This window comes from Bufo bufo, chromosome 2, assembly GCF_905171765.1.
Source record: "Bufo bufo chromosome 2, aBufBuf1.1, whole genome shotgun sequence".
NCBI classification, from domain to species: domain Eukaryota; kingdom Metazoa; phylum Chordata; class Amphibia; order Anura; family Bufonidae; genus Bufo; species Bufo bufo.
The window spans coordinates 119,975,220-120,263,577 of NC_053390.1; the positions used below are offsets into that span (position 1 = coordinate 119,975,220).

The following is a 288,358-nucleotide window of genomic DNA, read 5'->3' on the forward strand; positions in this document are numbered from 1 at the left end:
TTATTATTAATTTTATGCCCAGAGTTCTATTTGCAAATCTTTTCATGCACATCTTAAGGGTTATGACTAGGGATGAGCAACTTCATATTTTGAAGTTCGGGTTGGTGTATATGCTGAATTGCGTTATGGATTCCGTTACCATGGACCATAACGCAATTCCATAACGGAATGCCTTTAGAGGCATTCCGTTATTCATTCAGTCATAATAGAAGTCTATGGCCAGCAAAACAGATCCGTCCAGTTTTCGTTATGCTGGAGTCCTCTCCTGCATAACTGAAACCGGACAGATCCGTTTTGCAGCCCATAGACTTCTATTATGACGGAATGCCTCTAAAGGCATTCTGTTATGTATTCCGTCATGGAATTGCATTATGGTCCGTGGTAACAAATCCATAATGCAATTCAGAATATATAACACAACACGAACTTCAAAATATGAAGTTTGCGCCTCCCTAGTTATGACACATATGTTTTGCGATACAACTTTGATGCCCTTTACGACGCCGTTGCAATGTTTAACATGTTAAATGAATGTTTTTCACCTGTAAAAACCATAACCACCACATCTATTTTTCCTAATGTGGCTTTAACCACACCTCATCTACTACATGTGAACATACACTAACACCTTAAACGCATAGCAGTCATACAGTTTAAAATGGTGGTATCTAGTTGGGTCTTATACAGTGTTAGATATTATTATAGCAGTGGTGGCGAACCTATGGTACAAGTGCCAGAGGCGGCACTCAGAGCCTCTCTGTGGGCACCCGCACCAATATGCCTAGGCAGGCTATTATAGCTAAATGATAAAGTACATGGGAGATATACTATATTGGACTGTAGTATTTATTGCCGTGTAGGCACTTTGCGATAAATAAGTGGGTTTTGGGTTGCAGTTTGGGCACTCGGTCTCTGAAAGGTTCGCCATCACTGTAGTTGGGGAGCATTCAGCCCTTTCTTTGAGTAGAGAAAAGTTTTGAGAATGCACTCCTGATGGTATAGATTATTCTTCATATGTTTATTTTTTTTTTTTTATGGCAAATACTGCTCACTTTTTTTTTTTTTTTTTACCACACTTTTGCTCAAAAAGGTCTCCTGTAAACAGGCCCACTCCTATCTGGTACCTTAGCCATATTCGGAGTACCAGACACAGTTCATGTACAGATTTTGTAATCCTGGGCAACCCCTTTCAGTAAATCTTCCAATAACAAAGCGCAGGGAGAGGTGAGCTTCACGTCTTCTGAACAGGAGAGAAGGGAATTCTTACTATGTAGTTACGTATTTGTTCGATTACTGATTAGTATTTGATAGAAAAATCTCAGCATTTATTGTTCGCTCAGGTTTCTGTAAATGTCATACTAGGCAAGGATCGATGTATACTGTAGCAGCCTACTACATCATTCATAAGGTATGGTTATGTATCCAACTCTTCCATAGCCAGGCCAAGCTGCGCTGCATTGTCCATCATTATTTCCTACCACTGTTTTGTGAGGCCATAGGAAAACCTTCTAGTTTTACATCCAGACTCATTCATAGTAATAATCTGCAACAGATTAAAGCTGGCAAAGCTAGCCTTAGTGTATGAAGTGAAGAACAATTCATTAAATGGCAAATCTCAAGCTATGCAAGTTTTTTTCATAATAAAACCAATAGATTTCCTAAGCTGCTGGCAGTCCATAGCTTTTATTATTTCCGTATACAACCTCTAGCAGATCTTGTGCGCTTTTTTTTACTTTTTCATCTATGGCTCCATTCATGGGTCCGGAACGGGTGCGGGCCTATTAATTTTCTATGGGGACAGAATGGATGCGGACAGCGCATAGTGTGCTGTCAGCATCCGCATTTGTGGAGCGCGCCCCCGATCTTCAGGTCCGCAGCTCTGCAAAAGATAGAACATGTCCTATTCTTGTCCACAGCTTGCGGACAAGAATAGGCATTTCTATAGGGGTGCTGGGCGGGTGTGTTGCGGATCTGCAACACACCATGGACGTGTAAATGGACCCTAAAGGTCCATTTACACAACTGGATTGGAAATAAAAAAAATTCCCCTCCTGTATTCTGAAAACAAGGTTTTTCTACTTCATCCTTCTAGAATACAGAGAAAAAAAAAACAAAAGCGATCACCAACCTAAAGGTGCACTACGGTTTCTGCAAATAAAGCTGCTTCTTTTTAGAATTTAAAATTACAGTTTTCCGATACAATTTATGTATTAATTCCTTACAGGTTTTAAGGATCTCTGCTTGCTGTTATTCGATAGCCACCTTTATTACTTATTAGATGAGAATTTGCCCTGGCCATGCATTTGTCATCACGTGACCAGGACAGATTTTTATCCTTGGGAAGTAAACAATGAAGGTTTATATGGTATGACTGCAAGCAGAGATCCTTCAGATACAGGAGATATAATGGAAAATTGCATAACTTTTCCTTGTACAAAGAATCTTTTGCGGTTCAGCTGTCTAAATTTCTTTCTCCAGATATCCAAATTGTTTGCATATTTTGGCTTTTCCGTTTTGTGAGATCCATTCAGGGCTCTCACAAGCGGTCCAAAACGGATCAGTTTTGCCCTTAATGCATTCTGAATGGATTAATATTGTTGTAATTCAGTTTTTTTGTGTTTTTTAGTTTTTTTTTTTTTTTTGTATTATCAGTTTTGAGAAACTGTGGCATTATGAAATGTTCATCAGCATTATGTCTATTAACTATTATAGTATATAAAACAGGAATGACTGGTCTCCGCATAAGAGCATTGTTATATTGAGCTGCTGTTGTGCAAAATTAATTTTACAATTTATAAAAGGCACAAAATTGTCATAGAAGCAGCGAGGAGTAAGAGTATTTCTACATAGGGTAATCCCCTGCACTTTGTAAAGGTTGGAAAACAATTTTCTGTTATTTAAAATATTCTTTCTTTTACATTTGTCTTGATTTTTAGATAATTTGTAACGTGTTGTTAATTCATTGTATAATAAAGCAATTTGTATTTAAGAAAATGCTAATAAATGTTATTCAGTCCAGTTGTTACCTACATTTCTTCTATTAAGCTAGTATCAAAGACAAAAGATATAGCTGAAGCATTCCAAGTTCTACCAGGTCCTGTACAATCTTAGGGAGTCTGGGGATCTATCCGGACTGGACTCTTGTTCGATCATGGATGACTTTCTGTGCAAATTACAATTACCCTGCCTATCTGTGGAGGATGCAGAGACCCTACTCAGACCAATTACGGAAGAGGAGGTTGGGAGGATTATTAAATCAATGCCATTGGGGAGAGGTCCTGGTCCAGATGACTTTCCTGTGGGATATTATAAGAAGTTCTTGCCCATTCTGTTACCTCAGCTTACTGACTGGTGCAGATCTCTCTTATCTGGTTTCCACCTTCACAGACAATCCCCTGAAGCAATAGTCACTATTCTGCCTAAAGAGGGGAATAACCTGCAACAATGTGGGCTACAGATCGATTTTACTCCTAAATGTTGATAATAAAATTTGGTGAATACTGCTGGCCAAGAGGCTCAGCACCTTTCTCCCTAAACTTATACAACATGATCAGGAAGGCTTTGTCCCAGGTAGAGAAGGGAACCACAACTCTTGCAGGCTTATTGCAGCCATTCAAGTAGCCACAATGACATGTCAACCACTGGTGCTCCTAGGAATAGATGCCGAGAAGGCTTTTGACAGGGTCAATTGGGATTTCCTGCAGAAGACATTGTTGCATTTTGGTATACCAGAAAGATTCCTTCAGGCAATCATGACTTTATATGGTGACCAGAGTGCAAAGTTAGAGTTAATAGGACTTTGTTCCCCTCTTTCCCAATTAGGAATGGTACGAGGCAGGGGTGCCCCCTTTCTCCCACTTTCTTTATTCTTGTGATGGAGACCTTTTCCAGGCCATTAGAGATCATCCCCGTATTCATGGTATTCAGGTGGCGGATAATAAGACCTATTACATTAATGCAGTCTTTGCTAATGACTTGCTCATCATGGTCACCAACCCTGTCGAGGCCTTCCCGCACCTATTAGTTATTTAACCAGTTTGGCCACCTCTCCAATTTCAAGGTCAATCACTCCAAGTCTGAGGCCCTTAATGTCTCAGCCCCCCCCCCCCCCCTTCTGCAATAGTGACAGCCTTAAGGGCATCCACACCTTTTAAGTGGCAGATATCCCGTATTACTTATTTAGGAGTCAAAATCCCTTCTCAGCTTGGAAGACTATTCCATTTCAACTATGTCCCTTTGCTTAAAGATATTCAAACACATTTAAAGTCCTTCAAGATCGCCTATATCTTGTGAATGGGTCGTAAAAAACTCTTAAAGACCTTCATCATGCCCAAACTCCTATATGTCCTACAAATCCTCCCTATCTTGCTCCCCATCTCTTTTTTATTTTTTATCCCAAGTAAGACCAATCTTCACAACCTTCCTGTGCAATGGGAAGAAGTTTAGGGTATCCTACAATAAATTAGTATTAAGGAAAGAACATGGTGGCTTTGATCGCCCAGATTATAGAGCGATCCGTTTGAAAAGATGGCTCCAAATTCAATTCCCCAAATACAGGGTGGAACTAACACATCTTACACATGAACAGAGAGCAGGCCTGTGGTGTCTTTCTGCTGCCTCTTTAGGGGACAGCCCTCTTATAGAAACCATATCAGTTGTACGAACCCTAAACAAGGACTATGACTTGCTTGGTAGTCCATCCCCTGTAATGCCAGCAGGTCTGATCCCCTTTCTTGTAAGACCAGGAGTAACCAATCTCGCACTAGTATGGGACAGGTTCCAAGACCACACATTGGAGGACTTTCTTAGGGAAATTCCTGCCCCAGAAGGAGATCCTCAATCTGCCTTTTTCACCTCCACCCGAGGTAACTTTCTAGACACCTCTAAACTCCTATCTACTTGCAGGCTATTATGTAAACAATTAGGAGAAGTAAAAGAAGTAAAAGATGAAACATGGTTTGAAAAGTTAATGCATAAGAAGACTGTCCTACCCAAATTGATCTCACTTTTGTACTACTCCTTGTTGACACAAAGTAACAAAGTGATCCCTCAATACATAAAGACCTGGGCCACATAACTGAACATAGATTTTTCAGAAATAGGTATTCTGCATATACATTCTCACTCCCATGGGTTCTCAAGATGCCTACGGGTCCAGGAACACTCTTATAAAATATTGACACAATGGTACAAAAACCCCAAGCAGATATACTTAACCCCCTTAGTGACCACTAATACGTCTTTTTACTGATATAAACAAAGGAGGTTTTAGCTAAACAGCTGGCTTTAATCAATCATTACATGTACCCAAAATGGTGCATTAAAAAACTTAACTTGTCCTGCAAAACATTTACATGTACATTCATGAGAAAACAAAAGTTATAGCTCTTGGAATGCGATTTAAAAAAAAAATGCGTGGGCACTAAGGGGTTAAGGGGCCTACAGGACTCTGGTGCATGCTGGAGATGTGGGTCTGGAGAAGGCTTGTTAAGCCACATTTTTTGGTTCTGCCCAAAGAAACTAACTTTTTGGTTGGAGATTACCCATTCGATTAATAGTATATCCCCCTCCCCTATTACTTTGACCCCAGATGCTGTCCTCCTTTGGTTATCCACGACCTCTTGGCAACTGTCTAAAGGGAATCTAGCTACTCGGTGATAAACTTGGCATCAGGGGCAAATAAGGACTACATAGTGGGAAATCTGACCCTGTCGGAACCCTAGATAATGGCTCAGCCCAGAGGCACACCCTGATGGTGGATGCCCTCTGTCCTCGTACTTAAGCCTAATATGCCAGTTTCATCTGATGTATCTGCTGGCTGTCCATCCTATATGTTATATTTTGATCGTGTCACTGGTCCATCCTACAGTCAGACCCAGACGTTGGGGCATTGATACCAGACCTTCCTACAATCGCGTATCAACGTAGTTCCAATTTACGTGATTCTCTGGTATACAGTCTATATACAGCAGACAGTATATAGGACAGCAAAAATAGAACAGGAAGGAGTAGGGGGTGTAAGGTGGCGTATATCATTTCTATTGGCTATAAACTCTATTTTCTGTAACATCTACAGATGCAAGAAAAAGTATGTGAACCCTTTGGAATGATATGGATTTCTGCACAAATTGGTCGTAAAATGTGATCTGATCTTCATCTAAGTCCCAACAATAGACAATCACAGTCTGCTTAAACTAATAACACACAAAGAATTAAATGTTACCAGGTTTTTATTGAACACACCATGTAAACATTCACAGTGCAGGTGGAAAAAGTATGTGAACCCCTAGACTAATGACCTCTCCAAGAGCTAATTGGAGTCAGGTGTCAGCCAACTGGAGTCCAATCAATGAGATTAGATTGGAGCTGTTGGTTACAGCAGCCCTGCCCTATAAAAAACACACACCAGTTCTGGGTTTGCTTTTTACAAAAAGCATTGCCTGATGTGAATGATGCCTCGCACAAAAGAGCTCTCAGAAGACCTACAATTAAGAATTGTTGACTTGTATAAAGCTGGAAAGGGTACTGAAAGTATCTCCAAAAGCCTTGCTGTTCATCAGTCCACGGTAAGACAAATTTTCTTTAAATGGAGAAAGTTCAGCACTGCTGCTACTCTCTCTAGGAGTGGCTGTCCTGTAAAGATGACTGCAAGAGCACAGCGCAGACTGCTCAATGAGGTGAAGAAGAGTCCTAGAGTGTCAGCTAAAGACTTACAAAAGTCTCTGGCATATGCTAACATCCCTGTTAGCGAATCTACGATACGTAAAACACTAAACAAGAATGGATTTCATGGGAGGATACCACAGAGGAAGCCACTGCTCTCCAAAAAAAACCCATTGCTGCACGTTTACAGTTTGCACAAGAGCACCGGGATGTTTCACAGCGGTACTGGCAAAATATTCTGTGGACAGATGAAACCAAAGTTGAGTTGTTTGGAAGAAACACACAACACTATGTGTGGAGAAAAAGAGGCACATCACACCAACATCAAAACCTCATCCCAACTGTGAAGTATGGTGGTGGGGGCATCATGCTGTGGGGCTGCTTTGCTGCGTCAGGGCCTGGACGGATTGCTATCGTCGAAGGAAAAATGAATTCCCAAGTTTATTAAGACATTTTGCAGGAGAACTTAAGGCCACCTGTCCACCAGCTGAAGCTCAACAGAAGATGGGTGTTGCAACAGGACAACAACCCAAAGCATAGAAGTAAATCAACAACAGAATGGCTTAAACAGAAGAAAATACGCCTTCTGGAGTGGCCCAGTCAGAGTCCTGACCTCAACCCGATTTGAGATGCTGTGGCATGACCTCAAGAAAGCGATTCACACCAGACATCCCAAGAATATTGCTGAACTGAAACAGTTCTGTAAAGAGGAATGGTCAAGAATTACTCCTGACCGTTGTGCACGTCTGATCTGCAACTACAGGAAACGTTTGGTTGAAGTTATTGCTGCCAAAAGAGGTTCCACCAGTTATTTAATCCAAGGGTTCACATACTTTTTCCACCTGCACTGTGAATGGATACATGGTGTGTTCAATAAAAACATGGTAACATTTAATTCTTTGAGTGTTATTAGTTTAAGCAGACTGTGATTGTCTATTGTTGTGACTTAGATGAAGATCAGATCACATTTTATGACCAATTTGTGCAGAAATCCATATCATTCCAAAAGGTTCACATACTTTTTCTTGCAACTGTATGTACATGCCCTAAATCTGAAACCTGGAGAACACATTAAAGGGCACTTTTCCCTGTGGCTCCTGTATAGTATGTGGCAATATTATGAAAGGTGCATTTTTTGTAAGCCACACTACAGGGAACAGATACAACATACGCTCGTTTATCAGGTGTACATCTATGGGCATTGTGTACCTTATTAGTTGCCGATGTGGTTTACAGTACGTTGGCAAAACGAAACGTGAGCTAAGGAGGAGGTTTGGTGAACATCTGTCAGACATTCGTAATCGGAGGGACACATCTGTGGCACGACATGTACGGTATGTGACATGCATGACAGCAACCCTGATGTGTTGAGAGTACAGAGGATTGAACAGGTTAAGATGTCGATCCGTGGTGGTGACATTGACATACCCCTGCTTCGCAAGGAAGCGATGTGGACCTTTTAAGTTGCAGACGGTTCATCCGAAAGGGTTAAATGAGGCTATCTCGTATGCCAGTTTCATCTGATGTATCTGCTGGCTGTCCATCCTATACGTTATATTTGATCTTGTATGATGTGTGTGTTTTTTCATCTGTCTCCTGTCTATTTATCTGATATCTGAGGGTTTCTATTGGATATTAGGTTTATACATCTTGATATATACAGTATACTCTGATTTCCGCATGTGAGCCTGCAGTAGCTTACATCATCATTGACTGATGTGTTAACAACGATGGTTCTCTCTGCCTCTGATCTATATCAGGGGGAGATAGATGCGTTGCTGTTCAGCTCTTGATGGGAGTTCCCTGGTGGGTCCTTATCAATATACTTACTTTAAGCCAGGCTATGGATATGGGCCGCGAACTGGATTCCCCCCCAGAATACAAGCGCTTAGACTTTTCCCCTACATTCAGCAGCACAGGGAACGGCACGGGCAGCGCAGCGATGCTGCCTGTGCCTGAAATGACTAATAGCAAAGCTCCATACAGTAAGGGGCTTTACTATTGGATGGTTTGGGCCGGAGCGATACAGCAGGGGAAGCCGGTGGGAGCTGAAAGAAGGAGGGTCCGGCTCCTGGGAAACATGGCGGCGGAGGAGCTGAAGAGGACTCAGAGGTGACAAAGAGCCCCGGACATTAAGGTGACAGCACATGTATACATCACACACTGCACTACATACATCACACACATGTATACATTACACACTGCACTACATACATCACACACATGTATACATCACACACTGCACCAAATACATCACACACATTTATACATCACACACTGCACTACATACATCACACACATGTATACATTACACACTGCACTACATACATCACACACATGTATACATTACACACTGCACCACATACATCACACACATGTATACATCACACACTGCACCAAATACATCACGCACATGTATACATCACACACATCTATACATCACACACTGCACTACATACATTACACACATGTATACATCACACACTGCACTACATACATTACACACATGTATACATCACACACTGCACTACATACATCACACACTGCACTACATACATTACACACATGTATACATCACACACTGCACCACATACATCGCACATGTATACATCACACACTGCACCACATACATCACACACATGTATACATCACACACTGCACCAAATACATCACGCACATGTATACATCACACACATCTATACATCACACACTGCACTACATACATTACACACATGTATACATCACACACTGCACTACATACATTACACACATGTATACATCACACACTGCACCACATCACACACAGGTATACATCACACACTGCACTACATACATCACACATGTATACATCACACACTGCACCACATACATCGCACATGTATACATCACACACTGCACCACATCACACACAGGTATACATCACACACTGCACTAAATACATCCCACACAGGTATACATCACACACTGCACCACATACATCTCACACATGTATACATCACACACTGCACCACATACATCTCACACAGGTATACATCACACACTGCACCACATACATCACACACAGGTATACATCACACACTGCACCACATACATCACACACAGGTATACATCACACACTGCACCACATACATCACACACATGTATACATCACACACTGATGCGTGTAGTGTAGTATATGTAGTGCACTGTGTTGTGAATGCCGGCTATTATAGCCAACTAATAAAGTACAGGGTTAATTCAGCTATATTGGACTGGATTTTATCACTAGTGATGAGTGGGAGGTGCCATATTCGATTTTGCAATATTTTGCGAATATTCGATTTAATATTTGTCGAAATCGAATATTCGTCATTATTCTATTAAGGCAACTTTCCTATTGGTTGGCTATGGCTAATATGTGTATTTTACGAATATTCGCTATATTGCTATAACTTTGTTTTTTAGAATATTCATCATATTCTAAAAAAACGAAGTTATAGCAATATAGCGAATATTCGTAAAATACACATATAGACTGTAATTTAGCTAATCTAGTCCTATAATCTTTCTTTTTTTTTATATAGTCAAATTTTTTTTGTCTCTTCTGAACTTTAGTTTTGGAAAAAATTTACACTATTAAAAAAAAAATACTATAGCACTATATTAGCAAAATTGCAGTCTATGTGTATTTTACGAATATTCGCTATATTGCTATAACTTCGTTTTTTTGAATATGACGAATATTCTAAAGAACGAAGTTATAGCAATATAGCGAATATTCGTTATTTAGAATATTCGTCTTTTTTTTTCTTCAATGTGTACTGTTATTCCACTTTGGTATACTGCTCCCCGACAAGCGTCCCTGTCACCATGGGAACGCCTGTGGGTTAAAATATACCATCGGATCTGAGTTTTTTATGATCTCAGGGAAAACTCAGATCCGATGGTATTTTCTAACCCACAGGCGTTCCCATGGTGATGGGGACGCTTGTCGGGGAGGAGTATGCGAACAACTGTACAGATAGGAGAAAATAATGCGAATATTCTAAATAACGAATATATTCACTATATTGCTATATATTCGGTTTTTTTTTAATATTCATTATTTTTTTTCCATATGAAAACATGATTCCTTCCTGCTTAAGTTGCTTATGGGCCAATGACTCATTCACCCACAAGAAAGAAGCAGCGAGGAATCATGTTTTCAGATGTTAAAAAATGACGAATATTCGAAATAGCGAATATATAGCACTATATTCGAAATATTCGCGAAGTTGCGATATTTGTGAATGATATTCGCTATTCGAATATTCGAGCTCAACACTATTTATGACTTGGCTATAATTGCCTGATGGTATTTAGTAATAGTTCCCTGCAGAAATATCCACCGCTTATGCCACGTTGACACCAGCGCTATTTATTTCTGTTGTTCTGCTCCATCAGATGAGCAGAGCAACAAAAATAACAGAAGTGCTGGATCGGGCACGTAAGGGTGGGTTCTTGTCATACTTTAAACATACACAAAAACCGTAAACATTAACGGACGCCTTAGACAGATGCTATACTAACAAGAAAAGAAAAAAATTCACATGGTGCAGAAATCACACTAATGAAGATAAAAAGAAAAAGAATGTACAGAGAATAACATCTAAAAGTGGTTTGACCTATGATATTAAAGGGGAAATGACCTGTGAGCATATGGGGGTTGTCGATCTACTTAAATGTCCATGCAGACTACACTATATTGGGAGAACTATGCGCAAGCTTAAAGGGACTCTGTCACCACTTTCTAACCCCCCCCCCCCCCTTTTAAAAGTATTGTTCTCTCCATGGCACCCTTGTGATTACAAAGGTGTTGTTATAACATAAATTCGCCGTCTCGTTTTGATAAAAATACCTTTTATCTAACCTGTCAATCTTGTGGATAAGGTGCCCAGGGCGTTTCTGAAGCTGCCGCCGCCGCCGCCCAGCTCCTCCCCTGATCCTTTCAGCGCCGCCTGAATGTAAAGAAATCCGGCTCCGGCTCTCGCTCAGTGCCCCCTCCTCCTTTTCAAAGATCCCGCGCGTGCGCACAGGCCTGTGCCTGTGCCTGATGCGCCCGTGCGGACATTTAGAATCAGCCTCATTGAGCAAAGTGCGCATGCGCGCACTTCGCTCAACCTCCTCATAAGACTAGCACAAGCCTGTGCGCACGCGTGGGATCTTTGAAAAGGAGGAGGGGGCACTGAGCGAGAGCCGGAGGCGGATTTCTTTACATTCAGGCGGCGCTGAAAGGATCAGGGGAGGAGCTGGGCACCAACGGCGGCGGGCGGCAGCTTCAGACCTTCAGAAACGCCCTGGGCACCTTATCCACAAGATTGACAGGTTAGATAAAAGGTATTTTTATCAAAACGAGACGGCGAATTTATGTTATAACAACACCTTTGCAATCACAAGGGCGCCATGGAGAGAACAATACTTTTAAAAGGGGGGGTTAGAAAGTGGTGACAGAGTCCCTTTAAGACTAGAATCCAGGAGCATATTAACAACATAAAGAAAGGCTTGGAAAGTCATAGCGTGTCCATGCATTTAAAAAAAAATGCATGGAAAAGATTCTAAGGGGTTATGGTTTGCGGGGATTGAAAAGGTTAAACTGAACTGGCCGGGTGGGGACCCGGTGGTGAACACAACCGCCGGGAAGTGGACTGGATATATAGAATGAGTTCCCTACAACCGGATGGACTTAACATTGATTTTGATCTGAAACAATGATTGATTGAATAGTTTGTAGTGAAGCTAACGTATAACACTATGCTGAGGAACAGTGAGAATGGGAGGTTCTACGGGTTGCTATAAATCACGTGTCCGGTTTGTGAATGGGGAATGACGTAGGGTGATAGTAGATGTGAGTGCAATGGGATTGGCCGAATGATAATGTAGGTAATGCTAAACAGCGTAATGTTAAGGATAGAGTTTTTTTTTTTGTTACGAGCTGCAGATAGGAAGGATAAATGATGTATTATTGAGAGAAGATATAATAACGGTTACATTTGTCAAAAACAACGGAAATTTGAAAGTCTGTTTTAAAGTATTAGGGTTGCTATACTGCAGAGATTTAATATATGTAATACAGGCAATGTGAAATCATTATATGCAGGAGAAAGACTTTTAATCAGTACTGAGATTGAGTGCTGATTTAATTCAAGTATAACTAACAGCAATATGGTTGTTTGAATTATATAAAAGTTTTTAAGATATATGTACTGTATTTTATATTGCAGAGGGGTGGGAGGGGTATGCCTTTTTTTTGTCATCCCCTACTCATATAAATAGAATGCCCAGAAGTGGGTGCAACATTCGCCCCTGATGAAGCTATTTTGTCGAAACCTGGGTCGGGTAATCTTGTGAACACGGACGACCTGCTAATTGTTCAATGCCTGTTGATTTTATACCTTTTGTGAATATAATAATATCTTGTTGATATATGGAAAGTTTTTGGCAAAGATCATCCTCTGTTGAAATCCGGTTGTTCGGCTGCACTAGAAGAGACTGTCATATCCTCACCTACACTCTGAAGTTACAGCTTATAAGTGGCAGAGCGACCACCTTTTTGAGTAAACCACTATATGACAAAAATGTGATTTGAGCCCAGCCTGACTGACAGGGAAGAAGCTGAACAATTCTACTAAATTATAAAAAAAAAGCGTTTACGTCCCTCATTGACTCAAAATTAATAAACTTGCCTGAATAGAAAGTTAAAATAAAATAATAAATCTTTATTGTGTATTCTCTCTTTAAAAACGAATCAGGAACTCACTCAGGTAATTAGATCGACTCAGGCCAGGGTGTAACCTCAACTAATGGAGGGGAGGCACTAAGGTTAATGTGTACTTTCTATCATGAAAGGCTGCCTCCCTTAACCCTTATTCAGCTGGGTAAACATTGTATGAGCAGGTGGTAGCTACAGTGTTACTATCTTGTAACTTGGGAACATAAATCTCAGTGTAGACACGATATGTTACCAATAGACTGCCTAATGGAGTAGGTTTCACAGATAATTGGGATTTGTATCTAAGGATCGTTTGTTATAATAGCTTCAGATACATAGGGTGTCATAGTTGCAACACCATTTTATTTTTTTCTGCATCGGCCCTTTTATATTACACTCCTGCTCAACGCGTTTCTATGCGGTGATAGACCCGCATTTCATCAGGACCAGGTAGGTATTAGATCAGTTGAGCATATAATATTCGGTACTCACAGAGTGGCAGTATATAGGCGCTATAACAGCTGTATCGGTCGCTCATCCTGCAGCTTCAAATAGTTCTGACCCCGCCCCTCAGCAGACACTGCCTCTGGGGACAGCCAATCGCAGCAGGGGGGTGTCCACAGTCTCCTCCTGCTACCCGGCGTCCGCTATTGGTGTAGTGTATCACTGCTGGGAGGTGCTGAATGATCGCACCTACATCTTTGGAGGAATCAATTGGCGGCTCTCCTTGTCACTCATATTTTACTGCAGTATACATTGTAACGGAACACCTAGCACCCCGACCGGGTACCTCCGTCGATAGTTGCTCCTAGTGCTTCCAGAGGACTCCAAGCACTCCACTTGACACCGTCAGCACTGCAGACCCCACGAACCGCCGAAGCTTGGTGGAGGTCTCGCCGTCTCCTACCCACCCTGGACCTACGACAAGGCTCCAGGCTCCAGTGGGTGAACCTCTCCTAAATCCAGAGACAGGAACCAGGAGCAAGCTCTTACAAGAGCTTATACTCAGGGGAGTATTGTGATATAGCAATCCCCAAGAGTGTAGTTATTCCATCCCCCAAACATGAGCCAAGACTTCATGAAGGTATAAAACAGGAACTCCTTTATTGAGGGCTACCCGCCCGTATTTATGCAGGTCCCCATCTGGTGGACACGCCCCTAGTGGACCAGAAGGAAGACTGCGACACAGGACAGATATGCAGCAACTCAGGATACACAGACACAACACATCCCCACAATGCATCATGGTTTCCTCCTCTCTGCCCTGGAGACACCCGAGGAGTAATCCAATTATCTCTCAAGACAAAGGGAAATCGCCAATACACATGTGGGGACAACCGGACAGAAATCGCCACCCAAACACACAATGTCACACCCCCACAGCAAACACAGACATTTAACATATTCCCAGATAGCTCAAGTCTGAGTGCATATCATTAGGTGAATGGCACTCAGAATGAACAAATACAATAAAGTTAGCTATCTGGGTACCCTCGCATAACAAAATACAATTGCAAAGACAGATTTAAGCTGTGCGGCCGGTCTGTCTGCTCCTTTAAAGTTAGTATAGGCCATAATCCTGAGGCAAGAGGCTGATAAACAGGCCTCTCCAAAACCCAGTGGCGAGGTTGGTTTCGCCACACATCTCCCCCTCCCAGGGAAGACTAACCAGATACCTGACCTCACGGTCAGTACCTGAGTTAGTCTGGCAGTCCAACCACAACCCAATACTGGACCTGTTGAATTTTGGGGCCTGGCTCTGTTTTGTATGTCCCCAGCTGTTGAGTGGGCATCTGCGACTCTTTGCTTCCTTGTGGTTCTCTAGCTTGGAGCTGTAGGTACTTGGTGGGCAGAGGCCGACTGCGCTCTGCCCAGATGCCAGCTCTTCCGCTGGGGTAGCCAGTGGGAAGTCCGGCTCTGGAGAAGAGGATAGGGGAGGGCAGAGGCCAACTGTGTTCTGCTCAGATGCCAGCTCTTCCGCTGGGATGGGGTCAGGGAATCCTACCCCCAGGACCTTGTCGCGGATCAGCTGTGAAGAGAAGGGATCGCTTACCTCCTCCTCCTGGCATTCCTGCGGGGTTGGTGGGGACTCTGTACCGGCCGGCCAGCATCCCGGTAGGTCTGGTGCAGAGACTGTGGTCCCTGTCACCATGGGAACGCCTGTGGGTTAAAATATACCATCGGATCTGAGTTTTTTATGATCTCAGGGAAAACTCAGATCCGATGGTATTTTCTAACCCACAGGCGTTCCCATGGTGATGGGGACGCTTGTCGGGGAGGAGTATGCGAACAACTGTACAGATAGGAGAAAATAATGCGAATATTCTAAATAACGAATATATTCACTATATTGCTATATATTCGGGTTTTTTTTAATATTCATTATTTTTTTTCCATATGAAAACATGATTCCTTCCTGCTTAAGTTGCTTATGGGCCAATGACTCATTCACCCACAAGAAAGAAGCAGCGAGGAATCATGTTTTCAGATGTTAAAAAATGACGAATATTCGAAATAGCGAATATATAGCACTATATTCGAAATATTCGCGAAGTTGCGATATTTGTGATTGATATTCGCTATTCGAATATTCGAGCTCAACACTATTTATGACTTGGCTATAATTGCCTGATGGTATTTAGTAATGGTTCCCTGCAGAAATATCCACCGCTTATGCCACGTTGACACCAGCGCTATTTATTTCTGTTGTTCTGCTCCATCAGATGAGCAGAGCAACAAAAATAACAGAAGTGCTGGATCGGGCACGTAAGGGTGGGTTCTTGTCATACTTTAAACATACACAAAAACCGTAAACATTAACGGACGCCTTAGACAGATGCTATACTAACAAGAAAAGAAAAAAATTCACATGGTGCAGAAATCACACTAATGAAGATAAAAAGAAAAAGAATGTACAGAGAATAACATCTAAAAGTGGTTTGACCTATGATATTAAAGGGGAAATGACCTGTGAGCATATGGGGGTTGTCGATCTACTTAAATGTCCATGCAGACTACACTATATTGGGAGAACTATGCGCAAGCTTAACCTCTTAAGGACATAGGGCGTACAGGTACGCCCTTGTGCCCTGGTACTTAAGGACACAGGGCGTACCTCTACGCCCTGTGTATTTTCGATCACCGCCGCGCGGCGGGCGGTGATCGGAACCCCGTGCCTGCTCAAATCATTGAGCAGGCACTTGGGGCAAATGCGCCGGGGGGTCCGGTGACCCCCCCATGTATGCGATCGCAGAAAACCGCAGGTCAATTCAGACCTGCGGTTTTCTGCGTTTCCGGGTTGTTCGGGTCTCTGAAGACCCGATAACCCGGAACAGGATGGTGATGGTGGTGTGATTTCACCCCACCAATCACCATCCAGCGATCCTGAGTGGTGATGGTGACATCACCACTCAGGATCGCTTTCCGATTGGTCTGTGGGCGGTCCGGCGCCAAATTCAAAAGAGGCAGGCGCTCCTCTCCTCCTCCTTTTGTGTTCCGGAGCCGGAGGGGAGAGGAGCTGCCTGCACGTGTGTCCACCATCGGTGCCAGCACCCCCAGGACCCGATCTGTGCCCCCAGGACCCGATCTGTGCCCTAGCACCCACCATCAGGTACATAGGGACAGCATAGGGAAAGTTTGGTTTAGGCAGGGAAAAAAAAGGGAAAGTTAGTTACTGAACTTTTCTTACTTTGATTGCATCACCCTAAGTTAGGGTGTCTGGGGTCCACAGCACAGCTGTGTGACCCTAGACCCCCCAGGGGTGCTGCCACTTGTGATCCTGCCCATGACCGTCTGTATAAGATACGGCCGGTCATCGATCACTTTGGGGCCAAATTCATGGAGGCCTATGTACCTGGAAGGGAGGTCGCGGTTGATGAGTCTCTCATTGCGTTCAAGGGGAGACTCATTTTCCGCCAGTATGTGCCCTCCAAGCGGGCGAGGTATGGCGTGAAGCTATACAAAATTTGTGAGAGTACCTCAGGGTACACTTACAAATTTCGTGTGTACGAGGGGCGAGATTCCCGGATTCAACCCCCAGAATGTCCCCCCACTCTGGGTGTTACCGGGAAACTTGTGTGGGACCTTATGTACCCACTGCTGGATAAGGGTTACCACCTTTACGTGGATAACTTTTATACCAGTATCCCCTTGTTCCAGTCCCTTGCCGCCAGATCCACGTCCGCTTGTGGGACCGTGCGGAAAAATCAACGCGGCCTCCCTGCCCACCCCCTCCAGGTACCTATCCCCAGGGGTGAGACCCGTGCCCTTACCACTGGAAACCTGTTGCTGGTCAGGTATAAGGACAAGAGGGATGTCCTTATGCTGTCCACAATTCATGGTAACGGCATCACCCCTGTCCCTGTGCGAGGTACCGCGGCAACGGTCCTCAAGCCCGATTGTATCGTCGCCTACAATCGGTATATGGGAGGAGTTGATCTCTCGGATCAAGTCCTCAAGCCATATAATGCCATGCGCAAAACCCGGGCATGGTACAAAAAAGTTGCGGTCTACTTGGTGCAGGTTGCCATGTACAACTCTTTTGTACTATCCCGAAGCGCTGGCAGCACAGGGACATTCCTCCAGTTCTATGAGGCAGTCCTCAAGGCCCTGATCTTTTCGGACCGGGAAAGAGCAGGCCGGAGTACCTCGGGAACTGTAGGTGCCCGGATCGTCCCTGGCCAACACTTTCCAGGTGTGGTCCCCCATACTGGAAAGAAGGGACGAACCCAAAAAAAGTGCAGAGTGTGTCGCAGGAGGGGGATACGGAAGGACACGACTACTCAGTGCGACACGTGCCCCGATCATCCGGGCCTCTGCATTGACGGTTGCTTCAGGGAGTATCACACTTCCATGGAGTACTAAATTTATATCCCAATTTAGCACTGACATCGGATAAAAAAAAATGGTTCTCAGACCTGAGACACCCAAAAAAACTAAAATAATTTATTAAAAGTAGACATATTAGGTATCGCCGCGTCGGTAATAATCTCCTCTATAAAACTACCCCATGACCAACCCCCCCAGATTAACACGGTCAAGAAAAAAAAAAAAAAAAAAGGTGCAAAAAAAGTTTTTTTTTGTCACCTTACATAATAAAAAGTTTAATAGCAAGCGATCAAAAAGTCATATAGCCCCCAAAATAGTGCCAATAAAACCGTCCGCTCCTCCCGCAAAAAATGAGCCCCCACATGAGATAATTGGATAAAAATTTTTTTTTAAAAATGACCCTTAGACTTTAGAGATACCCAAAAAATAATTTGTATCAAAAAAGATAATATAGTCTAAAACCTAAATAATTGTAAAAAAAAGTATACTTATTAGGTATTGCCGCGTCCGTAAGAATCTCCTCTATGAAAATACCCCATTACCCAACCCCCCAGATTAACATGGTCAAAAAATAAAAAATAAATAGGTGCAAAAAAAGAATTTTTTTGTCACCTTACATAACAAAAACTTTAATAGCAAGCGAAAAAAAAGTCATATAACCCCCAAAATAGTGCCAATAAAACCGTCCGCTCATCCCGCAAAAAATGAGCCCCCACATGAGATAATTGGATAAAAAAATATAAAAAAAATGACCCTTAGACTTTAGAGATACCCAAAAAAAAGATTTGTATCAAAAAAGATAATATAGTCAAAAACCTAAATAATTGTAAAAAAAGTAGACTTATTAGGTATTGCCGCGTCCGTAAGAATCTCCTCTATAAAAATATCCCATGACCTAACCCCCCAGATTAACACGGTTAAAAAAAAAAAAAAAACGGTGCCAAAACCGCTATTTTTGGCACTTTTCCATTTCAATCCGTTTTTTCCGGTAACAAAACAAGGGTTAACAACCAAACAAAACTTAATATTTATTACCCTGATACTGCAGTTTACAGAAACACCACATTTGTGGTCGTAAACTGCTGTATCAGTAAAAGGGAGGCCGCAAAAGGAAAGGACTGACATGGTTTCTGGAAGGCCGATTTTGATGGCCTTTTTTATTGACACCATGTCCCTTTTGAAGCCCCCCTGATGCACTCTAGAGTAAAAACTCCCAAAAACTGACCCCATCTAAGAAACTACACCCCTCAAGGTATTCAAAACTGATTATACAAACTTTATTAACCCTTTAGGTGTTCCTCAACAGTTAATGGCAAATGGAGATGAAATTTCAGAATTAAAATTTTTGGTAACCTTGCCTCACAAAAATGTAATATAGAGCAACCAAAAATCATATTTACCCTAAAAATAGTCCCCAAAAAAATGCCACCTTATCCCGTAGTTTCCAAAATGGGGTCACTTTTAGGGAGTTTCTACTCCAGGGGTGCATCAGGGGGGTTGAAACAGGACACGGTGTAAATAAACCGGTCCATAAAAATCAGCCCTCCAAAAACCAAACGGCGCACCTTTCACTCTACGCCCCGCTGTGTGGCCGTACATTAGTTTACGGCCACATATTGGGTGTTTCTGTAAACGGCAGAGTCAGGGCAATAAAGATACAGTCTTGTTTGGCTGTTAACCCTTGCTTTGTTAGTGGAAAAAATGGGTTAAAATGGAAAATAAGGCAAAAAAATGAAATTTTCAAATTTCATCCCCATTTGCCAATAACTCTTGTGCAACACCTAAAGGGTTAACGACGTATGTAAAATCAGTTTTGAATACCTTGAGGGGTGTAGTTTCTTAGATGGGGTCACTTTTAGGGAGTTTCTACTCTAGGGGTGCATCAGGGGGCTTCAAATGGGACATGGTGTAAATAAACCAGTCCATAAAAATCAGCCCTCCAAAAACCAAACGGCGCACCTTTCCCTCTACGCCCCGCTGTGTGGCCGTACAGTAGTTTACGGCCACATATTGGGTGTTTCTGTAAACGGCAGAGTCAGGGCAATAAAGATACAGTCTTGTTTGGCTGTTAACCCTTGCTTTGTTAGTGGAAAAAATGGGTTAAAATGGAAAATAAGGCAAAAAAATGAAATTTTCAAATTTCATCCTCATTTGCCAATAACTCTTGTGCAACACCTAAAGGGTTAACGACGTATGTAAAATCAGTTTTGAATACCTTGAGGGGTGTAGTTTCTTAGATGGGGTCACTTTTAGGGAGTTTCTACTCTAGGGGTGCATCAGGGGGCTTCAAATGGGACATGGTGTAAATAAACCAGTCCATAAAAATCAGCCCTCCAAAAACCAAACGGCGCACCTTTCCCTCTACGCCCCGCTGTGTGGCCGTACAGTAGTTTACGGCCACATATTGGGTGTTTCTGTAAACGGCAGAGTCAGCGCAATAAAGATACAGTCTTGTTTGGCTGTTAACCCTTGCTTTGTTAGTGGAAAAAATGGGTTAAAATGGAAAATAAGGCAAAAAAATGAAATTTTCAAATTTCATCCCCATTTGCCAATAACTCTTGTGCAACACCTAAAGGGTTAACGACGTATGTAAAATCAGTTTTGAATACCTTGAGGGGTGTAGTTTCTTAGATGGGGTCACTTTTAGGGAGTTTCTACTCTAGGGGTGCATCAGGGGGCTTCAAATGGGACATGGTGTAAATAAACCAGTCCATAAAAATCAGCCCTCCAAAAACCAAACGGCGCACCTTTCACTCTACGCCCCGCTGTGTGGCCGTACAGTAGTTTACGGCCACATATTTGGTGTTTCTGTAAACGGCAGAGTCAGGGCAATAAAGATACAGTCTTGTTTGGCTGTTAACCCTTGCTTTGTTAGTGGAAAAAATGGGTTAAAATGGAAAATTAGACAAAAAAATGAAATTCTCAAATTTCATCCCCATTTGCCAATAACTCTTGTGCAACACCTAAAGGGTTAATGACGTATGTAAAATCAGTTTTGAATACCTTGAGGGGTGTAGTTTCTTAGATGGGGTCACTTTTAGGGAGTTTCTACTCTAGGGGTGCATCAGGGGGGCTTCAAATGGGACATGGTGTAAATAAACCAGTCCATAAAAATCAGCCCTCCAAAAACCAAACGGCGCACCTTTCACTCTACGCCCCGCTGTGTGGCCGTACAGTAGTTTACGGCCACATATTTGGTGTTTCTGTAAACGGCAGAGTCAGGGCAATAAAGATACAGTCTTGTTTGGCTGTTAACCCTTGCTTTGTTAGTGGAAAAAATGGGTTAAAATGGAAAATTAGACAAAAAAATGAAATTCTCAAATTTCATCCCCATTTGCCAATAACTCTTGTGCAACACCTAAAGGGTTAACGACGTATGTAAAATCAGTTTTGAATACCTTGAGGGGTGTAGTTTCTTAGATGGGGTCATTTTTGGGTGGTTTTTATTATGTAAGCCTCGCAAAGTGACTTCAGACCTGAACTGGTCCCTAAAAATTTAGTTTTTGTAAATTTCTGAAAAATTTCAAGATTTGCTTCTAAACTTCTAAGCCTTATAACATCCCCAAAAAATAAAATATCATTCCCAAAACAATTCTAACATGAAGTAGACATATGGGGAATGTAAAGTCATCAGAATTTTTGGGGGTATTACTATGTATTTCAGAAGTAGAGAAACTGAAACTTTGAAATTTGCTAAATTTTTCCAAATTTTTGTTAAATTAGGTATTTTTTGGTGCAAAAAAAAATAATTTTTTGACTTCATTTTACCAGTGTCATGAAGTACAATATGTGACGAAAAAACAATCTCAGAACGGCCTGGATAAGTCAAAGTGTTTTAAAGTTATCAGCACTTAAAGGGACTCTGGTCAGATTTGCAAAAAATGGCCTGGTCCTAAGGTGTAAAAAGGCTGTGTCCTTAAGGGGTTAAAGGGACTCTGTCACCACTTTCTAACCCCCCCCTTTTAAAAGTATTGTTCTCTCCATGGCACCCTTGTGATTACAAAGGTGTTGTTATAACATAAATTCGCCGTCTCGTTTTGATAAAAATACCTTTTATCTAACCTGTCAATCTTGTGGATAAGGTGCCCAGGGCGTTTCTGAAGCTGCCGCCGCCGCCGCCCAGCTCCTCCCCTGATCCTTTCAGCGCCGCCTGAATGTAAAGAAATCCGGCTCCGGCTCCGGCTCCGGCTCTCGCTCAGTGCCCCCTCCTCCTTTTCAAAGATCCCGCGCGTGCGCACAGGCCTGTGCCTGATGCGCCCGTGCGGACATTTAGAATCAGCCTCATTGAGCGAAGTGCGCATGCGCGCACTTCGCTCAACCTCCTCATAAGACGAGCACAGGCCTGTGCGCACGCGTGGGATCTTTGAAAAGGAGGAGGGGGCACTGAGCGAGAGCCGGAGGCGGATTTCTTTACATTCAGGCGGCGCTGAAAGGATCAGGGGAGGAGCTGGGCACCAACGGCGGCGGCGGCGGGCGGCAGCTTCAGACCTTCAGAAACGCCCTGGGCACCTTATCCACAAGATTGACAGGTTAGATAAAAGGTATTTTTATCAAAACGAGACGGCTAATTTATGTTATAACAACACCTTTGCAATCACAAGGGCGCCATGGAGAGAACAATACTTTTAAAAGGGGGGGTTAGAAAGTGGTGACAGAGTCCCTTTAAGACTAGAATCCAGGAGCATATTAACAACATAAAGAAAGGCTTGGAAAGTCATAGCGTGTCCATGCATTTAAAAAAAAATGCATGGAAAAGATTCTAAGGGGTTATGGTTTGCGGGGATTGAAAAGGTTAAACTGAACTGGCCGGGTGGGGACCCGGTGGTGAACACAACCGCCGGGAAGTGGACTGGATATATAGAATGAGTTCCCTACAACCGGATGGACTTAACATTGATTTTGATCTGAAACAATGATTGATTGAATAGTTTGTAGTGAAGCTAACGTATAACACTATGCTGAGGAACAGTGAGAATGGGAGGTTCTACGGGTTGCTATAAATCACGTGTCCGGTTTGTGAATGGGGAATGACGTAGGGTGATAGTAGATGTGAGTGCAATGGGATTGGCCGAATGATAATGTAGGTAATGCTAAACAGCGTAATGTTAAGGATAGAGTTTTTTTTTTGTTACGAGCTGCAGATAGGAAGGATAAATGATGTATTATTGAGAGAAGATATAATAACGGTTACATTTGTCAAAAACAACGGAAATTTGAAAGTCTGTTTTAAAGTATTAGGGTTGCTATACTGCAGAGATTTAATATATGTAATACAGGCAATGTGAAATCATTATATGCAGGAGAAAGACTTTTAATCAGTACTGAGATTGAGTGCTGATTTAATTCAAGTATAACTAACAGCAATATGGTTGTTTGAATTATATAAAAGTTTTTAAGATATATGTACTGTATTTTATATTGCAGAGGGGTGGGAGGGGTATGCCTTTTTTTTGTCATCCCCTACTCATATAAATAGAACGCCCAGAAGTGGGTGCAACATTCGCCCCTGATGAAGCTATTTTGTCGAAACCTGGGTCGGGTAATCTTGTGAACACGGACGACCTGCTAATTGTTCAATGCCTGTTGATTTTATACCTTTTGTGAATATAATAATATCTTGTTGATATATGGAAAGTTAACGGACCTTCACTATGTGCTCCAAACTCTAAAATCCACAGAAGGGTCGTTTTTGGCAAAGATCATCCTCTGTTGAAATCCGGTTGTTCGGCTGCACTAGAAGAGACTGTCATATCCTCACCTACACTCTGAAGTTACAGCTTATAAGTGGCAGAGCGACCACCTTTTTGAGTAAACCACTATATGACAAAAATGTGATTTGAGCCCAGCCTGACTGACAGGGAAGAAGCTGAACAATTCTACTAAATTATAAAAAAAAAGCGTTTACGTCCCTCATTGACTCAAAATTAATAAACTTGCCTGAATAGAAAGTTAAAATAAAATAATAAATCTTTATTGTGTATTCTCTCTTTAAAAACGAATCAGGAACTCACTCAGGTAATTAGAGCGACTCAGGCCAGGGTGTAACCTCAACTAATGGAGGGGAGGCACTAAGGTTAATGTGTACTTTCTATCATGAAAGGCTGCCTCCCTTAACCCTTATTCAGCTGGGTAAACATTGTATGAGCAGGTGGTAGCTACAGTGTTACTATCTTGTAACTTGGGAACATAAATCTCAGTGTAGACACGATATGTTACCAATAGACTGCCTAATGGAGTAGGTTTCACAGATAATTGGGATTTGTATCTAAGGATCGTTTGTTATAATAGCTTCAGATACATAGGGTGTCATAGTTGCAACACCATTTTATTTTTTTCTGCATCGGCCCTTTTATATTACACTCCTGCTCAACGCGTTTCTATGCTGTGATACGCCCGCATTTCATCAGGACCAGGTAGGTATTAGATCAGTTGAGCATATAATATTCGGTACTCACAGAGTGGCAGTATATAGGCGCTATAACAGCTGTATCGGTCGCTCATCCTGCAGCTTCAAATAGTTCTGACCCCGCCCCTCAGAAGACACGGCCTCTGGGGACAGCCAATCGCAGCAGGGGGGTGTCCACAGTCTCCTCCTGCTACCCGGCGTCCGCTATTGGTGTAGTGTATCACTGCTGGGAGGTGCTGAATGATCGCACCTACATCTTTGGAGGAATCAATTGGCGGCTCTCCTTGTCACTCATATTTTACTGCAGTATACATTGTAACGGAACACCTAGCACCCCGACCGGGTACCTCCGTCGATAGTTGCTCCTAGTGCTTCCAGAGGACTCCAAGCACTCCACTTGACACCGTCAGCACTGCAGACCCCACGAACCGCCGAAGCTTGGTGGAGGTCTCGCCGTCTCCTACCCACCCTGGACCTACGACAAGGCTCCAGGCTCCAGTGGGTGAACCTCTCCTAAATCCAGAGACAGGAACCAGGAGCAAGCTCTTACAAGAGCTTATACTCAGGGGAGTATTGTGATATAGCAATCCCCAAGAGTGTAGTTATTCCATCCCCCAAACATGAACCAAGACTTCATGAAGGTATAAAACAGGAACTCATTTATTGAGGGCTACCCGCCCGTATTTATGCAGGTCCCCATCTGGTGGACACGCCCCTAGTGGACCAGAAGGAAGACTGCGACACAGGACAGATATGCAGCAACTCAGGATACACAGACACAACACATCCCCACAATGCATCATGGTTTCCTCCTCTCTGCCCTGGAGACACCCGAGGAGTAATCCAATTATCTCTCAAGACAAAGGGAAATCGCCAATACACATGTGGGGACAACCGGACAGAAATCGCCACCCAAACACACAATGTCACACCCCCACAGCAAACACAGACATTTAACATATTCCCAGATAGCTCAAGTCTGAGTGCATATCATTAGGTGAATGGCACTCAGAATGAACAAATACAATAAAGTTAGCTATCTGGGTACCCTCGCATAACAAAATACAATTGCAAAGACAGATTTAAGCTGTGCGGCCGGTCTGTCTGCTCCTTTAAAGTTAGTATGGGCCATAATCCTGAGGCAAGAGGCTGATAAACAGGCCTCTCCAAAACCCAGTGGCGAGGTTGGTTTCGCCACACATCTCCCCCTCCCAGGGAAGACTAACCAGATACCTGACCTCACGGTCAGTACCTGAGTTAGTCTGGCAGTCCAACCACAACCCAATACTGGACCTGTTGAATTTTGGGGCCTGGCTCTGTTTTGTATGTCCCCAGCTGTTGAGTGGGCATCTGCGACTCTTTGCTTCCTTGTGGTTCTCTAGCTTGGAGCTGTAGGTACTTGGTGGGCAGAGGCCGACTGCGCTCTGCCCAGATGCCAGCTCTTCCGCTGGGGTAGCCAGTGGGAAGTCCGGCTCTGGAGAAGAGGATAGGGGAGGGCAGAGGCCAACTGTGTTCTGCTCAGATGCCAGCTCTTCCGCTGGGATGGGGTCAGGGAATCCTACCCCCAGGACCTTGTCGCGGATCAGCTGTGAAGAGAAGGGATCGCTTACCTCCTCCTCCTGGCATTCCTGCGGGGTTGGTGGGGACTCTGTACCGGCCGGCCAGCATCCCGGTAGGTCTGGTGCAGAGACTGTGGTCCCATCTGCACCATTGGAGTTAGGGGTGCTGTCCCCCTGTGGTTGGGCAGAGAGACCGGTTGTCTCCTCTCCCTGCAAGGTGCACTGCCGCTGGGGAATGGAGACGATGCTCTCTTCTCCCTGCAAAACATACTGCCGCTGGGGAGCAGGACCAACTGTCCCTACTCCCTGAAACGCAGACTGCCGTTGGGGATCTGGGCCGACTGCCCCGCATCCCTGTAGAGCCGGTGGAGAGATCTCGGTCCCATCTCCACCTGCCATATGGGTTTCCCCCCAGGACCAGTCTATGAGGTCCCCTACCTCTGTAGCTGGTATTGAAGCAGGGGATACTTCAGTCGGGTCTTCCTAGCTGTAGGGTTGTAGGTCTGGGACTGCCACCCAGCTCTCTGGCAGTGTATATTGGGGCCGAATTGAGCTGAAGAGGTATTGGTAATCCTGCTCCAGCTCCCACTCCTTTGACACTAGAGATGCCAGGTCTTGTCTCACCTCTCTCGCTGTAGCCCAATCATGCATAGCCTCCCTGTGGTCAAAGATATCCCAGAACCGGGACTCTCCAGCATCTCCAAACTCCGGTTCTGCGAAGGCCTCAAACAACAGGCCAGGGCCATCATAATCCCCACCCTCGGGTCTGTCGTGCTCAGCCATCCAGGGGGAGTGCCGAATCACCTCCCACCAGAGTGCCTGGTAGGCGTTGTCTAGCCAACGCTCCTTCCATACCAGGCTCTCCAGTTCTGTCACCCACTCATCCAGGGGCTTCTCTCCCAGAAGGGGCATTCGCAGGGCCACTCGCATCCGCAACTGCTGCTCCTCACTGGGGAGACTCTCATCTCGCCGCCGCTGGGCATTTTCCAGGGCATCATACCAGACTTCCTTTCTGTCTGCATCCCTGTAGTCCGCGGCTGCCTCCTCCTCCTCGTCATAGAACGCTGTCCGAAGACTAGCCGATTCCATCCTGCTGTAGCCAGGGGCGCTGTACGGATACTAGCGTTGCCCTCAATTTAGTAAATCCATGAACGGTGTCTCCGAGCTGCTTCTCCTCACACTAGGACGCCATCCCACTGCTTGCCACCAATGTAACGGAACGCCTAGCACCCCGACCGGGTACCTCCGTCGATAGATGCTCCTAGTGCTTCCAGAGGACTCCAAGCACTCCACTTGACACCGTCAGCACTGCAGACCCCATGAACCACCGAAGCTTGGTGGAGGTCTCGCCATCTCCTACCCACCCTGGACCTACGACAAGGCTCCAGTGGGTGAACCTCTCCTAAATCCATAAACAGGAACCAGGAGCAAGCTCTTACAAGAGCTTATACTCAGGGGAGTATTGTGATATAGCAATCCCAAGAGTGTAGTTATTCCATCCCCCAAACATGAGCCAAGACTTCATGAAGGTATAAAACAGGAACTCCTTTATTGAGGGCTACCCGCCCGTATTTATGCAGGTCCCCATCTGGTGGACACGCCCCTAGTGGACCAGAAGGAAGATTGCGACACAGGACAGATATGCAGCAACTCAGGATACACAGACACAACACATCCCCACAATGCATCATGGTTTCCTCCTCTCTGCCCTGGAGACACCCGAGGAGTAATCCAATTATCTCTCAAGACAAAGGGAAATCGCCAATACACATGTGGGGACAACCGGACAGAAATCCCCACCCAAACACACAATGTCACAGACATTTAATATATTCCCAGATAGCTCAAGTCTGAGTGCATATCATTAGGTGAATGGCACTCAGAATACACAAATACAATAAAGTTAGCTATCTGGGTACCCTCACATAACAAAATACAATTGCAAAGACAGATTTAAGCTGTGCGGCCGGTCTGTCTGCTCCTTTAAAGTTAGTATGGGCCATAATCCTGAGGCAAGAGGCTGATAAACAGGCCTCTCCAAAACCCAGTGGCGAGGTTGGTTTCGCCACAACATCAATTGGAGTCCATCCACATGTCCTCATCTGAAAAAGCAATAAGATCACATTATGGGATTCACTAAAAATGACAATGGAATCACACTCTTCGGGGAGCCTAACAAGCTAGCAAACATAACAAAAGTCATAGTAGCAGCGTAATATCTCTTCACATAGTAGGTAAATACCACAAAAGGAAAGAGGGAATAGTGTATATAACATTCACTCAAGGGAAAACCAATGGTAGCCCTATACCTACTATGTCTTCATGGAGTCATTTAATATAAAATGATGTCATGTTAGTAGGTAAGAGTGTCACTAGGATATAGTACATACTGTAAGGAGTTAGCTCTTCTCTGGGGGTCATTCACACAAGTATCTTCGCCAGACACCAAGTTTAAGGTCCAAACATCACTTTTATTTGGCACCTAAAGCATCGTTCGCACACTATTATAACATGCGGCTTTCCCAGCCCAATGTCCATCAGCCTCCTGGCTGTACAGAGTACCGTTCACACACGGTCTCAAGTCCAGTACCTTTATGGGGGAGTGTGACCCAGTAGTCCTCCCGACTCCGGCCTCGTGACCCTTGCATCCCGGCGTCCCCCAATGTTCTGGCTAGCACTTAGCCCCGTGGCCCCTCAGCCAGCCTGGCTGAGACCACTAATACAGAGCCTCCAGCAGGACTCTATTTCACAAAGACGCTGTCTCCTTTCTCTCGACTGACACCCTGGGAGGTGCTTTATGCCATCCTGAGCACCTCCAGCTGGTCTCACCTGTGGTGGAATAGGGGTGTGGACCGCACTATCCACCCCTTCCTTGTCCCTCACTTCTGTGAGATCTGTCACTATCTCACAATACATAGTCAGAAATGACCGACAATTGACAGTAACTCCTTTATGATCTCTCTAACAGAGAGAGGGCTTCATTAAATAAAGCAAGCATATGAAATAGCATCATTTAAACCCAATGGTTTCACACTTTACATTCTAAAGATCCATTGGGCTTCTTTGCGTAATAAAATAATGTCCCTCCTCTGATAGATCGTGTCACATGTTCAATCCCTTGAAACTTGACACCTTCACCCTTTCCTACAAGGCATTCACTCACATGCCGTGCTATTGGTGTTTCTACCTCATTCCTAATGTCTGAAAGATGTTCACCAATTCTTTTCCTGAATTCACGCTTTGTCTTGCCAATGTACTGTTTGACCTCCCAAACAAATGAGTACCATCAAATTCCAATATCCAATTAAATTTTTTAAATTCAATTAAAAAATAAATTTCATGATAACAGTAGGGATACAAATGAATTGCGTTATCTCTCATGATACATAATTAATAAATATCCATAAAATGGTCCATAACTGTAACAACGGCAGATAATCAATAATATTGGCAATCTATTGGTCTCCTACAAGGGGTTAACCACCTGTTGCTGACTCCTAATGAACTTTTTGTGGGCCAGCTAGAAAGACGTGGGGCATATAGTGTATGATATTGGGCCACACGATGTGGCCTCAGAAATTCCCACCCCAAGAACGCCTATCTAAATTTAAATGTAATTATGGACCCTAAGTTATGACATAGAAGCAGCACAATATCGCAACATTAGGACCTATCCATAGGTGACATACCTGTACTTAGAACAATGAGAGTGACTGACTGGTCCTGTAATACGCTGCGTTTTTTCCGCACGGAAAAAACAAGTATTCCGCAACATGCGGCTGGTCTAAGGGTGCCTTCACACGTTGTAGAATTTTCCGCAACAAAATCTGCAGATGTTGATTTTTCAAAGTTGCAGTTTTATTGCAGATTTTGTGTGAATTAGGGATTTAGGTCACAAGCTCAGGGCAAGGACCTCAAAAGTACTGTTTTCTGAAATACTACCTGTACCACGAGCCACACAAGAAAGGCAGCGGGAGATTAGGGAGGTTAACAAGTGGCTCAAGAACTGGTGAAGGAAGGAGGGGTTTGGGTTCCTGGAGAACTGGGCCGACTTCTCTATCGGCTACAAGCTCTATCGTAGGGACGGGCTGCACCTCAATGGGGAAGGGGCAGCTGTGTTGGGGAGAAAGATGGCTAGAAGGTTGGAGGAGTGTTTAAACTAGGGACTGGGGGGGGGGGGGTAATTACATAATAGGAGGGGAACATAGTGCAGATAGAGACCGGGGGCAAGGTAGTGGGACTGGGGGAGGAATGGAAGGAGGGACTAGAACAGTTCAGAAGGAAAAGTGTAGGGTAAAAAATATACATAAACCTCTTAATTATATGTACACTAATGCAAGAAGCCTGATTAATAAAACTGGGGAGCTGGAATTAGTGATGTGTGAGGAGGACTATGACATAGTGGGAATAACTGAGACATGGCTGGATGATAGCTATGACTGGGCAGTTAATGTACAAAGTTACAGTCTGTTTAGAAAGGATAGTCAAAACCGGAGAGGGGGAGTGGTCTGCCTTTATGTAAAGTCCTGTCTAAAGCCCACACTCCGAAAAGATATAAGTGGGGGACATGAACATTTGGAGTCACTGTGGGTAGAAATACATGGAGGCAAAAACAATAATAAAATACTAATAGGAGTTTATTATAAGCCACCTAATATACCAGATCCACAGAAAATCTACTACTAAACTAAATAGACATGGTGGAAAATCATAATGAGGTCATTATTATGGGGGACTTCAACTACCCAGATATAGACTTGGAAACTGAAACCTGGATATCTTATAAAGGAAACAGGTTCTTGGCAATAACCAAAGACAATTACCTTTCCCAACTGGTTCAGGACCCGACTAGAGGGACAGCCATACTAGACTTGGTACTAACCAATAGACCTGACAGAACAACAGATGTGCAGGTCGGGGGACACCTGGGAAATAGTGACCATAAAATTATAACCTTCCAATTGTCATTCAAAAGAGTGTTTCTTCAGGGAAGCACAAAAATACCAAACTTCAAAAAAGCTAAATTTACATGCCATTGGCCTAACTAACTGGGACAAAGTCCTCAAAAATAAATATACAGCCACAAAATGGGATATTTTTAAAGGCATCCTAAACTGTAATTGTGAGAGGTACATACCGTATGGGAATAAAAGGTTAAGGGACAAGAAAAAAACTTTGTGGATAAATAGAAATTTAAAGAAAGCAATAAATGACCAAAAAAAGCATTTAAAATCACTAAAACAGGAGGGGGGCCAGGAAGCACTGAAAAGCTATAAGGAAAAAAATAGAATATGTAAAAGACAAATAAAAGCAGCTAAGAGAGTCAAAGAGATTTATTGCCAAAGAGAGTAAAACTTACCCTAAAATGTTCTTCAATTATATACAGTGCTGCCCATAATTATTCATTCCCCTGGCAAATTTAGAAGTTACTTTTATTCAACCAGCAAGTAATTTTCTGACTGGAAATGACATAGGTGTCTCCCAAAAGATAATAAGACGATGTACAAGAGGCATTATTGTGGGAAAAAAACATTTCTCAGCTTTTATTTACATTTGAGCAAAAAATACAAGATGTTCCGCACTGTGGAAAATCTCAGAGAACGTGGTCAAAAGCCAAAAGTGACACCTGTGCTGGCCAGGAGGATAGTTAGAGAGGTGAAAAAGAATCCAAGGATAACCACCAAGGCCATCCTGGTGAATCTGGGCTCTGCTGGTGGCAATGTCTCAAGGCAGACAATCCAACTGACACTGCACAATGCAGACCAAGGAGGACGCCACTTCTCCAGATAAGGCACAAAAAAGCTTGCTTGGCGTTTGCAAAAGCTCATCTGGACAAAGAAGAAGACTTCTGGTCTTCTATGTTATGGTCAGATGAAACAAAAATTTAATTGTTTGGTCACAATGATGTTTTCTTCATTTGGCGTAAAAAAGGAGAAGCCTTCAACCCAAAGAACACCATCCCCACTGTCAAACATGGTGGTGGGAACCTAATGCTTTGGGGGTGTTTTTCAGCCAATGGACCAGGGAACCTAATCACAGTAAACGGCACCATGAAAAAAGAGCAATACATGAGGATTCTCAATGACAACAAAAGGCAGTCTGCAAAGAAACTTGGCCTTGGGCACCAGTGGACATTTCAGCATGACAATGACCAAAAACACACAGCAAAAGTGGTGAAGAACTGGTTAGCAGACAACAACATTAACATTTTGGAGTGGCCCAGCCAGAGTCCAGACTTGAATCCAATTGAGAATCTGTGGAGGGAGCTAAAGATCAGGGTGATGGCAAGAAGACCCCTCCAACCTGAAAGATTTGGAGCTCATTGCTAAAGATGAATGGGCAAAAATACCTGTGGAGACATGCAAAAAGCTGATCTGCAATTATAGGAAGCGTTTGATTGCTGTAATAGCCAATAAAGGCTTTTCTATTGATTATTGAGAAGGGTATGAATAATTTTGGACTGGACACTTTTTGCTCAAATGCAAACAAAAGCTGAGATTTTTTTTCCACAATAATGCCTCTTGTACATCGTCTTATTATCTTTTGGGCGACACCTATGTCATTTCCCGTCAAAAAATTACTTGCTGGTTGAATAAAAATTAACTTTAAGTCAAAATTTGCCAGCGGTATGAATAATTATGGGCAGCACTGTAAATGGTAAAAAGTATAAATCTGAAGGTGTTGGCCCTTTACAGAGTAATGAGGGGGAGTTGCAGAGAGTGATGCTAAAAAAAATTAAAGCAAAGAAAAAAAAAAGTTAAATATTTTTTTTTCTCCACTGTATTTACTGAGAAAAATAAACTGTCAGATGAAATTCAGAATGTAAAAGTAAATTCCCCTTTAAAAGTGCCCTGTCTGACCCAGGAAGAAGTGGAGCTGCGTCTTAAAAAGATGAAAATAGACAAATCGCTGGAACTAGATGGCATACACCCCCGTATCCTAAGAGAATTAAGTAATGTCATAGCCAGACCCTTATTTCTGATATTTATAGACTCTATACTGACAGGGAGTGTCCCACAGGATTGGCGCATGGCAAATGTGGTGCCAATATTCAAAAAGGGTCCAAAAGCAGAGCCTGTAAACTATAGGCCGGTAAGTTTAACATCTGTTGTGGGTAAACTGTTTGAAGGTTTTCTAAGAGATGCTATCTTGGAGCACTTCAATGAAAATAAGCAAATAACGCCATGGCTTTATGAGGGATCGGTCATGCCAAATTAATTTAATCAGTTTCTATGGGAGGTAAGTTCTAGAATGTCGTATAACTGCATGGACAGATGTCTTTTTTTCAGCCTTATAAACTATGTTACTATGTAATAATGTTGCAGATTTCTGTGTAGATGACATCTCCTTTAAAATGGAGACATTCAGCTACAGGAAATCTTGATAATTCTGCAGCAGAACAGAACGCAGGTATTGACACTTTTCATCCTCTATAGACTAAGGCTAGGTCTACACGATGATATGTGTCGTCGCGCGACACATAGGGCACAACTACACTGTAACATTTGTCGTGCGACAATTTTTATAATGATAGTCTATGGTGTCGCAAGGCGACATGCTGCGACTGCGATGCGACAGTCGCAGAAACATCCAATTTGAATAGATTTTTTGCGACTGTCGCGTCGCATGTCGCAGCGCGACACCATAGACTATCATTATAAAAATTGGCGTGCGACAAAATCTCGCGCGACAAATGTCGTCGTGTAGACCTAGCCTAACATGGGAATGTCTTTAAAGTGTGAAGGCATCCTAAGGCTGGGTTCACAGGTGTCTGATTAGCAGAAAAATAATGCAGCGAAGGGTGCATGCATACGGTGTGGATTTTGTTGCAGAAAAGCTGCATATTAGACAGTGTCATTCTTTGCATTGGAAAGGGTGAAATCCGCAGTATTGACATGCTACAGATTGAAAATCCACAATACCACAGCTTTTTCTTCTGCGTTTTTTTTTTTAATGCAGCATGGGCATGGGAATTCTGAAATTCTAATCCAATTTGCTGGTACTGTACAGTCGTGGCCAAAAGTTTTGAGAATGACACAAATATTAGTTTTCACAAAGTTTGCTGCTAAACTGCTTTTAGATCTTTTTTTTCAGTTGTTTCTGTGATGTAGTGAAATATAATTACACGCACTTAATATGTTTCGAAGGCTTTTATCGACAATTACATGACATTTATGCAAAGAGTCAGTATTTGCAGTGTTGGCCCTTCTTTTTCAGGACCTCTGCAATTCGACTGGGCATGCTCTCAATCAACTTCTGGGCCTATTCCTGACTGATAGCAACCCATTCTTTCATAATCACTTCTTGGAGTTTGTCAGAATTAGTGGGTTTTTGTTTGTCCACCCGCCTCTTGAGGATTGACCACAAGTTCTCAATAGGATTAAGATCTGGGGAGTTTCCAGGCCATGGACCCAAAATGTAAACGTTTTGGTCCCCGAGCCACTTAGTTATCACTTTTGCCTTATGGCACGGTGCTCTATCGTGCTGGAAAATGCATTGTTCTTCACCAAACTGTTGTTGGATTGTTGGAAGAAGTTGCTGTTGGAGGGTGTTTTGGTACCATTCTTTATTCATGGCTGTATTTTTGGGTAAAATTGTGAGTGAGCCCACTCCCTTGGATGAGAAGCAACCCCACACATGAACAGTCTCAGGATGCTTTACTGTTGGCATGACACAGGACTGATGGTAGCGCTCACCTTTTCTTCTCCGGACAATCCTTTTTCCAGATGCCCCAAACAATCGGAAAGCGGCTTCATCGGAGAACATGACTTTGCCCCAGTCCTCAGCAGTCCATTCACCATACTTTCTGCAGAAGATCAATCTGTCCCTGGTGTTTTTTTTGGAGAGAAGTGGCTTCTTTGCTGCCCTTCTTGACACCAGACCATCTTCCAAAAGTCTTCACCTCACTGTGCATGCAGATGCGCTCACACCTGCCTGCTGCCATTCCTGAGCAAGCTCTGCACTGGTGGCACTCCGATCCCGCAGCTGAATCCTCTTTAGGAGACGATCCTGGCGCTTGCTGGATTTTCTTGGACGCCCTGAAGCCTTTTTAACAAGAATTGAACCTCTTTCCTTGAAGTTCTTGATGATCCTATAAATTGTTGATTGAGGTGCAATCTTAGTAGCCACAATATCCTTGCCTGTGAAGCCATTTTTATGCAACGCAATGATGGCTGCACGCGTTTCTTTGCAGGTCACCATGGTTAACAATGGAAGAACAATGATTTCAAGCATCACCCTCCTTTTAACATGTCAAGTCTGCCATTTTAACCCAATTAGCCTGACATAATGATCTCCAGCCTTGTGCTCGTCAACATTCTCACCTGAGTTAACAAGACGATTACTGAAATGATCTCAGCAGGTCCTTTAATGACAGCAATGAAATGCAGTGGAAATGTTTTTTTGGGATTAAATTAATTTTCATGGCAAAGAAGGACTATGCAATTCATCTGATCACTCTTCATAACATTCTGGAGTATATGCAAATTGCTATTATAAAAACTTAAGCAGCAACTTTTCCAATTTCCAATATTTATGTAATTCTCAAAACTTTTGGCCACGACTGTACAATGCTGCTGATTTGCCACACGAAAATCCGCAACACTAGTTCCGCAGCTACTGTCAGTCACAGGTGAATCCAGCCTTTCACATGTCAGTGTTCGGTCAGTGATTTCCATCAGTGATTTTAAGCCAAAACCAGGTTCGGCTCTAAACACAGAACAGGTGCAGATATTTCCCTTACACCTTATGTCTGTGGAGGCTCCAGTCCTGGTTTTGGCTCACAATCACTGATGGAAATCACTGACCAAAACACTGACGTGTGAATGAGGCTTAAATGTACAACCACAAGTAGTGTAGTGTAAGCTGTGGGATTGTGAGAGAAATCTGCAGCATATGCAGTAACAGTGTCCATGGTGAAAGCTGTGCATAACTTGACCTGCTCTGTGGATTTTAAATCTGCAATATTTCCATACTATTTGGTGTGTCTGGCCTAGGAGCTTGTGCCCACTTACAAAAAAAAATAAAAAATCTCGCTGGACAAGAAGTGGCTTTTGAGTTTTTTCCACATTTACTAATCATGCCACTGTAAAAAAAAAAAAAAAAGTTGCAAGATCCTAATTTGTGTTTTTTTTTTAAACACCTGTGTGACAATATTTTGTCGCACTGGCGTTTTTACACAGCCCTCACCATTCATTTCTCCGGAGATAGCCGAGTACAGCGCTCAGCTATCTCCGACACTCCAAGAGAAATGAATGGAGCAGTGGTGCGCATTTCTGACCGCTCCGTCCATTTCAAGGGGGCTCCACAGGGTACAGTCCCTGGTCTCATGATTGGTGGCGGTGCAGCGGTAGGAATCCCACCTATCCTGTGGAAAACTTATTATAACTAAAATACCCCTTTAAAGGGGTTTTCCCATCTCAGACAATGGGGGCATATCGCTAGGATATGCCCCCATTGTCTGATAGGTGCGGGTCCCACTGGGACCCGCACCTACAATGAAAACAGAGCCAGGAAATGAAGAGAGGGCGCACTGCGCAGCCGCCCTCCATTCATTTATGTTGGGGCCACCAAAAATAGCAGAGGGCTGGCTCGGCTATTGCCGTCTGCCCCATAGAAATGAATGGGAGCATGGGCCTCGCATGCGCGGTGCTCTCCCATTCACTTCTATGGGAGCAGCGCTTGGTGGTGGACTGACCCCGGGAAATTCGGGGTCCTCGAGCCACAGCACTGCCCGCTTCGTTCTCATTGTAGGTGCGGGTCCCAGCGGTGGGACCCGTGTTTTGGATCTGGTCAAACTGCCAGTTCGGTTGATGTACTGCTCCAAATCAATGTTAAATGAATACGTGCATGGAAAGATCAAACTGAGACACACACACCTGGGAGTCAAAGCAAGATCTCTGGTTTATTGTGGGACAGCAGACAGTATAAAGGACAGCAAAAATAGAACAGGAAGGAGTAGGGGGTGTAAGGTGGCGTATATCATTTCTATTGGCTATAAACTCTGTATTTTCTGTAGCATCTACAGTTGCAAGAAAAAGTATGTGAACCCTTTGGAATGATATGGATTTCTGCACAAATTGGTCGTAAAATGTGATATGATCTTCATCTAAGTCACAACAATAGACAATCACAGTCTGCCTAAACTAGTAACACACAAAGAATTAAATTTTACCATGTTTTTATTAAACACACCATGTAAACATTCACAGTGCAGGTGGAAAAAGTATGTGAACCCCTAGACTAATGACATCTCCAAGAGCTAATTGGAGTGAGGTGTCAGCCAACTGGAGTCCAATCAATGAGATGAGATTGGAGGTGTTGGTTACAGCTGCCCTATAAAAAACACACACCAGTTCTGGGTTTGCTTTTCACAAGAAGCATGGCCTGATGTGAATGATGCCTCCCACAAAAGAGCTCACGGAAGGGCTGTGTAAAAACGCCAATACGACAAAATATTGTCACACAGGTGTTTTAAAAAAAAACACAAATTAGGATCTTGCAACTTTTTTATTTTTTTTTTACAGTGGCATGATTAGTAAATGTGGAAAAAACTCAAAAGCCACTTCTTGTCCAGCGAGATTTTTTATTTTTTTTTGTAAGTGGGCACAAGCTCCTAGGCCAGACACACCAAATAGTATGGAAATATTGCAGATTTAAAATCCACAGAGCAGGTCAAGTTATGCACAGCTTTCACCATGGACACTGCTACTGCATATGCTGCAGATTTCTCTCACAATCCCACAGCTTACACTACTTGTGGTTGTACATTTAAGCCTCATTCACACGTCAGTGTTTTGGTCAGTGATTTCCATCAGTGATTGTGAGCCAAAACCAGGACTGGAGCCTCCACAGACATAAGGTGTAAGGGAAATATCTGCACCTGTTCTGTGTTTAGAGCCGAACCTGGTTTTGGCTTAAAATCACTGATGGAAATCACTGACCGAACACTGACATGTGAAAGGCTGGATTCACCTGTGACTGACAGTAGCTGCGGAACTAGTGTTGCGGATTTTCGTGTGGCAAATCAGCAGCATTGTACAGTCGTGGCCAAAAGTTTTGAGAATTACATAAATATTGGAAATTGGAAAAGTTGCTGCTTAAGTTTTTATAATAGCAATTTGCATATACTCCAGAATGTTATGAAGAGTGATCAGATGAATTGCATAGTCCTTCTTTGCCATGAAAATTAATTTAATCCCAAAAAAACATTTCCACTGCATTTCATTGCTGTCATTAAAGGACCTGCTGAGATCATTTCAGTAATCGTCTTGTTAACTCAGGTGAGAATGTTGACGAGCACAAGGCTGGAGATCATTATGTCAGGCTAATTGGGTTAAAATGGCAGACTTGACATGTTAAAAGGAGGGTGATGCTTGAAATCATTGTTCTTCCATTGTTAACCATGGTGACCTGCAAAGAAACGCGTGCAGCCATCATTGCGTTGCATAAAAATGGCTTCACAGGCAAGGATATTGTGGCTACTAAGATTGCACCTCAATCAACAATTTATAGGATCATCAAGAACTTCAAGGAAAGAGGTTCAATTCTTGTTAAGAAGGCTTCAGTGCGTCCAAGAAAATCCAGCAAGCGCCAGGATTGTCTCCTGTTGTGCATTTTCATAAGTATACAATGTATCTGATGATACTATATTTAATATGGATGATCATTGCCTTTAACAGCATGTGATCAGCATGAACCTGGAAAAAACCAGAATGGGTTCATGGCAAGTTCAATGTGTTAAAAGTAAATATATAGGGAGCACTATACTTTTATTATTGTTTAGAGACATGGATTTATCTACACAGGTTTCTCTAAACTTGTCTGTCTGAGGAACAATGGGTGTTTCATGGCTAAACCATGATCTGATAAGAGACGTCCATAAAACACATCTGGTGTGGAACAGATATCTATTCATATATTCCCATATAGATATATATATATTCCTGTGTGCATTTATTTAGCGTTTGAACTTGTTAATGATTCATATATACTATGCAATATTGATGTATTATAACCAAATATTATTAATGTATCTTTATATGTCTGTATCTCACTGAGAGGATATATTCTAGTGGATATAGAGAATGTTAAGTTGAATTTTCTTAAATAGGGTTTATTTTAGAGGAGCTGATGTTATTTCAATCATCATTACTCAATAGCTGAAGACAGTTAAGATACACAAACCAGAAGAACACTTATCTACCCCCTAAATTCAGGGATTAGGAAAACTTCTGATACCGCCAGTCAGTCTGAGCAAAGTGTCAGAAAGAGTCCCTCCTAATTGATTTAAGGTGGGAAAGATCAGAGTTTAAGTAGTAATAAAACAATCTATATATGTGTTAATTCTTAAAATATTCAAAATTGTTATATGATACAACAGTGCCATCAAGTGGTAGATGGGCAGAAGTTTCTAAGGAATGTCAATTAGATGACATCATCCCCATGTTTAACATACGTCACACCCACCTTATCTAATTGGTAATCCCTAATCCAAGAGGGGATGGGCATAGATAAGGATTGGGATATCTGATCCAGTTTTGGGAGATCAGGACACTTCACAAACCTCACAAAAGAAAAACTTCACAAGGACTTCACAAACACTTCACAAGGATTCATTCATCAGCATCACTTCACACGTCAGGAACGTACCACAGGACGGGACATATCTAAATCTTGGAAAGCTGGGTCCATTCTAAAAGCTCTTTATCCCAAAGCCAGGGGTAATGTATGATCTATTTCATTTGCAGTAATTATAAATCGCTCCAATTGGCATATAGTTGAGACCCCATTATTAGTGGGTCAATAGTGTTAAAACAATAATTTTATGGGAAATTTTAATGAACGTGCACATCATTAGAATTCCTGTAATATTGCTATCAGAGTGGAATCTCTGATCTGATTTTATTATCCGTAGTTAGGCCAACGGGCGTATTTATAAGGTGTCTCTTACTGCCATATTCTTTGATTGAGCATAAGGGATTTTCCACAAATTCATTTCTATTGTTTTTTTTGTTATATTATAATATTTTGATAATCAGTATACTAATCGGTAATAATTTGATAAAAGAAAAGAGTAGTATTATATTGTATTTTATGTAGTAAATTAAATGAGCCCGGCGTAAACGGTGGAGCATCATCTTGTGGTCAATTTTGATATTATCCTTATATTCATTTGTATGCCATTTTTACTGCATGTATTTATTTGTAATAAATTATATTTTATATAATTAATTGCACCCTGTTTCATTATCTGCACAAATTAACTTTAGATCTCATCAATAAAAGAACTGGCGTTTATATGTCCGCCAATTAAATTTTAAATTTTTAATTTTTCATATTTCATAAAAATATGAAATCATAATTTTTAGGATTTCATATCTTATATGAAATAAATACCCGACACTCCTAAAGAGGATTCAGCTGCGGGATCGGAGTGCCACCAGTGCAGAGCTTGCTCAGGAATGGCAGCAGGCAGGTGTGAGCGCATCTGCATGCACAGTGAGGTGAAGACTTTTGGAAGATGGTCTGGTGTCAAGAAGCGCAGCAAAGAAGCCACTTCTCTCCAAAAAAAACATCAGGGACAGATTGATCTTCTGCAGAAAGTATGGTGAATGGACTGCTGAGGACTGGGGCAAAGTCATGTTCTCTGATGAAGCCTCTTTCCGATTGTTTGGGGCATCTGGAAAAAGGATTGTCCGGAGAAGAAAAGGTGAGCGCTACCATCAGTCCTGTGTCATGCCAACAGTAAAGCATCCTGAGACTGTTCATGTGTGGGGTTGCTTCTCATCCAAGGGAGTGGGCTCACTCACAATTTTGCCCAAAAACACAGCCATGAATAAAGAATGGTACCAAAACACCCTCCAACAGCAACTTCTTCCAACAATCCAACAACAGTTTGGTGAAGAACAATGCATTTTCCAGCACGATAGAGCACCGTGCCATAAGGCAAAAGTGATAACTAAGTGGCTCGGGGACCAAAACGTTTACATTTTGGGTCCATGGCCTGGAAACTCCCCAGATCTTAATCCTATTGAGAACTTGTGGTCAATCCTCAAGAGGCGGGTGGACAAACAAAAACCCACTAATTCTGACAAACTCCAAGAAGTGATTATGAAAGAATGGGTTGCTATCAGTCAGGAATTGGCCCAGAAGTTGATTGAGAGCTTGCCCAGTCGAATTGCAGAGGTCCTGAAAAAGAAGGGCCAACACTGCAAATACTGACTCTTTGCATAAATGTCATGTAATTGTCGATAAAAGCCTTCGAAACATATTAAGTGCGTGTAATTATATTTCACTACATCACAGAAACAACTGAAAAAAAGATCTAAAAGCAGTTTAGCAGCAAACTTTGTGAAAACTAATATTTGTGTCATTCTCAAAACTTTTGGCCACGACTGTACAGTACCAGCAAATTGGATTAGAATTTCAGAATTCCCATGCCCATGCTGCATTAAAAAAAAAAACGCAGAAGAAAAAGCTGTGGTATTGTGGATTTTCAATCTGTAGCATGTCAATACTGCGGATTTCACCCTTTCCAATGCAAAGAATGACACTGTCTAATATGCAGCTTTTCTGCAACAAAATCCACACCGTATGCATGCACCCTTCGCTGCATTATTTTTCTGCTAATCAGACACCTGTGAACCCAGCCTTAGGGTGCCTTCACACTTTACGCACCATAAAGACATTCCCATGTTAGGCTAGGTCTACACGACGACATTTGTCGCGCGAGATTTTGTTGCACGCCAATTTTTATAATGATAGTCTATGGTGTCGCGCTGCGACATGCGACGCGACAGTCGCAAAAAATCCATTCAAAATGGATGTTTCTGCAACTGTCGCGTCGCAGTCGCAGCATGTCGCCTGGCGACACCATAGACTATCATTATAAAAATTGTCGCATGACAAATGTTACAGTGTAGTTGTGCCCTATGTGTCGCGCGACGACACATATCGTCGTGTAGACCTAGCCTTAGTCTATAGAGGATGAAAAGTGTCAATAAAAACACAAAATCCTTTAAATCGATGAATAAATAGATAAATATTCGCATAAATATTAGTATCCGAAAAAACAGTATGGAATCTTCTCAGGGAACTTGATGGCTACGATTTTTGTATAGCTCTCTCCCTTCTGACACTAATTAATCCCAGAATCAAATAATGGCAACAATGTTCATAATGTCCTGAAAATTCCAGTGCAATAATAATTGGGAGCAACGTTGGTTATTGAATGTCCCACATTGGAGTGAACCAGCAAGATGTTTATTCGGATACTAATATTTATGCGAATATTTATCTATTTATTCATCGATTTAAAGGACTTTGTGTTTTTATTTGTTATTTATGCCATTTAGGTTTTAAGTACTGGTGCACTATGCAAATCAGACAGACATTAAGACCACCATTCATGCTATTCATATTTTATTGTTGAGTATTTATAGTTATTAGCACGTGGGTATATCCTCTTTTAGTAGTTTTTATTGTTGTTTCAAACACTAATAAACTTCAGTATGGTTCTAATATCTTGAGAGTGCCCAGTTTTCTCTATTACGTTTGTGGCGAAACCAACCTCGCCACTGGGTTTTGGAGAGGCCTGTTTATCAGCCTCTTGCCTCAGGATTATGGCCCATACTAACTTTAAAGGAGAAGACAGACTGGCCGCACAGCTTAAATCTATCTTTGGAATTGTATTTTGTTATGTGAGGGTACCCAGATAGCTAATTTTATTGTATTCGTGTATTCTGAGTGCCATTCACCTAATGATATGCACTCAGACTTGAGCTATCTGGGGATATGTTAAATGTCTGTGTTTGCTGTGGGGGTGTGACATTGTGTGTTTGGGTGGTGATTTCTGTCCTGTTGTCTCCACATGTGTATTGGCGATTTCCCTTTGTCCTGAGAGATAATTGAATTGCTCCTCGGGTGTCTCCAGGGCAGAGAGGAGGAAACCATGATGCATTGTGGGGATGTGTTGTGTCTGTGTATCCTGAGTTGCTACGTATCTGTCCTGTGTCACAGTCTTCCTTCTGGTCCCCTAGGGGCGTGTCCACCAGATGGGGACCTGCATAAATACGGGCGGGTAGCCCTAAATAAAGTGTGCCTGTTTTATCCTTCATCATGTTGAGGCTGGTGTTTGGGTAACTGATCAACACTGGGGGATTGCTATACGCTGGGAGATTTGCTATACTCCCCTGGCTATAACTACTAGCTCTTTTAAGAGCTGTTCCTGCTCTCTGGTTTTAGTAGAGGTTCACCCACTGGAGCCTGGAGCCTTGTCATTGGTCCAGGGTGGGTAGGAGACGGTGAGACCTCAACCAAGCTTCGGCGGTTCGTGGGGTCTGCAGTGCGTACGGTGTCAATGGAGTGCTTGGAGTCCTTGGAAAGCACTAGGAGCATCTATCAACGGAGGTACCCGGTCGGGGTGCTAGGCGTTCCGTTACAACGTTATTTAGCCTTTTGAGTGGACAGGGTGAGTCCACTTGACTGAGTGCACCTCTGTTTGGTCGGAGTGAGATCCTGTGCGCCACATTTACATTGTCTACATATTAGGTATCACCGCGTCCGTATCGACCGGATCTATAAACATATCACATGACCTAACCCCTCAGATGAACACCGTAAAAAAATAATAAAAAAAACTGTGCTAAATAAACCATTTTTTGTCACCTAACATCACAAAAAGTGTAATAGCAAGCGATCAAAAAGTCATATGCACCCTAAAATAGTGCCAATCAAACCGTCATCTCATCCCGCAAAAATCGTACCCTACCCAAGGTAATCGCCCAAAAACTGAAAAAAATATGTCTCTCAGACTATGGAAACACTAAAACATGATTTTATTTTGCTTCAAAAATGAAATCATTGTGTAAAACTTACATAAATTTAAAAAAAGTATACATATTAGGTATCGCCGCGTCCGTATTGACCGGCTCTATAAAAATATTACATGACCTAACCCCTCAGATGAACACCGTAAAAAATTTAAAATAAAAACTGTGCTAACTAAACAATTTTTTGTCACCTTACATCAGAAAAAGTGTAATAGCAAGCGATCAAAAAGTCACACGCACCCCAAAATAGTGCCAATAAAACAGTCATCTCATCCTGAAAAAATCATACCCTACCCTAGGTAATCGCCCAAAAACTGAAAAAAATATGGCTCTCAGACTATGGAAACACTAAAACATGATTTTATTTGCTTCAAAAAAGAAATCAATGTGTAAAACTTACATAAATAAAAAAAAGTATACATATTAGGTATCGACGCATCCGTGACAACCTAGTCTTTAAAAATATCACATGATCTAACCTGTCAGATGAATGTTGTAAATAACAAAAAATAAAAACGGTGCCAAAACAGCTATTTCTTGTTATCTTGCCTCACAAAAAGTGTAATATAGAGCAACCAAAAATCATATGTACCCTAAACTAGTACCAACAATACTGCCACCCTATCTCGTAGTTTCTTTAATGGGGCAATTTTTTTTGGAGTTTCTACTCTAGGGGTGCATCAGGGGGGCTTCAAATGGGACGTGGTGTCAAAAAAAAACGTCCAGCAAAATCTGCCTTCCGAAAACCGTATGGCATTCCTTTCCTTCTGCGCCCTGCCGTGTGCTCGTACAGCTGTTTACGACCACATATGGGGTGTTTCTGTAAACTGCAGAATCAGGGCCATAAATTTTGAGTTTGGTTTGGCTGTTAACCCTTGCTTTGTAACTGGAAAAAAATTATTAAAATGGAAAATCTGTCAAAAAAGTGAAATTTTGAAATTGTATCTCTATTTTCCATTAATTCTTGTGGAACACCTAAAGGGTTAACGACATTTGTAAAATCCGTTTTGAATACCTTGAGGGGTGTAGTTTATAGAATGGGGTCATTTTTGGGTAGTTTCTATTATGTAAGCCTCGCAAAGTGACTTCAGACCTGAACTGGTCCCTAAAAATTGGGTTTTTGAAAATTTCTGAAAATTTTCAAGATTTGCTTCTAAACTTCTAAGCCTTGTAACATCCCCAAAAAATAAAATATCATTCCCAAAATGATCCAAACATGAAGTAGAGATATGGGGAATGTAAAGTAATAACTATTTTTGGAGGTATTACTATGTATTATAGAAGTAGAGAAATTGAAACTTGGAAATTTGCAAATTTTTCCAAACTTTTGGTAAATTTTGTATTTTTTTATGCAAAAAAATTAACTTTTTTGACCCAATTTTAGCAGTGTCATGAAGTACAATATGTGACGAAAAAAGCTCAGAATGGCCTGGGTAAGTAAAAGCTTTTTAAAGTTATCAGCACTTAAAATGACACTGGTCAGATTTGCAAAAAATGGCCAAGTCCTTAAAGAGGACCTTTCACCGATTCTTACCCTATGAACTAAGTATACAGACATGTGGAGCGGCGCCCGGGGATCTCACTGCACTTACTATTATCCCCGGGCGCCGCTCCGTTCTCCTGCTATGCCCTCCGGTATCTCCGTTCCCTAAGTTATGGTAGGCGGAGTCTGCCCTAGCGCTGGCCAATCGCATTGCAGAGCTCACAGCCTGGGAGAAAATAACCTCCCAGGCTGTGAGCTCTGCGCTGCGATTGGCCAGCGCTAGGGCAGACTCCGCCTACCATAACTTAGGGACTGGTATCTCCGCCTACTATAACTTAGTGAGCGGAGATACCGGAGGGCATAGCGGGAGAACGGAGCGGCGCCCGGGGATAACAGTAAGTGCAGTGAGATCCCCGGGCGCCGCTCTACATATCTGTATAGTTAGTTCATAGGGTAAGAATCGGTGAAAGGTCCTCTTTAAGGTGAAATAGGGCTGAGTCCTTAAGGGGTTAAGGTGAAATAGGGCCGAGTCCTTAAGGGGTTAAATCCAAGGGTTCACATACTTTTTCCACCTGCACTGTGAATGTTTACATGGTGTGTTCAATAAAAACATGGTAACATTTAATTCTTTGTGTGTTATTAGCTTAAGGCTCCTTTCACACCTGCGTTCAGGTGTCCGCTCGTGAGCTCCGTTTGAAGGAGCTCACGAGCGGCCCCGAACGCATCCGTCTGGCCCTAATGCATTCTCAGTGGAGGCGGATCCACTGAGAATGCATCCGCCTGCCAGCACTCAGCCTCCGCTCCGCTCAGCGAGCGGACACCTGAATGCTGCTTGCAGCGTTCGGGTGTCCGCCTGGCCGTGCGGAGGCGAGCGGATCCGTCCAGACTTACAATGTAAGTCAATGGGGACGGATCCGCTTGAAGATGACACCATATGGCTCAATCTTCAAGCGGATCCGTTCCCCATTGACTTTCAATGTAAAGTCTGAACGGATCCGCTCCGAACACTAGTGTGAAAGTAGCCTTTGCAGACTGTGATTGTCTATTGTTGTGACTTAGATGAAGATCAGATCACATTTTATGACTAATTTGTGCAGAAATCCATATTATTCCAAAGGGTTCACATACTTTTTCTTGCAACTGTATGTGCAAGATGAAGTTCCCTCCTCCCCCCTTCTAGATTGGGGAAGCTGCTTGCTTGAGATGAACAGAAACTGTCTTGAGGTACATAATGAAGTATGAAAGTAAGATTCTTGTTCTAGGCGTTGGCTGGGTGCCTGGCCGCCTTTTTAGCTAAAGTATAGTTCTCAACAAGCAAGTATCCATTATGTCTCAATATTCCATAACAGTCCCCCCTTTGGATACTTTCCCTTGCCTAGCGAATCCCCTGGGCAAACCCTTCTAATCCTCTTTACCCGCAGTGGCGACAACCTACCCCTTCTAGGTAGGCTCCCGGTTGCTCGGACTTGTGATAATACCCTGGGATTCATCTTACCCTATCAGAGCGAGGAGGGGGAACCGTGTTGAATGGCGTTTCCTTTTGTTCTTCCTCATCGTAGAGAAGCATGATAGGTTGCTCATCAGTTTTCTTCATTCTTTTTGAAAGGCGGGTCACACAAGTAAGAACAAGCTTAATTACTATATATATCACCAATAGTATTAGGGCTACCTGTAATATTCCTTGGATAATTCCCATGAGCCAACCCCCAATACCTTTAAACCAGTTGGCGGGGTTAAGGAAGGAGAAAGTATCAGACCACCATGTATCTTTATCAGCTTTATGGGCGTCCAGCCATTTATCCCTTAGATCCGCTATTTTCTCTAGACCCACCTTAACTTGCAAATTACCCTGAGGGTCTATGTAATGGCAACAAGCGGGTCCCACAACCTGGCACATACCTCCATCTTTGGCTGTAACATAGTCTAGAACTAATGTGTGCTGGTTGGTGACAACGATCAACTGGTTCTGCACGATGTTCGAGATATTCATAAGTCTCATCACTTCCCATATTTGATCATGTAGATAATCAGTTGCTACCACCAAATGATCCCACATCTGCACTATCATGGGATATATGAAAAGGGTACTGAGAACTTTATTGGGAATGCTCATTTCTGAAACATGTGGCTTACCGTTCGGTCTGGGTGTGTTATCTTTGGCCCTACGGTACAAGGTGTGTTTAGGAATAGCATTTATGTCAATTTTAGAGTGTGGTACTATAAAGGTGGCAGGAGTAAGCCTGGCAATGGTGCACAGTCCTGTGACATTTGTACACTTTGTGTCCACAAACTTAGTATATGTCTTCTGGAACTGCCACTCATGTGCTATTGAATAATTGGGTAATTAATTTGGCTAATTTTATCCCTTTTGCCAGCTCATATCCTTTTAACTGACCTTCGGTGTTGTTAGCTAATATACCTGTGATAAGGTCTTGTACAGTACGGCGGATACAGGGTAGGTCTTTTCCGTTCTCGGCATCTACACCAATACACTGCACATGGCTGTCTGTTTTTGAGTCATTGCAACCTGAGTGTATGTGCGGACTAAATGTCATACCTTTGGTTTGTACTTTGAGACAATAACAGTGTGTCCAGCTAGGAAAACATGTAACATTAGCCCGGTTTCCCTCTTGCCAGGGGGTAGAGCTATAATCTATTGAGGGTCCTGATCTGTTTATCATGAGCCATGGGGCATCTGCCCATCCTGCGACAGACAAGGACACTTCCCTGTCCTTATCTTTACTGGATTTAACTTGGTATATGGGTCAAAGTCATGATAAGTAGGTGGATCCTCATGGTTTATTGTCGCCAGGACGGCCTTTACTCTTTTACAATGTGAGGCGTGGATCCAAGTAGGCCTTTCTTCGAGTTTCACGGAAGTTGGGATAGTCAACAGCACTTGGTAGGGTCCCTCGTATCATGGTTCAAGGGTGCTTCTGACGTGTTTCTTGGGAGTCTGGATCTGGAATAGAATAGAGAACTTGTGCATATATGTTAGAGAATTGTTTGCTCAATGCTTTCACATATTTTGCAACAGATTCATAATGCATTTGTAGCTGCTGCGGAAAATACTGTCCCATTCTTGGCCCTGTCCCAAATAGGATCTCATATGGGGTCGGTAAAGGGTGTGAAACGCTAAGTGTGACCCTACCATCTTCCAGACCTCTTGGGTTAGACTAGCAATGAATGCTGGGCCCTGACCACTCTCAATGACCTCAGGTACTCCGAACCTACAAACAGTTTCCTGCATTCGTTTCTTAGCATTGGTGGTTGCTGTCTGGTTTCGGTCGGGGTAAGCTTCTGGCCACCCAGAGAACAAGTCTATCACTACTAGCACATATTGAAACCCTTGGCACATTGGCATCTGGATGTGGTCGATTTGTATCCTCTAAAAGGGATATAAGGCCTTTGGGAGACATTTTCAGGGCGTGGGCTCAGTTCTGCCGGGGTTACATACGGCACAGATGAGGCAAGACTGGGTATGTCTTACCAGGACCGGTGTGATTCCTGGGGCCACCCATATTTTGTCAATTAGTTCTTTCATGATGGTTTTGGATTGGTGGGTGGGCCCATGAGCTACTGAGGCTATTAGGGGATAGAGGGCTCTGGGTAGGCACACTCTCTTTCCTTGTGTCCAGAGTCCAGATTCTTCTCCAAGGGCTGACTCAACCAGGTTTCCTTTTCCATGGGAGTGGCCTGTTTCTGCATTTCTTTCAGTAGGTCCTATGTGACTTCTTTTTGTTCCAGGTCTTCCTGTGCTACCATAATCTGGTCTGATTGGTCTCTTTCCTCTTCCACTGCTGCTTTTCTGGCTGCTTGGTCAGCTAAGGCATTTCCTCTGGCCTCAGAGGTGTCAGCTCGAGTATGGGCCTTTACCTTGATAACTGCCAATTGGGTGGGCAGGAGTACTGCTGCCATTAGAGCCGCTGCTGAAGCCTTCTTGATTGGGGTTCCTGCGGCTGGGATGTAATCTCGGGCTTTCCATATTACTCCAAAGGCATAGAGTCTGTGTAGATATTGGCAGTAGAGTCTTTTGCCATGAGGCAGGCTTCAGTGAAGGCAATGAGTTCAGCCTCCTGTGCTGACTGGTCTGGGCGCAATTGTCTTGCACATAGCACCTCATGCTCACTAGTGACTGCCATGCCTGTATGGAACTTCCCCTTGTCATCGGCGTACCTTGAGCCGTCCACAAAGAGAGTCCAATGTGGGTTTATCAGAGGAGTGTCTTGGACTGATGGTGGAGTGCCTACTTCAGCTTCCATCATTGTGATGCAATCATGTTCTTGTTCCTTGTAAAGAGAATCGGTTGAGGTCCATAGTTCTTCTTCTTGAAGATTCTCTTCAGCATGTAGATCAATAAAATCTTCAGAATCTCCAGTATACTCCCCCCTTGGAAGAGGAAGGAGTGCAGCAGGATTGAGGATGTGGCATCTCTGAATGGTGACATTATCTGGCAGGAGCAGACTACACTGGAGTCGGATGTGGCATTGTGCAGTGAGGTGTTTAGGTTGAGTCTGCTGAAGGATGGCAGAAATGTCATGGGGCGCCAGAATAGTGAGGGGGTGACCAAGTACAACGTCAGATGTGACGTCCAGAATAGAGCTGGCAGCATGGACGGCTCTGACACCGGAAGGGGCGGCTCTGGCTACGGGGTCAAGGCGTTTAGAATAGTAACCCAGGGGTCTATTGAGACCATCATGAGTTTGAGTAAGGACTCCATTGGCGTGGACTTGGCACTATCGGACTTGACTCCATTGGCGTGGACTATGACATACAGTCGGAAGGGAAGGTTGTAGTTGGGGATGCCAAGAGCAGGGGCAGATGGAATGGCGGCCTTCAATAACTGAAAGGCTTCTCCGGCCTCCATTATCATCTGGAAAGGAGTAGTAGCATTGCGGGGTATACAGTCATATAGGGGCTGCATGAGGACAGAAGCATCAGAGATCCAGGGTCTGCAATAGGAGATGAGTCCCAGAAAAGGTTTGCAGCTGATGAGGGGTGTCCGGGAGTTGGATGTCAGAGATGGCCTTTTTTTCTGGCATCAGTGAGGTGTTTGCTACCTTGAGAGATGCAATGACCTAGGAAGACAATCTTTGGGGAGTGTAATAGCATCCTGTTGTGAGACAGAAAGCGGATATTGCTCTTTGTATGGTAGGACTTTGGGGTTCTTCAGGGTCACAGTGACTAGTGGGACATTAAGGCGTCTGATATCCTGGGGTCCTTTGGCCCAGACAGTATCGGGGATGAGGTGCAAAATGGTTTGCAGCGAATCCCCTTGCTCATATGAATCGGTGCAGAATGTTATTGTCAGACATCCGGCAGCAGTGGGCGTCACATAATTTGAGCGAAAACCATAAAGACAGAGAAGTGAGACAATTTCTTATCAGAAAGAGGATCTTAAACTTAGAATAGGAGAAGCTAGCATTTCTAAAAAGAGAAGGGGGGGGGGGGTGGATTGATCTGCCAATTTTGCTTTTGCCCATTTCTGTAGTTGCTCTATAAAGTATTCCCCAGACTTATGATCCTGGGGGTCAAAGTTCTGACCCCTTAGCTCAGGGATAGGAATGTGGTCCATTATCTGTGAGGAGTATTCGCCTGTCTTGTTCTCCACGATGCTTTGCAGGTCTGACCATGTGCATCCATAGGTTTGATGCACCTGAGACAGTTTCCTGAAAAAGGGCATGGGGTGGGTCTCAGGATCAGGCAGTAAGTTCACTATAGTGAACAACTGTTGTGGAGTAAAAGACACATATTTGGGGCGGGCCCTGGGAACGTGTTAGTGCCAGGGCTTCCATAAGGGTTTCATATTTGCCCCTCTCTAGATCTTGCATGTTTCTTTGCAATGCAGTAATCTGAGACTGGAGGGCGGTGTTTGGGTTCTGTGCAGCAGGACTACCCTCGTTCCATGGTGCCAATTGGGGAGGGGTGGGAGTCCTTGTGCCCGACACAAATTCTGCCGCCTCGTCAGACTGCGTTTGGTTAGGCTCTTCTGTCTGACCTCCCACCATTATTGGTGTGGGGGTCGTGATCTGACGGGGAGTTATAAAAGTGCCATCCGGGTTTATCATCGGGTACAGCATAGAGACCATCGGGACACTAGGGGTGACGGGGGGATCCAGGCCAACGGAGATTAAAGGTCCAGCCATGGGCGTTGGCTGTGAAAAAGATGGCTCCGTAGCGGGGACTGATGAGATGTGCTTGGGAACTACAGAGGTGTGGTTATGTGGGCGGGCTTCTGTTGACCGCACACTTTACAAGTCCATCCTTTTTCCTGTCTGACGGCGCCATTATAGGGTGGTGGCTGCTCGCGCCCAGTTAATATACCGGGTTTACAGTAGTATCTCCGGCTGCTTTCATCATAATTTAGTTCTCCCCCGTCGTTTCAAAATTTCCTTACTACAGTCCAACCACACACGGATGGTATCTATTAACTTTTCGTATTCCAACTTCCCTCTTTTCTCACATTTTTTTTTAACAACGTCTGCCACGTAGCAGGGAAGTGTGCCACCTTTTGGTATGTTATACAATTTTTCTAGCTTGCTTAAACATTTAACATCGCGTTTGCCTCTCCGGTCCGCCACATACTGTTCGGGTGAACAGTAGCTCTTCGGGACACTTTCCTCATTCCCCATCTTCTGGATCCTTCACCTTGTTCTGAACAACACAGAAACCTGATATACAGGAAAAACTCGAAAAATTTGAATATCGTGCAAAGTTCATTTTTTGCAGTAATGCAACTTAAAAGGTGAAACTAACATATGAGATAGACTCATTACATGCAAAGTGAGATATTTCAAGCCTTTATTTGTTATAATTTGGATGATTATGGCTTACAGCTTATAAAACCCCGAAGTCACAATCTCAGGTGCCCTTTACTCAGGGGGTATGGATTAATTAGCTGACTAGAGTGTGACACTTTGAGCCTAGAATATTGAACCTTCGCACAAAATTCTAATTTTAAGCTGCATTAATGCAATTCTTTTTAATTTGCATTACTGAAATAAATGGACTTTTGCACAATATTCTAATTTTTCGAGTTTTACCTGTAACACGTTGAGCCTATTGTCCCACACACTTTGGGTAGACACTGGCCGGTCTCCTCCCTTCTGTCATCTCTCGGTCACAACACCGGGGGGACCGATTGACACAGGCACTTTAGAAGACCTTGGGGTTTCTATCAGTCTGTGTTTCCGTTACAAAGGGTCGCACATTAAAAACAATAAACCACAATACATCAAGGAAGAACCCTTGCGTAATGTCCCATCGCCCCATTGTCTGAGATGGGAAAACCCCTTTTAGGGTGGATTCACACTTTGCATACGTGATGCAGAGTTTTGGTTGCTGAATCCAAACTGAAATTCTGGAACAAAGTACAGCACATTGTTAGTAAATGGGGCTTTTACAAATGGTGTAAAAAATCCTTGTCAGATTGCTGTCATGCTGCAAGTTTCCAAATCCGACCGCAGCCTGCCCTATCTGCTGTTGAAAAAACGCTATGGATTTCATTCATTGTAAGGTGTGATACATGTGGCTCAATCCACAATCCATATGTGCAGTAACACAAGCGGATTTCATTACATAGAAACATAGAAACATAGAATGTGTCGGCAGATAAGAACCATTTGGCCCATCTAGTCTGCCCAATATACTGAATACTATGGATAGCCCCTGGCCCTATCTTATATGAAGGATTCTCATGCAGGTTTCACAGTATCATTTTTAGGGCTCATGCACGCGACTGAATTTATTTTGCGCTCTGCAAAACACAGATCCACAAAAAATACGGATGATGTCCGTGTGACATCCGTATTGCATCAGTTTTTTTTTTTTTTTTGCAGATCCATTGTAAGGGCTCATGCACACGACCATATGTATTTTGCAGTCTGCAAAAAATACGGATGACGTCCATGTGCATTCTGTATTTTGCGGAACAGAACAGCTGGCCCCCTAAGGGTGCTTTCACACTAGCGTTTTTCTTTTCCGGCACTGAGTTCCGTCCTAGGGGCTCTATACCGGAAAAGAACTGATCAGTTTTCTGAATGGAGAGCAATCCGTTCAGGATGCATTAGGATGTCTTCAATTCAGTCACTGAACGGCGTTTTGGCATGCTGCGGTATTATCTCCATCCAAAATCCCAGATCAGTTGCCAGAATGCCAGATCCGGCATTAATTTACTTTGAAATGCATTAGTGCCGGCTCCGGCATTAAAAATAGCGCAATGCCGGATCCGTCCTTCCGGTTTACGGATCCGTTTGTCCGTATGACAAACGGACAGACTGATCCGTTCTGGCAATGCATTTGTGAGACGGATCCGCATCCGGATTCGTCTACAAATGCTGTCCGTTTGCATGCAGATTGCCTGATCCGGCGACGGAACTGCTTGCCGGATCACTCTGCCGCAAGTGTGAAAGCAGCCTAATACGTTTTTTGGTGGTACGGAAATATGGACATATAGAAACGGAATGCACATGGAGTAAGCGTTTTTTTTGCTGACTTATTGAAATGAATGGTTCCATATAAGAAACGGACACGGAAAGAAAATACGTTCTTGCGCATGAGGCCTAAACAATGCCTTTCCTGGTCTGCAAAATGGACATGAATAGGACATGTGCTATCCTTTTTGCGGACGTATGGAAACTGAATGCATGCGGAGTCATTTCCATTTTTTTCAAGCCTCATTGAAGTGAATGGTTCCACATACGGACCTGTAAAAAAATGGAAATGGAAAAAGAATACGTTCGTGTACATGAGCCTTTACACTGTGTCCATATACCTCCTGCATACGACTATATCCAGACAAGAATACCACAGGTTCTAGAATTTGTGGAACGGGTGCAGAAATGATGAGACCCATGTGCTGTCCAGATATTTTGTACCCCCGTAAATTTGTTCCGCATGCAGCCGAATAAAGGGGTGTCACTTGCACTGTTTGTGGTTCACATATAGTAGGTGGTGGGGATTTTGCCACTTTTCAGGATCTCCATGATTTGCCTTGATATTCTCAAAAGTTGGCAGGTACACACTAGACTGTTCACCAGCACATCACATGTAGTTGAAATTCCAGCTCTGACCACACGGGGGCGCGCGCCTCACAATCAGAGCTCGGGCTATAAGCCGTGAGTACAGACGGAGGCCACGTGCTCCGCCCACTTCCCAGGTCGCTGGGCGCTGTGTACATCTGCGCTTTAAATGAAGAGGCGGTTGCAGTGCGGTAGGTCGTGGCTGCGTATCGCTTGCTGCACAGGAACGGTGCTCGTCATTTACCACCTGGTGCTCATCACTTACCACCTTCTGTGCTGTGACGTGCCCCCGGGTCTAGCTATGGACAAGAGCCGTGGTAAGGTTCTGTGCGGGATGATACCGCAGCTGTCAGAACATATGTCTGTGTGTGATACGCGGTATGCCGGGGTCGGGAGGATCTCCCAGTGTGTTGTGTGGCCGCAATGTCGCTCTGCTAGACAGCTGCAACTGGTCACATATAATGATTGTCAATCGTGTGGGGGAGGGGAGGGGGTCACAAAAAATCCAAAGAACATTTTTCATTTAATCGCAAGTCGCCCCCCCCTCCCCCCGCAGAACCAGATATCTCAGTGCAGCACAAAATTCCCCCCCCCTCCCCCCCGCAGAACCAGATACCACAGTGCAGAAACCCCCCCGCAGAACCAGATCTCAGTGCAGCACAAAATACCCCCCCCCCTGCAGAACCAGATATCTCAGTGCAGCACAAAATCCCCCCCCCCCCGCAGAACCAGATACCACAGTGCAGAAACCCCCCCGCAGAACCAGATCTCAGTGCAGCACAAAACCCCCCCCCCCCTGCAGAACCAGATATCTCAGTGCAGCACAAAATACAGCCCCCGCAGAACCAGATACCACAGTGCAGAAACCCCCCCTGCAGAACCAGATACCTTTGTGCAGCACAAAATACAGCCCCTGCAGAACCAGATATCTCAGTGCAGCACAAAATACCGCCCCCGCAGAACCAGATATCTCAGTGCAGCACAAAATACAGCCCCTGCAGAACCAGATATCTCAGTGCAGCACAAAATACCCCCCCCCCGCAGAACCAGATACCTCAGTGCAGAACAAAATACAGCCCCTGCAGAACCAGATATCTCAGTGCAGCACAAAATACCCCCCCCCGCAGAACCAGATATCTCAGTGCAGCACAAAATACAGCCCCCGCAGAACCAGATACCTCAGTGCAGCACAAAATACAGCCCCCGCAGAACCAGACCTCTCAGTGCAGCACAAAATACAGACCCGCAGAACCAGATACCACAGTGCAGAAACCCCCCTCCCCCGCAGAACCAGATACCTCAGTGCAGCACAAAATACCGCCCCCGCAGAACCTTAAACCACAGTGCAGAACCCCCCCCCCCCCTTCCCCGCAGAGCCAGATACCTCAGTGCAGCAGAAAATACAGTTGCCTTCACTGCAGTATTCAACTCTATCATTTCCCTTAGGGCGGCGATACAGTTGAATTCAGGCCACCATGTGCATAGGAGAGAATCAGACTGGTATGTACCTGGCTGGCGGCCATGAGAAGGGCTCAGTTGGTTCCCTGGGCATCGTCCCTGTAGGGTCTATGGCCAGTCCGCCCCTGAATACAAGGGCACTCCTGCAGTACTCATGGCGTAAAATCTCGAGGAGCATGTCGGCTCTGGAGTACTGCAGGAGTGCACCTGGATTATTACATGTTGGAGTCAATATTTTGTCTTCAGTTTAGGGACACTTCAACATGCGACAGGAACCGGTGCATGAAGTTCAAAGGGGTGAGCTGGCTATTACTTTATATTGTTTCCAGGGGCAGACTGGCCCTAGACCCTACAGGGAGACTCCTTGGTTGGCCGATGCCCAGGGGGCAGCCCGAGCCCTCCTCACGGCCACTGGCCAGGTACATAATGATCTGATGCTCTCAGCAATAATTGATGCTATAAGTACCAGGTACTTATGCACTTGGCTGGTGGCCACCAGTGCACTCCTGAATCCAACTCTATCACTGTCCGCAGTAGTTTATGCTGCACTGTGGTATTTGGTTCTTCTGGGGCAGTATTTTCTGCTGCACTATGATATTGTTTTCTGTTGCTTTGTTTCTTTAAAAAACGCACTTTTATAATATGTTAATTACCTCGCTACCAGCAAGTAGGGCGGTTACTTGCTGGTAGCCGCCGCATCCTCCTTTTAAAAAAAACGCCCCCTCCTCCTGTTGATTGACAGGCGCTCTGGGAGAAGGACGCTCGCTTCCTCAGCACTCCCTCAGTGCGCCTGCGCCGATGACGTCTTCTCTTTTGGGTTTAGAGGTGACGTCATCGGCGCAGGCGAACTGAGGGAGTGCCGAGGAAGCGAGCGTCCTTTTCTCAGAGCGCCTGCGCCGAATGAAGACACGTAAGGCGCAGGCGCGGGATTTGAATTGCAGACAGGGCCAGCCGGAGGAGGAGAGCGCTCGCTGGCCCTGTCAATCAACAGGAGGAGGGGGCATTTTTTTAAAAGGAGGATGCGGCGGCTACCAGCAAGTAACCGTCCTACTGGTAGCAAGGTAATTAACATATTATAAAAGTGCGTTTTTTAAAGAAACAAAGCCACAGAAAAAGGTAAGAGCACTATATATTGAATAATCGCACTATAAGGATTTTAATTAGCCCAAAAATGAAAAATGACTTTTGGGGGGTGACAGAAGCCCTTTAATATCAGCTCATGAGTGACTGACCAGTGAAATCATCATGTCTGTCACTACTTTATGCTGCCATCAGCGAGGGAAGCCTAAAGTTGAGGACAGGTTCCCTTTAAAGGCTATGTACAAGTAAAGTGCAATCATAAACAAAAAATGCCTCAAAAAGTTTACATAGCCTTTAAAAGTGGTCCTGGAAAATAAATAAAAGGGTTCCCATGTTGTAGGCGGGTCCAAACTGACAAAAGTCGGGGCAACACAAGTAGACAAGGCCAACAGAGGTAGGCGGGGCCAACAATATCATAGTGCAGCAGAAAATACCGCCCCAGAAGAACCAAACACCATTTATTGCTCGGTCATGCAACTTACCACCCAAATGAATTTTACCTCCTTTTCTTCTCACTAATAGAGTTTTCATTTGGTGGTATTTCATTGCTGCTGACATTTTTACTTTTTTTGTTATTAATCGAAATTTAACGATTTTTTTTTTTTGCAAAAAAATGACATTTTTCACTTTCAGTTGTAAAATTCATATATAATTTTTTCTCTAAATTTATTGTTCTACATGTCTTTGATAAAAAAAAAAATGTTTGGGTAAAAAAAAAATGGTTTTGGTAAAAGTTATAGCGTTTACAAACTATGGTACAAAAATGTGAATTTCCGCTTTTTGAAGCAGCTCTGACTTTCTGAGCACCTGTCATGTTTCCTGAGGTTCTACAATGGCCAGACAGTACAAACACCCCACAAATGACCCCATTTCGGAAAGTAGACACCCTAAGGTATTCGCTGATGGGCATAGTGAGTTCATAGAAGTTTTTATTTTTTGTCACAAGTTAGCGGAAAATGATGATTTTTTTTTTTTTTCTTACAAAGTCTCATATTCCACTAACTTGTGACAAAAAATAAAAACTTCCATGAACTCACTATGCCCATCACGAAATACCTTGGGGTGTCTTCTTTCCAAAATGGGGTCATTTGTGGGGTAGTTATACTGCCCTGGCGTCTTAGGGGCCCAAATGCGTGCAAAGTAGTTTGAAATCAAAATCTGTAAAAAATGACCTGTGAAATCCGAAAGGTGCTCTTTGGAATATGGGCCCCTTTGCCCACCTAGGCTGCAAAAAAGTGTCACACATGTGGTATTGCCGTACTCAGGAGAAGTTGGGCAATGTTTTTTGGGGTGTCATTTTACATATACCCATGCTGGGTGAGAGAAATATCTTGGCAAAAAACAACTTTTCCCATTTTATTTATACAAAGTTGGCATTTGACCAAGATATTTATCTCACCCAGCATGGGTATATGTAAAATGACACCCCAAAACACATTGCCCAACTTATCCTGAGTACGGCGATACCAGATGTGTGACACTTTTTTGCAGCCTAGATGCGCAAAGGGGCCCACATTCCTTTTATGAGGGCATTTTTAGACATTTGGATCCCAGACTTCTTCTCACGCTTTAGGGCCCCTAAAATGCCAGGGCAGTATAAATACCCCACATGTGATCCCATTTTGGAAAGAAGACACCCCAAGGTATTCAATGAGGGGCATGGCGAGTTCATAGAATTTTTTATTTTTTTTTGGCACAAGTTAGCGGAAATTATTATTATTTTTTTTCTCACAAAGTCTCCCTTTCCGCTAACTTGGGACAAAAATTTCAATCTTTCATGGACTCAATATGCCCCTCACGGAATACCTTGGGGTGTCTTCTTTCCAAAATGGGGTCACATGTGGGGTATTTATACTGCCCTGGCATTTTAGGGGCCCTAAAGCGTGAGAAGAAGTCTGGAATATAAATGTCTAAAAAATTTTATGCATTTGGATTCCGTGAGGGGTATGGTGAGTTCATGTGAGATTTTATTTTTTGACACAAGTTAGTGGAATATGAGACTTTGTAAGAAAAAAAATAATAATTTCCGCTAACTTGGGCCAAAAAAATGTCTGAATGGAGCCTTACAGGGGGGTGATCAATGACAGGGGGGTGATCAGGGAGTCTATATGGGGTGATCACCCCCTGTCATTGATCACCCCGCTGTAAGGCTCCATTCAGATGTCCGTATGTGTTTTGCGGATCCGATCCATGTATCCGTGGATCCGTAAAACACATACGGACGTCTGAATGGAGCCTTACAGGGGGGTGATCAATGACAGGGGGATGATCAGGGAGTCTATATGGGGTGATCAGGGGTTTATAAGGGGTTAATAAGTGACAGGGGGGGGTGTAGTGTAGTGTGGTGCTTGTTGCTACATATTACAGAGCTGCCTATGTCCTCTGGTGGTCGATCCAAGCAAAAGGGACCACCAGAGGACCAGGTAGCAGGTATATTAGACGCTGTTATCAAAACAGCGTCTAATATACCTGTTAGGGGTTAAAAAAATCGCATCTACAGCCTGCCAGCGAACGATCGCCGCTGGCAGGCTGTAGATCCACTTGCTTACCTGCAGTTCCTGTGAACGCGCGCGCCTGTGTGCACGCGTTCACAGGAAATCTCGCGTCTCGCGAGATGACGTGCCGGCGCGTCCAGGAGGAATGAATCGACCGCCGCCGGAACGCAATCCTGCGTTAGGCGGTCGGGAAGCAGTTAAGTGGTTGCGGAGAACCAGCATCATAATGATTGCAGCCCTGGCCTGGAAAAGTGTCCTGAATTCCTGAGAACCGTCACAGTTAGACTCATTCAGACGGCCGTATAGTGTCCGCAAAAAAATGGACTGCATTCCATTTCTTTACTGACCCATAGACTTCAATGGGGCCACGTCCTGATGTTCACTGACAAGTATAGGACATGTTTTATTTGTTTTGCTGAGCCATGGAAGTGAATAGAGCAGCATCTAATCCGCGAAAAAACGGATTCCCATTTCGGCCATCTGAATGAGCTCCAGTTCTACATGTCTAACTTTTTGTTGCTTCAGTTCTCTCCCCATTGTAGCGCAGATGATCAGGGATGATACGCCCGTTCATTGGGTGGAAAATTCGTTCATGCAGGCAACTAAATACGGTAATTGTTTCTGGGCAGCAGATGGTGCAGTCTAAACAGTGCTCTGCTGCCCAGAAACAATGAGATTGTATGGGAACGAGCGATCGCAATAGCTTATTCTCATATTGTGGAGCATGCAGCGCTTCACCACCATTGAACGACCAGCCACTTGTCGGCAAGGAACGATTTCTCCCCGATAATTGGCTGCTCCTCGGAGCGCGTAAAGCCGCCGTTCGTTTTCTCTCTAGGTGAAAACTGACGTCCTTCCGCAGATTGGTGGGGAGAGCAGTAGCTTGTGAATAATCATGACTCTTGACAGGCAGCCGTGACTCTCTTCTAGACCCGGACTGCGAAGATTATACTGCTAGTTCTTTGCAATCACTTAATATTGGCTCATGAGTGACACACCACTGAAATCCGCATGTCTGTTACTACTCCATGCTGCCTTCAGTGAGGGAAGCTTAAAGTGGATGACAGGTTCCCTTTAAGTTCCTTTGTAACAGCAATACGAAGGATATGGGCTAATGTATAAATTAATTAGTAATCGGTCACAAAGAGAGCTGAGCCATTGCTCCTAGAGGCTCATTTGCATGTATTAAAACTTTCTTTTTCTCAGCAATGTGGGCACATATGAACATGGGACCAACACAGATGCCCTCAGCTGCCAAGCGCACATGTAACAGGTCAGCCAGGTTCATAGGTACAGATCTGCTGACCGACGCCCTTTAAAACAATCTCCTTTATGGTTATGGTTATGGTCAGAGGGCAGAGAGTATCTAACATAATGAAATGTAACATGATTCATCAGTACACAACTACTGACTACTTTCACACTTGCTGTAGCCTTTTCTGGCATGCTGTTCCGGCAGGTGTACTGCACACAAACAATGAGCCTGTATGAAGAAGAATGATCGTAGTGGCGATCATTCATCCCCTTGCAGAGGAGATGATTGCTGCTTGTAAATGGCCCTGTAAAAGGACACCAAGTAGGACGCCTGCAGGCAGCTTTTATAGAGCAGGAGGAGCTGAGCAGATTAGTATCTAGTATTATGGGAAAAGATTCAGTATAACTTGTCATTTAATAATTTACACTCCCCTAAAGAATTATTAGGAACACCTGTTCTATTTCTCATTAATGCAATTATCTAGTCAACCAATCACATGGCAGTTGCTCCAATGCATTTAGGGGGGTGGTCCTGGTCAAGACAATCTCCTGAACTCCAAACTGAAGAAAGGTGATTTAAGCAATTTTGAGCGTGGCATGGTTGTTGGTGCCAGACGGGCCGGTCTGAGTATTTCACAAACTGCTCAGTTACTGGGATTTTCACGCACAACCATTTCTAGGGTTTACAAAGAATGGTGTGAAAAGGGAAAAACATCCAGTATGCGGCAGTCCTGTGGGCAAAAATGCCTTGTGGATGCTAGAGGTCAGAGGAGAATGGGCCGACTGATTCAAGCTGATAGAAGAGCAACGTTGACTGAAATAACCACTCGTTACAACCGAGGTATGCAGCAAAGCATTTGTGAAGCCACAACACGCACAACCTTGAGGCGGATGGGCTACAACAGCAGAAGACCCCACCGGGTACCACTCATCTCCACTGCAAATAGGAAAAAGAGGCTACAATTTGCACGAGCTCACCAAAATTGGACTGTTGAAGACTGGAAAAATGTTGCCTGGTCTGATGAGTCTCGATTTCTGTTGAGACATTCAAATTGTAGAGTCCGAATTTGGCGTAAACAGAATGAGAACATGTATCCATCCTCTGATAGCTACTTCCAGCAGGATAATGCACCATGTCACAAAGCTTGAATCATTTCAAATTGGTTTCTTGAACATGACAATGAGTTCACTGTACTAAAATGGCCCCCACAGTCACCAGATCTCAACCCAATAGAGCATCATTGGGATGTGGTGGAACGGGAGCTTCGTGCCCTGGATGTGCATCCCTCAAATCTCCAACTGCAAGATGCTATCCTATCAATATGGGCCAACATTTCTAAAGAATGCTATCAGCACCTTGTTGAATCAATGCCATGTAGAATTAAGGCAGTTTTGAAGGCAAAAGGGGGTCCAACACCGTATTAGTATGGTGTTCCTAATAATTCTTTAGGTGAGTGTATATTCCTGTTCATTCTGGTCTTTGAAGTCCAGGAGACGGTCCTATCAGTAATTGACAGCCATAAGGTACTTTCACACAAGCATTTAAGTTTTCTGGTATTGAGATCCGTCATAGGGGCTCAATACCGGAAAAAAATCTGGGACAAAACGTAACTGAACAGAATGGAGTGCTCCAAAATGCATTCCGTTCCGTTTTCATACCTGAGAGCAAACCGCAGCATGTTGTATTTTGCTTTCCGTCCTGGGAAACTAATCAAGACGGATCCGTCATGACCCCCCAATGCAAGTCAATGGGGACGGATGCGTTTTCTCTGCCACAATAGAAAACTGATCCGTCCCCCATTGACTTTCAGTGGAGTTAATGATGGATCCTTCTTGGCTATGATAAAGATATGTTAAAGATAATACAACCGGATCCGTTCATAACGGATGCAGATGGTTGTATTATCAGTAACGGAAGCGGTTTTGCTGGACCCTGCCTGATCCAGCAAAAACGCTAGTGAGAAAGTAGCCATAGAGAGCAGACTGGCAATCACTGACAGCTCCTCCTGCTCTATAACATGCTGCCTGCAGCTCAGAATCAAGTTCAACCTGACAGTTTCCCTTTGAACACGTAGAACAATTATCTTTAATAAAACTAGTTCTTTGGGTGCTACCAGTGAGACATGCTGATAATTACCGGATTACGAAATGAAAATGGTGGGAATATTCGGTTAACCGTTTCATGACCACTTGCATCTACTTTCTTACTGTCTTTTCTTGTATGAATATACACTCACCTAAAGAATTATCAGGAACACCATACTAATACGGTGTTGGACCCCCTTTTGCCTTCAGAACTGCCTTAATTCTACGTGGCATTGATTCAACAAGGTGCTGATAGCATTCTTTAGAAATGTTGGCCCATATTGATAGGATAGCATCTTGCAGTTGCACATCCAGGGCACGAAGCTCCCGTTCCACCACATCCCAAAGATGCTCTATTGGGTTAAGATCTGGTGACTGTGGGGGCCATTTTAGTACAGTGAACTCATTGTCATGTTCAAGAAACCAATTTGAAATGATTAGAGCTTTGTGACATGGTGCATTATCCTGCTGGAAGTAGCCATCAGAGGATGGATACATGTTCTCATTCTGTTTACGCCAAATTCGGACTCTACCATTTGAATGTCTCAACAGAAATCGAGTATTACTTTACTGAGAGAGTAGTGGATGCATGGAATAGCCTTCCTGCAAAAGTGGTAGCTGCAAATACAGTGAAGGAGTTTAAGCATGCATGGGATAGGCATAAGGCCATCCTTCATATAAGATAGGGCCAGGGGCTATCCATAGTATTCAGTATATTGGGCAGACTGGATGGGCCAAATGGTTCTTATCTGCCGACACATTCTATGTTTCTATGTTTCTATGTTTGCTGCATACCTCGGTTGTAACCAGTGGTTATTTCAGTCATAGTTGCTCTTCTATCAGCTTGAATCAGTCGGCCCATTCTCCTCTGACCTCTAGCATCCACAAGGCATTTTCGCCCACAGGACTGCCGCATACTGGATGTTTTTCCCCTTTCACACCATTCTTTGTAAACCCTAGAAATGCTTGTGCGTCAAAATCCCAGTAACTGAGCAGATTGTGAAATACTCAGACCGGCCCGTCTGGCACCAACAACCATGCCACGCTCAAAATTGCTTAAATCACCTTTCTTTCCCATTCTGACATTCAGTTTGGAGTTCAGGAGATTGTCTTGACCAGGACCACCCCCCTAAATGCATTGAAGAAACTGCCATGTGATTGGTTGACTAGATAATTGCATTAATGAGAAATAGAACAGGTGTTCCTAATAATTCTTTAGGTGAGTGTATATTGTGCCATGTATCGGTTATATTTGGAATACTATAAGATTATTCATAATTACATAATACCCATTAGTATCCTACATAGCCCAATGGAGGGGGACAAGTGTTTGTTTTGTCCATGCATTACCTGTCTCTTCTATCCCTGACCTACACGAGGGGGTCCGACATAGGGATCCACATGTGGATCCCCACAAATTGCCAGGCTGCATCGGTACATGCTACTTGTTTCACCTAGCATGTACAGGCAATTAGTGGTGATCTGCTGCCAGACCCCCTTGTGTACGGACAGCTTTAAGCCTCATGCAGACATCCGTGAGATACCGGACTAGCATTGCAGGAGCTCCTGCAATGCCAGTCTAGTATCTCACGGACCGTGTTCCACGGACGTCTGCATGAGGCTTTAGGCATGGTTTACACATTGAGTTTCCTTACAGGGGCCATCAGTGTGGAAAAGGCTACCGCAAGTGTGAAAGTAGTCAGTAGTTGTGTACTGATGAATTATGTTACATTTGATTATGTTAGATACTCTCTGCCCCCTGAACATAAATGAGATTGTTTTAAAGGGCATCTGTCAGCAGTTTTGTACCTATGAAGCTGGCTGACCTGTTACATGTGCACTTGGCAGCTGAAGGCATCTGTGTTGGTCCTATGTTCATATGTGTACCAGGCGGTGTAAACCTGATCACACCCAGCCCTGACTAGAGCTGAACCGTGCCCTTTGGCACAATACAGAAGAGGACTGCCGGCGAGCCCCAATCCTCTACTGCACCTGTGCCGGATACTGAAGGACAGGTTGCAGCGCGAGACTTTAGGAGAAGTCAGGGCACTGTGAAAAATGCACATAGGTCATTTAAAACAATTGCAATAAACCTGAACAAGACAAGTTACAAACTGGTACAGCAAGGAGAGAGGGCTTACAATCTACAAGAAATGGGAGAAGGACACAGTAGGTGAGGATAAGGACTCATGCACACAAACATATTTTTTTGTCTGTGTCCGTTACGTTTTTTTCGCAGCCTGCATTTGCACATAGAAATGAATCCGTGTGCATTCTGTGTCCGTATGGCCGTTCCTCCAAAAAGAATTAGAACATGTCCTATTATTGTCCGCATTACAGACAAGGATAGGACTGTTCTATTAGGGGCCAGCCCTTTCCGTTCTGCAAAATGCGGAATGCACTCGGCCGGTATCCCTGGTTTGCGGATCCACAATTTGTTGTGTGCATGAGCCCTAAAGCTCGTCATATGTGGTATAGTGGTAAAGGTGGTCTTACGGTGGGTTTTTCAGTTTTCTTTTGAAGGTTTCAACAGTAATTGAGCATTTAATATGTTGGGGTAGAGAGTTCCAGAGTATAGAGTAGAGAAGGAGGCCTTATAATGATTGGAGATTACCAGTGGGGATGTACCCGGAGATCAGGTCACAGATGTATGGAGGAGACATGTTGTAGACAGCCTTGTAGGTCATAGTTAGTTTTTTGTACTGGATTCTCCAGGCAACGGGGAGCCAGTGAAGAGATTGGCAGAGAGATGAGACAGAGGAGTAACGGGGTGAGAGATGGATTAGTCGGGCAGAAGAGTTTAGGATAGATTGAAGGAGTGCGAGACTGCTAGGTGGGAAGCCACAGAGCAGGATGTTTCAGTAGTCTAGGCGGGAGATAATGAGGGCATGTACAAGCATTTTTGGAGACTCCTAGTTGAGGAATGTGCGGCTCTGAAAGAGATTTTTGAGTAGGTCTGTTGGCGGGGCTGCATGAGATGGGGCAAAGATGATAAATTCTTTTTTTATCCATTATTATTATTTATTATTAAAGCGCCATTCATTCCATAGCGCTGTACATATGAGAAGAGGTATACATACATAATACAGACAATTGCACTAATCATAAACAAGACACGTTACAAACTGGTACAGAAGGAGAGAGGGCCCTGCCCACGAGGGCTTACAATCTACATGGTATGGGAGAAGGACACAGTAGGTGTGGGTGAAGTTGGTCACGGCGGTATAGAGGCAGCAGGGTCACTGGTTGTAGGCTTGTCTGAAGAGGTGGGTTTTCAGGTTTCTTTTGAAGGATTCCACTGTAGGTGAGAGTCTGATATGCTGGGGTAGCGAGTTCCAGAGTATGGGTGATGCACGGGAGAAATCTTGGAGTCGATGGTAGGAAGAGGTGATAAGAGAAGAGAAGGAGGTCTTGTGAGGATCGGAGAGTGCGTGTGGGGATGTATCGGGAAAGTAGCTCAGAGATGTAGGGAGGGGACAGGTTATGGACAGCCTTGTATGTATTTTAGTACTTTGAAGTGAATTCGCTGGGCAATGGGGAGCCAGTGAAGGGATTGGCAGAGGGGAGAGGCAGAGGAGTAATAGGGTGAGAGGTGGATTAGTCGGGCAGCAGAGTGGAGGATAGATTGGAGGGGTGCGAGAGTGCTAGATGGAAGGCCACAGAGGAGAGTGTTGCAGTAGTCTAGGCGGGAGATGATGAGGGCATGTACAAGCATTTTTTCGCAGATTCAAAGTTAAGGAAAGCACGGATGCGGGAGATGTTTTTGAGTTGGAGGCGGCAGGTGATGGAAAGGGCTTGGATGTGTGGTCGGAAGGAAAGGGCAGAATCCAAGGTCACTCCAAGGCAGCGGACTTGGTTGAACGGGGAGAGTGTGCAGCCATTGATCGTGATAGATAGGTCTGTTGGGGGGGGGGGTTGAGCAAGATGGGGGAAAGATGATGAATTCTGTTTTATCCATGTTAAGTTTTAGAAAGCGAAAGGCGAAGAAGGATGATATAGAAGATAGACATTGTGGGATTCTTGATAGTAAGGTGGTGATGTCTGGACCAGAGAGGTAGATTTGTGTGTCGTCAGCATAGGAGTGATACTGAAAGCCATGGGACTATGAGCTGTCCCAGACCAAAATTGTAGATAGAGAAGCGCAGAGGTCCTAGGACAGAGCCTTGTGGGACACCAACAGAGAGGGAATAAAAGAAGGAGGTGGTGCGGGAGTGGGAGACGCTAAATGTCCGGTCTGTGAGGTATGATGTGATCCAGGAGAGGGCCAGGTCAGTGATGCCAAGAGATGAGAGAGTTTGCAACAGAAGGGAGTGGTCAATAGTGTTGAAGGCAAAGGACAGATCAAGGAGAAAGAGGACAGAGTATTGTTTCTTGGTTTTGGCTGTTAGTAGGTCATTGGTGACTTTGGTAAGGGCAGTCTCAGTCAAGTGGTGGGGTTAGAAGCCAGATTGTAGGTGGTCAAAGAGGGAGCAGGAGGAGAGGTGAGAGGACAGTTCAGAATAGACATGTTGTTCAAGTAGCTTTGAGGCATACGGAAGAAGTGATATGGGGCGATAACTGGAAAAGAAGATGGGTCAAGTGAAGGCTTTTTGAGGATGGGTGTAATGGTAGCATGTTTAAAAGCAGAGGGTAAGACACCAGAGGTTAGTAATAGGTTGAAGAGATGAGTTAGGGCTGGGATAAACACCTACTCGTGAGGTTAGGGATGAGGTGGGATGGGATTGGGTCAAGTGCACAGGTGGTCAGATGAGATCTGGAGAGTAGAGTGGAAAGTTTTTCTTCTGTAATGGTGGAGAAGAGGACCGAGCAGTTGTGTAGAGGGTCTGTGGGAACTGTATAGCGAAGCTTTCTCTGATGTTGATTATCTTTTGTTTGAAATATTTGGCAAAGTCCTCAGCTGAGAAGAGAGGGTGGCGGCGCTGGGGGACGGAGAAGGGAGTCAAAATTGATTAAAAAGTTGTTTAGACATACCAGGATTTAGAAGGAAAGATGAGTCCATGTTAAGTTTTATGCCCCTTGCAGACGAGGGAAAATAATAGCATTCTAAATACAGAATGCTTACTAAAATGTAGCTTTAGGGGTTAAAAAATAAAAAATTAATTAACTCACCTCATCCTGTTGTTCGCGCAGCCGGCATCGTCTTCTTTCTTCTTCTTTCAGGACCATTCATTCTATGGGGCCTGCGTTGCGTGAAAAACGCAGAATATAGAACATGCTGCGATTTTCACGCAACGCACAAGTGATGCGTGAAAATCCCTGCTCATCTGAACAGCCCCAGTGAAGTGAATGGGTCCGGATTCATTGCGGGTGCAATGTGTTCACCTCGCTTATTGCACCCGCACGGAATTCTCGCCCGTGTGAAAGGGGCCTTAGAAAGTGAGAGGAGAAGGAGAAGGATATAGCAGACAGGCATTGCAGGAATCTGGATAGTAAGGTGGTGATGTCTGGAGAGCATAGAAGTGGTACTGAAAGTAATGGGACTCTATGAGCTGTCCCAGGCCGAAGGTGTGGATCGAGACGAGGAAGTGATGTTCAGGGGCCAAACCAGTTTACAGGTAAAACACGTTGATGTAACAGATCTCACCTGTAAAAAAAAATGCAGTTGCGGTGAAAACGCATGCATTTTTAATTATCTTTTTTTCTGATGCCTTTTTTTTTTTTACTAAGTTAATCTGGGCTCAGGACTGTGCCTCCAGGACTTGTGTCCTATTACTGTGCCTCATAGATGTTCATTTTTTGGTCTTATTAGATCCATGGAGTGAAAGTATATTGGACTATTTCTTGAAGAAAGATCTGATAAAAGCCAGAGATGGAGTAGAAATAATCTGGGAGCATGCAGCAAACAGCAAGGAGAAGTTACGCCAGGCCCTGCGGAGTGAGTAACGTATTGGTACCCCATGTATATCACAGGACCTATATGTATAAGGTCTGATCAGCGATGTAAATGTAAGGCCCCTTTCACACGAGCGAGTTTTACGTGAACGCATTGCACCCGCACTGAATCCTGACCCATTAATTTCAATGGGTCTGTGTACATGAGCGTTTTTTTTTTCACTCATCAGTTCTGCGTTGCGTGAAAAACGCAGCATGTTCTATATACTGCGTTTTTTTTCACGCAGCCATGGCCCCCCAGAAGTAAGGCTACTTTCACACTACCGTTCAGAGCGGGTCCGTCTGATGTCTGCACAGACTGATCCGCTCCTATAATGCAGACGTTTGGATCCGTTCAGAACGGATCCGTCTACATTATAGTTTAAAAAAAATTCTAAGTGTGAAAGTGGCCTGAACGGATCCGTCCAGACTTTACATTAAAAGTCAATGGGGGACGGATCCGTTTGAAGATTGAGCCATATTGTGTCATCTTCAAACGGATCCGTCCCCATTGACTTACATTGTAAGTCTGGACGGATCCGCTTACCTCCGCACGGCCAGGCGGACACCCGAACGCTGCAAGCAGCGTTCAGGTGTCCGCTTGCTGAGCGGAGCGGAGGCTGAACGCTGCCAAAATGATGCATTCTGGGCGGATCCGCGTCCACTCAGAATGCATTAGGGCAGTACGGATGCGTTCGGGGCCGCTTGTGAGCCCCTTCAAACGGAGCTCACAAGCGGACACCCGACGCTAGTGTGAAAGTAGCCTAAATGGGGCTTCAGTGAAAAACGCATTGCATCCGCAAGCAAGTGCGGATGCAATGCGTTTTTCACTGATGGTTGCTAGGAGATGTTGTTTTTATCACGCACGTTAAAAAACGCATCAAAATGCATTGTACCCGCGTGGAAAAACTGAACAACTGAAAGCAATCGCAGACAAAACTGACTGAACTTGCTTGCAAAATGGTGCGAGTTTCACTGAACACATCCGGACCTAATCCGTATCGTTCGTGTGAAAGAGGCCTTACAGACAGGACCAGCTATTATGATGGGCTGCGGTGCAATTTAACACTTTCCTGCCACCCACATACCGTACATGTACATTGTAGATACAGCCACCCTCCCACTTTCCAAATTGTTTGTACTTGATTGCAATCCCATGTGAGAGTAAGATTGCAACCTTCCTCCACTAATGGCTGGGGACTGATAATTTTTTTAATTAACTCCTTCAGCACTGCGATCAAGGTTGATCATAGGCCTGGCAGTGTGTGTGTGTGTGTGTGTGTGTGTGTGGGGAAGGGGGGGGGGTCCCTTTTGTTACTTAGCTGTTCTGCATCAATCCCTGCTGGGGGTTTCTGGTTACACAAAAATAAATAACACTAGCATTGAACCTTGCGGTATTATACAGTACAGACCAAAAGTTTGGACACACCTTCTCATTTAAAGAGTTTTCTTTATTTTCATGACTATGAAAATTGTAGATTCACACTGAAGGCATCAAAACTATGAATTAACACATGTGGAATTATATACATAACAAACAAGTGTGAAACAACTGAAAATATGTCATATTCTAGGTTCTTCAAAGTAGCCACCTTTTGCTTTGATTACTGCTTTGCACACTCTTGGCATTCTCTTGATGAGCTTCAAGAGGTAGTCCCCTGAAATGGTAAAGTAAAGAAAAACGAGTGGCCATCATTGCTTTAAGAAATGAAGGTCAGTCAGTCAGCCGAAAAATTGGGAAAACTTTGAAAGTAAGGGCTATTTGACCATGAAGGAGAGTGATGGGGTGCTGCGCCAGATGACCTGGCCTCCACAGTCACCGGACCTGAACCCAATCGAGATGGTTTGGGGTGAGCTGGACCGCAGAGTGAAGGCAAAAGGGCCAACAAGTGCTAAGCATCTCTGGGAACTCTTTCAAGACTGTTGGAAGACCATTTCAGGTGACTACCTCTTGAAGCTCCTCAAGAGAATGCCAAGAGTGTGCAAAGCAAAAGGTGGCTACTTTAAAGAACCTAGAATATGACATATTTTCAGTTGTTTCACACTTGTTTGTTATGTATATAATTCCACATGTGTTAATTCATAGTTTTGATGCGTTCATAGTCATAAAAATAAAGAAAACTCTTTGAATGAGAAGGTGTGTCCAAACTTTTGGTCTGTACTGTATGTCAGATGATAAGGTTCTAAGTGCATTTGACTCCTCTAGTGTAATTGTGATCTGTGACCCGCACCCTGTGTGTGCATCCTCGCACAAGACTTTCAGGATGTGTCTGTAGCATCAGGTCTCTGCCTCTCCTTTCCCTCCCAGCTTGAACGTCACAGACCCAAGCCTGCTTAAGGCCCTGCTGGAAAAACCACCGCCTAAGCCATGGCATCAATGCTGACATCATGTCTCTAGGGCAGGGCCCTGGAGTTTGAGAAGAACACTGCTCTCAGAGGCACGGTCATTGATTATGTGTTGACAGGAAAGAGCCTTACAAGCCTTGCCATATGTCAGATGTCAACATGATGTCTTCAGTATAGGGAACCAACAAAGCGGACAATGTCTCATGACCCTGATGGAGTACAGGAAAATAGATACTAGTTAGACTAGTTTCACACTAGCATTAAAATCAGAGGAACAGCCAGAGTTCATTGTATTCGGCATAGCCAGAAAGGGATAGAGGCCCAATATACTCTACATCTGGCCTATTTCCGGGATTAGTGCTGGGATTTGGCATGACCAGAACCAGTGCTGGCCAAATCCCGGCACTAATGCCACAATTACCAACTGGCCCTATTATAGTTAATGGCTATGCCGTATAGGTTGTGCTGGATACGATGAACTCTGGAAGGCTTTTCCTCTGCTGAAACAGCCCGCCGAAAGTGATAACTTGTGGTTTCCCATCAATTGATACGGAAAATTCAAAACTAGAATACCCCATTACATTATAGGTAAAAAAAAATTAAAAGTGAAAGTCCCCCGAGGAGACTTATAAAAATGTAAAAAATAATTAAAGGAGTTTTCCAAGACCTCCCAAATTTAGATAACTAGTTTAGATTATTATAAAATAACAGAGAAAGGATCTGTGTTGCCGGTCCGCCCGTACGTCTTTGTGTTGCCGGTCCTCCCGTATGTCTTTGTTTCTGTCGCTGCAGCAATGATTTTCCCATATACCTCACATGACCGCTGCAGGAATTCACTACCCTTATCAGTCATGTGGGTTATTATTATTATTATTATTAAAGCGCCATTCATTCCATAGCACTGTACATATAAGAAGAGGTATACATACATAATACAGACAATTGCACTAATCATAAACAAGACGAGTTACAAACTGGTACAGAAGGAGAGAGGGCCCTGCCCGTGAGGGCTTACAATCTACATTGTATGGGAGAAGGACACAGTAGGTGTGGATGAAGTTGGTCATGGCGGTATGGAGGCAGCAGGGTCACTGGTTGTAGGCTTGTCTGAAGAGGTGGGTTTTCAGGTTTCTTTTGAAGGATTCCATTGTAGGTGAGAGTCTGATATGTTGGGGTAGCGAGTTCCAGAGTATGGGGGATGCACGGGAGAAATCCTGGAGGCGATTGTGGGAAGAGGCGATAAGAGGAAAGAAGGAGGTCTTGTGAGGATCGGAGAGTGCGTGTGGGGGTGTATCGGGAAAGTAGCTCAGAGATGTAGGGAGAGGACAGGTTATGGACGGCCTTGTATGTATTTGTTAGTACTTTGAAGTGAATTCGCTGGGCAATGGGGAGCCAGTGAAGGGATTGGCAGAGGGGAGAGGCAGAGAAGTAATAGGGTGAGAGGTGGATTAGTCGGGCAACAGAGTTGAGGATAGATTGGAGGGGTGCGAGAGTGCTAGATGGAAGGCCACAGAGGAGAGTGTTGCAGTAGTCTAGGCGGGAGATGATGAGGGCATGTACAAGCATTTTCGCAGATTCAAAGTTAAGGAAAGCACGGATGCAGGAGATGTTTTTGAGTTAGAGGCAGCAGGTGGTGGAAAGTGCTTGGATGTGCGGTCTAAAGGAGAGGGCAGAATCCAAGGTCACTCCAAGGCAGCAGACTTGGTTGACCGGGGAGAGTGTGCAACCATTGATCGTGATACATAGGTCTGTTGGGGGTGTTGAGCAAGATGGGGGAAAGAGGATGAATTCTGTTTTATCCATGTTAAGTTTTAGAAAGCGAGAGGAGAAGAAGGATGATATAGAAGATAGACATTGTGGGATTCTGGATAGTAAGGTGGGGATGTCTGGACCAGAGAGGTAGATTTGTGTGTCGTCAGCGTAGGAGTGATACTGAAAACCATGGGACTCTATGAGCTGTCCCAGGCCAAAAGTGTAGATAGAGAAGAGCAGGCGTCCTAGGACGGAGCCTTGCGGGACACCAACAGAGAGGGAATGAGACGAGGAGGTGGTGCGGGAGTGGGAGACGCTAAACGTCCGGTCTGTGAGGTATGATGTGATCCAGGAGAGGGCCAGGTCAGTGATGCCAAGAGATGAGCGAGTTTGAAACAGAAGGGAGTGGTCAACAGTGTCGAAGGCAGAGGACAGGTCAAGGAGAAGGAGGACAGAGTATTGTTTCTTGGTGACTGGTGACTTTGGTGAGGGCAGTCTCAGTCAAATGGTGGGGTCGGAAGCCAGATTGTAGGCGGTCAAAGAGGGAGCAGGAGAAATGGTGAGAGGACAGTTCAGAATGGACATGTTGTTCAAGTAGCTTTGAGGCATACGGAAGCAGTGATATGGGGCGATAACTGGACAAAGAAGATGGGTCAAGTGAAGGCTTTTTGAGGATGGGTGTAATGGTAGCGTGTTTAAAAGCATAGGGGAAGACACTAGAGGTTAGTGATAGGTTGAAGAGATGAGTTAGGGCTGGGATAAACACTCGTGAGGTTAGGGATGAGGTGGGATGGGATTGGGTCAAGTGCACAGGTGGTGAGATGTGATCTGGAGAGTAGAGTGGAGAGTTTTTCTTTTGTAATGGTGGTGAAGTGGGTTTTGGGAGAAGAGGACCGAGCAGTTGTGTAGAGGGTCTGTGGGGACTGTGTAGTGAAGCTTTCTCTGATGTTGACTATCTTTTGTTTGAAATATTTGGCAAAGTCCTCAGCTGAGAAGAGAGGAGAGGGTGGGGGCGCTGGGGGACGGAGAAGGGAGTTAAAAGTGCTAAAAAGTTGTTTAGGGCTGAGGGCCAAGGAAGATATGAGAGATGAGAAGTAGGCCTGTTTTGCATCAGCGAGTGAGGATTTGAATGTGAGGAGGGATTGCTTGTATGCGGTGAAATGATCTTTAGAATAGGATTTCTTCCATCGCCGCTCAGCAGCCCTGGAAGCTTGTCTTGAGTTTTTTGGCCAGGTCGGTGTGCCAGGGTTGTCTGTTGATTTTTCGGGTTTTGTTGTGTGTGAGGGGGGGCAACAGTGTCCAGAGCTGTACTTATTGTGGTGTTATATGGGGTGGTGGCAGCATCTGGGTCTTGGAGGGAACAGATGGTAGAGAGTGGGAGAAGAGAGTCAGAAAGCAAGCGAAAGTCTACATGTTTAAGGTTTCTGCAGGGGTGTGCTAGTGTGTGAACCGGGGGAGCAGCAGAAGAGACCAATGAAGAGAAGGTGAGTAGGTTGTGGTTGGATAGGGGGAGAGGCGAATTAGAAAAGTTAGATAGGGAGCAGAGGCGGGTAAAGATAAGATCCAAAGTGTGACCATCTCTGTGGGTGGGAACTGAAGACCACTGTGATAGGCCGAAGGAGGAAGAGAGCGATAGGAGTTTAGAGGCGGCTGAGTGGCAGGTGTCAATAGGGATGTTGAAGTCACCCATGATGATAGTGGGGATGTCGGCAGAAAGAAAGTGTAGTAGCCAGGTGTTAAAGTGGTCAAGAAAGATGGTGGCTGGGCCTGGGGGGCGGTAAATGACGGCTACTTGGAGGTCGGAGGGAGAGTAGATGCGAACAGAGTGTACTTCAAATGAGGTGAGCGTAATGGAGGGTGGCAGTGGAGGTGGGCTGTAGGATCAGGTGTCTGATAGGAGAAGACCAACTCCTCCACCATGTTTGCAGCCAGAGCGAGGGGTGTGAGTGAATTGAAATCCACTATATGAGAGTGCAGCAGGGGAGGAGGTGTCAGAGGAAGTCAGCCATTTTTATGTGAGACCCAGAAAGGAAAGGTTTTGCGAGATGAAAAGTTCATGAATGTACGACAGTTTATTACAGACAGAGCGTGCGTTCCATAATGCTCCTGCAAGAGGAACCAAAGGAGCAGGGGTCACAGGAATGGTTATTAGGTTTAAGGGGTTGCAGAAATTTGTAGAAGGAGATTTGTATTGGGACGTAGAGGTGATAGTGGGGATTTGTTCAGGGAGCCCTGGATTTGGAGAGATATCACCAGCAGTAAGGAGAAGCAGAGAAAGTGTTAATAGGTGAGAATCGGAGAGGGCAGGAGGTATCTGTGTGCGTTTGGGAAGGAAGTGTTTTATGTTGCCAAGCAGGTTTGTGCAAGCTGTCAGATGAGAAGGTAAGATGGAGGGAGAGATGAATAGTTCCTTGCTGGGTGAATGAAAGCGGGGGTTTTTCAGGAGGTTGTTGACAAGTGGGAAGAGTAAGATGAAAAATGGAAACATTGTTTGCATTAACTATGTCTGTAATTACCTGTGGTCCAATTCTGGTAGAATTCAGTCTGTGCACTTAAGAGTTGCACTTGAGAGATGTTGCATTTGGAAAGACCAAGGTCTGAAAAGACCTAGGACCTTAGATTTATACCACTCAGTGTTCAATCAGGTGTAACCAAGAGGGGAGGGGGGACATTTGGCCTAATCAAGGAGGACCAGATACAGGGGTGAAATAGTCAATGTAAACAAATACTCAATAATTCCAGCAGGGAAAGAGACATTAATAGTTCAGACAAGACATACCAGGATTTAGAAGGATTGATGAGAGGGATGGACAATATCAGACTGTGGAAAAGCTGGGTGTAGCAGCAAGCTTCAGACAAGACATACCAGGATTAGCCATGAACATCATCACTACTGAGTAGGCTTGAGCAAATCGACCTTCGTACAGCATTAAAATGTATTGAAACAGTGGAGCCAAAGTTCCTTTCACCCGAAGTCGCGCGAGAGTTTGGTGAATTCATATCTGCTTATTTAAAAACATTTTAAAAAAGCAATCCAAACTGAGCTTTGGTACTGTCTGGTATCAAAGCCCAGGAGCAAGTTGTGCTCTTTTGTCTGGTAAAAATGATACACACTAATGTGGGAATAGGGTTGGGCAATATCAAAAATATTCCCACGCAATCGATATTAAGAAATGTATCGCAATAACGATATATATCGCGATAAATACCCATTTACAAGAAAAAACACTTGGGGTCACAAGGAGACATTATACTGTATGGGGCGGTGGGCTGCAATTAGACATTATACTGTATGGGGACCACAAGGAGTCATTATACTGTATGGGGCGACATGCTACAAGGAGACATTATACTTTATGGGGGCCACAAGGAGACATTATACTGTAAGGAGACTAAAAGGAGGCATTATAGTGTATGGGGCGGTGGGCCACAAGGAGACATTATACTGTATGGAGTGGTGGGCCACAAGGAAACATTATACTGCATGGGGGCCACAAGGAGACATTATACTGCATGGGGGCCACAAGGTGACATTATGCTGTATGGGGCGGCATTCTATAAGGTGACATTATACTGTATGGGGGCCACAAGGAGACATTATACTCTATGGGTCTGCAGGCTATAAGGTGACATTATACTGTATGGGGGCCACAAGGAGACATTATACTGTATGGGTCGGCAGGCTATAAGGTGACATTATACTGTATGGGGGCCACAAGGAGACATTATACTGTATGGGTCGGCAGGCTATAAGGTGACATTATACTGTATGGGGGCCACAAGGGGTACAAAAAATACAGTCGGCACTCCTCCGAGACCTACATATCTTTGGTGCAAAGAGATTTCAATGTTATTATCTCTGACTTTTAGCACGAGGGTCTGCCTTTTGCGCATAATCTATCCAAAGAAGAAAGGCATGCACTGCACACTATACTAGATGATAAATCTGTCATTTTTAAACCGGCAGATAAAGGGGGTGCGTTGGTAATGTTAGATAGGGAATATTACGTTTCAGAAATTTTAGCACAACTGTCTGACCGTGATGCATATCGCCCTTTAGATAGGGATCCGGTTTTTGAAATTAAACGTAAATTGTCTTATATTGTGCAAACACATAAAGATGTAGGTTTAATAGACGAAAAGTTGTGTCAATTCTTGATTAACCAACATCCGATTACCCCCGTATTATATACGTTGCCAAAAATTCACAAATGTCTAACAGCCCCCCCAGGCCGGCCAATCGTGGCCTCCAATGTTTCTATTTTGTCTGCACCTGCTATGCTTATAGAAAAGGTACTAACTCCATTGATAAAAAAGACTCCGTCCTTTTTATTGGACACGAATCAGTTCTTGTCTGATATTAAGAGTATACATCTTGAGACAGGAGATTTTTTAGTGACATACGATGTATGTAGTTTGTACACATCAATTGAACATGTGAAGGGTCTTACTGCTGTGGAATGGATCCTCGAATTTTCTAATTACACTCCACAAGAAAAATTATTTTTCTTACAGTTACTTAATGGGGCGGCAGGCTATAAGGTGACATTATACTGTATGGGGGCCACAAGGAGACATTATACTGTATGGGTCGGCAGGCTATAAGGTGACATTATACTGTATAGGGGCCACAAGGAGACATTATACTGCATGGGGCGGGCAACAAGGTGACATTATACTGCATGGGGCAACAATTTTACCCCAGCCCCACCCCGCCCCTAACAGTATAATGTCTCCTTGTTGCCCCATACAGTATAGAGTATAGTCTCCTTGTTGCTCCTGCATGGGGGCATCAGGGAGACATTATACTGTATAGGGCTTCTACTGATGGGACTCCCCTGTGCAGGGGCTGCTGATAAGCCTGAGCAGATCTAGACATTAACACCTTTCTCCATGAGTACCTAAATATTATCTCGCCTCCCTTTCCGCTTTCGCACTTCACCTGCCTTGGAGAGTGCATTTCCAGACGTTGGTGGGCGGGGTCATAGGGAAGAAGGAGAACGGAGGTTGCAGCAGCTGCGTAAACGGACATGTAAGCAGGCGTCAGGACGTGGACATTTTAGGAGCGGTCGGCACACATGTGACCGCTCCTATGACATAATTAAATACGGTGGTATATTGTGGACACCGGTATATCGCTCAACCCTATGTGGAAGCCCAACAGACCCCAGTATATAGTCAGTGGGGACTGTGGGGCAGCGCTGGTGTTCATCATATACCACATACAGCAACAAGTTGCTTCTTTTTGCCTGATATACACTGGGAGAATAGGAGACATTGGTTGTGAAGGTGGACATAACCGTGAAAGGATGAAGGTCCCATCCAGCTATAGCTTTGGAGGTTCATGTATGAAACCTAGCAGTGGTGTGAAATGTTAGGATTCAGTTTTACGATTAATGAAGCCTGTACATTTGGTTCACGTACACAGGTGATGTGCATATGATCGAGGCCGATGTTCTCCTCCGAGGGGCTGGGCGTAGAGAACCTATAATGGCTCATCCTCCTTACACTGACAGTGACATAAATCTACAGGACTGGCTGTCTGAGGTCTCTGCATCTAGTAAAGGCATTAAGCTTGATTTCAAAAGGTAAGTTATCATGACGAGATGGGTAAGTTGCATTGTTATGACCTTTTCTTTTTGGCAACACACAGGCAGGGGATTCTGTTAGGCCACAAGACTGCTTTGTAACTGAATAATTAGTGAAACCCAGGAAGTGAGCTGAAGATTGTTGTTTGACATGCGTTTTTGACAAAATGCTACCAGTCGACAGAACTTCGTTTTCCGTCCTGCATAACGGAAACCAGACGGATCCGTTTTGCTTGCCCATAGACTTCTATTATGACGGTTTAAAATGGGAAGTCTCTTAAAGGCTTCCGTTTTGATTTCCGTCTTATGGATGCAATAACGGAATGCATAACGATGATGTGAACCCGGCCTAAAAAGTCGCACCTATGATTTTTCAAAAATGTTTTCGCATCTATTGTTTTTATGATGTCCTTGCCACTTTTTTTAAAAAAAAGGGGGTGTGGCCAGTGACCCCGACAAACCTGTCTTCGTTTATGGCAGTTTTCTGGCAAAATGAAGCCATAAATCTACAGTAGCTCCGAGCTGTCGTAGATTTCTGTTTAGGCACACGAACTGCCAGATGATGCGCCTCATCATAAACTAGGCGTAGCTTCTTGCAGCGCAGTGGATATCAAGAGCAGCGCACAAGGCACCAGCCTTGATAAATCTCCCCCACAGTGTTTGTTACCACTTGCGTTTTGTTCGTGGTGTTTTTCCCCACAGATAAGGGGCCAGATTTATCATTAGCTCAGGTCAAAATAATGGAGTGAAAAAGTCTCAAATTTTTGCGCAATTGCTAAAACTGTGAAAAAATTTGCTACTTTTATTGGCTCTGCGCTATGCTCGCCAGTTTTCTGAAAGTAGGCGTGTTTTCTTATGTAAATTAATCTCTAGACAGATTTACTATTGCGACAATTAAAAAAGTTGCAAAAAATTGCGCAATTTCACTCCATTGAGGACCATGCTTATCTTATGCGCCTTTTTAATAAAACATGCAACTTTTTCATAAGACGTGTGACTTTTCTAAAGCTGCTTACTGAAGGATAAACTGCTACCGTCAAACCACATTTATCACAGTATTAAAGGACCATTAATAAATATGACTTAGGCCTCATGCACACGACCGTAGTTCGGGTCCAGATCCGAGGCAGCATTTTTTGCGGCTTGGGTGCGGACCCATTCACTTTAATGGGGCCGGAAAAGATGCGGACCGCACTCTGTGGGCTGTTCGCATCCGTTGCTCCGTTCCGCGGCCCCGCAAAAAAAATATAACATGTCCTATTCTTGTCCGTTTTACGGACAAGAATAGGCATGTCTACAATGGGCCGCCCGTTCCGTAAATTGTGGAAGGCACACGGGCGGCTTCCGTGTTTTGCGGTTTCTCGGTTTGTGGACCGTGTGCATGAGGCCTTAGCCAAAAATGACTTTGGACATATGTAAAAGTAGAGTAAGATGTAAATGCAATGATAAATGTGGCCCAAGCTGTTGTGAAAACACCTGAAAAGCGACAGTATACTCTGTTTTTGAAAATCTACCTAATTAACAAAAGTGGCAGTAGCAAAAAAAATAATCCTTGTGTGTCCTGTGTTTCATGCTTCCCATAGACGTTCAGTTAACATCTGTACCAGGCGTTTTTATGTTTACTCTGTTTTATTGGTTTAAGTATGAAATCCAAAAATCCAAACAGTTAGTCAAGTACCGTGAAGCAAAAAGACCACAACGTAGATTAATATAGTGCAGCAGCAAGTAGTCAGCATATAAGTATCTGGCCTATATATGTCCATAAGAATATTATACATAAGCTACTAAGCCATTAAAGGCTCATATCCATATGGTAAGACATTTCAAGTGGTACCTTGGAACCGAACCAGAGTTCGGTAAAAGGTTTTTAACAGTAGAAATTAATCTCTGAAGTCTTGCGAGACTTTGCGAAGTAATAACTTCGGCTCAATGGAGTCAATACATTCTAATACAGTACGCAGCACTCGCTCCATACAGTATTCTAATGAAGTTTAATGCGAAGCGACTTCGGATGTTTCATCTGAAGTCTATTCTCTCATCCCTAGTAAGGACCTGTTCCGGAATGAAATACATAGGAATTCATAAACGTGATCATACGATGCCACCGGTTCATGGACCAGGTGCTTTTACAGCACAAAAGCAAGCAGTGCAGAAAAACGCCACTAAAAGGTTGTGTGTGAAACCATACTTATAATTATAGTAACAAGTGAGATCAGCAACACATTAGGCAAACTGTTAATCTCATGGCACAGACAGTTTGCAGTCGTAGTTCTAAAGCTGCCTGTACACCTTAGGCAGTAGCAGTGGTCAAACCTTCATTCAACCGACGGCTATCTCTCCCAACTCCCCCATACACGTATGCTTAGTTTGGCTGAGTGTATGTGATTTCAGTAAGGAGATAGTAGAAAACCGCCAGCAGACATCTATGGTGGCTTATTTTCCAGGAGAACTAAAGTATCAGGTGTTAAAATTTAAAGTGCTCCACCCTTCTCTTCCCTGACATCATCAGTTTGGATAGTTGAAGCTCCCTATATACATTGGATTCTCATTGGGTTTACCTAACAATAGCCTAATATGTAAGGGGGTTGTTTTGAGAGGATTTTTTGCAACACCCCGGGCAGAACTGCAAAGGGGAGTATACTTGCCTGCTTCCCGATACTGGCTTCCAGCTTCTTCTCTTCCCAACCTTGGCTTCTCCACTCAGCTGCCTGGATGTAAACTTCCGTTTCGACGCCGCTGCAGCCAATCGCTGACTGCAGCAGTGACATGCTCCCCTTGCATCACATAACCAATTGACATGATGCAAGAGGGGCTGCGACCAGGGCAGTTTCTGGGCAATATGTTCAGCAGGATTAACATCAAAAAAGCACCCCCACCGCCCGCATATAAAAATTGAGTGCAGGAATTTCAGAATTTCACCCTCTATATTAGAATAATGTTGAGACCACACACACTAGCTATTAGCTCCCCCTTCAAGAACACGGAAAGCCAAGTGACAACCTATACTGTCCCCCAAGGGTTAGAAAAGCTTTCAGACATCTATAATGCCCCTCAAGAGCAAGTGACAACCTATAACTTCCCCCAAGGCTATTTTCACCTGCTGTCATAGGCTCTGCTCCGAGCCTCTGTCAACAGTTCCTTCAGATTTAACAGAGATTAGCTCAGCATGCAGCACTAATCTTCTTTTCAAAAAGACAGATGCCCAAGATGGATGACTATTAACATTGAAATTACATTCAGCACTACCAAACATACAGGGCAATACAGCACCACATACCTAATACATCCAGTGATGTCTCCTTTGATGTAGACATTCTCTTTCCTAATCTCCATTCAGACCAGATCACCATGATGACTTCTTTCAGACAGGTCTTGTCTGCTGAGTTTGACACACAGACATCTTAGTTTCCTACTTTTTCATCATTCTCCCCATCTTCTGAACACCCCATCCTGCCATCCCTAATAGTGTGCCCAGTGTTCTCCCCAGTACTATACTGCAGAAACAGTCTCCATGAAAATACTTGTACCACACAGATAGTGCCCCCTTCAATAATTAACACACCGTGTCCTTAAAAAAATACAGTAATTATGCCCAACAAATCTGACTATAATAGACCTAGTGTCCCCCAAAATAATTGCTCTAAGCTGATACTGTGCCAGGATCCCACCCACATTATTAGTGCTCCCAGAAGTTCCACCAATAGTAGTAATTCTCTCCCAGAGTGCACTTAGTGGTAACAATGCCCCCAGTAGTAGTAATGTTCCCAATTGTGCCCCAGAAGTAATAATGCCCCCCCAGGATAAATAATTCCCCTTATGTGTGCCACTACAAAAATACCCACCCTTGGAGGCGGTCATGCCTGCGGCCAGCGAATAGCTGCAGTAGTGTCAAAACGGAAGTTCACGTCGAGGAAGCTGAGTGGAGAAGGAGCCAGGAGCCAGTGTTGGTAAGCAGGTAAGTATGCTTCCCTTCTCAGGTTTGCAGGTTTGGGTGGGGTTGCCAATTCCCCCCCAAAAAGTGCACAAGCTCTTTAAAAGCTATGTACATCTTCAGCTTGCTAAGAGAGAATGTCAAGGCTGTACAGAGCAAGGGGCTTAACATTTTTAATAAAGAACAATTGAAAATATGATTTTTTGCTCAAAATGAATAAAATGCATTCATGTAAAAAAAAAAAAATTGCCCAATTGCCTTGACGACCTTTGATGTACTAGTACAGGGGTACTCAACTAGTTTTATTAAAGGTCCACATACCTGGGTCTGCAGTCAGGTGAAGGTCCGAGCTGAACGCCAACAGTAAAGATGCCATGCGATCATGTGATCCATGCGCGTGGGGCGCTCTGCCGTTATAGTGGAGTGCCCCGGGTAAGTCCCAGAATTAGTAATGGCCACATTAGTGCCCCAGTAAGAGTAATGCCCCCATTAGTGCCCCCAGTAAGAGTATTGCCCCCATTAGTGCCTCCCTTCTCTGCTTTTGCAAAAAAAATAAAAAAATTAGCATTCACCTGGCTGCGGTGAACATTCGCTGCTGACTGCAAGCTCAGGACCGGTGCTCTAACGTGATGGCGTCTTGTAGGTCCTGTCCTGAGCTTCTAGTCAGCAGGGAGTGTTCTCCACAGCGTGAGCAAATGGAGGTGGAGGTACCGTAATATATATATTTTTTAAGTAGCGGTGGAGGTAAATGCTGTACTAATGGACGTTCCATGATGGAAGCGCTCATTAGTAAGGGTACTTTCACACTTGCAGCAGGACGGATCCGACAGGCTGCTCACCCCGTCAGATCCATCTTGCCACTACTTTGCCGTGCCGCTGCTCTGTGCCCATCGACTATAATGGGGATGGGGGCAGAGTTACGGCGCAGCACGGTGAGAGGCCGCCAGACTAAAAGTACTACATGTCCGACTTTTTCGTCTGGCGGCCTCACGCCGTGTACTGCCATGCTGCACCGTAGCTCCACTCCCGCTATAGTCAATGGGGAGTGGCAGTCCGGCAAAATAGCGGCAGGACGGATCTGACAGGGTGAACAGCCTGTCGGATCCGTCCTGCCGCAAGTGTGAAAGTACCTTAACAGTCCTTACAGGAAAATTCTGGCACCGGCAAGGGAACTAAAATACCAGCCTTGCTGGTGAACTACTGGCCGGGTGGCTACCCAAGCCACAGAACAGACATATGATAGTTTTGTTCCGCATCCAATTCCCATTATTGGGGCATTGGATGCGGCCCCTTAATTACAATGGGGCCACAAGAGATGCAGACAGCACACTGTGTGCTGTCTGCATCTTTTTCCGCTCCATTGAAACTAAGGGGCCGCATCCAATGCCCCAATAATGGGAATTGGATGCGGAACAAAACTATCATGGTTTGATGGGCTTAATCACTTTATTTAATCAGGTTACCTAAAGAAGATGGCCCAGGAGAGATGGGAACACGACACTGACTGGAGTCCTTTCCTGCAGTCAGTGACGTGTTCCCGCCTCTCTGTAGCCCTCTCCACGCCCCCCTTCCTCCCCAAATGTGACATTTATTTCATTGGTGGCAGCGGTGATGTCCCTCCCCTCTCCAGCAGCTTGAAGCTCCCTTACGTGCTGCCGCTGCTGCAGGGGAGGAGGGACCTGCAGTGCTCCAGCCTAAAAAAAAATACCTAGTAGCCATTGGCTCCTGAACTGAAAAATTTAGGAGCCAAATCAAATTTTTAGTCGCCAAATCGAAACTGAATCAAAATTTTGGTATCGTGACAACGCTACGCCGTAGGGTTGTTTTGAAACCAAAATTTTGATTCGCTTTGGTCACCATAAAAAAGTATTACAATACTCAATATCGCGCAAAAAAAAAAAAAAAACACCAAAAAAAGCTGCGTGCATTTCGCATTTTATTAAACATTCGGCCCATAATAGAACAGTCCTATGCTATTTTTTGGGGTGACAAGGTGACTAAAAAATGGCGAATGCTCACCGCATAGGAGATATTTTTGAATAATTGAATAGTTTGGACAGCGCTATGTAATATGTTTATTTATTTATTGTTTATATATTTTATATGTAAAATTGGGAAAGGGGGGATTTAAACTTAATATTTTAGGGTACTTTCACACTAGCGTTTTTCTTTTCCGGCACTGAGTTCCGTCACAGGGGCTCTATACCAGAAAAGAACTGATCAGGCATATCCCCATGCATTCTGAATGGAGAGTAATCCGTTCAGGATGCATCAGGATGTCTTCAGTTCAGTCATTTTGACTGATCAGGCAAAAGATAAAATCGCAGCATGCTACGGTTTTATCTCCGGCGGAAAAAAAATGAAGATTTGCCTGAATGCCGGATCCAGCATTTTTCCCCATAGGAATGTATTAGTGCCAGATCCGGCATTCAAAATACCGGAATGCACCCGCACTGAATCCGGACCCATTCACTTCTATGGAGCTGTGCACATGAGCGGTGATTTTCACACATCACTTGTGCGTTGCGTGAAAATCGCAGCATGCTCTGTTGTGCGTTTTTCACGCAACGCAGGCCCCATAGAAGTTAATGGGGCTGTGTGAAAATCGCAAGCAAGTGCGGATGCGGTGCGATTTTCACGCATGGTTCCTAGGATGAAAGTCTATTCACTGTATTATTTTCCCTTATAACATGGTTATAAGGGAAAATAATAGCATTCTGAATACAGAATGCATAGTAGAAGGTCAATATAATAAACATTGGTGGCGCAGTGCGCCCCCCCATCACCCCAGTATAATAAACATTGGTGGCGCAGTGCGCCCCCCCCATCACCCCAGTATAATAAACATTGGTGGCGCAGTGCGCCCCCCTCAATATAATAAACATTGGTGGCGCAGTGCGCCCCCCCTCAAAATAATAAACATTGGTGGCGCAGTGCGCCCCCCCCATCACCCCAGTATAATAAACATTGGTGGCACAGTGCGCCCCCCCTCAATATAATAAACATTGGTGGCGCAGTGTGCCCCCCCATCACCCCAGTATAATAAACATTGGTGGCGCAGTGCGCCCCCCCTCAATATAATAAACATTGATGGCGCAGTGTGCCCCCCCATCACCCCAGTATAATAAACATTGGTGGCGCAGTGCGCCCCCCCTCAAAATAATAAACATTGGAGGCGCAGTGCGCCCCCCCCCAATATAATAAACATTGGTGGCGCAGTGGGCAGTGCCAATGAGGGTTAAAAAATAAAAAAATAATTTACTCACCTCCTCCAGTTGATCGCGTAGCTGCCGGTCTCCTGTTCTTACTTCTTTCTTCAGGACCTGTGGTGACATCACTGTGCTCATCACATGATCCATCACCATGGTAATGGGCCATGTGATGAGCTCAGTGACGTCACCACAGGTCCTGAAGAAAGAAGTAAGAACAGGAGACCGGCAGCTACGCGATCAACTGGAGGAGGTGAGTTAATTTTCTTTTATTATTTTTAACCCTCATTGGCACTTCCCACTGAGCCACCAATGTTTATTATACTGAGGGGGGGGGGGGGGGGCGCACTGTGCCACCAACGTTTCTTATACAAATACAGGAGGCGGGTGCTGGAATCAAATAGCCGGCACCCGACCTTTGTGACAGGGGGCTGCGATCAGCTACAATTAACCCCTCAGGTACCGCACCTGAAGGGTTAACTCAACTGCAGCTGATCGCAGCTCCCTGTCACAGAGGTCGGGTGCCGGCTATTTGATTCCAGCACCCGCCTCCTGTATTGTATTACAGGTCAGTTATCTTCATTGGTGGCGCAGTGGCCACAGCCCCTCCCCTCCTCCTCCTGCCTCTTCTTATTGGCAGCGGCGGGGGCAGCAGCACAGGGGGGAGGGAGAGAGAGACTCCTTCTGCGCTGCTGAGAACGATCATCTCCTGTGCCCGCCGCTGTATTGAGCAGAGCTGCCAGAGTGTGCAGGAGGAGGAGCGCTACATGTGGAGGAAGCCTTGTCTCACTGCGCTTTGGGACAGGCGGAAGTGCGCCGGTAAGCTCCTCCTCCTGCACGGTACAGCGTGCAGGAGAGGAGGAGCGCTCTGAAGGATGGCCGGGGTCCGGACAACTGGCGGCCGCGGTCCGTATTTGGACCGCGTTCCGCCAGTTGAGTACCCCTGTACTAGTACATCAAGATAATTGAGTGGGCATCGGAGCGGTGCCCACCCGATAAATGCAGTGGCCCAGCTGTGACCCCATAGGATCCCCGAGCTGCGGTGATGGGGACCTGATGGCTGGAAAGGCAGCCTGATGCCTTCTATAGACATCAGGGCTTGCCTTCCACGGGAACCTATGAGATCCAGCCTTATTAGGCTGGGTCTCCTATGCAACTGTCAGCGTAAGGCTACATGCACACGAACGTTGTTTGTTTCCGTGTCCATTCCGTTTTTTTTGCGGATAGGATGCGGACCCATTAATTTTAATGGGTCCGCAAAAAATGTGGACAGCACACCATGTGCTATCTGCATCCGTATGTCCATTCCGTAGCCCCGCAAAAAAATATAACATGTCCTATTCTTGTCCGTTTTAGGCATTGTTACAATGGATCCGCAAAAAAAACAAACTAATGGCATACAGATGTCATACGTTTTTTTTTTTTTGCAGATCCGCAATTTGCGGACCGCAAAACACATACGGTCGTGTGCAAGTAGCCTAATGCTGACAGTCAATGTATTGCAATACACGATGTATGGTAATGCTGTAGAGGGGATCAGACCCCAAAAAGTTGAAGTCCCACAGTGAGACAAAAATAAAAAGTAAAAAGAAAGTTAAAAAAATGTGTTTTTTATAATAAAAAAAAATAACGTTTCAAGTAAAAAAAAAAAGCCCCTTTCCCATAATAAACAGTTGTAAAAATAGAAAAAGAAAAAAAAAAAAGAAAAACAGACAGATTAGGTATCGCTGTGTCTGTAACAACCGACTCTATAAAATATCATATAATCCACCCAGTCAGGTGAACACCATTAACAATTTTTTTTTATAAAAACTGTGCCAAAAAAGCTATTTTTTGTCACCCTATATCACAAAAAGTGTAATACTAAGTGATCAAAAAGCCGTATGTACTCCAAATTAGTACCAAACGGTCATCTCATCCCACAAAAAAGAGCCCCTACATAAGACAATCGCCCCCCCCAAAAATATGGCTTTCAGAAAATGGAGACACAAAAACACGATTTAAAAAAAAAATATATGCTTTTATTGTGCAAGGCTACATGCACACGACCGTATGTGTTTTGCGGTCCGTCCAAAAAATGGATGACATCCGTATGCCATCCTTTTTTATGCGGATCCATTGTAACAATGCCTAAAACGGATAAGAATAGGACATGTTCTATTTTTTTTGCCGGGCTATGGAACGGACATAGCGCTGTGTGCTGTCCACATTTTTTGCGGACCCATTGTAATAAATGGGTCTGCATCCTATCCGCCAAAAAAATGGAACGGACACGGAAGCAAACAACATTCGTGTGCATGTAGCCTAAAACTGAAATAAAATTGAAAAAAGTAGACCTATTAGGTATTGCCATGCCTGTAATGACCTGCTGTATAAAAATATCACATGATTTACCCCCAAAGGTAAAAAAATAAATAAAAACTGTTCCAAAACAGCCAATTTTTTTGGTCACCTTGCCCCACAAAGTGTAATACTTAATGATCAAAAAATCATATGTACACAAAAATGGTACCAATAAAAACATCAACTCTACCTACAAAAAACGAGCCCCTGCACAAGACGATCGGCAAAAAAAATTATGGCTTTCAGAAAATAGAGACACAAAAACATGATTATTTATTATGTAAAACATATAGTGTTGAGCGAAGCGAGTTTCAAAACTTCGGAATAATACTGTACAGAGAGCCGTCTCCGTACAGTATTAAATATGGGCTCCGATTGGCTAAAGTTAGTGATTCACGAAGTTGCTCGTGACTTTATTGAAAAACTTCGGTAGTGGATTTGTAAAGTGGAAAACCACTTTAAAACTTGAAACCAAACTCTGATTCGGTTCCAAGGTACTAGTCCGTAAGAACTTGCTCTGTAAAAATAGCACATGATCTAACCTATCAGGTGAACATTATGAAAACAAAAAATAAAAACTGTGCCAGAACAGCCATTTTTTGGTTTCCTTGCCCCACAAAAAGTGTAATATAGAGAGATCAAAAATCATATGTACAAACAAAACTGTAACTTTATCCCTAAGTTTCCACTTTTTGGGAGTTTCTGCTGTAGGGTGCATCAGGGGGTCTTCAAATGTGACAATGTTCCTAAAAACCAGTCCAGCAAAAGCTGCCCTCCAAAATATGTTGCTACTTTCTTTTTGAGCACTGTGGTGTGCACATACATCAGTTTACCACCACATGTGGGGTGTTTCTGTAAACGGCAGAATCAGGGTAATAGGTATTGAGTTTTGTTTGGCTGTTAACCCTTGATGTGTTACAGGAAAAAATGAATGAAAACGGAAAATCTGTTAAAGTGAAATTTTGGTATTTCATATCCAATTTCCTTTAATTTATATGGAACACATAAGGGTTAACAAAGTTTGTAAAATCAGTTTTGAATAACTTGGGTGCAGTTTCTAAAATGGGGCCATTTATGGGTGGTTTCTACTATGTAAGCTTCACAAAGTGACTTCAGAACTGAACTGGTTCTTAAAAAATGGGTTCTGTTTTCTTAAAATGCTAAGAATTGCTTCTAAAATGTCACTGACATTTACAAAATTATGCAAACATATTAAGTAGATGTGGGAAATGTAAAGTGATAACTATGATTTATGATTATTATCATATGTATTAAATCGTTTTTTTTACACAATAAAAGCACACAGAGCTATGGGGACTGGGTATTGCGGATGTGCTAGCGGCCATCTAGCAACCCATGTCCTCAGCTCTATACCCAAAATCCCGGTGACAGGTTCCCTTTAAGTGATTAAATAAATAAGTCTCATATACTCAAGGAGGAGCTGGTAGTTGCAGAATCCCTAGCGTGCCTCTCAGACTTAAATACCACAGGTTGAGTGGTGAGATCAGTTGTCGAAATGTGAAGTAGTCATTTTATAACAAATGCTCCCCATTTACCAACAAATTGTGAAGTACGGTTATTTCTGTTTAACTCGGTTACTAAACATTCTAAATGCAAACATTTTATTTGGTCCAATACTCTGTCTAAGGTGGGTGGGGAAGGAGGGGGGACTTATTTTTTTATTTGACAAGTTGGACAAGTTGTGAGCTCCTCCCTCCAGCTGTACCCTTCCTACAGGGACTAAGCTAAATCAGTTTTTAGCTTAGTGTCTGTAGGAGGCAGACTTCCCTGCTTTGCAGGTCTGCTTATTTTTTTTCCCTTTCTTCTAGCTGATTTACAGGCAGTCCTAGTTGCCTGCATTCCTACCCAGGAGACGGGAGACCAGGGGTTCCCCAAGCCCGCTGCTCCTTCCTGGTCTCCAGAAGACAAGTAGGACCAAAGGTTCCCAAAGCCTCTGCATCCCGCCAGCCTTTGGGTCACCACGATCGCCCACTATAAGTCCGCTCTGTTCCGGTGTAGCAGCCCTCCCCAAGGCGCCACACACCGAAGGTGGTGACCTGGCTGGAACCAGGGGTGCAGAACACGACAGGTGAGTATGCTTGGCCCCAACCACCTCCCTTCTTCCTCCTCCTTCCCTCTTCTCAGGTTACCTTGTGTGAATGACCCCCACAGAGGCATTGATTCCGCCATGCGTGACCTCCTGTCGGGAGTGGGGGGGGGGGGGGGGAAACCTCTTCTCTACGGGGTCTTTTCTCCTGGGGCCACCGTCTTATTCGGCATTCCTGATCCTGTTCTCCGCCAAGGCCGATTGTAATTGAGGCCCCGGCTTCTCTGTGGCCTACACCCGATCTGGCTCCCTGCGGGTACGTCACACCCGGCCGGCATCTCCGTTTGGCAGGGGCTTGTAGCGGCAGCACCGCTATATCCGCCATGGTAGAACCGGAGTGGGCTCGCTCCCTGTCAAAGATGATACAGGACGTCTCCCATACTAACAAAGCCATTGTGGAAATACTGGGACGTTTGTTCGCAAGGCCGTCCTCTGACCAGTCCGACTCTGGGGATCGTGGAGCTCATTCCCATTGCGGCCGTCCTGCAAAACTGGCCAGACCACCCTCCTCCAGAGCGTTCACAGTTTCTTTTGCCTCTCCACTACCTCCTAGGGAGTCACGCTCTGACGTGTCCTCCTTGGAAGAGGCATGTTCAGAGGAACAGTTTTCAGATCCGGACTTTGTCTCTCCTGAGGACCAGTCTTCAAAACTGTCCTCTATGGTGGACAATCTCATTACAGCGATTATAGAACCCTTACAGGTTGAAGACCATGTGCCCTCATCGTCTGGCACAAGTTTTTCCTTCAGGAGATCCCGCCGCTTGCCCCAAAAAAGAGGGTACGTTCCTTCCCATTCTGGACCTCAAATCCCTCAACCGCTTCCTTCGACTCCGCCGCTTCCGAATGGAGTCCCTCAGATCGGTCATTGCGTCCCTAACCACCAGGATTTTGATTCCTCTCTTTCCAAGGAGTGGAATTTTCCTGACAGACGTTTTGCTTTGCCAAATGCTTAGACATACTTTAACCCTTCCTGGAGGATTTGACAAAAAAGTGGTCGTCCTCACCTATCGTTGACCCTCCAGTATCCCACTTGGCTAAACATACCACTGACCACTGAGGAAGGGGCAAGTTCAGGCCCCGAAACGCATATGGTATCAGCAGCCACTATCAATCAGTCGCAACTTATTGATTGCACCAATGTACCTTTGGATGTGAGCAATACATTTGAAACATTCACTCACATTGCTCCAGCTTGCAAGCAAATATAGGCGCGCGGCTAAAACAGTGACATCATCCGAGGCAGTCCGGCCTCCTCAAACACCTCTCCGATCATGTGGACCTACTCCGATCACGAGACCCGGCACGATCACGTGGAGCAACGCGGAAGGTCCCAGACATACAGCGGCCGCAGCATCGCACGCCGACTGAATCCTCCAGCGAACTATTACCGGACAGAACGTCTGCAGGAGGGGTAAAGTACATGTGCCATACATACCAGTAAAAATGTCTCTATTGTAGCTGCGGTTTAGTGTATAACTTCAAGAAGGGCTGCCGTACAAGTGTTGCTGTCAAAGTTATGACACAAAGCAATGACATCCGTTAATATCGCTGCTAATACAGCCTCTTATAATAGATTGAATACCTTATCCTATCTAAGAGACATATGATTATAACCTGATTTTTTTTTTTGTCTGATTTTAATAGTGACCAGCGATTATACATTTGTATAAAGTGGGCCACACCACCACAATATTTTATCCAGTAATAAATCCTATTTTACCTACCATTTGATACCACCTTGTCCATTTGGCATCGGATAGTTGAGTGCCCCCTACTGCTCACTTACCGTACTCATTTATCACTTTATTCATTTTGACCAGGTGTAGGTCGTCAAGGGTTGTGCACCGTACCATTAGCTGACACAGTAGGTTCAGAGCCGCTGATACACATTTAATCCCCTTTTTGTTTCAAACATACCACTTTGCCTATGGCGGATGGGGCTTCCTTTTCTTGTTGTAAAATTATTATTTTTTTTATAAATTGTTTATTTTATTGATTTTTTTATCAATGAAAAAATAATACAGGTACATTGTCTCATAGCACAATCGTAAGAGGCAATACAGGTACAATACTATGTTGCATAACGTCAGTATCAACAAATGTACTTTAGTATACAAAACATACATTTTGCATCTGAGGCCCATAAATGCACCAAGGGCTGAAACCACAAAAGGACATAAGACAATCACAATGACACGACACATAGGGGAAATTAAAGGAAGGGGGAAAAATAACAGTCTAACTGGTAATCAAAGGTCTTTTATTGTAAGTGATCAAAAGCGTCATCCCATGTTTGCCAGATCTTTGTAAATCTATCGACTGAGTTAGTAATACATGCAGTTAAGTATTCCATTTTTCTAACTTCTCTTACACTATGCATGAGGTCCATTCGGGTAGGTGCGTCTGCCCTCAACCAAAACCTCGCAATTAGGCGTCTGGCCGCCGTTAACACCTGAAGGACTAATAGGAGGAATTGTTTTTTTAATGACATTTTTGGCATATTCAGTAAGTAAAAAAAAGGTGTAAAAGGAAAACGAATTGCGAGGAGTTGAAAAAAGACAGACTCCACCATTCTCCAGAAGGGCACAATCACAGAACATTCCCAGAAAATGTGAAGGTGGGTCCCCTCACCTGTCGTACACCTCCAACATCTATCAGAGATATCTTGGCTAAAGTGTTTTAATAGCTGTGGGGTATGATACCAAAACATAAGCACTTTATATGTGTTTTCCCTATATGTGACACATGAGGACGACTTCGCTGCCCGTTCCCATATCTGTTTCCACTCTGCATACGTTATAGGTTGGCCTAGAATTGCTTCCCATTTAGACATGTAGGAGTGAGTGACAGAGGAGGATGATAGGATAAGATAGATGCCTGAGATGAGACCTTTCGTTGTAACAGTCAATTTACAAAGTTTCTCAAACGGCGTGGGGGTTGACACCTTCGTTGAGTGAAAGAGGTCCGAAAAAAAATGGCTAATCTGCACATATTGATACCTACAAGACTCTGGTAATTGATGCAAGGAACGTACCTCGTCAAATGAGAACAAGCCCAGAGTCCTATAGTTTACAACATCCGCAAATCTGAACAACTTCTTGGGAAACCATGTTTTAAGAAAAACTGTGCTCATTCCCAACTTAAATAGTGGGTTATACAGAAAGGAGACCATAGAAGATTTTTCTGATGCAAGTGAAAACAGTCTGTTACACCTCGACCATATGTTACATGTAAAAGACATAGGGCCCAATAGTTCAGGTCTAAGTGAGGGTTGTAGGGAGTACCAAATAAGTGAGTTCGGATGTACAGGGGCTATCCACAACTTCTCTATTTCCATCCATCTGGAGTACGCGTACATATTGGACCAGGCTGGCAGTCTTCTAATGTGTGTAGCCCAGTAATATTTTTTAATATTTGGAACTGCTAAACCACCTTGAGTTTTGGGTGACATTAAAATTGAGCAAGCTATGCGATGTCTCTTTCCATTCCAGATGAACCTGAATATGGATGATTGAAAATCCCGCAGCTCCTTCTCAGGGACAGGAATTGGGAGAGTCTCAAACAAATACAGTAATTTAGGCAAAACATTCATCTTGACTGATGCTATACGGCCCAAAAGGGAGATGGGAAAAGGCATCCATTTAATCATTAAGGCCTTGAGTTCTCGGAACATAGATGGAAAGTTTTGAGCGTACAACGAGGGATAAGTAGGGGTTAAGTTGACTCCCAAATACCTCAAGGACATTTCCGTCCATTGAAAATTAAAGTTAGATTTTAAGGTGGTCAAAATATCAGGGGCTAGGTTAAGAGGGAGAGCCTCAGTTTTTGTGGTATTAATTTTATAACCGGATAATCTACCATAAGTCTCTAGTAGTTTAAAGAGGTTGGGAAGCGAAATATGCAAGTCAGTTAATGTTAGCAGGATATCATCTGCGAATAGTGAAAGTTTGAATTCTACTGCATTCACTTTAATCCCATGAATATCAGGATGAGACCTAATGGCCGCCGTTAGGGGTTCTATGCATAGAACGAAGAGCAGAGGGGACAGTGGACATCCCTGTCGCGTACCATTTTTTATAGGGAAAGGCAAAGAATGAGCATGTTTCATTTTCACTATCGCTGTAGGTTGGGCATATAGAACATGAAGGGCTGTAAGGAAAGGGCCTTTCAGACCGAAGGCCTCCATGGTAGAGAACATAAAAGGCCACCCTAAGCGATCAAACGCTTTCTCTGCGTCAAGACTTAGCAACAACGCCGAGTCTCTGCGTTTATTTGTGATATCAATTAAGTCAATAGTGCGCCTTGTATTATCTCCGCCCTGTCGGTTTCGAACGAAGCCCACTTGATCTTTATGGATCAGCTGGGGTAGCCAGTCTGAAAGTCGGTTAGCCAGAGTTTTCGTGAAAATTTTCAGATCTGAGTTAAGAAGTGCAATGGGCCTATAATTTCCACATTCTAGGGGATCTTTACCTGGTTTAGGTATTAAAGTTATATAGGAGTGCGACATTGAAGTGGGTATTGGTGATCCTTGTAGGAAAGAATTAAACAACAGCGTCATATGTGGCAAAAGAATATCAGAAAATGTTGCGTAATAGATGTATGGTAGACCATCTGGCCCAGGGGCTTTATTATTGGGTAGCTGCTTCAGTACTTCCTGCAGTTCCTCCACAGTAATGGGAGCGTTTAATGAGGCAAGAGCTTCTCCTGACAACTGAGGAAGATCACACTTAGAAAGAAAGGAATCTAGGAGGAGTCTACTGCGCCCTGGGTCAGATGGGAGTTGTTGAGGGATAGAGTAAAGTGCCTTATAATAATCCTGAAATAAGTTGGAAATGACCTCTGGGTCATACACTATTGCCCCATCCCCTCGCCTCATTGCAGTCGGAGTGTTTATAGTGCCAGAGTCCCGAAGCTGTCGAGCCAGGAGGGTATGCGGTTTGTTTCCCCACATATAAAATCTTTGACGCGAATATAGTAATTTTTTCTCAGTTTTATAAAACAATAATTCCTTCAATCTAGCACGCAGGGTTATAATGCGCCTAAGCAAAGGCCGCGAGCAACGGGACTCTAGCATCTTTTCTAAATCCTTCAGCTGTGAGGTGATATTGTGTTGTTGCATAGTACGGTCTTTTTTCAGTCGAGACCCCATCGCTATACATGCGCCTCTAAAGACTGCCTTGTGGGCTTCCCATATCATAGATATAGGGGGTCCTGAGGACTGATTTAAGGTGAAGTATTCTGTAAGGCCCTCACGTAACTCCTGCCTAAGCGGCAACTGGTGTAGGAAGGATTCATTAAGGCGCCAATGACATACTCTAGGGTAGTAACCTGATGTTTTAATGTTAATTGACACCGGAGCATGGTCCGACCAGGAAATTGGTCCTATGTCGGCATCCGCAAGCATCGTTAAGATTGGGATATTACCAAAAAGTAGTCTATACGGGAATGTGTATTATGTGGATGTGAGAAGAAAGAAAATGTTTTTGCAGTGGGATAGTTAATTCTCCAGAGGTCATATAATTCGAATTTTCTAATAAGACGTCTAAAAAGACGTGAGTTTCGACACTGATCCTTAGTAGGCGGTCTATTCTGAAGGGTTAATCTATCTAGACGCTCGGAGAAGGAGAGATTAAAGTCTCCTCCTACTAGCAATGCAGCTGGGAGCAACTTCGATAGTTTTAAAAACACCTTATTAAGGAAAGGGATTTGGGCAGTATTCGGAGCGTATAAATTGCACAGTACGTGTGGGCTACCATTGAGTGTGGCTTTTAGTATGATATACCTGCCAGCTGGATCAATAATAGCATCTTCCACCTGTAAAGGGCAATCAGCAGACATGAGAATGGCAACACCTGCTCTCTTTCTCCCAGAGGAAGCAGAATATATACGAGGGAATAAATATTGCGCAAACTTGAAAGAGCCCTGGTGATCAAAGTGGGTCTCCTGAAGAAAGACTATGTCAGCTTTCTGAGACTTGCACTCAGTAAGTGCCAGGCGTCTCTTCACATTAGAGTTAAGACCTTTTACATTAAGCGATACATACTTAATCATTTTCAAAGCATGGAATATATGTACTTGCTATGTGGTTGCAATGGATCCTTTTCAAGGACACTGTCATAGATGAAAACACCTTAAGGCATTCAGTCGATTGTGATTTGGAATCTGGAGACCTGAGTATAAAAAACAATAAGAAGAGACACAAAAGGGAAGGGGGGGAGACACAGGACCATACAAACATAAAGAATACACCATTTAGTATCCGAACATTGGGTGTTGCCACCCAGATACAGATCAGTGAGCAACAACTAGTGATATTACTATCAGCAAACTGCCGTCCCTCCAGCCCAACCAACAGAAGCTGGGGGGGGAGGGCGAAACTACTGGTCTGCTTATTGGAAGCATGACTGGACCGGCACAGGATGGGCCAGGTTTCAAAGCTTATTAGAGCATGAAATAACCAGAGAATTGAACAATAAACCAATTCTACTAACATAGGACCTTAAACAGAGAACCATAAGGCCGTCGCCTCCTGGCGAATAAGAACAGTAGGAGATACAATTTAAGCTAATGAAGTCCATGCAGCAATCATGGGGGTTCATCTTGTGGTTCACGTAGAGGGGTCCCTCCAGTGGGGGAAGATCTTCTTCTCTTCTGTCTGGCAGGTTGCCAAATTGGACCCAGGGCAGGTTGTGGATCCGGTAGTTCCCAGTCTGTGATGGGTGGAATCTCAATGTCCAAAGCAGCACAAAAATCAGGGAGGTCTGAATGCTGACGCAAGATGGAGGATCTGCCATTTTTCGTGACTATTAATGCAAACGGGAACCCCCATCTATAAGGGATCTTCTTTTCCTTCAGCAGTTGCAATAAAGGCTGTAATACTCTTCTTTTTTGGAGTGTGCACCATGATAAGTCCTGATATAAATGAACAGGAGCGCCATGAAAATCAATGGAGCGTGCTTCCCTGGCTTTGGACATAATGCTTTCCTTCACCTGAAAATCGTGCACGCAACAAATTACATCTCTGGGCTGCATGGATGAGGACTTAGGCCGCAGCGCTCTGTGAGCTCGATCAAGCTTAATAAGCTGGGGTGGCTGTGTGCCTAGTAAAACATTAAAAAGTTCAGATAATATTTCCTGCAGATTTTCTTCCGCATTAGCTTCTGGCAAACCCCGTACACGGATGTTATTTCTGCGCCCTCTGTTATCTAGGTCTTCCAGATGACGTGCATTGTCCCTGATAACTTGGGATTGAGAAGCAATAACAGATTGTAAATGTGCCACACTTCTACGGGTGTCATCATGGTCTATTTCAATAGTGTCCATGCGGTCTGCTAAGTGCTTCAGATCCTGCCTTAAAGTTGAGATTTCCGATTTACAGGCATTTCTGACTTCTGAGACCAGCATTTTAAAATCATCCTTAGTAGGCAAATGTTGTAATGTCTGCTGAAGTATTGTAGGGCCCTGGGAGGGTTGCAGAAGATCTCCCTCTCCCTCGTCCTCATATTCACTTCCCTGCTCCCAAGTAACAGCTTCTCCTCCCTCTCTCCTTCTATGATGCTGCTGACTGGGGGGATCCTCAGAGGATTCGGCCCAATCTTGCCGTCTCTGGGACGGAGTGGCCACTGGTTTGGCTTGTTTAGCTGCCGATTTTGGCGCCATAATGGCGGCTATGCCTCCTGTTAGGTGTAGCCCCTCTCCTGCCCCTGTGCGCTTTAGCTGCGTCCCCACAGCGCTAGTGGGTAGGAAAGTCCTTGCTAGTGGGGACAGGGAGGAGGTAGGAAGCCGTAAGGCTGGATTGCTGCTCGTACCTGTCGGCGGCTGTGCGCTCTTCACTTCACCCTCGCACGCGCCGGAGGCCTGAGATGGAAGCAGGCCGCAACCGGACGGAGCCGCGCGGAGTGGACGGCTGAGGTAGGAATCAAGCGTCTTATTCCCCCAGGCGGATGGTCGGGACGAGGTGGAGGGCTTGCCCAGCAATTTTTTCCCCATGTGCTGCAGTGGCGCGGTAGGAAAGTCTCCTTTAGAAGCTAATGGCGGCGGAGCTCTGTCTTCACGCGGCCATTCCTGAAGACGTCCAGGCCACGCCCCCCCGTAAAATTATTTTTATTGAGTTTTTTTCATGGACAATAAGTTTTGTCACAAATGATGAAACATTATGCATTATAACAAGTAGGTATATAACATAACATAACTTCTGTATAGTTGTACATTGAGATGTCAGAAACTATTACGGAATACAGTAAGAAGAGTCTGTACATTACTACATAGTTTTACAAAATTGCCACATAGTAATTGGGACTTCCTTTTCTGACCAAAGGGATAAAAAATTTGAATCTTTCACAAAATCATCCTTTGAAGCGATGGGCACAGCACTGTGCCTGGTATTTGCCTCTACATGGGTGAGCAAAGCTATGGGTGAGTGGGCAAACAAACTACATCAGGGTCTCTCCTTGGAGGAGCTTTCCGATATTGCTCTGCAACTCTCCCATGCCAGTTCGTGCATTTATGAAGCCTCTCTGGATGCGGCCATACTAATGGCTCGCTCTTCAGCCCTTTTGGTGGCTATTCGCCGAACCCTATGGCTCTCCTGCTGGGCGGCAGATAATGCCTCAAAGCGGTCCTTGACGGCTCTCCCCTTTTACCAGCAGCAGACTTTTTGGCAAATGCCTGGATGAGATCATTTCTGATGCTACACGTGGTAAGCGCACTCATTTACCACAGAACAGGGCGTGTTTCAACAATTCAAAAAAACGTAGGCCTCTTTTTCGCCCCTTTCGGAGTTTTTGCAGCCCCAAGCGGCCAACCGAGAAGTCTACCCTGGATCAGAAGCGCAAGTGTTCCTTCAAACCTTGCCCTTCCAGGCATCTCCGCCAACAGGGCTCCATGCCTATACCCCCAAGACCTCCTCTGCATGACGTGTGGCTTTCAGCGCCCTCTGATCGGGTGGGTGGCCGTCTTCATCTGTTTCGTCATGTCTGGCTGTCTCACGTCTCGGATACCTGGGTGAGAGAGGTTATCTCAGAGGGTTACAAACTGGAATTCTGGTCCCCCTCTCCGCCCCGTTTTTTTTCACTCTTCTCCCTCGACCTCTCCCTCTACCGCAAATGCCTTTTTTCAGTCTATCCTCGCTCTTCTGCGGCAGGGAGTGATCGTCCCGGTTCCTGCGCAGGACTGTTTTCACGGGTTCTCCTCCAATCTCTTTGTGGTCCCCAAAAAAGAGGGTACGTTCCTTCCCATTCTGGACCTCAAAGCCCTCAACCGCTTTCTTCGACTCTGCCGCTTCCAGATTGAGTCCCTGAGATCGGTCATTGCCTCCATGGAATCGAGGGAGTACCTGTCCTCAATAGACATCAAGGACACTTACTTCCCATGTCCCCATTTGCGTCAGTCACCAAAAATGTATCCGGTTCTCAGTGGGTCCTCTTCACTACCAGTTTGTGGCCCTCCCATTCGACCTGGCCACAGCTCCCAGATTTTTTACAAAGATTCTGGCGGTGGTCATGGCTCTGCTCCATGCCAGGGGTTTAGTGACGATTCCATTCTTGGACAATATCCTGATAAAGGGTCCATCATTCCGGGCAATGGCGGAAAGCCTGCGCATTGTCCTGGACACCCTGGAACATTTAGGATGGGGTCTGAACCGGCCAAAGTCATGTCTTTATCCATCTCAGCGGCAGACCTTTTTAGGCATGTTACTCAACACCTTTCAGGCCAAGGTATTCTTGCACCCGGAGAAGCTATCCACCCTCCGTCTTCAGAGTCTTCCCTTGTTGTGGCGCCATCCTCTTCCCATTCGTCACTGCATGAGGGTTCTGGGTCACATGGTCTTTACCTTTGAAGCAGTACCATATGCTCAATTCCATACCAGGACTCTTAAGCGAGCCATTCTAACCTATTGGGACCGATCCCCAGCCTCCCTGGATCGACTCATACGTCTCCCTGCCCTAACCCGCCGGGCCCTCAGATGGTGGTTGATTTTCCCGATGCTGACGTTGGGCCGCTCTTTCCTTCCCCTCCGCTGGACGGTGCTGAGAACGGACGCAAGCCTCCGAGGCTGTGTGTGTGGGGAAGGGGGGGATTGGAAAATCTATCCGTTCAAGGAGTGTGGTCTCGCAAGGAGCACTCCCTCCCAATCAACATTCTGGAATTGAGGGTGATTCGTCTCTCTCTGCTTCATTGGACCGACCATCTCCGGGGACGGCCGGTTCGAGTTCAGATTGACAACTCCACGGCTGTAGGACGTCACCTGGAGCCCGGCAGCCATGACGGAGACGGCACTGATTCTCAGCTGGGTGGAGAGCCATGTTCTGGCTCTGTTGGCAGTTCACATCCCCAGCATCGACAACTGGATCGCCGACTTCCTCAGCCAGGAGTGTCTTGATCCCGGCAAATGGGCTCTTCACCCGCAGGTTTTTCTAGCCATCTCAGAGCGATGGAGTCAACTGGACGTGGATCTCATGGCCTCCCGCTTCAACCACAAGGTCGAAAACTTCATTGCGCGGTCCAAGGATGCCATGGCCCTGGTGTGCGATGCCCTCGTTATTCCATGGAGTCAGTTCACGTTTCCCTACGTGTTCCCTCCTCTTTCCCTCATTCCGCGTCTCCTCCGGAAAATCAGGTCCGAAGGTCTGCCCATCATTCTCTTGGCCCCGGATTGGCTACGCTGACTGTGACACACATCCCTAGTCGCCATCCTCACCGACGAACCCAGGCATCTTCCCCTTCGGGAGGACTTCTTGACGCATGGACCTATCTTCCACCCGAATTTAGGGTCGCTACATTTAAGGGCATGGTTGTTGAAGCTGTCTGTCATGGCCGGGGAGTGGGGAAACCCCCCATCGTGAGGTGTCAAAGGGTAAAAGGGTATCAGCCTGGCCAAAAGGAGTAATAAGGGTGCAGGTCACCTCCTACAGCATCCCTAATCCTCTCCCTGACTCCTCACCGTATGAGCGGACCCCGATGGTAGGACGGCTCATACTCTGGATCCCTAGAGACCCTGAGTCACCCTGGTAATCCCTCACCAAGGAGCAGGGAAGAGACGACCTGTTCATCCCAGTTATGGAGGAACAGGAGTCTCTATCTGAGGCCAGGCTGCAAGGAGAGGGGAACACATACAGCATATGGAGTTGGCAGGTAAGCGAAACCCATAACACACTTACCTGCCACAGACACATTGACTGGAACCCGTGCACAAGTGCTGCTTTCCACACCAACATAAAAGGACACAGCACAAACCACAAGCACCCAGGACACCCATAGCTGCAATAAACGTGAGACAGGGGAATGTCTAGCAAACATGCTGGACACCAAACATCACCAGCCATGTAACACAACACAAGACATACAACACCCTGAACATAACCCACGCAAACCAAAAGATAAGAAGGGAAAGAGACACCATAATAACATCAATGACCACAAGGGTGGCCCTCACTGGACAGATGGTAAAAGCCAGGAACAGTGAACCACCAGCATACACCAAGGCTGGAGGAACCCTCAGCTTCAGGCATCCAGCAGAGGCTAAATAGCCCAAGCAGCCACACCCACACACACAAACCCAGTGTTTATAAAACACTAGGATGGGAGTTAACCCTTCCAACACCAGACAGAGGAAGGAAGCCACTTAAAGGGGAAGTGCACACACAAGCATACCAAACCACACGTTACCACCGGCAACAGCATGCGTGGCAACCATGTCACGGCAATCACCCAGAAGGCCGAGACACTGCCACCGCATGTTCTCACAGCAACACGTTGCCGCGGGCAACCGCAAGTGTTGCAACAGTGTCACAGCGCAAACCAAAGGCCGTGACACTGTCGTATTTGGGGCTCAGGGTTTCTCAGAGGCTGTTATCCAGACCATGATTCGTGCTAGGAAAGCGTTGTCTTCTCGGATCTATCACCGGACATGGAAGTCCTACTTTAGTTGGTGTGAACGCCGTCGGCTGTCCCCCATTCGTTTTTCGTTGCCGCAACTAGTCTTTCCTGCAGTTGGGCATGGACTTGGGGTTGGCTCTCAGCTCTCTCAAAGGGCAAGTTTCGGCTCTTTCCATCCTATTTCAGCGGAACTTGGCTTTGCTTTCGGCGGTTCGGACCTTTCTGCAGGGGGTTGCGCAGGCTGTGCCCCCTTACCACCCTCCGTTGAATCCTTGGGACCTTAATCTGGTACTCAACGCTTTACTGTCCTCACCATTTGAGCCTTTGCAGCAGGTGTCCCTTCGCTTCCTGTCCTACAAGGTAGCCATTTTAGTGGCAATCACTTCCATACGTAGGGTGTCGGAACTCGCAACTTTTTCCTGTCGGTCGCCCTTCCTGATCCTCAATCAGGACAAAGTGGTTCTTCGCCTTGTTCGGTCCTTCCCTGCCGAAGGTTGCATCGGCATTCCATCTCAATGAAGATATCATTCTACCTTCCTTTTGTCCTGCCCCGTCTCATCCTCGTGAGCTGTCGCTTCGCACTCGGATTTGGTTCGAGCCGTTCGCATCTATTTGTCACAGACGTCCTCTTTCCGACGGACAGAGTCGCTGTTCGTCATTCCAGAGGGGCCAAGACGAGGGTTGGCTGCGTCCAAAGCTTCAATTTCCCGATGGATTAGTTTGGCCATTGTGGAAGCGTACTGCGTCAGTGACAGGCCTCCAGCCTTCCGGGTTACTGCTCATTCTGCTTGTGCAGTAGGGGCCTCTTGGGCGGTGCATCATGGGGCTTTGGCCCTTCAAGTATGCAAGGCGGCTACTTGGTCGTATTTGCCCACTTTTTCAAAATTTTACAGAGTACACACCTTTGCGTCTTCTCTGGGGTGTAGAGTTTTGCAGACGGCGGTTCTCTGATTGGCTGGAGGAATTCTTTGTTTATGACCCACCCTTGGGACTGCTCTGTAACATCCCATGGTCAAGCCTGTGTCCCCCAATTATACAGATGAGAAAACTAGATTTTTTGTACTTACCGTAAAATCTGTTTCTCTTATGTTCTTGGGGGACACAGCTCCCACCCGTTTTTTCTTTTACTGGCCTCTTAGGGCCTATGTGGTTCTGGGTTTGTACATAGTTTGGTTTTCCTGTTTTTTTTTCTTGCTTCTCCTACTGCTTTTGCACTGATTTAGGTTAATCCCTGTAGGAAGGGTATAGCTGGAGGGAGGAGCTCACACTTTTGTGCTTAGTGTCTGCCTCCTAGTGGCAGCAGCTGTACCCATGGTCAAGCCAGTGTCCCTCAATGAATGGAAGAGAAACAGATTTTACGTTAAGTACAAAAATCTAGTTTTTTATAAAAAAAAATTCGAGAGGTGAAGCGACAAAAAATGGTGACTCAGCTATTTAGATTTTTTTTTTCTGTTGTGTTGGGATAAATGTGTTTATATTTTAATAGTATTATTTTTTTTTTTTACTATATCTAACTTATATTTTAATAGTATGGGTGTTTTGGAGCATGACAATACATATGATTTTCTTATTGCTTATTTTTAATATAGGGAAAGGGGGTGATTTTAATATTTTATATACTTTTAAAAAAAAACTTTTTTGTACACTTTATTTTAAGTCACCGTAGGGCACTTGAATATGCAATCTTCAGATCGCTTCTCCCATAGACTGCAGTAAATGGCTTGAGACAACTACGTGGAACAAATGGCTCCCCACAAAAGCCTCTCAGAGGGGTTAAATGTCTGATTAGTGTTTTCACCGATCACAAATATTAGGCTACTTTCACACTAGCGTTTTTTGCGGATCCGTCATGGATCTGCAAAAACGCTTCCGTTACAATAATACAACCACATGCATCCGTCAAGAACAGATCCGGTTGTATTATGTCTTCTATAGCCATGACGGATTCGTCTTGAACACCATTGAAAGTGAATTGGGGACAGATCCGTTTTCTATTGTGCCAGATTTTGTCAGAGAAAACGGATCCGTTTGGCTCCGCTTTGTCAGGCGGACAGCAAAATGTGGCAGGCAGCGTTTGGATGTCCGCCTCCAGAGCGGAATGGTGACTGAGCGGAGGCAAACTGATGCATTCTGAGCGGATCCTTTTCCATTCAGAATGCATTAGGGCAAAACTGATCCGTTTTGGACCGCTTTTGAGAGCCCTGAATGGATCTCACAAACGGAAAGCCAAAACGCTAGTGTGAAAGTAGCCTTAGCTCCGAGTGTCTGTTTATACAGGTAACTAAACCTTTGTATCAAATTTTTATGTAATGTCCCTAATGCCCTAATAAAACGTTTTCTATTATACTTTATTAATGAATTTTTCCCTACCTAGAGTGGTGTACGGAGTACAGACTGTGAAGTTTATGATTGGGGCCGCAGCAGAGCAATATGCGCTCCTGCCCGTGCTCCCCGGAGGATTACTAAACTCCTGGCATAGCACATGGGTACTCTGTACCCATGTACTATGCCAGGATTAGCTGATCGGAGCGGGCTCCTGCCCTTGCCTGCTCCGCTAAGCTAAGAGCTGACATGCAGTTTTCTTAGCTTAGTGGAGCAGGCACAGAGAGGAGCTCGCTCCGCTCAGCTAATCCTGGCATAGTACATGGGTTCAGAGTACCCATGTGCTTTGCCAGGATTTAGTAATGCTCCGGGGGGCACGGGCAGGAGCAGCAATATGCACTCCTGCCCGTACTCTCTGTGCTGCTGCTGCCCATTCATAAATTGCACACTCCGTACACCGCTGAGCTGTCAGCTGTGTACAGAGAACTGAGTTTTAAGCGCACAGGGAATGGTGCACTTTCGGTAAGGAAAAGACTAGGAAAAAAAACAAATTATTAATAAAGTATATTAGAAAAGTTTTATTAGGGCATTAGGGACATCATTTTAAAATTTGATACAAAGGTTTAGTTACTGTTTAAAACAACAGGAACCCATCAGCTATGGCCCCCGCTCTGCTTCTGAGCGGCCACCATGTTTAAATGCCAGACTTTGTAAGGGGTTAATTATAGTCCTTATAATTATATTTTTTTTTTATATATATATATATAAAACTTCATGTACATGTAGGAGTTGGATTTGGGTCAGAGCCATTTAGGGCTGCAGCTATTGACTATTTTGTGATAAAAAAAAATTATAGGAGATCCCCCTGCGCTACCGTTGTCTAAAATCGTCGAACTACCTATAAAGGGAGGTCCGCTGCTCGGGGATCTGTTAAGGTGCTGTTGTCCTTCTTAATTAGAAAATTATATGTATCACTTGTATGGCACCCATGGGTGATATAAGAGACCGGCGCTGGTTGACGAACTAGAGAGTTGCTCCCAATAGAGCTTGAATGCTATATTGAATCTACCTCTTATATTGTGGTAGAGTCTATGAAAAAAACGCGATGTGCTAAGATCAGCCTGTTAGTATCCTATTATGTAAAGAAATACGTATAACTGGTGGGTAAAATATTATTATAAGTACTGCAATATATATGAAAAATCAAAGCCTACGCTGGTATTATTTAGTCCGGTCCGTTACCTTCTTTGAGTTTCCCTCAGATTTGCTGTGTTCTTCTCCTGCTCGTACGTAATCCTTTCTATGTAGGTGCTTGATGTAAGAAAGCGTCCTCCTTGTTCACCTCCTGACACCAGCGCTGCTCCGGCCGGAAGCACGCGCAGTGCAGGGGAACCTGTGATACCGTTACCCGGGAAACCACTGCTGGTGACGTCACCGTTGAAAGTACTGATGCCTCCGTGGGTCAAAAAGCATCCGACGCGTTTCAGAGCCTGCCGGGCTCCTTCATCAGGGATAGTCTGCTGAGCCGTATGGGCAATACCAGGGGCCAGTGGGCGAATTACAGGAGTGTGAGGTCCGACTCACAGACAACTCACCAGTTACCTCCAGAATCTACCATGACAGCAATGGGAGGAGGGAGGAGTATTCTATTGATTAATCCAACGATTAATCGAGTACTCTAATAAAAAGCAAATTAAAAGAACGTTTTTCTTTATAAAAACTCATCAGCCCCCCCCCCCCCGTTCCATCAGGCTCCCCCCTCATTGCCACCAGCTGCTCCCCCAGTGCCATCAGCTCCCCCCCCAGTGCCATCAACTTCCACCCAGTTCCATCAGTCTCCCTCCATAGTGCCACCAGCTTCCCCCCCTCAGTGCCACCAGCTCCACCCCTAGTGCCATCCGCTGTCCCCCCAGTGCCACCATCTCCCCCTCCTTGCCATGTCCCCAGGGCCAGTGAAATAAAATACTTACATCTCCTGTAGGGGCGCCGCTCCACAGCTCGTTTTGCATTGAGGATTGCAAAACGATGAGGATTTTTTTGTGTCAAATTACTCGATTCAATCGAGTAATTGTTTCAGCCCTAGAGCCATTACTGGATGTGACCTTCTACTCCCACACCTTATTACAAGGGGCAGGATGCAGAACAGCCCACGATGCGAAGCCGCCGTCTCACAGGAGAGGTGACACAGATACTGTTTGTAATAACAGATGATGCTTCCTAGTGAAGCTGTGAGGATGGCAGCCAGCATGGCACAAAGCACATCAAGTCTACGGGAGGAACGCTGAGACTCTTCTCTTCAAAATTGTAAATCAAATACGTAGCTGAAAAATACAAAAATGCTTCAGGGAAAATAACCTAGTTTGAATACATAAAGAAATACTGAGGTGAAATCATCTGCTGTAAATATTTTCACATGATTAGTCATAACCATGACCACCAATAAGTCTCATTACAGTGAAGACCACCTGAGACTTCTGCCATGTAATCCCATAGCTGTCACTTCCTTCATCCTGTCCTTTCCAGTAGCGAAGTGGGGACTGAATTGCTATATAGCTGTGATCACATGAAACTTTTTTTAGAGGACCTGAACCTCCTCACAGAACCCAGACAGGCCGCCTGGTTTTACAGCCACCTCTTCATTAGTTTCAGCTCTGTTTTTCTTTTTCTGGTACTTTCATTGTCCCTTTGCTCATGCCTGTGCCCTGCCCCCAGGATTTTCCAAGGTGTGAGCATCCATAGCCTTAGGATTGCTTGGTGGTCCACCCTCCATTTCCTGTATTGTTTAGGCTACTCTCACACTGCCGGCAGAGAACAGACTGCCAGAGTTCCCAGACGGTAATGGAATACTCTCTGGTGCTATTGATTTTAATGGGGTCCATCAGAGATCTGGCTGCATACCAGCATATTTGTCGGGTAGCGGGTGGATCTCCACCGACCGTATCCCATTATACGTGCAAACAACAGGTGTGGGGGGGGGCACACTCCAAGAGGAAACACCAGGCAGTATAGTGATTATACACTTTAATGTGTTAAAATATTTAAGAACACACCCCTAAAACATACATAAAATATGATTCATAAACAAATCAATATAGTGCACACTCAGTTACAATAAACCGCAGTGGAACCGCGTAATGGCTAATGGTTCCAATCCTATATTGTTGTCCGCAATCAATGAGGTGGTCCACAATATATGACATCCAGCAAGTGTCCAGATATTATGATGCTGAGGTCAATTGTTTTAAGCCGATATAGTGATGTTATACAGTTCTCATTCAATAGCCCACCAAACCGTTGGTAACGGAGATGCAATGCAGGGCCCAATTCAGTCCAGTGCACTTGCAATATATAGCCCGTAATGGTGGGCTCAATACCGCTTACACACACAGTACCAGTATTATTCACGCTCCAAACCGAGCCCGGTCTTACCCGTCTTCACTGCTAGTCCTGCAGCGTTGGTCTAGGAGGCCGCACACCCGCAGCGTCCCATGTGGTGTGCTTCTGCCTGTACGTGGCATCCCACGTGACCTAGTAACCAGGGGGACCGGATGCTTACTCTTGTGACGTAGGTGTTGTGCGACCGCTTTCAAATCAGCGCTACTTTGTCCGCTTTACTTTACTTCCTTGCCGGCTTTGTTTCTTTTCTTTGGCTTTAGGTGGATCAACGCTCACTCTAACAACCGCCAGACGCGTTTCAGGGTCTCACACCCCTTCCTCAGTGGCCATATATAGCCATTACGGGCTATATATTGCAAGTGCACTGGACTGAATTGGGCCCTGTATTGCATCTCCGTTACCAACGGTTTGGTGGGCTATTGAATGAGAACTGTATAACATCACTATATCTGCTTAAAACAATTGACCTCAGCATCATAATATCTGGACACTTGCTGGATATCATATATTGTGGACCACCTCATTGATTGCGGACAACAATATAGGATTGGAACCATTAGCCATTACGCGGTTCCACTGCGGTTTATTGTAACTGAGTGTGCACTATATTGATTTTTTTATGAATCATATTTTATGTATGTTTTAGGGGTGTGTTCTTAAATATTTTAACACATTAAAGTGTATAATCACTATACTGCCTGGTGTTTCCTCTTGGAGTGTGCCCCCCCACACCTGTTGTTTGCACGCATTTTCTTACCTGGTCCTGAGGGTGGGACCTGGGGGAGAGCACCTTTTCCATATAGAGAGGGGGTGAGCCGCTGTATCTTTTCTATTTTATTTGTATGTATCCCATTATAGTTAATGGAGCTGACAGACATTCCGGTACCATCTGGCATTGCCAGACCCAGAGAACAACCGGTACCGTCTGAAAGAAAGCAGTCGTGTTTTTCTAATCCCAGACAGCCCCTTTAAGAATTGTTTATGATAATATTGCACCTAGACACCAAATGATAGTCCTCTAGAATTTTTTTTAAATCAACAAAGTTTGTTGAAATGCATCAGTCATATATTGAGGTATAGTGTGATATGCAACATACATATAGAGTAGTGATGACCAACCTACGGCCCGCGGGCCAAATGCGGCCCGCGAAGCCGTGTCATGCGGCCCGCGCAGTGACAGGACTTTATCAGCGCAGGGCGCGCTGCGAACGGCACAGGCAGCAAGGCGATGCTGCCTGTGCTTGCAATCGCCCCGCCCAGCGCCGCCTCCTAGCTAATTTATTCACTGCACTTGCCTCTGTGAAATTGAAGAGAAGCGCCATAATCTCGCACAGGCGCACTGGCAGAGGCATCGAAGTGCGCATGCACCGTCTTCCTGGCCTCTGCCAGTGCGCCTGTGTGAGATTACGGCGCTTCTCTTCAATTTCACAGAGGCAAGAGCAGTGAATAAATTAGCTAGGAAGCGGCTCTGGGTGGGGGGGGGGGATATCTGTGGACGACACTTAGGGGGATATCTGTGGACGACACTGAGGGGGGGATATCTGTGGACGACACTGAGGGGGGGGATATCTGTGGACGACACTGAGGGGGAAATCTAGGGAGGGGTGTGGGGATGTTGGGGTGGGAGGTCCTGGAGGAGTGTTTGAGTGGGAGCTCTGGAAGGGGTGGGAGGTCCGATAGGTATGTGGGGGTGGGAGATCCGGAAATTTTTTTTGCTATGGGGCCCAGTTATTTCTAGCTACGCCCCTGATTGTTAAGATTGGGCGGGCACTGGAGCGATAGATCGCCCTGCTGTAGGAGAAGCCGGCGGGAGATGAAAGGAGGAGGGGCCAGCTCCTGGTGGTGTCGGGCACACGGCGCAAGCATGGCAGTGGAGGATCTGACTGAAGCCTAAAGACCAGACATCAAGGTAGACCTGCAGAAGAAGGTGACAGCGCAGTATGTGATGTATACATGTGTGTAATGTATGTAGTGCAGTATGTGATGATCACACACTGCACTACATACATTACACACATCACATACTGCACTGCATACATTACACACATGTAAACATCACATGCCCCCTCACAGTAATAATGCCAAGATATGTGCCCTCTTCACAGACGTAATGCTCACACATGCCCCCTCACAGTAGTTATGCCCAGATATGTGCCCCCCACAGTAGTTATGCCCAGATATGTGCCCCCTCACAGTAGTTATGCCCTGATATGTGCCCTCTTTACAGTAGTTATGCCCTGATATGTGCCCTCTTCACAGTAGTTATGCCCTGATATGTGCCCTCTTCACAGTAGTTATGCCCTTATATGTGCCCTCTTCACAGTAGTTATGCCCTGATATGTGCCCTCCTCACAGTAGTTATGCCCTGATATGTGCCCTCCTCACAGTAGTTATGCCCTGATATGTGCCCCCTCACAGTAGTTATGCCCAGATATGTGCCCCCTCACAGTAGTTATGCACAGATATGTGCCCCCTCACAGTAGTTATGCCAGATATGTGCCCTCTTCACAGTAGTTATGCCCTGATATGTGCCCTCCTCACAGCTCACAGTAGTTATACCCTGATATGTGCCCTCCTCATAGTAGTTATGCCCAGATATGTGCCCCCTCACAGTAGTTATGCCAGATATGTGCCCTCTTCACAGTAGTAATGCTCACAGCGTTTGCATTTCTTTCTGGCAAAGCTACCTGGTTCCGGCCCGCGAAATTTATACCAAGTCTAGTGCGGCCCTCAGACGAAAAATGGTTGGGCACCACTGATATAGACCATATCAAATAGTAATGCCTGACATATATAATAATAATAGTAAAGAAATACACAGCAATCATTAATAAAAGAAAGGAGAAATAAACTAGGACAAATAAATAGAATATAAAAAAGTTAATTTTCAGTCGTTTCTCCACCGGGGTGCAGTATCCTTCCATCCATTTATAGTTCGTGTTTAAACACAGTACAAGGATAATCGACTACAGTATATAAGGGTAATTGGGTAGAGCATTTTGATGCTAAGCTTCTCAGTGCATTGACTCGTTCCCCAAGTTAAGATGTGGGCTGAACTAAATTTTTCAGAAAGCCGCAGGAACTGTAGGTGTTTTGTAAAGGCTTTGAGTCAGAGAGAAAATGTCACTTGGGAAATAAATCTGCTAGAAATTGCCCTGCTGTCTTCATAGACATGTCAAAACTAGAAGGACATTTTATTGTGATCAAAACTTCAACCCACCAGGTACTTGATACTTAAAGGGATATTTCCATCTCAGAAAGTGATTACATGTTCAATCACCCTGCAATGGGTGGTGGCCTATCTGCCACGTCCTCCACCGGTCCTGAGATTGTAGAGCACCGACAATGGCGTAAATTAAATGTGCTCACAGTCAGCGTGCCAAATTTCTGAAGAGACATGCACCTTCTAATCAATTTGAAAGCAACTCAGTCCAGCTTATTGTAGGACGTGCTGTGGTGACTAGATTAAATTTGATGTGAACCCAGCCTAGGATACGTCAGACATTACTGTAAAACCAAAGTGGTTCAAGCTGCTCAGAACATATGCCCAGTATAAGTCATGGCTGTGGCTAGTTACTTAGAGTACTTGGCAGATGTGCCCAGTATTAGAATGAACAAGTAATGTAGGATAACTCACCGCAGTCAAATGACCTTACTCTATCTCTCTGATAACTAACCTCTGGCACTCCAGCTGTGGTTAAACTACAACTCCCAAGATGCACACTTGCTTAGCTGTTCTCAAAACTCCACAGAAATGAAAGGAGCATGCTGGGAGTTGTAGTTTCTCCACAGCTGGAGTGCCAGAGGTTAGTCATCACAGAGATAGAGTAAGGTCATTTGACTGCAGTGAGTTATCCTACATCACTGATCTATATACTCTCATATACTGTGTGTTTATGTACCTGGATAGTAGTCCGCTAAAGACAATGTTCCTTAGATGTCACAGTCTTCTCTGTCACAGGCAGATAATTCCTCTGGGTAATTTGGTTTACGCTCCTGGCACCCGGCTTGTTCTGTGTAGACATATCCCTCTCCAATTAATAGCTGTCATGTTTTATCTTGGCGATGTAAGAGTATGACACTTTGTGCATTTTCAGCTTTCAGAGAATGGTGTGACCCTAAGGGATAATGGCTATATAAAGATAATTGTTATTGTATGGAAGACAGGGCGGTCGAGAATCTCATTACATAAATTACAGCTAGGGAAAGAAGATGGGCTAAATTTCCCGGACATTAGAAGATATAACTTAGCAAACAACTTGCGACACTGTTTATACTGGGTGTCGCAGTCCAGTCACTATTCCAACTACTCAGTAGAGCCCAGCTTAGAACAGCCTTGGTCATTATCGGCTTTATTGCATAATAGATACTCAGGTTTACCTCCTAATGTCAAAAAGAGTCTTTTAATTAAGGATACTATAGCCACGTGGAAGGCCACAAGGAGGATGTATAATCTACCATTTTTGCTTTCCAATCATTTAAACCTTTGGGGTCACCCAGAATTCCAGGAGGGCCTGCATAATAAGCAGTTCCAGAAGTGGAAGGAAAGAGGCATACACAAAGTACAGGATTTGTGGCATGGCTCAGAGAAAAGGTACCTCACCTTCTTGGAGGTGTGTATCAAATTTATGTTGGCTCCATCACAATTTCTGGCATACCTCCAAATAATGGGGTTTCTAAAGGAATTTTTCCCTACGCAATATGACTTACTTATTCAGGGAAACACTTCAACCCCTCATTCTTTGTCAGATTTGACACTCAGATTGAGAAAAGCATGCCCAAGCTACTCTACGGTTTCTCTGTTCAAACCCTGGAGCAAACAACTGCAGATCCCGGAACTGCAGGACAAAATTCTACAGGGTTTGGGAAGGGTTAGGAAGGCAATACCTAATGAAATATGGAGAGAAACCCAATTTTAAATAATACACAGGGCAATCTATGGATTTTATGACTCCCGCCATCTAAAGAAGGACAGAATTACTATCTGTCTCAAACGTCATCACCCAGACTCTGACTTATTACATGGTCTATGGTTATGCCCAAAATCGAAGACATACTGGGAAAGGAGTAAAAGCCTTAGTCGCCAATCTGATGAATATAGACCTACCATTGTCCCAGGAATTGGTTTTATTCCATTGGCAAATTGAGGGGCAGTCTACCTCCCAAATAATACGTGTGAGTATTCTTGCAGCTAAAAGGTGTCTGTTGCAATGGTGGCTAAATCCCACAACCCCAGACCCTTCTATAAATGAAACACTGCCTCAGGATGGAATTGTTGGGAGCAGAACACTCCAAGGAGGTTTTAATAGGAAACATAATGAAAAAATGGAGGAGATTTATATGCGCAGTATTGAATGATCATTGATGAGGAATTGAAGCTCTTGGTCAAGCTTTTTGCAACACCAAATGGTTCTTAACAGAACAACTAAAGGGTACCCTGGGACGTCTAGAAATAGCAGATAAATAAAGTATTCTCGTAGTGATAAGAAATGGCTAGAAGATCTGTGTACCAAATAGGATGATCATGGTCTCTTAGGGAGGATGGGTGGTCTCATTGCGGAGAGGGGGGGAAAAGGGAGGTAAATGTTTCTGTAAGGGAGTTACTGTATTATTCTTTTCAGATTTGAATTTTTTTTGAAAAGGAGGTAGCTAAATATGAAACATGTGACTGTGTCAAAGAAGGAAATATACACTGCCCGTCAAAAAAAAAAAGTCGCCACCAAAAATATTTCATTGGACCGCCTTTAACTTTGATTACGGCACGGATTCGCTGTGGCATTGTTTCGATAAGCTTCTGCAATTTCACAAGATTTATTTCCACCCAGTGTTGCATTAATTTTTCACCAAGATCTTGCATTGATGATGGTAGAGTCTGACCGCTGCGCAAAGCCTTCTCCAGCACATCCCAAAGATTCTCAATGGGGTTAAGGTCTGGACTCTTTGGTGGCCAATCCATGTGTGAAAATGATGTCTCATGCTCCCTGAACCACTCTTTCACAATTTGAGCCCGAGGAATCCTGGCATTGTCATCTTGGAATATGCTAGTGACATCAGGGAAGAAAAAATCCATTGATGGAATAACCTGGGCATTCAGTATGTTCAGGTAGTCAGCTGTGACCTCATTCTTGGAGCACATACTGTTGCTGAACCTAGACCTGACCAACTGTAGCAACCCCAGATCATAGCACTACCCCCACAGGCTTGTACAGTAGGCACTAGGCATGATGGGGGCATCACTTCATCTGCCTCTCTTCTTACCCTGATGCGCCCATCACTCTGGAACAGGGTAAATCTGGACTCATCAGACCACATGACCTTCTTCCATTGCTCCAGAGTCCAATCTTTATGCTCCCTTGCAAATTGAAGCCTTTTTTTCTGGTTTGCCTCACTGATTAGTGGTTTTCTTACGGCTACACAGCTGTTCAGTCCCAATCCCTTGAGTTCCCTTCGCATTGTCGTGTGAAAATGCTCTTACTTTCACTATTAAACATAGCCCTGAGTTCTACTGTTGTTTTTCTTCGATTTGATTTCACCAAACGTTTAAGTGATCGCCGATCACGATCATTCAGGATTTTTTTCCCGCCACATTTTTTCCTCAAACGATGGGTCCCCACTATCCTTCCCGTTTTTAATAATGCGTTGGACAGTTCTTAACCCAATTTTGGTAGTTTCTGCAATCTCCTTAGATGTTTTCTCTGCTTGATGCATGCCAATGATTTGACCCTTCTCAAAACAGACTAACATCTTTTCCACGACCACGAGATGTGTCTTTCGACATGGTTGTTTAAGAAATGAGAAGCAACTCATTGCACCAGTTGGGGTTAAATAACTTTTTGCCAGCTGAAAGATAATCGCCCATGCAGTAATTATCCAATAGGAGGCTCATAACAACTTCACTCACCGACTCCCTGCGTCTCCTGCATACTAATGAGCACTTCCATAATGGAAGGCTCATTAGTATTCGCTTTATAAGATGCACTTAAATTTTTTCCCACCCCACTTTTGTGTGTGTGGTGTGTGTGTATATGTATGTGTGTGGTGTGTATATATATATATATATATATATATATATATATACAGTACAGACCAAAAGTTTGGACACACCTTCTCATTCAAAGAGTTTTCTTTATTTTCATGACTATGAAGGCATCAAAACTATGAATTAACACATGTGGAATTATATACATAACAAACAAGTGTGAAACAACTGAAAATATGTCATATTCTAGGTTCTTCAAAGTAGCCACCTTTTGCTTTGATTACTGCTTTGCACACTCTTGGCATTCTCTTGATGATCTTCAAGAGGTAGTCACCTGAAATGGTCTTCCAACAGTCTTGAAGGAGTTCCCAGAGATGCTTAGCACTTGTTGGCCCTTTTGCCTTCACTCTGCGGTCCAGCTCACCCCAAACCATCTCGATTGGGTTCAGGTCCGGTGACTGTGGAGGCCAGGTCATCTGGCGCAGTACCCCATCACTCTCCTTCATGGTCAAATAGCCCTTACTTTCAAAGTTTTCCCAATTTTTCGGCTGACTGACTGACCTTAATTTCTTAAAGTAATGATGGCCACTCGTTTTTCTTTACTTAGCTGCTTTTTTCTTGCCATAATACAAATTCTAACAGTCTATTCAGTAGGACTATCAGCTGTGTATCCACCTGACTTCTCCTCAACACAACTGATGGTCCCAACCCCATTTATAAGGCAAGAAATCCCACTTATTAAACCTGACAGGGCACACCTGTGAAGTGAAAACCATTTCAGGGGACTACCTCTTGAAGCTCATCAAGAGAATGCCAAGAGTGTGCAAAGCAGTAATCAAAGCAAAAGGTGGCTACTTTGAAGTACCTAGAATATGACATATTTTCAGTTGTTTCACACTTGTTTGTTATGTATATAATTCCACATGTGTTAATTCATAGTTTTGATGCCTTCAGTGTGAATCTACAATTTTCATAGTCATGAAAATAAAGAAAACTCTTTGAATGAGAAGGTGTGTCCAAACTTTTGGTCTGTACTGTGTGTATATATATATATATATATATATATATATATATATATATTTAAATGAGTTTCTGTCTGTCTGGATGTTCTTTATGCGTGACCAAACGACTGGACCGATCCTCACCAAATTTGGCACACATGTACATCAGGTGTCCGGAAAGGTTTTAGACCGGGTCTCAGCTCTCTAGGACGTACCGTTCCTGAGATATTCCCAAAAAATTAGCCCCCCCCAATACAAGCCTGCAAGTCATTCTCTTCAAATCCCAACTGATATAAACACAATTTTACTCCAGGTTTCCATAACAACCCAGCCATTTTTCTTTACTGCTTAAAGGGGCGGGCACAGTGGAGGTCACTGTTATTAAATGGGCGGGCACTGTGGAGGTCACTGTTATTAAAGGGGCGAGCGCTATGAAGGTCCCTGTTAAAGGGGCGGTCACTGTGAAAGTCACTGTTAAAGGGGCGGTCACTGTTAAAGCAGTGGTCGCTGTGAAAGTCACTGTTAAAGGGGCGGTCACTGTTAAAGCAGTGGTCACTGTGAAAGTCACTGTTAAAGGGGTTGTCATTGTGAAAGTCAGTGTTAAAGGGGCGGTCACTGTAAAAGTCACTGTTAAAGGGGCGGCCACTGTTAAAGGGGTGGCGACTGTGAAAGTCACTGTTAAAGGGGCGACCACTGTGAATGTCACTGTTAAGAGGGGGGTCACTGTGAAAGTCACTGTTAAAGGGGCGGTCACTGTGAAAGTCACTGTTAATGGGCGGTCACTGTTAAAGGGGCAGTCACTGTAAAAGTCACTGTTAAAGGGGCGGTCACTGTGAAAGTCACTGTTAAAGGGGCGGTCACTGTGAAAGTCACTGTTAAAGAGACGGTCACTGTGAAAGTCACTGTTAAAGGGGCGTTCACTGTGAAAGTCACCGTTAAAGGGGCGGTCACTGTGAATGTCACTGTTAAGGGGGCGGTCACTGTTAAAGGGGCGGTCACTGTGAAAGTCACTGTTAAAGAGGCGGTCACTGTGAAAGTCACTGTTAAAGGGGCGTTCACTGTGAAAGTCACTGTTAAAGGGGCGGTCACTGTGAAAGTCACTGTTAAAGAGGCTGCCACTGTAAAAGTCACTGTTAAAGGGGCGATCACTGTTAAAGTCACTGTTAAAGGGGCGATTACTGTTAAAGTCACTGTTAAAGGGGCGGTCATTGTGAAAGTCACTGTTAAAGGGGCGTTCACTGTGAAAGTCACTGTTAAAGGGGCGGTCACTGTGAAAGTCACTGTTAAAGGGGCTGTCACTGTAAAAGTCACTGTTCAAGGGACGGTCACTGTTCAAGGGACGGTCACTGTTCAAGGGACGGTCACTGTTAAAGGGGCGGTCACTGTTAAAGGGGCGGTCACTGTGAAAGTCACTGTTAAAGGGGCGGTCACTGTGAAAGTCACTGTTAAAGGGGCTGTCACTGTGAAAGTCACTGTTAAAGGGACGGTCACTGTTAAAGGGGCGGGCAATGGGAAGGTCACTGTTAAAGGGGCGGCCACTATGAAGGTCACTGTTAAAGGAGTGGCCAATGCTAAAAGGGGGTCACTGTGAAGGGGTGAGCACTGTGGAGGTTACTGTTAAAGGGGCAGGCACTGTTAAAGGAGTGGGCACTGTGGAGGTCATTGTTAAAGGGGCGGGTACTCTATAGGTCACTGTTATGGGGGAAACTGTTGATTATCTTTTTACGACACACGGAAACATAAAATGAAATAGATGAAATATACCCCTGCGAAGCCGGGTCCTTCTGCTAGTCTCTTATATATATAAAAATGAGTTTCTGTCTGTCTGTCTGTCTGTTCTTTATGTGCGACCAAACGACTAGACCAATCTTAATTAAATTTGGCACACAGGTACATCAGGTGTCTGGGAAGGTTTTAGACCGGGTCTCAGCTCTCTAGGACGTACCGTTCCTGAGATATTCCCCAAAAATGACCCACATTAGCCAATACAAGCCTGCAAGTCTTTCTCTTCAAATACCAACTGCAATAAACACAGTTTTACTCCAGGTTTCCATAACAACCCAGCCATTTTTCTTTACTGCTTAAAGTGGCGGGCACAGTGGAGGTCACTGTTACTAAAGGGGCGGGCACAGTGGAGGTCACTGTTATTAAAGGGGTGGGCACTGTGGAGGTCACTGTTATTAAATGGGCGGGCACCGTGGAGGTCACTGTTATTAAAGGCACGGGAGCTATGAAGGTCCCTGTTAAGGGGCGAACACTGTAAAAGTCACTGTTAAAGGGGCGGTCACTGTGAAAGTCACTGTCAAAGGGGCGGTCACTGTCAAAGGGGCGGTCACTGTGAAAGTCACTGTCAAAGGGGCGGTCACTGTGAAAGTCACTGTCAAAGGGGCGGTCACTGTGAAAGTCACTGTTAAAGGGGCGGTCACTGAAAGTCACTGTTAAAGGGGCGGTCACTGTGAAAGTCACTGTTAAAGGGGCGTTCACTGTGAAAGTCACTGTTAAAGGGGCGTTCACTGTGAAAGTCACTGTTAAAGGGGCGTTCACTGTGAAAGTCACTGTTAAAGGGGCGTTCACTGTGAAAGTCACTGTTAAAGGGGCGAGCGCTTGTACTGTAGTTGTAAGTAATACACAGCGCTCATTATGCGATTATATGCATAACAATTTACTATTAGAGATACAATAATATACAGTGAGCGGGGCCCGTGTAGTAGAATACAGTCACTGCATGGGCCCCGCTGTCATTATAAAAGCAGATGCCAGCCCCCAGCCCGTGTATTGAGGGTCATTCACTACAGGGACACTTATGGAGGGGATCTGTGGATGACACATAGCATAAGATGCTATATATGTGTCATCCACAGATCCCCCCATAAGTGTCCCCCACAGATCCCCCATAAGTGTCCCCCACAGATCCCCCATAAGTGTCCCCCACAGATCCCCCATAAGTGTCCCCCACAGATCCCCCATAAGTGTCCCCCACAGATCCCCCATAAGTGTCCCCCACAGATCCCCCATAAGTGTCCCCCACAGATCCCCCATAAGTGTCCCCCACAGATCCCTGTCACGGAACCATGAACCAGACGTACAACAAGAGATAAGTGAAAATAAGAAGGCTTTATTGAAAATAAAGCTGTAAAGCAAAAGTCCAAACGGATGGTGAAACCGAGCAGAGTCTTTGCGAAGCCAGAGGTCAGGAACCAGAAGGGTAGTCAGACGAAGCCAGGATCAGGAACCAGCAGGGTAGTCAGACGAAGCCAGGATCAGGAACCAGCAGGGTAGTCAGACGAAGCCAGGATCAGGAACCAGCAGGGTAGTCAGACGAAGCCAGGATCAGGAACCAGAAGCAGCAGCAGTCTTAGAAGCATGTGAACACAAGAGGACCAAGCAAGGAACTGAAGCCACAGACCTCCTATATATATGAGCTAGGCATCCAGCTCCTCCCAGGGGAAGGAGGAGCCGCAGGGTGGAAGGCTACAAGAAACCCAGGACCCAAGATGGCCGCCAGCACATGTCAAACGAAGGAGAGCAGCAAGCAGGTAAGACCATGACAGTACCTCCCCCTCAAGGGCCCCTCCTCCGCGGAGCACAAAACGGTTTCTGAGGGAAGCGTGCGTGGAAGGCTCGGAGCAAGGCAGGAGCATGGACATCTGCGGAGGGAATTCCTGAACGCTCCTCTGGACCATAACCACGCCAATGGACCAAAAACTGCAACCGACCGCGGACCAGGCGTGAGTCCAGGATATTGCTCACCTCATATTCCTCACGATTGCCCACTTGGACCGGACGAGGCCGAGGAACCGAGGAAGTGAAACGATTACACACCAGTGGCTTCAACAGGGAGACATGAAACACGTTGGAGATCCGCATGCCAGGAGGAAGCGCAAGGGCAAAGGCTACCGGGTTTACCCTGCGAAGCACTCGGAAGGGACCAACAAAGCGAGGCGCCAGCTTGGGAGTGGGCACTCGAAGGTTGAGGTTGCGGGTGGACAACCATACACGGTCTCCGACCTGGTAGGAAGGAGCAGGCGCTCGTCTGCGATCAGCCTGGAATCTCTGGCGCTGCGCAGAGACCTCAAGGGACTTCTGGATCTGTACCCAAGAAGCACGTAGGACGGAAAGGTGATCCTCCACAGCCGGAATATCCTGGGGAGAGAATACCTCCGGTAACACGGCAGGTTGGAACCCATAATTGGCCATGAAGGGAGACGTCCCAGAGGAAGAGTTCACCGCCGTGTTCCTGGCAAACTCAGCCCAAGGCAGGAGGTCAACCCAATTGTCTTGGTGATCGGAGACATAGCAACGAAGGAATTGCTCCAAGGCCTGATTGGATCGTTCTGCGGCCCCATTGGACTGAGGGTGGTAGGCCGAGGAGAAGGAGAGATGAATCCCCAACTGGGAGCAAAAGGCGCGCCAGAACCTGGACACAAACTGACTCCCCCGATCCGACACAATCTCCTTGGGCAAACCGTGCAACCGGAAGACCTCCCTGGCAAAAATCGTGGCCAACTCTTGTGCAGAGGGTAACTTCTTGAGAGGAACACAGTGGCACATTTTGGAAAACCGATCCACAATCATGAGAATGACCGTATGGCCTCGGGATGCAGGGAGGTCCACAATGAAATCCATCCCCAGGTGTGACCATGGGCGCTCCCCGGTGGCTATGGGTTGCAGAAGGCCCAACGGAAGGTGCCGAGGGGACTTACTCTGGGCACAAACGGAGCATGCCGCTACATATGCGGCGATGTCGGAACGTAGGGAAGGCCACCAGAACAGACGTGAAACAGCCCAGGACAGCTGATTCTTTCCAGGATGCCCCGCGGTCTTGGAGTTATGGTAGGTTCGCAACAACCGAGTGCGCAACTCCTCAGGCACAAAACATCTGCCGTTGGGTCTCCCAGAGGGAGCACCAGATTGAGCCGCCAAAATCTGCTCACCCAGGGGAGAGGTCAGGCTGGTGCGAATGGCGGCCAGGATCTGATTCGGAGGTATGACCGAAGTCGGAATCGACTCCTCCCTGGACAGCTCGGAGTACTGCCGTGATAAGGCATCCGCCCTGATGTTCTTGGAACCGGGTAGGTAGGAGACCACGTAATTAAAACGTGACAAGAACAGAGCCCATCTGGCCTGACGTGGTGTCAATCTCTTGGCCTCAGAAAGGTAGGTCAGATTCTTGTGGTCCGTCAGGATGAGAACCGGAACCACCGAACCCTCGAGCAAGTGCCTCCATTCTTTAAGGGCCTGCACGATGGCCAATAACTCCCTGTCACCAATCTGATAGTTGCACTCCGCGGAAGACAGTTTCCGGGAGTAAAACCCACAAGGAAGCAGAGGACCCTCTGGTGTTCTACGCTGAGACAGAAGGGCGCCTACTCCCGTCTCAGACGCGTCCACCTCGAGGACAAAGGGCAACCCAGGGTTGGGATGCGACAGAAGCGGAGCCGACACAAAGGCGGACTTTAGGGCCTCAAAAGCTCGGATGGCCTCGAGCGGCCAGACCTGGGAATTACTGCCCTTCCTGGTCAGATCCGTGAGAGGCTTGGCCAGCATGGAAAAGTCCCTGATGAACTTCCGATAATAATTGGCGAAGCCCAAAAAGCGCTGCAGGGAACGAAGACCACTGGGCTGGGGCCACTGTAAGACAGCCGAAACCTTCTCAGGATCCATGGAGAACCCCTCAGCGGAAATGATGTAACCTAAGAAGGTTACCTGGGATCGGTGAAATTCGCATTTCTCAAGCTTACCGAACAGCTTGTTCTCTCGTAACCGTTGCAACACTCGTCTGACATCCAGAATGTGGGCCTCCATGGATTCAGAATATACCAAGATGTCATCCAAATAGACTACCACACACTGCTGCAACAGGTCACGGAAAACATCGTTGATGAATTCCTGAAAGACTGCGGGCGCATTGCACAACCCAAAGGGCATAACCAAGGATTCGTAATGACCGGTCCTGGTGTTAAACGCGGTCTTCCACTCATCGCCCGCCTTGATCCTTACCAGGTTATATGCCGCCTTCAGGTCGAGTTTGGTAAAGACCGTGGCCCCTTTAAGGCGATCGAACAGCTCGGAAATCAAGGGTATCGGGTAAGCGTTCTTGATCGTGATGCGATTGAGACCCCTGTAATCGATGCAAGGCCTCAACTCACCGCCCTTCTTTTTCACAAAGAAAAATCCAGCCCCTGCCGGGGACGAAGATTTGCGAATGTGTCCGCGTGAAAGCGCCTCCCTCACGTACTCCTCCATGGCCTCATTCTCCGCTACCGACAGTGGATAGACTTTGCCACGAGGAGGAACGGCACCAGATTGTAACTCTATGGCACAATCGTATGGGCGGTGCGGAGGTAGGGCAACCGCGCGCACCTTATCGAATACATCCCGGTACTCCTCGTATTCAGGAGGCAACAGAGAGTCCGAGGAAGTACACAGCAACTTGACAGACCCATGGATGCAACTAGCCCCACACTGCGGTGACCACGAGAGGATCTCGACCGATCTCCAATCGAAAGTCGGATTATGCTTCTGGAGCCAGGGGTACCCCAAGACCACCGAGTAGTGTGGAGACGAAATAACCTGGAGGCAGACCGACTCTCTGTGAACGGCACCAATGGCTATCCCCACTGGAAGGGTCTCATGAGTCACGTGTGGCGGCAGAAGGGGTCTGCCGTCTATCGCCTCAAGAGCCAGTGGGGAACCTCGAGCCTGCAGAGGAATGGAATTGGCGGCAGCGAACACACTATCAATGAACAAACCACCAGCACCAGAGTCCACCAACGCCTGGGTCGTCACCGAGCCCCCGACCCAGGCGAGGACAACAGTGATCAGTGGTTTGTCAACACGGGAAACCGGGGACGAGGAGACTCCACCCAAGATCTGCCCCCGACAGGATCTCAGGGTACGAGCGTTTCCCGGACGGTTCGGACATGCCAACCGAAAATGCCCACCGAGACCACAGTACATGCATCGGCCCTCGCGTCTCCGGAGTGCCCTCTCCCCCTCGGACAGGCGAGCAAACCCCAGCTGCATGGGTTCACCCCCAGACAAGTCATCCCCAGGAGGCGTGGGAGGAGAGGGAGGCACGGGTGGGACAGCAAACGTAGGCACCAATCTGTTAGAAGACCTCCGCAGGTTCTCCTTAAAGGAAGGTCTCTCCCTGAGTCTGGTGTCAATCAAAATCAGGAAAGAAATAAGAGACTCGAGCTCAACTGGTAGGTCCTTAGCTGCAACCTCATCCTTCAAGGCATCCGAGAGACCATGAGAGAAAGCAGCGACCAGAGCCTCATTATTCCAGCCCACCTCTGCTGCCAGGGTACGAAACTCAATGGCGTATTCAGCTACGGATCGTGAACCCTGTCTGATGGACATAAGGAGCTTCGCAGCAGAGGCAGCACGAGCCGGCACATCGAATACCTTCCGAAGAGAAGCAACAAAACCGGAAAACTCGGCAACCACCGGATTGTTGTTCTCCCATAAAGGGCTGGCCCAGGCCAAGGCCTTGTCCGAGAGCAGCGAGATCAAGAAGCCCACCTTTGATCTCTCAGTAGGAAAGGCATGTGGCAGCAACTCGAAATAAATGCCCACCTGGTTAAGGAAACCTCGGCACTGAGTTGGCTCTCCCCCAAAGCGCTGTGGAAGAGGGGCAGAACCGGTCATACCCCAAAACACCGCAGGCGCAACAACAGGTGTCGGGGTAGACTCTGGCGCAACAACCGGAGCGGCAGTAGGAGCGAGCCCAGGAGCGACAACCGACCCATCGGCAACGGGAGCGAAATGAGCCGTGCGTTCAAGCAGGGTTTGCAACGCCACAGCGAACCGACCCAACAGGTGATCCTGCTGATCAAGTCTGGCAACCAGCGTGGGTAGCGAGGATGGCCCTGTACCGTCAGAATTCATGGCTTGGTCCTAATGTCACGGAACCATGAACCAGACGTACAACAAGAGATAAGTGAAAATAAGAAGGCTTTATTGAAAATAAAGCTGTAAAGCAAAAGTCCAAACGGATGGTGAAACCGAGCAGAGTCTTTGCGAAGCCAGAGGTCAGGAACCAGAAGGGTAGTCAGACGAAGCCAGGATCAGGAACCAGCAGGGTAGTCAGACGAAGCCAGGATCAGGAACCAGCAGGGTAGTCAGACGAAGCCAGGATCAGGAACCAGCAGGGTAGTCAGACGAAGCCAGGATCAGGAACCAGAAGCAGCAGCAGTCTTAGAAGCATGTGAACACAAGAGGACCAAGCAAGGAACTGAAGCCACAGACCTCCTATATATATGAGCTAGGCATCCAGCTCCTCCCAGGGGAAGGAGGAGCCGCAGGGTGGAAGGCTACAAGAAACCCAGGACCCAAGATGGCCGCCAGCACATGTCAAACGAAGGAGAGCAGCAAGCAGGTAAGACCATGACAATCCCCCATAAGTGTCCCCCACAGATCCCCCATAAGTGTCCCCCACAGATCCCCCATAAGTGTCCCCCACAGATCCCCCATAAGTGTCCCCCACAGATCCCCCATAACAGTGCCATCCACAGACCACAATTAGTTCAAAACCCACCAAAAGCACACCTTTTGGTTCAAAATATTTTTTTTCTTATTTTCCTCCTCAAAAACCTAGGTGCGTCTTATGTGCCGGTGCGTCTTATAGGGCGAAAAATACGGTATCTGTTTTGGAATGGAGAGCACAATTTGCAAAATTTGAATTCCAGCACCCAACATAATAAGATGTGGCCTCAGTCAGGAAATTTACCTTTAAAGAGGTTGTCCAGAATCTTATTTTTTTTTTTTTTTACTTCTTCTTTTATTTATTTTTTATTCTCTGTGATGAGATATATACACTGCTCAAAAAAATAAAGGGAACACAAAAATAACACATCTTAGATCTGAATTAATTAAATATTCTTCTGAAATACTTTGTTCTTTACATAGTTAAATGTGCTGACAACAAAATCACACAAAAATAAAAAAATGGAAATCAAATTTTTCAACCCATGGAGGTCTGGATTTGGAGTCACACTCAAAATTAAAGTGGAAAAACACACTACAGGCTGATCCAACTTTGATGTAATGTCCTTAAAACAAGTAAAAATGAGGCTCAGTAGTGTGTGTGGCCTCCACGTGCCTGTATGACCTCCCTACAACGCCTGTGCATGCTCCTGATGAGGTGGCGGACGGTCTCCTGTAGGGTTGGACGATATCAAAAATATTCCCACGATAACGATATTAAGAAATTTATCGCGATAACGATATATATCGCGATAAATGCCCAGTTAGAAGAAAAAAACACTTGGGGCCACAAGGAGACATTATACTGTATGGGGGCAGCCACAAGGAGACGTTATACTGTATGGGGTAGCCACAAGGAGACGTTACACTGTATGGGGGGCAACAAGAAGACGTTACACTGTATGGGGGGGGGGGCACAAGGAGACGTTATACTGTATGGGGGCAGCCACAAGGAGACGTTACACTGTATGGGGGCAGCCGGGCAGCCACAAGGAGACGTTATACTGTATGGGGGCAGCCGGGCAGCCACAAGGAGACATTACACTGTATGGGGCAGCCACAAGGAGACGTTATACTGTATGGGGGCAGCCACAAGGAGACGTTATACTGTATGGGGGCAGCCACAAGGAGACGTTACACTGTATGGGGGCAGCCACAAGGAGACGTTACACTGTATGGGGGCAGCCACAAGGAGACGTTACACTGTATGGGGGCAGCTACAAGGAGACGTTACACTGTATGGGGGCAGCTACAAGGAGACGTTATACTGTATGGCGGCAGCCACAAGGAAACGTTACACTGTATGGGGGCAGCCACAAGGAGACGTTATACTGTATGGGGGCAGCCACAAGGAGACGTTATACTAGTATTAATCATTGGTGGCAGTGGCCACAGGGTCCCCCTCCCCATCATTGGTGGCAGTGCCCCTTCCCCCCAGTATTAATCATTGCTGGCTGTCGCCACCGGGTCTCCCCCCCCCCCATCATTGGTGGCAGTGGGCAGTGCACCCCCCCCAGTATTAATCATTGGTGGCAGTGGCCACAGGGTCCCCATCCCATCATTGGTGGCAGTGGGCCCCCCCCCTCCCCAGTATTAATCATTGGAAGCCACAGGGTCTTCTCCCGATCATCGGTGGCAGTCGGCCCCCCCTCCTCCCTCCCCAGAATTAATCATTGGAGGCCACAGGGTCGTCCCCCCATCATTGGTGGATGTGGGCAGTGCCCCCCTCCTCCCTCCCTCCCCAGTATTAATCATTGGAGGCCACAGGGTCGTCCCCCCATCATTGGTGGCAGTGGGCCCCCCCTCCTCTCTCCCTCCCCAGTATTAATCATTGGAGGCCACAGGGTCGTCGTCCTCCTCCCCCCATCATTGGTGGCAGTTTGCAGTTCCGATCGGAGTCCCAGCAGTGTAATGCTGGGGCTCCGATCGGTTACCATGGTAGCCAGGACGCTACTGAAGCCCTGGCTGCCATGGTATGTTAGTGAGCAGCATTATACTCACGTGCGTCGTGGCCGCCGGTCGCTCCTTCTTCTGTCTGTGCGGCGCATTGCTAAGGCTTATAGCATTAGCAATGCGCCGCACAGATCTATGAGAAGAAGGCGCGCCCGGCGGCCACGACGCACGTGAGTATAATGCTGCTCACTAACATACCATGGCAGCCAGGGCTTCAGTAGCGTCCTGGCTACCATGGTAACCGATCGGAGCCCCAGCATTACACTGCTGGGACTCCGATCGGAACTGCAAACTGCCACCAATGATGGGGGGAGGAGGAGGACGACGACCCTGTGGCCTCCAATGATTAATACTGGGGAGGGAGGGAGGAGGGGGGCACTGCCCACATTCCCGGCACCCGACCTCTGAGAGGACGCTGTGATCACCTGAGGGGTTAATTGCGCTGATCACAGCGTCCTCTCAGAGGTCGGGTGCAGGAAATGCGAGTGACAGAATTCCTTCCCTCCCCCACGCCGGCCGAACTGCTAAGAGCGCCGCCGCAAGCGGCCAGCAGGTATCGGGGACATTTGCACGAGTAGAAGTACTCTGCAAATGTCCCGTATCGGTTCATGGTGGGGGCGGGCGGCAGCAGATTTAGAAGCGGTTAGCGTACATGACCACGCCTATGACGTCACGAAATACCGCGGTATTTACAAAACGGCGATATCGCCATATCGCCGTTTTTTTAATACCGCGGTATATCGTGATACCGGTATATCGCTCAACCCTAGTCTCCTGAGGGATCTCCTCCCAGACCTGGACTAAAGCATCTGCCAACTCCTGGACAGTCTGTGGTGCAACGTGACGTTGGTGGATAGAGCGAGACATGATGTCCCAGATGTGCTCAATTGGATTCAGGTCTGGGGAACAGGCGGGCCAGTCCATAGCATCAATGCCTTTGTCTTGCAGGAACTGCTGACACCCTCAGCCACATGAGGTCTAGCATTGTCTTGCATTAGGAGGAACCCAGGGCCAACCGCACCAGCATATGGTCTCACAAGAGGTCTGAGGATCTGATCTCGGTACCTAATGGCAGTCAGGCTACCTCTGGCGAGCACATGGAGGGCTGTGCGGCCCTCCAAAGAAATGCCACCCCACACCATTACTGACCCAATGCCAAACCGGTCATGCTGGAGGATGTTGCAGGCAGCAGAACGTTCTCTACGGCGTCTCCAGACTCTGTCACGTCTGTCACATGTGCTCAGTGTGAACCTGCTTTCATTGGCACAGGGCGCCAGTGGCGAATTTGCCAATCTTGGTGTTCTCTGGCAAATGCCAAACGTCCTGCACAGTGTTGGGCTGTAAGCACAACCCCCACCTGTGGACGTCGGGCCCTCATATCACCCTCATGGAGTCTGTTTCTGACCGTTTGAGCAGACACATGCACATTTGTGGCCTGCTGGAGGTCATTTTGCAGGGCTCTGGCAGTGCTCCTCCTGTTCCTCCTTGCACAAAGGCAGAGGTAGCGGTCCTGCTGCTGGGTTGTTGCCCTCATACGGCCTCCTCCACGTCTCCTGATGTACTGGCCTCTCTCCTGGTAGCGCCTCCATGCTCTGGACACTATGCTGACAGACACAGCAAACCTTCTTGCCACAGCTCGCATTGATGTACCATCCTGGATAAGCTGCACTACCTGAGCCACTTGTGTGGGTTGTAGACTCCGTCTCATGCTACCACTAGAGTGAAAGCACCGGCAGCATTCAAAAGTGACCAAAACATCAGCCAGGAAGCATAGGAACTGAGAAGTGGTCTGTGGTCACCACCTGCAGAACCACTCCTTTATTGGGGGTGTCTTGCTAATTGCCTATAATTTCCACCTGTTGTCTATCCCATTTGCACAACAGCATGTGAAATTGATTGTCACTCAGTGTTGCTTCCTAAGTGGACAGTTGTATTCACAGAAGTGTGATTGACTTGGAGTTACATTGTGTTGTTTAAGTGTTCCCTTTATTTTTTTGAGCAGTGTACTTACGTGCTCCCCGCCACTCCATTCTTCACTGCACTTTTAGTCCTGTCAACTTTCACATGAATAGAGGCACATGTGCCACTGCAGGCAGTGACTGGCTTCAGCAGTGATGTGCCAAGCAGCAATTGACCAATAAATGACATGCCACTTTGAGCCACTTCACCACTGAGACCAGTTATTGGCTGCAGTAGTTATTGTGACTGGAATGGAGCTGTGGGGGAAGCAGGTAAGTGTGGATCTCTTCACAGGTACCACTGGAAGAGGATTTCCAAAAAGAAAAAAAAATAATCCTGAACAACCCTTTTAACGTTTGTGGCTCATAAAATGCTCCCACTATACATAACTGGAGTTTGAGGGGTTGCATATTGTACTTTGCAACTAGTAGGCACTTGAAAGGAGCAATGTAAGCTGTCCTCAGCAAACCAGCATCTTGTGTGGTTACTATGTTCTTCATTTATGTATTTTAGTTTGGAAGCTGTGCTGCCTTCTATGAAGATCTTGGATGCAATGAAGGATAATCTTCATCAACCTGTTTGGATAAATGCGGACATACTTCCTGGGCCTGGTGGAAGTGTCACAGTGGATGCAAGAGAATTTCTTCAAATCGTCACCTCTTTCTTTCCAAATGTTACTCTATCATTGGGCTGGACAACTGCATGGCATCCTGATAAAAGCAATGAAGGTACAACCTGTGTGTGTTACTGGATTCACCACTGATGTGCCTGTTTCTTCCAAGGCCACTTTATTACATAAAGGCAAGCCAAGTGAATTAATTTGTGGACCTAAAATTTCCAAAATTGATGTGGTATTATGGTGAGAGTATTGTACTTTGAGTTGGTCATAAACATCTTAGAATAGCAGAGGTGAGAGATGGTCTACAGGCTAGCTCTCTCATAGATTTAGCACAGAACAGCTTCTTGTAGACACTATGTACTGTGTTAAAAACTTTTTTAGCCCAAAATTACAACTATATCGATTAACAAAACAGCCTAAAAGGTGTCCATAGCCTGTATGAAGATGTATTTTACTATTTGGATACCTTTTCTTCTTTTATTTCTTAGCCCAGTGTAAACTTTTTGGTCAAATTACCTCTGAGATTGAGTGATGCATAAATGGCCCTGACCCTGAACATGTTCTATCGCTCAATGATGTGATCTCTTTTGCATTCAGAGAATTCCATTATTCCGTTGATAAAACAACATATTCAGTCGTCAGTATACTTATCATGGTGATGTATATGCCTGTTTTTTCCTGCTACTGAACAATGAATGGCCTTGACGTACAGAGCAGAACCAATTCAAATTGACATTCATGATGATGTGGGAAAGTAACGCTTGTATCATCCAAAGGACAACCAATTTTTTTTTCTTTGAGTTGATGGTTATATAAAAACTGAAAATTTTTGCAACATCTGAAGTATTTGGCATCGTTGTGATTGTTATATTTCTAGTCATAAACCTGATGATTCCTTACTTTTCAAAGGCAGTCAAAAAAGTGATGTTGAAATATACAGTACAGACCAAAAGTTTGGACACACCTTCTCATTCAAAGAGTTTTCTTTATTTTCATGACTATGAAAATTGTAGATTCACACTGAAGGCATCAAAACTATGAATTAACACATGTGGAATTATATACATAACAAACAAGTGTGAAACAACTGAAAATATGTCATATTCTAGGTTCTTCAAAGTAGCCACCTTTTGCTTTGATTACTGCTTTGCACACTCTTGGCATTCTCTTGATGAGCTTCAAGAGGTAGTCCCCTGAAATTGTTCAAGAGGTAGATAATAATACCTCCAAAATAGTTATTGCTGTACATTTCCCAATATGTCTACTTCATGTTTGGATCATTTTGTGAATGCAATTTTTTTTTTTTGGGGGGGGGGGGGGGGGGGACGTTAGAAGGCTTAGAAGTTTAGAAGCAAATCTTTAAATTTTTCAGAAAATTTCCAAAACCCAATAGTCCTGCTATTAAATCAAGCGAAAGAGAGACAAATGACCTCACAGTGTTTTTGCAGCTGTAGACCAATCTCTGGCGACTTTCTTAGGATCGGTTGCCTTGGCGATGAGGGAACTGCAATGCCCCATTGTTTCAGAAGCAGGATGCCTTGTTCCAGGGTAGATCATGTAGTGAGTTCCATTCATAGAAATCTGAATTTTTGTTGGAAATCCCCACTTATAAGGAGTCCCTTGATTGCAGAGAGCTTGTGTGACTGGAAGCAGCTTTCTTCTCTCTTGCAGAGTTGCCTGAGAAAGATCCATAAATAAAGTAATGGTTTAAAAGGGATCCAGTAGCTTCTGTCGTTTTCTTGCTGCTTGCACGGCATCGGGGAGATTTTTGGGCTTCTGTAGCCTGTGGGCCCGATCTATAACCAATTCAGCTTCAGGTACATGTGGGAGAACCTTTTTTGATTATTTTTGTTATGTATGATGATAATTCTGATGGAGGAACTGATTCAGGAATGCCCCGAAACTTCATGTTGTTGCGGCGGTCTCTGTCATCTATATCCGCCATCTTAACTTTGACCGCCTCCAGCAACTCTGCGATAGTATTATGTGCATCTCATTGCTCGTTATGGGCAGATGAGAACTCTCCCATTTTATGTTCCACATCACCTATTCTACCGCTCAACTCCTCTACAGTGGATGTTATGGAAGTTATAGCTTGTGTAATGTATTTTTGTATTGAGCGTCTCAAGGCCAACATGGCCTCCTTCATGAACAATTCAGAAGCCGCTTTGCCACTTGGTTGTATGGCAGCTAATGCGTCGGCTGGCTCTGTGTATAGATCGGATTTTGCTGAAGCGGTAGAGCCTTCAAATGAAAGTGAAGTGTCCCACCTGTTTTTTTGCTTGGCCTGGCCGGCTGTACTGGAGTCCCCTGACTGTGGGATGGCCTCCGTGCGGTATGTCGGCTGGTTAGGCCCTTCCTTGGCCTCTTGATTTCTCTTTAGTAGTGATGATCGAGCATGCTCGGCCGAACACCTGTTCGGCTCAAGCATCTCGATGCTCGGCACATGGCGGTACTCAGCCGAGTACCGCATGTGCTCGAGCGCCATGCTCGAGTCTCCTCCCCGCACGTTTCTTGGCTGCTATGCAGCCAATAAACGTGCAGGTAAGTACTGCCCTCACTGTAATGCCAGTAGCCATGTTGGCAACTGGCATTACAGTGATTGGCTGGCCGAAATGCATCATCGGGTGCTATATAGCACCCGATGGCGCATGTTTGGCTCGTTCGTAGTCAGGGAGAGCTGAGCATAGGAAGGGACAGAGAGTGTAGGGAGTGTAATTGAATATTTTTTTTTTGTGCAAAAACGTTTTAGAGACCCAAAAGTCCTTGTAAGGACTATTGTGTGATGGCAGCAATATATGTTTGTAGCGCAACTTGCGCTAAATTGCTCAGTGTTAGGCCTCATGCACACGACTGTTGTGCGTTTTGCGGTCCGCAAATTGCGGATCTACAAAACACGGATCCGCAAAACGGACAAGAATAGGAAAGGTTATATTTTTTTGGCGGACCACGGAACGGAGCAACGGATGCAGACAGCACACTGAGTGCTGTCCGCATCTTTTGCAGCGGCATTGAAGTGAATGGGTCCGCATCCAAACCGCAAAAACTGCGTCTCGGATGCGGACCAAAACAACGTTCGTGTGCATGAGGCCATAGGGAGAGCTGTGCATAGGAAAGGACAGACAGTGTAGGGAGTGTAATAGGAAGATTTTTATACAAAAAACTTTTCAGAGACCCAAAAGTCCTTTTAAGGACTATTCTGTGTGACAGTAGCAATATATATTTTTAGCGCATCTTGCGCTAAATACCGTGTGATAGGCCGCTGCGGACAGTTAAATTATTTGCGCCACATCTCCTGTGTAAAGTGTGCACATCCCTAAAATATCAGTGACATCCAGTGTACTTTTTCCGTAGACTGTGTCTGCTGCGGACATTTAAATTATCTGCACCACATCTCCTGTTTAAAGTGTGCGCATCTCTAAAATATCAGTGACATCCAGTGTACCTTTTTCCGTAGACGCTGTGAGCAGTGACATTACCTGTGGTACCTGTCCTGTATAGTGTTTCCTAATCACAAATACCTTTGTAAATTTTTTTGCGCATAGACTTCCAAATTCTACGCTACTGTACGTGTGCCATACTTTCAAGCATATATCACATTTAAAATGAAGAAGGCGAGCAGTAAGGGACGGGGAAGTGGCCATGATGCTGATGGTGCACGCAGATAATGCTTCCAGTCGGTTAAGCACCACCCTGTCTTCCACCAAGTCTAGTCTCAGTAGCCAGGAGTCTGGTCAACACAATCCTCACCCTGATCCTCCTTCCTCCCACCATATACAGTCTGGCCAAACAAGTGATCCCACACTCCATTCCAAGGACCTCTTTTCATGGCCATTACTTGATTTGGCCCTCTCGCCAAGCACACTTGAAGAGGGACATGCCCTGATTCCCACCCTCTTGAGCATCCACATTCACAAGAACATGACGGTGCGGAATGGCAGTTAGTGTTTAATGAGGTGGATGATGATGAGACACAGTTGCCAATGACTCAACCGCAATTACTGTCTCAAGAGGTGGATGAGACACAGTTGTCAATCACTGAGTTTGTGGTTAGGTCAACAAATCAGGAGGATGAGCAGAGTGAGGAAGTGGAAGAGGAGGTGGTGGACGATGAGGTCACTGACCCAACCTGGGAAGGTGGAAAGCTGAGCGAAGACAGCAGTATAGAGGGGGAGGGATCTGCAGCACTGCAACAGGCTGTCCACGGAAGCTGTCCAATAAGTGGGACGAATGCCTGGGTCCAAAATCTGTGTCTGCAGGTCACACCACTGCCTCCTCTTTCCCTATGTTACGTGCTGGCCAATCCCCTGTAGAAGGCGCAGGACCGGATGCCTCTCCCGCCCTGCACCTGGACCTTTGCAAGTACCATCAGCAACCACATCCACTTCCGTGTCCCAGCACAGGGTTCAAATGTCCTTACCCCAGGCGTTTGAACGCAAGCGAAAATACCCAGCCCACCCACCGGCCATAGCACTAAATGCACAACTTTCCAAATTACTGGCCCTGGAAATGTTGCCATTTAGGCTTGTGGACACTGAGGCCTTCCGCAGCCTGATTTCGGTGGGCGTCCCGCATTACGCATTCCCCAGCCGCCACTATTTTTCAAGGTGTCGTGCCCGCCTTACACCAACATGTGTCCCGTAACATCACACGTGCCCTGACCAACGCAGTTACTGGGAAGGTCCACTTAACCACGGACACATGGACAAGTGCATTCGGCCAGGGACGCTACGTTTCCCTGACGGCACACTGGGTGAATGTTGTGGAGGCCAGGAGCAAGTCGTACCCCAGGATGGCACAGGTGCTACCGACGGATTGCGGGCCCTACGTCGATCAGGGATTCTGCCAGCACCTACGTTAGTGGCTCCAACTCCCACTTCTCCTCCGCCTCCTCCTCCACTTCCACCTCCGATTTATCCGCGTGCAGCACCAGTCAGTCATCCGTCGGTAGCTGGAAGCAGTGTAGCACTGCAGTGGGGAAGTGGCAACAGGCCGAGCTGAAGCTGATATGCTTAGGGGACAAACAGCACACCGCTGCAGAGCTGTGGCAGGGGATAAGAGACCAGACTGAGCTGTGGCTCTCGCCACTCAACCTACAACTAGGCATGGTTGTGTCTGATAATGGCCGTAACTTGGCGGCTTTGGAGCTCGGCAAGCTCAGACACATCCCATGCCTAGCCCACGTGTTCAACCTTGTGGTTCAGCAGTTTCTCAAAGCTTTCCCCAATTTGCCTGAGCTACTGGTGAAGGTGCGCTGCGTGTGTGCACATTTCTGCAAGTCATCGACAGCTACTGCCGTTCTGTCCACGCTGCAGCAGCGCTTGAAATTGCCAGCTCAACCGGATGTTGTGCGACATGAGCACGTGCTGGAACTCCACGTTCCACATGTTGGCCAGGCTTTGTGAGCAGCAGAGGGCAGTAGTGGAATACCAGCTGCAACATGGTCGCCGCCTTTCCAGTCAGCTTCTGCTATTCACAGGCGAGGAGTGGGTATGGATGTCTGACCTCTGTGAGGTTTTAAGAAACTTTGAGGAATCAGCACAGATGGTGAGCGGGGATAACGCTATTATCAGCGTAACCATCCCACTTCTGTGTCTACTCAAATGCTCACTGCTCACAATTAGGGACGACGCTTTGCATGTGGAAGAGGTGGAAATGGGGGAAGACATTACACAGGGTGATAGCTAGAGCACAATCAGTTCGTCTTCTCAGCGCGAATTGGACGATGAAGAGGAGGAGCATAAGACGGTTGCCTCTGCTACAGAGGGTAGTACCCATGGAAGTTTAATTCAATCTGTTCAGTGTGGGTGGACAGAAGAAGAGGAAGAGGATGAGGAGATTCAGAGTGATCCTCCTGATGATGACAGCAAAGTCTTGCCTGTTGGTTCTCTGGCACACATGGCTGACTTAATATTAGGCTGCCTTTCCCGCGACCCGTGCGTTATACGCATTTTAGACAACACTGATTACTGGTTGTTCACCCTTCTCGACCCCCGCTACAAAGAGAACTTCTCATCTCTCATTCCTCTGGTGCAGAGGACGAGCAAAATGGTGCAATACCAGAAGATCCTTGTTGAAAAATTGCTCCAAAAATTCCATCTGACAACGCTGGCGGCAGAGTCCGTAGTTCCTTGGCCAACCGAGGAGGAGAGACAAGGGGAACACACAGCAGTTCCAACAGAGGCAGGACAACACTCTCCAAAGCCTGGAACTGTTTCATGACACCCCGCCAGCACCCTCACCCTGATGCATGGCCTAGTGTCACAAGAAGGGAACAATTTTGGAAGATGGTGAAGGAGTACATAGCAGACCGTGTCAGCATCCTCAATGATCCCTCAGTGCCTTACAACTACTGGGTGTCCAACCCTGCCACCATTGTTTTGTCTGAGTGGGTATTTAGTGCTGCTGGTGGCATTATAACAGATAAGCGTATCCGCCTGTCAACTGAAAATACTGACGGGTTGACTCTTATAAAAATGAACAAGGCCTGGATTGACCATGACTTCTCAACTCCACCAGAGGAAAGCTGATGAAAATAAAGGCACTTTAAGGCCCCTTTCACACGAGCGAGTATTCCACACGGATGCGATGTGGGAGGTGAACGCATTGCACCCGCACTGAATACCGACCCATTCATTTCTATGGGGCTGTTCAGATGAGCGGTGATTTTCACGCATCACTTATGCGTTGCGTGAAAATCGCAGCATGCTCTATATTCTGTGTTTTTCACGCAACGCAGGCCCTATAGAAGTGAAAGGGGTTGCGTGAAAATCGCAAGCATCCGCAAGCAAGTGCGGATGCGGTGCGATTTTCACGCACGGTTGCTAGGAGACGATCGGGATGGAGACCCGATCATTATTATTTTCCCTTATAACATGGTTATAAGGGAAAATAATAGCATTCTGAATACAGAATGCAAAGTAAAATAGGGAAAATAATACAATCTACAGAACACCGATCCCAAGCCCGAACTTCTGTGAAAAAGTTCGGGTTTGGGTACCAAACATGCGCGATTTTTCTCACGCGAGTGCAAAACGCATTACAATGTTTTGCACTCGCGCGGAAAAATCGCGGGTGTTCCCGTAACGCACCCGCACATTTTCCCGCAACGCCCGTCTGAAAGAGGCCTAAATGTGTTGTTTATAATGTACTGAATACACTGTATTCCCATGCACCCCTTCCACCACAAACAAGGGTATATGGTTGAATCTTCCTTTTCTCATCCTCGTTCTCCTCTTCCATCATATTAACATGCTTATTCGGCGCATATATGCCCTTCGCATATAATGTTTTACAGGGTCAGCTCACCAGCAGGCCCTCGCATATAATGTTTTAAAGGGTCAGCTCACCAGGAGGCCCTTGCATATAATGTTTTACAGGGTCAGCTCACCAGCAGGCTTTCACCTACAATCTTTTACAGGGTCAGCTCACCTGAAGGCCCTCGCATATAATGTTTTAGAGGGTCAGCTCACCTGCAGGCCCTCACCTACAACCTTTTAGAGGGTCAGCTCACCAGCAGGCTCGCACCTAAAATCTTTTACAGGGTCAGCTCACCTGCAGGCTCGCACCTAAAATCTTTTACAGGGTCAGCTCACCTGCAGGCCCTCACCTAATTATACCTAATAGGTAATTTGCGCGCATGCTACCTTGCTTGGATGTGATAGCAGTAGCTGTTTCTCAGGCTCCCTCTCCGAAATCAAACCCTGATTCCCTGTTACCTGTAGTCACCATGGTTTGCGTTGACAATAACATCGAAAGTTGATAGGCCAGACATCCGAATGGATCGTCGCCGTCACGGGGACGTGCGATCGGCCCCAGGTTATCTAGAGTCACCAAAGCGGCAGCAGGCCCTCACCCGTAATGTCTTAGATGGTCAGATCAGCAGGCCCTTGCTCCAAATGTTTTTGAGGGTCACCAGCAGGCCATCAATCATAATTTTTCAAGACTGTGTATGATACCCTCCTTTATGTGTAACAAAGGGTGTATTGTAGTGCCGGTTCCTTGTAATTTTTGGCCGCCCTTTCACTTAGTGCATAGGCTTTATGAGTGTAGGAGTCCCACTACATGAACAATTGTACCACAATGTGAATGAGGCCGTACTTTATGTGATATACAGGTTGTTTCGGAGTGCCTCTTTCTTGTAATTTTTGGCAGCACTTGCACTTTATATACAAGTAAATATACAGGAAAGAATGTTTCCTAACAATTTTTCCTCTAAAATCGATTTTATCTTTGGTTTTGTGCGTATTATTGTCGAACAACATCGTTCCCAGCAGCGACCTGGGAGTCCAAGATGCATCCAGACATCCTCCCCATGCTGTTCCCGAACCATTTCGTTGGTGTTTCCATCAATTTCTGACCTTTTCCTATGAACCAGGCACCCTCCCCTCTTCAGAGCAGGGGGTGTCTGGTTTAATGCTCGGGTTCTCCCATTGACTTCCATTATATTCGGGTGCTCGGTAGAGCACCCAAGCATCCTGACGTGTTCGGCCTGAGCCCCCGAGCACAATGGTGCTCGATCAACACTACTCTTTAGCTTATGTCCTACCTCGGTAAGGAGGACGAGCATTGTGCCGGGTCTGGCGGGCTGGTGTCATGCCGGTCAGATGGAGATTCTGGCGAGCTAGTTGGAGAACCCGACAGTTCTTTTGAGGTGTCTTCTTCAGCGCCCTGTCTGTCCTGCTTAGTTTGCGTCATACGGGTAGCGCTGGATTCAGGGCGGCTGCCATTGCTACCTGCCGTGTGTGGCGGAAAGAACTCTGTAAGGAACTTTGGTGCTTCTTTTTTATTCCTTTTCGACATTCTTTGATTTGGGGTGGCTTTAGAGCTCTGTTTCAGGGTGCTCATGGCCATATTGTCTAGAACCACTGCTAAGCAGGATGCCTGTGAGTAGCTAAGCTTTCAAGCAGCCATCATGCTCCCCTGCCAATACCTGTTTGGGGGGTGACAGAAGCCCTTTAAAGGTCTTTCTAAGGGTGCATACACACGACCGTAATTCTGGGTCTGCATCCGTTCCGCAATTTTGCGGGACAGTTGTGGACCCATTCATTTCAATGGGGCCGCAAAAGATGCAGACAGCACACTGTGTGCTGTCCCCATCCATTCTTCCTTTTTACGTCCCCGCATATAGAGCAAGGATAGGCATTTTCTATATAGCGCCGGCCATGTACGATCCGCAAAATGCGGAACGTACACGGCCAGTATCCATGTTTTGCAGAAATGCAATTTACAGACCGCAAAACACTTACGGTCGTGTGAATGCACCCTAACTGTGAGGGGGAGGATGCCAAAACACTACCCATTCGTGCATAAGTCTTTTAACTATGTTATCCACTGGTCTAACTACCAGCATCTTTGAAGACTATAAAGGGGTTGTCCCCAGGTCCCCCTTAACGGCTAAACAAGCCATCCCACCTTACTAAAGTGTTATATGGGGGCGTGGCCTGAGCATGAACATTTGAGCAGCCGGTGTACAGAGCTCCCAGACCCTGGGCCCTCTTTAATACCTTTTACAAGTCTCCTAAGGGCCCTTTTCTCCTCTTTTGGGCATGGTGAGACGCTCTAGACGACGAGGGACCCGCTTTGTGCCAGCTGAACCGCAGATAGCACAGTATTTCTCCCAGCAGCCGCCGCCAGTACCACATGCCGACACCACTAAGATGGAAGTGACGGGGCCGGACGCGCTGGAACAGCCGCGATTCCATCTGACCCAAGCCCCTACTGGCCTGCTCTCCGGCTCCCCTGCCATCACAGACCGGATCTCTGATGGGGCCCCGATGGTGCCTGCAAAGGCCTCCTTCACCTCCGGCACATGGGCCTCGATGCAATCGGCCTCCCCGCCAGCTGCACCGGCTACAGGGAGCACTGGAACAGAGGTGAGGCCGCCGCCTGACTCCCCCTGTCATGTGATACGACGGGCACAGATACCCGCATCGCCCTCTCTTTATGCAGAGACTTTGGGGGGGAAACCCTCTCAAGACACTGGTGCCTGATGTAGCAGGCCCTCAGTTGCAGCCCCGACAATCCAACATTACAGGGTCGCCCCCTTTGGCCACCATAGGATCCTTACCATTCAGTGCCTCTGAAGGTGTCCCTAACTTAGCGGGGGACCCCATGATGGAACAGATGTTACCGCAGGACATGCCAGATACCCCTGTTATCTTTCATTCTCAATCGTTATCGGTCTCAGAGGCCTCTGATTCGGCGTCCTCAGCCTCCTCTTCGCCTAATAAACGCGCTAAAAGGCCTAAACTACGCGATATTTGGTCATTGCTCAGCACTCTTCCCACTAAAATGGACTTAGAGGCGATGTTATTGAAGCTTGAATCTAAACAAGACAAGGCCATTGCCTCAGTCAAAGCTGATATTATTGCCATTTCTACCAAACTGACCTCCCAGGAGCATCTTTCTAACTCTCTGGACTCTCGTTTGACACAGGTGGAGGCGAGCATGGCCTCCCAAAAAGCCCTAAACAGACACCTGCTGCTTCAACTTGATGACCAGGAGAATAGAGGGCGCCGTAACAATATTAAACTGCGAGGGATCCCCGAAGAGATCCAATCTTCAGAATTGCGTACAGCAGTGACGGCGGTTTTTAACAACCTCCTCGACGGACCGGAAGAGTCCGAGATTGAGCTGGACAGGGTTCACCGAGTCACGGGTCCCCGATGAGTAAGTGCCTCCAATCCGCGAGACGTGCTGTGTCGCGTCCATTTCTTCAGGGAAAAAGAGGACTTGATACAGAGAGCCTGGAGACTGGGCACGGTACCTTTTGCAAATTCTCAAATCCACATTTTACCGGATGTTTCTAGAAGAACTTTGATGATGAGGCGTATTCTGAAGCCGATCCTCCAAGTTATTACTGAAGCCGGAGCCATGAATCGATGGGGTCACCCCTTCCACCTGATTGTCCGCAGGAATGGAACCACATTCGCTCTTCACTCGCCGGACCAGACGGAGGACTTGTCCCGATTTTTAGATGTACCTATAGTATCTCTACCGAACTGGTGGGACATCCCGATCCCTGCATCTTTTGTCCTGGACTCATCTAGTCTTCAGGGTGTTGATGACAACCAGACATTGACTCAAGATGTACCAAGAGAGAGACGTGATCGTTCTCCCCGCTCTGTTCCGGATTGATGAGCCCGTGCTGGGGCTTGAAGGCCTCTATTGTCATAACCGGTGACTGGCTCTCTCAGAGCCACTATATAGGATGATCCGAGTCCTACTATCTCACCCATGTCATATGGGCTTATAGTTATGTTTTTTTTGTTTTTTTTCACTAGCCGTTTTGTTCTTGTTGCCACCCAGATTAATATGACCTGGGCCCAGGCAATGGGACGCATTTGCTGATTGCTCTCCCTCTCTCCAACTAGGTCAAGCGAATCTTGGTTGACTCTCTCTGAGCCTTCCAAGAATTGCATAGTGGGAGTTCTTCCCACCTTTTTCTGCGGAGTTTTTCTCTGCAGGCTTTGTTATACCCTCTCTGGACTAGCCGGTTAGGGTTATATTGTTAAGTCTTTTCTGTTTGTCCTGTCTTTCCCCCTCCCTTTTGTCTCCTTTGTCTGTTATTACGTATTTTTCATTCTCCCTTTCTCTTAGCAGATTGAGGCCATGACTAATATCCAGTTTGCGTCTATCAACGCAAATGGGCTGAATACCCATGAAAAGCGCTCTTCCATTCTCCGGCTCCTATGGAGCAAGAAGGTACAGGTAGCATTTATCCAAGAGACCCACTTCCGCAGGGATGCTATGCCGTCGCTTAAATGACTAATATCCAGTTTGCGTCTATCAACGCAAATGGGCTGAATACCCATGAAAAGCGCTCTTCCATTCTCCGGCTCCTATGGAGCAAGAAGGTACAGGTAGCATTTATCCAAGAGACCCACTTCCGCAGGGATGCTATGCCGTCGCTTAAATCCCCTAGGTATCCGGATACATATCATAGCTGTTTTTCGGGGTCAAAGTCGAGAGGAGTAAGCATACTCATTGCCAGATCTGTCCCTTGGGAATTCTTAGATGCTCGCACGGATGACAACGGTCGCTTTCTATTTCTCAAGGGACGTCTTGCAGGGCAGCTGTACACCCTAGCAAATGTATACCTACCCAACACCAAACTCAAGGCCCTAACTGGGATCTTAACTCGCCTGGATGACTTTGCGGAGGGCACCTTGTTGGTCGGGGGGGATCTCAATGTGGCACTAGACCCTGTCGTGGATGTCTCTAGATGGACCTCTTACCTTGCCCATTCATATCTTCGGGATATTAAAAAACTTCTCCACTCCCATCAACTAGTAGACGCGTGGCGGGTTCTTAACCCTGAGGTCAAAGACTTCACGTTTTATTCGGCAGCGAAGGACACTTATTCCAGACTAGACTATTTTTTACTGAGACACTCGGCGGTGCCCCTCTTGGCTTCATCAATTATAGACCCGCTGACTTTCTCGGACCACGCAATGCTCCATGTTTCCTTGAAGTCCCCCCTCCCTGCTCCGAAATCTTGGCAGTGGCGACTAAATGAATCCTTACTGCAAGATCTGGAGGTAGCTCAAGGGGGTACATACGGAGATCTCTCAATACTTTGAAACCAATCAAACTGATGATATGTCACCTATCTCGGTTTGGGCAGCTCACAAATGTGTAATCCGTGGGGAATTCATCAAACATGGAGCGAGACGTAAGAAAGAAAGGGCAGCTGAAATCTCTCGGCTTTTGGCAGAAATAGTCACCCTTGAACAGGCCCATGAAAAGTCTCACGCAATGGCTGCACGCACCCCCCTCCTCTTGGCCAGAAGTAAGCACAAGGAGAAGTTGGACATACGTACAAAAACCATTCTAGCTAAGGGCCGCAGGTACTTCTTTGAGTTCGAAAACAAAAGTGGCAAATTGCTAGCCAGATTACTCAGAGAGCAAAGGGCTAGAAATTATGTTCCCCGTATAGCCACTGCCCGAGGATCACTCCTTAATGACCCAGCCGCTATTGCAGAAGCCTTTGCTCAGTATTACCAATCATTATACAATCTCTCACAGCCCAACGACACTACAGGGTCTATGCACTCGGTGATGAACAAGTATCTTGTTGATTCGGGTATGCCAAAGATACCTACAGACTCCCTCTTAGACTTAGACAGGCTGATTTCTACCGAGGAAATAGCAGAGGCTTTGAAAACTATGCAACCCAGTAAGACCCCGGGTCCTGATGGCCTCCCTGCCTCCTGTTACAAGAGATTTTTACCTCTTCTCCAGGCCCCACTAGCTAAAGCACTTAATGTACTCAGCACAGGGCACTCACTCCCTGCAGACATGTCACATGCTCATATCACAGTAATACATAAGGAAGGAAAGGACCCCACCCAATGCGGCAACTACCGTCCCATTTCACTTTTAAACGTGGACCTTAAATTGTTCGCTAAAATCTTGGCCACACGGCTGGTTCCGCTGCTTTCTAATCTCATACACAATGACCAGGTGGGTTTCATTCCGTCGCGTGAGGCGAGAGATAACACCACTAAGGTTCTCAACCTAATTTCACCATGCCAGGATCCGAGACGTCCCACTCTGTCTTTTGTCCACGGATGCTGAAAAAACTTTTAACAGGGTGGGGTGGTCTTGGTTGTTTGCGGTATTGCGCTACATTGGCATAACCGGTCCTCTGGCAACATGAATCCGAGCTCTATATGAGTCTCCGTCTGCGACCACAAAGGTGATTGGTGTGCTGTCTCCGTCTTTTGCGATACGGAATGGGACCCGCCAGGGATGCCCCCTCTCCCCACTGATCTTTGTTCTTACCCTGGAACCGCTCCTGAGGGCAATTCGCCAAAACCCAAATATATCGGGACTCTTGGTTGAGGGCAAAGAATTTTAGATAGCAGCTTATGCGGATGATCTGATGTTCACGCTTACTAACCCCAAGATTTATTTTCCGAACTTGATGGCGGAATTTCCCACATTTCATGGCCTCTCTAATCTGAAGATTAATTTTCAGAAATCAGAGGCCTTGAATATTTCCCTACCTGATACGCTAGTGGCCGACTTGGTGGCTTCCTTCCCATTCAAGTGGGCCACCGGAGCAGTGAAGTATCTAGGCACGTTTATCCCCTCGGATCTGAAGGAGGTGTACCACAGGAATTTTATCCCTCTCCGGGACCGGATCAGGGAAGATCTTAAGAGGTGGTCGAAAGGACTACACACATGGTTTGGAAGATGTGATATTTTTAAAATGAACATCCTCCCACGGGTGTTTATACCTCTTTCAGACCCTCCCCATTAAACTCCCCTCCAGTTTCTTCGACAGGATACATGGGGACTTATTCAGATTTATCTGGGCCAGGGGTAGTCCGAGACTTGCTAGATCTCTCTTACACATCCCGAGGGATAAAGGAGGGCTAGTTGTACCTGACTTACGTAAATATTACTCAGCCTCCTTGCATCAAAGGATAGTGGACTGGTGTCGTCACTCATTGCTCAAACAATGGGTCTCAATCGAACAACTATGCTTGAGCTATCCTCTAGCCTCCTTACCTTGGGTAGATATGAAACTCCCTTCAGCTCTCTCTAACCATCCCATAATCGGTCCCACCATTACACTATTTCATAAAGTCAGAGACAATCCTTTGATCTCCCCCTCCCCTTCCCCATTGTTCCCCATCTTAGGAAATCCCAGTTTCCCGGCGAGCTGCCGAGGAGGGCCATATTTGCAATGGCGGGAAAATGGGAGGTCCCGTGCTCCCTTTTTCAGAACCTCGGGCAGATGGTTTACTTATAATGAGATATTGAGTGTGACAGATCCCTGCCCTTTGGGATTCTGGAGATCCAGACAACTGACGCATTTTCTATCCTCTATTCCGGCCTCCGCAGGGTTTGACAGGTCTCTCACCTCTTTCGAGAAAGCTTGTATTGGGTCGTGTTCCTATAGACATTCCTTATCTGAATGTTACCAGTTCTTGGTGGCTCCTCGACAGGACTACCTGCCCCCTTATGTGGCGAAGTGGTCTCAAGACCTGGGAGTAGACATCCCCCCACTAATTGGTCGAAACTATTCTGCCTGCTCTACAGGTCATCCATGGCGAGTAGATTCCAGGAGGCGGGATATAAGATAATGTCCAGATGGTACTATGTCCCTGTCAGATTACAGAAAATGTTCCCATCTGCGTCCCCTGTTTGCTGGCGCTGTGACTCAGCCATGGGCTCAATGCTACACATTTTTTGGGAAGGCCCAAGAATCAGTCCTTTTTGGCAGATGATCCATAAAACATTGTCCTAAATTTTTCGGCTTACGGTACCAAATACACCTGGTTTCTTTTTACTATTTCTATCGGATCTCCCAATGAGCGTGCTTCGTAAGTCTTGTCTGTGCTCCTTGGTGATAGCGGCTAGGTCATGCATCCCTGCGAGGTGGAAGCTCTCCTTGCCTCCGACAATTAGCTGCTGGATCCAAAAGGTGTAGGAGATCCGGAGAATGGAGGAACTTACCTCGCAGCTACGAGCTAAACATTAAGCTTTCCTTGATGCTTGGACCCCCTGGTTTTTCTTCCAGGAATCTCAGGAATTTCGGAGCCTACTGTCCTGAGTGGCTGAACTTTTCAACCTAGTACTCTTTTGTGCTCCCCCCCCCCCTTCCTTCTGTGTCAAGTGTTCGTATTTTACTATATGTTTGTCGGGAACACCTTCCAATACAACAAGTACGTTGTTTCTTTTTTCCTGGACATTTTTGTTTATGAGGCCAGGAGTACATTTTTGCCAATATCTCCCGGCAGGATTCCTGCTTAGACAAATCAGACCCTTTTTTAATGGGGGTCTTCAGCTCATATTTCAGTTGCCAGCAGGTTTTATTAAGATGACTGTAAATTGATGACTTCTCATTGTAGTGCATTATTTTTGAAGCACTTGTACTCTATCTACTTTGCTGATGCACGGTTTGTTATCCGTATATATTTAAATAAAGAATTGAAAAAAAAAATAAAAAATAAAGTGTTAACCCCTTAGGGACGCATGACGTACCGGTACGGCATGTTTCCTGAGTCCTTAAAGGGGTTATGTGTTAGGGCTGCATTATACATCATTAAAGATACATTTCTAATGTACTCACTTTATTGATTTTGCGCTGTTTCCACACTGCTGATTTGGGTCATGTGACCCCCGACGTCATCAACCCTTCTCTGGTGCTGACGTCTCGTTTACAAGCTTCTCCCTGCTTGAGGGAGTGGCCCAGCTCTGTAAACGAGACGTCAGAGCCTTTGGTGCCCGCCCCCTCTAACCCTGTATCTGGCTGTCGCGATCTCATTAGCATATCAATAGAGCAGCAGGGCTGATAGTACTGTGCAAAACAGAAGCTCCTGTGTTGCACTGAAAGAGTGTACAGGAGAGCTCTGATAAGGAAAGGGTTACCCAGGTGCTGCCAGTTGCTGTATTGCTGTGATCCAGGAGCAGGAATGAAGGATAAGCAGCTCAGCCAATAAAAGGGAGAAGGCAAGCTGTTTACACTGGAGAGTAAAGACATGTGCTTCTGCCTGGGCTCTTAGGTTTCCCGGGGAGAGGAAGGTGGGGGACACTGCATTGTGTGTATTGTGTGTATGGAGGGGTGGGGGACACTGCATTGTGTGTATGGGGTGGGGGAGGGGGATACTGCATTGTGTGTATGGAGGGGTGGGGGACACTGCATTGTGTGTATTGTGTGTATGGAGGGGTGGGGACACTGCATTGTGTGTATGGAGTGGTGGGGGACACTGCATTGTGTGTATGGGGTGGGGGAGGGGGATACTGCATTGTGTGTATGGAGGGGTGGGGGACACTGCATTGTGTGTATGGAGGGGTGGGGGACACTGCATTGTGTGTATGGAGGGGTGGGGGACACTGCATTGTGTGTATGGGGTGGGGGAGGGGGATACTGCATTGTGTGTATGGAGGGGTGGAGGACACTGCATTGTGTGTATTGTGTGTATGGAGGGGTGGGGGAGACTTCATTGTGTGTATGGAGGGGTGGGGGACACTGCATTGTGTGTATCGAGGGGTGGGGGACACTGCATTGTGTGTATGGGGTGGGGGAGGGGGATACTGCATTGTGTGTATGGAGGGGTGGAGGACACTGCATTGTGTGTATGGAGGGGTGGGGGAGACTTCATTGTGTGTATGGAGGGGTGGGGGACACTGCATTGGGTGTATGGGGTGGGGGAGGGGGATACTGCATTGTGTGTATGGAGGGGTGGAGGACACTGCATTGTGTGTATGGAGGGGTGGGGGAGACTTCATTGTGTGTATGGAGGGGTGGGGGACACTGCATTGGGTGTATGGGGTGGGGGAGGGGGACACTGCATTGTGTATATTGTGTGTATGGAGGGTGGGGGACACTGCATTGTGTATATTGTGTGTATGGAGGGGTGGGGGACACTGCATTGTGTGTATTGTGGGTATGGAGGGGTGGGGGACACTGCATTGTGTGTATGGGGTGGGGGTGACTGCATTGTGTGTATGGGGTGGGGGAGGGGGACACTGCATTGTGTATATTGTGTGTGTATGGAGGGGTGGGGGACACTGCATTGTGTATGGGGGGGGGGGACAGTGACTACATAGTATATAGTCAACATAGATATGGCTGTAATATAGCTTAGATAGATATAGGGGTCATATATGACCCCTATATCTATCTAAGCTATATAAGATACATACACAGAGCTGCCTCAGAGCTTAGATACACAGAGCTGCCTCAGAGCTTAGATACACAGAGCTGCCTCAGAGCTTAGATACACAGAGCTGCCTCAGAGCTTAGATACACAGAGCTGCCTCAGAGCTTAGATACACAGAGCTGCCATAGAGTTTAGATACACAGAGCTGCCATAGAGTTTAGATACACAGAGCTGCCATGGAGCTTAGATACACAGAGCTGCCATAGAGCTTAGATACACAGAGCTGCCATATAGCTTAGATACATAGAGCTGCCATATAGCTTAGATACATAGAGCTGCCATATAGATTAGATACATAGAGCTTAGATACACAGAGCTGCCATAGAGCTTAGATACACAGAGCTGCCATAGAGCTTAGATACACAGAGCTGCCATAGAGCTTAGATACACAGAGCTGCCATAGAGCTTAGATACATAGAGCTTAGATACACATAGCTGTCATAGAGCTTAGATACACAGAGCTGCCGTAGAGCTTAGATACACAGAGCTGCCGTAGAGCTTGGATACACAGAGCTGCCATAGAGCTTAGATACATAGAGCCTGTGTTTCTTCAATGTGACAGGATGATCTGTCTGTGTGAGCTAGGAGATGATCATGTGACTGGTTTATGCAAAGTTAGGATGTGCAGAGCAGGGTGAGGGGAAGGTCAGATTGTTCACGCCCACAAATATTTATGAGGCAGAGCTCAGGCTTTGTTATACGCCCCCTCAGCATGTACTTCAGCATGTAAACAAAGCAATGACAGAACCATGAAAAGGTGTACATATGGGTTTTAACTTGATGAAATCTAGCTTAACCAAATTATATGTATATCCAGATGGGTTTTAAGAGTTTTTTTATTTTTTTTATTAACTCGGATAACCCCTTTAACCACCTCCGGACCGCCTAACGCAGGATCGCGTTCCGGAGGTGGCAGCCCTGCGCACAGTCACGCATATATGCGTCATCACGCGAGACGCGAGATTTCCTGTGAACGCGCGCACACAGGCGCGCGCGCTCACAGGCGCGCGCGCTCACAGGAACGGAAGGTAAGAGAGTGGATCTCCAGCCTACCAGCGGCGATCGTTCGCTGGCAGGCTGGAGATGTGATTTTTTTTTAACCCCTAACAGGTATATTAGACGCTGGTTTGATAACAGCGTCTAATATACCTGCTACCTGGAACTCTGGTGGTCCCCTTTGTTTGGATCGACCACCAGAGGACACAGGTAGCTCAGTAATATGTTGCACCAAGCACCACTACACTACACTCCCCCCCCCTGTCACTTATTAACCCCTTATTCACCCTTGATCACCCCTGATCACCCCATATAGACTCCCTGATCACCCCCCTGTCATTGATTACCCCCCTGTCATTGATCACCCCCCTGTAAAGCTCCATTCAGATGTCCGCATGATTTTTACGGATCCACTGATAGATGGATCGGATCCGCAAAACGCATCCGGACGTCTGAATGGAGCCTTACAGGGGCGTGATCAATGACTGTGGTGATCACCCCATATAGACTCCCTGATCACCCCCCTGTCATTGATTACCCCCCTGTAAAGCTCCATTCAGACGTCCGCATGATTTTTACGGATCCACTGATAGATGGATCAGATCCGCAAAACGCATACGGACGTCTAAATGGAGCCTTACAGGGGGCGTGATCAATGACTGTGGTGATCACCCCATATAGACTCCCTGATCACCCCCCTGTCATTGATTACCCCCGTCATTGATCACCCCCCTGTAAAGCTCCATTCAGATGTCCGCATGATTTTTACGGATCCACTGATAGATGGATCGGATCCGCAAAACGCATACGGACGTCTGAATGGAGCCTTACAGGGGCGTGATCAATGACTGTGGTGATCACCCCATATAGACTCCCTGATCACCCCCCTGTCATTGATTACCCCCCTGTCATTGATCACCCCCCTGTAAAGCTCCATTCAGATGTCCGCATGATTTTTACGGATCCACTGATAGATGGATCGGATCCGCAAAACACATACAGGCGTCTCCCTGGAGCCTTCCGGGGGGGGGGGTGATCACCCCATATAGACTCCCTGATCACCCCCCCTGTCATTGATCACCCCCCCCTGTCATTGATCACCCCCCCTGTCAGGCTGCATTCAGATGTCCGTATGATTTTTACGGATCCATGGATACATGGATCGGATCCGCAAAACACATACGGACATCTGAATGGAGCCTTATAGGGGGGTGATCAATGACAGGGGGGTGATCACCCCATATAGACTCCCTGATCACCCCCCTGTCATTGATTACCCCCCTGTCATTGTTAACCCCCCTGTCATTGATCACCCCCCTGTCATTGATCACCCCCCTGTAAGGCTCCATTCAGACATTTTTTTGGCCCAAGTTAGCGGAAATTATAATTTTTTTCTTACAAAGTCTCATATTCCACTAACTGTCAAAAAATTAAATCTCACATGAACTCACCATACCCCTCACGGAATCCAAATGCGTAAAATTTTTTAGACATTTATATTCCAAACTTCTTCTCACGCTTTAGGGCCCCTAGAATGCCAGGGCAGTATAAATACCCCACATGTGACCCCATTTCGGAAAGAAGACATCCCAAGGTATTCCTTGAGGGGCATATTGAGTCCATGAAAGATTGAAATTTTTGTCCCAAGTCAGCGGAAAGGGAGACTTTGTGAGAAAAAAATAAATAAAATCAATTTCCGCTAACTTGTGCCCAAAAAAATAATTCTATGAACTCGCCATGCCCCTCATTGAATACCTTGGGGTGTCGTCTTTCCAAAATGGGGTCACATGTGGGGTATTTATACTGCCCTGGCATTTTAGGGGCCCCAAAGCGTGAGAAGAAGTCTGGGATCCAAATGTCTAAAAATGCCCTCATAAAAGGAATGTGGGCCCCTTTGCCCACCTAGGCTGCAAAAAAGTGCCACACATGTGGTATCGCCGTATTCAGGAGAAGTTGGGGAATGTGTTTAGGGGTGTCATTTTACATATACCCATGCTGGGTGAGATAAATATCTTGGTCAAATGCCAACTTTGTATAAAAAAATGGGAAAAGTTGTCTTTTGCCAAGATATTTCTCTCACCCAGCATGAGTATATGTAAAAAGACACCCCAAAACAAATTGCCCAACTTCTCCTGAATACGGCGATACCACATGTGTGACACTTTTTTGCAGCCTAGGTGGGCAAAGGGGCCCACATTCCAAAGAGCACCTTTAGGATTTCACAGGTCATTTACCTACTTACCACACTTTAGGGCCCCTGGAAAATGCCAGGGCAGTATAACTACCCCACAAGTGACCCCATTTTGGAAAGAAGACACCCCAAGGTATTCCGTGAGGGGCATGGCGAGTTCCTAGAATTTTTTATTTTTTGTCACAAGTTAGTGGAAAATTATGATTTTTTTTTTTGATTTTTTTTTTCTTACAAAGTCTCATATTCCACTAACTTGTGACAAAAAATAAAAACTTCCATGAACTCACTATGCCCATCAGCGAATACCTTGGGGTGTCTTCTTTCCAAAATGGGGTCACTTGTGGGGTAGTTACACTGCCCTGGCATTCTAGGGGCCCAAATGTGTGGTAAGGAGTTTGAAATCAAATTCTGTAAAAAATGACCAGTGAAATCCGAAAGGTGCTCTTTGGAATATGGGCCCCTTTGCCCACCTAGGCTGCAAAAAAGTGTCACACATGTGGTATCTCCGTATTCAGGAGAAGTTGGGGAATGTGTTTTGGGGTGTCATTTTACATATACCCATGCTGGGTGAGAGAAATATCTTGGCAAAAGACAACTTTTCCCATTTTTTTTATACAAAGTTGGCATTTGACCAAGATATTTATCTCACCCAGCATGGGTATATGTAAAATGACACCCCAAAACACATTCCCCAACTTCTCCTGAATACGGAGATACCAGATGTGTGACACTTTTTTGCAGCCTAGGTGGGCAAAGGGGCCCACATTCCAAAGAGCACCTTTCGGATTTCACTGCCCATTTTTTACAGAATTTGATTTCAAACTCCTTACCACACATTTGGGCCCCTAGAATGCCAGGGCAGTATAACTACCCCACAAGTGACCCCATTTTGGAAAGAAGACACCCCAAGGTATTCGCTGATGGGCATAGTGAGTTCATGGAAGTTTTTATTTTTTGTCACAAGTTAGTGGAATATGAGACTTTGTAAGAAAAAAAAAAAAAATCATCATTTTCCGCTAACTTGTGACAAAAAATAAAAAGTTCTATGAACTCACTATACCCATCAGCTTAGGGTGTCTACTTTCCGAAATGGGGTCATTTGTGGGGTGTTTGTACTATCTGGGCATTGTAGGACCTCAGGAAACATGACAGGTGCTCAGAAAGTCAGAGCTGCTTCAAGAAGCGGAAATTCACATTTTTGTACCATAGTTTGTAAACGCTATAACTTTTACCCAAACCATTTTTTTTTTTACCCAAACATTTTTTTTTTATCAAAGACATGTAGAACAATAAATTTAGAGCAAAATTTATATATGGATCTCGGTTTTTTTTGCAAAATTTTACAACTGAAAGTGAAAAATGTCATTTTTTTGCAAAAAAATAGTTGAATTTCGATTAATAACAAAAAAAGTAAAAATGTCAGCAGCAATGAAATACCACCAAATGAAAGCTCTATTAGTGAGAAGAAAAGGAGGTAAAATTCATTTGGGTGGTAAGTTGCATGACCGAGCAATAAACGGTGAAAGTAGTGTAGGTCAGAAGTGTAAAAAGTGGCCTGGTCTTTCAGGGTGTTTAAGCACTGGGGGCTGATGTGGTTAAGGACCCATGACGTACCAGTACGTCATGTGTTGTTCCGATCACTGCCGCCCAGCCTCCCCTTGAATAATCGTTGGTGTACAGTGGGTGCGATGTGATGCGATGTCAGCCGTTTAACCCTTTCCATACCGCGGTCCGTACGGACCGCTGTATGGAAAAGGTTAGCAGCTCAGGGTCAGGGAGCTCCCTCCCTCTCCCATCGGGGGGCTGCTGTGACTTTGCAGCCCCTCGATGGAGAGGGAGAGAGCCCCCAGACAGCCCCCCTCCTTACCCTTCCCCGTCTGCGCAGTTGTGGCCACAACTGAGCAGACGGGGAAGGTTTCTATGGCAACAGGACGCCTGCTAAAGGCTGTACTGTATTATACAGACATCAGACCCACTGGATCTTCAAGAACCAAGTGGGTCTGGGTAAAAAAAAAAAAAGTAAAAATCAAAAAAACACATTTATCACTGATTAAAAATGAAAAAAATAAAATTCCCTACACATGTTTGGTATCGCCGCGTCCATAACGACCTGATCTATAAAACGGTCATGTTACTTTACCCAAACGGTGAACGCCATAAAAATAAAAAATTCAAAACTATGATGAAATTGAAATTTTGCCCACCTTACTTCCCAAAAAAGGTAATAAAAGTGATCAAAGAAGTCGCATGTACGCCAAAATTGTAACAATCAAACCGTCATCTCATCCCGCAAAAATCATACCCTAACCAAAATAATCGCCCAAAAACTGAAAAAACTATGGCTTTTAGACTATGGCTTTTAGACTAAAACATGATTTTTTTTGTTTAAAAAATGAAATCATTGTGTAAAACTTACATAAATAAAAAAAAGTATACATATTAGGTATCGCCGCGTCCGTATCGACCGGCTCTATAAAAATATCACATGACCTAACCCCTCAGATGACCACCGTAAAAAAATAAAAACGGTGTAAAAAAAGCCATTTTTTGTCATCTTACGTCACAAAAAGTGTAATAGATTGTGATCAAAAAGTCATATGCACCCCAAAATAGTGCCAATCAAACCATCATCTCATCCGGCAAAAAAAAAGACCCTACCTAAGATAATCGCCCAACGACTGAAAAAACTATGGCTCTTAGACTATGGAGACACAAAAACTTTTTTTTTGTTTTAAAAATGAAATCATTGTGTAAAACTTACATAAATAAAAAAAATTGTATACATATTAGGTATCTCCGTGTCCGTGACAACCTGCTCTATAAAATTACCACATGATCTAACCTGTCAGATGAATGTTGTAAATAACAAAAAAAAAAAAAAACAGTGCCAAAAAAGCTATTTCTTGTTACCTTGCCGCACAAAAAGTGTAATATAGAGCAACCAAAAATCATATGTACCCTAAACTAGTACCAACAAAACTGCCACCCTATCCCGTAGTTTCTAAAATGGGGTCACTTTTTTGGAGTTTCTACTCTAGGGGTGCATCAGGGGGGCTTCAAATGGGACATGGTGTCAAAAAAAACAGTCCAGCAAAATCTGCCTTCCAAAAACCGTATGGCATTCCTTTCCTTCTGCGCCCTGCCGTGTGCCCGTACAGCAGTTTACGACCACATATGGGGTGTTTCTGTAAACTACAGAATCAGGGCCATAAATAATGAGTTTTGTTTGGCTGTTAACCCTTGCTTTGTAACTGGAAAAAAAATATTAAAATGGAAAATCCAAAAAGTGAAATTTTGAAATTGTATCTCTATTTTCCATTAAATCTTGTGCAACACCTAAAGGGTTAACAAAGTTTGAAAAATCAGTTTTGAATACCTTGAGGGGTGTAGTTTCTTAGATGGGGTCACTTTTATGGAGTTTCTACTCTAGGGGTGCATCAGGGGGCTTCAAATGGGACATGGTGTAAATAAACCAGTCCAGCAAAATCTGCCTTCCAAAAACCAAACGGCACACCTTTCACTCTACGCCCCGCTGTGTGGCCGTACAGTTGTTTACGGCCACATATGGGGTGTTTCTGTAAACGGCAGAGTCAGGGCATTAAAGATACAGTCTTGTTTGGCTGTTAACCCTTGCTTTGTTAGTGGAAATAATGGGTTAAAATGGAAAATTAGGCAAAAAAATTAAATTCTCAAATTTCATCCCCATTTGCCAATAACTCTTGTGCAACACCTAAAGGGTTAACGAAGTTTGTAAAATCAGTTTTGAATACCTTGAGGGGTGTAGTTTATAGAATGGGGTCATTTTTGGGTGGTTTCTATTATGTAAGCCTCGCAAAGTGACTTCAGAGCTGTAGTGGTCCCTAAAAATTGGGTTTTTGTAAATTTCTGAAAAATTTCAAGATTTGCTTCTAAGCCTTGTAACATCCCCAAAAAATTAAATATCATTCCCAAAATAATTCAAACATGAAGAAGACATATGGGGAATGTAAAGTCATCACAATTTTTAGGGGTATTACTATGTATTACAGAGGTAGAGAAACTGAAACTTTGAAATTTGCACATTTTTCCAAATTTTTGGTAAATTAGGTATTTTTTTTATGCAAAAAAATTATAATTTTTGACTTCATGTTACCAGTGTCATGAAGTACAATATGTGACGAAAAAACTATCTCAGAATGGCCTGGATAAGTCAAAGCGTTTTAAAGTTATCACCACTTAAAGTGACACTGGTCAGATTTGCAAAAAATGGCCAAGTCCTTAAGGTGAAATAGTGCTGAGTCCTTAAGGGGTTAAATGAAATATATAGCCCTATCTTTGGAATTGTAACTGTAACTACACACACTTATCCATGACTTTAATTATCAACATTGCCAACTTGCTGGTTTATGAAAGTTTCACAGAATTCTTCCTCTAAGCACATGCAGACTAATAATGTGATCTGAGAATGTAGATCCCTGATTTCACCTGTGTATGACATCAGTCTGGCGTCTCGTGTTGTAGCTGGATAGTACGACAAAATAGGCACATCCATTGAAATGAATGAGAGACATGGAAACCGCGAAAGGGGCCTTTCACATGGTGGATTTTGCCCCTGGAATTTTGGCACGCACACTCCACCAAAATTCCGCCAGTCGCCTGCTATCTGCCTTACATTGTTTTCAATGGGAGGCAGTTCTGACGTTGGAGGGCTAATAGTTAAAAGCTCGGACTGCGCCAGCATGGTATGTGGATACCATGGCAAAAACTGCCATGTGAACGGGCCCCCAAAAATTGAAGAGAAGACCACATGTAATCTGTATTGACTTTTAGGCCTCTTTCACACAAACGATACGGATTGTGTGGATCTGTTTAGGAAAAAACTGATGGTTCAGTCAGCTATTTTAGGGGGATATCTGTGTGTGCAGGTGACTATTACTGTGCATAATTATTAGGCAACTTAACAAAAAACAAAAATATACCCATTTCAATTATTTATTTTTACCAGTGAAACCAATATAACATCTCAACATTCACAAATATACATTTCTGACATTCAAAAACAAAACAAAAACAAATCAGTGACCAATATAGCCACCTTTCTTTGCAAGGACACTCAAAAGCCTGCCATCCATGGATTCTGTCAGTGTTTTGATCTGTTCACCATCAACATTGCGTGCAGCAGCAACCACAGCCTCCCAGACACTGTTCAGAGAGGTGTACTGTTTTCCCTCCTTGTAAATCTCACATTTGATGATGGACCACAGGTTCTCAATGGGGTTCAGATCAGGTGAACAAGGAGGCCATGTCATTAGATTTTTTTCTTTTATACCCTTTCTTGCCAGCCACGCTGTGGAGTACTTGGACGCGTGTGATGGAGCATTGTCCTGCATGAAAATCATGTTTTTCTTGAAGGATGCAGACTTCTTCCTGTACCACTGCTTGAAGAAGGTGTCTTCCAGAAACTGGCAGTAGGACTGGGAGTTGAGCTTGACTCCATCCTCAACCCGAAAAGGCCCCACAAGCTCATCTTTGATGATACCAGCCCAAACCAGTACTCCACCTCCACCTTGCTGGCGTCTGAGTCGGACTGGAGCTCTCTGCCCTTTACCAATCCAGCCACGGGCCCATCCATCTGGCCCATCAAGACTCACTCTCATTTCATCAGTCCATAAAACCTTAGAAAAATCAGTCTTGAGATATTTCTTGGCCCAGTCTTGACGTTTCAGCTTGTGTGTCTTGTTCAGTGGTGGTCGTCTTTCAGCCTTTCTTACCTTGGCCATGTCTCTGAGTATTGCACACCTTGTGCTTTTGGGCACTCCAGTGATGTTGCAGCTCTGAAATATGGCCAAACTGGTGGCAAGTGGCATCTTGGCAGCTGCACGCTTGACTTTTCTCAGTTCATGGGCAGTTATTTTGCGCCTTGGTTTTTCCACACGCTTCTTGCAACCCTGTTGACTATTTTGAATGAAACGCTTGATTGTTCGATGATCACGCTTCAGAAGCTTTGCAATTTTAAGAGTGCTGCATCCCTCTGCAAGATATCTCACTATTTTTGACTTTTCTGAGCCTGTCAAGTCCTTTTTTTGACCCATTTTGCCAAAGGAAAGGAAGTTGCCTAATAATTATGCACACCTGATATAGGGTGTTGATGTCATTAGACCACACCCCTTCTCATTACAGAGATGCACATCACCTAATATGCTTAATTGGTAGTAGGCTTTCGAGCCTATACAGCTTGGAGTAAGACAACATGCATAAAGAGGATGATGTGGTCAAAATACTCATTTGCCTAATAATTCTGCACTCCCTGTAATTCCGTTCAGTGTTTCAGTTTTTTTCTGCGCAGGTGCAATTTTATTCGTTTTTAAAGCGTGTGGAAAAAAACTGAAGAATTACAAACTATGTCTCCTAGCAACCATCATTAAAAAACGCATTGCATCTTGATAGCATCCGTTTTTCACTGAAGCCCCATTCACTTCTATGGAACCAGAGCTGAATGAGAAACGCAAAATATATATATAATATAAGAACATGCTGCGATTTTTCCTGAACGCAGAAATGATGCGTGTAAAACAACGCTCATGTGCACAGACCGTTGTAAAATGAATTAGATGCTATGTGTTTACTTCACGCATCGCACCTGGATGAAAACTCACTCTTGTGAAAGAGGCCTTATATGGGGTGGGGGAAGGGGGTTAAATTAGTTGTGGTTTTATTTTTTTAAATAAAATAAACCTGGTGAATGAACCGATCCATCCTCTGGCTGTCTACTTCCACAATGTAACCACTGAAAAGCTGAAAGCACATCCTCTCCTTAAAGATGACCTGTCACCACTCCTGACATGCCTGTTATAATAGCTTCATGCATCCCCCATGTAATAATGATTCTAGAACATCTATTTTTATGGCTCTATGTTGTGCCATTCCTTTAGTATTTCTACTAGAAGTTATGAATGAATTCCTAGCAGTCTGCAGTAAAGGTACAGAGGGGAGGTAACCAGTTGGGGGGTGTACCTGCACAGACTCACTCTATCCAATCAGTGCTGCCATTGTCAGACTGTGCAAGGACACCCCTGAGGAGTCTGAAGAAAGCACAACTCACAAAACAGCTGCTAGTCAATTTTTACAGGTGCACCATAGAATCTGTTATCACATACTGCTTTACAGTGTGGTACTCCGGCTGCTCTTCTGAGGACAAGAAGACCCTCAAGCACATCATCAGAATGGCTGGCAGAATCACTGGTACTCAGTTACCATCACTGGATGACATCTTCACTGCTCGCTGCAGCAACAGGGCAAAAATTATCTGCGGGGATCCAACTCACCCCGGCCACAGCCTTTTCATTCCCCTACCCTCTGGTAGGCGTCTTAGAGCCCTACATGCCCGCACCACTAGGCTGAAGAACAGCTTTTACCCCAAAGCAATCAGTCTCTTAAATGCTCAGAGACTATTGCCCCTTCCTAGGATAGAAACTACCACAGACTGAAAGCGACTGCTGCATTAATGAACCTATGATGATCTCTTGTCTGCAGTGGTGTCTGATCAGTCTGTATATATACTCATAAGCACTTCCTACTTTGCTCTTGCTATATATATGCTGTGAACTGTGAATAGTAATGCTTTCTAGTGCAATGTTTTTTGTTTTTTTTTCTAGTGTAATGCTTTAGTTTAAATGTCAGTTCTTGTTCCTCTGTCCATGGCATCTAGGATTGCTCCAAACAACATTTCATTGTATTGTACATTGTATTACATTGTATTGTACAGTGACAATAAAGGCATCTTATCTTATCTTATCTTATCTCACCTGGTTACCTCCCCTCTGTACCCTTACTGCAGACTGCTAGCAATTCATTCATAACTTCTAGTAGAAATAAATAAAGGAATGGTACAACATAGAGTCATAAGAATAGATGCCCCAAAATTGTTATTACATGGGAAATGCATGAAGCTATTAAAACAGGCATGTCGGGAGTGGAAACCATTTGGTGTGTGTGTGTGTGTGTGTGTGTGTGTATGTGTGTATGTGTGTATGTGTATATATACAGTACAGACCAAAAGTTTGGACACACCTTCTCATTCAAAGAGTTTTCTTTATTTTCATGACTATGAAAATTGTAGATTCACACAGAAGGCATCAAAACTATGAATTAACAAATGTGGAATCATATACATAACAAACAAGTGTAAAACAACTGAAAATATGTCATATTCTAGGTTCTTCAAAGTAGCCACCTTTTGCTTTGATTACTGCTTTGCACACTCTTGGCATTCTCTTGATGAGCTTCAAGAGGTAGTCCCCTGAAATGGTTTTCACTTCACAGGTGTGCCCTGTCAGGTGTAATAAGTGGGATTCCTTGCCTTATAAATGGGGTTGGGACCATCAGTTGCATTGAGGAGAAGTCAGGTGGATACACAGCTGATAGTCCAACTGAATAGACTGTTAGAATTTGTATTATGGCAAGAAAAAAGCAGCTAAGTAAAGAAAAACTAGTGGCCATCATTACTTTAAGAAATGAAGGTCAGTCAGTCAGCCGAAAAATTGGGAAAACTTTGAAAGTAAGGGCTATTTGACCATAAAGGAGAGTGATGGGGTGCTGTGCCAGATGACCTGGCCTCCACAGTCACCGGACCTGAACCCAATCAAGATGGTTTGGGGTGAGCTGGACCGCAGGTGAAGGCAAAAGAGCCAACAAGTGCTAAGCATGTCTGGGAACTCCTTCAAGACTGTTGGAAGACCATTTCAGGGGACTACCTCTTTAAGCTCATCAAGAGAATGCCAAGAGTGTGCAAAGCAGTAATCAAAGCAAAAGGTGGCTACTTTGAAGAACCTAGAATATGACATATTTTCAGTTGTTTCACACTTGTTTGTTATGTATATAATTCCACATGTGTTAATTCATAGTTTTGATGCCTTCTGTGTGAATCTACAATTTTCATAGTCATGAAAATAAAGAAAACTCTTTGAATGAGAAGGTGTGTCCAAACTTTTGGTCTGTACTGTATATATACACATACACACATACACACATACACACACACACACACACACACACACACACCAAATGGTTTCCACTCCCGACATGCCTGTGAAAATAAAGAAAACTCTTTGAATGAGAAGGTGTGTCCAAACTTTTGGTCTGTACTGTATATATATATATAAGAAAAAAGCAGCACACATTAAACGCGGATGCTGTGACCAAGGTCCCAAATATATAAAGAAGAAAAAAGGCAGCACTCCAGATTAGTGATGAAAAAAGTGGATGGTTTATTCACCCATCTAGCTAGATGGGTGAATAAACCATCCACTTTTTCATCACTAATCTGGAGTGCTGCCTTTTTTCTTATATATATATATATATTACATACAGTGGTACTTGAGTTTGTGAACTCTTCCGAATTTTCTATATTTCTTCATATATCAGATTCTCACATGTCTTAAAAGTAGATAAAGATAACCAAATTGATTGAACATATGAGTCAAAACGTCGACTTGGGAGAATTTTAGCTCATTCCTCCATGCAAAAAAGATCAGCTCTGTGATGTTGGTGGGTTTCCTCCTTTGAACTGCTCGCTTCAGGTCCTTCCACAAATTTTATATTATATTATAGGTGCTGGTCCAGGGTAGGATAGGTCATTGCTAGCTGATTGGCGTGGGACGGGTGCAGCACTCCGCACACCTGCCGATCCTGTGGTCTGTGTAACTCCATTGACAGACATCAGCACCAGAGCTACACAGCACTGTTGACATTGTAACGGCGGGAGCATACTTACTACGGCGCTGTTCCCATGGACAATGGAGCTGTACAGACCAGCTGATCAACTGTGTCAGACTGCCACCTGTCAGCTTGAGATGGCCTATCCCAAGGATAGGCCATCACTTAAAGGGAACCTTTAACAGTGGAAATGCAATATAACCTGCCAGCGGCATGTTACAGAGCAGAAGGAACTGAGCAGATTGATATTTAGTTTTGTGGTAAAATATTCATTAAAACTTGTGTTTCATTCATTTGAATGTCTTCTTGTTTTGTGCTTTGAAGTCAAGGAGGAGGTCCTATCAGTGTTTTACAGTTTTCCCTCTATTACTGTGTATACAGAGACAGCTGTCAATCACTGATAGAACCACCCCCTTGACTTCAAAGTCCAGAGCAAGAAGACATTCAAGTTTTACTGAACCTTTTCCCTCAAAATCTATAAATCAATCTGCTCAGCTCCTCCATCTCTGTAATATGCCATCTGCAGCTCAGATACCTTGTTGGCCAAAACAGGTTCCCTTTAAACCCTGGACAACCCTTTTAAGGCCAGGACTTTGACCTTCCAAAACTTAACTTTATTCTTCATTAACCATTCTTTATTTGATAGAACCACTTGTTTTTTCACAAAGGATTTACAAACTTTCAGGCACCACCATATGTATTTATATAAGGGTACTTTCACACTAGCGTTTTTCTTTTCCGGCATAGAGTTCCGTCCTAGGGGCTGTATACCGGAAAAGAACTGATCAGTTTTATCCCCATGCATTCTGAATGGAGAGCAATCCGTTCAGGATGTCTTCAGTTCAGTCTTTTTGACTGATCAGGACAGAGATAAAACCGCAGCATACTACGGTTTTATCCCCGGCCAAAAAAACTGAACACTTGGAATGTATTCAAAATAGTGGAATGCCGGATCCGTCATGCGCAGGCCGAAAAAAAGATGAAAAAAATAAATGCCGGATCCGTTTCTCCGGATGACACCGGAAAGACAGATCCGGCATTTCAATGCATTTCTAAGACGGATCAGGGACCCGATCAGTCTTACAAATGCCATCAGTTGGCATACGTTTTGACGGATCCGGCAGGCAGTTCCGGCGACGGAACTGCTTGCCGGATCACTCTACCGCAAGTGTGAAAGTAGCCTAAGGCTGTGGAGTTGTAGTAAAAATATGACATAATAGTGATGAAAACCTTGAGAAGTACTGTGATTTGCTATAGTAAATATATTACTGATTATTATACATGAGCCAGTTATGAATCATTGTGTGGATAAATAGTCGGTAGTTTGGCTTATAGACTCCACATTCCTGCTGATACGTTAATGTTAGACACGTGGAGGGAACATGAGGGGTACAAGACGCATTTGAGCTGCACAATTTCCTTAGTTCCTTTATGGTAATCTATCAAAGAAAGTTATGTATATTGTGGACAGATCCCGGCTTTACAGCCTTCACATTTGATTATGTGGCTGAAGCTAGGGACAGTATTTGTAATTTCTTGTATTAAACTTGGTTTTAAGGCTACAGCTGGGAGATGGTGAGAGAAATGGAGAAGATATGTAAGAATCTGAGCCAGCTTGTGACTTTCCCAGTCAGAGCAGCTTTAGTGCGACAGTCGTGGCCTCAGCTGCAGTGGCTGCTGCAGACGTCAGACAGGTAAAATAGTGTTGATGCATATTTTTTGATGATCATATCTCGCCACATGTTTGCCTGCACTGTTTGCATATGTCTGTATTCAGAGGTGGGGCTAGGGGCCTACATCCCAGGTACATGGTGTTATAGTGGGAGTTAACAAACCACTGTGCCATACTCACTATAGAAAATGTGCTATTGCTACGTGATAAACGTGAGATTCTTGGCAAATACATTTTGTACAAAATCATTTGTGCCTGTCCGCCAACGAGAAGGTGATCTCTTTAGGACAGGAACCTACACTAAATTCTACCTCTGGTGCCATACTGGCCTCCATTAAATTCAGGGAATTCAGGTTCCACATGTAACGGCATTCCCTGAATTTAATAGAGGCCATTGTGGCACCAAAAGAGGTATAATACAGTGTGGGCTCAGTATGCATGTGGAACCTGAATTTTATGGAGGCCAGTATGGCACCAGCGGAGGTAGTATTTTAGTGTAGGTTCCTGTCCTAAAGAGATCGCCTTCTCGTTGGCTTTTTGACTGATGTCAAGTTATGTGCAGATTTGTTGAGAACATTTACTGCTCACGGATAAGATTTTTTTAGTATCGTGCTTGCTACTGTAAAATGCTAATTTTCCAACCAGAAGTCCGGTATGAAAAACCTGCAGCATATCTGCCACGTGGGGCTGTACCTTTATATGTTCCTTGTCCATGAAGCTGGAGAACAATAGTCGTAGGTCTCTGACTGGTTCACACTTCGTGGAATCATTTAGTTTATAAGGCCAGCCATCTCTAAACAGATTTACATTATTTTTACTCTCTGCATTCCCCAAGCCGTAGCGTTTTTATTTTTCTGTTCTTATAGCTGTATGAGGGCTTGTTTTTTGCAGGAAAGGTTGTACTTTTTAATGACATTGTTTTATATTGCATACTATCTAGTTGGAAGCTGTAAAAAAATCTAAATGGAGTGGAATTGAAAAAAAACACGCAATTCCGCCAGTTTTATGGGTTTTGTTTTTTTGGCATTCCCCATACAGTAAAACAGACCTTTTACAACAATTGATTAGGAGAAGAGAGTCGCAATGGACCTTTAGGTTGCCGGAGAGGATTAATGACCACATCTCATTTTCTTGCATCACTGATTAATGGGTCTCTTAGTGGCTTGTATACCTCTGGTGAACTGCCCATTGCTTGACTGCCTGCTATATGTGCCATCAGTTCAAATTGCCATCTATTGTAGTCTCCCATTTTTCTTTCTTCATCTCTCTTGCCTAACCTATGGATTTATATTTGGATTTAATAGATCTAATGAGCTGGGTTTATGTCTCTCTTCCAAGATTTTTTTTATAATTATAAGTTGTAGGATTCAGCCGAAGTTCTGCTGTCCCTTTATGAGAATACCCAATATCCTGTTTCCTGGATGGGTTATGGCTATCCTGGTGACCCCCTACATGGGTTCCCAATCCACTTTTGTTAACCATCTCCTGAACCCTTACCATGTTTGGTCTGGTTTGTTTTCTTAGTAGACTTAGGCCTCATGCACACAAACGTGTTTTTTTTTCGTTTACGCTCCGTTTTTTGCGTTCCGTATACGAACCGTATACGGAACCATTAATTTCAATGGGTCCACACAAGAAACTGAATTTATTTTGTATGCATTCCGTTTATGTGTTTCCGTTTTTCCGTTCCGTTCAAAGATAGAACATTTCCTATTATTGTCTTCATAACCGACAAGGATAGTACTGTTCTATTAGAGGCCAGATGTTCCGTTCCGCAAAAAACGGAATGCACACGGATGTCATCCATATTTTTGGCGGATCCGTTTTTTGCGGACCGCAAAACACTGAAAAAGCCATATGGTCGTGTGCAATAGTCCTTAACCGCATGGCATCCTTCTGTGTGAAGTGGCATGCAGGCTGTGTACTTGATAGCCTGCGATCCTGCATGGGTCGTAAACATGTGTTCCTAAGGGGACTTAAACATGTGATCATCTTGTTGCTTCTCCCATACACTGCAATGATTTAACATTGCAGCCTGTAGGTGATTCACTATATTACTACGGAGCCCTGCCACAGGCTGTGCTTGAACTTTGCTATGAAAAACCTCAAAGCCTTCAGGAGGCCCAGTTCACCAAATAGCCAATTTGTGTAGCCATTGGAGATTTATTAAAACTGATCATAAAAGTCATGTTAATTAATGGTGAATTTTAGTGCAGAGACTGATGACGAATAACATTGACTCATTGCAGGTACAGCCTGACCGTCTGGTCAGGGAAGGATGACATCTACCCTGTGGAGGACCTGCTGTACATTCGACAGCATTCTGGGGCTGATCAGATATTTTATGATGTGTTTGAACCTCAAAACGGTGAACTGAAGCAGGCCGTGAAACGAAAACAACAAGCAAAATAAAAGTAACACTAAATAATGGTAGTAGCTGACTGAGGGAGGTTCATTACATCTTTTGGTGGAACTGTATGCCACAGAAAGCAACACTGCAGGGAACATAAAGCAATAAATAGGCCTCATTAAAATCAATGATCCATCCACAAAATACTATACATCGACACTATTTTGTTTTACTTTGGCATAATTTTACATTTTTCCTATTGCATAGTGTGTCTTTAGGTCTGTTTTGGGATAGTTGGGTCAGATTTTCAGTTACAGCTAATAATGATTTGTCATAGGGGGCCACATATGGTCCCATTTATCATGTCCTTGTTGTATTTCATTTCTTAGGTTCTTCACACAATCCCCCACCTTCCCGGGGCTCACGCTACAGCTAGAAAGACTTTTAGCGCGCAGTAATGTTTTTATTGGCAATTTAAAGGGGCTGTCTGAGATAATTAAAGTCTCAGAGATGCTACTGAATGGTCTGAATTAAAAGAAAAATGGTCTTATACTTATTATTTGCAGCGATGTTCTCTGTTTCACCAGTCCAGTGCAGCGCTGTCGTTCCCGTATACGGTACATGACCACTACAGCCAATGCCTGTCCACAGCAGTCTACCATTGAGGAAAGTAATTGGCGGTTACATGTCACTGTGACATGCGGGTGTACAGCACGCCACCGCTGCAGTTGGTAAACAGGAGTGATCGTAGGACTGGAGGCACAGAGAATGGCGTTGTAGAAAATTATAGCGTCATTTTTATTATATTTGTGAGGTTTTTTTTAGACAATTTGGGGTCTTGTCTGAGATTTTTAATTATCTTGGACGACCCCTTTGTATCCATTACACAAAATCGAAGTAGGCAGAAGACAGCATGACTTTCGCATACTGAGACTGCCCCGATCCATGCTTCAGAGACGTTTGTCGAAGGGAGAGAGTACTCTGAGCAGCACTTCTGCCTCTTCATTTATTTTTATTTTTTTACAAACATGTTTATTAGTACTGCATCATGATCTTGAAAAAACAATACAATATCATCCATAATACAATAAAGTTCACATTTCCATAATCTTCCATGTCATACATATTAGTTGACACATCTTTGTCAAGATCTACTAACATAATACAATACCATTTTTCCCATTTTAGTCCCCTCCCCCCACGTACATGGAAAATAATAATAACAATTCAAATGTATCTGTCAAGGGTATACATATCTCTCTGAGCCCCTTCTTATTCGCCACCAACGCTAACCTAATATCCTGACTCTTCTTTATCTCCTCCTACTTATCCTGTCCTGAATCGCTAACGACTACAAACCTTAAGCCTCCCCAGCCGTCCCTTGATATCTTCCTGCAAATACCAAGCAGTTAGGGTAAACGGCTTCATGATCATTGATGTTTCAGCAATCTCAATGAAATTTATCATGAACTTTTTCCAGGTTTTATACAGCTTCTTTCCGGCTATTTCTTTTTTACCCGTTGCTTCCAGCCACTCTAAATGAAGCATGCGACGTAGACGTCTTAGAAGTTCATCCTTTGATGGGACCCTTGGTTCTAACCAGTTGGACAACAAACATCTTTTGGCCTCAAGGACTATCCTGTGCCCCATTGCTGTGAGGCCCCTGTTCTGCCCATTTCCCCCCTCATTTGACTCCTCCTGCTGTCCTGCATGTAGTATTGCCATTTGGATATCCAGTTCCTCCTTAAAATTACTGCCGTCACGTAGAATCAGACCCACCATCTTCCAATACTCCACTAATTTTGTGCAACTCCACAACCCATGCAAAAGGTCAGTTTTAGGTGTAGAGCACCTAGGACAGGCCACTATCCTATTAGGCTTTGTACTAGTCACTGGCATATCAAATCCATATAGGGCATGATGTATAATTTTAAAGTGAGTTTCTCTCATCGTCTCGTTTACCACTGCTTTGTGTTAGGCTGCTATACCAGTTCTCGCAATTGGATAAACCTCCACTAGATCTAATTTGTTCCCCTATCTCCCGAACAATCCCTGAGAGATAGAGTCCTCCAAAAGGTACCGCAAACTGCCGTATAAGTGTGAAATAGATTGTCTGTTACCAGAAGTAATGAGTGAATCAAATTTATTCCGGTTCCACTCACCAGTCATGTTGATAGCTAGACTTTTACAATAATGCTTAATCTGCAGATATGGGAACAAATTAGATCCTGTCAACCCCCACCTATCCTCTAGTTCTTGTAGAGTCGCCCATCTATTTTCCTGGGTATGGAACAGATCACTTACTGTCTTAATGCCTTTGATCTTCCATTCCCTGAACGACCGCTCGGATTGCCCTGGTGTAAAAGCTGGATTATTGTGCAAAGGGAGGTGTTTTGAGATCTGGTACGGTAATTTGTACAACTTTCTAAGGTTTTTCCATGTTATAATGGAGTCTCGTAAGATTAGCGAGCATCTAGCTAAACGGGGTAGTTGAGATAGTTTGGTATGCACTAGAGCCTTTAAATCCCAGGGTGCCGCTAACCTCTGACGTCAGGCACATTTAGCCCTCCAATCTCCCTCCGCAGTTTCAACTTCCTCAGTGTGAGACTCTTGATTTCTTGCCATTCCAAATGAATTTTGTAAAGCATCTCTCCAAGTTCCTCACATCTACATGCCTTAGGAGCACCGGTATGGTCTGTAGTGGATACATCAGTTTGGACATTGCTAACATTTTAATTAAATGGCACCTACCCATTAAAGATAGTGGTAATGTCTGCCATCTGGTTAGATCATCTTTAATTTTATTGAGTAAAGGTGGATAGTTAAACTGATAGATGGAATGCGGCGTCCGTCCAATCTTTATACCTAGGTATTTAACCACCTCCGGACCGCTGTACGCACAGACGCGTCCTGGAGGTGGTTGATTCATTCCTCCTGGACGCGCCGGCGCGTCCTCTCGCGAGACGCGAGATTTCCTGTGAACGCGCGCACACAGGCGTGCGCGCTCACAGGAACGGAAGGTAAGAGAGTTGATCTCCAGCCTGCCAGCGGCGATCGTTCGCTGGCAGGCTGGAGATGTGTTTTTTTTAACCCCTAACAGGTATATTAGACGCTGTTTTGATAACAGCGTCTAATATACCTGCTACCTGGTCCTCTGGTGGTCCCATTTGTTTGGATCGACCACCAGAGGACACAGGTAGCTCAGTAAAGTCCCACCAAGCACCACTACACTACACTACACCCCCCCCCCCCGTCACTTATTAACCCCTTATTAGCCCCTGATCACCCCATATAGACTCCCTGATCACCCCCCTGTCATTGATTACCCCCCTGTCATTGATCAACCCCCTGTAAAGCTCCATTCAGATGTCCGCATGATTTTTACGGATCCACTGATAGATGGATCGGATCCGCAAAACGCATCCGGACGTCTGAATGAAGCCTTACAGGGGCATGATCAATGACTGTGGTTATCACCCCATATAGACTCCCTGATCACCCCCCTGTCATTGATCACCCCCCTGTCATTGATTACCCCCCTGTAAAGCTCCATTCAGACGTCCGCATGATTTTTACGGATCCACTGATAGATGGATCGGATCCGCAAAACGCATCCGGACGTCTGAATGAAGCCTTACAGGGGCATGATCAATGACTGTGGTGATCACCCCATATAGACTCCCTGATCACCCCCCTGTAAAGCTCCATTCAGATGTCCGCATGATTTTTACGGATCCACTGATAGATGGATCGGATCCGCAAAACGCATCCGGACGTCTGAATGAAGCCTTACAGGGGCATGATCAATGACTGTGGTTATCACCCCATATCGACTCCCTGATCACCCCCCTGTCATTGATCACCCCCCTGTCATTGATTACCCCCCTGTAAAGCTCCATTCAGACGTCCGCATGATTTTTACGGATCCACTGATAGATGGATCGGATCCGCAAAACGCATCCGGACGTCTGAATGAAGCCTTACAGGGGCATGATCAATGACTGTGGTTATCACCCCATATAGACTCCCTGATCACCCCCCTGTCATTGATTACCCCCCTGTAAAGCTCCATTCAGACGTCCGCATGATTTTTACGGATCCACTGATAGATGGATCGGATCCGCAAAACGCATCCGGACGTCTGAATGAAGCCTTACAGGGGCATGATCAATGACTGTGGTGATCACCCCATATAGACTCCCTGATCACCCCCCTGTCATTGATTACCCCCCTGTCATTGATCACCCCCCTGTAAAGCTCCATTCAGACGTCCGCATGATTTTTACGGATCCACTGATAGATGGATCGGATCCGCAAAACGCATCCGGACGTCTGAATGAAGCCTTACACGGGCGTGATCAATGACTGTGGTTATCACCCCATATAGACTCCCTGATCACCCCCCTGTCATTGATCACCACCCCTGTCATTGATCACCACCCCTGTCATTGATCACCCCCCCTGTCATTGATCACCCCCCCTGTCATTGATCACCCCCCTGTCATTGATCACCCCCCTGTCATTGATCAACCCCCTGTCATTGATCAACCCCCCTGTCATTGATCACCCCCCTGTAAGGCTCTATTCAGACATTTTTTTGGCCCAAGTTAGCGGAATTATTATTTTTTTTCTTACAAAGTCTCATATTCCACTAACTTGTGACAAAAAATTAAATCTCACATGAACTCACCATACCCCTCACGGAATCCAAATGCGTAAAATTTTTTAGACATTTATATTCCAGACTTCTTCTCACGCTTTAGGGCCCCTAGAATGCCAGGGCAGTATAAATACCCCACATGTGACCCCATTTCGGAAAGAAGACACCCCCAGGTATTCCGTGAGGGGCATATTGAGTCCATGAAAGATTGAAATTTTTGGCCCAAGTTAGCGGAACGGGAGACTTTGTGAGAAAAAAATAAAAAATATCAATTTCCGCTAACTTGTGCCAAAAAAAAATAATTTCTATGAACTCGCCATGCCCCTCATTGAATACCTTGGGGTGTCTTCTTTCCAAAATGGGGTCACATGTGGGGTATTTATACTGCCCCGGCATTCTAGGGGCCCCAAAGCGTGAGAAGAAGTCTGGTATCCAAATGTCTAAAAATGCCCTCCTAAAAGGAATTTGGGCCCCTTTGCGCATCTAGGCTGCAAAAAAGTGTCACACATCTGGTATCGCCGTACTCAGGAGAAGTTGGGGAATGTGTTTTGGGGTGTCATTTTACATATACCCATGCTGGGTGAGATAAATATCTTGGTCAAATGCCAACTTTGTATAAAAAAATGGGAAAAGTTGTCTTTTGCCAAGATATTTCTCTCACCCAGCATGGGTATATGTAAAAAGACACCCCAAAACACATTCCCCAACTTCTCCCGAGTACGGAGATACCAGATGTGTGACACTTTTTTGCAGCCTAGGTGGGCAAAGGGGCCCATATTCCAAAGAGCACCTTTCGGATTTCACTGGTCATTTACCTACTTACCACACATTAGGGCCCCTGGAAAATGCCAGGGCAGTATAACTACCCCACAAGTGACCCCATTTTGGAAAGAAGACACCCCAAGGTATTCCGTGAGGGGCATGGCGAGTTCCTAGAATTTTTTATTTTTTGTCACAAGTTAGTGGAAAATGATGATTTTTTTTTTTTTTTTTTCATACAAAGTCTCATATTCCACTAACTTGTGACAAAAAATAAAAACTTCCATGAACTCACTATGCCCATCAGCGAATACCTTGGGGTCTCTTCTTTCCAAAATGGGGTCACTTGTGGGGTAGTTATACTGCCCTGGCATTCTAGGGGCCCAAATGTGTGGTAAGGAGTTTGAAATCAAATTCTGTAAAAAATGACGAGTGAAATCCGAAAGGTGCTCTTTGGAATATGGGCCCCTTTGCCCACCTAGGCTGCAAAAAAGTGTCACACATCTGGTATCTCCGTATTCAGGAGAAGTTGGGGAATGTGTTTTGGGGTGTCTTTTTACATATACCCATGCTGGGTGAGAGAAATATCTTGGCAAAAGACAACTTTTCCCATTTTTTTATACAAAGTTGGCATTTGACCAAGATATTTATCTCACCCAGCATGGGTATATGTAAAATGACACCCCAAAACACATTCCCCAACTTCTACTGAATACGGAGATACCAGATGTGTGACACTTTTTTGCAGCCTAGGTGGGCAAAGGGGCCCACATTCCAAAGAGCACCTTTCGGATTTCACTGGTCAGTTTTTACAGAATTTGATTTCAAACTCCTTACCACACATTTGGGCCCCTAGAATGCCAGGGCAGTATAACTACCCCACAAGTGACCCCATTTTGGAAAGAAGAGACCCCAAGGTATTTCGTGATGGGCATAGTGAGTTCATGGAAGTTTTTATTTTTTGTCACAAGTTAGTGGAATATGAGACTTTGTAAGAAAAAAAAAAAAAAAAAATCATCATTTTCCGCTAACTTGTGACAAAAAATAAAAAGTTCTATGAACTCACTATGCCCATCAGCGAATACCTTAGGGTGTGTACTTTCCGAAATGGGGTCATTTGTGGGGTGTTTGTACTGTCTGGGCATTGTAGAACCTCAGGAAACATGACAGGTGCTCAGAAAGTCAGAGCTGCTTCAAAAAGCGGAAATTCACATTTTTGTACCATAGTTTGTAAACGCTATAACTTTTACCCAAACCATTTTTTTTTTACCCAAACATTTTTTTTTATCAAAGACATGTAGAACAATAAATTTAGAGCAAAATTTATATATGGATGTCATTTTTTTTGCAAAATTTTACAACTGAAAGTGAAAAATGTCATTTTTTTGCTAAAAAATCGTTAAATTTCGATTAATAACAAAAAAAGTAAAAATGTCAGCAGCAATGAAATACCACCAAATGAAAGCTCTATTAGTGAGAAGAAAAGGAGGTAAAATTCATTTGGGTGGTAAGTTGCATGACCGAGCAATAAATGGTGAAAGTAGTGTAGGTCAGAAGTGTAAAAAGTGGCCTGGTCTTTCAGGGTGTTTAAGCACTGGGGGCTGAGGTGGTTAATTTGGGATTTTATTAAGGACCCTATAACACCCCCATTGCCGTCCACCTCAAACTTATTCCTCTGGCCTATCGGCAGAAGTTCACACTTTGACATGTTTACTTTTAGGGATTGACCGATTATCGGTTTTACCGATATTATCGGCCGATATTGAGGATTTTGACAGTTATCGGTATCGGCATCTATTTTGCCGATATACCGATAACGTAATGGGAACACAGAACGCGCTGCTCTTAGCGCTCTCTGTGTTCCCTCCGCAGCACAGGGGAGAAGGAAGCAGTGTCTCCCTCCCCCTGTGCTGCTGCTGCCGCTGCCGCCAATGAGAGGGGAGAAGACAAGAGGAGGGGAGGGGCTGTGGCCGCTGCGCCACCAATGAAGATGAGTCTTTCATTAATTCATATACAGGAGGCGGGAGCTGCAGAATCACATAGCCGGCTCCCGACCTCTATGAACGGCAGCTGCGTTCCGCGGTAGTTAACCCTTTAGGTGCTGCGGATCGCAGCTACTGCTCATAGAGGTCGGGAGCCGGCTATGTGATTCTGCAGCCAGCTCCCGCCTCCTGTATATGAATGAGAGAGGTATCCTCATTGGTGGCGCAGTGCGCCCCCCCCAAGTTCCCCAGTATTAATCATTGGTGGCGCAGTGCGCCCCCCCCCCCCCAGTATTAATCATTGGTGGCAGTGGCCACAGGATCCCCTCTTCCCTGCTCCTCCGATCGGAGCCCCAGCTGTGTAATCCTGGGGCTCCGATCGGTTACCATGGCAGCCAGGACACTATTAAAGCCCTGGCTGCCATAGTCAGTAACCTTGCTGCTGTGTGCACAAAGCACAGAGCAGCAGGGACAGTGTGAGATCCTATCTCTATCAGGGTGAATAGGACAAGGATTCTAGTCCCTAAGGGGGCTAAAAGTTAGTAAAAAAAAAAAAACACAAAAATAATAAGTATAAATGAAAAAGATTTACAAAAAAATAAAATAATAATACACGTTCACAATAAACATATTAATTTTCAGCAGATTTGTGTAGGAAATTTTTTTTTTTCTCAAAAATAAAAATACCCAGAATATCGGTATAAATTATTGGCTATCGGCCTGAAAGTTGACAAATTATCGGTATCGGCCCTAAAAAAATCAATATCGGTCGATCCCTATTTACTTTATACCCGGAGTACTTTCCGACTCTCTCCAGTGCCCTAAAAACGCTATCGATCTGCCCCTGTGGTTTAGACATAAATAAGATAATATCATCGGCGAATAATGCCGCCTTCACTTGTGTCTTTCCTATCTTAATCCCTTCAAATAAGTTAGACCTGCATAGTTCTCTAGCCAGTGGTTCTAGTGCCAGATTAAATAATAATGGGGATAGGGGGCATCCCTGTCGAGTCCCTTTTTGTAGGTCAAAATGGTTTGGATAAGTGCCCCTGCGTAAAGACCCTCGCCTGCGGCCTATGATATATCTGTGACAAGACTCCCCTAAAGGCACCCCCATTTTATCCAGGACCGCCTCCAGCCATGCCCACCTAACATTGTCAAATGCTTTTTCTGCATCTAGTGTGAGCATGGCTGGTGACTCTCCCTTCTCCGGGTCATGTTGCACCCTATCCAAAACAGCAAGTACTGTTCTGATATTTGTCACCGCGGCACGACCCTGAACGAAACCCACCTGCTCCTGTCCTATCAAAGATGGCATCATTTTAGCCAATCGATCTGCAATGATTTTGGACAGAATCTTCGCATCTACATTTATCAGGGAGATGGGCCTGTATGAACCTGGTAACAATGGATCCTTCTCAGGCTTGGGTAACAGTTTGATATAGGAGAGGTTAGTTCCGTCCAGGGTCGGTCCACCTCTAAACATGCTGTTATAAACATCCACCAACACTGGCGAGACCTGGATACATAAGGCCTTATAATACTCTCCAGTATAACCGTCCGGTCCTGGAGTTTTAGAATTACCCAGCCCCTTTATCACTCCCTGCAACTCTGTCTCCGTGATTTCTGCGTTTAAAGTATGTCGTTGTTCCTCAGTCATCTTAGGTAAGCCAATTTTGTCAAGAAGGGTGTCACTTAAATCCGCACTCTCCCCGTCCTTATATAGATTTTCATAATACTCTCCCAGAATGGAATTAATCCGTGCCGGATCATGTGTAATTGTCCCTGCAGAATTTTTCAAGCTGTTAATATACTGTGGTTGTCTCAGACCCTTCGCTAAATTGGCTAGGAGCCTCCCTGACTTGTTACCATACTTAAATAGCCTTGCCTAGCCTGACATCTGTGGGATCCTGTTTAAATTCTATATAAGTCAACCTAACCTTTTGGCTTGCCTGGTCAAACTGTGATTGTACTTTTTTTTTAAGACCTGCCAGATATCCCATGATTCTGCCTCTCAGCACCACTTTGGAAGCGTTCCAGAAAAGGCTTGGCGTTTCCAGATGATTTACGTTATCTGATTTAGATTCCTCCCACCAAATAGTTCTCTTTTCCACAAACTCTTCCCTGGCGCAGAGCTGTGAGGGGAATCGCCATATGAAATCAGGTCCCCTAGGAAAGTCATCACTAATCACTAGTGTTACCGGCGCGTGATCTGAGATCACAATGTCCCCTATATCCGATAGTTTTACCCTATGCACTAAATTGTGAGTCACTAGTAAATAATCTATACGAGACCAGGAATTTTGGGAATGAGAATAGAAAGTATAACTGCTATCATCAGGGTGAGTTCGTCGCCAGTCATCTACCAGTCCCCCGCCCACCAATAACTGCTGCAATGCTTTGTCCTGGGAGTTCTCCCCCCCCACCTTTCCTTCCACTCTCTTCCAATCTGCCACACTATGTAGAACTGCGTTAAAATCACCTCCTACAATCTTATTTATGCACGAATCACCTAGCAGCCTCAATTCCAGATCTTTTAGGAAGGAAGAGTTCCCCGTATTGGGACAGTATGCATTGTGTATGCTATATTGCGTATTCTGCACCTGTAATAAAATATGTGCCCATCTTCCCTGAGAATCATTGGTCTGTGATAAAACCTGGCAGTTCAATTGCTTATTGATAAGCGTTATTACCCCCGCCTTTCGGTTGAGTGACGGGGACCCAACCACTCTGCCCACCCATAACTTTTTCATTCTATCAAAATCCTGCTCCTCAAGATGGGTCTCTTGCAGAAGAACCACATCTGGCTTGAGTTTTTTAAGGTGCCGTAGAACCATCCACCTTTTATGGGGTGATTTCAGACCCTTAATATTCCAAGTTATCACCTTCATGTCTGTCGCCTGTTTTTTGTTCCCCCCCCCCCTTTGGAGTTTATTACAACCTACCGAGCCAGGGGTCCACGTCACTCACCGAAAAGGCCCAGAGAGATCCCTTGCAAATGAACAAACAGATAAACAAATGTTAGATCACCAACAATTTTTTGTTCTTCTGTAACGCACTCTTAACGCCACTACCCTCACACTCCTTTACACTCCTCCAATTTCAACCACTTAAACTACTATAGTAACTTCCCTTTTTTTCTGGGTTGCAGCTTCCTCCCACCATGTTAACTAGGAAGTTAATCCTACTTTTCCCGCTAGAGGTCTCTCCACTAAAAATGCTGAACCTTCGCCTGTGGCTATCTACGGTGTAACTAATACCATCTACCTCAAGTATAGCATTTCGCTGGTACTACAATTGACATATATTGAAAACATAACTTGGCGGACCCAACTGAAGCCCTCCCCAACATAGACGTAATACCAGATCAATACCACCAACATAACCCAGTAGATGAATCAGTCCCACAGGAAACTTGTAATATCTTATACATCCCCTAATAACAAGACGAGGGACATAAGTCATCCCCTAGGGTAGGAGTCTGCTCTTCTGCCCGAAAATATTCGCCCCCTTGCTCCGGGCTCTGCATACTCTCTTTCTCTCCCTCTTCTCCGCTCCAGGTCACTTGGATTTTCTGCACCATATGAACCTCTTCCTCTTCTCTGGTCTTCTCCCATTGGCTCCCCTGGGTTCTGTATGGATTTAATCCACTCTTCTGCTGCTGTCGGATCATGATAGACCGTGCTGGATCCGTTAGAGTGTAGTACCCTCAGCTTTGCGGGATATTGTAATTGAAACCTGCGGCCCTTTTGATGTAGTAGAGTGCAGACGCGGCTAAACTCTCTCCTCTTCCTGGCTACGGCCGCAGAGTAGTCTCCAAACAGTCGCACAGAATGTCCCAGCAACTTTAATGGGCCTTTCTTAGCTCTATACGCTCTTAGCAGGGCTTCTTTGTCACAATAGTCTAGGTATTTCATAATGACCTGGCTTGGTTTAGGGCCCAGGCCTCTTGACGCTCCTGCCTGCTCCTGCTGCTCCTCCATTACCGGGCCTATTCTTTGCGCCCTTTTCACTTTACAGCGCCCCTCTAATCCCAGTGCCTTTGGCAGATCATTCTCACAAATGTCCATCAGGGCCTGCGGTTTAAACTTCTCAGGTAACCCCAACAAAGGCAGGTTACTCCTTCTGGACCGGTTTTCCAGATCTTCTACCCGGTCATATAAATTTGCATTCTGTTTGGAAAGCTCATTCATTTTGTGATTACATGCAGCTGTTTCGTTTTCAGCCCTTGATACTCTCTGCTCCAGCTCCTCCAGCTTCATGTCATGCTGGGAGACTGCCTCATGTAACTGCTGTAGCGATGCAGACAAAGTTGTGGTGAGTGTGTCCCTGATGTCTGGTCTAAATGTCGGGCCACCTCTATAGCCAGCCGCTTATAATCAATGTCCATTAAGGGGTTCTGCTGGTCAGCATGTTCCTCTATCTTACCGCCTTCCAGCAGTACTTGTGTCAGCGGAGAGGGGGAAGAAGGGCGCGAGTCCGCCATCTTGCTAAGCGTGCCGTCTATTTCTCTGCCCCGTCCTCTGGAGATCCTCCTTTTGCCGCTCCGTAACAGGTAACGGTCCATATACTTATGGACTCTGGGTGTTCAGGGACCGGGACGCACATGTCGCAGTCCCCTATCGCTGGTATATTACAAGCGGGGTGTATTAGTTGGTGAGAGGTCACCGGAGCTCCTTCACGCTGCCTCCTGCATCCCAGCGTTGGAACCGGAAGTCCTCATGATATGTTTTATGTGTTTTTTTTCTTCAGCTATAACCCCATTGACTTATACCTATTGTAAATTGCAACGAAACTAAACCAAGTCCACAGCCACAGAAGTGCACGGCTTCAGTCAGAGACGCGGGTAATTACCCTGCTGCAGCCTCACAACCGCCCGCCCTGACTCTCTTCATTTTTTTTCAACAAAGGTTTAGTTGACCTTTAAAGGGTTAAGCCATGTTTGCTGTAAATAAGACATAATATAATGCATGGCAGCCTCTTTCTAACAAAGCTAGAACCAGCCCTGTATCTCACATGGATCCAGAGATCTCCCCATTCATTACTCTGCTAGATTTATATCAGACTGGCTGCTTGGGGGAGTGTACTTTCTCAGGGAGCATGTCCTTCCTTTCCCTGTAACTGCCACAGCTTCTCAAACAAGATATGACTGGTTTGGATTGGCGTTATCCACCCCTGTACCGGCATTATTTGTATACACCGTGGAACATCGAACAAACAACAAAGATTGGAGCGCTCCAAATAGTTCGATGATAACAGGACTGAAAGGCTACTCTCGAGACTCTTCGACGGCAACCACGTGACACGCATTTGCGAGCGAGGACGCCAACGGCAAGAGATAAAGCTGTACGGTGCGGTGAGTAGTGGCCTGTGAGATAGGATCTCCAGCTATCGGCTTCGATCCTCCACTGGTAAGACATATAATACTGCCTTACTTACTACCTATACCTAACTGCCAGCGAAATAATTGGAAAATTTCAGCCTTAATAACAGTGACTGTTTCTGCCGGATCGAACCACTGTATATTCACAGTGTGTGTAGCCTATGGACTGACCTTTTCCATCCAGGGGGATACTTGGAGATTTAAAATATATTGCCGCCCACTGGATGCCACCTTTTGAATAAACACAGCTAAGACTAAAAGGATGTTTTCTCACATGATAATCCCAAACCCCTCCGTGACAGTGAATTAAGGAACTCTGTGTATATGTTCTCACACGGTTCTTGCGATTAATTTGTGATTATTTCACTCCTGGCGATTAATGTGCGATTAATGTGCGATTATTCTGCTATTCCTTTGCGATTGTTATTTTATATTGCGATTTTATATTCTGCTCTCATTTCTGTCTCATTCACAGATATACACAAATATTTCAACTGTGGACTCACTGAGCATACAGTTTTTTTAGAATAGTTTTTTAGCATTATGTGCTGATTTTACTATTGTGCTGATTTTACTGCTGTTACCAATTTATTAAATTGTAACTTCTTATATGACCCACATATTGAGTGCCAGTCTTATACCTTCTTTTTTCCATTTTTACCTCTTACTGATTGGGTGATCAGTCAAGACTAGAGCACCTTTTTCATTCTAAAAAGGTGGTGAGCTATCCACGTCAACCATATTGTATCAAGATATGACTGGTGTCAGTTGAAGATTTAAACTGAATACATGCCACCACCTCAAGGTGGATGGAGAAATAAGAAAACAAAAAAGAAACAACAGGTGGTATTCAGATCCAGGTGCTGGTTTGAAAAACGCTGACTATTTGTAAACAAATGTAAATGCTGCACTTACATTATTGTAGTGATGATACCTGAATTTGAACTTGGATTTCAGTATCAAGTATAGTAGCACCATAATTCATACCAAATAAATATTTTGCCAACAAAAAAAATAAAGTGCCTGAGTTGTTTAACTTCTTATGCTGGTACATTTAATGTGCAAGGTGGTACATAATGGGCAACATAGGGTTAAAGGGGTTGTCCGGTTTCAGTGCTGAACCCAGACATACCCCCATTTTCACCCAGGCAGCCCTCCTGACGTGAGCATCGGAGCAGTTCATGCTCCGATGCTCTCCTTTGCCCTGCGCTGAATCAGGCAGGACAAAGGCATTTTCTGGAGTTCCGGTGACGTACCGGGCTCTCCATGGGGCTGCCAGGCGGAGGCTTCCGCCCAGCAGTGAGCCCGGTGACGTCAGCAGCACTAATGGGCGGGCTTTAGCGTTATAAGCTAGCCTGTAAAACGGCTAGAACAGCACTAAAGCCCGCCCATCAGAGCCGGTGACGTCACCAAACACACTGCTGGGCAGAAGCCTCTGCTTGGCAGTGTGTTATTGTAAATAAAAGATCGCTGGCCCTGCGCGATCCAGCACAAGGCAAGGGAGCGCATCGGAGCATGAAATTCTCTGATGCTAACAATTCTCTGATGCTAACATCAGGGGGGCTGCCTTGGTGAAATTATGGGTATGTCCGGGTTCAGCTCTGAACCCGGACAACCCCTTTAATGCATGGAGGTACATGATGGAGTTACTTGGTCTTGAGGTGAGGCACATAATTTTATCTATTTTGACTACCATGTTCCTTATATTAATTGTAAAGAATCTTACATTAGCGCCAAGTTTCCCATTATGTGAGGAGGTGCATGATGGGGTTACTTACTATTAATGTGAGGCACATGGAGGTATTAATTAAATAATAACTGCCTCACGTTATTAAGTGACCCCCAACATTCATCTCACATAATGGTAGCATTGGGGTTAATGAGAGTTACATTAACCACAATGTTCCTCTATACTGCTGGTTGGCCACGGTGCACATCATCAGACACAAGCAGAACCTTCCGCTTGTGTGTTGCACCATTCTCCTCCTTCCCTTTCTGAGTCCGCTTCACATTTTAATTAGTGGCAGTGGCCGGCAGTGTCTCCTTCCTTCTCCATGTACGGCCACTAATGAGGACAGGGCGTGCACCACGTTGTGTGCGTCCTACGTTCTCTAATTGGAATTGCTACTATGCTGTGCAATAGACTTGTTATTTTATGGTGAATACAAATATTTCTTAGAGCAGACAGGACCTCTTTCAATTTGTACTTCCAACACATCAACCATTTTCTACAATAAATATCACAACCTTTCAATTAGTGCAGAACTGATCATTCGGGTGTCTGTACACCGTGACGCATGCTGATTACTGCTAATTGCCAGGCAGTTAGCAAATGGAAAGTACAGGTGCAGCCTGGCAATTACTGGAAAGTACAGGTGCAGCCTGGCAATTAGTAGTAATCCACATATGTGTCCCACATCGGGCCTATAGTGTCTATAGGCACCTTTAAAGGGTTTGTTGAGTTCAACTTCTCCAGTAACATAAAGACCTGTTACTATTGTTTTCCATGTGTGTACCTGTATCCTTGGAAGAGTAATCATGCACAGTTTATAAAGATTTAGGGTCCTCTTACATGGGCCGATGCCAGGCCAATCAGGAGCACAGATCGGCACTCGTTTAAAATGCCATTCCAAGTGACCGAGCGGGGACACAGAATATTTCTTTCTGATGATTGCCACTAGCCTAGATCTCAATATATAAGGCTTTCAGACGAATGTGTTCACCCTGCGTGGGAGTGGGATTTCCCATATTGAACCCGCACAGCATTATAATGATTTTTAATGCTGTGTGTACCTGCCCCCCCCCCCTCCCCCGAACTGTAGCGATTTTTACTGACCGCATTATGTGAGTACAAAATCATTACAGCTGAGGTCGAGCAGGGACACACAGCATTATAAATCATTATAGTGCCGTGTGGTCCTGTCACTGGAAAAGTGTCCAGTCTGGGAAGATTACTTTCTGGTAATTGGTTTTTCCTCTAGCCTCCACAGCGGCACGGATTCACAGGAGGGTTACCCCGCTTCCCCCAAGGACAGGAAACAATGTGGAGATCTTTAAATAGCCCCCTCCCCTTACCTGCTCTAGTAAATAACCAAGAAACTCTAAAATGGATGCAACAGAATGTTATTTATCTATTTTTCAAATAACAAAAATACCAGCATATGGCATCAGATTATCACATAAATGTGGGGGGAAAATTTCCCGTGCCGCTGTGGAAGCTAGAGGAAAAACCAATTATCGGTAAGTAATTGTAATCTTTCCATACGCCTCCACAGCGGCACGGATTCACAGGAGGAATAACAGAGAAATTAATTAACTAGGGTGGGACCACTGCAGATAACACTCTGCGTGAAAATGATAAGTCCTTATTTTTTAACACATCTAACTAATAATGTTGAAAAAAGTAGAAGGTGAAGACCAGGTGGCTGCCTGGCATATTTGATCAAGCGAGACATCTGCTGATTCTGCCCATGAAGCCGCAACTGATCGGGTTGAATTCGTTTTTAGTCCTTTTGGAGAAATTACATTCTTAAAGTTGTAGCAAAAAAGGATTGCTGATCTGATCCATCTTCCGATGGTTGTCTTGCTTGCCGCCTGTCCTTTGTTTGGTCCAGCAAACTGAATGAAGAGTCTGTCTGTCTTCCTGAAGGTTTCTGTTGCTTTCAGGTAACCTAACACACATCTGCGGATGTCCAGATTATTAAAAACGCCGGACAACCTGTTGGAGAACTGAATGATGGCAACAAAACTTCTTGCAGACAGTGAAACTTTGAGACCACCTTAGGTAAAAAAGAGGGAGAATGTTTCAGCACTATCCTATCATCTCTAACAGTTAGGGAGGTCTACATGAAAAAGCCTGTATTTTGCCCACTCTTCTAGCTGTAGTAATAGCAACAAGGAAGACTGTTTTAAATGACAGTAATCTTAAAGGAATTTCAGATAATGGCTCAAATGGGGAATCGATTAAAACAGACAAAACAAAATTTAGGACCCATGGAGGGACTGTAGACCTAACTATAGGTTCCTTCCTCCTTCCCCCTTTTATAAATCTTTTAACAAGATCTAATTCTGTCAACTTTGTATCTAGAAAGGCACTTTAGGGCTGAGATCTGGACTTTTATGGTACTGACTCTTAAACCTTTATTTAGGCCTGCTTGTAGGAAATCTAGAATGATAGATACATCTAAGCCGACAGTAGACGTTATACTATCTTTTGAAAATTTTTAAAATGCTTCCCAGACTCTATGGTAAATCTTTGATGTAATAGGTTTACGACTACATAAAATAGTAGAAATTACCGCCTCTGAGAGCCTTTTTTTTCCTTAACAATTCCCGTTCAGGTTCCAAACTGCCAGACGTAGTTGTGCCGACCTGGGGTGGAAGACTGGACCCTGATGGAGATGGTCTGGGAGAGGCGGCAGGATCCAATAATCCCCTGCTGACATGTTCAATAGTAGGGGGAACCAAGATCTTCTTGGCCAGTATAGAGCCACTAGAATTAGTTTGGACTTTTCTTGTAACACTTTTGATAGAATCCTGGGTATTAGGGCAAACGGGGGAAATGCGTACAGGATCTCATTCGGCCAAGGATGAGAGAGTGCATCCACGAACAAAGGGTGGTTTTTGTAGGATAGGGAACAAAATTTCTCCGTCTGTCTGTTCTGCCGAATCGCAAACAGGTCTAGATGTGGAATCGACCACTTCTTTGTTATCTGAAGGAATATTTGTCGATTTAAGCACCATTCTCCTTCTTTCAAAGTGTCCCTGCTTAGAAAATCTGCGATCCTGTTTTCTTTCCCCAATTTTTTAACATGAACATCTGTAGGACCCCAGAGTGTGCTTGTGCCCATCTTACTGCCGGAATTGAAGATGACATAAGGCCCAGCACCTTCATCACTACCCGAATGGTCACTTTTTTCTTGCTCCGAAAGAGAGATTTCCTGATTGATTTTTGCTAATTTTTCTACAGGGAGGAAAGTCTTCATAAGATGTGAGTCCAACAACATTCCAAGAAAAACCTTCCTTTTTTCGGGATGAAGATCTGATTTTTCTAGATTTATAATCCAGCCTAGGTCTTTCAGATCCTGCTGTACTATGTTCATGTGATACTCTAAATTTTCTTTTGATTTTGCGGCAATAAGGAAATCGTCCAGTTAAGAGATAACAAGTATCCCCTTCTGTTGTAGGCTTGCTACTACCTCTGACATTACTTTTGAAAAGACTCTGGGGGCTGATGTTAGGCCAAAGGGAAGGACCTGGAATTGAAAGTAACAAACTTTTTTCCCCAACTGAACTGCAAATCTCAGATATTCTTGGTAACTGCTGCATATAGGAATTTGATAATAGGCGTCGGCAAGGTCCAAGGTTGCCATAATATGTCTTTTCCGAGAAGATTTATTGTAGATTTTATCATTTCCATCTTGAAATGTTTGTACTGGACCTGGCGATTTAAGCCCTTTAAATTTATAATTGCTCTGTGAGAGCTATTTGTTTTTTTTACTAAAAAGATTTGGGAATAAAAGCCTGTCTTTTCTTCTCCAGGTGGAACAGGAACTATTACCTTTTTCTGAAGTAATATCAATTGAATTATGAGCACTGACTGCTCTTTTTTGAATTCTTTGGTAATGCAAAAAACATTCTGAGGAGGGGAGGAAAATTCTATTTTTAGACCTGACGATATTACGTCTAATACCCAGGGGGATCTGGAGATTTTTTTCCCAGGAGGGAAATTTTAATTTTTTTTGCCTTCCTCCTACTGCACTTTTCGCGTCATTGACTGCTAGGTTTTTTGGAGGAAATTGCTGGGCTAAAGAGAAAACCTCTACCCCTACCTCTTCCTGAAAAACCTCTTTTTTTCTGGTCCTGTATGCCCTTGTGGAGCAGCCGAAATTCCGTCTGACGAAAAAAAATCGGTTCTGTTGGAAAACCTTTTTTTCCTATTTGTGGCTTTTTCAAGTATATCAAAGTACAGACCCAAATACTCTGTCTTCCTCACAGGGGATACTGCATAACTTATTTTTTGAAGCAGAATCCTCTGACCATGACCTCAGCCACAGCGCTCTTCTAGTGGCATTAGAGAGGGCTGAAGATCTGGACGCTAGTTTTACGGTATCTACGGAGGCATCCGCCAGAAAATTTGCGGCCTGCTTAAACATGGGTAAGGAGGCAATAATATCCTCCCTTGGAGTACCTGCCACCAAATGCTCCTCCATCTGGTTAATCCAAATGGCCATGGACCTGGCAGTATAAGTGGCCGCTACACTTGGTCTTAAAATGGCCATAGAAGCTTCCCAGGATCTTTTTAAAAGAGCTTCACTTTTTTTGTCCATGGGGTATTTTAGAAGACCTACACCCTCAAAAGGGAGAGCAGATTTTTTTGTTATTTTTGCTACCGGAGCATCTACTTTAGGGCATTTATCCCAAAGGGTGGTATCCTCCTCTGAAAACGGATACTTTCTCTTAAAAATTTTAGAGACTCCGGGCTGCTTTTCTGGGTCCAACCATTCTTTATTAATAAGTTTGAAAATATTAGAATGGAGGGGAAAAACTATTTTCCTTTTTTCCCCCAAACCTCTAAACATAAACTCCTTTGCGGATTTAGGTTGTTTAGAGTCTTCCAGATCTAAAGTTGCCCTTATGGTTTTCAAAAGAGAATATGTCTCTTCAATGGAACAAATATACGAAGAAGATTCCCTGACCTAGGGAAATATATGAAAGAAAATGTGCAGAAGGAAGCGGCCTTAGATCATAAAAGGAAATAGGTATCCCCTCACCATGGTAAAAAAACTGAATTTCTTAGTCACCTGAAGTGAAAAAGTGAAACATATCTCTTACAATAGTCACTTGTAACCCCCCCTCCCCCCAGGGGAGGAGAGCTTACCGGGCTGAGGGCTTTGGTCGGGTCTGCAGACCTACAGACGCTGAATCCCCTGGAGTAGACATGATCCACTGCTTCTGCTGTTCAGCAAGACGCTGGAAAAAAGCACTTCTTCCTTCTCTTTTAAAGTGCTCGTTGCCTAGGAGAAGTATGCTGCCACCAGCATTCCCGAGATCTCGTGCCCAACGAGATCTCGTCTGCAATCATGTGACCCGCCAGTCCTCTCGGGATAATTTGCACGGACGTTGCCCGGGGCTGCCTCAACCAGAGGACTTATGCCAGAGAACCAGGAAGGGCCGCTCCGCGGCCCTGTTCTCCGCCCAGCACAAGAGGAACTACAATCTTCAGCCGGGCGCTAAGAAATGAACTCCTGCAGGCGTGCAGCCTTTGCAGGAGGATCTCTACACATCTCAGAGGGACAGGAAACAACTGGAGCAGGTAAGGGGCGGGGGCCATTTAAAGATCTCCACGTTGTTTCCTGTCCCTGGGGGAGGCAGGGTAACCCTCCTGTGAATCTGTGCCGCTGTGGAGGCGTTTGGAAAATTGCGCTCCCGCACGCTTCTCTGAAACTAAGGGCCTTTAAATGTTACCTTAGGAGAAAAACATCTGTAGAATGCTATAACTACGTCTTTGATATTCTTGGTATAGATACATTACTAAACATACTTGTATAGCAAGGTATTTAGTGGTCCTTCTACTCTAATTCCTTGTAATATAGTTGGTTAGTGATTCCTGATACCTGCCGTTCTTGAAGTACAAAGTAATGTCACTGTAGGTGAGGGAAGGGAAGCTAACCAAATTCAACAAAACACCAGGCTAGGCCCCAAAGCTAGGGAACAGATAGAGTTCAGAGAAGAGCTACTAAACTAGTACATGGATTGCAGGATAAAACTTACCAGGAAAGGTTAAAGGACCTTAACATGTACAGCTTGGAAGAAAGAAGAGACAGAGGGGATATGATAGAAACTTTTAAATACATAAAGGGAATCAACTCGGTAAAGGAGGAGAGCATATTTAAAAGAAGAAAAACTACCACAAGAGGACACAGTTTTAAATTAGAGGGGCAAAGGTTTAAAAGTAATATAAGGAAGTATTACTTTACTGAGAGAGTAGTGGATGCATGGAATAGCCTTCCTGCAGAAGTGGTAGCTGCAAATACAGTGAAGGAGTTTGAGCATGCATGGGATAGGCATAAGGCTATCCTTCATATAAGATAGGGCCAGGGACTATTCATAGGATTCAGATATATTGGGCAGACTAGATGGGCCAAATGATTCTTATCTGCCGACACATTCTATGTTTCTATGTAACAGGGAAAGGTCACCACCTGACAATCCCTGAGCCTTTCCCTCACTGCTGACAACATGAGCAAATCCTTAAGGTGGAAGTGCTAAAGCGCTGGAACCTAAGCCTAACTGAAACTGAAACAAACCCTCAGCTAGGGAACTGGAGTTAAGACGATCGGTTCCTAGCACAATGTGCAGGAAAAAGCGTCTTCCTGAGGCCTAGCCAGAACACACAACAAAAGGAAGGAGTAGGACTTAGCTTAAGATGGACGGGGAGCAGGAGATCTACCAAACACCAGCTGAAAACTCAGGAAGCAAATATTAACCGCAGGGACTATAGAGGGAGGTGGGTATAAATAGCACCACTAAATAGCTAATGAGCAGAACCTGTGGGGAGGTGGGATCCTGCCCAAAACCACAACAAAGAGAAACAAAACAAACTGTCAGACTCACGTGCAGCAAGTCTGTCAGATCTTCCTTCACAAGGCGACTAGCATTGACATCAGTAGCCGGAACCCGCATTCTTTCCTCAGGGCCGTAAACCCTCCAATGCACAAGGTACTGGAGGGAGCCACGAAGAACACGCGAGTTGAGTATTCTGGAGATCATCTACCAAGACAGGGGGAGGTGGCAAAGGAGATGGTTCAGCAGGTTCCACATACTTCTTCAGAAAAGATCTGTGAAACACATTATGGATCTTCCAGGCCTGCAGGAGTTCCAAACGAAACGCATTCGGATTAACAATGGCCAAGATTTTGTAAGGACCAATAAATCTTGGGCCCAACTTCCAAGAAGGTACTTTCAACTTAATGTTCTTAGTGGACAACCACACCAAATCACCCACACACAGGTCCGGACCAGTCATACATCTCTTGTCAGCCATCCGTTTATATCTTTCACCCATTTTTTCGAATTGGAATCTTCTGCCAGATAGAAGACGACGAAGAAGAGAATCTCTCCTCTTCAGGTATACCAGAAGATTCAGTCCCAGAAAAGGTGTCAAACTGAGGGTGAAAACCATATGCGCCAAAAAATGGTGACTTATCAGTGGACTCCTGTCTACAGTTATTCAAGGCAAACTCAGCCAAGGACAAAAAAATGAAGACCACTCTTCCTGATTCTTGGCGACAAAACACCTCAAATAAGTCTCCAGGTTCTGGTTAGTGCGCTCAGTTTGTCCATTCGACTGGGGATGGAAAGCCAAAGAGAAAGACAACTGAATACCCAGATGAGGACAAAACGCCTTCCAAAACCTGGAAACAAATTGCGTCCCCCTATCAGAGGGGATGCCGTGTAATTTCACAATGTTATCAACAAACACCTGAGCGAAAGTTTTTCCATTGGGCAGACCCGACAATGGTACAAAGTGAGCCATCTTACTGAAGCGGTCTACCACCACCAAAATCACAGTTTTCCCAGAGGAACTCGGTAAATCAGTAATGAAGTTCATGGACAAATGCGTCCAAGGATGAGATGGGATAGACAAAGGAAGAAGAGATCCTGAAGGCTGAGTATGAGCCACCTTAGCACGTGCACAGGTCTCACAAGCTGCTACATAGCCCTCAACACATTTACGCAAACCTGGCCACCAAAATCTCCGGGAAATAAGATCCACAGTGGATCTACTCCCAGGGTGTCCCACAAGGATAGTATCATGATGTTCCTTAAACAGCTTGTGTCGAAGTTCAGAAGGAACAAACAACTTCCCTGAAGGACAGGAATCGGGTGCCTCACCTTGAGCCCCCAGCACTTCCGCCTCCAGTTCAGGATAAAGAGTGGATACAACCACCCCATCAGCCAAAATCGGAGCAGGATCCTCCAAATTCCCCCCCCCCAGGAAAGCTACGTGACAAAGCATCCGCTTTGACGTTTTTGACCCCAGGGCGATAAGTGATAAGTGATCACAAAATTTAATCTGGTAAAAATCAATGACCATCTGGCCTGCCTAGGGTTCAGACGCTTTGCTGATTTTAGGTAAGCCAGATTCTTATGGTCAGTAATCACCGTAATCGGATGAATCGCTCCTGCTAGCCAATGACGCCATTCCTCAAAGGCCAATTTAATGGCCATCAACTCTATATTCCCAACATCATAATTTCTTTTGGCAGCAGAAAGTTTCTTTGAGAAAAAAGCACATGGGCGCCATTTGCTATGAGAGGGACCCTGCGACAAAACTGCTCCGACTCCCACTTCTGACGCATCAACCTCCACAATGAAGGGTTGAGACAGCTCAGGTTGCATCAGAATGGGAGCGGAAGCAAAACATTCCTTTATAGCAGTAAAAGCCTGTAATGCTTCTTCCGACCAGACTGAGAAGTCCACACCCTTCCTAGTCATATCAGTCAAAGGTTTGACAATAGTGGAATAATTCAGGATAAATGTTCTGTAGTAATTAGTAAAACCCAAAAACCGCATCAGAGCTTTCTGATTCTCCGGCCGATCCCATTCCCGAATCGCACGGACCTTTTCTGGGTCCTTGCGAAAACCTGAGGCAGAAAGTAAGTAACCCAGAAACTACATCTCCTGGACAGCAAACACACATTTCTCCAACTTGGCATACATATCATTCTCCCGAAGGTTCGATAATACTTGTCTTAAATGATCCTGATGAGTCTCCATATTGGGTGAGTAAATTAGTAGGTCATCGAGGTAAATAACAACAAACCTCCTCACCAAATGATGAAAAATGGCATTGATAAAGTGCTGGAAGACTGCCGGGGCATTAGTCAAACCAAAGGGCATGACCAGGCTCTCAAAGTGATCCTCAGGGGTATTGAAGGCCATCTTCCATTCATCCCCTTCCCTGATTCTTATCAGATTATAAGCTCCTCTTAAATCCAACTTAGAAAACACCTTGGCTCCGACAATCTGATCAAATAAATCCGGGATCAAGGCAAGAGGATAAGGATCACGAACAGTAATGAGATTCAGTTCCCGGAAATCTAGACATGGTCTAAGTGTCCCGTCTTTTTTTTTTTTTTAACAAAAAAGAAGCCAGCTGCCATAGGTGACTTAGATGGCCTTTTGTCAAACTCTCGGCAATATACTCCTGCATAGCTACTCTTTCGGGTTGGGAAAGATTATATAGCCGAGATTTTGGCAATTTAGCACCGGGAATAAGATTGATCGGACAATCATACTCTCATCAGAGAAAACGTCAGCAAAATCAGAAAGAAATGAAGGTAACCACAGAAATAGATGCGCCAACAGTTGTCCATACAAAAATCACTCCAATTACTGATTTTCTAGTTTGCCAATCATTGGTAGGGTTATGTTTGATCAACCATGGTAAACCCAGTACCAGAGGGGCAGGCAAACCTTTCAGAGCAAAACAAGAAATTGACTCAACATAAGAATCACCCACCCTCAAATGAATATCCTGCACCATATGAGTTAGATACTTGAGAGAGAGGGGTGGAATCGATAGCAAATTCTGATATCTCTTTGCTTAACACGCTTGTTATAAAACCATGACTCTGAACAAATTGATAATCAACAAGGTTAACCACTGTCAACAAATACTTCTAACTCAATATTTTCAGAGTCTAGCGCCACCATGGCAGGCAGGAGAAATCGGGTACTGCAGGTAGAATACAAATATACCTTTTCTGACTCCCCATTCATGCTACCAAGGATAATGGAACTTGTTTTATTGGAAAGAAACCCTTTTTTTTTCCACTTTGAGGCTTCCTAAAAGGACACACATTAATGAAATGTCCTTCTTTACCACAGAAGAAACAGAATCTTCTCTGACCTCTAGAGTTCCTATTACCAGGGCAAGAAGAGACCTGACCTAACTGCATAGGTTCATCCTCAGCCACTGGTTCAAGTGTCACTGTGCCCCGAGGGTCAGGAGGAACAGTTTCTCCACATTATAGTGCATCCTGTTTGAGGGGAACCTTGCACCTCTGCCTCAGGCGTCTATCAATCCGTACGGCTAGGGACATGGCCGCCTCCAAAGAATCAGGGTTGTTATGAAATGCAAGGGCGTCTTTTAGTCTCTCCCAGCCCCTGACAGAACTGACTATGGAGAGCTGGGTCATTCCACTCCGAGTCAGTCGCCCATCTTATAAATTCAGCACAATATGACTCGGCAGAACGTTCTCCCTGACCAAGCTACGCAGCTTAGATTCAGCCAGAGAGACCCGGTCTGGATCATAAATCAGGCCCAGGGCTCTGAAAAATTCATCCACTGATCGGATCGGCAGAGAAAAGGCCCAAGACTGAGCATCACCTTTTAGCAGAGAAATGATAATTCCCACTTTTTGATTTTCGTCTCCAGATGAGATCGGACGTAGATGAAAATACAATCTACAAGATTCCCTGAACCAAACAAAGTTATCACTTCCCCCAGAAAACCTATCTGGGAGAGCGACCTTAGGTTCAAGGCTGGCCTGGTTCCCACCAGCGGAGCCAGACGCCAGGAATCTCTGACACAGTACAACAGAATTACAGAGGTCAGCTACCTCCAAAGATAATTCCTGCATGCGATCCTCCAGTGCATCAACAGCTTCCATTTTGCACAGAGCAAGGAAAAAAAATGATGGTATGGGCGGTTTATATTGTCACGGTAGGTGAGGGAAGGGAAGCAAACCAAATACAACAAAAGCAACAAAACACCAGGCTAGGCCCCAAAGCTAGGGAACAGGGAAAGGTCACCACCTGACAATCCCTGAGCCTTTCCCTGACTGCTGACAACATGAGCAAATCCTTAAGGTGGTAGTGCTCAGGCGCTGGAACCTAAGCCTAGCTGAAACTGAAACAAACCCTCAGCTAGGGAGCTGGAGATAAGACGACCGGTTCCTAGCGCAATGTGCAGGTAGCAGCGTCTTCCTGAGGCCTAGCCAGAACACACAACAAAAGGAAGGAGTAGGACTTGGCTTAAGATGGACGGGGAGCAGGAGATCCACCAAAAACCAGCTCAGAACTCCAGAAGCAAATATTAACCGCAAGGACTATAGTGAGAGGCGGGTATAAATAGCACCACTAAATAGCTAATGAGCAGAACCTGTGGGGAGGTGGGATCCTGCCCAAAACCACAACAAAGAGAAACAAAACAAACTGTCAGGTAGACTCACATGCAGCAAGTCTGTCAGATCTTCTCAGGCCTCTCACAGGGCAGGGCGTGACAAGTAACTGTACATGCTTTTAGGAGGGGCCAGGAAACTGGAAAAGACCTAGCTATGTAACAAAGAGCTCAGCTCTATTGAAGACATCATCAGGGTAAGATGTCTTGCTACCATCACCTCTTGTATCATATAGGTGCCATGTTGGGCACTGGTCGATGGGAGCTTGCTCATTCATGGCTTTGTGACTGTTACTTTACTCTGTATGTTATCTTTTGTATATATATCTTTTATCATAGTCTACTTAACTTTTATCTACCTAAGTTGTGTTAAGTCTATTTTTTCCCCAAATCTCAGAATTAACAATGACACAATACTAATATATACTGTAGCACTTTGTAGTCTGTATACCATAGACAAAACTATGGACTGCTGTAAATTTCAGTCTATATTTTACCAGATTTGATTTTACCACAGCTGCCCTTCACTGGCTGCAGTTGCTTCGCTAGTGAGTATATAATAAGCCTGAACTGGCTGATCTTTTCCAGCGCTTTTTCCTCATTTTTGTGCATCCTTTAATTTATTCCTGCCCCCTTTCAGATACCCCAGTTCAATAATATTAATAGCAGCTACAGTTAGTAACTTTTTGCACTGGCGTCACAGCATTGCTTTCTTCCTACATGACCATGCTGCATCAAGACTCTACCCTGCTCCGTGCTATAGTGTGTATAGTGCTGGTGTGGATTGTGAGACTCACACCACCTGATAGCCATTGTATAATTTTCCAATAAGCTCTACAATATACGTAGGACAGATAAATTACATTGTAACTTATGAGGATTTCACACTCCATTTTCAGTTCCAATGAACTATCATTTAGATATTATCCCCAATTAGGCTAGTTCTACACCTACTGTAAGGCTATCCGGCAGAGGAATAGCCTGACTGAGTTCACCATATCCGGCTTAGCCGAACCACTGTTTGTCAGAGAGGATCTTTACAAAGTCGCTTAACTTTTAAAAATGCCAATGAATAATCTCCACATTGTGATGGAATGCTGTTCTTAAGCTGCTGACAATGAGACATTCCGGTACTTAGATGTTAATGACCTATCCTCAGGATCCTCATCAATATATAATTGGTAGGGATCCAACATCCGTCACCCCCACCAATGTCGCAGTATAGTTGTACCCTTTTTGTCACACAACATGTCGCCATGTAGCCTTAAGAAGAAAAATCACTAATAATAATAGCACTCACATAACAATAGATCTAAAAATTTTATATGGACTATAACCTCATTCTGAATGCGCTCCTATTATCCCACCCAAGGAGTGGCTGTCTCCAGCGCGCTTTTACCCTGCCTATTTCACTGGCTACAGTACTTTTGGTTAGGTAATTATATAGCTGTGTTTGCTCTTCCTCTCATTGAATGCTTAAAATGCACATAGAGGTAACAAGTAGCAGCACATTATATGTGCAGGGTCTGCTATCCTGAATGTAGATGTCCATTGGCATAGAGACAGGTATCAAATAGAGTAGCTTCCTGCGTGGCTGAGATCACCTTGCCATGGTAGGTGGGCACAGATGTGTTTTGATCAAAATACACTCACCTAAAGAATTATTAGGAACACCATACTAATACGGTGTTGGACCCCCTTTTGCCTTCAGAACTGTCTTAATTCTACGTGGCATTGATTCAACAAGGTGCTGATAGCATTCTTTAGAAATGTTGGCCCATATTGATAGGATAGCATCTTGCAGTTGATGGAGATTTGAGGGATGCACATCCAGGGCACGAAGCTCCCGTTCCACCACATCCCAAAGATGCTCTATTGGGTTGAGATCTGGTAACTGTGGGGGCCATTTTAGTACAGTGAACTCATTGTCATGTTCAAGAAACCAATTTGAAATGATTCGAGCTTTGTGACTGTAATGACCGGCGTCACGCACAGGGAGGGAAAAGGGAAAGCCCTGCCCAAGGGAGAGGGAAAGGTGGTGACCCCTGACTCACCTTGCGGCTGGCACCTGACTGCCCTGATGTCCCTAGACGGGTTCCTCACCCGTGCGGCGATCACGTGCCTAAACCCTGGCTTTCCCTAGAATGAGCCCTAGATAGTGAACGGGCCGGTGGGATCGCTAGTCCGCACCACTAACACTAAGAGGGAAACACCAGGGAGAGGACAGACAATACAGACAAACACATAAACCCAGGTGGGCGACCACAGCAGACCACAAAGGTCCAACAGGGATCCGGAGGGTAACGTTCTGGACCAACAACCAGAGAACGCAGCAACACAGCTCCAGAGGTTCAGTATAGAAGTCCAGGCAGGAAGCTCTATATCTGGCAACCAGAGAAGTGTGAGAGGGGAATATAAGGAGGTTGGGAGTGCTGGACAAGGAACAGCTGAGGAGAAGGAGCTACGGATCCCCGAGTGAGCCAAAAAGGGTTGCAAAGCAAACCCAGAAAGCTACCATAAGGAAACAGCCCTATCTTACATAGAGCGCGCAGCCAACCGCTGTGACTTCCTGACCCCGGGTATGACGGAGTCAGGCGTGGGTCTTGACACCCTCGTGACAGTACCCCCCTCTCTACGAGGGGCCTCCGGACACTCAGGACTAGGTCTCTCAGGATGAGAGGCATAAAAAGCTCGAACTAGCCTGTCGGCGTTTACCTCAGACGCAGGAACCCACATTCTTTCCTCGGGACCGTAACCTCTCCAATGCACCAGATATTGAAGAGAGCGGCGGACCCGACGAGAATTAACAATTTTGGATATCTGAAACTCTAGATTACCATCCACAACAACAGGAGGGGGTGGCAGTGGTGACGGTTCTAGAGGTGGAACATATTTTTGGAGTAACGACTTATGAAAGATGTTATGGATTTTAAAAGTCTGAGGTAGCTCTAGGCGAAAAGCCACGGGGTTGATGATGGCTACAATTTTGTAAGGGCCAATGAACCTAGGACCCAGTTTCCAAGAGGGAACCTTTAATTTAATATTCCTAGTAGACAACCACACATAGTCATGAACTCCTAGGTCCGGACCTGGCGACCGTCTCTTATCAGCCATGCATTTGTATTTACCTCCCATATTTTTCAAGTTAGCTTGCACCTTCTGCCATACCAATGAAAGAGATGACGAAAACCGTTCCTCTTCGGGAACCCCAGAAGACCCCCCCTCTTTGAAAGTACAGAATTGGGGATGAAAACCATATGCACCAAGAAATGGTGACTTGCCAGTGGATTCCTGACGACGATTATTTATGGCAAACTCAGCTAACGGTAAATATGATGACCACAACTCTTGGTTTTCAGACACAAAACATCTTAGATATGTCTCCAGGTTTTGGTTGGTACGCTCAGTCTGTCCATTCGACTGAGGATGGAAAGCTGAGGAAAAGGACAAGTGTACCCCCAAACGGGAACAAAAAGCTTTCCAAAATTTAGAAATAAACTGGGTACCCCGATCTGAAACAACATCGGAAGGGACCCCGTGAAGCTTCACGATTTCACTGACGAATACCTGAGCAAGAGTCTTAGCATTAGGTAGTGCGGGTAACGCAATGAAGTGTACCATTTTGCTAAACCTGTCCACTACTACCAAACTAACTGTTTTACCCGCAGACAAAGGTAAGTCAGTGATAAAATCCATTGACAGATGTGTCCATGGTCTATTGGGAATGACGAGTGGTAATAGAGACCCTGCAGGACGTGTATGTGAAACTTTTGCGCGCGCACAGGTAGAACAAGAAGACACAAAATCCAATACATCCTGACACAACCTTGGCCACCAAAAACGATGAGACAATAGCTCCAAGGTTGCTTTACTACCCGGGTGCCCAGCAAGTGCCGAATTATGATGTTCCTTTAATAGTTCGAAACGCAGGTTCAACGGTACAAACAATTTCTCTGAGGGGCAAGAGACCGGGGCGTCCCCCTGGGCCTCTAACACCTTCCCCTCCAGAGCAGAGTGTACCGCAGAAACAACCACTCCTCTTTGAAGAATGGGTACCGGATCACTCACATTACCCCCTCCAGGGAAACAACGAGATAGTGCATCAGCCTTGGTATTCTTTGCCCCAGGACGATAGGTAATAACAAAGTTAAACCTGGTAAAAAATAGCGACCACCTAGCTTGTCTAGGGGTGAGACGCTTAGCTGATTAGAGGTACAGAAGATTTTTGTGGTCCGTAATCACAGTGACGGGGTGGACTGCCCCCTCTAAAAAGTGACACCATTCTTCAAACGCTAGTTTAATAGCTAATAGTTCCCTATTGCCAATATCGTAGTTCTTTTCTGCTGTAGATAGTTTTTTTAGAAAAGAAAGCACAAGGACGCCATTTGCCAGGAGACGGACCCTGAGACAGCACTGCCCCCACTCCCACCTCTGACGCATCGACTTCAACAATAAAAGGCTGAGAGACATCAGGTTGGACTAGTACAGGTGCCGAGGTATACCTCTCTTTTAGAGAGGAAAAAGCAACTTTAGCGGCGTCAGACCATTTAGAAAAATCAGTCCCCTTCCTAGTCATGTCAGTAAGGGGTTTTACAATAACTGAATCATTTTTAATGAATTTCCTATAGAAATTCGCGAAGCCCAAGAACCGTTGCAGAGCTTTGAGGTTCTCAGGAAGATCCCAATCTAAAATTGCCTGGACCTTCCTAGCATCCATACGGAAACCTGACGCAGATAAAAACTAACCTAGGAATTGTATCTCCTGAACGGCGAAGACACATTTTTCAATTTTAGCATATAATTCATTCATCCGTAGGACCTGCAGTACTTGTCTGACATGCACCTCATGTGTTCTCAGATCAGACGAATAAATTAAAATATCATCTAGGTATATTACCACAAACCTGCCAATTAGATGACAAAAAATGTCAACGAAATGTTGAAAGACGGCAGGAGCATTGGTCAGACCAAAAGGCATAACTAGATTTTCATAATGCCCCTCAGGGGTGTTAAAAGCTGTCTTCCACTCATCCCCCTCCTTGATACGAATCAGATTGTAGGCCCCCCTAAGATCAGGTTTGGAGAACCACCTAGCACCCGCAATCTGGTTAAACAGGTCAGGAATGAGAGGAAGAGGGTATGGGTCTCGGATGGTTATCCGATTTAATTTGCGAAAATCTAGGCAAGGACGCAGGCCCCCATCTTTTTTTTTAACGAAGAAAAACCCTGCAGCCACGGGTGAAGAAGAGGTTCTGATGTGTCCTTTAGCCAAGCTCTCGGAGATATAACCTTTCATGGCTTGTCTCTCTGGACCCAAAAGATTATATAACCTGGTCTTGGGTAATTTTGCGCCGGGAATAAGGTTAACCGGGCAATCATAAGGACGGTGAGGTGGTAACTTCTGACAACCCTTTTCAGAAAAAACGTCCTCAAAGTCCGAAATAAATGTAGGTAGGGTAGTTATGGAGGCGACTAAGCAATTGCTATTTAAGCAATTTTCTCTGCAATGCTCACTCCACTTCGATATCTCCCTGGCCTGCCAATCCACCACTGGATTGTGCGCTACCAACCAGGGAAGGCCCAGCACTACCGGAGTGGGAAGCCCCTCCAGAACATAACATGAAAGCATCTCGTTATGGTGGTCCCCTACCCGAAGGTGTAAATTATGAACAATGTGGGTAAGGTTTCTCTGAGACACAGGAGCAGAATCGATGGCGAATATGGGAATAGGTCTCTGTAGCGTACAGAGAGACAAACCCATAGTGCGGGCAAAATGGGCATCTATCAAATTTACCCCTGCTCCACTGTCTAGAAAGAAAGAAATAGTCTCCGTCTTAACACCAAAAACAATAACTGCTGGCAACACAAATTGCGATGTACGTATGGAGGAAACATATACCCCCCGGCTGACATCCTCCACACAGCCTGGGGTTAGTAGTTTTCCGACGGTCTTTTGTTTCTGAGGAAAGAAGGACAGACATTAATGAAATGACCCCTCTCCCCACAAAAAAAACAAACCCCACGCCTACGGCGAGCCTCAGGAGGACGGACCTGACGAGTAGTTCCTCCTAGCTGCATAGGCTCGTCTAAGTCTGTACAGACTAACTGCTGCTTGGGAGGGGTTACCAATTGCTCCGGTTTTTTCAACCTGTCCCTAAGGCATCTATCTATTCGGATAGAAAGGGACATAACCGCATCAAGGGAAAAGGGGGTCTCATATAATGCAAGCGCATCCTTAACCCTTTTTGGATAACCCAGAGCAGAACTGACTCCTGAGAGCCGGGTCGTTCCATTGGGTATCCGTAGCCCACCTACGGAAGTCAGAGCAATACTCCTCTACCAGCCGCTCTCCTTGTAGGAGTCTCCGTAAACTTGATTCAGCCAGTGCGACTCGGTCAGGGTCGTCATATATGAGACCCAAGGCCCCGAAAAACTCATCCACTGACCAAAGAGCCTGGGAATCAGTGGGTAAAGAGAATGCCCAGGACTGCGGGTCCCCCTGCAGCAGGGAAATAACAACCCCCACCCGCTGTTCTTCATTACCAGAGGAGTAAGGGCGCAGTTTAAAATATAATTTACAGGCCTCACGGAATGTCAAAAACTTATCCCTTCCCCCAGAAAATCTGTCAGGGAGAGGGACCTTGGGTTCCGCAACAACCTGGTTACCAGTAGCAACCGCTGGGCTTGCGGTCAGTTGTAATTGCTGCTGTTGCTGGAGGACCGACGCCTTCAATCCTGCCACCTCCAAAGACAGGCCATGAAATTGTTTAGACAGAGCAGCAATTGTATCCATACTGGATTCTAAGTAGGTAAAAAAATTATTATTATTTTTTTTTTTCCTACACAAAATAAGGGCCAGATATAATGTAATGACCGGCGTCACGCACAGGGAGGGAAAAGGGAAAGCCCTGCCCAAGGGAGAGGGAAAGGTGGTGACCCCTGACTCACCTTGCGGCTGGCACCTGACTGCCCTGACGTCCCTAGAAGGGTTCCTCACCCGTGCGGCGATCACGTGCCTAAACCCTGGCTTTCCCTAGAATGAGCCCTAGATAGTGAACGGGCCGGTGGGATCGCTAGTCCGCACCACTGACACTAAGAGGAAAACACCAGGGAGAGGACAGCCAATACAGACAAACACATACACCCAGGTGGGCGACCACAGCAGACCACAAAGGTCCAACAGGGATCCGGAGGGTAACGTTCTGGACCAACAACCAGAGAACGCAGCAACACAGCTCCAGAGGGTCAGTATAGAAGTCCAGGCAGGAAGCTCTATATCTGGCAACCAGAGAAGTGTGAGAGGGGAATATAAGGAGGTTGGGAGTGCTGGACAGGGAACAGCTGAGGAGAAGGAGTTACGGAACCCTGAGTGAGCCAAAAAGGGTCGCAAAGCAAACCCAGAAAGCTACCATAAGGAAACAGCCCTATCTTACATAGAGCGCGCAGCCAACCGCTGTGACTTCCTGACCCCGGGTATAACGGAGTCAGGCGTGGGTCTTGACACCCTCGTGACAGTGACATGGTGCATTATCCTGCTGGAAGTAGCCATCAGAGGATGGATACATGTTCTCTTTCTGTTTACGCCAAATTCGGACTCTACCATTTGAATGTCTCAACAGAAATCGAGACTCATCAGACCAGGCAACATTTTTCCAGTCTTCAACAGTCTAATTTTGGTGAGTTCGTGCAAATTGTAGCCTTTTTTTCCTATTTGTAGTGGAGATGAGTGGTACCCGGTGGGGTCTTCTGCTGTTGTAGCCCATCTGCCTCAAGGTTGTGCGTGTTGTGGCTTCACAAATGCTTTGCTGCATACCTCGGTTGTAATGAGTGGTTATTTCAGTCAACGTTGCTCTTCTATCAGCTTGAATCAGTCGGCCCATTCTCCTCTGACCTCTAGCATCCACAAGGCATTTTTGCCCACAGGACTGCCGCATACTGGATGTTTTTCCCTTTTCACACCATTCTTTGTAAACCCTAGAAATGGTTGTGCGTGAAAATCCCAGTAACTGAGCAGATTGTGAAATACTCACACCGGCCCGTCTGGCACCAACAACCATGCCACCACAAAATTGCTCAAATCACCTTTCTTTCCCATTCTGACATTCAGTTTGGAGTTCAGGAGATTGTCTTGACCAGGACCACACCCCTAAATGCATTGAAGCAACTGCCATGTGATTGGTTGACTAGATAATTGCATTAATGAGAAATAGAACAGGTGTTCCTAATAATTCTTTAGGTGAGTGTATATTGGCTAAGAATCTCAGATTTTATTACATCAAAATGAGGTGTGTATATATATATATATATATATATATATAGTTTTCGTATCTATTGTTATGTTAGTACAATTATTTTTTAGTGATTTCTCTTCTTTACATGTGGCCATGAGCATCAATGTATTTATCATATTATGCAGGATGTGATTTTTATTTCTTTTATTTTTTATACATGCATACAAACTATATGATGGATGAATCCAGAAGCAGAAGGCTCGGTGTACTGTGTAGTGGTACTGCAACTCCGCTCCCCTTCAAGTGAATGAAAGCTGAGCTGCAGGACGCCGGCACTGGAAATTACACAGTGGACGGAGCCATCAATTCACTGTATAGATTCTGGCAGCTGCCTAAAACAGCTGATTGGTGAGGATCCAAAGTGTTGGGCCCCCACCAGTTTGATATTGATAACCTATTATAAAGATAGGTCATCAATATCTAAGTCCTGGAAATCCACTTTAATTTAACCGCCTCACGTCCGGCCATAGGATATAAACGTCCTATGGGTGGACGTCTATTTCTGACAGCACGTTTTAAAACGTCCTGTCAGAAATAGCAGCTGCACGCTAATCGTGCAGCTGCTGATCGGGTTGCCCGCTGTCAGTGACAGCAGGGCAACCCTAAGACAAGGCAGGGACAGTGCCCAGGTGTCCCTGCCTTCACGATCGCTGCAGACACAGCGCTCACCGACCGCCGTGACCGGAGAGTGCAGGAGCTGTGTGAGGTCTCTCAGAGACCTCGATCAGCCCTGCTGTGAGGCTGTACAGCGCTGGATTGCTGCTGTACAGCCTCTATAGGGGTGCATTTGTCCTGTAACTGGGGCTACTATGTCAGCCCCAGTTACAGGAGAAATCAACAGTGTAAAAGTGTAAAAAAAAAAAAAAAGTGAAGTAAATGTCCCCCAGAGGTCTTTTATGACCTTATGGGGGACGAAAAGTGTAAAATAAAATAAAGGGTTGAAAAAATAAAATAAAAAAAAGTTTCACATGTAAAAAAAAAAAAAACCCAAGTAAGGAATAAAAAAAAAATTTAAAAATAGAAAAAATAAAATAAAATAGACATATTTAGTATTGCCGCGTCCGTAAAAACCAGCAACTAAAACATCATTTTTTTGGTTTCAAAAATGCTATTATTGTGTTAAAGTGAAACAAATAAAAAAAGTATACATATTAGGTATTGCCGCGTCCGTAAAAACCAGCTCTATGAAAATATCACATGACCTAACCCCTCGGGTGAACACCGTAAAAAAAAAAAAAAAAAACTGTCAAAACAAGCAATTTTTGTCACCTTGCATCACAAAAGGTGCAACACCAAGTGATCAAAAATGCGTATGTCCCACAAAATGGTACCAATAAAACCGTCACCTCATCCCGCAAAAAATGAGCCCCTACATAAGAAAATCTCTCAAAAAATAAAAAAACTATAGCTCTCAGAACATGGACACATTAAAACATAATTTTTTGGTTTCAAAAATGCTATTATTGTGTAAAACTTTAATAAATGAGAAAAAGTATACATATTAGGTATCGCCACGTCCGTAACAATCTGCTCTATAAAAATGTCACTTGACTGAACCCCTCAGGTGAACGCTGTAAAAATAAATAAATAGAAACTGTGCTAAAACAACCAATTTTTTGGTCACCTTGCCCCATAAAGTGTTATAATGAATGATCAAAAAATCATATGTACCCAAAAATAGTACTAATAAAACTGGCACCTTATCCCCTAGTTTCCAAAATGGGGTCACTTCTTGGGAGTTTCTACTGTAAGGGTGCATCAGGGGGCTTCAAATGGGACATGGCATCTAAAAACCATGTGGAGTTCCTTTCCTTCTGCGCCCTGCCGTGTGCCCATACAGCAGTTTACGACCACATGTGGGGTGTTTCTGTAAACCGCAGAATCTGGGTAATAAATATTGAGTTTTGTTTGGCTGTTAACAATCGATGTGTTAAAGAAAAAAATTGATTAAAATGGAAAATCTGCCAAAAAAGTGAAATTTTAAAATTTGATCTTCATTTTCCTTTAATTCTTGTGGAACGCCTAAAGGGTTAACAAAGTTTGTAAAATCGGTTTTGAATACCTTGAGGGGTGTAGTTTCTACAATGGGGTCATTTATGGGGGTATCCACTATGTAGGCCCCACAAAGTGACTTCAGACCTGAACTGGTCCTTATAAAGTGGGTTTTGGCAATTTTCTTAAAAATTTGAAGAATTGCTTCTAAACTTCTAAGCCTTCTAACGTCCAAAAAAAATAAAATGACATTTCCAAAATGATGCCAACATAAAGTAGACATATGGGGAATGTTAAATAATAAATATTTTATGAGGTATCACTTTCTGTTTTAAAAGCAGAGAAATTGAAATTTAGAAAATTGCGAATTTTTCAAATTTTTGGGTAAATTTGGGATTTTTTCATAAATAAAGGTGAAATATTTTGACTCAAATTTATGACTATCATGAAGTACAATGTGTCACGAGAAAACAATCTCTGAATGACTTGGATAAATAAAGGCGTTCCAAAGTTATTACCACATAAAGTGAGATATGTCAGTTTTGCAAAATTTGGCCTGGTCAGGAAGGGGGCAAAGGGCCCAGATGGGAAGTGGTTAATAAACTTGTAACATATTTATATATAATTGAAGATAGACTTTAACCATTTTTGAAGGTTCCTTTTTCCTTTCACAATTTCCACATTGGGCTGTATACTGTACATACTTTTTTGGGGAAAAAGTGTTATAATTACCCATACTGTAGCTGCTAATAAGAGTTCAACCTTATTTCTATGTTAGGTTTATTATTTGTTCTCCTGCTATTAGCAGCACTTAAAGGGGTTATCCTAAGATATGAACCTATTCGCTATCCACAAAATTAAGCAACTTATTTTATTAGTAAAAATTTCCTACAATTTTGCTTCTGCAGAGTGTAAGTTCTTCACCTACAGTGGCATGCAAAAATTTTGGCACACCTGGTCGAATTTACTATTACTGTGAACAGTTAAGCAAGTTGAAGATGAAATGATTTCCAAAAGGCATAAAGTTAACATAAATCCCACTTTTCAACATTATGAGCAATGACAGTGTGTTTTGTTTTGTAGAATTTTTCAGTGAAAAAAGGAAGAGAGTACCTTGCAAAAGTATGGGAACCCAAGGAGATTTGAGTGCTCAAATAAATTTGACCGAGGTATCAGACCTTAACCCTTTAAGGACTCGGCCCTATTTCACCTTACGGACTTGGCCATTTTTTTGCAAATCTGACCAGTGTCACTTTAAGTGCTGATAACTTTAAAACGCTTTGACTTATGCAGACCATTCTGAAATTGTTTTTTCGTCACATATTGTACTTCATAACACTGGTAAAATGAAGTAAAAAAAAATCATTTTTATTTATAAAAAAATACCAAATTTACCAAAAATTTGTAAAAAATTGCAAATTTCCAAGTTTCAATTTCTCTACTTCTATAATACATAGTAATACCTTCAAAAATAGTTATTACTTTACATTCCCCATATGTCTACTTCATGTTTGGATCATTTTGGGAATGATATTAAATTTTTTGGGGATGTTACAAGGCTTAGAAGTTTAGAAGCAAATCTTGAAATTTTCTGAAATTTTCAAAAACCCAATTTTTAGGGACCAGTTCAGGTCTGAAGTCACTTTGCGAGGCTTATATAATAGAAACTGTGACAAACTCCCCTCTTTTGAGGTTGCCACGAGTGCTTGGAAAGGACTACTTGCCAGCCTCTTACCATGTGATTACGGCCCCATGTTGTATGCACCGGTTTTATGCAATAGTGGCATAGTTATATAAGTTCATGTATTTTTCTGTCTTTGGAATTGTATCGTATGTTATGTGAGGGTACCCAGATAGCTAATTTTAGTGTATTCGTGTAGTCTGAGTGCCATTCACCTAATAATATGCACTCAGACTTGAGCTATCTGGGGATATGTTAAATGTCTGTGTTTACTGTAAGGGTTGTGACATTGTATGTTTAAATGGGGATTTCTGTCCTGTTGTCTCCACATGTGTATTGGCGATTTCCCTTTGTCCTGAGAGATAATTGAATTTCTCCTCGGGTGTCTCCAGGGCAGAGAGGAGGAAACCATGATGCATTGTGGGGATGTATTGGGTCTGTGTATCCTGAATTGCTGCATATCTGTCCTGTGTCCCAGTCTTCCTTCTGGTCCCCTAGGGAAATGTCCACCAGATGGGGACCTGCATAAATACGGGCGGGTAGCCCTCAATAAAGAGTTCCTGTTTTACACTCAACATACAGGGAGTGCAGAATTATTAGGCAAATGAGTATTTTGACCACATCATCCTCTTTATGCATGTTGTCTTACTCCAAGCTGTATAGGCTCGAAAGCCTACTACCAATTAAGCATATTAGGTGATGTGCATCTCTGTAATGAGAAGGGGTGTGGTCTAATGACATCAACACCCTATATTAGGTGTGCATAATTATTAGGCAACTTCCTTTCCTTTGGCAAAATGGGTCAAAAGAAGGACTTGACAGGCTCAGAAAAGTCAAAAATAGTGAGATATCTTGCAGAGGGATACAGCACTCTTAAAATTGCAAAGCTTCTGAAGCGTGATCATCGAACAATCAAGCATTTCATTCAAAATAGTCAACAGGGTCGCAAGAAGCGTGTGGAAAAACCAAGGCACAAAATAACTGCCCATGAACTGAGAAAAGTCAAGCGTGCAGCTGCCAAGATGCCACTTGCCACCAGTTTGGCCATATTTCAGAGCTGCAACATCACTGGAGTGCCCAAAAGCACAAGGTGTGCAATACTCAAAGACATGGCCAAGGTAAGAAAGGCTGAAAGACGACCACCACTGAACAAGACACACAAGCTGAAACGTCAAGACTGGGCCAAGAAATATCTCAAGACTGATTTTTCTAAGGTTTTATGGACTGATGAAATGAGAGTGAGTCTTGATGGGCCAGATGGATGGGCCCGTGGCTGGATTGGTAAAGGGCAGAGAGCTCCAGTCTGACTCAGACGCCAGCAAGGTGGAGGTGGAGTACTGGTTTGGGCTGGTATCATCAAAGATGAGCTTGTGGGGCCTTTTCGGGTTGAGGATGGAGTCAAGCTCAACTCCCAGTCCTACTGCCAGTTTCTGGAAGACACCTTCTTCAAGCAGTGGTACAGGAAGAAGTATGCATCCTTCAAGAAAAACATGATTTCCATGCAGGACAATGCTCCATCACACGCGTCCAAGTACTCCACAGCGTGGCTGGCAAGAAAGGGTATAAAAGAAGAAAATCTAATGACATGGCCTCCTTGTTCACCTGATCTGAACCCCATTGAGAACCTGTGGTCCATCATCAAATGTGAGATTTACAAGGAGGGAAAACAGTACACCTCTCTGAACAGTGTCTGGGAGGCTGTGGTTGCTGCTGCACGCAATGTTGATGGTGAACAGATCAAAACACTGACAGAATCCATGGATGGCAGGCTTTTGAGTGTCCTTGCAAAGAAAGGTGGCTATATTGGTCACTGATTTGTTTTTGTTTTGTTTTTGAATGTCAGAAATGTATATTTGTGAATGTTGAGCTGTTATATTGGTTTCACTGGTAAAAATAAATAATTGAAATGGGTATATATTTGTTTTTTTGTTAAGTTGCCTAATAATTATGCACAGTAATAGTCACCTGCACACACAGATATCCCCCTAAAATAGCCAAAACTAAAAACAAACTAAAAACTACTTCCAAAAATATTCAGCTTTGATATTAATGAGTTTTTTGGGTTCATTGAGAACATGGTTGTTGTTCAATAATAAAATTAATCCTCAAAAATACAACTTACCTAATAATTCTGCACTCCCTGTAGAGCCTCGTCTCATGTGTGTGGGGATTGCTATACGTGTATACTCCCCTGGCTATTACTCCTAGCTCTTGTAAGAGCTGTTCCTGGTTCCTGTGGTGGTATCGGTGTCGAGCGGAGTGCTTGGAGTCCTCGGGAGGCACTGGGAGCATTTATCAACGGAGGTACCCGGTCGGGGTGCCAGGAGATCCGTTACAGAAACCACCCAAAAATGACCCCATTCTATAAACTACCCCCCTCAAGGTATTCAAAACGGATTTTACAAACTTTGTTAACCCTTTAGGTGTTCCACAAGAATTAACTTTTTGGGCAGATTTTCCATTTTATAATTTTTTTTCCAGTTACAAAGCAAGGATTAACAGCCAAACCAAACTGAATATTTATGGACCTGATTCTGTAGTTTACAGAAACACCCCATATGTGGTCGTAAGCTACTGTATGGGCACACGGCAGGGTGCAGAAGGAAAGGAATGCCATATGGTTTTTGGAAGGCAGATTTTGCTGGACTGGTTTTTTGACACCATGTCCCATTTGAAGCCCCCCTGATGCACCCCTAGAGTAGAAACTCCATAAAAGTGACCCCATCTAAGAAACTACACCCCTCAAGGTATTCAAAACTGATTTTACAAACGTCGTTAACCCTTTAGGTGTTCCACAAGAATTAATGGAAAATAGAGATACAATTTCAATATTTATGGCCCTGATTCTGTAGTTTACAGAAACACCCCATATGTGGTCTTAAACTACTGTACGGGCACACGGCAGGGCGCAGAAGGAAAGGAATGCCATACGGTTTTTGGAAGGCAGTTTTTGCTGGACTGGTTTTTTTGACACCATGTCCCATTTGAAGCCCCCCTGATGCACCCCTAGAGTAGAAACTCCAAAAAAGTGGCCCCATTTTAGAAACTACGGGATAGGGTGGCAGTATTGTTGGTACTAGTTTAGGGTACATATGATATTTGGTTGCTCTATATTACACTTTTTGTGAGGCAAGATAACAAGAAATAGCTGTTTTGCCACCGTTTTTAATTTTTGTTATTTACAACATTTATCTGACAGGTTAGATCATGTGATATTTTTATAGACCAGGTTTTCACGGATGTGGCGATACCACAATGATTTCATTTTTGAAGCAAAAAAAAATCATGTTTTAGTGTTTCCATAGTCTGAGAGCCATAATTTGTTTCAGTTTTTGGGTGATTACCTTGAGTAGGGTATGATTTTTGCGGGATGAGATGGCACTATTTTGGGGTGCATATGACTTTTTGATCGCTTGCTAGTACACTTTTTGTGATGTAAGGTGACAAAAAATTGTTTTAACACAGTTTTTTACGGTGTTCATCTTAAGGGTTAGGTCATGTGATATTTTTATAGAGCCGGTCGATACGAACGCGGCAATACCAAATATGTATACTTTTTTTTTATTTATGTAAGTTTTACACAGTAACAGCTTTTTTAAAACAAAAAAAAATGGTATTTTAGTGTCTCCATATTCTGAGCTATAGTTTTTTATTTTTTGGGCGATTGTCTCAGGTAGGGGCTCGTTTTTTGCGGGATGAGGTGACTGTTAGATTGGTACTATTTTGGTGGGCAAACGCCTTTTTGATCACTTGCTGTTGTACTTTTTGTGATGTAAGGTGACAAAAAAATGGTTTATTTAGCACAGTTTTTATTTTTATGGTGTTCATCTGAGGGGTTAGGTCATGTGATATCTTTATAGAGCCGGTCGATACGGACGCGGCAATACCTAATACGGTATGTATACTTTTTTTTCCCCCTATTTGTTACCATTTTTTTTTTTACTTTATTTGGGGAAAATGACGTTTTTGTTTATTTTTACTTAAAACTTAAAATTTTTTTGGGGGAAAACTTTATTTTTTAAACTTTTTTTTTTGCTTTATTTTTTGTCCCACTTTGGAGCTTGAACTTTTGGGGGTCTAATCCTTTACAATGCATTCCAATACTTCTGTATTGGAATGCATTGGCTGTATGAGTAATACTGTGTGTATTACTCATACAGCTTCCGGCCTGTGAGATCCAGGGGGCTGGATCTCACAGGCTCATCACCAAATGGCAGCGCGATGCCTTCCTTAGACATCGCGCTGCCTTCAATGCCATCGGGTCCTCCCCACAGCCGCATGGGAACCCGATGGCACCGCCGCCGCACCAGATAAAAGCTGCAAACCGCAGGTCTGAATTGACCTGTGGTTTGCAGCGATCGACGATACGGGGGGGTCACATGACCCCCCCCCGGCGTTGACAGGATGCCCGCTGAATGATTTCAGCGGCCATCCTGTCACAATTAACCCCCGCCGCGCCGCAATCTACTTTTAAACTTAGGACGTACCGGTACGTCCTGAGTCCTTAAGGACTCGGAAAACGTGGCGTACTGGTACATCCTAAGTCCCTAAGGGGTTAAATAACCTGTTAGGGTTAAGGCTTGTTCACTATCATCGTTAAGAAAGGCCAAGCTTTGTAAATACCCAGACTCCTCTTACCTTGTCCCAAAAAACAACAGCCATAGATTCTTCTAAGCAGCTGCCTAATGCTCTGAAAATGAAAATGGCTGAGGCCCACAAAGCAGGAGAAGGCTATAAGAAGATAGCTGAGTGTTTTCAGGTTATCATTTCCTCATTTCGAAATGTAATTAAGAAATGATAGTTAACAGGAACAGTGGAAGTCAAGAGAAGGTCTGGAAGACCAAGAAAAATTTCATAGACAGCTGCTTGTAGGATTGCTAGAAAGGCAAATCAGAACCCCTGCTTAACTGAAAAAGACAGTCAGGAACAGGAGTTGTGGTACATTGTTCTACTGTTCCTGCACAAATATGGCTTTAATAGAAAATCTCTCTTTTGTCCTCACCACAAAATTCAACGTCAGCAGTTGGCAAAAGAACATTTAAACAAGGCTTTTGGAAACAAGGCCTGTGGACTGATGAGATTAAAATAGAACTTATTGGCCACAATAAGCAAATGTATGTTTGGAGAAAAGAGGACACAGAAATTCATGAAAAGAACATTTCTCCAACTATTAAGCATGGAGGTGGATCAATTATGCTTTGGGGTTGTGTTGCAGCCAATGGCATGGAGAACATTTTATGGGTAGAGAGAAGAATGAATTCAATTCCAGCAAATTTTGGAAGCTGAGCTGCACAATGCCGGCACTGGAAACAACACCAACTGTAAAAAAAGCTAAACACACCTCAAAGTCTACAATACACTTCCTCAAAATGCGCAAGCCGAAGGTTTTACCATGGCTCTCACAGTCCCATGATCTAAACATCATTGAAAATATCTGGATAGACCTCAAAAGAGCTGTGCATGCAATACGACCCAGGATTCTCACAGAACTGGAAGACTTGCAAGTAAGAATGGATGAAAATCCCTCAAACAAGAATTAAAAGACTCTTGGCTAGCTACAAAAAGCATTTACAAGCTATGATACTTGCCAAAGAGGGTGCTACTGGGTACTAAACATGCAGGGTTCCCAAAGTTTTGCTTCAGGACCCTCTCCTTTTTTGTTATTTTAAAAATGTAAAAGATGAAAATGAAAATATTGTCTTTGCTAAAAAAAAATACAAAGGGAATGTGTCACCTTTAACTTTATGCCTTTTGGAGATCATTTTATCTTCAACTTGCTTAACTGTTCACAGTAACAGAAATTTTGACCAGGGATGCCCAAACTTTTGCACTTCTGCCTGCTCTTTCTGCTCTTAACCTCCCTTCTCTCTGGGTTAGAAATATTGGCAGGGAGGGTGTGGATGTAGTACTCAGTAGTTGTGTATGGAAAAGTGGAGAGGATCCAAGTAGGGCAGTTTGTAGGGGGAAGACAGCAGCAGTGTCTATTACTTGGGAAATCAGGGGTCTAAAGCAAAATGAAGATTGCAGACTATAATTGAACAAGGCTTTTGGAAACAAGGCCTGTGGACTGATGAGATTAAAATAGAACTTATTGGCCACAATAAGCAAATGTATGTTTGGAGAAAAGAGGACACAGAAATTCATGAAAAGAACATTTCTCCAACTATTAAGCATGGAGGTGGATCAATTATGCTTTGGGGTTGTGTTGCAGCCAATGGCATGGAGAACATTTTATGGGTAGAGAGAAGAATGAATTCAATTCCAGCAAATTTTGGAAGCTGAGCTGCACAATGCCGGCACTGGAAACAACACCAACTGTAAAAAAAGCTAAACACACCTCAAAGTCTACAATACACTTCCTCAAAATGCGCAAGCCGAAGGTTTTACCATGGCTCTCACAGTCCCATGATCTAAACATCATTGAAAATATCTGGATAGACCTCAAAAGAGCTGTGCATGCAATATGACCCAGGATTCTCACAGAACTGGAAGACTTGCAAGTAAGAATGGATGAAAATCCCTCAAACAAGAATTAAAAGACTCTTGGCTAGCTACAAAAAGCATTTACAAGCTATGATACTTGCCAAAGAGGGTGCTACTGGGTACTAAACATGCAGGGTTCCCAAAGTTTTGCTTCAGGACCCTCTCCTTTTTTGTTATTTTAAAAATGTAAAAGATGAAAATGAAAATATTGTCTTTGCTAAAAAAAATACAAAGGGAATGTGTCACCTTTAACTTTATGCCTTTTGGTGATCATTTTATCTTCAACTTGCTTAACTGTTCACAGTAACAGAAATTTTGACCAGGGATGCCCAAACTTTTGCACTTCTGCCTGCTCTTTCTGCTCTTAACCTCCCTTCTCTCTGGGTTAGAAATAGTGGCAGGGAGGGTGTGGATGTAGTACTCAGTAGTTGTGTATGGAAAAGTGGAGAGGATCCAAGTAGGGCAGTTTGTAGGGGGAAGACAGCAGCAGTGTCTATTACTTGGGAAATCAGGGGTCTGAAGCAAAATGAAGATTGCAGACTATAATTGAATACAGCTTTTTTTTTTCTAACGATAACCATGAACATATGTAGTTGAACATATCAATTTGGGAGCCAGAGTGCAGCAACCTATTCCACTTTACCCATTGAACAAAGCTCAGCCATATCACACTCAGCAGGATCTACAGTCAGGTCCATAAATATTGGTACATTGACACAATTTTAACATTTTTGGCTCTCTACACCACCACAATGGATTTGAACTGAAAAGAACAAGATGTGCTTTAACTGCAGACTGTCAGCTTTAATTTGAGGGTATTTACAGACCAATCAGGAGAATGGTGTAGAAATTACAACAGTTTGCATATGTGCCTCCCACTTGTTAGGGGCCAAAAGTAATGGGACAATTGGCTTCTCAGCTGTTCCATGGCCAGGTGTGTGTTATTCCCTCATTATCCCAATTACAAGAAGGAACGCACCGGTAAGCTCAGCAACACCAAAAGACCCGGAAGACCACAGAAAACAACTGTGGTGGATGACTGAAGAATTCTTTCCCTGATAAAGAAAATACCCTTCACAACAGTTGGCCAGATCAAGAAATCTCTCCAGGAGGTAGGTGTATGTGTGTCAAAGTCAACAATCAAGAGAAGACTTCACTAGAGTGAATACAGAGGGTTCACCACAAGATGTAAACCATTGGTGAGCCTCAAAAACAGGAAGGCCAGATTAGAGTTTGCCAAACGACGTCTAAAAAAAACGTCACAGTTCTGGAACAACATCCTATGGACAGATGAGACCAAGATCAACTTGTACCAGAGTGATGGGAAGAGAATAGTAGGGAGAAGAAAAGGAACTGCTTATGATCCTAAGCATACCACCTCATCAGTGAAGCATGGTGGTGGTAGTGTCATGGCGTGGGCATGTATGGCTGCCAATAGAACTGGTTCTCTTGTATTTATAGATGATGTGACTGCTGACAAAAGCGTGTCAAAGTGCTTCGGGCAATATTATCTGCTCATATTCAGCCAAATGCTTCAGAACTCATTGGACAGCGCTTCACAGTGCAGATGGACATTGACCCAAAGCATACTGCAAAAGCAACCAAAGAGTTTTTTAAGGGAAAGAAGTGGAATGTTATGCAATGGCCAAGTCAATCACCTGACCTGAATCCGATTGAGCATGCATTTCACTTGCTGAAGACAAAACTGAAGGGAAAATGCCCCAAGAACAAGCAGGAACTGAAGACAGTTGCAGTAGAGACCTGGCAGAGCATCACCAGGGATGAAATCCAGCGTCTGGTGATTTCTATGCGTTCCAGACTTCAGGCTGTAATTGACTGCAAAGGATTTGCAACCAAGTATTAAAAAGTGAAAGTTTGATTTATGATTATTATTCTGTCCCATTACTTTTGGTCCCTTAACAAGTGGGAGGCACATATGAAAACTGTTGTAATTCCTACACCGTTCACCTGATTTGGATGTAAATACCCTCAAATTAAAGCTGACAGTCTGCAGTTAAAGCACATATTGTTCGTTTCATTTCAAATCCATTGTGGTGGTGTATAGAGCCAAAAATGTTAGAATTGTGTCGATGTCCTAATATTTATGGACCTGACTGTATATACATTATGAAAGAATAGCGTTGTCTTTTTTATTCTGCAATTATCATTAAAGTGTAACTGCCATCTCATTTTTTATACCGTAACGGTATAGTACATCCTACAGTATATGTGCATTTGTGCTTTAAAATGTAATCATTTTCCGTTTCATCTCATAATAATTCCAACAAATGCATGCCACTTTGCCATTCTGCAGCATCTTCCCACAGCGTTGTCATGTGCAGGCCGTTTCCTCCGTGATATAAACATGAGAGGGGAGAGCACTGGGAGGAGGAGCACAGCACTGAGTGCCTTGATGCTGAGCTCCATCAGAAAGTGGAGGGCTGCTTTCTCCTAAATGGTAGCAGCTAGAAACATGCAACTGGTCTTGTTTGAAAGCTGACATTCCATGACAGCTAAAGTCCAAGCAACATAGGAGAAATTACTGTTAGAAATCGAGTCAGGAATAATCGTGGGTAAAACCTGCTTTTACTTTTACTTTCACTTTCAGCTGTATCCACTGCATCCCGATTTCTATCAGTGATTTCTTCCCCAGATTGCTGTCATTCTGGTATTGTCTGAAAGCTTGGAATGTCAGCTTTAAAACAATACAAAGTCCATATCTAGCTGGTACCAAACCAGAGATATGAGCAGCTAAATCAGCCCTCCCCTTCCCTGTCAGTCTGGAAGAGAATGAGGGAATAGCTGCAGAGCTGACAGGAGGAGAGAAAGATAGTAAAAAAATATATAGAAATGTAAAATTATCATCATGTACTGACCCACATAATAAAATTACGTTATTGTTGCCACACAGTGAACGCCAAAAATAAATTCAACAAAATAATGTAAAAATAGATTTTTTTTTAAATCTTTCTCCTAAAAATAAAATAATAAGCTATTTAATACACTATATATACCCCAAAATGGTTCCTAAAAAACCTACAACTAATCCTGCAAAATAAAAAAACATTAAGAAGAAAAAATTTAAAAGTTATGGCTGCTAGAACACAAAGGGGGAAAATATTATTGGTCCTTAAGGCTAAAATTAATGATGTCACTTAGGCTTAGTTCACATCAGCGTTCAGCCTTTCCGTTCTCCTGCTCTGTTATAGGAGCAGGAGAATGGAAAGGACGGATTCGTCACATAACTGAGCCGAACGGAGCCTACGGACCCCATAGACCCCCATAGACTATAATGGGGTCCGTTAGGTTTCCGCTCAGAAGATGATTTTGGAGCGGAGACAAAAGTTGTGCGCGCAGGACTTTTGTCTCCGCTCCAAAATCATCTTCTGAGGGAAACCTAACGGAACCCATTATAGTCTATGGGGTCTGTAGGCTCCGTTCGGCTCAGTTATGAGCCGAATCCGTCCTTTCCGTTCTCCTGCTCCTATAACGGAGCAGGAGAACGGAAAGGATGAACGCTGATGTGAACTCGGCCTAAGGGGTTAAAAATTCAATAGTGTCCCCTGATTTGTGCGCCAACAAGATTTACTGCAGACACGCATTAAAAATCTACAATAAATAAAAAGTGACATTTTTGGGAGGGTTTTCCCAATTTTAAGGTGACTGTTAAGAGGCTAAAACAAATGCTTACTGATTTCATGTAATACAGGGCTTGTCTGTCTCTGGTTAGCTGTATGATAGGATATACACTGCTCTGGGTAGTGGAGGAAGTTATCTGCATTCTGATTGGTCTTGTCTGTCTCTGGTTAGCTGTATGTGAGAGGATACACACTGTTCTGGGGTAGTGGGGGAGGTTATCTGCATTCTGATTGGTCCTGCTTGTCTGATAGTTCATGTGAGGAGAGCAAGGGGTTATGGGAAGTGAGGGAAATACAGGATGGCCTCAAGGACAGGGCAAAGATCACCACAGGAAGTGCAGCAGAGGCCATCTTAGGAAGATGTTGAAATAGAGGCACAGAGAAATAGGGTTGCTAAGGGCTGAATACAGACATCAGAAAGGTAAAATGAACTGAAAAATAAAGCTTCATGAATATCTTCCCTTCAGCATCACATATGTTAGGAATTTCATTTTTGGTAGTGAAATGGCAGTTACACTACAATCACTGTCTCTCTACAGTAGCGTCTTGTTAAACTGCTCCTTTTATCGGGCACAAGAGTGTTCACATTCCTGCTACAGGGCCTTTTACTGTATTCTTGGTACAAAGCCAAATGTATATGCACAGTATAGTAGGGCAAAAATCTGCCTTTATCCATTAAATTTGAGCAAGTGGCATTTATTATGTAAAGAAAGTTGATACAAGGCACTAATGTATTGTTATTGTTCATATTGCTTCCTTCACCGGCTGGATTAATTTTCATTTTTCCATCACATTATATACTGCTTATTTCCATGGTTACAACCACCCTGCAATCCATCAGTGGTGGTCGCGCTTGCACAATATAGGAAAAAGCTTCAGCCTCGCAGGTGGCCAGGACCATGAAAGCTCAGATAGGTTGGTCTTTTTTTATAGTGTGGTAGCACGGCCACCACTGATATATTGCAGGGTAGTGATAACCATGGAAATGAGCAGTATATAATGTGAAGAAAAAATGTATCCAGCCAGCAAAGGAGACAATATGGACAATCACAATACATTAGTAAGTGCCTTGTATTAACCTTATCTACATAATAAGTTCTATTTGCTGAAGTGACACAACCCCTTTAATCCATCTAGGTCCATGTAATCCAATGAGTTATGTCTGAGTATAAATCCATAAATTGGTGTAAGAGACTTTAGAAAAAAAAGTCTTACATTGTAGAAAATATATATAATACATGATGCCAGTAGAAAAAATAATATACAGTTCATGTAATCATTAAATAAATTCATAAAAGTTGATACCGAGTATCATCTGATTAGAATTCCTGCAAAATTTCGATAATTAGTAATCATACTTACTAAGATCGATGTTTATGAAGACATCAGAACGCAGATAGTGGGTGCTGACCAGTAAGGGTACGTGCACATGGTGCATATTATGTGTGGATTTTTATGTAGAAACTCTGCAGCATAAAATGGTCCCAGCAAGGTAAATGAGAATTCCAAAATGCTGAAATTGACCTGCGGTCCGGATTTTGAAATCTGCAGCATAATAGTTTGTTCAGATTTTTAGTGCAGATTTGCAATGCAAATGGTGAGATATGGGGAAAAACCACAAGTTACACATTGATACTGGTGTGGAAATGCAGCAAAAGCTGCACAAAAATCTGCATAAACTACACTGCCATATGCATAAAACCTAAACTTACTATGTTATTATAAAAAATATTGGGACTGTGCTGCTCTTTCTTTTTCAATATACAAACAGAATCAGGTAGAACTTGTAGATTACCTTTTCCCATTTTTCTTTTCATGTAGTCAATGTTGTAACATAATGTGAATTTAGAAGTTTTTAGAATGAATAAGCTTACGCAGGCTAAGTGAATAAATATATTTGCTAAGTGTGATTAAATAAGACATAAAACACAAATCACATACAGAATAATAAAAAGTAAATAAACATCACTAGCCTAAATATGTAGTAGTTATTCGGTTGATCTTGCTATTGCACATGGCTGTCTACCATGTTATAACACTTGACCCCCCCGCCAAGAAATCCAGTATTTATATATTAAAAATCCCAGAATCCCTGTCATATACTTCTTGCCAAAGATTCATAAGAATGATTTAGATCCACCCCCCCAGACCCATTGTCTCAGGCATAGGATCACTGAGTTCTCAATTTGGAAAATATGTGGATCACTTCCTCCAACAATATGTGAAAAAAATTCCATCCTTTGTAAAAGATTCCACAGATGTAGTTAGGAAAGTAGCAAAAATTGAAAATGCCGCTGGTTTTTTACTGAGTAGGCCGATGTTACTTCCTTGTACACCGTAATACCGCATGAAAAGGGAATGGAGGCAATAAAACTCTTTCTAGACAGGGATGAAAAGCTAAAAGACCCACAAAAAAATTTGAGAGGAATCTATTGGTTATATGTTGACCCATAATTATTTCTGGTGGGAAGAAAATTTCTTCCTACAGATTAAAGGCAAAATTCTCACCCAGCTACGCAAATTTATATATGGCTATGTGGGAAGTGGATTTTATTCAAGTATCGCCTGCATCTGAATTATACAGGTGGTGGCGGTACATTGATGACTGTTTTATTTTATGGAGAGGAGATAGGGATAGTCTCAATGATCAATCAGAACCAATGGGGAATAACACTAACGTGGCAGATTAGTGATATTTCAATTGATTATCTAGACATAACGGTTTATAAAAATCAGGATAGGTTGTGTGCAAAAAACTAAAAAAAATAAAAAAAATAAACTGATGTCAATAGTTTTATTGACAGAGAAAGCTGCCATTTTGGTACTTGGTTATCTAATGGTTAAGGTCATCAAGAAAAGATTTGAAGAAAAAAACTATGATGAAGAAAAATTAGAAAAAGTTAAACATGGAAACAGAACACAATTATTGGAAGAAAATACTGTAGAGATTGGTACAAAAAACACAAAAAAAAAAAATTGACACATTTTAAAATCAGATTAAATGTTAGCCCAGGTTTTACCTGAATATCTGCAAGGGAAATTCAGATGTGCTAGGACCATAAAGGATCATATAGTACACAATGCCTTAGAGAGAATAAAAAAAAAGTATGGGAATAAAAGTTTTTTCCTCGTAAAAAATGTGTAGTATGTAAAACCCTTAATACAAAGAAACAATTCAGTGTGAAGTCAAAAGAGGAAAAAGAATGGAAAATAGAACAAATGATAACCTGTGAGTCCTTGAATGTTGTATATTAGAGTGTCTGTGTGGGGAGAACAGGCAGAAAAGTTAGACTAGGAGAACATATAAGGAATATTTAAAAGGAGTTAAATCTCATAGTTTATCTGCACATTTTGCTGACAAGCATGACAAAAGGGTTAAAAGTGGTAGGAATATTTCAATGTGAAAAGCATTCTAGAGGGGAATATTATTAGAAATTTATCACAGAAAGAGACAGAGGGGAAATTTTATCAATAATGGCGTAATTTGCTGCAAAAAAATACTAAAGTTACAAATCAAAACTGGCGATTTGTTTTACCCCATATTTCAAAAGGCGCACACCACTTGTAAAATGTGACTTGATTATCCGCCTATTTCTCTTGATTTACGACCTTTTAACACCAACAGCACTAAAATGCAACTTTTTTAAACCAAAATGCCATTTCAGCCACCCCCTGCTATACTACACTTGAGACTTTTGAAATATAATTGCTACTTTTGAAGCATACTTGCGATAATTCCACTGGTACATTGCGACTTTTGTTTCACACTTGGGACGTTTTTGTTATTGTTTTATTTTTGTTGGATGTCAGTTTACTGACAAAACCCTGTTGTTTAGCTCATATTAGAAAAAATAAATGCATCCTGGTTTAATACTTACCTATCACTTGTTCCCACCATGAGCTGGTTTCACTTTTCATAAATGCGACTTTTTGACAAAAAGTCGCATATTTATTCCATAAATGAGACTTTTTACACAAAACACCACCACCACCACATAAGCTGGCTTAATTGTCCGCAACAATTTGAGCCATTTCTGCCCATAAGAGGATAATAAATGAGGTGTAATATGCAAAACGCCATTCTTTTTAGTGCAATTTACGTCATAATTCTAGTGCAACATGCTTAGTAAATCTCCCCCAGAGTTTATTTTTCTTATGAACACATGTGGAGCTGGATGTCAATTATTTTATGTGAAGTGGAGTCAGAGCTATTCTTAAAGGGGGATGGACGTGTGTATTAAAAGTAGGAATTGTGATTGTGAACCCACAACCCTTGAAGAAGCCGTGAGGCAAAACCGGGCGGGCGGGCGTATGGCTACATGATTTTATGTTTAAGGCCTTTTTAATCCTATATTTTGTAAGTAGTGACATAAAAGTAGCGTGTCTTTTTAACCAACAGTTCTACCTATGGTGTCCATACTTTTGTTTCTCCTGAGTTTCCAACCAGAAAAGAGGAAGAATCGCTGGAAAGGCCCCTCTATTAGGAAGGGAAACTACTAACATCAGCTGCTCATCCGGTTGCCAAGGAAGAATTTGTTCCTCAGACAGAGACATGGAAAGGAAGGAATGCTGGGTGTGGTTCAGTCCTGACTTTGCTTGGAGACAAGGCTCATCAGGAGAAATACAATGTAATACTGACACTGGGAGCGGTGAGAAAAAGACGCATACTAAACGTATAAAAGACGCAAAGACTGTTTAGGCCACTCTAAGTCTTATATATATGTTTTTTATTTTTTTATTACTGTATTTTTACTATGTTATTATGTCTATGAAAGATTGATGGGCTGTGCAGCGGTACACCGGAACATGCACCCACAATAATAGGGGCAGTCTGTGTCTGTGCAGTAAATGTTCTATTAAGATTTTGCTGGACTAAAGCTCTTTACAAACTGAATTAAAGTCTTTGTTTCACATTTTTTCACTATATCCCATTATTATCTTTGCCTGTATAATATATGAAATTACTGGTAATAGTTTTCTTATTTTCTATCTGTGACTTCATGCAATGTACTGGGTGAAGCCTAGTCATATACACTGGTGTTGTGTACAGTTATGTTGCTCTTTCTGCGAAGATACATTTTAATTGTACATAAATGTTCGAGGCCGGTTGCCATAGTTACACTTTTTATTAAGTGTTTGTAATATTTGAGAATTGATAGTAACTCTGCATTAACACTTACACATCCCTGACTGCAATGTTACTCGTGTTAGAGCAATATTTTATCACAACCGTATAAGAGTTACATTTCCATCCAGAGATGATTTTATCATCAGTTGTGTTTTAATAGTAATTTATGTTTAAACACTTTGTATTAAACAATTTAACATTTTATCTAAATACAACAGAGAATTTCTTACAGGCGGCATAAGGTATTTAAATATGCAAATACATACTCGCAAGGCGCAAATCATGAAATATCAATGTTACAACATCGGTGTCGAAGATCAGTCAAGTTATCACAGAGAAGAGTATAGCAGGAAGGAAAAAGAAGAAAGATAAAGAGAGAGAAAAGGAAAGAGAAGTTAGAAACAAAAAATAAATAGATAAAGGTAACAGAGATATTGAATAGGGCGGGATGAGCCAAAGCAGCTTAGAATCACCCCACTGGGATGTCATGTAGTAATTAAGGCCTGAAAAGAGAATCTTGAAATCTAAACCAGTCATGCCAGATCCAAAACAAGTAGAGACGTCCAGCTAACCATAAAAAAGTGATAGCCTTTATTCTTTAAAGCGATAAAATATCCAATGACACAGTACAGCATTTTGGATCTTAAAATGTGACCCTTACGCATGACATGGTATGCTATCTGGAAGAATCGTCATGGGCTTCTGAGAAAAGTTCTTCCATCCGAGAGATTTGTAGCATGATACCATTCAGTCATGAAAGGGACATGTGCCATACACCAGTGCCTAGGTATCACCAATCCAGCCAGTGAAATACCAAATTGTAGAAGGTCATGGAAAGCTTGAGAAAAAATATGAAAGCTTTTTGCCTATCTTTGGGCTCTATGGTAGTGCCCAGTTCTTGCTCCCATGCTGAAATGAAACAAGGGGGAGGGGAGTCTTTATAGGAATCTGCAAGTAAATTCTGGTAAAAGAGCGAGAAAGCATACATTGGAGTGGATAGTAAAAATAACTTCTCTGTGTCAGAAAGGGAAGCACTGAAAGAGCACTGCTCCCCTCCGGAAGAGAAGTAAGACTTAATTTGCTCGTACTCCAGCCAAGATGTCTTGAAATGAGGGCAATGAGGAGCCTGAGAGGAGTTGATGAAAGTGGGGGTCATCTGCAGCCTTCAGACCAAGTAGAGTGCCCCTTCTAGCACTAGCTGGAAAAAAAGAATTCTGAAAGATGGGCGTGAATGGGCGATTCTTCTAAAGCAAATGCCTCTCCGTGTTAGTCCCACAGTTTAAGTGTATGTCGTCATAAGATATGTTGTTCATCTAAAAGTGGCCTGATATCTGGGGCAATCCATGGGGTGTGTTTAAGGGGAAGGGAATAAAAAGTCTGTTCTATCCGAAAACACACTGGGGTCATTTATCATATAACTGGTGTAAAGAAGAACGGACTTAGTTGCCCATAGCAGCCAATTAGATTCCACCTTTCCTTTTCCAAAGGAGCTGTGAAAAATGAAAGGTGGAATCTGATTGATCGCTATGGACAACTAAGCCAGTTCTACCTTACACCGGTTTGATAAATCTCCCCCATTGTTTAGAAGCCCCATGATAATGTCAGTCTAAGAGCCTGTTGAGGGAAGTCACCATGTGGTATAATTTGAAGTCTGGGAGTCCCACACCCCCATGAAATTTACATCTAATCAGAGTGGAAAGACTAATTTGTGGTCTAAAGTGGCCCCACACAAAGCAAATAGCTTCCGTTTTTAGTTTTTGGAAGAAGGAGGAGGGCAGAGTAAGCGGGACAGCTTGAAACATGTATAGAAATTTAGGCAAGATATCCATTTTTAATACATTCACATTTCCAAGCCAGGACAGTCCCCGTTTATTAAATGAATTAAGGTCTCACAATGTACACTTCAGCAGGGTAAGATGGGTAAAGGCAGAAAGCCGATCCTGATCCACCAGAATATTGATCCCTAAATACGTAAGAGTGCTATTGGAAATGAGGCAAGGGAACTGGTAAATTTATTGGGAGGAATAGACATATTAAGGATTTCAGATTTTGTGTACTTAACTTTACTCAAGTGGCCAAATCATGTCAATTTGCAGAGGAGAGCTATACAGGGTTGCGTGCCATATAACAGGAGGTTGCCAGCATATAGCAAAGTTTTATATTGGGAGCCCTCTTACACTAATGCCATGTATAGCATGATTATGTCGAAGCGTGTTTGCCAGGTGCTCCATCGCTAATAATAAAACGGGAGACAGGAGGCACCCCTGCCATGTGCCATTCTAAATCGGGATAGGGGGAAATAAAAGCCAGTTGACCCTCACTTTGGCTGTAGGAATATAAGGCTTGAATGCTATCCAAGAGTCGAGGGCCTAGTCTGATCTGTCTCAGAACTGAGTCCAGAAAGTTTCAGTGGACCCGATCAAATGCTTTCTTGTCGTCCATTGAAAGCAAACAAAGCGGTATTGCTTTGGAGCGCACTGTGTTTGTAAGCAAAAAGGTTTGAATCGTATTAACGCGTGTCTCTTTCCCACACCCGAATCCTACTTGATCTGAGTGAATAGTGGTTGGTAGCAAGAAGCCAGTTTCTCGGAGAGGGTTTTAGAATAATTTTAATGTCCACATTGATTAGAGAGATAGGGAGATACACTACGTGCAGAATTATTAGGCAAATGAGTATTTTGACCACATCATCCTCTTTATGCATGTTGTCTTACTCCAAGCTGTATAGGCTCGAAAGCCTACTACCAATTAAGCATATTAGGTGATGTGCATCTCTGTAATGAGAAGGGGTGTGGTCTAATGACATCAACACCCTATATTAGGTGTGCATAATTATTAGGCAACTTCCTTTCCTTTGGCAAAATGGGTCAAAAGAAGGACTTGACAGGCTCAGAAAAGTCAAAAATAGTGAGATATCTTGCAGAGGGATGCAGCACTCTTAAAATTGCAAATCTTCTGAAGCGCGATCATCGAACAATCAAGCGTTTCATTCAAAATAGTCAACAGGGTCGAAAGAAGCGTGTGGAAAAACCAAGGCGCAAAATAACTGCCCATAAACTGAGAAAAGTCAAGCGTGCAGCTGCCAAGATGCCACTTGCCACCAGTTTGGCCATATTTCAGAGCTGCAACATCACTGGAGTGCCCAAAAGCACAAGGTGTGCAATACTCAGAGACATGGCCAAGGTAAGAAAGGCTGAAAGACGACCACCACTGAACAAGACACACAAGCTGAAACGTCAAGACTGGGCCAAGAAATATCTCAAGACTGATTTTTCTAAGGTTTTATGGACTGATGAAATGAGAGTGAGTCTTGATGGGCCAGATGGATGGGCCCGTGGCTGGATTGGTAAAGGGCAGAGAGCTCCAGTCCGACTCAGACGCCAGCAAGGTGGAGGTGGAGTACTGGTTTGGGCTAGTATCATCAAAGATGAGCTTGTGGGGCCTTTTCGGGTTGAGGATGGAGTCAAGCTCAACTCCCAGTCCTACTGCCAGTTTCTGGAAGACACCTTCTTCAAGCAGTGGTACAGGAAGAAGTCTGCATCCTTCAAGAAAAACATGATTTTCATGCAGGACAATGCTCCATCACACGCGTCCAAGTACTCCACAGCGTGGCTGGCAAGAAAGGCTACATTCACACGTCCGTATTTTTCTACATCCCGATTTTCGGTCCGTTTTTTGCGGATCCGTTGTTCCTGAAAATGTTTCCGTATGTCATCCGTTTTTTGCGGATCCGCAAAAAACGGAAACTCAAATCCGACAGTATATTCTAACACAGAGGCGTTCCCATGGTGATGGGGACGCTTCTAGTTAGAATATACTGAGAACGGTGTACATGACTGCCCCCTGCTGCCTGGCAGCACCCGATCTCTCACAGGGGGCTGTGATCCGCACAATTATTGTGCGAATCATAGCCCCCTGTGAGAGATCAGGTGCTGCCAGGCAGGAGGGGGCAGACCCCCTCCCTCCCCTGTATTAAATGTGACTAGTGCGGCCCCCCCCACTCTATATTCATTGGTGGCCAGTGCGGATGTGACCAGTGCGGCCTCACCTCTTCCCCCCCCCATCATTGGTGGCAGTGCGGATTCCCAGTATTAATAAATGTGCCGAGTGCGGTCTCACCTCTCCCCCCCCCCCATCATTGGTTGCCAGTGCGGATTCCCAGTATTAATAAATGTGCCCAGTGCGGTCTCACCTCTCCCCCCCCCCATCATTGGTGGCCAGTGCGGATTCCCAGTATTAATAAATGTGCCCAGTGCGGTCTCACCACTCCCCCCCCCCATCATTGGTGGCAGCGGAGAGTTCCGATCGGAGTCCCAGTTTAAATCGCTGGGGCTCCGATCGGTTACCATGGCAGCCAAGACGCTATTGCAGTCTTGGCTGCCATGGTTACTTAGCAGTAAATACAAGCATTATACTTACCTGCGACTGCGAGCTGCGATGTCTGACCGGCCGGGAGCTCCTCCTACTTGTAAGTGAAAGGTCTGTGCGGCGCATTGCTTTTAGCACAGACCTGTCACTTACCAGTAGGAGGAGCTCCCGGCTGGACACACATCGCAGCTCGCAGTCGCAGGTAAGTATAATGCTTGTATTTATTGCTAAGTAACCATGGCAGCCAAGACTGCAATAGCGTCTTGGCTGCCATGGTAACCGATCGGAGCCCCAGCGATTTAAACTGGGACTCCGATCGGAACTCTCCGCTGCCACCAATGATGGGGGGGGGGGGAAGAGGTGAGACCGCACTGGGCACATTTATTAATACTGGGAATCCGCACTGGCCACCAATGATGGGGGGGGGGGGAGAGGTGAGACCGCACTGGGCACATTTATTAATACTGGGAATCCGCACTGTGTCACGGAACCATGAACCAGACGTACAACAAGAGATAAGTGAAAATAAGAAGGCTTTATTGAAAATAAAGCTGTAAAGCAAAAGTCCGAACGGATGGTGAAACCGAGCAGAGTCTTTGCGAAGCCAGAGGTCAGGAACCAGAAGGGTAGTCAGACGAAGCCAGGATCAGGAACCAGCAGGGTAGTCAGACGAAGCCAGGATCAGGAACCAGCAGGGTAGTCAGACGAAGCCAGGATCAGGAACCAGAAGCAGCAGCAGTCTTAGAAGCATGTGAACACAAGAGGACCAAGAAAGGAACTGAAGCCACAGACCTCCTATATATATGAGCTAGGCATCCAGCTCCTCCCAGTGGGAAGGAGGAGCCGCAGGGTGGAAGGCTACAAGAAACCCAGAAACCAAGATGGCCGCCAGCACATGTCAAACGAAGGAGAACAGCAAGAAGGTAAGACCATGACAGTACCTCCCCCTCAAGGGCCCCTCCTCCGCGGAGCACAAAACGGTTTCTGAGGGAAGCGTGCGTGGAAGGCTCGGAGCAAGGCAGGAGCATGGACATCTGCGGAGGGAACCCAGGAACGCTCCTCTGGACCATAACCACGCCAATGGACCAAAAACTGCAACCGACCGCGGACCAGGCGTGAGTCCAGGATATTGCTCACCTCATATTCCTCACGATTGCCCACTTGGACCGGACGAGGCCGAGGAACCGAGGAAGTGAAACGATTACACACCAGTGGCTTCAACAGGGAGACATGAAACACGTTGGAGATCCGCATGCCAGGAGGAAGCGCAAGGGCATAGGCTACCGGGTTTACCCTGCGAAGCACTCGGAAGGGACCAACAAAGCGAGGCGCCAGCTTGGGAGTGGGCACTCGAAGGTTGAGGTTGCGGGTGGACAACCATACACGGTCTCCGACCTGGTAGGAAGGAGCAGGCGCTCGTCTGCGATCAGCCTGGAGTCTCTGGCGCTGCGCAGAGACCTCAAGGGACTTCTGGATCTGTACCCAAGAAGCACGTAGGACGGAAAGGTGATCCTCCACAGCCGGAATATCCTGGGGAGAGAATACCTCCGGTAACACGGCAGGTTGGAACCCATAATTGGCCATGAAGGGAGACGTCCCAGAGGAAGAGTTCACCGCCGTGTTCCTGGCAAACTCAGCCCAAGGCAGGAGGTCAACCCAATTGTCTTGGTGATCGGAGACATAGCAACGAAGGAATTGCTCCAAGGCCTGATTGGATCGTTCTGCGGCCCCATTGGACTGAGGGTGGTAGGCCGAGGAGAAGGAGAGATGAATCCCCAACTGGGAGCAAAAGGCGCGCCAGAACCTGGACACAAACTGACTCCCCCGATCCGACACAATCTCCTTGGGCAAACCGTGCAACCGGAAGACCTCCCTGGCAAAAATCGTGGCCAACTCTCGTGCAGAGGGTAACTTCTTGAGAGGAACACAGTGGCACATTTTGGAAAACCGATCCACAATCATGAGAATGACCGTATGGCCTCGGGATGCAGGGAGGTCCACAATGAAATCCATCCCCAGGTGTGACCATGGGCGCTCCCCGGTGGCTATGGGTTGCAGAAGGCCCAACGGAAGGTGCCGAGGGGACTTACTCTGGGCACAAACGGAGCATGCCGCTACATATGCGGCGATGTCGGAACGTAGGGAAGGCCACCAGAACAGACGTGAAACAGCCCAGGACAGCTGATTCTTTCCAGGATGCCCCGCGGTCTTGGAGTTATGGTAGGTTCGCAACAACCGAGTGCGCAACTCCTCAGGCACAAAACATCTGCCGTTGGGTCTCCCAGAGGGAGCACCAGATTGAGCTGCCAAAATCTGCTCACCCAGGGGAGAGGTCAGGCTGGTGCGAATGGCGGCCAGGATCTGATTCGGAGGTATGACCGAAGTCAGAATCGACTCCTCCCTGGACAGCTCGGAGTACTGCCGTGATAAGGCATCCGCCCTGATGTTCTTGGAACCAGGTAGGTAGGAGACCACGTAATTAAAACGTGACAAGAACAGAGCCCATCTGGCCTGACGTGGTGTCAATCTCTTGGCCTCAGAAAGGTAGGTCAGATTCTTGTGGTCCGTCAGGATGAGAACCGGAACCACCGAACCCTCGAGCAAGTGCCTCCATTCTTTAAGGGCCTGCACGATGGCCAATAACTCCCTGTCACCAATCTGATAGTTGCACTCCGCGGAAGACAGTTTCCGGGAGTAAAACCCACAAGGAAGCAGAGGACCCTCTGGTGTTCTACGCTGAGACAGAAGGGCGCCTACTCCCGTCTCAGACGCGTCCACCTCGAGGACAAAGGGCAACCCAGGGTTGGGATGCGACAGAATCGGAGCCGACACAAAGGCGGACTTTAGGGCCTCAAAAGCTCGGATGGCCTCGAGCGGCCAGACCTGGGAATTACTGCCCTTCCTGGTCAGATCCGTGAGAGGCTTGGCCAGCATGGAAAAGTCCCTGATGAACTTCCGATAATAATTGGCGAAGCCCAAAAAGCGCTGCAGGGAACGAAGACCACTGGGCTGGGGCCACTGTAAGACAGCCGAAACCTTCTCAGGATACATGGAGAACCCCTCAGCGGAAATGATGTAACCTAAGAAGGTTACCTGGGATCGGTGAAATTCGCATTTCTCAAGCTTACCGAACAGCTTGTTCTCTCGTAACCGTTGCAACACTCGTCTGACATCCAGAATGTGGGCCTCCATGGATTCAGAATATACCAAGATGTCATCCAAATAGACCACCACACACTGCTGCAACAGGTCACGGAAAACATCGTTGATGAATTCCTGAAAGACTGCGGGCGCATTGCACAACCCAAAGGGCATAACCAAGGATTCGTAATGACCGGTCCTGGTGTTAAACGCGGTCTTCCACTCATCGCCCGCCTTGATCCTTACCAGGTTATATGCCGCCCTCAGGTCGAGTTTGGTAAAGACCGTGGCCCCTTTAAGGCGATCGAACAGCTCGGAAATTAAGGGTATCGGGTAAGCGTTCTTGATCGTGATGCGATTGAGACCCCTGTAATCGATGCAAGGCCTCAACTCACCGCCCTTATTTTTCACAAAGAAAAATCCAGCCCCTGCCGGGGACGAAGATTTGCGAATGTGTCCGCGTGAAAGCGCCTCCCTCACGTACTCCTCCATGGCCTCATTCTCCGCTACCGACAGTGGATAGACTTTGCCACGAGGAGGAACGGCACCAGATTGTAACTCTATGGCACAATCGTATGGGCGGTGCGGAGGTAGGGCAACCGCGCGCACCTTATCGAATACATCCCGGTACTCCTCGTATTCAGGAGGCAACAGAGAGTCCGAGGAAGTACACAGCAACTTGACAGACCCATGGATGCAACTAGCCCCACACTGCGGTGACCACGAGAGGATCTCGACCGATCTCCAATCGAAAGTCGGATTATGCTTCTGGAGCCAGGGGTACCCCAAGACCACCGAGTAGTGTGGAGACGAAATAGCCTGAAGGCAGACCGACTCTCTGTGAACGGCACCAATGGCTATCCCCACTGGAAGGGTCTCATGAGTCACGTGTGGCGGCAGAAGGGGTCTGCCGTCTATCGCCTCAAGAGCCAGTGGGGAACCTCGAGCCTGCAGAGGAATGGAATTGGCGGCAGCGAACACACTATCAATGAACAAACCACCAGCACCAGAGTCCACCAACGCCTGGGTCGTCACCGAGCCCCCGACCCAGGAGAGGACAACAGTGATCAGTGGTTTGTCAACACGGGAAACCGGGGACGAGGAGACTCCACCCAAGATCTGCCCCCGACAGGATCTCAGGTACGAGCGTTTTCCCGGACGGTTCGGACATGCCAACCGAAAATGCCCACCGAGACCACAGTACATGCATCGGCCCTCGCGTCTCCGGAGTGCCCTCTCCCCCTCGGACAGGCGAGCAAACCCCAGCTGCATGGGTTCACCCCCAGACAAGTCATCCCCAGGAGGCGTGGGAGGAGAGGGAGGCACGGGTGGGACAGCAAACGTAGGCACCAATCTGTTAGAAGACCTCCGCAGGTTCTCCTTAAAGGAAGGTCTCTCCCTGAGTCTGGTGTCAATCAAAATCAGGAAAGAAATAAGAGACTCGAGCTCAACTGGTAGGTCCTTAGCTGCAACCTCATCCTTCAAGGCATCCGAGAGACCATGAGAGAAAGCAGCGACCAGAGCCTCATTATTCCAGCCCACCTCTGCTGCCAGGGTACGAAACTCAATGGCGTATTCAGCTACGGATCGTGAACCCTGTCTGATGGACATAAGGAGCTTCGCAGCAGAGGCAGCACGAGCCGGCACATCGAATACCTTCCGAAGAGAAGCAACAAAACCGGAAAACTCGGCAACCACCGGATTGTTGTTCTCCCATAAAGGGCTGGCCCAGGCCAAGGCCTTGTCCGAGAGCAGCGAGATCAAGAAGCCCACCTTTGATCTCTCAGTGGGAAAGGCATGTGGCAGCAACTCGAAATAAATGCCCACCTGGTTAAGGAAACCTCGGCACTGAGTTGGCTCTCCCCCAAAGCGCTGTGGAAGAGGGGCAGAACCGGTCATACCCCGAAACACCGCAGGCGCAACAACAGGTGTCGGGGTAGACTCTGGCGCAACAACCGGAGCGGCAGTAGGAGCGAGCCCAGGAGCGACAACCGACCCATCGGCAACGGGAGCGAAATGAGCCGTGCGTTCAAGCAGGGTTTGCAACGCCACAGCGAACCGACCCAACAGGTGATCCTGCTGATCAAGTCTGGCAACCAGCGTGGGTAGCGAGGATGGCCCTGTACCATCAGAATTCATGGCTTGGTCCTAATGTAACGGAACCATGAACCAGACGTACAACAAGAGATAAGTGAAAATAAGAAGGCTTTATTGAAAATAAAGCTGTAAAGCAAAAGTCCGAACGGATGGTGAAACCGAGCAGAGTCTTTGCGAAGCCAGAGGTCAGGAACCAGAAGGGTAGTCAGACGAAGCCAGGATCAGGAACCAGCAGGGTAGTCAGACGAAGCTAGGATCAGGAACCAGCAGGGTAGTCAGACGAAGCCAGGATCAGGAACCAGAAGCAGCAGCAGTCTTAGAAGCATGTGAACACAAGAGGACCAAGCAAGGAACTGAAGCCACAGACCTCCTATATATATGAGCTAGGCATCCAGCTCCTCCCAGTGGGAAGGAGGAGCCGCAGGGTGGAAGGCTACAAGAAACCCAGAAACCAAGATGGCCGCCAGCACATGTCAAACGAAGGAGAACAGCAAGAAGGTAAGACCATGACACACTGGCCACCAATGATGGGGGGGGGAGAGGTGAGGCCGCACTGGTCACATTTAATACTGGGGAGGGAGGGGGGTCTGCCCCCTGCTGCCTGGCAGCCCCTGATCTCTTATAGGGGGCTATGATATGCACAATTAACCCCTCAGGCGCAGCACCTGAGGGGTTAATTGTGCAGATCACAGCCCCCTATAAGAGATCGGGTGCTGCCAGGCAGCAGGGGGCAGTCATGTACACCGTTCTCAGTATATTCTAACTAGAAGCATCCCCATCACCATGGGAACGCCTCTGTGTTAGAATATACTGTCGGATCTGAGTTTTTCACGAAGTGAAAAATCTGATCTGTAGAAAACTTACTGGGAATCCGCACTGCCGCACTGGCCACCAATGAATATAGAGGGAGGGGGGCCGCACTGGTCACATTTAATACTGGGGAGGAAGCCTAATTTCCAGGAACGGAATCCGCATAAAACGGATGACATACAGTACGTAATGACATACGAATGTCTTCCGTTTTTTGCGGATCCATTGACTTTGTATTGGTCCAGGATCCGATTTTTGCGGAAAAGAATAGGACATGTTTTATATTTTTTCGGACATGCGGAACGGAACAACGGAAACGGACAGCACACATTGTGCTGTCCGATTTTTTCCAGGACCCATTGAAAATTAATGGGTCCAGATCTGGTCCAGATCTGTTCCTGAAAAAACGGAACAGATCAGGAAAGAAAAAACGGACGTGTGAATGGACCCTAAGACTTAGTTCAGTGACTCTTCCTTTGTGAACGCTATTTCTTTATCAGGTAAATTTTTCTTTATCAGGTACATTCTGTGGATGGAGCTAGCAGCAGTTTTTTACCAATAGGATATGACCCCAATATCAAATAGGTGTGGGTCCAACCTCTGGCACCCGCACCTATCTGACTTTGGTGGCATAGCCTAGCGATATGCCACCAATGTTTGAGATGGTCCAAACTCTTTAACGCCTGTGTAGGTATTTATGTCTCTGCACAGGGCAGCGGTTCAACAACCTTTGGCTCTTCAACTGAAACTGCAGTGCCCAGCATGCACACATGCTCACCTGTTCTTGAAACTCTCATAGAAGTGAACGGAGCATGCAGGGAGTTGTAGTTTAATAACAGCTGGAGTGCTGGAGGTTGCTGACCCCTGGCATAGGAAACAGAGTGGAGCTTCTGAATCTACACTATAATCCAATTTCAGGACACGAGTATGTGACATGAGGTCAGGTAGCTGATATCAGTAGCATGGTCTGAGTGCACAACCTTTATTGTAACATTCTTACAATCAGTTCATTGTTTCTTACACGTATGTGGCCACATAACACAATGTACATAATGTGTTAAGTATAAAAGTCAATAATCTATAGCTCAACCCAACCTTTCACTCAAGGCAGGTTGTGAGAAAAAATTCACTACCGTTCACACTGTGCAGATAAATGAAACAAGCAGTCTTACCACTTAGCTCCTTCTTCGTCCCTGCAGCTCAGTAATCATCCAGCTGTGGAATAATCATCCATCCACTGGAGAAATATTAGCTGGATGATTATTGAGCTGCGGGGGGCAATGAAGGAGCTCAGTTGTAAGACTGCTTGTTTCATTTATCCACACAATGGGAATGGTAGTCACTTTTTTCTCGTGACTTGAGAGAAATATTGGGTTGAGCTACAGATTATTGACTTTACACTGCGTGCAGAATTATTAGGCAAATGAGTATTTTGACCACATCATCCTCTTTATGCATGTTGTCTTACTCCAAGCTGTATAGGCTCGAAAGCCTACTACCAATTAAGCATATTAGGTGATGTGCATCTCTGTAATAAGAAGGGGTGTGGTCTAATGACATCAACACCCTATATTAGGTGTGCATAATTATTAGGCAACTTCCTTTCCTTTGGCAAAATGGGTCAAAAGAAGGACTTGACAGGCTCAGAAAAGTCAAAAATAGTGAGATATCTTGCAGAGGGATGCAGCACTCTTAAAATTGCAAAGCTTCTGAAGCGTGATCATCGAACAATCAAGCGTTTCATTCAAAATAGTCAACAGGGTCGCAAGAAGCGTGTGGAAAAACCAAGGCGCAAAATAACTGCCCATGAACTGAGAAAAGTCAAGCGTGCAGCTGCCAAGATGCCACTTGCCACCAGTTTGGCCATATTTCAGAGCTGCAACATCACTGGAGTGCCCAAAAGCACAAGGTGTGCAATACTCAGAGACATGGCCAAGGTAAGAAAGGCTGAAAGACGACCACCACTGAACAAGACACACAAGCTGAAACGTCAAGACTGGGCCAAGAAATATCTCAAGACTGATTTTTCTAAGGTTTTATGGACTGATGAAATGAGAGTGAGTCTTGATGGGCCAGATGGATGGGCCCGTGGCTGGATTGGTAAAGGGCAGAGAGCTCCAGTCCGACTCAGACGCCAGCAAGGTGGAGGTGGAGTACTGGTTTGGGCTGGTATCATCAAAGATGAGCTTGTGGGGCCTTTTCGGGTTGAGGATGGAGTCAAGCTCAACTCCCAGTCCTACTGCCAGTTTCTGGAAGACACCTTCTTCAAGCAGTGGTACAGGAAGAAGTCTGCATCCTTCAAGAAAAACATGATTTTCATGCAGGACAATGCTCCATCACACGCGTCCAAGTACTCCACAGCGTGGCTGGCAAGAAAGGGTATAAAAGAAGAAAATCTAATGACATGGCCTCCTTGTTCACCTGATCTGAACCCCATTGAGAACCTGTGGTCCATCATCAAATGTGAGATTTACAAGGAGGGAAAACAGTACACCTCTCTGAACAGTGTCTGGGAGGCTGTGGTTGCTGCTGCACGCAATGTTGATAGTGAACAGATCAAAACACTGACAGAATCCATGGATGGCAGGCTTTTGAGTGTCCTTGCAAAGAAAGGTGGCTATATTGGTCACTGATTTGTTTTTGTTTTGTTTTTGAATGTCAGAAATGTATATTTGTGAATGTTGAGATGTTATATTGGTTTCACTGGTAAAAATTAATAATTGAAATGGGTATATATTTGTTTTTTGTTAAGTTGCCTAATAATTATGCACAGTAATAGTCACCTGCACACACAGATATCCCCCTAAAATAGCTAAAACTAAAAACAAACTAAAAACTACTTCCAAAAATATTCAGCTTTGATATTAATGAGTTTTTTGGGTTCATTGAGAACATGGTTGTTGTTCAATAATAAAATTAATCCTCAAAAATACAACTTGCCTAATAATTCTGCACTCCCTGTATATTCTTCTTGGAGGAATTTTTACTTCGAGTTTTGTAGCTGCTGCTTATAGTGTAATTTTATAAATGTGTAATTTATAAATGTATAGTGTAATTTTATAAATGTTAGAAATTTGACTTTTCACCCTCAGAATTGCCCCCTTTACAAATGATTCTTTATGGTTTAAAGGGATTTTCTGATTCGGTGAGGTTTGACACCCAGCACCCCTGCCGATCCAGCTGTATGAAGAGCGTCTCTTCCTAGGCCAGTGCATTCAACTTTCATTATGTGCAGCTCTGTCCCATTCAGTCAGTGGGCCTGGGTTACAATACCAAGCATGGTTGTTTTACCAGGCGTCAGCAACATCCGGCACTACAGCTTTTGTGAAACTACAATGCCCTGCATGCACTATAAACTTGTATGGGGGTTCAGAGAACATTTGCACATATGTGCATGTTGGTAGTTTTAGTTTTCCAACAGCTAGAGTGCTGGATGTTGCTGACCCATGACACTCACTGGAGCACAATGACCTCTTCAAATAGGTGATTGTGGGGGACTTTGTAAGACTAAAAAATTTAAAGCTGCTTCCTTCCAGTAACAGCGCCATATCTGTCCAGTGGTTGTGGTTGGCATTGAGACTCAGCTCCTCTGAACTGAATAATTATTAATAATGTGGCAAAACCAACCTCGCCACTGGGTGCTGGAGAGGTAGTTGTAGAAGGGGACGTCTCTAACCTCCTATCGAACCACAAGTGGAGTGGTGGGAGAGAGAGAGAAAGGGGCGCAGAATAGGATAGCACGTTCGAATAAATTTTATTATTGAAAAGAAAGAGCAAGGCTGACCTTATTGAGTTGTGCTACAGATAGGCACAACTCTATTGTAGATATGAATGGAGTAAAATCCAATTCCACAGGGCTGCAGCTGCAGGTAATATCTCTCCTGGAAAGGGGGTCCAATCCTCCAGAGTGCTTGTCGAGAAGAAAAGATGCTGCAATGGCGCAAATCCACTGGTGGAAACGGACATGAAACTTCGATCTGGATATTCCTTTTTTTTATTTAAAGAGAGTGCATAGCCATGTAAACAACGCGCTTCGGGGACTAATAGTTCCCCTTCATCAGGTTAGGTGATAATACATAAAGGTGGGTATTTATAGTGGGAAAAGACACCAAAAAAAAACAAATGCCAAAAAGACGCACCCATGTACCGCCCACAATGGTAGGGGCTAGTGCTAGGTGTCATCCTGATAGCAGTTTACAAAAAACACATAAAAACCACATAAAAATAGTGAAGTCAATTGTTATCATATGGTAAAAGACATTTAGAAAAATAAGGACAATAATAATGAATAATATGAGAGCTAGGGGAACTATTAGTCCCCGAAATGCGTTGTTTACATGGCTATGCACTCTCTTTAAATAAAAAAAAAGGAATATCCAGATCGAAGCTTCATGTCCGTTTCCACCAGCATCTTTTCTTCTCGACAAGCACTCTCTGGAGGATTGGACCCCCTTTCCAGGAGAGATATTACCTGCGGCTGCAGCCCTGTGGAATTGGATTTTACTCCATTCATATCTACAATAGAGTTGTGCCTATCTGTAGCACAACTCAATAAGGTCAGCCTTGCTCTTTCTTTTCAATAATTTAATTTATTTGAACGTACTATCCTATTGTGCGCTCTTTTCTCTCTCTCTCCCACCACCCCACTTGTGGTTCGAGTGGAGGTCAGAGACGTCCCCTTCTACAACTACCTTGTCTATCTGGGCTTCCAGAATTTGGGTGCGGCACGTAGGATCTTTCACAAAATCCGCACAGGAGCTTTCAATAGAGTTGTGCCTATAAAATAGTGCAACCGCTCAAGGTGAGCATTCTGAATTATCCAGTTGTCTCTCAACTAATTTGAACATACTACACTATTGGTATTCTTTCCTCCCTCCTTTTCCTACCGTAATTTGGAGCATCCACGAAAAGAAGACCTTTGAGATCAGGATCGAATCGATTAATATGGAATATATTCAGAATCGAATTGAACAGAGGGAACGCCTAATATCCCAATACACTAGAAACGCAAAGGAACACGCAAGAAACACGAACCAAGATACAGATACAAGCATTGATGAGAAATCGCTACTGAATTTATTTCATAAATTAGAAAAACTTATAATGGATGAGATACAGCATCATCTGGATGCCGTATTCCTGGAAATCTACCTAAAAGAGGAAATTGTACCTCGAGGTCCCAGATTACGCTTTGAGAACTCTTTCAAGAACGATTTAAGCTTCTGTAGCGAATGGGACAACTTTTTGCTAGATTGTGCAAAGGACCTCTTCTTGAGGTTGGTAGCAAAAAGACGGCCCCTTTGTTTAGAACTTGGTAATAAGATTACTGAATGTTATAGTGATTTGTCGAGATATAAAACACATATGTTGTTCACGAAATTTGATCGTATGATCACATCACGTATCCTTTCACTGGAGAAGGAACTATTACATAAGAAGAGTGGTAAACTTACCAGAGATAGGTTAGATTTTGCCACAAATAATATAAAATTTTGGCTTAAATCAGACCAGAACATAATTGAGCTACCATCAGTTAGTCACTCCAGACCCGCCAGAACCAGTAATTCTGACGAAGGTGGACAAGAGCCCAATACTCCCCACCAGGTGGAACCCCTATTACAGGTCACGACTTCAACTAAATCATCACCACCTTACAAGAAACCTAAACAAAGACACCAGAAAACTTGGAATGTGTACTTCAACAGCAATAGGCCTAACAATCACTATGGCCCGCGTACACATCATAGACCTCAGTTCAACAGAACTACACATCCTCAACAACACCACTACACCCATTACAATAGGCTAGCACATCATGAGCCACTACCCAATAACAGTAATCCTACCAATAAAACACCCTCAGCTCCCCCCCAAAGGGAAGCCCTGCTTTGGTTTGTCCAAGAATGGTGAGTGACGTGCATATCGTGCTAGGGTTTATGTTTCGGTTTGCATGGAGGAAAAGGAGTACTGTTTTGGAACCATTGAGTTTAAGAGAGCTCTCAGTCATCCAATCGTCGATCAATGAGAGGCAAGTTTCAAGGGCATGGTATTGGTCTTTTTTGTTGGTAATGCGTAGGTACAGTTGGGTGTCATCAGCGTAGGAATGATAGAGCAGGTCCTGGTTGCTGATGATTTTGAGGAGTGGTCAGAGGTAGATTTTGAAGAGCACGGGCGACAGGGGTGATCCTTGAGGGACTCCGCATGTGATTTTACGTGCTTCTGAGGTGAAGGCTCCTAGTTTCACTTTCTGGGTTCGGTTCTCCAGAAAGGATGCGAACCAGGGTAGGTCCCAGTCTGCGACTCTAGCTATTTCTGTGAGACGAGTGAGCAGGGTTTGGTGGTCCACTGTGTCGAAAGCTGCGCTGAGGTCTAACAGCACCAGGAGACATGATTCTCCTTCATCTGCTGCTTCGAGGGCATCATCACAGATTTTGAGGAGCGCCGTTTCTGTCCTGTGGCCAGGGCGGAAACCAGATTGAAGTGGGTCCAAGAGTTTGTGGGTATCCAGATGGGGTTGTTGCTGTTGTACTACTGTTTTCTCGATAATCTTAGAGATGGTGTTAAGACTTGTGACCGGTCTGTGGTAATTTGGGTCTTTGGGGTCGTGGTTGGGCTTCTTTAGGAGGGGTTTGATTATGCCTTGATTATGCTTGAGGGAGATCGGGACTATTCCTTCTTTAAATGACTGGTTTATAAGATGTGTTATGGTAGGTGCCAGAATGTCAGTGCATTCTTTCAAAAGTTTTGTGGGAATAATGTCATTTGGGGATGTGCTATCCCGGAGGTTTCTGATAATGGTTTTGGTGTTGTCAATGGTGATTGGGACCAAAGTAAATCTCGGTGATTGTAGAGTATTTGTGTGATTTTTGTCTTCTTGCTTTGGCCGGTTAAGGTTGCTTGCTATGTTCTGTTGAATTATTTCTCGAATGTTTCTGATTTTGTCGATAAAAAAGTCAGATAGCTCATTGCAGAATTCTTGTGTTTCGTTTGCTGGAGGCTCTAGACAATTGGGGTTCATAGTCTGAGCGACTAGTTTGAAGAGTTCGCGGGGACGGTTTATGGCTTTTGAAATGGTGTTGGAGAAGTGTTCTTTTTTTGCTGTGAAGATGGCTTTGTGGTATTTTTTAGTAAGTGATTTGTAATTTGTGTGATATTCCATTGTTGGGTTCCTTCTCCAGGCTCCTTCAGCTCTTCTGCGTTCTTGTTTCAATGAAGTAAGGGAGTCGTTGAACCAACCTGAATTATTTTTGCGAGTGGGTGCTCTGCGTATTGGTGCGACTGTGTCTGCTGTCTGTAATAGTGCTGTGTTAAGAGTGTTGAGTGTGTCTTCAGTTGTGCAATTTTGTGTTAGCGCAGCTATTTTGTTAGATAGTGTGGTTTTGAAAAGTTGTGAGTATAATTTCTTTTGTGATCTTGTCCAGTGTGTAGTTTTTAAGTGTGTTGGTTTTTGACAAATGGTGTGAGTAATTATTTTGAATTTGATGGCGTGGTGATCCGTCCATGGCAGTGGCATGTTGTCCTGTGTGTTGATGTCGATGTTTTGTTTAAAAATGAGGTCGAGAGTGTGGCCCGAAACGTGTGTAGGGGCCCTTATCAGTTGTTGCAGACCTAGTGTTTTAAGTTGGCTAATGCAGGCGGTGGGGTCCTGGGAGGAGTTGGGAACGCGCTTCGCGACGAGTTTTGCTAACCTCTTCATGGGAGCTTTTGAGGAATCTTTCATTTACCAAACCACCTTTTGGTCTACAAACATTGTCTTTTTTCAAAGATATATACATGACTTGATTTTTATTTGGGATGGAGACCAAACATCTATTGAGAAGTTTATTTCTCACCTCAATGCAAATAATTGGGGCATCTCGTTCACAGGTTCATACAATCCTTGTAAAATCAAGTTCTTAGATCTCAAGATTTACACCCATGGAAATGAAATCAGGACAAGGACTTTTTTTAAGAAGGTAGATAGGAATAGTTATTTAGATTTTAAGAGTACCCATTACAGGAAATGGAAAACTAACATTCCTTTTAGTCAATTTAAGAGAATCTGGCGGAACTGCACAACCGATGAGGATTTTGTGAACAGTGCGAAATACTCACCACCCGGTTCAGTCAGAAAGGATACCCCACAAACGTTGTCTCAGGCACTAGAAAAGAAGCTTCAGCACTCTCACAATTAGAGTGCCTAGCACCCATACGGAAAAAAGAAAAAGAGAAAGACACAGATAATCTTTTTCATTGTAATTTTATAACCACCTATAATCAAAATCATGATAGTGTCAAAACAATATTGGAGAAACACTGGCACATCCTGAGAAGGGATCCTATACTGAACCAAATTATCCCAAAAGTCCCCCGCCTAACCTATAAAAGAGCACGAACCTTGAAGAACATCCTTGCGCCTAGCAAATTAAGGTCAATTGATGGCCCGATTAAAAACCATGAAAATCATGACCCATCTACGTCTACGGGCAGTTATAAATGCGGCCACTCAAGATGTCTGTGCTGTAGAATGATCTGTCAGAAATCAACCTTTCAGAGTTGTAGCAGTGGGGAATTTTTTCCCATTTCTAGCACCTTGAATTGTAAATCCTCTTGCGTAATTTTCCTACTAGAATGTCCGTGTCACTTACAGTATGTTGGCCGCACCATACAAACATTATGCAATAGAGTGAACAAACACCGGTCAAATATAAAGAAAAAATATCTCAAACACAGTGTTTCAAGACATGCAGCACTTCATCATGAGGGGAGTTTTTTCTGTTACACCTATTGAGCAAATACCTGCAAACCTAAAGGAAGACACACAATACATTAGGCGACGGGAGATGTTCTGGATATTTAAAATAAATAGTTTAAGCCCATACGGGCTAAATGAAGCTTTTGAGATCAATTTATAAACTATATCCGGTCTCCAATATATTTTGGTGGCCCCTTCCATCCAAAGCCACACAGAGTCCCCCCCCCCCTTTTTATAACATTCCTACCATTCCGACTAAATTTAATGCCACTTACAGTGTCATTCTCATTTCTATTTACATCTTTTATTTTCATTTTATTTTTTATAAAAAAATGTTTATAAAATGTTTTTTCAGTTTATTAATGCCATGTTAACTCATTAACTTATTGTTTTTTATTCACTCAGGGCAAAATGTCTTATTTACCTATTTAATTATCAATTTTTTTTCATTCTAACTCATCCAATGTGGTGTTTTACTATTTACTACCTGTTGTTTTTTTAATGATTTATGAATTTTGATGATTTTATGCAGCTAGAGTATGCCAGGGCTCTTTTGGCAAGTTATACCCCTTCCCTTATAGCCCGGCACTGAGAGCATCCTCTATGACAGTTGCTGAAAAGTATTAAGCGCCCACACAGCTCTGGTAATAAGTTACACGTCTGCTGGCTAATTAGCGCTGACATCGGTACCTGGGTACCAGCGCTTGCATTATGTGAGCAGCGTCCTCTTTACCATGGAGACAGTCACGTGGTCATGCTCCCTTTGATCACATGGACTTCCTCCCAGTAATAACAAAATTAATAGGCCGGCATATCCCCGTCCTTCCCAGTGACGTAATACGTCATGTGACCCAGCAGTAATGAAATGAACAGGCCGGCATATCCCCGCCCTTCCCAGTGACGTAATATGTCATGTGACCCAGCAGTAATGAAATGAATAGGCCTGCTTATCCCCGCCCTTCCCAGTGACGTAATACGTCATGTGACCCAGCATTAATGAAATGAATAGGCCGGCATATCCCCGCCCTTCCCAGTGACGTAATACGTCATGTGACACAGCAGTAATGAAATGAATAGGCCGGCATATCCCCGCTCTTCCCAGTAACGTAATACGTCATGTGACCCAGCAGTAATGAAATGAATAGCCCGGCATATCTCCGCCCTTCTCAGTGACGTAATACGCCATGTGACCTAGCAGGAATGAAATGAATAGGCCGGCTTATCCCCGCCCTTCCTAGTGACGTAATACGTCATGTGACCCAGCATTAATGAAATGAATAGGCCGGCATATCCCTGCCCTTCCCAGTGATGTAATACGTCATGTGACCCAGCAGTAATGAAATGAATAGGCTGGCATATCCACGCCCTTCCCAGTGACGTAATATGTCATGTGATCCTACTAGCAGTCACATGACCTCTCCACTCGCTCTGTCACTTTGTTAAAGCTCTCAAATTATTCATTATTATTGTCCTTATTTCTCTAAATGTCTTTTACCATATGCTAACAATGGACTTCACTATTTTTATGTGGTTTTTATGTGTTTTTTGTAAACTGCTATCAGGATGACACCTAGCACTAGCTCCTCCCATTGTGGGCGGTACATGGGTGCGTCTTTTTGCCATTTATTTTTTCCCCCACTATAAATACCCACCTTTATGTATTATCACCTAACCTGATGAAGGGGAACTATTAGTCCCCGAAACGCGTTGTTTACATGGCTATGCACTCTCTTTAAATAAAAAAAAGGAATATCCAGATCGAAGTTTCATGTCCGTTTCCACCAGTGGATTTGCGCCATTGCAGCATCTTTTCTTCTCGACTGGGTGCTAGAGAAGCCTGGTTGCCAGCCTCTTGCCCCAGAATTATGGGCCCTCTCATCAGCCCATGCTAAACTTAAACTCCATGGCAATTGAACTGTATTCGTGTAGTCTGAGTGCCATTCACCTAATAATTAAATGCACTCAGACCGAAGCTATCTGGGGATATGTTAAATGTCTATGTTTACTGTAATGGTTGTGACATTGTATATTTGAATAGTGATTTCTGTCCTATTGTCCCCACGTGTGTATTGGCGATTTCCCTTTGTCCTGAGAGATAATTGAATTACTGCTCGGTTGTCTCCAGGACAGAAGACATTGTGTAACACTGTGTATTCTCCTGCCTGTGATAATTACATTAACCCATTGTGTAGGGTAATTGTATCACAGGCAGAGGGGAGGATTTTGTGTGGGAGTGTCTGAGTGTATTGTACATGTTTTATTGGTTGTTTTTACAAAACCCTGTGGGTGGTACTAATGTGCAAGAATGTGTATAAGAACAATAAACACACAGCTCTGGCTGTCCACTGCTTTACCCTCAACACGGAGCTTGGTCTCGTTCTTGGGGGGATTCACTGTATGCTGTTAGAGACTGATTGCTAGGAGTGTAAGCCGATTGGGTGCGTTTCCTATTCGTCTACAAGCAGCTGTTCGTGAGGCTCCGTTCGGAGTTTGGAGCATTCCCTTGTATGCCGTTACAATTGGTGGCAAGCGGCGGGATCGTTCCCACAGCCAGAGGGACAGCTACAGGAAACATCATTCCCTGGAATTACAATTTGAGGGCAACACATGTCCCAGTACAGTGTCCCTGACAGCAGCAGGATGGAACCAGCAGTGGCATACGATGAGGAAGACCTGGATGGCCGGGATGCATTAAGGAAAGGCATCTGGTACCAGGCCCTGGATAATGTACAATACCAGCGAGGCGAGAGTCTCCCCAGTGAAGAGCAGCGATTGCAGAAGCAAGTGACCCTGCGGATGCCCTTCCTGGGAGAGCAGCCCCTGGAGGAATGCGTGAAGGAACTAGAGCACCGGGTATGGCAGGAGCTATGGCTGGAGGATGCCTACCAGGCGCTCTGGTGGTATATGGCACAGTATATACCCTGGACAGTTGAGCATGACAAGCCATAGGGTGAGGAGTTTGATGGTCCTGGCTTGTTCTGGGAGTCCTTTGCAGAGCCTGACTTCGGGAGCCCTGCACAGTCCAGACTTCAGGAAATTTTCTACGAGAGTGACGCTAGGCAGGATTGGGATGACCCCCATGAGGTAGAGAAAGACCTGGCTCACCTAGCAACCCTGGAGTGGGAACTGGAGCAGGACTATCAAGATCTCTTCCACTAAATTGGGAAGGCTCAGCAGGACAGCAAGAAGTCAGACCCAGGTCCAGAGCCCTTCAGCTGGGAAGATATTGTGGAGGTTTACTGGGAAGAACCCCAGGTGGCCGGTGGAGATGGGACCCAGGTCTCTCCACCATTCCTGCAGGGAATTGGGAGCCCAGTCTCCATTCCCCAGCGGCAGACTGAGTTACAGGGGGCAAAGACAGTCGGTCCTGTCCCCCAGCGGCAATGGGATTTATTGGGAATTAGGAGCCCAGTCTCCATTCCCTAGCGGCAGGCTGAGTTACAGGGGGCAGAGACAGTCGGTCCTGTCCCCCAGCGGCAATGTGATTTATTGGGAATTGGGAGCCCAGTCTCCATTCCCCAGTGGCAGGCTGAGTTACAGGGGGCAGAGACAGTCGGTCCTGTCCCCCAGCAGCAGGGTGTTTTATTGGGAGAGGAGAGCTTTGTCCTCCCACCCCAGCGGCAGAGTGTCCAGCAGGGAATAGAGAGCCCAGTCTCCTTTCCCCAGCAGCAGGACACTGTATTGGGAGCGGAGACGGTCGGTCGCCCTCCCCAGCGGCTGGAAGTATGTATGGGAGAGGAGCTTGTTACCCCCTCTTCCCAGTGGCAGCTTAGCGTACCAGGGGGAGACAGTAAGTGCCACAACCGTGCAGATGGGACCGTGGTCTCTTCACTCACAGCACAGGGGGTAGGGACAGTCGGTCCTGTCCCCCAGCAGCATGGTGGTTTATCTAAAGGGGTGACCGTCGGTCTCCCCCTCCAACAACCAGGCTACAACCAGGCTTCTTCCGTGGTAGCGCTGGCACCAGGGCAAAGTACCAGGGCAAAGTACCACTCAGCAACCCACCAAGGCAGACTACCAGTCCCCCACACAGCCGTAGTGAGGCACATGAACACGGACAGGTTTCTCCCTTGCTCAGGTGTAGTAACCATTTATTGTGGGTGGGCTGTACTGCTGTTTCTATTTTGTGGGTGGGCTGCTGGACTAACAAGGGCACTGACCGGCAGAAGGTCAGATACCCTGTTAGTCTGTTTGGAAAAGGGGAGAAATGTGGCGAAACCAACCTCGCCACTGGGTGCTGGAGAAGCCTGGTTGCCAGCCTCTTGCCCCAGGATTATGGGCCCTCTCATCAGCCCATGCTAAACTTAAACTCCATGGCAATTGAACTGTATTCGTGTAGTCTGAGTGCCATTCACCTAATAATTGAATGCACTCAGACCGAAGCTATCTGGGGATATGTTAAATGTCTATGTTTACTGTAATGGTTGTGACATTGTATATTTGAATAGTGATTTCTGTCCTATTGTCCCCACGTGTGTATTGGCGATTTCCCTTTGTCCTGAGAGATAATTGAATTACTCCTCGGTTGTCTCCAGGACAAAAGACATTGTGTAACACTGTGTATTCTCCTGCCTGTGATAATTACATTAACCCATTGTGTAGGGTAATTGTATCACAGGCAGAGGGGAGGATTTTGTGTGGGAGTGTCTGAGTGTATTGTACGTGTTTATTGGTTGTTTTTATAAAACCCTGAGGGTGGTACTAATGTGTAAGAATGTGTATAAGAACAATAAACACACAGCTCTGGCTGTCCACTGCTTTACCCTCAACATGGAGCCTCCCCTCGTTCTTGGGGGGATTCACTGTATGCTGTTAGAGACTGATTGCTAGGAGTGTAAGCCGCTTGGGTGCGTTTCTTATTCGCCTGCTAGCAGCTATTCGTGAGGTTCCGTTCGGAGTTTGGAGCATTCCCTTGTATGCCGTTACAAATAATAATATTTTATTACTGTATATTGAATGATGTTGAACTGCTGTGCCATATACAACCTGTGGACATGTGTGGTGCTATTTTATTTTTAGAAAGAAGCAACCATGTTTTTCGAATCCTTTATAAGGCTACTTTGACACTCACGTTTGGTGCGGATCCGTCATGGATCTGCACAGACGGATCCGTTCAGATAATACAACCGTCTGCATCCGTTCAGAACGGATCCGTTTGTATTATCTTTAACATAGCCAAGACAGATCCATCTTGAACACCATTGAAAGTCAATGGAGGCAGGATCCGTTTTCTATTGTGCCAGATTTTGTCATACAATTGACTTACATTGTGTGGCAGAACGGATCCGTTTGGCTCAGTTTCGTCAGACGAACACCAAAACGCTGCAAGCAGCGTTTTGGTGTCCGCCTCCAAAGCGGAATGGAGACGGAACGGAGGCAAACTGATGTATTCTGAGCGGATCCTTTTCCATTCAGAATGCATTAGGGCAAAACTGATCCGTTTTGGACCGCTTGTGAGAGCCCTGAACGGATCTCACAAATGGAAAGCTAAAACGCCAGTGTGAAAGTAGCCGAACTGTGGCAGGCGCATCACTATGAAGTGCCTTTTGCGCTGTGGCATTAGAAGAATTTGATATCTCTAACTTTTTAGTCCAACCAGACTGTCTATTACTCTGCTTCAGTCTTGTTTCTTTGAGCTAATTCTTGTAGCGCCGTTCTATGGAAACAGTAGGCTTAAAGAGCACACCAAATGCTTAAAATAACTTCTTTTTTAACTTTTCTTCCATATATTATACTGCCACCTCCGCAGCAGATAGTCCATGTACAAACACTTGTTGCATAAAGTATCATAAAATGTCCGTATGCATAATATGGTGGTATCTTGTCATTCAACATAAATGGTGGATATATTTTTCTTCAGTATTTGTACTTTCACTCTAACCAACAGTTTGATTTAGTTTGATTTGCTCAGTTTGCGCGTAGTTTGGTCACAGTTTGCGATATGACTTTTGCAGTTTGGTGGAACTGTAAACAAACATGTACAACTGGTCTCAGTATATAGTTCTAATCACAGTATTAGCAATATGAACATTATATAACCGTTCTAAATACTTATTTGGCCTCTTGCTTCCATAAAACACAGCTCTGATTGGAAATGTCTTTTTAGCTTCAGTTCTCTGGTCTATACTGACTCCAGAAGCTTCTGCCAGGGGATTTCCCACACAGGCTCAGTGTGAGGTTGGCTGTGATTGGTTTAGACTCCTGGGCAGTAACAACAGTTTAACTCTCTGCTTTCTGTTGATAATTCTGCTGTGTGATTGAGCTTACCTTACATTCATTTACTGAATCCTAAAGGCATATTATCTTTACTGCTTCTGTTAACACAGTATATAACTGTTATATGACATCCAGAAACATGAAGTCACTGTAAATAACGCTCTTTTTGTCTCTAATATATAAACATAGGAACTGTATTAAAATTATTGGCAAGTCTAGCTATATAAACATGTAAGTCTTAGCTGGGCAGCTACAATAACCACTTTAAGCTTAGGCCAGTGACATCACGTTTATTGGTCACATGGCCTAAGCACAGTTTAGTCTCATTCAAGTGAACGGGGCCGTTATCTAGTGAACAGGGCTGCATTTGGTAAGCTGCGAGGAAGCCGAGGTGCTCACTAGAGTGCCGCTACATCTTCAAACAGCTGATCGGCAGGGGTGCTGGACGTTGGACCCCCACATATCACATACTGATTATCTCTTATGAGGGTAGGTCATCAGTTTTAAACACTCAAACAACCCCTTTAATTATACTGTATAAAGATGCATGTTGGAAAATGAAAATCTTTTGTCAGGAGATTTTTGGAAAAAGACACCTTTCAAAATTAACAGCAAACTGTAGATATGCAGCTCTAACAGAATACAACTGCTGCATGTACTTGTGTGTTAGACATCCCTCTGATGTGATCAAAATGTGATATCTTAACCCCTTCTACCCCGGGCCGAATATGACGTGTCACTTTATGTGGTAATAGCTTTGGAACACTTTTACTTATCCAAGCCATTCTGAGATTGTTTTCTCATGACACGGCAAATCAATGGATGTCGTATATCTGGACTTCTCCAAAGCATTTGACACTGTACCACATAAAAGGTTAGTATATAAAAAAATCCCAAATGTACCAAAAATTTTGAAAAATTCCCACATTTTCTAATTTCTATTTCTCTACTTTTATAATAGATAGTGATACCTCATATAATAGTTATTACTTTACATTTCCCAAATGTCTACTTTATGTTTGGATAATTTTGAAAATGACATTTTATTTTTTGGGGATGTTAGAAGACTAAGGCCCCTTTCACACGAGCGAGTTTTCCGCGCGGATGCGTTGTGGGAGGTGAACGCATTGCATCCGCATGGAATCCTGACCCATTCATTTCTATGGGGCTGTTCACATGAGCAGTGATTTTCAATCATCACTTGTGCGTTGCGTGAAAATCGCAGCATGCTCCTCTTTGTGCGTTTTTCACATAACGCAAGCCCCATAGAAATGAATGGGGTTGCGTGAAAATCGCAAGCATCCGCAAGCAAGTGCGGATGCGGTGCGATTTTCACGCATGGTTGCTAGGAGACGATCGGGATGGGGACCCGATCAATATTATTTTCCCTTATAACATGGTTATAAGGGAAAATAATAGCATTCTGAATACAGAATGCATAGTAAAACAGCGCTGGAGGGGTTAAAAAAAAATAATAAATCATTTAACTCACCTTAATCCACTTGATCGTGTAGCCCGGTATCACTTCTGTACTGAATTGGACCTGTGGTGAGCATTAATTATAGGTCAAGGACCTTTGATGACATGACTCCGGTCATCACATGGTACGTCACATGATCTTTTACCATGGTGAATCACCATGGTAAAAGATCATGTGACGTACCATGTGATGACCGGAATGACGTCACCACAGGTCCTGTTGCTGCACAGAGATCAGATGAAGCCAGAAGGAGATGCCGGGCCGCGAACAAGTGGACTAAGGTGAGTTAAAAAATTATATATTTTTTTTTAACCCCTCCAGCGATGTTTTACTATGCATTCTGTATTCAGAATGCTATTATTTTCCCTTATAACCATGTTATAAGGGAAAATAATACTATTTACAGAACACCGATCCCAAGCCCGATTTTTCTCACGCGAGTGCAAAACACATTACAATGTTTTGCTCTCGCGCGGAAAAATCGCGGGTGTTCCCGTAACGCACCCGCACATTTTTCCGCAACGCCCGTGTGAAAGAGGCCTTAGAAGTTTGGAAGCAATTCTTGAAATTTTTCGGAAAATTTCCAAAACCCACTTTTTAAGGACCAGTTCAGGTCTGAAGTCACTTTGTGAGGTATTCAAAACTGATTTTACAAACTTTGTTAACCCTTTAGGTATTCCACAAAAATTAATGGAAAATGGAGATGACATTTCAGAATTTCACTTTTTTGGAAGATTTTACATTTTAATCCATTTTTTTCAGTAGCAAAGCAAGGGTTAACAGCCAAACAAAACTCAACATTTATTACCCTGATTCTGCGGTTTACAGAAACACCCCACATGTAGTCGTAAACTGCTGTATGGCCACATGGTAGGGCGCAGTAGGAAAGGAACACCATATGGCTTTTGGAAGGCAGATTTTGCTGGACTGGTTTTTAGATGTCATGTCCCATTTGAAGCCCCCCTGATGCACCCCTACAGTAGAAACTAAAAAAAGTGACCACAATTTGGAAACTACGGGATAAGGTGCCAGTTTTATTGGTACTATTTTGGGGTACATATGATTTTTAATTGCTCTATATTACGTTTTTTGTGAGGCAAGGTAACCAAAAATTTGATGTTTTGGCACAGTTTTTATTTTTAACAAAATTGATCTGACAGGTTAGATCATGCGCTATTTTTATAGAGCAGGTTGTTACGGATGCAATTATATCAAATATGTCTACTTTCTATGATGTTTGTTTCAGTTTTACATAATAAAGCATTTTTGAAAACAAAAATTAGGTTTTTGTATCTCCATTTTCTGAATTTTTTGCGGGATGAGGTGACGGTTTGATAGGTACTATTCTAGAGGGTATATGCCTTTTTGATCGCTTGGTGTTGCAATTTTTGTGATGTAAGGTGACAAAAATAGCTTTTTTTTTTACGGTGTTCACCTGAGGGGTTAGGTCATGTGATATTTTTTATGTTTTGACCGATTGTCGCAGTTAAGGTCTAATTTTTTGCGGGATGAGGTGACGGTTTGATTGGTACTATTATGGGGGCATATGCCTTTTTGATCACTTGCAGTTGCAATTTTTGTGATGTAAGGTGACAAAAATTGCTTTTTTTACACCGTTTTTTTTATTTATTTATTTTATGGTGTTTATCGGACAGTGTGGACCATGTGATATATTTATAGAGCCGGTCATTACGGACGTGGTGATACCTAATATGTGTGGGGTTTTTTTCAGTTTTTTTATTATAAAGGAAAGGGGCGTTTTTTTTCTTTATTATTTTTATTACTTTATTAATTTTATTAAAAACATTTTTTTTTTTACTTTTTTTTTTCTTTACTTTATTTCTGATGTTCACTTTTGTGGGTCTGATCCCCTCTGCAATGCATTACAATACTTCTGTATTGTAATGCATTGCCTGTTCGTGTATCACAGTGAGTAGTACACTAACAGTTTGCCTAGGAGACCCAGCCTGAGGCTGGATTTCCTCGGCACCCGTAGAAGGCAAGTCCTGATGCCGTGCAAGGCATTGGGCAGCCTCTGCACAGCATCGGGCTGCCTTCTGACACATTGAGTCCCCGCCACAGCAGCGCGGGGACTCAATGCGCTTCCTCACCCAACACAAACCCCTTCTATGTCTCAGTCAGCGCGGACCGCGGCATAGAAGGGGTTAATTCGCCAGCATCGGCTTTTACAGCGATGTCGGTGGATACAGCAGGGGCCCGGCTACCAGGGACTGCCGGGCCCCTGCAGTGATCGCGCGCGCACCGATTCGGTGCCTGCTCGATCACCATGATGTACTATTACGTCAAATTGCGAGAACGCAGTGGCTTCCATGACGTAATAGTACGTCATGTGTCGGGAAGGGGTTAAAGGCTAGGTGCACCTATCTCTATAATCCTTTTGGCTAAATCTTAAACACTCATTTTAGCTAAATTATGATCAAACTAATCATAATGATGGCTTAGGGTACTTTCACACTTGCGGCAGGACGGATCCGACATGCTGTTCACCATGTCGGATCCGTCCTGCGGCTGTTTCGCCGGGCCGCCGCTCCGTCCCCATTGACTATAACGGGGGCGGAGCTCCGGCGCAGCACGGCGGTGCACGGCTTAAGGCCGCCAGACTAAAATTACTGCATGTCAGGTTTTTTAGTCCGGCGGCTTTCTCCGTGCACCGCCGTGCTGCGCCGGAGCTCCGCCCCCATTATAGTCAATAGGGACGGAGCGGCGTCCCGGGGGCACGGCGAAACAGCCGCAGGACGGATCCGACATGGTGAACAGCATGTCGGATCCGTCCTGCCGCAAGTGTGAAACTAGCCTTAAATGACTGTTTATGAGTTGTCATGAATTCAGAGATAAGTAATACACATGCAGTCATCATAGCTGCTGCCTGATGGGTTCTCTGTAAACCAGAAAGTAAGTCTGCAAATACTCTGAAAAAAAAGTTTCTCAAGAAGATGTGATTAAAAGAAACCTTAAGCACATTGAAGTAGTGAAGTCAATAGACAGTTATATTACACAAGGAATTGCATAGCCTTGGATGTTTTTAAGGGTGACTGACAGCGCTAAACTGTCTGATACAAGTAAAATAAGAACAGTCTCATGCACACAGCCATAGTTTTTTTGCAGATCAGATGCAGACCTATTCATTTCAGTAGGGCCGTAAAAGGTGTGGACAGCATGCCATGTGCCGTCCACATTCGCAGATTGTGTCCTATTCCTATCTGGATAGGATAGGAATTTTTCTAGAGGAGTGTGGAAAAAATGGCAGCATGCATTTGCCCGGGATCTGTGTTTTGTGGATCTGCGATTTGCTGACTGAAAAACTGACGCGGTCATGTGCATGAGCCCTTAATAATAGAAAGGGGAGGAGGTGATGGGTGGCATTGCGAAGGCATCACAGGACGGTTCATTTATCAGAGATATAATCGATAATGGGTTTGGAGGAGCGATGGTTCGACCAGTTGGCCCATATTTTGGTGAATCTAGCGTGAGTTCTGGTTTCCCAGACTGATATCTCTTCCACATAAAAGATGTGGTCTACTTTCTTTGCGCTATAGTGGCTGCAGTGTTTTTGTTCCACTGTTGTGGGATTAAGGGTTTGGCATTGGAGGTCAGGAAGAAAATAAGAGGTTTCGTTGCGAGTATGGAATCTCTCGAAGCCTGATGTACAGTAATACAAAGATTGGTGCTCTGTTTTCAATGAGCATATGTTTTTACTTACTGCAGAACATTATCCCAAAGCAGTCTGATGACCGGGCACGTCCACCACATATAGCAGTAAGAGCCCAGTGCTCGTGCACATTTCAGCACATATCAGCGTTTAGACATCTAATTTGTTTGAGCTTGACAGGGATAAGATACCATCTTGTGGTTAATTTGAAGGAGTTTTCTTGGAATTTAATACAATGTGAAATTCCATGAGATTATCTATATATTTGTTGATATCTGCATCAGAGAGATCCACTCCAAGGTCTCTGCGCCAATTAGCTGCATAATTTCTCATGTTGCAAAATGCCGTAAACTTGGGATAGGAGATGTTTCAGGGGGAGTCTACTGGAGATCAATTTTTCAAACTGGGTGAGCTTTCTGATTGTGTCTGATTTTGGTGCATATGGGGTTAGCAGTGCCGGATGTGAGCCCTGTGTAAACAGTGCATAGAGGGAAGAAGTAAGGGGTCCTCACTGTTCCCCATGTTAACTCGGACGTTTTGGGTTGATGGATGGATTGCCATATAAGTCAGCATAGTAAAGTAAGATATAATTGTTCTTCAAGGTGTATCCAGTTAAGGGTCCATTCACACGTCCGTAGAATGGGTCCGGATCCGTTCCACATCCGTAACACGAAGTGCACGCGGCCAGTGCCCATGTATTGCTTGTGTCCCGCAATACGGGCACGGAGACCTTACGGTCGTGTGAATGAGGCCTTGCTCCGAACTGCCACAGCTTTCCTGAGCCACAAGATTCCTTGTTTTCTGTTTATTTGTGAAGACGTCAGTCAGGTTCACACTGCCTTTAGCCCTATTCTGGATTTTCTATAGGGGCCATAAATTTGAATACCCCAAAACAGTATAAATTATGCGCATCTTCGGCAGTCCGTGAACCTGGAGTGAAAAACGACTCCAGGTGTAAAAGTTAGTAAATTTACCAGGGCCAATGTTTTGCCACTCCTAAGTGGCGAGGATAGCGTAAAAATGCTTATGCAATAAAATATTGTCACATGGGCCTTTAAAAGGTTGCACAAAGGGATCTTAGAATTTTATGCTAAGAACTGGCATAAGAATTTTAGTAAATGAACCTCCAATGGCTTTCACCATTGTGAATGAATCACTGCTCAGTACCCTGATATACTGATAGTGTGCATAGACTACCCAGATGTATAAAGTGCAATATAGTACATTGCACAGATAAATAAAGCATGCTGGAGTGTCTTACTTACCACACAGTTCCTACATACAGTTGTTTTCAAAATAATAGCAGTGTGTTTAAAAAAGTGAATAAATCTCAAAATCCTTCTAATAGCTTTTATTTCCATACACACAAATGCATTGGGAACACTACACATTCTATTCCAAATCAAAACATTCACTATATAAACTGAAAAATGTTTGAAGATTTTGCTTTCCTTTGAATCATGTAACTAATATTTAGTTGTATAACCACTGTTTCTGAGAACTTCTGTACATCTGTGTTGCATGGAGTCAACCAACTTCTGGCCCCTGTGAGCAGGTATTCCAGCCCAGGATGATTGGACTACATTCCATAGTTCTTCTCTATTTCTTGGTTTTGCCTCAGAAACTGCATTTTTTATGTCACTCCACAGGTTTTCTATTGGATTAAGATCCGGGGATTGGGCTGGCCACTCCATAACGTCAATCTTGTTGGTCTGCTTGTTGTTTACTGGTGTGTTTGAGGTCATTGTCTTGTTGGAACACCCATTTCAAGGGCATTTCCTCTTCAGCATAAGGCAGTATGACCTCTTCAACTATTATGATGTATTCAAACTGATCCTTGATCCCTGGTATGTGATAAATAGGCCCAACACCGTAGTATGAGAAACAGCCCCATATCATGATGCTTGAGCCACCATGCTTCACTGTCTTCACAGTGCACTGTGGCTTGAATTCAGTGTTTGGGGGTCATCTAACAAACTGTCTCCGCCACTAGACCATAAAAGAACAATCTTACTTTCATCAGTCCACAAAATGTTACGCCATTTTTCTTTAGGCCAGTCAATGTGCTCTTTGGCAAATTGTAACCTCTTCAGCACATGGCTTTTTTTCAACAGTTTGACTTTGCGGGGTCTTCTTTCAGATAGCTTGGCTTCACATAGGCGTCTTCTAATTGTAACAGTACTCATAGGTAACTTTAGACCTTCTTTGATCTTCCTGGAGCCCTTGCCATTTTGGCTATTCTTCTATTCATTCGAATGGTAGTTTTTCGCCTCTTCCACATCTTTCAGGTTTTGGTTGCCATTTTAAAACATTTGCGATTATTTTAGCTGAGCAGCCTATCATTTTCCGCACTTCTTTATATGTTTTCCACTCTCCAATCAACTTTTTAATCAAGGTACGCTGTTCTTCCGAACAATGTCTGGAACGATCCATTTTCCTCAGAATTTCTGAGAGAAATGCACTGTAACCAGCATGAACAACATTTGCTGCCTTCCTTCCTTAAATAACGCTCCATTCACACATCCGCAATTCCGTTCCGCATTTTGCGGAACGGAATTGCGGACCCATTAATTTCTATGGGGCCGCACGATGTGCGGTCCGGATCCGGAAATGCGGTCCCGCAATTCCGGGTCCGCATTTCCGTTTCCCCAAAAAATAGAACATGCCCTATTCTTGTCCGTAATTGCGGACAAGAATAGGCATATTCTATTAGTGCCGGCGATGTGCGGTCCGCAAAATGCGGAACGCACATTGCCGTTGTCTGTGTTTTGCAGATCCGTGGATCCGCAAAACACACACGGACGTGTGAATGGACCCTAAGGGCAATAATTGCCACCTGTTTTTCAAAGAATTAATGACCTCACTCATTGAACTCCACACTGCTATTATTTTGAACATGCCCCTTTCAATTAGTGATTCAATTACACAGAATCAGCAGCATGCATGTCATGACTGTTGGGTCTGCTGGATTTCTAATACTCTATTACAGCGGCTAGCAAATTATTTGCCATGTAGAAATATAATTTCTACCAAAAACAGTGATTGATCAGGTTAGTGATGTCTGACTGCTATTATTTTGAACACAACTGTACAATCCCTGTACTTTGCCCACAGAGTGCTATATTTTGACCACTTATACTACCTGCCACATAGAAGGATATAGGGCTCACAACATGACAAATTGTGCCTACTTAAAGCCATACAGTGTCAGGAGCGGACTAGGAACTTAAAGTGGCCCTGTAAAAAAAAAAAAAAATAAGAGGCTCCATGTTATAGGCAGATCCAAATAAACAGTAGGCGGGCAACACAAGTAGGCAGGGATAAAAGAAGTAGGCATCAATACTGCAGTGCAGCACAAAATACCGCCTCAGCAGAGCCAAATACCATAGCTGCAGTATTCCACTGTATACCGAGGATGGTATATGAATTCAGGAGGGCACCTGCGTATGCAGGCTAGGTGCATAATTACCGTATGTGATGCAAATAACATTAAATAATGCAGAGAGCATCAAATCATTATGTATGCAGCTGGCGACTATGAGGACAAGATCGGGTGGACCACTGGGCAATTTCCCTGTAGAGCCTATGGCCAGTCCACCCCGTACAGTGTCCACCTACTGTGTAACAGTTCTTAGAGTACTATGTTCTACCCACATTCTTAAAGTATCTTCTGTGCCATAGGATAACCATAAACTGGCATAATGCCTACATAGTGCCAAACTGTGCACACAGAATAACGTTCCATATAGTGCCGGGAGAATTCCATCATTTGTTCACATATGCCGTGCCTACTGTCTCTAGTGAGAGGGTGATCTGCTAGATGCAGGGTACTTGAAATATTAACCCATATACTGTAAATCCCATTTCCAGGTAAAAAGTATGGTGCTTATGAAATATGGGGACAGGGTCACAGTGTAAGGACTCATGCACACGACTGTATCCGTTTGGCAGTCCTCAAATCCCGGATACCGTCTGCGTGGATTACGCAAATTCCCGCTCTGCATGTCCCGCCCTTTGTAAAAGATGGACATGTTCTAGATATTTATTTGTGGGATGGCAAAACGGATATATGACTGTGGACAACACACAGTGTGCTGTCTGCACTCTTAGATGCCCCATTGAAATGAATGGGTCCGCATCCGATCCACAAAAAAAAATAAAAAACACGAATCTGGCAGAACTCCCAGTTACCACACTGTTACTACAAGGAATCTACAAGCAGGAGAAGAGCACCAGGTAATGGAAGATTTCGTGTGATAATGGTACCATGACTGTGCAGCTGCACAGAAACGGGGAGAGGCCCTGAAGTCACCTGCTGCGCAGCTAGCATCTCTGCATTGTACTGCACGTGTGCCGATTGAAAATCTAATGGTACATGCAGGGGCGTAGCTAGAAATGACTGGGCCCCATAGCAAAAAAAATGTATGGCCCCCCCCCCCCCCTTTAAATAATGCAGCTGTGCCTGCCAGGCTTGAGCAGGTATATGTGTGAATATGGATTAGGGAAGATGCTGAGATCTGGCTGTACCTCACTACAGGTACAGCCGGATCTCAGCATCTTCCCTATTCACACATATACCTGCTCAAGCCTGGCAGGCCCAGCTGCATTATTTAATAGTGTGGTGTGGTAATGGTTAATGGCATTTTGGCGAAGAAACAGCCACCTAGGCTACTTTCACATTTGCGGCAGTGTGATCCGGCGGGCAGTTCCGTCATCGGAACTGCCCGCCGAATCCGCTGATTTTGATGTGACTGAAAGCATTTGTGAGACGGATCCAGATGCGGATCCGTCTCACAAATGCATTGCAAGTATGGATCCGTCTCTCCGCTTGTCATGCCGACAGATGGATCCGTCTTGTATTTATTTTCAAATTTTTACCGGTCTGCGCATGCACAGGCCGGAAGGACGAATCCGGCACTAATACAATCCTATGGGGAAAAATGCCGGATCCGTCCTTCAGGCAAGTCTTCAGTTTTTTTCGCCGGAGATAAAACCGTAGCATGCTACGGTTTTATCTTTTGCCCATCAGTCAAAACGACTGAACTGAAGACATCCTGAACGGATTACTCTCCATTCAGAATGCATGGGAATAATACTGATCAGTTCTTTTCCGGTATAGACAGTGGCGTAGCTATAGGGGTCGCAGCAATTGCGACCGGGCCCCTAAGTCAGGGGGGCCCATAGAGCCCCCCAGAAGAGATGCAGTAAAGCGGGCCCCGCAAGTGTTTTTTTATTAAGTGCGGCGGCCCGCCTATATTTTGTGTGGCTGCGCTGCGCTTACTTGTCAGCGCGAGACCCGTGACCTCCGCGGCGGGTCTCGTGGGATGACAGCAGCCAGGATTCGGAAGGACGAGTAGGAAGTCTTTTTTTTTTTTTTTTTATGTAAAAAATGCCACACACCTGCGTCCGACTTCATACGGAGAGGGGACATGAATGATGATCAGTGGTGCCGTGAGGCAGTGTGTCTGAATTCAGAAGGGCCCGCGCTGGCCATAATAGAGCAGCCAGGGGGCAGCAAATAATGAGGAGCCCGGGGGCAAATGAAAATGAAATACTCTGTGGGCAAAAATCGAAATGTATAGAGTGAGTGGGCGGGGGCAACATGAAATATAGTAAGAGTCTCACTATATTTCATTTTGCCCCCATTCCCTCTATATATTTTTCATTTTTTGCCCACAGAGTATTTCATTTTCATTTTGCCCCCTCATTATTTGCTGCCCCTGGCTGCCCTCATATGGCCGGCACGGGCCCCCCCTTTCTGAATTCAGACACACTGCCGCACGGCACCACTGATCATCATTCATCCCCCCTTCATCCCTCATATGAAGCCAGTGTGTGCCATACATTCAAAAATAAATAAAAAATACTCTAGTGACTAGAGTATTATTTTTTTTAAATGTATGGCTTCATACAGAGGGGGGGAGGGTATGGGTAGGGGCAGAGGATGGCAGGTAGGGGCTGAGGATGGCAGGGGGGGGGCTGGTGGCGGAGGCTCGCGGGGGGGCCCCAATTCAAAGTTTGCCCTGGGGCCCATAGAACTCTAGTTACGCCCCTGGGTATAGAGCCCTTGTGACGGAACTCTATGCCGGAAAAGAAGGAAGGGGCGCCCTCCTTATCGCTGCTGGCATCTCTTTTTAACTTCAGATCATCAGACTCTCACTAATTACAGCACACACCCCTGTAGTGTCCACCATCAGACAGGGGAGGGAAGATAAGAAACCCCAGAACTAGAGTGTCAGTGTGCCCCCCAAGTTGGGGGGCACACTCTAGTTCTGGGGTTTCTTCCCTCCCCTGTCTGATGGTGGACACTACAGGCCGGGGCGCAGGGTGTGTGCTGTAATTAGTAATTAGTGAGAGTCTGATGATCTGAATTCTGAAGTTAAAAAGAGCTGCCTGCAGACCTGCAAGGATAAGGAGGGCGCCCTTGCTTCTCTTGGGGGCCCCACTCTGCAGGCAGCTCTTTTTAACTTAAGAATTTAGATTATCTCAGAAATCATGTTCTCACTTCCTTAAATTCACTTTAAGTGAATCACTTACTTTTAGAGTCACTAGTCACAGACAGCAGGCACAGACTGGAGTGAGGTTCCTCTCTCTCACTCTGAGCTGCACTGCTCAGCCTCAGACTGGTTTCGGGGCCCGGGCAGTCAGATAGCGCAAATCTAACTGGCGCCAGTGCGGCCGGTGGGACCACTCCCTCCCTAGTCCCTCCACTCCAGTCTCCAGGTACACCCCCGGCCCCCTCCACCGCCAGAGTCCGCCTCCTCCCTCTAGTTACTAGGAGGAATCATTAATTCTTTCCTGGCTCCACCTCCGTCCCTCAGGTACGCCCCCGTTCCAGCCCCCTCCACTGCCTACCTCATCTGCTGCTCGTGCGGCCGTGCGCCCCGCCTGCTCCAGTCCTGACCTGACTCCTTGGCTTCTCCCCAGCCAGACCCGAGCCGCGGACCGCCCGCGCCCCGCCCACTACACTGGGCGGGCGGTCGGGCCTGGCTGCCTGTGTGTAGTGTCACCGTGTGTGTGACTGTGTGTGTTAATAAAAATAAAAAAAACGCTGTCCGGATGGGCCCCCAGTGGCGTAGGGCCCCATAGCCACTGCTATGGTTGCTATGGCGATCCCTACGCCACTGGGTACATGTGTGGGATTACAGGTTCAGGTAAGAGGATAGAGAGGTTGCCTGGTCCAGTCGGTCGAGGGGAGTAGCTAAGGGTGGTAAACTAAGGAGCTGAGGTACTCCGAGGGACTAGTGCTGCCCCTCAGTGCACTGAAACCCTTATAAACATAATAAATGGCCAATTTCTCTCAAACGAGTCCACAGATTTTTAACAAGAGCTATTGTTTTAATCAGCAGGATCAACCCTACCAGGCAGTATGCTGGTTTAATAGGGCTTATTCTTTACCCAGTTCCTCTGTAAGTGAAGAAACCGGGAGAAATTACCATTGCATTGTCACTGAAGACATTCCCATTTGTAGCAATCTCCTGTCGTGTGATTTCTTCTTCTCCCATCACGGTTGTGTGGATTTCTGAAGTAGACCTTGCCAGCCCTCGCAAGACATAATCACTCACATTGCTATCTGATGCATTAAACATGTATTTGATGAGAATACGCCGTGCCTTATGACTAAATCCCTGAAGAAATTAGCATGAACAGCACACAGGCTTCCTAAACAAAATGCCAGGCTAACCACTGACTGCGCTAGAGTCCATCATGCACACTTTTTTTAGTGGAAGCACTTGTAAACGCCATGCATTTCAAACATTTTTAACGATATTTGTTACAAGTGCTTATGGTGACATTTTTATTTCTTTACAGTATCTTTTATTTTGCATATTTGAGGTATTATTTAAAAACTTATGGAGGAACTGTTAGAAAAAGTGGCGCACCGAGAGCATGAAAGCTTTTAAAAAGAAAACACCACCGATCTGTGGCCAAGATTTAGTAATGTGTGTCTAAAAAGTGGCACAATTTGGAGCGACTACGGTTTATACAGGTTTTTTGGACTTGAAGAGGCCTAGCGGTAAAGGGGTGGGACCTAATATGCAAACTAATTACTAACCTTATGGGATTATAGATCATAATTACATTTTAAACTAAACAATAATACAAATAAGGTGGATTTAGAGTACCCAATTTTCGGGAATGACCGTACCTGCGAATGCTCGTTCCCCACAATGCGAATGCTCGTTCCCCACAATCTGCCCATCTAAATGTGCCGCCGATCACCCAATTAACAAGTGAAATGACCCGCTGACTGTCAGGAAGGTTCCCTCCTGACAATCGGCTATAATATCATACAGTGTAAACCCGCCTTAAGACGCGTGGACACCATTGTTCTGTGGAAGAATTTAGGCCACGGCTAATTTTATTAAAGACCATCTTAAAGGGTAACTATTTTTATTAAACCAACTATATACATAGCAACTCTGCATTTAACATTAACCAATAAAACTCGGCCTACCCAAGTTTAAATATCTGTCCACCCAAAACAAGCAACTTACCCCTCCTTCTAATAAGCAGGCCATGACAAAAGCAGGGAGAGCACTTCTTGTAAAGATAAGGCTGACAGCTTATCACTGTCAACCCCATCATTTTATACATCCCTGGCCCTGTCTCATCCTCTTTACATCCAATGAGAGTGCTGTTCTTGGGCCATCTAAATGTTCCTCACAGCCCTTCCATAGGCTAAACTCTTCTCCAATCATAACCCTTAACCACAGCCTGCCTGACCTATAATTAGCCCATCATACTTTATTGCGGGAAAATTTGCTGCTACAGACACTACAGGGGTGATCAAAATCCCTTGTGGATTACGCCATTCCTGCACTTCTTCACTCTGGTTTCAGGTTTGTATTCAAGTCTGGTCTGTATTTGTTTTGTGGTACAGTATGTGTTAATTTTGTGGTTTCATGAGAGAAGAGAGCCATGTGCTTTGATTACGTGCCCTTTATAAATGGGGGGCACACACCTCTTCTTAGAATATCCCTCTTACTGGTTCTGATTTTCTAAGGGTAGGTTCACATGAAGTTTTTTTTATCAGAATCTCCTGCAGGTTTTTCAGGAAGAAGTCCTTCCTTCATATTTTCGATTCCTTCTGAATCCACTTTTGGCTTCGTCTGGAAATTTTGCCTCAAAACCTCATCTAAAAAAACTCTGTGTAAAACGACCCCAATACGGTTTATAATCTAAAGAGTGTAAATTTAGATCCACCAGATTTATCACCGTGGCACACGTTAAAGGGGCTGTGCAGCAATTTATATTGACCTATCCTCAGGAAAGGTCATCAATATCTGATCAGCGGGGGTCCGAAATCCGAGCGCTGCTTCCTGGTCATTACACTACTCGTAGTGTAATTGTAAATACTGGCTCCACTGAAGTGAATGGAGTTGAGTACTTGTCATTACACTGCACTGCTAAGACGAAGTGCAGTGTAATGAACAGGCAGCGGTGCGCACATGGAGCGCCTCCTCCTCTTCAAACAGCTAATCAGCGGTGGTGCTGGGTGTTGGACCCCTGCCGATCTGATATTGATGATCTATACTGAGCATATAAATCACTGCACAGCCCCTTTAAGCCTCACCCCCTGATAGAGCAGTAAAACCCGAAGCAGACTAGCAAGGTGCATTTGCATCAAAAATAGCTCTACAAATTATGCGACAGAAATGCACCTAATGCCTCGACTTTTTATGATAAAGTCCTAGCACAAACACATTAGTAAATTTGTCCCAGTATGTTTTAGAGAATACTGATCATGCAGCAAAAAGTGTTGTTTGACGGCATTCATGGTGTCGTTGAAAAATGCAGGGCTATTGTGTAGGCAAAATGGTAGAGCAGGAGGAATAGAGTATAATGTCACACTTCGATGTGGGAGGGAAACGCCACACCGAGCATACGAGGGAAGAGGGGGAACAGGGAATCAGGCCTAAGAACTAGGGAAGGAAGATGGACACCTTCTAGTAAAATCCTAACGAAGATCCTGACTGACTACCAGTATGAACAGACCCCAGAGGTATACGAAGGAATACCTAGAGTCCTATCTAGCCCTATAAGATCCTGGTACTAATGGCAGGGACGAGACTACCTGATCCTCCAAAAGGAAGGACGAACAGAAGTCTCCTTCAGGCCTAATACAAACAATAGGGAAATGCAACACACACATCCCAAACAAAATACAAAAAGGGAAAGGAAAGACTTAATTTAAAAGGAGCAATGGAAGCACCATGAACTCTGCCAAGATCCACACACCAGCTATCCACAACTGAAACTGAAGCTATAAACCGCACAGCATTGTGGGAGAAGCAACAATAAATAAGAAAGGTTAAATGAACACATTAGCAACACCTGGAGGCAAGAGGTGTGGTCATTACCAGAAACAACACAGACGCCTATTGATCCACAAGGAAAACCTGTCAGATCAAACCACGTGTTGCCAGTCTCACCGATCTCCTGCCACCTGTCGCGGGAACGTCCATGATGACATATATATATTTTGGTTGTATTTTATTCATTTAAATCCATTCCCTTTCTATGCTTAGGAGTCCAGTGGGCGGTCTTACTCAGTGACAGGTATCTTGGTATACACACTCATGGGGAAGGCAATCATTAGTAAGCTCACCCAATGGACTCCTAGGGCTAATTTCACATTTGTGGCAGGGGTATTTGACCGCCACATTTTACAGGTTGTGGCTGGTTCACCGCCGGACCCCTTTATAGTCAATGGGGCCAGCAGGCATTCCGGTACTGTCTGGCAGTGCGGGATCCATAGAGCTCCGGCAGGCTGTTCTCTGCCAGAACAGCCTGCTGGCAGTGTGAAAGAGGCCTAAGTATAAAAGCATTGGGATTCATGTGCATAAAATTCAAGTTATACTGAATTGTTTTCTACAAAATGATTTCAATCTGATCAGCTCTATAATATGACGAGACTTTTCTTGGCGGTTTAAAAAGTTGTTGCTCAGATTCTGATGGCTATTTCACTTAAAGAAGATGTGTCATCAGAATATGAACTATTGTTTAAATCACATTTTCATATGTTTAACATATTTCTAAAGACTTATTGATGATATTATGTTTACTTTTCCATGTCACTATCTATATTTAAGCAAAAAACATTAAATCCTGCAGTTTTCCCACTAGCCACTAAGCCTAATAATAGGCGCCACTGCTTATCTATACACAGAGGTCATCTCATTACAGGCAGGATTAGAATGACGGATAAAACAGGATCCACTATTTACAATAGGTGATATCACAGCTTATCTACCCCCCCTGACGTCTGCGCAGGTCACAGAGCATGCTTAGAAAACTCTCACACAGAAGTCAATGCGGTCCCCTCCTGACCATTGTGTCTATGGCCCATGTGGCTCCCGTAAAAACATTTTCTTAATGCTTTCTAAATGCTGTTAAGAACAGCTCAGGCAAGATGGCCACCTCCATAATTAGGGCATTCATTCAGGAATTTGAATAAAAAATTTGCAATCAGAAAATAAAAAGAGATTAGAAAAAAAGGATGTGCATTACTATCTGGTTTTATTTGGGAGAAAATATTTTTGGTGACACATTTTCTGTAACCCCTTTATGACATCCGCCATACATGTACCACTTATATGCAGACTTCTGTGATTAAAACCACCTGTGCCGAATGGGAGGAGTGCTGATACCAGTAGTAAAGAAGAAAGATTCAAATAACAATTGTCAGGGGGAGAAAAACAGAACTGGATCGCACATCCACAATGCTATGCTTTGATCTAAATACAGGGAGTGCAGAATTATTAGGCAAGTTGTATTTTTGAGGATTAATTTTATTATTGAACAACAACCATGTTCTCAATGAACCCAAAAAACTCATTAATATCAAAGCTGAATATTTTTGGAAGTAGTTTTTAGTTTGTTTTTGGTTTTAGCTATTTTAGGGGTATATCTGTGTGTGCAGGTGACTATTACTGTGCATAATTATTAGGCAACTTAACAAAAAACAAATATATACCCATTTCAATTATATAACCAATATAACATCTCAACATTCACAAATATACATTTCTGACATTCAAAAACAAAACAAAAACAAATCAGTGACCAATATAGCCACCTTTCTTTGCAAGGACACTCAAAAGCCTGCCATCCATGGATTCTGTCAGTGTTTTGATCTGTTCACCATCAACATTGCGTGCAGCAGCAACCACAGCCTCCCAGACACTGTTCAGAGAGGTGTACTGTTTTCCCGCCTTGTAAATCTCACATTTGATGATGGACCACAGGTTCTCAATGGGGTTCAGATCAGGTGAACAAGGAGGCCATGTCATTAGATTTTCTTCTTTTATACCCTTTCTTGCCAGCCACGCTGTGGAGTACTTGGACGCGTGTGATGGAGCATTGTCCTGCATGAAAATCATGTTTTTCTTGAAGGATGCAGACTTCTTCCTGTACCACTGCTTGAAGAAGGTGTCTTCCAGAAACTGGCAGTAGGACTGGGAGTTGAGCTTGACTCCATCCTCAACCCGAAAAGGCCCCACAAGCTCATCTTTGATGATACCAGCCCAAACCAGTACTCCACCTCCACCTTGCTGGTGTCTGAGTCGGACTGGAGCTCTCTGCCCTTTACCAATCCAGCCACGGCCCATCCATCTGGCCCATCAAGACTCACTCTCATTTCATCAGTCCATAAAACCCTAGAAAAATCTGTCTTGAGATAGTTCTTGGCCCAGTCTTGACGTTTCAGCTTGTGTGTCTTGTTCAGTGGTGGTCGTCTTTCAGACTTTCTTACCTTGGCCATGTCTCTGAGTATTGCACACCTTGTGCTTTTTGGCACTCCAGTGATGTTACAGCTCTGAAATATGGCCAAACTGGTGGCAAGTGGCATCTTGGCAGCTGCACGCTTGACTTTTCTCAGTTCATGGGCAGTTATTTTGCGCCTTGGTTTTTCCACACGCTTCTTGCGACCCTGTTGACTATTTTGAATGAAACGCTTGATTGTTCGATGATCACGCTTCAGAAGCTTTGCAATTTTAAGAGTGCTGCATCCCTCTGCAAGATATCTCACTATTTTTGACTTTTCTGAGCCTGTCAAGTCCTTCTTTTGACCCATTTTGCCAAAGGAAAGGAAGTTGCCTAATAATTATGCACACCTAATATAGGGTGTAGGAAGTTATTAGACCACACCCCTTCTCATTACAGAGATGCACATCACCTAATATGCTTAATTGGTAGTAGGCTTTCGAGCCTATACAGCTTGGAGTAAGACAACATGCATAAAGAGGATGATGTGGTCAAAATACTCATTTGCCTAATAATTCTGCATGCAGTGTAGACTCGCTTCCCAGCACTATATTAAAGTGTACAGCCCCCCATACTGCATGCTGTACAAGAGCCATTAGTGTACATTTTGATCAAAAGGCATAAGCCCACTCACCACGCCAAGGTCGCCTCTTTGTGCTGCGCCTTTTTGTCAGAGTAGGTCCCACTCAAAGAGGCGACCTTGGCGTGGTGAGTGGGCTTATGCCTTTTGATCAAAATGTACACGAATGCCTCTTGTACAGCATGCGGTATGGGGGGCTGTACACTTTAAAATGGCGCTGTGAAGCGAGTTTAATTAGATCAAAGCATAGCACTGTGGATGTGCGATCCAGTTCTGTTTTCTCCCCCTGATAATAGGCATAAATACTGTGTTGGGTCAAAAAGGGTCATAACTACTGTGTAGTAGTATAATTACTGGGTGGGAGCAGAAAGGGGGCATAACTACTGTGTGACACTGGGTGGGACTGGGGTATATAGAGCATTGAGCGAAGTAAGAGGCATGGTGTAGTCGGGAGGTATGCTGTGTGAACCACACCTAATGGTTTGCTGACCCCACCCACTTGACGTGGTCCTGCCTCCTACCATTTTGGCCCCACCTACAACATGGGGCCACTTTTATGCTTTTTTCCAGGGCCACTTTGAGTTCCCAATCCGCCCCTGTCAGGGGTAGTCTGAATATGAAGTTTTATTCTGCCAGATTATGTTTCAGAAAGTGCCCTGGAGGGATGTGAAGTGCTTTCTGTTCTCTGTATCGAGCTTCTTCACAACCCTCTGCTCTGAGTGGCAGCTGTACTGGGCTCCTGTTTGGATATTGAGCTGTCACTTCAGCAGAGTACAGGGGCTCTGAGACAGCTCAATGCAGAGGGCTCTGTACAGTGAAGCTTCAGCTCCTGGGCATTTGCAGGAGCAGAGCGTGGCAGAATAAAACTTCATATTCCCGCTAGTGCTCATAATAATAAAAGCTCCACAATAGATAAGTTAGTACTGCTCTCCCCAGCCCCTACTTAGTGCAGGGTGGCCAACCATCCATAAATTTCTGGACAGTCCATAAAAATAGGCAACTTATTTCCTGTGTCCGTGATAAAAAATAGATGTGTCTGTGATTTTTTGGGGCTAGTTGTTCTTGACTAGATTATTTTGGTGGTAATTATCATCATTTTATAGCTCACAGTTAATGCTGTTAACGACTTACTATCAGTATATTAAGCTTTTCTCATGTATTACTTATAATGTTTATTATTTGTAATAGTTTTTTAATTTGTCCATAAATTTTTTTTGCCTCTCCATGATTTTGGGATAAATTGTCCAGAAAAAAAGAAAATTCTGGTTGGCGTTCCGGACTTAGTGTTCACAGCAGTTTAGCATGGTCAAAACTGCTGACTAGTTCTCTTTAACATTGATGGCCCATTGTTAGGATAGACCCTCAATTTTTGATCATTGGGGGTAATATCTCAAGTATAATCACTGATCAGCCTGGAGATGGCGCTCATGTTGATTACATTCTGTATGGTCATTTGGATTTATCCCACTGAACATATGCTTAATGTATTCAATTCAATGCCTATATGTCCTCCATACAAAATGTATAATTAAATGTATCCAGAGCAAATGCATTCCAAAAGGACATCTAGTTCTGCATATCACCACAGATTTTACTAGTAAAACATGTTAAATATGTATATTTTCCATCAAGCAAGACATTAGAGGGAGTACATGCACCAATCCTTTTTCACTGAAATGCAGATTTTAGTCATAAGAAATATTGTTGCATAGAAACTAATCTTTAAAAGCAATTATCTTCAGACTATTAAAAAGTCCCCAACCAGCTGTCTCAATATCGAATTCTTTGTGTCGTTGGTATACTGTAGATTAGTCTCTGTACTTGCTTCTCAATGGAACCTACAGTACTTGACGTTATCTCCTAACACCTGCAAAACAAAGCAGAGAATGAAGCGCCTGTTGGGCAGCACTTAGAAACGCAGGAATTCAGGCTTCATTTCCATTGGTAGCAGATGTATAAAACCTGTCATATTTCCGAGCTTCTGATTCATTTACTCATTGCTGATAATAGACGAGTCTCACAGATCCACAGTAATGGGGAACAACTTGTATCTTTCCTCTAATCTCTTAACCCCGAAATAAAATTGCTAAATGGAGAGTGAAAATTGCTGAAAAGACAATTAATTACACATCACTCACCTGTGACCTCATGGAAGATGTATGTAGTAGCAAATGTTCTCTGGTTATTGAAATATGGACTAAAGACAGCACAATCAGGTAATATAATCTCTTCCCTATTTTTGGGATTATGTATTAAAGAAGCACCCCAGCAATTTAATGGGCGATTCTAACTCATCAGCAATATTTTAGGTGGGTAATCTCCTTGATCACAACTCTATTCATTCATTATGGCCAGCTGGGTCCAGAGCTTGCTCTCCTGGGTAGATAGCTCAGTCTCTCCTGTGTTACTGAATTCCTGTGAAACACAGGGTTATATCAGCATATGTGTTGTACTGTATGGTCTTTTTGTTGAAGTCTTGAAGCCATGTTATATAGAAGAGAGGTGAGTATTGGGATAAGAGCCTCATGTGGGGTGTATAGGGCATTGGTAGTAGGTATTACAAATGATGTTTATCATTGGTGGAAAAGTGAGATGACAGAGAACAATTTAATTCAACAGCTAAACTTCAGATGTGACGCTTTTTGGGGGTGCACATTCCTTTGCACAAACAGGGGTTATCCTACCCCTCTTACATACATGTTCTGTCACCGCCAGTTCTGTGAGAAGGTATCACAGACGTTCTTCTCTACCTCTTGTATGACATTCTTTGTTTTGGTTTCACTTTGTCATCTCCTTTCTGCCAGGTGTCACTTATTTAGACTAATCGTCTTCCTTTATATTCCCTCCCATACTGCCTCACTTTGCGGTTTATACTACTTCCTGGATGAAGTGTTCACTGCTGGAGGCTGCTGCTGCTGTTTGCTCAGATAAGTCTTTTCCTTTATTGTGTTTCCTTGCTGGCTTGATTCTAGGTGACCCTGACTCCATCCGTATTAAGTGCAGGGAGCCGGTGGTCGTTCCCCTTCACTATTATAGGGTTTTCAGGTGTCACACAGTCTTAGGTACGTGAGCATGCAATTGTCTACCATTGAGACCCTTGCATGTGCATAGCAGTCAGGGAGAGCTCTTAGGGTTTTAAAGGGCTCACCTATATGCTCCTAAATTTGGGATCAAGCCAATCGGTCGTTTATATATAAGTTCCAGCTATCAGCAAATTCATCCGTGACATGTGCTTCGTCTAAGGAAACACCTAAATTATAATCCCTTGTTAGTAAATGCGGACTGGGGTTGAGAAATACTTCCTTAGAACTCTCTGTCCTACTGCCAAGTAGATCTGCTCTATTAAACCAACCTTGATTCAAGAAAAAATATTCACATAAAGTGGGGGATCTACAGAACTCTTACCTGGTGCCTTCTTTTTTATCTTGTTAGTTGCAGATCCGGTAGTTCTCGGGCTTCTCTTCCAAGGTGGTTACACCACTTCTCTGACAATCTGGTGCACACTGTGTATTGGTAACCCAGACCACTTCCTATTTGTCCAGCTGTGCTCTTGGATTGACTATCACTATTCATATGACCAGTGCTGGCCAATCCAAGGGCAGCAGGTAGTGTCTTGAGCTACCAAATGTACATTATGCATCAGATAGTCTGAAAAGCGTGCAGGCATCTTGGATGGCAAAAGGGAAGCCCAGTAATTGGTGGATCTGCAGCTAAAATGTTCCCTATAGTGTCCAAAGACCGATAATCCCCCCCTCCCATAGTGCTCGTAATAGTTATTAATGCCCCCATAGTGCCTCTAAGAGGTGTAATGCCTCCACAGTGCCCCCAGTACTTACTGTATACTGCTCCCTATAGTGGCAAAGTAACTATAATCCTCCACTTCTATACAGTTATAATGCCCCCCAGTTACAAATTAAAAAAATCAAATACCTGACTCCCACCACAGGCCTCCACCTGTGTTGCCTGCATCCTTCTAGTGGCTTAAAGCTTATGAGGGTGCCCGCCACAGTCTCAAACTATATTTCCATCCTGAGGATGGAGATACAGTGGTCTATGACTAGCAAGGTGCTCTTCACTGCAGTAAACGACAGACAGCAGTACATAGCAGTGAATTAAGATTCAGCGGACACATGGCTCTGTGATCCCGTTAAAGTTTTTACAATAGAATAGGGTGAACCAGACAGAATGGACTGAATCTGCCTGCTTCTATTCCCACAACTTATTACAATGGGGCAGGATGCAGAACAGCCCACGATGTGAAGCCGCCGTCTCACAGACGAGGTGACACAGATACTGTTTGTAATAACAGATGATGCTTCCTAGTGAAGCTGTGAGGATGGCAGCCAGCATGGCACAAAGCACATCAAGTCTACGGGAGGAACACTGAGACTCTTATCTTCAAAGTTGTAAACCAAAACTGTAGCTTAGAAATACGTATGGGAAACCAATGTTTTATAATTTATTTATTTTTTGCAGGTTTTTTGCATTTTAAAGGTTTTGTCTAGTTTTGGCAGCCCCTCTTCGTTTTTATATTGAGTTATTCTTCTTTGAACACAGCAATGAAGTAAAATAAAACAAGGTAAACTGATGTGCGCACATATTGTCATACTGTCAAATCTTGGACTATGGTACAATATAAAGCAACTTGTCCTTCGAAGATCAAACAATCGATCAAACAACCCCAATAATATATCTTCTGGGCACTGACCATTTGGGGAGCCCCACCGATTAACCAAGAATCTGTTGGATGTCAGCAACTAGTACATCAGAACAAAGATTGGATGGATAAGCTAGCTAATTTTTAGTCCATTGGCAAATTGGCACAGCCCAGTAACATGCCCACTTATAGCTTTTTACATTGTGACAGATATGTTTAGGATGAGGATAAAGAATGAGGGCAGAAACCACCCTCATGGCAGTCAGATGACCTCATATAATGTATATATAGATTATTAACTCTTCATAGATAGCCTTCATTTGTAGAAAATGTTTCTCAGATGTCATCATCTTCTCTGTCACAGACAGATAATTCTTCTGGGTAACATGTGGCTTGTTCTGTTAAATACATATCCCGCTCCAATTAATAGCTGTCATGTTTTATCTTATTGATGTATGGCTATGACACTTTGTACATTCTCAGCTTTCAGAAAGTAGTGTGCTCCTCACTGGTAATAGATAATAAAAAGGTCATTGAGAATATTACATTGCTGAGTATAAAGTACGCTTAGGCCAGTACATGGGTAAATCAAATCAAGTTGTATAACAAAATGGGCCCTTCTTCATCATGACTATACTCAACAGAGAATTTTAAGTACCTTTTTATTATGACAATTGAGGTCTCCACTCTGTCCAAAGTATATATACTTAATACACAGGGATAAAGCATGAGGGGATCTCATAGTTAAGCACCGAGATAACACATATGGTGATGTCACAGTGAATTTAGCACAGGAATCGTATGTACAGTGATATCAAAGCACAGAAATAATACTAACAGTCAGGCTTGGACTGGCCCACAGGGGAACAGGTGAATCCCTCAGTGGGCCCCTGACAAAGGCGGGCCACCAATCCCCCAGCACATCATGTCAGCTAGCCTATATCCATACAAATACATGGTAGATTATTAAACAGACTACCCAATTAATTATTATAGATGCTTCAGGTGGCTTAAGATGACTTCTAGATACAAAGGCAGGCCAGACAGTATTCTCTTTCCCCAGGAACCCACCTCCTTGAATTTGCTGCATGGACCCCCTTAATCAATCATCTTGAGTGTCTTATTGTTGCCTGCTGCTATGTGAGCAGGTTGTTTTTGCATGTAGAGTGGGCCCCTAGAATTAATTTTTACAGGTGGGCCCTAGGCACCCCAGTCCTACACTGCTAACAGGGTATAATGCTCAAGAAATGCCTGTTCACTAGCATTACGCACCCCGGAAAGAGCCCTTAAAAGGTTTGTTCGACCTGCACACCAAAATTAATTACCTCTGGGAATATGTGTAAAATAAAGAAGGAACACACTCACCTCTTGAAAGCAGCTCTGTTCCAGTACTAAAAGTCCTATCCCAACTACTTTCGATCTTTGGTGTAGTCCCATGCAGATCTGCAACCATTCATGTGCTGACGTGTCCCCAGGTGGTACATGACTGCAGAGTGTGTTTTTTTTTCTTTATTTTGCACACATCACTGGCAGTTATTGATGCAAGAACTATCTGGATAATGAATTATCTGTGTTGACACCTCTGGATTGGGGTCCATGGGCAACAGCTGACGTGAGTACAACCAATTAATAATAGCAAAAAGTTATTTTCAATCTTTTCCCACAAAACTATAGATCAATCTGCTCAGCTCCTCCTGCTCTATAACATGCTGCCTACAAATTGCACAGCATTTCATGGTGACAGGTTCTGATTAAGGTCAAGAATCTCCTTAACTTCAAATTCAGAATCTGACAAAAGGAGATTTCAGTGTCATGCAGATAAGAATATGAGAATAATGATGCAGAATGAGAAACTTAAGGAGGGAGATATGGAAAGAATTTATCTGCGAGGATGTAGGAATGTGAGGCTAGTCACATACAGGATTTGTCTTAGAACAGTGTATAACCCTAAGTATCAGAGTTCCAGTTTGTAGCATGGTGTCTACATAAATGCACTTTGAAGAGAGACAGACTTTGGGTGAAAACTGAGGAGGAGATCTTTTGAAGTAGGAGATGGCCTTACAACAAGACTGTGTTTCTTGCCAGTCAAAGACAGTTGTGTTGGCTGCTGGACTGTCGAAGAGAAAAGAATTAGGAAGGGAAACCATTGGCTATTGTCCATGAGGCTTTACTAGACTCTTTTGTATGATTGTTGTAGGTAAATTCTGCTCATGGTAGCATACTCACCCAATAAAGATAGTTTTCCAAAACTTGATTGACTTGTTCAACTTGGCCTTGGATTGCGGATGATAAATTGAAGAGATATCCAGCTTGACCTCCAATAAAATACAGTGTGCTTGCCAGAATCTGGATGTAAACTGATTTACCCTGTCTAAGACAATAAAGGAAGTTCATGCAGGTGGAAGATATTTTTCAAAAACAGAAAGGACAATGGGACTGTAGAAGAGAGACTTGGGAACAAAATGTGCCGTTTTAGAGAAGCGGCCTACATTATTGTTGGATGAATTATAAAGTCTCTTATGAAGTCCATAGTAATATGAATCCAAGGGGAATCTGGACCTGGTAGAGGGTGCAGTAGATCAGCAGTTTTTTTGTGAACCTTTGTTTTGTGAGCAAGCTGCCACAAAGTCTTTTATGTACTCCCAGGTGACTTGCCAGTTTAAAGAAATTACCTCAGGAAACAGTTTGGTTCCATTGGACTTTGGGGACAAAAATGTTTCCTGGAGGAAAGGCACAAACTTGTACTGGAGTGACAGGCAAAATGCAACTTGGGTCAATGATATACTGAGGTTCATTAGCCATACCAGAAGGATCAAGTGATCCAGACAGGGCATTGCCCTTGATATTCTGGAGGATCAAAATAAAAAGTCGAAGCTGGATAAAAATAAGGACTTAAATGCTTGGTGGGGATTTATGTGATGAGCAGACTGAAGATATACTGTTGTAAATTTTTTACGCTCTGTGTAGATGGTCACTGGGAGCAAAGCACCTTTCAGCAGGTGTGTCTATTTTTCCATGGCTAACTTTATTACCAGGAGTTCAAGGTATTCAATACTGTAATTCTTATCTGCTGGAGAAAGTGCTCTAGAGAAGAAACTGCATTGTTCATTGTGCCCCCAGTAATATGCCCACATTTTGCCCCCCCCCCAGTAATATGCCCACATTTTGCCCCCCAGTAATATGCCCACATTTTGCCCCCCAGTAATATGCCCACATTTTGCCCCCCCAGTAATATGCCCACATTTTGCCCCCCCAGTAATATGCCCACATTTTGCCCCCCCCAGTAATATGCCCACATTTTGCCCCCCAGTAATATGCCCACATTTTGCCCCCCAGTAATATGCCCACAGTGTGCCCCCCAGTAATATGACCACATTGTGCCCCCCACCTGTCACGGCCTTTGGTTTTCTCTGTGACACTGTTGCCACACTTGCGGTTGCCCGTGGCAACGTGTTGCTGTGAGAGCATGCGGTGGCAGTGTCTCGGCCTTCTGGGTGATTGCCGGGACATGGTTGCCACGCATGCTGTTGCCTGTGGTTACATGTGAATTGGTATGCTTGTGTGTGCACTTCCCCTTTAAGTGGCTTCCTTCCCTTGTCTGGTGTCGGAAGGGTTAACTCCCTTCCTAGTGTTTTGTTAACACTGGGTTTATGTGTATGGGTGGGTGTGGCTGCTTGGGCTATTTAGCCTCTGCTGGATGCCTGAAGCTTAGGGGTACTCCAGCCATGGTGCATGCTGGAGCTATCCTCCTGGTCTTCATATTCCATCTGTCCAGTGAGGGCATCCCTTGTGGTCATAGATGTTCTTATGGTGTCTCTCACGTTTATTGCAGCTATGGGTGTCCTGGGTTCCTGTGTGGTTTGTGGTTTGTGGTGTGTGCTGTGTCCTTTTAATGTTGGTGTGGACACCAGCACTTGTGCACGGGTTCCAGTCAGTGTGTCTGTGGCGGGTAAGTGTGTTGCTGGTCTCGCTTGCCTGCCATCTCTATAGCTGTATGTGTTCCCCTCTCCTTGCAGCTAGGCCTTTAGAGACTCCTGTTCCTCTGTGTTGTGGAGGAACAGGTCGTCTTTACCCTGCTCCTAGTCCAGGGATTTCTTGAGGGTTAGTAGGGCCCTGAGGTTCCGGAGTATGAGCCTTCCTACCATCTGGGTTGGCTCATACGGTTAGGAGCTAGGGAGAGGATTAGGGATGCAATAGGAGGTCACCTGCTCCCTGATCCCGGCATCCTGGCCTAGCAGCTACCCTTTATCTCTTTGATACCGCACGGTGGGGGGATACCCGCCGTGACATCGCCCCAGTAATATGCCCTGTTATGTGCCCCTCACAGAAAGTAAAAAAAAAATAAACACCACATACTTACCTTCTTCCTAGCAGCAGCAACAGGACATCGGCTTCTCTAGTCTGTGAAGGAGGCGGAGCCGAGGCTGACTGCCGGCCGGCCCCGCCCCCTGCACAGACCAGAGGTGTGGAGAGTCGGCAGGGGGGAGGGATGATGAAGCAGGGAGCCGATGCCAGCTCTCTGCTTCATCATAATACAGACAACTGTCTCTGCTTCCTATGGACGCAGAGACAGCTGCCAGAAAGCGAGACATACCTCCTCCTGTACCAGGACAGCGGTACAGCCACTGTAATCAGGGACTCTCCCGCTGGATCCGGGACAGTTGGGAGGTATGAGCTGCCCTCTTGGGCCTCTCCTGATGTTCACGTCAAGGAATGATAGGGAGTCCCTGTTTCTTTCATACGTGAATTTAAGGCCAAGGTTGTTGGCGCTAAGGCGCTGCACAAACTCCATTAATTCATCCCTACTTCTGTTTCAGATTATGAATATATTATCGATATATCTTGCCCAGAGGGCACTGTTGGCAGTACCTTCCCACGATTCCTCACCAAAAATGTGTTGCTCTTCCCACCAGCCCAGGAGAACATTAGAATACGAGGGGACACAAGGGCTCCCCATCGTAGTCCCCTGAGTTGGTGGAAGAAGTGACAATTGAAAAGAAAGTAATTGTGGGTTGACAATTACTTTCTTTTCAATCGTCGCTTCTTCCACCAGCTAGCTCCCCTCTGTGACATAGCGGTGACCGTGCCCAGCTTTCCACAGAATTCTCCACATGATGCAGCTTTCCTGCACATCATGATATCCTGTATTACATGGGGACGTGTCATGAGGTGCCCTCCGCCAACATGTCATGGCAAGGGGCAGTCCTTCACGAACCCCTAACCATGGATGGAAAGGACAGTGCTGTCTGGTGGGCTTGTTCTAGCCCCCTAGTGCGCCGAAATTGTATTTTATGGTGTTCATCCCTGCATGCCCCTAGGGGCGGGGACAGGGGCAATGCTCTTGGAGCGATCTTTGCAAGTCGCAAGTTTTTCCAGCCTGGCCTTACACGTAGCCCACAGACAATCGGACTGCCCATCACTTGGATTATAGAACTGATGGCGGTGTGCACCGCTCCATATTGGTTTCTGGCACGCACTGCCCTTTTTAACCTATATCTATTTACCTTCTTTGGGAGGTGTCTATCTATTGCACTATGCACAACATGGGGATGGGACCAATATACTATTGGTCAAGCCTCCTGTCACTACTAGGTAGGCGGGATAGACACACTCCCTCCCAAGCCATTTAAACTCACAGAAATGGCGGGAAACCAGGGGTGCAATACGTTACTTCTGTGCTCCAAACTGCCACATGCAGATAGCAGTAATTACATTGCTTCTCTATGTTCCCTGAGGAGACTTGGTGACACAGCCTTGTCGTAACACGTAGAGACGACTTTGCTTCGCTTTCTGTCAACTCTGTACAGCAGGACCGGTACCACCTGGGTCAAGGTTGAGTGGAGGGTCTCCAGACCAGAGAAAAAACTGTCTAGAGGGGGCGAGTGGTCTGCTTTATTAAAAGTTGCGTTTTAATATGATTACCCTGGGGTTGCTGGCCACTTTTTGATTTTTCTCAATTTACCAGATAATCTGAGAAGTCCAGTCCTAGGTCTAGAATGGAACGAAACCACAGCTATCATGTGGCTTTGAAGTATTGGACATCTGTGTTAGATGAGTAACCACAGTGAGAAGTGTAACCATTATTCTTTATTCCAGCTAACCTCAGTGAGAAGTGTAACCATTATTCTTTATTCCAGCTAACCTCAGTGAGAAGTGTAACCATTATTCTTTATTCCAAGAAATACCTTGATCCTGCTCCATTTCTCTGCCTCTCTCCTCTTTCCCAGACTGTATTTGGGGTTGCACTATACGGCATCTATACATCAGCTGAGGAACAGTACAACTGGGTACACAACCTTCATTTTTCACTGTGGAAGCACACTGGTGAGCAGGCAAGCAAGCCATTGGGGGAGGGGCAGGCATCATCCAGAAAAAAAGCTCTGCCCCCATCACTGCCCTCTCTAGTTCCTGAACTCACCACAATAGTATGGAGATAATTATCTTAATGAAGCTACACAGATGCAGAGAAATCCTGTGTTATAGTGAAGCCATAGGGAGTCATTTATTAAGACCAGCATCCTTTTATTTGACAAAATAGCACTCATAAATGTACATGGTAATAATCCACAATGGAAAGAAAAGAATGAAGTCATATTGCAAGTGTAAAGCATACAGTATTGTCACAGCACAGGTGTAAAGCACACAGTAATGTCACAGCACTGGAAAATTGCAAAAAATGCATCCATTCTTCCTTGAGTATACAAGATCCATCATAGCTAGGGGTATCTAAGAACTCTGCATTATCATTAAACTGCAAATAACACTGATCCATGAGTCTTCCAATATACATACAAACAAGGTAATTGATTCCATAATCAGTGCAGTCAGCCAGGCTGTCCATGAGTATAATGCATTATAAATTATGTCTTGTCATGTTCCTACAAATGAAGATGTACGTAGAGCAGTGATTTCTGAATGAACATTTAGTAATGTTAGATTTGGACTGAATTGTTTTAAAAATTCTGGTTTGAGAACTCAAATTTAGATCTAAATCTAATGCACACGTTAGGTTGTCAGTTTCAGTTAGTGCCACTAGAGGGGGATCTGAACTTTGGTCTGTAACTTATTTTTACAAACTTGGTAGGGGGCAGAAAAACTTTACGTCTGAAACAATGAAACAAAGCCCAATGCCATATCAAGTACTGTAAATAAGTACAGTGCACATTGGCCTTATGTTTTTACATTATAGGTAAATTAGCTTCTTTTATTTCCTAGACCCAGTACTAGGGATGAGCGAATCGACTTTGGATAAAACATCCGAAATCGATTCACATAAAACTTTGTTTCAATACTGTACGGAGCGAGCGCTCCATACAGTATTAGAATGTATTGGCTCTGATGAGCCGAAGTTATTACTTCGCAAAGTCTCGCAAGACTTTGCATAATAACTTTAGAAATTGATTTAGACTGTAAAAAAACAATTTCCCTAACTCGGGTTAGGTTCCAAGTGGTACCTTGGAAGTCAATTCGCTCATCCCTACCCAGTACAAACTGTGTTTTTTTACCTTTTTTTTGATGAGTGAAGTATAAATGACCCTGACCCTGAACATCTGTTTGTTCTATCACTCAATGATTTATTTTGCATTCAAAGAATTCAATCGTCAGTATACTTATCATAAAGACGCAAATGCCTGTTCTCTGCTGCTGAAGAAAGAATGGCCTTGACGTACAGAGCAGAATCGGTTGAAACTGACGTTCATGATGACACTGTAAACATAAAGCGTGTATCATCCGAAGGACAACAAATATAGTCTTTGAGTTCATGGTGAAATTCAGTTTGGTCACATTGCATGGACAATAACAACCTTACTTGACACTTCTCTGCAGTATTTAACCCCTTAGGGACACAGCCTTATTTCACCTTAATGACCAGGCCATTTTTTTCAAATCTGACTAGTGTCACTTTAAGTGGTGATACCTTTAAAACACTTTGACTTATCCAGGCCATTCTGAGATTGTTTTTTCGTCACATATTGTACTTCATGACACTGGTAAAATGAATTAAAAAAAATTCATTTTTATTTATAAAAAAAATACCAAATTTACCCAAAAAAAAATTTCAATTGCAAATTTCCAAATTTCAATTTCTCTACTTCTATAATACATAGTAATATCTACAAAAATAGTTATTACTTTACATTCCCCATATGTCTACTTCATGTTTGGATCAATTTGGGAATGATATTTTATTTTTGGGGGATGTTACAAGGCTTAGAAGTTTAGAAGCAAATCTTGAAATTTTCACAAATTTTTAAAAACCCACTTTTTAGGGACCAGTTCAGGTCTGAAGTGACTTTGTGAGGCTTACATAATAGAAACCACCCAAAAATGACCCCATTCTAGAAACTACACCCCTCAAGGTATTCAAAACTGATTTTACAAACGTCATTAACCCTTTAGGTGTTCCACAAGAGTTAATGGCAAATGGTGATAAAATTTCAGAATTTAGATTTTTGGGCAAATTTTCCATTTTAATCAATTCTTTCCAGTAGCAAAGCAAGGGTTAACAGCCAAACAAAATGCTATATTTATTGCCCCGATTCTGTAGTTTGCAGAAACACCCCATATGTGGCCGTAAACTACGGGCACACAGTAGAGCGTAGAGGGAAAGGTGCACCGTATGGTTTATGGAAGGCAGATTTTGCTGGACTGTTTTTTTTGACACCATGTCCCATTTGAAGCCCCCCTGATGCACCCCTAGAGTAGAAACTCCATAAAAGTGACCCCATCTAAGAAACTACACCCCTCAAGGTATTCAAAACTGATTTTACAAACTTTGTTAACCCTTTAGGTGTTGGACAAGAGTTATTGGCAAATAGAGATGAAATTTGAGAATTTCAATTTTTTGGCAAATTTTCCATTTTAATCAATTATTTCCAGTAACAAAGCAAGGGTTAACAGCCAAGCAAAATGCTACATTTATTGCCCCGATTCTGTAGTTTGCAGAAACACCCCATATGTGGCCATAAACTACTGTACGGGCACACAGTAGGGCGTAGAGGAAAAGGTGCGCCGTATGGTTTTTGGAAGGCAGATTTTGCTGGACTGTTTTTTTTGACACCATGTCCCATTTGAAGCCCCCCTGATGCACCCCTAGAGTAGAAACTCCATAAAAGTGACCCCATCTAAGAAACTACACCCCTCAAGGTATTCAATACTGATTTTACAAACTTTGTTAACCCTTTAGGTGTTCAACAAGATTTAATGGAAAATAGAGATACAATTTCAAAATTTTACTTTTTTGGCAGAGTTTCCATTTTAATAATTTTTTTCCAGTTACAAAGCAAGGGTTAACAGCCAAACAAAACTCAATATTTATGGCTCTGATTCTGTAGTTTACAGACACACCCCATATGTGGTCGTAAACCACTGTACGGGCACACAGCAGGGTGCAGAAGGAAAGGAATGCCATATGGTTTTGGAAGGCAGATTTTGCTGGACCGTTTTTTTTGACACCATGTCCCATTTGAAGCCCCCCTGATGCACCCCTAGAGTAGAAACTCCAAAAAAGTGACCCCATTTTAGAAACTACGGGATAGGGTGGCAGTATTGTTGGTACTAGTTTAGGGTACATATGATTTTTGGTTGCTCTATAATACACTTTTTGTGAGGCAAGGTAACAAGAAATAGCTGTTTTGGCACCGTTTTTATTTTTTGTTATTTACAACATTCATCTGACAGGTTAGATCATGTAATATTTTTATAGACCAGGTTGTCATGGATGCGGCGATATGATTTTTGCGGGATGAGATGACGGTTTGATTGGCACTATTTTGGGGTGCGTATGACTTTTTGATCGCTTGCTATTACACTTTTTGTGATGTAAGGTGACAAAAAATGGCTTTTTTTACACATTTTTTAATTTTTTTATAGAGCAGGTTGTCACGGACGTGGCGATACCTAATATGTATACTATTTTTTTTATTTATGTAAGTTTTACACTATGATTTCATTTTTGAAACAAAAAAAATAATGTTTTAGTGTCTCCATAGTCCGAGAGCCATAGTTTTTTCAGTTTTTAGGCAAATATCTTAGGTAGGGTATGATTTTTTTGGGATGAGATGACAGTTTGATTGGCACTATTTTGGGCTTTTTGATCGCTTGCTATTACACTTTTTGTGATGTAAGGTGACAAAAAATAGCTTTTTTTACACGTTTTTTTTTTTTTTTTAACGGTATTCACCTGAGGGGTTAGGTCATGTGATATTTTTATAGAGCAGGTTATTACGGACGCGGTGATACCTAATATGTATACTTTTTTTTATTTATGTAAGTTTTACAAAATTATTTCATTTTTGAAACAAAAACAAATAATCATGTTTTAGTGTCTCCATATTCTGAGAGCCATAGTTTTTTCAGTTTTTAGGCGATTATCTTAGGTAGGGTCTAATTTTTTGCGGGATGAGGTGACGGTTTTATTGGTACTATTTTGGCGTACATATGACTTTTTTGATCACTTTTATTACCTTTTTTGGGAAGTAAGGTGGGCAAAATCTCAATTTCATCAGAGTTTTTTATTTTTTATTTTTATGGCGTTCACCGTTCGGGTAAAGTAACATGACCGTTTTATAGATCAGGTCGTTACGGACACGGTGATATCAAACATGTGTAGGGAATTTTATTTTTTTCATTTTTAATCAGTGATAAATGTGTTTTTTGATTTTTACTTTTTTTTCACTTTTTTTTCACTTTTTTTTTACCCAGACCCACTTGGTTCTTGAAGATCCAGTGGGTATGATGTCTGTATAATACAGTACAGTACATTATATAGTGTACTGTACTGTATTTTCACTTTACAAAGTCTGATTAGACTTCTGCCTTTAGCAGAAGTCTAATCAGCACCATGGACAGCCTCTGATCAGTACCATGGACAGCTGGACGCCTGTGAAGGCGTCCGGTTGCCATGGTACCCATCACTCGCTGCCACAGTAGAGCAGTGGGTGATGGGGAGGGAGGGAGGCACAGCAGCCCCCGGCGCATCTAGCCAAGGTGCCTGCTCAATGATTTGAACAGGTACCGGTATGTCATGTGTCCTTAAGTACCAGGACAACATGACGTACCGGTACGTCATGTGTCCTGAAGAGGTTAAAGGGAATTACATAGCAATTAGAAAAGTGCTGCTCTCACCTGCTCCTTCTCTGCTGTGAGCACGGAACACCGCACCTGGATATGGATGACTTGAAGTCAAAATGAAAGGCAAAATCCAGAAGTAAAAACCGGTACTTTATTGAAGCAGTATACCACCAGTTATAACTCCCCAGAGTACATTTGTAACACAATATAGTGTTGATTTCTTTGCGGTTTTCCATGATGGGGACACGTCCTGCATGTTGATCCAAGGGATTGAGAGGGTTAAAGCACCTACGAGAGGAGGTGATCACAGGAGGAAACTCCTGAATAGGGAGTCCTGGATCTTTCAGCTGAGTACCCATCAGCCTGAGGGATTAAATATAAGACTGGATCTAATCTTACAACTGTAAGGTGATAAGATATTTGTGATATGCTTTCCATTTCCGATATATTGTTAAATAAGGTTATGTTTTTAATATACAATGAAGATTGCTTTTTATTTGAAGATTGACACATGTGAATGGCAGCATTGAATTGAGGTCATGTGATAGCCCAATCAGGGGCACAGGTGGGAATCCACTATATCTGCTGCATTCATTTGTATCTTACCATGTCATGAGTAAGGGCTTAGATTTTTGGTAGCACGAAACGCGTAGACTAAGATTGTTTTTCCTGGATGTATTTCTATATTGCTTCAATATAGTACCGGTTTTTACCTCTGCGAGATTGAGCTGGATTTTGCCTTTCATTTGGACTATTTAGGGAATGTATCATCATTTTTATGTTAAACATATTTTCTTTTAGAATTCTTGGTGAATTAATTTTAATTTTTCTGTGTCACTTTATAAAAAAAATAAAAGTAACTTTTTAGTAGCCATTATGGTTATCACGTCAGGCAGAATTACCTCTGTATAGATAACACAGGATCCACCTTTCAAAACTGCTGATATCACAGCTTATCTACTTCCTCCTGACCTCTGCACAGGTGACAGAGCATGCCTAGAAAACTCTCCCATAGAAATCAATGTCAACTCTTGTTGTGTCTATGGCCCATGTAGCTACTCTCAATAGATAGGAAGTCTTAACATATTTTAGGCCTAGTGGCCAGTGTGAAAATTGCAGGATTATATTCATTTTTAATATAGTTAGTGACATAGAAAAATTAACAAAAATTCTAAACTGTCACGTGCCGGGGACCCTGGGTAAGCCTCCGGGACGTCTGGAAAACAGGCACAGGCGAAACAGACAAAGGTACAACTGGACTTTATTACACAAGTAATAAAAGCAAATGACAGAACCAGGAAACCAAAATGTACTGCAAGGATCAGCGGGTGTAAACCCACTGTGCCACTGACTGACAATAATCTGGAGGGGCGTAACTAAGCAACACCAGGTCTTCACTAGCGCCTCTAGTAGTGAGGATAGACTTGAGTCACAGTAGTTAGAGCGTAAACCGAGTCAGTAGCAGCAGGAACAGGCGGGCACGGAGATACCTACGAAAGTAACTATCAAGGATACACGGGTAATTAGGAACAACAGACGCTGGAACCTAGGACATAACAGAACCAGAAGCAGATGCCTGCACCCCAACCACAGTAGAAGCTAGGCGGCCTCAGGCAGAGCTGCACACGGATGGCGATTCCCCCTCCGGGGATCACAGGGCCCTCTTCCGAAGGCAGACATAAAACAAGCAGACATGGACAGAAACAGACACAAATAAGCTCTGCTAAGCTAACGGACACGGGACATAGCAACATCAAAGCATAACATAAGAGCAGGTACGGATCAGACAGAAAACATAAATGCAGAACTAGGCAAAACCACAAGTGTAGCCAGAAATCCCCTTGGGCCAGCGACAAGGGACTACACCCAGCAAGCAGGACCAGGACAGCCTGAACGGAACAGAGTAAACAGAATAGACTGACAGACTAACTAAACCAGAACTGACCACAGGAACAGGACACATTGGGAGAAATAGGTGCTAAACGAGTGCACCTGCAGGAACAGGCCCACCCACAATTCAGGAGGATTAACTCTATCAGGCCAGGACCAGAACACAAGCAGAAGCACCGGATGTTGCCCCTGGCAACCAGAATACATAGAACACCGCTGCCAGAACGCGAGGGCGTACAACAATCCGAGCACCGAAACAGAACCACAGAGCACAATCAGGGAGAGAAAACATACACAGGCGGTTTGACACGGATACCGCAGCCAGCACGCAGCCCCAAGTAAAGAAGCCTACACCGGAGTGCAGCCTGCAGCCAGTACACAAGAGTACAAGCAGCCAGCCTACGCAGCAACACAGGCATCAATCAGCAGGCACCCTGGGACAATGCCGAGGGGGGTCCTGTGACCCCCCCGTATCGGCGATCGCTGCAAACCGCAGGTCAATTCAGACCTGCACTTTCGGAAGTTTCTGATGCGGTGCTGTGGGGGGGGGGGGGGGGGCGGACGATCATCCCACCCGCCCCCTCTCATTTCTAGGATGGCCGAGCGGTTAGCAAGCAGAGTGTCAGCACATTGCTGACACTCTGCTTGAAACGGCTGACATCACAACACAGATGGTTAACCCCTTCCATGCCGCGGTCTGTAGGGACTGCTGTATGGAAGGAGTTAACAGGGAGGGAGCTCCCTCCCTCTCCCATCGGGGGCTGCTGTCCCTTTTCAGCCCCCGATTCTTGACGGGATCACAGAGGGAGGGGGCCCCCCTCCCTCTCCATAACCCACTGCTCTGTTGTGGCAGCGAGTGATAGTTACTATGGCAACCGGACGCCTTCACAGGCTTCCGGCTGTCCATGGTGCTGATCAGACTTCTGCTAAAGGCAGAAGTCTGATCAGACTTTGTAAAGTGAAAATACAGTACAGTACACTATATAGTCACAAGAACAAAGAGAAAGGTTGATTCCAGCTTCAGCATATAAAAAGTTTTCTTTATTCGGCTTGTAATAAAATCCAACAAAGATGTCACATGGAGAGACACAAGATTGTGACGCGTTTCGGGCTGTGGTATTAAGCCCTTCTTCAAGACAATACAAAAGTGTACTAAAAACAAATACTTTATATACCACACAAATGGGTTACTCCTCCTTCTTAGTTAATTGGAGACTGTGTCCCAGACCCAGGTGTTCCAAGATTAGGAGATCCTCCCTGGAGCACGTGGGTGGGGACGCAGTGCTTCACAGAATTGCACACTCAGAGACCACATATAAACATGTTGATGCACTACATATACTGCAGAGTTAAATCATGTTTTCTGTTCAAACCCTTTGGTATGCAAGTGTCAAGAATGAACATCCAATATGTTTCCCTACTTAGAAGCTTCTGTTTGCGATCGCCTCCTCTGACAGGTGTGGACACCACTTCCACTCCCTGTACAGAAAACGCAGAAATATCGCCCTTGTGAACAGTGGCAAAATGTCTCGTAGCCGCTGAGACATTACGGGACATAAAATGAGGGACATCGCTCAGATGTTTTCTTATACGCACCTTCAGTTCATTAGTGGTACAGCCCACGTATTGTAGGTTGCATATTTTGCATGTTATGACATAAACTACATGGTCTGTTTTACAATTTATATATTGCTTGAGTATGTGTTGTTTGTTATTGGCCCTAGATGTGACCTCTTTCGAGATGAGCATGTGTCGACAGCATATACATTTATTGCTGCCGTATTTATAATTACCGTTTGTTTTGGGCCAGCTGTTCATTCTGGGGAAATTCTCCCTATATAGACTGGGGCTGATTTTTTGCCCTACTGTAGGGGCTTTTTTTGCTACACATCTAATCCCTGTTGAAGCTATATTTTTCCATTCTTCATTATAGTTCAAAACATGAAGATGTTTGCGTATAATTTTGCAAATCTTAAAGTAGTCTCTACTATAATTAGTAATAAAAGTGATGGGTTTTTCTTTATTAATAGTAGTGTCCTTAATCATAATATTTTTATTTTTATTCTTATTTTTATTTTTATCAACATGTTTATATGTGGTCTCTGAGTGTGCAATTCTGTGAAGCACTGCGTCCCCACCCACGTGCTCCAGGGAGGATCTCCTAATCTTGGAACACCTGGGTCTGGGACACAGTCTCCAATTAACTAAGAAGGAGGAGTAACCCATTTGTGTGGTATATAAAGTATTTGTTTTTAGTACACTTTTGTATTGTCTTGAAGAAGGGCTTAATACCACAGCCCGAAACGCGTCACAATCTTGTGTCTCTCCATGTGACATCTTTGTTGGATTTTATTACAAGCCGAATAAAGAAAACTTTTTATATGCTGAAGCTGGAATCAACCTTTCTCTTTGTTCTTGGACTTATCAAGTGTGGCTAGGTTCAAGCCACTTCCCTTTCCGTGCTTCAGGCAGGTGACCAGAGGTGAGAGCTGCTAAAATCCTTTCCCTTATCAGTACACTATATAGTGTACTGTACAGTATTATACAGACATCAGACCCACTGGATCTTCAAGAACCAAGTGGGTCTGGGTCAAGAAAATGTAAAAAAAAAAATGAAGTTTAAATAAAAAAAACACAATTATTACTGATTAAAAATGTAAAAAATTTAATGCACTACACATATTAGGTATAGCCGCGTCCGTAATAACCTTCTCTATAAAAATATCACATGACCTAACCCCTCAGGTGAATACTGTAAAAAATAAAAATAAAAACTGTGTAAAAAAAAGCCAAGTTTTGTCACCTTACATCACAAAAAGTGTAATAGCAAGCGATCAAAAAGTCATACGCACCCCAAAATAGTGCTAATCAAACTGTCATCTCATCCCAAAAAAATCATACCGTACCCAAGATAATCACCCAAAAACGGAAAAATCTATGGCTCTCGGACTATGGAGACACTAAAACATGATTTTTTTTAATTTTTTTTAATGAAATAATTGTGTAAAACTTACATAAATAAAAAAAATTATTAGGTATCGCCGCGTTCGTAATAACCTGCTCTATAAAAATATCACATGACCTAACCCCTCAGGTAAATACCGTAAATAAAAAAAAGGTGTAAAAAAAGCTATTTAACCTGCTCTATAAGAATAGCACATGATCTAACCTGTCAGATGAATGTTGTAAATAACAAAAAATTCAAACGGTGCCAAAACAGCTATTTCTTGTTACCTTGCCTCAAAAAAAGTGTAATATAGAGCAACCAAAAATCATATGTACCCTAAAATAGTACCAACAAAACTTCCACCCTATCCCGTAGTTTCCAAAATGGGGTCACTTTCTTGGAGTTTCTACTCTAGGGGTGCATCAGGGGAGCTTCAAATAGGACATGGTGTCAAAAAACTAGTCCAGCAAGATCTGCCTTCCAAAAACCGTATGGCATTCCTTTCCTTCTGCGCCCTGCCGTGTGCCCGTACAGCAGTTTACGACCACACATGGGGTGTTTCTGTAAACTACAGAATCAGGGCCATAAATATTGAGTTTTGTTTTGCTGTTAACCCTTGCTTTGTAACTGGAAAAAAATTATTAAAATGAAAAATCTGCCCAAAAAAGTGAAATTTTGAAATTTTATCTCTATTTTCCATTAATTCTTGTGGAACACCTAAAGGGTTAACAACGTTTGTAAAATCAGTTTTGTATACCTTGAGGGGTGTAGTTTCTAAAATTGGGTAATTTTTGGGTGGTTTCTATTATGTAAGCCTCACAAAGTGACTTCAGACCTGAACTGGTTCTTAAAAAGTGGGCTTTTGAAAATTTCAGAAAAATTTCAAGATTTGCTTCTAAACTTCTAAGCCTTGTAACATCCCCAAAAAATAAAATGGCAAACATGATCCAAACATGAAGTAGACATATGGGGAATGTAAAGTAATAACTATTTTCGTAGGTATTACTATTAGAGTTGAGCGAACACCTGGATGTTCGGGTTCGAGAAGTTCGGCCGAACTTCCCGTAAATGTTCGGGTTCGGGATCCGAACTCGACCCGAACTTCGCCCCGAACCCCATTGAAGACAATGGGGACCCGAACTTTTCGGCACTAAAAAGGCTGTAAAACAGCCCAGGAAAGGGCTAGAGGGCTGCAAAAGGCAGCAAAATGTAGGTAAATCCCCTGCAAACAAATGCGGATAGGGAAATGAATAAAAATAAAAATAAAATAAATAAAAATTAACCAATATCAATTGGAGAGAGGTCCCATAGCAGAGAATCAGGCTTCATGTCATAGCAGAGAATCATGCTTCATGTCACCCAACACTGGAACAGGCCACTGTCAGATATGTTTAGGCCCCGGCACCCAGACAGAGGAGAGAGGTCCCATAGCAGAGAATCAGGCTTCATGTCATAGCAGAGAATCAGGCTTTATGTCACCCAACACTGGAACAGGCTACTGTCAGATATGTTTAGGCCCCGGCACCCAGACAGAGGAGAGAGGTCCCATAGCAGAGAATCAGGCTTCATGTCATAGCAGAGAATCAGGCTTCATGTCACCCAACACTGGAACAGGCCACTGTCAGATATTTTTAGGCCCAGACAGAGGAGAGAGGTCCCATAGCAGAGAATCAGGCTTCATGTCACCCAACACTGGAACAGGCCACTGTCAGATATTTTTAGGCCCCGACACCCAGACAGAGGAGAGAGGTCCCATAGCGGAGAATCAGGCTTCATGTCATAGCAGAGAATCAGGCTTCATGTCACCCACCACTGGAACAGGCAATTGTAAGATATTTTTAGGCCCCGGCACCCAGACAGAGGAGAGAGGTCCCATAGCAGAGATTCAGGCTTCATGTCATAGCAGAGAATCAGGCTTCATGTCACCCAACACTTGAACAGGCCACTGTCAGATATTTTTAGGTCCCGGCACCCAGACAGAGGAGAGAGGTCCCATACCAGAGAATCCGGCTTCATGTCATAGCAGAGAATCATGCTTCATGTCACCCAACACTGGAACAGGCCACTGTCAGATATTTTTAGGCCCCGGCACCCAGACAGAGGAGAGAGGTCCCATAGCAGAGATTCAGGCTTCATGTCATAGCAGAGAATCATGCTTCATGTCACCCAACACTGGAACAGGCCACTGTCAGATATTTTTAGGCCCCGGCACCCAGACAGAGGAGAGAGGTCCCATAGCAGAGAATCAGGCTTCATGTCATAGCAGAGAATCAGGCTTCACGTCACCCAACACTGGAACAGGCCACTGTCAGATATTTTTAGGCCCCGACACCCAGACAGAGGAGAGAGGTCCCATAGCAGAGAATCAGGCTTCATGTCATGGCAGAGAATCAGGCTTCATGTCACCCACCACTGGAACAGGCCACTGTCAGATATTTTTAGGCCCCGGCACCCAGACAGAGGAGAGAGGTCCCATAGCAGAGAATCAGGCTTCATGTCATAGCAGAGAATCAGGCTTCACGTCACCCAACACTGGAACAGGCCACTGTCAGATATGTTTAGGCCCCGGCACCCAGACAGAGGAGAGAGGTCCCATAGCAGAGAATCAGGCTTCATGTCATAGCAGAGAATCATGCTTCATGTCACCCAACACTGGAACAGGCCACTGTCAGATATTTTTAGGCCCCGGCACCCAGACAGAGGAGAGAGGTCCCATAGCAGAGAATCAGGCTTCATGTCATAGCAGAGAATCATGCTTCATGTCACCCAACACTGGAACAGGCCACTGTCAGATATTTTTAGGCCCCGGCACCCAGACAGAGGAGAGAGGTCCCATAGCAGAGATTCAGGCTTCATGTCATAGCAGAGAATCAGGCTTCATGTCACCCAACACTGGAACAGGCCACTGTCAGATATTTTTAGGCCCCGGCACCCAGACAGAGGAGAGAGGTCCCATAGCAGAGAATCATGCTTCATGTCACCCAACACTGGAACAGGCCACTGTCAGATATTTTTAAGCCCCGGCACCCAGACAGAGGAGAGAGGTCCCATAGCAGAGATTCAGGCTTCATGTCATAGCTGAGAATCAGGCTTCACGTCACCCAACACTGGAACAGGCCACTGTCAGATATGTTTAGGCCCCGGCACCCAGGCAGAGGAGAGAGGTCCCATAGCAGAGAATCAGGCTTCATGTCATAGCAGAGAATCATGCTTCATGTCACCCAACACTGGAACAGGCCACTGACAGATATTTTTAGGCCCCGGCACCCAGACAGAGGAGAGGTTCATTCAACTTTGGGTTGCCACGCAATATAATGGTAAAATGAAAATAAAAAGAGGATTGAATGAGGAAGTGCCCTGGAGTACAATAATATATGGTAGGAGGTAGTTATAAATGTCTAATCTGCACAAGGGATGGACAGGTCCTGTGGGATCCATGCCTGTCTTATTTTTATGAACGCCAGCTTGTCCACATTGGCTGTAGACAGGCGGCTGCGTTTGTCTGTAATGACGCCCCCTGCCGTGCTGAATACACGTTCAGACAAAACGCTGGCCGCCGGGCAGGCCAGCACCTCCAAGGCATAAAAGGCTAGCTCTGGCCACGTGGACAATTTGGAGACCCAGAAGTTGAATGGGGCTGAACCATCAGTCAGTACGTGGAAGGGTGTGCACACGTACTGTTCCACCATGTTAGTGAAATGTTGCCTCCTGCTAACACGTTCCGTATCAGGTGGTGGTGCAGTTAGCTGTGGCGTGGTGACAAAACTTTTCCACATCTCTGCCATGCTAACCCTGCCCTCAGAGGAGCTGGCCGTGACACAGCTGTGTTGGCGACCTCTTGCTCCTCCTCTGCCTTCGCCTTGGGCTTCCACTTGTTCCCCTGTGACATTTGGGAATGCTCTCAGTAGCCTGTCTACTCGCGCATCTTCCTATCACGCTCCAGTGCAGGAAGTAAGCTGGGCACATTGTCTTTGTACCGGGGATCCAAAAGGATGGCAACCCAGTAGTCCGCACACGTTAAAATGTCGGCAACTCTGCAGTCGTTGCGCAGGCACTGCAGCATGTAGTCGCTCATGTGTGCCAGGCTGCCCAGAGGTAAGGACAAGCTGTCCTCTGTGGGAGGCGTATCGTCATCGTCCTGCGTTTCCCCCCAGGCACGCACCAGTGATGGGCCCGAGCTGCGTTAGGTGCCACCCCGCTGTGAACATGCTTCATCCTCATCCTCCTCCACCTCCCCCTCGTCCTCCAGTAGTGGGCCCTGTCTGGCCACATTTGTACCTGGCCTCTGCTGTTGCAAAAAACCTCCCTCTGAGTCACTTCTAAGAGACTGGCCTGAAAGTGCTAAAAATTACCCCTCTTCCTCCTCCTCCTCCTCCTGGGCCACCTCCTCTTCCATCATCACCTTAAGTGTTTTCTCAAGGAGACATAGAAGTGGTATTGTAACGCTGATAACGGCGTCATCGCCACTGGCCATGTTGGTGGAGTACTCGAAACAGCGCAACAGGGCACACAGGTCTCGCATGGAGGCCCAGTCATTGGTGGTGAAGTGGTGCTGTTCCGCAGTGCGACTGACCCGTGCGTGCTGCAGCTAAAACTCCATTATGGCCTGCTGCTGCTCGCACAGTCTGTCCAGCATGTGCAAGGTGGAGTTCCACCTGGTGGGAACGTCGCATATGAGGCGTGAGCGGGAAGGCTGAAGTTACGCTGTAGCGCAGACAGGCGAGCAGCGGCAGGATGTGAACGCCGGAATCGCGCACAGACAGACCGCACTTTATGCAGCAGCTCTGACATGTCGGGGTAGTTGTGAATGAACTTCTGCACCACCAAATTCAGCACATGCGCTAGGCAAGGGATGTGCGTCAAACCTGCTAGTCCCATAGCTGCGACGAGATTTTGCCCATTATCGCACACCACCAGGCCGGGCTTGAGGCTCACCGGCAGCAACCACTCGTCGGTCTGTTGTTCAATACCCCACCACAACTCCTGCGCAGTGTGGGGCCTGTCCCCCAAACATATGAGTTTCAGAATGCCCTGCTGACGTTTACCCCGGGCTGAGCTGAAGTTGGTGGTGAAGGTGTGTGGCTGACTGGATGAGCAGGTGGAAGAAGAGGAGGAGGAAGCCGAGTAGGAGGAGGAGGCTACAGGAGGCAAAGAATGTTGCCCTGCGATCCTTGGCGGCGGAAGGACGTGCGCCAAACAGCTCATCGCCTGGGGCCCAGCCGCCACTACATTTACCCAGTGTGCAGTTAGGGAGATATAGCGTCCCTGGCCGTGCTTACTGGTCCACGTATCTGTGGTTAGGTGGACCTTGCCACAGATGGCGTTCCGCAGTGCAGACTTGATTTTACCGGATACTTGGTTGTGCAGGGAAGGTACGGCTCTCTTGGAGAAGTAGTGGCGGCTGGGAACAACATACTGTGGGACAGCAAGCGACATGAGCTGTTTGAAGCTGTCTGTGTCCACCAGCCTGAATGACAGCATTTCATAGGCCAGTAGTTTAGAAATGCTGGCATTCAGGGCCAGGGATCGAGGGTGGCTAGGTGGGAATTTACGCTTTCTCTCAAATGTTTGTGAGATGGAGAGCTGAACACTGCCGTGTGACATGGTGGAGATGCTTGGTGACGGAGGTGGTGGTGTTGGTGGTACATCCTCTGTTTGCAGGGCGGCAGGTGCCAACGTTCCTCCAGATGCGGAGGAAGAGGCCGAGGCAGCAGAAGAGGTAGCAGGGGGAGCCTGAGTGAGTTCCTTGTTTTTAAGGTGTTTACTCCACTGCAGTTCATGCTTTGCATGCAGGTGCCTGGTCATGCAGGTTGTGCTAAGGTTCAGAATGTTAATGCCTCGCTTCAGGCTCTGATGGCACAGCGTGCAAACCACTCGGGTCTTGTCGTCAGCACATTGTTTGAAGAACTGCCACACCAGGGAACTCCTTGAAGCTGCCTTTGGGGTGCTCGGTCCCAGATGGCGGTGGCCAGTAGCAGGCGGACTCTCTTGGCGGCGGGTGTTCTGCTTTTGCCCACTGCTCCCTCTTTTGCTACGCTGTTGGCTCGGTCTCACCACTGCCTCTTCCTCCGAACTCTGAAAGTCAGTGGCACGACCTTCATTCCATGTGGGGTTTAGGACCTCATCGTCCCCTGCATCGTCTTCCACCCAGTCTTCCTCCCTGACCTACTGTTCAGTCTGCACACTGCAGAAAGACGCAGCAGTTGGCACCTGTGTTTCATCATGCTGAGGTGGTATTCCCATGTCCTCATCATCAGGAAACATAAGTGGTTGTGCGTCAGTGCATTCTATGTCTTCCACCGCTGGGGAAGGGCTAGGTGGATGCCCTTGGGAAACCCTGCCAGCAGAGTCTTCAAACAGCATAAGAGACTGCTGCATAAGTTGAAGCTCAGACAGTTTCCCTGATATGCACGGGGGTGATGTGACAGACTGATGGGCTTGGTTTTCAGGCGCCATCTGTGCGCTTTCTGCAGAAGACTGGGTGGGAGATAATGTGAACGTGCTGGATCCACTGTCGGCCACCCAATTGACTAATGCCTGTACCTGCTGAGGCCTTACCATCCTTAGAACGGCATTGGGCCCCACCAAATATCGCAGTAAATTCTGGCGTCTACTGGGACCTGAGGTAGTTGGTACACTAGGACGTGTGGCTATGGCAGAACGGCCACGTCCTCTCCCAGCACCAGAGGGTCCACTAACACCACCACGACCATGTCCGCGTCCCTTACTAGATGTTTTCCTCATTGTTACCGTTCACCACAATAAGAAAAAAATGATTTGGCCCAATGTATTGAATTCAAATTCAGGCCTTTTTTTTACAGGCACCTAACACTATCTGGCTATCTACTTAGGTACCGTATTACACTAATACAGGCACAGCAGTAACCACAGATTTAGCTGAATATAAATTGTAGGCCTAGTATTTAGGCGGTGGATGACAGGTATACGTTTACGGACAGAATTAGACTTGGAGATGCACGGTAGCGTTTGAAGTTATTGAGAATGACCCTATCCGTACCTTCAATCTAATATACCCTTTAATGGATAGATTTAAACTTGGCCTGATACAGCAGAAACCATTGATTTAGGGAATTGCTACGTTGGGAATTGTATTTCAACCCAGAACAAAAACTGTCCTTTGACAGACACTAAATAACTTTACCAGCCACAGCAGTAAACACAGATTTAGCTGAATATAAATTGTAGGCCTATTATTTAGGCGCTGGATGACAGGTATACGTTTACGGACAGAATTAGACTTGGAAATGCACGGTAGCGTTTGAAGTTATTGAGAATGACCCTATCCGCACCTTCAATCTAATATACCCTTTTATGGATAGATTTAAACTTGGCCTGATACAGCAGAAACCACTGATTTAGGGAATTGCTAAGTTGGGAATTGTATTTCAACCCAGAACAAAAACTGTGCTTTGGCAGACACTAAATAACTTTACCAGCCACAGCAGTAAACACAGATTTAGCTGAATATAAATTGTAGGCCTATTATTTAGGCGCTGGATTACAGGT

The 288,358-nt window shown here is 44.6% G+C and overlaps 1 protein-coding gene across 1 annotated transcript; it reads left to right on the top strand.

Annotated features, from left to right (window-relative positions):
- Window positions 1–54,651: 54,651 nt before the first annotated feature.
- FAM151B (family with sequence similarity 151 member B) lies at window positions 54,652–164,219 on the top strand. Its single transcript, XM_040421491.1, has 6 exons — window positions 54,652–54,833; window positions 68,638–68,763; window positions 78,286–78,445; window positions 128,526–128,740; window positions 160,751–160,886; window positions 163,114–164,219. Exons 1-6 carry the CDS (start codon window positions 54,686–54,688, stop codon window positions 163,274–163,276), a joined length of 948 nt encoding a protein of 315 aa, XP_040277425.1. The 5' UTR covers window positions 54,652–54,685; the 3' UTR covers window positions 163,277–164,219.
- Window positions 164,220–288,358: the final 124,139 nt, after the last annotated feature.

Excerpts from the sequence above, each read along its gene's own strand:
- FAM151B (XM_040421491.1), top strand. The coding sequence starts at position 54,686 with ATGAAGAGGCGGTTGCAGTGCGGTAGGTCGTGGCTGCGTATCGCTTGC. Across the intron at positions 54,834-68,637 it reads AGCTATGGACAAGAGCCGTG|ATCCATGGAGTGAAAGTATA; the intron begins GTAAGGTTCTGT and ends TGGTCTTATTAG. Across the intron at positions 128,741-160,750 it reads TCCTGATAAAAGCAATGAAG|GCTACAGCTGGGAGATGGTG; the intron begins GTACAACCTGTG and ends CTTGGTTTTAAG.